Here is a 284,083-nt window from a genome sequence, read left to right as displayed (position 1 = left end):
ATTAATTAATTGATTAATTAATTAAAAATAAAAAAAAAAATTTTAAGGTATAGGAGCCTTTTATTTAAAAAAGAGTTGCAATTTTCATTAGTTCTTTTTTCGTTTTATACCTAGGTCTTTATTTTCTTAAATTCCCTTGTTAATGATATATTCTAAATTTCGTCTTTTATGTTATTGTAGCTTGTTAGCAAAACACGATTACTTTCTATATTGATCTTGTATCCATCTATCTTGCTATATTAACTGATTGATTATAATAGATTTCTTTGAACCTCATACATTCAAAAATCATGTTATTCATGAATTAGAGCAATTTTATTTTCTCCTTTCCAATATTTATTGTTATTGGTTATTTCTTTTTCTTGCCTTATTGAAAAGACTGGGTTCTCCAAGTCAGTGTTTAATTGACCTAGAGATCAGGTGCAACCAGGTTTTGTTCATGATTTTAGAGTACAGTGCTTAGTATTTCAGAATTTAGGTTTTTTTCCTACTTTTATTTCTTTATCCAGTAGCATATATTTGTTAGAATTTAGTTTAGTGTTTGCTGTAAGTTTTATAGATTTAAAAAATCAGATACGAATGTTTACTTCTAGTCACAGTTTGCTAAAATTTTTATTATGCTGTGGTTCTCAACTGGGAGCAATTCTGCCCTCTGAGGACATCTGGCAAAATCTGGAGACATTTGTGTTTGTCATGACTTAAGGTGTATGGTGCTGCTGGCCTCTCATGGGTAGAAGACAAGGATGCCTCTAAATATCATCCAATGCACAGGACAGTGCCCACAACAAAGAATTCTCTACCCCAGATGCCAGCAGCCCAAGACTGAGAAACCCTGTTGTTAGGAATTGCTGTGGAATCTTGTCAAATATTTTTCTGCATCAAAAGAGATGATCAAATGAATCTTCCTCTTTTTTTCTGTTTTGTAATGAATTATATTGATTGTTTTTGAATGTTAAACCACCCTTGAAAACCTGGAATCAATTCCACTTGATCATAATATATTATTTCTTAAAATGTTGTTACATTTAATTAACATGTATTTTGTTAAATAGTTTTGCATCTATGTTCATGACAGAGATTGGTTTTACATTTTTCTTTCTTGTAATGGCCTTGAAGGTTTGGGGGATCATAGTTATGCTAACCTCATAAAAAGTTCAAAAATCTTCCACTTCATTTATCTCCAGAAAAATGTATGTAAAATTAGTACTCTTCATTTTTGCTTTTGGAATTCACTGATGAAGCCATCTGGGTCTGGGGTTTTCTTTGTGGGAAGGCTTTAGTAATGGATTCAATTTACTTAGCAGACATAGAATGATTCAGATTTTCTATTTCTTCTTCATTGACTCTGTATAAATTTAGATTTCAAGGAGTTTATCCATTTATAGACATTGTCAAATCCTTTTATAATCTTTCTGATGTTTGTGGGGTCTGAAACGATGTCTCCCTTTTCTTTCCCTGTGTTGGAAATTTGTGTTTCTTTTTTCTTGATTACACTACAACTCTTTTTTTCCCAATGCATGGTTGGCCTGGCGAGAAAATAAAGGTGATCATCACGAATTCTGACTCCACCACCCCCCTCCCTGTTTTCTGGGCTCCAACCTGAGGAGGAGAGAGGCAGTGGGATGACAAAAACATGGCATCTGCCAGATGACAGGCCCAGCAAGAGGGCAGGGAGTGCTGGCTTACCTGGGCCCTAGTGAGGCTAAACGTGGGCATTTATGTGAGAAGAAAGAAAAATGCACGCAGGTGGTTCACACTGACAGCTGTGCAGGGCATGGGGCTCACACCCGGGCCTTGGCTGTGATGCACCAAGTCGGGGGAGAGAAGAGAACACAGGTGGAATGCACACTCTCATCACGTCTTTGAAAAAAACGATGACCCTAAGGTACATTTAGTCGCAGGCTCTCCTTTACATTCTCATAAGTGTCTCTTATATCTATTTTTAAAATGTGAACACCAGAGAATCTGCATCTAGTGCTTTTCAAATCAAGGGAACAGAAAGTCCTGCTTTTTTCCCATCCCAGAGACCCACACACGATCTACAAGACAACTATTTACATTCCTTCTTTCTTCCCAGAATTTACTGATATCTCTCAGCCCAGGAAGGAGACTGAAGACGGGGCAGCTGTGGATCTGTCTGATTCAAGAAGCTCTCTTGGGGCCCGAGCGAGGGCTCACGAGGCGGCAGGGGGCCCGGGGGCAGGAGAAACACTGGGGGTTGGACGGAGACCCACCAGTTTGGGCAGGACACCCCCTTCCCCAGCTCAGCCCTACCCGGTCCCCAGGCTCTGATGGCAGAGCCCCGACCTCCTTGGTATAAGCTGTGCTCGTCCACACAGCCTTCCTCCCTCCAGGAACAATGCTGAGAGTAGATTCTAGACACAGGGATGTGCGTGTTCACAGAAACACATGAATTGTATGTGCACAAGTGTTTATATCATGTTAAGGAACTACCCCATTGCTGTTTCATTGTTACATATCAAGTATTGGTGACTTTGATCAATACCTTTTCAGGAATGTGGACATAGTTGATGGGTTTTTCCCCTTCTATCCATGCAGTGTAGTATTTTCATAAATGTATCAATATTAAGCACATTTACATTCTTGATACACATCCTTTATTGCCAGGACGTGTCACTGTGTAAATGCGATGCTGGATTTGCTTTGCCAGTACTTTCATTCAGCAAGCTGGGCCCGTTTCTGTTACGTGGGAGAGGCTGCAATTCTGTGACTGTCCTGCTGTTGCCAGGTCTTCACATCTGTGTGATGGTGAACCAGAATGAGGTCTTGACACACAGAGACCCTGAGGCATCCTGAGAAGGGGCAGCTCTCAGGGTCTGAGTGCCTCCAGGGGCCTCTGTGGGCCAGTTTGGGTTGTAATGAGGTGGGAACAGAGCAGGAAGGTCTGGGGGAAGATGTGGGCAAAGAGCTGGAAGGAGGGCCGGTGGGTGAGAAGGGGCTCCGGGTCCTCTCCATGCTGATGACGTGTCTCAGAAGCTTGGGCACAGAGGCGATGAAGTCCCTGAGTGAACTCATGGGGAGGGGGAGAGAAAGAGCCTGGGACAGCGGGCTGGGCTTCGGTACAGGCCACCTGAGGTCCTCGGCCAGAGCCTCAGGTCTAGCACTGGCAGCAAATGGGGACGCAGCAGCTGAAGCCAGGTCATGCCAGGATGACTGTTTACAATGCTTCCTGGGATGTGCTTAGCTGTTTGCTGGACTTCAGGTTTTCGTTGACCCAACCCAACACTTAGAAAATTTTCTCAGTTTTCTAAACTTTGCCACTTCCCCACTGCATCTGGACCTTATAATTATCCTGATCCCCTGTTCTCCAGGTGACAGGTGAGAGGATGGGTTTTCTGCAGGATCACCAGCTCCAACCAAGACACCTTCCCTTGAATGGGCCACAGCCTCTGAAATATGATTCACAACACATTTTTTCCTTTCTTTCTTTTTTTAATTTTTACTGGAGTATAGATGACTTACAGTGTTGTGTTAGTTTCAGGTGTATATCAAAGTGCATCAGTTATACACATACATATAACAACACATTTTTATATTACTTCTGACTCTTAAAATACAGGATGATTGTGCAAAAAAGACAAACTCAGGAAATATAAGAAAGATGTTAACATAACCAGTAACCCCAGCACCCAATGGTAACATTTTGATCAATGTCTCCCCATCTTATCTTGCCACCCCTACAGCTACATTTCCTTTTCCATTGTGATCTCCATGTAAACATAGTTCTTTTTTACTGACTTTTTATCCATGTCATTAAAGAAGCTTAATTGAGAAGGATATTTTATATTCATACCCCATCTTAACACACCTGAGAGCACTTGTTAATTCTGCCTTTCGGCCTCTCCAGGACATCAGTTTGCTCATAATTCTTGGCTACTATATAGACAGCCTCACGACGTTTTACCATTTATTTTTTAAATCTCTGTGAATTTCACAGATGGAAAGAGGCATCTCATTTATTGCTTTAATTTCTTTTTAGTGAGGGTGATTTTCTCTCTTTACTGTACATTTTATTGTCTTTGAATTCTCTTTGTTGTTTTAAGAAGTTATTTCTGTATGGAGGACATAAACTCCTTGTGCTCAAACAAGGTGGTTTGCTTTCCACTGCTGTTTACGTGGTCCTTTAGTTTATGATGCTTTTAAAAGCCATTTTCACTTTTTCTTGACTGGCCAGCACACTTAGATGGCATGAGAATGAGGATCTGAGAAGTAAAAGCCGGGTACTGTTGGGGAGAAGTGAGGCGGGGTGTCATTTCAATTAATTCGCTTTACTAATGGGGGTGGAGAGGCGGATGGTGGCAGAAATTCAGAGGACCCGTATGTGGGCCCGGCGTGTGCCCCCAGCAAAACTCCCTGCATCTGAAGCCTGGGCAGCCCCAGGATGAGAGTTTATACCTTCCCACCAGGTGGGACCAAGTCCTAAGAACTAGGAGGTGGAAGCAGGCCTGGGAGCTCACAAAGCTCCCCTCCCCAAGCCGTACCCCAGGGCCGCCCCAGCTGATCAGGACAGTGGGTGACCAACCATCCAGTGGGAGCTTGCAGCCTTGCCCGCAGACACTGGGGAGAGGAAACGAGAGATTTCTCATTTTGTTTCAACATAAGTAGAGGGTGTACACAGGCCTGCCCAAACCTGAGATGTCCTGATAATTACGCCCAAAAAATGTAGAAAAAAGGAGAGGGAAGGAGAGAAGGGAGGGAGGGAAGGAAAGGAAGGAAAAGACAAATAAATAAATCTAAATTAAAACATAATCCGAGGGGGCTTCCCTGGTGGCGCAGTGGTTAAGAATCCGCCTGCCAATTCAGGGGACATGGGTTCAAGCCCTGGTCCGGGAAGATCCCACATGCCACGGAGCTACTAAGCCCCTGGGCTACAACTACTGAGCCTGTGCGCCTAGAGCCCGTGCTCCACAGCAAGAGAAGACACCGCAATGAGAAGCCCGCGCACCGCAATGAAGAGTAGCCCCTGCTCGCTGCCACTAGAGAAAGCCCATGCGCGGCAATGAAGACCCAACACAGAGGAAAACAAACAAACAAACAAACAAGAAAACATAATCTGGGAAACAAAAGTGCATTTCCTATAAATGGTTGAGTTACACAGCAAATCAAAATATGGCAGAATCATTTGAATAAGACTCATAGAAGAAATGATAAAGCTATAGAAAAGTTTGAAAAGGGACACTTGGAGACCCATAGACAAAAACTGACCATCAGAGATCATTATAGATAAAATCAGTGAAAGAGAAAAGCACAGAGCACGACAGAGATGACTAGAAATTGAATAGCCATCATTGAAAAATAAAAACACATTAGAGGTTCACAGCACAGGTGAAAATGCAAAGCTACTACATCACCAGAGAGGTTAGCAGATGGGGGCGGGGGGCGCAGAGAAGACCAGCCTTAGTACAAGCAGTAAAGACCTCAGTAAGAGGAACTGAAATGTATTCTTTCTTTCTTTCTTTTTTTTGGGGGGGGGGGTGCGTACACGGGCCTCTCACTGTTGTGACCTCTCCCGTTGTGGAGCACAGGCCCCGGACGCACAGGCTCAGCGGCCATGGCTCACGGACCTAGCCACTCCGCGGCATGTGGGATCTTCCCGGACCAGGGCACGAACCCGTGTCCCCTGCCTCGGCAGGCGGACTCTCAACCACTGCGCCACCAGGGAAGCCCTCTTTCTTTCTTTTTTTTTTTTAACATCTTCATTGGAGTATAATTGCTTTACAATGGTGTGTTAGTTTCTGCTTTATAACAAAGTGGATCAGTTATACATATACATATATCCCCATATCTCCTCCCTCTTGCTTCTCCCTCCCACCCTCCCTATCCCACCCCTCTAGGTGGTCACAAAGCATCGAGCTGATCTCCCTGTGCTATGCAGCTGCTTCCCACTGGCTATCTATTTTACATTTGGTAGTGTATATATGTCCATGCCACTCTCTCACTTCGTCCCAGCTTACCCTTCCCCCTCCCTGTGTCCTCAAGTCCATACTCTACATCTGCGTCTTTATTCCTGTCCTGCCACTGGGTTCTTCATGACCTTTTATTTTAGATTCCATATATATGTGTTAGCATATGGTATTTACTTTTCTCTTTCTGACTTCATTCACTCTATATAACAGACTCTAGGTCCATCCACCTCACTACAAATAACTCAATTTCATTTCTTTTTACGACTGAGTAATATTGCATTGTATATATGTGTCAATGTGTCAATATGTATCTTCTTTATCCTTTCATCTGTCAATGGACACTTAGATTGCTTCCATGTCCTGACTATTGTAAACAGAACTGCAATGAACATTGTGGTACATGACTCTTTTTGAATTATGTTTTTCTCAGGGTATATGCCCAGTACCGGGATTGCTGGGTTGTATGGCAGTTCTATTTTTAGTTTCCTAAGGAACCTCCATACTGTTCTCCATAGTGGCTGTATCAATTTACATTCCCACCAACAGTGCAAGAGGTTTCCCTTTTCTCTATACCCTTTCCAACATGAAATGTATTCTTTAAATGTAAGAAACTCTCCATGACCTGAAGGAAAATTTGCAAGTTTAGCCCCAAAGAGTATAACAAGTTCCAGGGGAAAATGGATAGAAAATGATCGAGACTAAGATGTACAATGACTACGTTGCAGAATTCCAAGGTTTCAAAAAATGTTGAAAAACAATTCCCCAGTCTCCATGCAATGGGTTCCGGAGGGTGCGGACATCTGGCCGACTTCAGACCTCCTTTGAAAACATCCTAAACCCAAAGATACATGAGCAATATCTTCAAAAACCTGGTGAAAGCAAAGTCTGACCCAAGAACAGTACATGTGGACACAACATCATTCAAGTACAAGAAAACACACAAACAGTCCAAAACAGGATAGATATCCAGATCTACAGCACCCCAGGCCCCTTGACAAAACCATAACAAGATCCATTCCATCGGGATTGACTCACATCAAAGAAGAGTGATAGGAGAGGCACTGGTGGGAACCCAGTAAGATGGGGATTAATACTGAGTAATTTACAAATGATGATCACAGCAGAGACCATCCACAGACGCCTTGAGTGGAAAGCTGTAAACTGCACAATCTTCTTCCTCCCCAGTCTAATTCTTCTTGTATCTTCCAAGAGAGCGAGGAGATTAGCCATGAAAGTTGATATCACAAAGTGTTTTTGAAAATTGTTTCTCCTTTACTTGGTCTGCATTATTCCCATCCTGTCTTCCTGTTAAGGAGGGGCTGGACCCCCTCCTGATTTTCCCTTCTTCCCCAAGAGAGGACACACATAGACGCACTTGAAAGGTATCCATGCATGCGTGTATGTCCTCGAAACACACCGTGTGTTTTTGATGTTCTTATTTCAGATTCACATGCAAGTTGTGCTACAGATTTTATTTCATTCTTTTCACTTGCTGAATATTATATTGTGAAAATTCAGCCACGCTTCTTTGTATAAACCCAGTTCATCTTCCCTCTGGTCCCTAGTTTGCCAGCCTAAGCCTGTACACACCACACTGACTGTCTTCGTTGTGGACACTGGCAGTGACCCCACTTGACTCTCTCCAGGAGCCGGGGCCCCGAGCATCCGCCTCTGAGGTCCTGGCTCTCAGTGCCTGCCTAGGACGGCCGTGTTTCCATCACCTGTAAAGGGGGCTTGGATCCACTACACGTCTCGGGGATCTGTTGTGAGCATCAATGAGGCACTTCTCAAGGACACTTAGAGCATCCCCGACACATAAGAAATGTCACCTGTATGACCTGCCAGCATTATTGTCCCGGATTTGTAAGGCTCTCGGGTGCCGCGTCCCCACTGTCTCTGGCCTCCTCGCCTGCCCCGCCCTGACCCAGCCCTGCCTCTCAGGACCCAGGCTCCACATCTGGGAGGCCGACTCTCCTTCCATTGTGATCCCTGGGACTTTATGCTTCCATATCATTTCAGAATTGCTTGTTCAGCTCCTCACAGCGCGTGCGGGGAGTTGTTAGAATTGACCGTGCAGGTCAGTGTGGGGAGAAGGTCATCCTGTCCATCACGACGTTGAACCAATGCAGGTGTTCACAGTGGCCAGTAGTTTAGTCGAGGACAAGCCTTGCTGGGGGCGATCCTGGAAGCTGACACTTGTTCTTCTGCATGGGATGCTCACCGCAAACGAATCCCTGTCCTGAATATTCTCACTTGGAAGCCTCTCTACAAGCCTGCAATTTTCCTTGCTCAGATAAATCAGTTAGCATTTTACGATCGGAAAAAAAAATGTTCCTTTGCTCTCATTGTGATTTGGTTCCAGGTGATAGAGGAGTGAAAACCCACGTGAGCCCCCCACCAAGTCCCATGGGACACCCACAGCCAACGTGACCGGGAAGTGCTTTTTGTCCCCTTCCTTGGTGCCTCTGCTTCTAGTAAATTCTCAATCTGGACCCTGCGGACCATAGATGGATATCGGGTCTGATGTGGAGTCTTTAAACTTCAATGCAGGGACTTCCCTGGCGGTGCAGTCGGAAAGAATCTTCCTTCCAATGCAGGGGACGTGGGTTCAATCCCTGGTCAGGGACCTAAGATCCCACATGCCACAGGCCAACTAAGCCCGCACGTCACAACTACTGAGGTGGCTTGCCTCAACCAGAGAGCCTGCGTCCCGCAAACTACAGAGCCCACGCACTCTGGAGCCCGCACGCCACAATTAGAGAGAAGCCCGCACGCCGCAACCAAAGATCCCACATGATGCAACTAAGACCGGATGCAGCCAAATAAATAAATACATGAAATGAATAAATAAATTAAATAAATATTTTTTAAAATAAAATAAAATATACTTCTATGGAAAAATGTGAGCTTATGTGCAGATATGAACACTTGTCTGGAGAGAAGCTATTAGAATTTCAAAGAGGGATATACGCACCGAAAGTACTTAAGAATGGGACTACAAGCGTGGTCCCTGACGTGGAACAGAAAAAGGATTTTAAAACACGTTTCACCTTCACAAAGATGAATAGTAACTAACATGCAATACGTGACTGTACAGGAGCATTTGTACAGTATAGAAATGCACGTCTACCTGGGTGTAGCTCAGAAGCTGTTTATAGATGGGTGACCATCAGGAGGGAAGAGGCCCCTGCTGTGTTGATGGCTTAGCCTGATGCCCTAGGAGTCCCCTCCTCACCTGCGCAGGCCTGAGACCCACTTTGCAGGACTCAGTGAACCGAGCAGTAATCAAAGGACGGAAGCGATTGAAGGCCTAATCTAAAGAACGCCTCCCCTCAAGTAATAATAAGTCCTCCCCTACCCTGGGGAGGGAGCTCACCCAGGGGACGTTACAGGGGTCCGCTGGACAGGTCAATCCATTGTTTCCTGCACCTGGATACAAAATTTTCTATGTAACTTCTTCAAGGAGGAAGAGCTGCCTCTGCCTGGGGGTGACCTGCCTCCCAACCTGTGGTCCAGCTCATGGGAGGTCCTGGGGCGACATCGTGTGGCCGCAGGAAGAACAGCACAGCGTCCGTCCCCGCCTGAGCACAGATGCGGTATTTACACCCATGTTACATGTGGGACAGCCTTGTTCTTAAAAAGCATTTCTTTATGGTAAACCCCGCCTCCACTGGCATCCTGAATTCTACCTCTCAACACTGCCACCCAGGAGTAGAGACGTCTGAAAGGTTAGAACCAATATCTTTGTTATCACAGCAGCTGCCTTCGTACGTGGACCACGTGGCAAAATTCTTAATCCATTATTTCAGCCAATACTCCAAATCTCCCATAGAGTCTTACACAGATGAGATACCTGATGGCCAGAAAGAGCCCCTGGACAGGCATTCCCTGTGGACAAGGAAGGTGAGGGTCCAGGCCCCTCTAAGGCAGGAGAAGCAGCTGCAGAGATGACATCAAATGGGAATGATCCAGGCCACAAACTCAATGTCAGTTCCCAAGGCCAGGCTCTGAGTGAGTGGTTGCCTTCTCTGTGCTTCTGCACCGTCGCCATGAAAAGGGGACCACGTGCTAGACCAGTCGTCTTCACTGGGAACAACATTCCACAAACGGAACTGACAGCAACGTAGAGAAAGGACAGTGAACAGAGGGAGTTAGAAAATGCGAGGCAGAGAGATCTCCTGGGGAGGTGGCCCAACAGGAACCAGGGGGGACCGTGTGCCCAGCATGTCACCTTTCCCTGGCAGGTATATAAAGGCTCCTGACCCAGAAGCCCCCACACCTGAGCATCTGCCCTCTCTTTCCACCTGCTCCCTCTGACCTACTTCACCCTCCACCCACCAGAACATGGGCTGCTGTCGCCGTTCCAGGGGCTGTGGCTCCAGCTGTGGGAGCGGTGGCTATATTTGGCTCTTGTGCTATATTTGAATTAGAATAGCAACGTGAATTCATGATGTGAATTATCTCTAAAACATGGTATTCTATTCCACTGAAAGACCTAGGAAAATGCCAACCCAGTAGATATGAGCACTCCAGCACCGAGACTGCTCTGGTGAAATGCCATTTCTTGTGTCTTAATGGGACCTGGGATTTCTGGAGACATGGGACTGGAAATGAACAAGAAGAATCTGGAGCATCTTGTCATCCCAGAAAGCAAGGAAGGTAACAAAGACAACTCGGACATGCCAAAGGTTGAGGCGTCAGACTCGAAGAGACCCCCAGGAAACAAGCTGGGAACAATGTGACGCCACTTTTTCCAAAGGACGGTTACACATCAAATACATTTAAATCTGTGAGTCCAGAATCATACACAAATAATAGTAACACAAATAACCTACAAAATGCATAAGCTCTTACAACTATAAGATGTTTCATCTAAGCTTGATAGTAAGCAGAAATCAAAAACCTATACTAGATTCACAAAAGATAAAGAGACATGAATCGAGGCACACCACTACAGGAAAACATCAAATCACAAAGAAAGACAGCAAAGGAGAGAGAGAAAAACAACAACAACAACTATAAAACAGCCAGAAAACAGTTAACAAGATGACAAGAGTAAGTCCCTACCTATCAATAATTACTTGAAATGTAAGTGGATTAAATTCTCAAACCAAAAGACATGCAGGGGCTAATGAAGGAGTAGACAAGTCACTCTAATTTAAAACATAAGCCAGGGGACAAAAGTCATTTGCTACAGATGGTTGAATTATACACCAAATTAACATATGGCAAAATCATTTGAATAGGACTCAGAGATGAAATGATAAACTACAGAAAAGGTGGAAAAGGGAGACATGGAGACGTTAGACAAAATTTGGCCGTCAGAGATCATAATAGACAGAATCAATGAAACAGAAAAGCATGGAGCAGGACAGAGATGGCTAGAAACTGAAGAGCAGACATTAAAAAATAATAATAATAAGGCTTTAGAGGTTCACAGCATAGGTGAAAAGGCAAAGCTACCACATCACCAGAGAGAGGTAAACACATGTGTGAGGTGGGGGTTGTGAGGACCCAGCCACAGTGCAAGTGGAAACGGCCCCAGGAAGGGGCACTGACATGTGTTCTTTAAATGTAAGAATCGCTATGACCTGAAGGAAAATCTGCAGGTTTAACCCCAAAGAGTATAACATGTTCCCCAGGGGAAAATGGATACAAAATGCTCATGAATAAAACATATGGTGATTACGCTTTAGACTTCCAAAGGTGTTTTGAATGTTGAACAACAGCAATTCCCAGTCCCCGTGCCATGGGTGGGGGGCTGTGGACACCTGACTGACTCCAGCCCTCCTTCAAAAACATCCTAAGCCCCACGGTACATGAGCAATACCTTCAAAAACCTGGTGAAAGCAAAGTCTGACCCAAGAACAGTACATGTGGACACAACATCATTCAAGTGCAAGAAAATAGGTAAACAGTCCCAAACAGAACAGAAGTCCAGAACTACAGCACCCAGGCCCCTTGACAAAGCAATAACAAGATCCATTCCATCGGGATTGACTCACATCAAAGAAGAGTGATAGGAGAGGCACTGGTGGGAACCCAGTAAGACAGGGATTAATATTGAGTAATTTACAAATGATGATCACAGCAGAGACCATCCACAGACGCCTTGAGTGGAAAGCTGTAAACTGCACAATCTTCTTCCTCCCCAGTCTAATTCTTCTTGTATCTTCCAAGGGAGGGAGGAGATTAGCCACGAAAGCTGGAATCACAAATTGCTTTAGCAAATGGTTTCTTCTTTACTTGGTCTGCATTATTCCCATCCTGTCTCCCTGATAAGGAGGGGCTGGTCCCCCTTCTGATTTTCCCTTCTTCCCCAAGAAAGAACCCACACTGATGCACTTCAAAGATACCCATGCCTGCGTGTATGTCCTAGAAACACACGGTGTGGCTTTTGATGTTTTTATTTTAGATTCACATGCATGTTGTGCAACAGATTTTATTTAATTCCTTTCACTTGCTGAATATCATATTGTGAAAATTCAGCCACGTTTCTTTTTATAAACCCACTTCATCTTCTCTCTGGTCTGTACATTGCCAGTATAAGCCTGTGCCCCCCTCACTGACTGTCTTGGTTGTGGACACCGGCAGTGACCCCACTTGCCTCTCCAGGAGCCAGGGCCCTGAGAGCATCCACCTGTGAGGTCCTGGCTCTCAATGCCTGCCTAGGACGGCCGTGTTTCCATCACCTGTAAAGGGGCCTTGGAGCCACTACCCGTCTCGCGGATCTGTTGTGAGCATCAATGAGGCACTTCTCAAGGACACTTAGAGCATCCCCGACACATAAGAAATGTCACCTGTATGACCTGCCAGCATTATTGTCCCGGATTTGTAAGGCTCTCGGGTGCCGCATCCCCACTGTCTCTGGCCTCCTCGCCTGCCCCGCCCTGACCCAGCCCTGCCTCTCAGGGCCCAGGCTCCACATCTGGGAGGCCGACTCTCCTTCCATTGTGATCCCTGGGACTTTATGCTTCCATATCATTTCAGAATTGCTTGTTCAGCTCCTCACAGCGCCTGCGGGGAGTTGTTAGAATTGGCCGTGTAGGTCAGTGTGCGGAGAAGAGCATCCTGTCCATCACGACGTTGAACCAATGCAGGTGTTCACAGTGGCCCGTAGTTTACTCGAGGACAAGCCTTGCTGGGGGCGATCCTGGTAGCCGACACATGCTCTTCTGCATGGGCTGCTCACCGCAAGCGAATCCCTGTTCTGAATATTCTCACTTGTCAGCCTCTCTACAAGCCTGCAATTTCCCTTGCTCAGATAAATCAGTTAGCATTTTACCATCTTCAAAAAAAATGCTCCTTTGCTCTCATTGTTCTTTGGTTCCAGGTGATAGAGGAGTGAAAACCCACGTGAGCCCCCTACCAAGTCCCATGGGACGCCCACAGCCAACGTGACCGGGAAGCGTCTTTCTGTCCCTCTCCCTTGGTGCCTGTGCCTCTACTAAATTCTCAATCTGGAGCCTGCGGACCATGGATGGACATAAGGTCTGATATGGAGTCTTTAAACTTCTATGCAGGGACTTCCCTGGCATCCAGTGGGAAAGAATCATCCTTCCAATGCAGGGGATGTGGGTTCAATCCCTGGTCGGGGAACTAAGATCCCACATGCCACAGGCCAACTAAGCCTGCACGTCATAACTACTGAGGTGGCCTGCCTCAACCAGAGAGTCATCGTGCCGCAAACTACAGAGCCAACGCGCTCTGGAACCCGCACGCCACAATTAGAGAGAAGCCCACACGCCGCAACCAAAGATCCCACGTGATGCAACTAAGACCCAATGCAGCCAAATAAATAAATACATAAAATGAATAAATAAATTAAACAAATATTTTAAAAAATAAAATAAAATATACTTCTATGCAAAAATGTGAGCTTATGTGCAGATATGAACACTTGTCTGGAGAGAAGCTATTAGAATTTCAAAGAGGGGTATATGCACCGAAAATACTTAAGAAAGGGTCTACAGGCATGGTCTCCGACGTGGAACAGGAAAAGAATTTTAAAACAAGTTTCACTTTCACAAAGATGAATAGTAACTAACATGCAATACGTGACTGTACAGGAGCATTTGTACAGTATAGAAATGCACGTCTTCCTGGGTGTAGCTCAGAAGCTGTTTATCAGTGGGTGACCATCAGGAGGCAAGAGACCCCTGCTGTGTTGATGGCTTAGCCTGATACCCTAGGAGTCCCCTCCTCACCTGCTCAGGCCTGAGACTCACTTTGCAGGACTCAGTGAACCAAGCAGTAATCAACGGACGGAAGCGATTGAAGGCCTAATCTAAAGAACGCCCCCCCTCAAGTAATAATAAGTCCTCCGCTACCCTGGGGAGGGAGCTCACCCAGGGGACGTTATAGGGGTCTGCTGGACAGGTCAATCCATTGTTTCCTGCACCTGGATACAAAATTTTCTATGTAACTTCTTCAAGGAGGAAGAGCTGCCTCTGCCTGGGGGTGACCTGCCTCCCATCCTGTGGTCCAGCTCATGGGAGGTCCTGGGGCGACATCGTGTGGCCGCAGGCAGAACAGCACAGCGTCCGTCCCTGCCTGAGCACAGATGCGGTATTTACACCCATGTTACATGTGGGACAGCCTTGTTCTTACAAAGCGTTTGTCTATGGGAAACCCCGCCTCCACTGGCATCCTTAGTTTTACCTGTCAACACTGTCACCCAGGAGATGGGCTGAGTAGAGGCGTCTGAAAGGGCCAGAACCAATATCTTTGTTATCACAGCAGCAGCCTTCCTACATGGACCACGTGGCAAAATTCTGGGGTAAGCACCTTAATCCATTATTTCAGCCAGTACTCCAAATCTCCCATAGAGTCTTACACAGACGAGAAACCTGAAGGCCAGAAATAGCTCCTGGCCAGGAACTCCCTGTGGACAAGCCAAGATGAGGGTCCAGGCCGCTCTAAAGCAGGAGAAGAGGTTGCAAAGATGACATCAAACAGGAACAATCCAGTGCACGAGCTCAATGTCAGAGCCCAAGGTCAGGCTCTGAGTGAGTTGCTGCCTTTTCTCAGAAGGCAGGAAAACATCCAGTCACTAAGGAAGACAGCAAGGGAGAAAGAGAAAAAGAACAAAACTATAAAACAGCCCAAAAACAATGAACAAGATGACAAGAGTAAGTCCCTACCTATCAATGATTACTTTAAATGTAAATGGATTAAATTCTCAAACCAAGAGACATGCAGAGGCTAATGAAGGAAAAGACAAGACAGTCTAATTTAAAACATAAGCCTGGAGACAAAAGTCATTTTCTACAGATGGCTGAATTATACACCAAATTAAAATATGGCAAAATCATTTGAATAGGACTCAGAGATGAAATGATAAAACCATAGAAAAGGTTGAAAAGGGAGACATGGAGACCTTAGACAAAACTTGACCATCAGAGATCATTATAGACAGAACCAATGAAACAGAAAAGCATGGAGCAGGACAGAGATGGCTGGAAACTGAAGAGCTGACATTAAAAAATAATAATAATAAGGATTTAGAGGTTCACAGCGTAGGTGAAAATACAAAGCTACCACATCACCAGAGAGAGGTAAACACATGTGTGAGGTGGGGGGCAGTGAGGACCCAGCCACAGTGCAAGTCGTAACGGCCGCAAGAAGGGGAACTGACATGTGTTCCTTAAATGTAAGAATCGCTATGACCTGAAGGAAAATCTCCAAGTGTAGCCCCAAAGAGTATAACATGTTCCCCAGGGAAAAATGGATACAAAATGCTCATGAATAAGACATATGGTGATTCCTCTTTAGACTTCCAAAGGTTTTCTGAATGTTGAACAACAGCAATTCCCAGTGCCTGTGCCATGGTTGGGGGGCTGTGGACACCTGACCGACTCCAGCCCTCCTTCAGAAACATCCTAAACCCAAAGGTACACGAGCAATATCTTCAAAAACCTGGTGAAAGCAAAGTCTGACCCAAGAACAGTACATGTGGACACAACATCATTCAAGTGCAAAAAAATAGGCAAACAGTCCCAAACAGAACAGAAGTCCAGAACTACAGCACCCAGGCCCCTTGACAAAGCAATAACAAGATCCATTCCATCGGGATTGACTCACATCAAAGAAGAGTGATAGGAGAGGCACTGGTGGGAACCCAGTAAGACGGGGATTAATACTGAGTAATTTACAAATGATGATCACAGCAGAGACCATCCACAGACGCCTTGAGTGGAAAGCTGTAAACTGCACAATCTTCTTCCTCCCCAGTCTAATTCTTCTTGTATCTTCCAAGGGAGCGAGGAGATTAGCCATGAAAGTTGATATCACAAAGTGCTTTGAAAGTTGTTTCTCCTTTACTTGGTCTGCATTATTCCCATCCTGTCTCCCTGATAAGGAGGGGCTGGTCTCCCTTCTGATTTTCCCTTCTTCCCCAAAAAGAACCCACACAGACGCACTTGAAAGGTATCCATGCCTGCGTGTATGTCCTGGAAACACACGGTGTGCCTTTTGATGTTTTTATTTTAGATTCACATGCATGTTGTGCAACAGATTTTATTTAATTCCTTTCACTTGCCAAATATTATGTTGTGAAAATTCAGCCACATTTCTGTGTATAAACCCAGTTCATCTTCTCTCTGGTCTGTAGGTTACCAGTATAAGCCTGTACCCACCTCAATGACTGTCTTGGTTGTGGACACCGGCAATGACCCCACTTGCCTCTCCAGGAGCCAGGGCCCTGAGAGCATCCGCCTGTGAGGTCCTGGCTCTGAGTGCCTGCCTAGGACGGCCATGTTTCCATCACCTGTAAAGGGGCCTTGGAGCCACTACACGTCTCGGGGATCTGTTGTGAGCATCAATAGGCACTTCTCAAGGACACTTAGAGCATCCCCGACACATAAGAAATGTCACCTGTATGACCTGCCAGCATTATTGTCCCAGATTTGTAAGGCTCTCGGGTGCCGCGTCCCCACTGTCTCTGGCCTCCTCGCCTGCCCCGCCCTGACCCAGCCCTGCCTCTCAGGGCCCAGGCTCCACATCTGGGAGGCCGACTCTCCTTCCATTGTGATCCCTGGGACTTTATGCTTCCATATCATTTCAGAATTGCTTGTTCAGCTCCTCACAGTGCCTGCGGGGAGCTGTTAGAATTGGCCGTGCAGGTCAGTGTGGAGAGAAGGTCATCCTGTCCATCATGACGTTGAACCAATGCAGGTGTTCACAGTGGCCCATAGTTTACTCGAGGACAAGCCTTGCTGGGGGCGATCCTGGTAGCCGACACATGCTCTTCTGCATGGGCTGCTCACCGCAAGCGAATCCCTGTTCTGAATATTCTCACTTGTCAGCCTCTCTACAAGCCTGCAATTTCCCTTGCTCAGATAAATCAGTTAGCATTTTACCATCTTCAAAAAAAATGCTCCTTTGCTCTCATTGTTCTTTGGTTCCAGGTGATAGAGGAGTGAAAACCAATGTGATCCCCCCACCAAGTCTCATGGGACGCCCACAGCCAATGTGACCGGGAAGCCCCTTTCTGTGCCTCTTCCTTTTTGCCTCTGCTTCTAGTAAATTCTCAATCTGGAGCCTGCGGACCATGGATGGACATCAGGTCTGATATGGAGTCTTTAAACTTCTATGCAGGGACTTCCCTGGCATCCAGTGGTAAAGAATCTGCCTTCCAATGCAGGGGATGTGGGTTCAATCCCTGGTCGGGGAACTAAGATCCCACATGCCATGGGGCAACTAAGCCTGCACGTCATAACTACTGAGGTGGCCTGCCTCAACCAGAGAACCATCGTGCCGCAAACTACAGAGCCCACGCGCTCTGGAGCCCGCACGCCACAATTAGAGAGAAGCCCGCACGCCGCAACCAAAGATCCCACGTGATGCAACTAAGACCCGTTGCAGCCAAATAAATCAATACATAAAATGAATAAATAAATTAAACAAATATTTTAAAAAATAAAATAAAATATACTTCTATGCAAAAATGTGAGCTTATGTGCAGATATGAACACTTGTCTGGAGAGAAGCTATTAGAATTTCAAAGAGGGGTATATGCACCGAAAATACTTAAGAATGGGTCTACAGGCGTGGTCCTCGATGTGCAACAGGAAAAGGATTTTAAAACACGTTTCACTTTCACAAAGATGAAAAGTAACTAATGTGCAATACGTGACTGTACAGGAGCATTTGTACAGTATAGAAATGCACGTCTTCCTGGGTGTAGCTCAGAAGCTGTTTATCGATGGGTGACCATCAGGAGGGAAGAGGCCCCTGCTGTGTTGATGGCTTAGCCTGATACCCTAGGAGCCCCCTCCTCACCTGCTCAGGCCTGAGACTCACTTTGCAGGACTCAGTGAACCAAGCAGTAATCAAAGGACGGAAGCGATTGAAGGCCTTATCTAAAGAACGCCTCCCCTCAAGTAATAATAAGTCCTCCGCTACCCTGGGGAGGGAGCTCACCCAGGGGACGTTATAGGGGTCTGCTGGACAGGTCAATCCGTTGTTTCATGCACCTGGATACAAAATTTTCTATGTAACTTCTTCAAGGAGGAAGAGCTGCCTCTGCCTGGGGGTGAGCTGCCTCCCATCCTGCGGTCCAGGACTTGGGAGGTCCTGGGGCGACATCGTGTGGCCGCAGGAAGAACAGCACAGCGTCCGTCCCTGCCTGAGCACAGATGCGGTATTTACACCCATGTTACATGTGGGACAGCCTTGTAATAAAAAGCGTTTGTCTATGGGAAACCCAGCCTCCTCTGGCATCCTGAATTCTACCTCTCAACACTGCCACCCAAGAGGTGGGATGAGTAGTGACGTCTGAAAGGTTAGAACCAATATCTTTGTTATCACAGCAGCAGCCTTCCTACGTGGACCACGTGGCAAAATTCTGGGGTAAGCACCTTAAACCATTATTTCAGCCAATACTCCGAATCTCCCATAAGTCTTACACAGACAAGAAACCTGAAGGCCAGAAATAGCCCCTGGCCAGGCACTCCCTGTGGACAAGGAAGATGAGGATCCAGGCCGCTCTAAAGCAGGAGAAGAGGTTGCAAAGATGACATCGAACAGGAACAATCCAGTGCACGAGCTCAATGTCAGAGCCCAAGGCCAGGCTCTGAGTGAGTTGCTGCCTTTTCTCAGAAGGCAGGAAAACATCCAATCACTAAGGAAGACAGCAAGGGAGAAAGAGAAAAAGAACAAAACTATGAAACAGCCCCAAAACAATGAACAAGATGACAAGAGTAAGTCCCTACCTATCAATGATTACTTTAAATGTAAATGGATTAAATTCTCAAACCAAGAGACATGCAGAGGCTAATGAAGGAAAAGACAAGTCAGTCTAATTTAAAACATAAGCTTGGAGACAAAAGTCATTTCCTACAGATGGTTGAATTATACACCAAATCAACATATGGCAAAATCATTTGAATAGGACTCAGAGATGAAATGATAAAACTATAGAAAAGGTTGAAAAGGGAGACATGGAGACCTTAGACAAAACTTGACCATCAGAGATCATTATAGACAGAACCAATGAAACAGAAAAGCATGGAGCAGGACAAAGATGGCTGGAAACTGAAGAGCTGACATTAAAAAATAATAATAATAAGGCTTTAGAGGTTCACAGCATAGGTGAAAATACAAAGCTACCACATCACCAGAGAGAGGTAAACACATGTGTGAGGTGGGGGGCAGTGAGGACCCAGCCACAGTGCAAGTCGTAACGGCCGCAAGAAGGGGAACTGACATGTGTTCCTTAAATGTAAGAATCGCTATGACCTGAAGGAAAATCTCCAAGTGTAGCCCCAAAGAGTATAACATGTTCCCCAGGGAAAAATGGATACAAAATGCTCATGAATAAGACATATGGTGATTCCTCTTTAGACTTCCAAAGGTTTTCTGAATGTTGAACAACAGCAATTCCCAGTGCCTGTGCCATGGTTGGGGGGCTGTGGACACCTGACCGACTCCAGCCCTCCTTCAGAAACATCCTAAACCCAAAGGTACACGAGCAATATCTTCAAAAACCTGGTGAAAGCAAAGTCTGACCCAAGAACAGTACATGTGGACACAACATCATTCAAGTGCAAAAAAATAGGCAAACAGTCCCAAACAGAACAGAAGTCCAGAACTACAGCACCCAGGCCCCTTGACAAAGCAATAACAAGATCCATTCCATCGGGATTGACTCACATCAAAGAAGAGTGATAGGAGAGGCACTGGTGGGAACCCAGTAAGATGGGGATTAATACTGAGTAATTTACAAATGATGATCACAGCAGAGACCATCCACAGACGCCTTGAGTGGAAAGCTGTAAACTGCACAATCTTCTTCCTCCCCAGTCTAATTCTTCTCGTATCTTCCAAGAGAGCGAGGAGATTAGCCATGAAAGTTGATATCACAAAGTGCTTTTGAAAATTGTTTCTCCTTTACTTGCTGCATTATTCCCATCCTGTCTCCCTGATAAGGAGGGGCTGGACCCCCTCCTGATTTTCCCTTCTTCCCCAAGAGAGGACACACACAGACGCACTTGAAAGGTATCCATGCATGCGTGTATGTCCTGGAAACACATAGTGTGACTTTTGATGTTTTTATTTCAGATTCACATGCAAGTTGTGCTAAAGATTTTATTTCATTCTTTTCACTTGCTGAATATTATATTGTGAAAATTCAGCCATGCTTCTTTGTATAAACCCAGTTCATCTTCCCTCTGGTCCCTAGTTTGCCAGGCTAAGCCTGTACCCACCTCACTGACTGTCTTTGTTGTGGACACCGGCAGTGACCCCAGTTGACTCTCTCCAGGAGCCGGGGCCCCGAGCATCCTCCTTGGGGTCCTGGCTCTCAGTGCCTGCCTAGGACGGCCGTGTTTCCTTCACCTGTAAAGGGGACTTGGAGCCACTATACATCTCGGGGATCTCTTGTGAGCATCAATGAGGCACTTCTCAAGGACACTTAGAGCATCCCCGACACATAAGAAATGTCACCTGTATGACCTGCCAGCATTATTGTCCCGGATTTGTAAGGCTCTCGGGTGCCGTGTCCCCACTGTCTCTGGCTTCCTCGCCTGCCCCGCCCTGACCCAGCCCTGCCTCTCAGGACCCAGGCTCCACATCTGGGAGGCCGACTCTCCTTCCATTGTGATCCCTGGGACTTTATGCTTCCATATCATTTCAGAATTGCTTGTTCAGCTCCTCACAGCGCCTGCGGGGAGTTGTAGAATTGGCTGTGTAGGTCAGGGTGCGGAGAAGAGCATCCTGTCCATCACGACGTTGAACCAATGCAGGTGCTCACAGTGGCCCGTAGTTTACTCGAGGACAAGCCTTGCGGGGGCGATCCTGGAAGCCGACACTTGTTCTTCTGCATGGGCTGCTCACCGCAAGCGAATCCCTGTCCTGAATATTCTCACTTGGAAGCCTCTCTACAAGCCTGCAATTTTCCTTGCTCAGATAAATCAGTTAGCATTTTACCATCTTTAAAAAAATGCTCCTTTGCTCTCACTGTTATTTGGTTCCAGGTGATAGAGGAGTGAAAACCCATGTGATCCCCCCACCAAGTCCCATGGGACGCTCACAGCCAACGTGATCAGGAAGCGCCTTTCTGTCCCTCTTCCTTTTTGCCTCTGCTTCTAGTAAATTCTCAGTCTGGAGCCTGCGGACCATGGATGGACATCAGGTCTGATATGGAGTCTTTAAACTTCTATGCAGGGACTTCCCTGGCATCCAGTGGGAAAGAATCTTCCTTCCAATGCAGGGGACGTGGGTTCAATCCCTGGTCGGGGAACTAAGATCCCACATGCCACAGGCCAACTAAGCCTGCACGTCATAACTACTGAGGTGGCCTGCCTCAACCAGAGAGTCATCGTGCCGCAAACTACAGAGCCCACGCGCTCTGGAACCCGCACGCCACAATTAGAGAGAAGCCCGCACGCCGCTACCAAAGATCCCACGTGATGCAACTACGACCCAATGCAGCCAAATAAATAAATACATAAAATGAATAAATAAATTAAACAAATATTTTAAAAAATAAAATAAAATATACTTCTATGCAAAAATGTGAGCTTATGTGCAGATATGAACACTTTTCTGGAGAGAAGTTATTAGAATTTCAAAGAGGGGTATTTGCACCGAAAATACTTAAGAAAGGGTCTATAAGCGTGGTCCCCGACGTGGAACAGGAAAAGAATTTTAAAACACGTTTCACTTTCACAAAGATGAAAAGTAACTAATGTGCAATACGTGACTGTACAGGAGCATTTGTACAGTATAGAAATGCACGTCTTCCTGGGTGTAGCTCAGAAGCTGTTTATCGATGGGTGACCATCAGGAGGGAAGAGGCCCCTGCTGTGTTGATGGCTTAGCCTGATACCCTAGGAGCCCCCTCCTCACCTGCTCAGGCCTGAGACTCACTTTGCAGGACTCAGTGAACCAAGCAGTAATCAAAGGACGGAAGCGATTGAAGGCCTTATCTAAAGAACGCCTCCCCTCAAGTAATAATAAGTCCTCCGCTACCCTGGGGAGGGAGCTCACCCAGGGGACGTTATAGGGGTCTGCTGGACAGGTCAATCCGTTGTTTCATGCACCTGGATACAAAATTTTCTATGTAACTTCTTCAAGGAGGAAGAGCTGCCTCTGCCTGGGGGTGAGCTGCCTCCCATCCTGCGGTCCAGGACTTGGGAGGTCCTGGGGCGACATCGTGTGGCCGCAGGAAGAACAGCACAGCGTCCGTCCCTGCCTGAGCACAGATGCGGTATTTACACCCATGTTACATGTGGGACAGCCTTGTAATAAAAAGCGTTTGTCTATGGGAAACCCAGCCTCCTCTGGCATCCTGAATTCTACCTCTCAACACTGCCACCCAAGAGGTGGGATGAGTAGTGACGTCTGAAAGGTTAGAACCAATATCTTTGTTATCACAGCAGCAGCCTTCCTACGTGGACCACGTGGCAAAATTCTGGGGTAAGCACCTTAAACCATTATTTCAGCCAATACTCCGAATCTCCCATAAGTCTTACACAGACAAGAAACCTGAAGGCCAGAAATAGCCCCTGGCCAGGCACTCCCTGTGGACAAGGAAGATGAGGATCCAGGCCGCTCTAAAGCAGGAGAAGAGGTTGCAAAGATGACATCGAACAGGAACAATCCAGTGCACGAGCTCAATGTCAGAGCCCAAGGCCAGGCTCTGAGTGAGTTGCTGCCTTTTCTCAGAAGGCAGGAAAACATCCAATCACTAAGGAAGACAGCAAGGGAGAAAGAGAAAAAGAACAAAACTATGAAACAGCCCCAAAACAATGAACAAGATGACAAGAGTAAGTCCCTACCTATCAATGATTACTTTAAATGTAAATGGATTAAATTCTCAAACCAAGAGACATGCAGAGGCTAATGAAGGAAAAGACAAGTCAGTCTAATTTAAAACATAAGCTTGGAGACAAAAGTCATTTCCTACAGATGGTTGAATTATACACCAAATCAACATATGGCAAAATCATTTGAATAGGACTCAGAGATGAAATGATAAAACTATAGAAAAGGTTGAAAAGGGAGACATGGAGACCTTAGACAAAACTTGACCATCAGAGATCATTATAGACAGAACCAATGAAACAGAAAAGCATGGAGCAGGACAAAGATGGCTGGAAACTGAAGAGCTGACATTAAAAAATAATAATAATAAGGCTTTAGAGGTTCACAGCATAGGTGAAAATACAAAGCTACCACATCACCAGAGAGAGGTAAACACATGTGTGAGGTGGGGGGCAGTGAGGACCCAGCCACAGTGCAAGTCGTAACGGCCGCAAGAAGGGGAACTGACATGTGTTCCTTAAATGTAAGAATCGCTATGACCTGAAGGAAAATCTCCAAGTGTAGCCCCAAAGAGTATAACATGTTCCCCAGGGAAAAATGGATACAAAATGCTCATGAATAAGACATATGGTGATTCCTCTTTAGACTTCCAAAGGTTTTCTGAATGTTGAACAACAGCAATTCCCAGTGCCTGTGCCATGGTTGGGGGGCTGTGGACACCTGACCGACTCCAGCCCTCCTTCAGAAACATCCTAAACCCAAAGGTACACGAGCAATATCTTCAAAAACCTGGTGAAAGCAAAGTCTGACCCAAGAACAGTACATGTGGACACAACATCATTCAAGTGCAAAAAAATAGGCAAACAGTCCCAAACAGAACAGAAGTCCAGAACTACAGCACCCAGGCCCCTTGACAAAGCAATAACAAGATCCATTCCATCGGGATTGACTCACATCAAAGAAGAGTGATAGGAGAGGCACTGGTGGGAACCCAGTAAGATGGGGATTAATACTGAGTAATTTACAAATGATGATCACAGCAGAGACCATCCACAGACGCCTTGAGTGGAAAGCTGTAAACTGCACAATCTTCTTCCTCCCCAGTCTAATTCTTCTCGTATCTTCCAAGAGAGCGAGGAGATTAGCCATGAAAGTTGATATCACAAAGTGCTTTTGAAAATTGTTTCTCCTTTACTTGCTGCATTATTCCCATCCTGTCTCCCTGATAAGGAGGGGCTGGACCCCCTCCTGATTTTCCCTTCTTCCCCAAGAGAGGACACACACAGACGCACTTGAAAGGTATCCATGCATGCGTGTATGTCCTGGAAACACATAGTGTGACTTTTGATGTTTTTATTTCAGATTCACATGCAAGTTGTGCTAAAGATTTTATTTCATTCTTTTCACTTGCTGAATATTATATTGTGAAAATTCAGCCATGCTTCTTTGTATAAACCCAGTTCATCTTCCCTCTGGTCCCTAGTTTGCCAGGCTAAGCCTGTACCCACCTCACTGACTGTCTTTGTTGTGGACACCGGCAGTGACCCCAGTTGACTCTCTCCAGGAGCCGGGGCCCCGAGCATCCTCCTTGGGGTCCTGGCTCTCAGTGCCTGCCTAGGACGGCCGTGTTTCCTTCACCTGTAAAGGGGACTTGGAGCCACTATACATCTCGGGGATCTCTTGTGAGCATCAATGAGGCACTTCTCAAGGACACTTAGAGCATCCCCGACACATAAGAAATGTCACCTGTATGACCTGCCAGCATTATTGTCCCGGATTTGTAAGGCTCTCGGGTGCCGTGTCCCCACTGTCTCTGGCTTCCTCGCCTGCCCCGCCCTGACCCAGCCCTGCCTCTCAGGACCCAGGCTCCACATCTGGGAGGCCGACTCTCCTTCCATTGTGATCCCTGGGACTTTATGCTTCCATATCATTTCAGAATTGCTTGTTCAGCTCCTCACAGCGCCTGCGGGGAGTTGTAGAATTGGCTGTGTAGGTCAGGGTGCGGAGAAGAGCATCCTGTCCATCACGACGTTGAACCAATGCAGGTGCTCACAGTGGCCCGTAGTTTACTCGAGGACAAGCCTTGCGGGGGCGATCCTGGAAGCCGACACTTGTTCTTCTGCATGGGCTGCTCACCGCAAGCGAATCCCTGTCCTGAATATTCTCACTTGGAAGCCTCTCTACAAGCCTGCAATTTTCCTTGCTCAGATAAATCAGTTAGCATTTTACCATCTTTAAAAAAATGCTCCTTTGCTCTCACTGTTATTTGGTTCCAGGTGATAGAGGAGTGAAAACCCATGTGATCCCCCCACCAAGTCCCATGGGACGCTCACAGCCAACGTGATCAGGAAGCGCCTTTCTGTCCCTCTTCCTTTTTGCCTCTGCTTCTAGTAAATTCTCAGTCTGGAGCCTGCGGACCATGGATGGACATCAGGTCTGATATGGAGTCTTTAAACTTCTATGCAGGGACTTCCCTGGCATCCAGTGGGAAAGAATCTTCCTTCCAATGCAGGGGACGTGGGTTCAATCCCTGGTCGGGGAACTAAGATCCCACATGCCACAGGCCAACTAAGCCTGCACGTCATAACTACTGAGGTGGCCTGCCTCAACCAGAGAGTCATCGTGCCGCAAACTACAGAGCCCACGCGCTCTGGAACCCGCACGCCACAATTAGAGAGAAGCCCGCACGCCGCTACCAAAGATCCCACGTGATGCAACTACGACCCAATGCAGCCAAATAAATAAATACATAAAATGAATAAATAAATTAAACAAATATTTTAAAAAATAAAATAAAATATACTTCTATGCAAAAATGTGAGCTTATGTGCAGATATGAACACTTTTCTGGAGAGAAGTTATTAGAATTTCAAAGAGGGGTATTTGCACCGAAAATACTTAAGAAAGGGTCTATAAGCGTGGTCCCCGACGTGGAACAGGAAAAGAATTTTAAAACACGTTTCACTTTCACAAAGATGAAAAGTAACTAATGTGCAATACGTGACTGTACAGGAGCATTTGTACAGTATAGAAATGCACGTCTTCCTGGGTGTAGCTCAGAAGCTGTTTATCGATGGGTGACCATCAGGAGGGAAGAGGCCCCTGCTGTGTTGATGGCTTAGCCTGATACCCTAGGAGCCCCCTCCTCACCTGCGCAGGCCTGAGACCCACTTTGCAGGACTCAGTGAACCGAGCAGTAATCAAAGGACGGAAACGATTGAAGGCCTAATCTAAAGAACGCCTCCCCTCAAGTAATAATAAGTCCTCCCCTACCCTGGGGAGGGAGCTCACCCAGGGGACGTTACAGGGGTCCGCTGGACAGGTCAATCCATTGTTTCCTGCACCTGGATACAAAATTTTCTATGTAACTTCTTCAAGGAGGAAGAGCTGCCTCTGCCTGGGGGTGAGCTGCCTCCCATCCTGCGGTCCAGGACTTGGGAGGTCCTGGCGCGACATCGTGTGGCCGCAGGCAGAACAGCACAGCGTCCGTCCCTGCCTGAGCACAGATGCGGTATTTACACCCATGTTACATGTGGGACAGCCTTGTAATAAAAAGCGTTTGTCTATGGGAAACCCAGCCTCCTCTGGCATCCTGAATTCTACCTCTCAACACTGCCACCCAAGAGGTGGGATGAGTAGTGACGTCTGAAAGGTTAGAACCAATATCTTTGTTATCACAGCAGCAGCCTTCGTACGTGGACCACTTGGCAAAATTCTTAATCCATTATTTCAGCCAATACTCCAAATCTCACATAGAGACTTGCACAGATGAGATACCTGATGGCCAGAAAGAGCCCCTGGACAGGCATTCCCCATGGACAAGGAAGGTGAGGGTCCAGGCCCCTCTAAGGCAGGAGAAGCAGCTGCAGAGATGACATCAAATGGGAATGATCCAGGCCACAAACTCAATGTCAGTTCCCAAGGCCAGGCTCTGAGTGAGTGGTTGCCTTCTCTGTGCTTCTGCACCGTCGCCATGAAAAGGGGACCACGTGCTAGACCAGTCGTCTTCACTGGGAACAACATTCCACAAACGGAACTGACAGCAACGTAGAGAAAGGACAGTGAACAGAGGGAGTTAGAAAATGCGAGGCAGAGAGATCTCCTGGGGAGGTGGCCCAACAGGAACCAGGGGGGACCGTGTGCCCAGCATGTCACCTGGCCCTGGCAGGTATATAAAGGCTCCTGACCCAGAAGCCCCCACACCTGAGCATCTGCCCTCTCTTTCCACCTGCTCCCTCTGACCTACTTCACCCACCACCCACCAGAACATGGGCTGCTGTCGCCGTTCCAGGGGCTGTGGCTCCAGCTGTGGGAGCGGTGGCTATATTTGGCTCTTATGCTATATTTGAATTAGAATAGCAACGTGAATTCATGATGTGAATTATCTCTAAAACATGGTATTCTATTCCACTGAAAGACCTAGGAAAATGCCAACCCAGTAGATATGAGCACTCCAGCACCGAGACTGCTCTGGTGAAATGCCATTTCTTGTGTCTTAATGGGACCTGGGATTTCTGGAGACATGGGACTGGAAATGAACAAGAAGAATCTGGAGCATCTTGTCATCCCAGAAAGCAAGGAAGGTAACAAAGACAACTCGGACATGCCAAAGGTTGAGGCGTCAGACTCGAAGAGACCCCCAGGAAACAAGCTGGGAACAATGTGACGCCACTTTTTCCACAGGACGGTTACACATCAAATACATTTAAATCTGTGAGTCCAGAATCATACACAAATAATAGTAACACAAATAACCTACAAAATGCATAAGCTCTTACAACTATAAGATGTTTCATCTAAGCTTCATAGTAAGCAGAAATCAAAAACCTATACTAGATTCACAAAAGATAAAGAGACATGAATCGAGGCACACCACTACAGGAAAACATCAAATCACAAAGAAAGACAGCAAGGGAGAGAGAGAAAAACAACAACAACAACAACTATAAAACAGCCAGAAAACAGTTAACAAGATGACAAGAGTAAGTCCCTACCTATCAATAATTACTTGAAATGTAAGTGGATTAAATTCTCAAACCAAAAGACATGCAGGGGCTAATGAAGGAGTAGACAAGTCACTCTAATTTAAAACATAAGCCAGGGGACAAAAGTCATTTGTAAAAGATGGTTGAATTATACACCAAATTAACATATGGCAAAATCATTTGAATAGGACTCAGAGATGAAATGATAAACTACAGAAAAGGTTGAAAAGGGAAACATGGAGACGTTAGACAAAACTTGACCATCAGAGATCATAATAAACAAAATCAATGAAACAGAGAAGCATGGAGCAGGACAGAGATGGCTAGAAATTGGATAGCTGACATTAAAAAAAAAAAAAAAGCCTTAGAGGCTCACAGCGTAGGTGAAAAGGCAAAGCTACCACATCACCAGAGACAGGTAAACACATGTGTGAGGTGGGGGGCAGTGAGGACCCAGCCACAGTGCAAGTGGTAACGGCCGCAGGAAGGGGAACTGACATGTATTCGTTAAAAGTAAGAATCGCTATGACCTGAAGGAAAATCTCCAAGTTTAGCCCCAAAGAGTACAACCTGTTCCCCAGGGGGAAATGCATACAATTTGCTCATGAATAAGACATATGGTGATTCCGCTTTAAAATACCAAAGATTTTTTCAATGTTGAACAACAGCAATTCCCAGTCCCCGTGCCATGGGTGGGGGGCTGTGGACACCTGACCGACTCCAGCCCTCTTTCAAAAACATCCTAAACACAAAGGTACTCGAGCAATATCTTCAAAAACCTGATGAAAACAAAGTCTGACCCAAGAACAGTGCACGTGGACACAACATCATTCAAGTGCAAGAAAATAGGCAAACAGTCCCAAACAGAACAGAAGTCCAGAACTACAGCACCCAGGCCCCTTGACAAAGCAATAACAAGATCCATTCCATCGGGATTGACTCACATCAAAGAAGAGTGATAGGAGAGGCACTGGTGGGAACCCAGTAAGACGGGGATTAATATTGAGTAATTTACAAATGATGATCACAGCAGAGACCATCCACAGACGCCTTGAGTGGAAAGCTGTAAACTGCACAATCTTCTTCTTCCCCAGTCTAATTCTTTGCATATCTGCCAAGGGAGGGAGATTAACCATGAAAGTTGATATCACAAAGTCCTTTTGAAAGTTGTTTCTCCTTTACTTGGTCTGCATTATTCCCATCCTGTCTCCCTGTTAAGGAGGGGCTGGTCCCCATTCTGATTTTCGCTTCTTCCCCATGAAAGAACCCACACTGATGCACTTCAAAGATACCCATGCCTGCGTGTATGTCCTGGAAACACACGGTGTGTCTTTTGATGTTTTTATTTTAGATTCATATGCATGTTGTGCTACAGATTTTATTTAATTCCTTTCACTTGCTGAATATTATATTGTGAACATTCTGCCACGTTTCACTGTATAAACCAAGTTCATCTTCCCCTGGTCTGTAGTTTGCCCGCCTACGCCTGTACCCACCTCACTGACTGTCTTGGTTGTGGACACCGGCAATGACCCCACTTGCCTCTCCAGGATCCAGGGCCCTGAGAGCATCCGCCTGTGAGGTCCTGGCTCTGAGTGCCTGCCTAGGACGGCCATGTTTCCATCACCTGTAAAGGGGGCTTGGAGCCACTACCTGTCTTGGGGATCTGTTGTGAGCATCAATGAGGCACTTCTCAAGGACACTTAGAGCATCCCCGACACATAAGAAATGTCACCTGTATGACCTGCCAGCATTATTGTCCCGGATTTGTAAGGCTCTCTGGTGCCGCATCCCCACTGTCTCTGGCCTCCTCGCCTGCCCCGCCCTGACCCAGCCCTGCCTCTCAGGGCCCAGGCTCCACTTCTGGGAGGCCGACTCTCCTTCCATTGTGATCTCTGGGACTTTATGCTTCCATATCATTTCAGAATTGCTTGTTCAGCTCCTCACAGCGCCTGCGGGGAGTTGTTAGAATTGGCCGTGTAGGTCAGTGTGCATAGAAGGGCATCCTGTCCATCACGACGTTGAACCAATGCATGTGGTCACAGTGGCCCGTAGTTTAGTCGAGGACAAGCCTTGCTGGGGGCGATCCTGGTAGCCGACACTTGTTCTTCTGCATGGGCTGCTCACCGCAAGCGAATCCCTGTCCTGAATATTCTCACTTGTCAGCCTCTCTACAAGCCTGCAATTTTCCTTGCTCAGATAAATCAGTTAGCATTTTACCATCTTTAAAAAATATGCTCCTTTGCTCTCATTGTTATTTGGTTCCAGGTGATAGAGGAGTGAAAACCCACGTGACCCCCCCACCAAGTACCATGGGACACCCACAGCCAACGTGAACGGGAAGTGCCTTTCAGTCCCTCTTCCTTTTTGCCTCTGCTTCTAGTAAATTCTCAATCTGGAGACTGCGGACCATGGATGGACATCAGGTCTGATATGGAGTCTTTAAACTTCTATGCAGGGACTTCCCTGGCATCCAGTGGTAAAGAATCTTCCTTCCAATGTGAGGGATGTGGGTTCAATCCCTGGTCGGGGAACTAAGATCCCACATGCCACAGGGCAACTAAGCTCGCACGTCACAACTACTGAGGTGGCGTGCCTCAACCAGAGAGCCTGCGTCCCGCAAACTACAGAACCCACACTCTCTGGAGCCCACACGCCACAGTTAGAGAGAAGCCCGCACGCCGCAACCAAAGATCCCACATGATGTAACTAAGACCCGATGCAGCCAAATAAATAAATACATAAAATGAATAAATAAATTAAATTATTATTTTTTTTTTTTTTGCTGTACGTGGGCCTCTCACTGTTGTGGCCTCTCCCATTGTGGAGCACAGGCTCCGGACGCACAGGCTCAGCAGCCATGGCTCACGAGCCCAGCCGCTCCGCGGCATGTGGGATTCTCCCGGACCGGGGCACGAACCCGTGTTCCCTGTATCGGCAGGCGGATTCTCAACCACTGCGCCACCAGGGAAGCCCTAAATAAATATTTTAAAAAATAAAATAAAATATATTTCTATGCAAAAATGTGAGCTTATGTGCAGATATGAACACTTGTCTGGAGAGAAGCTATTAGAATTTCAAAGAGGGGTATACACACCAAAAGTACTTAAGAAAGGTTCTACAGGCATGTCCCTGACGTGGAACAGGAAAAGGATTTTAAAACACGTTTCACCTTCACAAAGATGAATAGTAACTAACATGCAATACGTGACTGTACAGGAGCATTTGTACAGTATAGAAATGCACGTCTTCCTGGGTGTAGCTCAGAAGCTGTTTATCGATGGATGACCGTCAGGAGGGAAGAGGCCCCTGCTGTGTTGATGGCTTAGCCTGATGCCCTAGGAGTCCCCTCCTCACCTGCTCAGTCCTGAGACCTACTTTGCAGGACTCAGTGAACCGAGCAGTAATCAAAGGACGGAAGCGATTGAAGGCCTACTCTAAAGAACGCCCCCCCCCTAAGTAATAATAAGTCCTCCCTTACCCTGGGGAGGGAACTCGCCCAGGGGATGTTATAGGGGTCTGCTGGACAGGTCAATCCATTGTTTCCTGCACCTGGATACAAAATTTTCTATGTAACTTCTTCAAGGAAGAAGAGCTGTCTCTGCCTGGGGGTGAGCTGCCTCCCATCTTGTGGTCCAGCTCTTGGGAGTTCCTGGGGTGACATCGTGTGGCTGCAGGAAGAACAGCACAGCGCCCGTCCCCGCCTGAGCACAGATGCGGTATTTACACCCATGTTACATGTGGGACAGCCTTGTTCTTCCAAAGCGTTTGTATATGGGAAACCCCGCCTCCACTGGCATCCTTAATTTTACCTGTCAACACTGCCACCCAGGAGATGGGCTGAGTAGAGACATCTGAAAGGGCCAGAACCAATATCTTTGTTATCACAGCAGCAGCCTTCCTACGTGGACCACGTGGCAAAATTCTGGGGTAAGCACCTTAATCCATTATTTCAGCCAATACTCCGAATCTCCCATAAGTCTTACACAGACAAGAAACCTGAAGGCCAGAAATAGCCCCTGGCCAGGCACTCCCTGTGGACAAGGCAGATGAGGATCCAGGCCACTCTAAAGCAGGAGAAGAGGTTGCAAAGATGACATCGAACAGGAACAATCCAGTGCACGAGCTCAATGTCAGAGCCCAAGGCCAGGCTCTGAGTGAGTTGCTGCCTTTTCTCAGAAGGCAGGAAAACATCCAATCACTAAGGAAGACAGCAAGGGAGAAAGAGAAAAAGAACAAAACTATGAAACAGCCCCAAAACAATGAACAAGATGACAAGAGTAAGTCCCTACCTATCAATGATTACTTTAAATGTAAATGGATTAAATTCTCAAACCAAGAGACATGCAGAGGCTAATGAAGGAAAAGACAAGTCAGTCTAATTTAAAACATAAGCTTGGAGACAAAAGTCATTTCCTACAGATGGTTGAATTATACACCAAATCAACATATGGCAAAATCATTTGAATAGGACTCAGAGATGAAATGATAAAACTATAGAAAAGGTTGAAAAGGGAGACATGGAGACCTTAGACAAAACTTGACCATCAGAGATCATTATAGACAGAACCAATGAAACAGAAAAGCATGGAGCAGGACAGAGATGGCTGGAAACTGAAGAGCTGACATTAAAAAATAATAATAATAAGGCTTTAGAGGTTCACAGCATAGGTGAAAATACAAAGCTACCACATCACCAGAGAGAGGTAAACACATGTGTGAGGTGGGGGGCAGTGAGGACTCAGCCACAGTGCAAGTGGTAACGGCCGCAAGAAGGGGAACTGACATGTGTTCCTTAAATGTAAGAATCGCTATGACCTGAAGGAAAATCTCCAAGTGTAGCCCCAAAGAGTATAACATGTTCCCCAGGGAAAAATGGATACAAAATGCTCATGAATAAGACATATGGTGATTCCTCTTTAGACTTCCAAAGGTTTTCTGAATGTTGAACAACAGCAATTCCCAGTGCCTGTGCCATGGTTGGGGGGCTGTGGACACCTGACCGACTCCAGCCCTCCTTCAGAAACATCCTAAACCCAAAGGTACACGAGCAATATCTTCAAAAACCTGGTGAAAGCAAAGTCTGACCCAAGAACAGTACATGTGGACACAACATCATTCAAGTGCAAAAAAATAGGCAAACAGTCCCAAACAGAACAGAAGTCCAGAACTACAGCACCCAGGCCCCTTGACAAAGCAATAACAAGATCCATTCCATCGGGATTGACTCACATCAAAGAAGAGTGATAGGAGAGGCACTGGTGGGAACCCAGTAAGATGGGGATTAATACTGAGTAATTTACAAATGATGATCACAGCAGAGACCATCCACAGACGCCTTGAGTGGAAAGCTGTAAACTGCACAATCTTCTTCCTCCCCAGTCTAATTCTTCTCGTATCTTCCAAGAGAGCGAGGAGATTAGCCATGAAAGTTGATATCACAAAGTGCTTTTGAAAATTGTTTCTCCTTTACTTGCTGCATTATTCCCATCCTGTCTCCCTGATAAGGAGGGGCTGGACCCCCTCCTGATTTTCCCTTCTTCCCCAAGAGAGGACACACACAGACGCACTTGAAAGGTATCCATGCATGCGTGTATGTCCTGGAAACACATAGTGTGACTTTTGATGTTTTTATTTCAGATTCACATGCAAGTTGTGCTAAAGATTTTATTTCATTCTTTTCACTTGCTGAATATTATATTGTGAAAATTCAGCCATGCTTCTTTGTATAAACCCAGTTCATCTTCCCTCTGGTCCCTAGTTTGCCAGGCTAAGCCTGTACCCACCTCACTGACTGTCTTTGTTGTGGACACCGGCAGTGACCCCAGTTGACTCTCTCCAGGAGCCGGGGCCCCGAGCATCCTCCTTGGGGTCCTGGCTCTCAGTGCCTGCCTAGGACGGCCGTGTTTCCTTCACCTGTAAAGGGGACTTGGAGCCACTATACATCTCGGGGATCTCTTGTGAGCATCAATGAGGCACTTCTCAAGGACACTTAGAGCATCCCCGACACATAAGAAATGTCACCTGTATGACCTGCCAGCATTATTGTCCCGGATTTGTAAGGCTCTCGGGTGCCGTGTCCCCACTGTCTCTGGCTTCCTCGCCTGCCCCGCCCTGACCCAGCCCTGCCTCTCAGGACCCAGGCTCCACATCTGGGAGGCCGACTCTCCTTCCATTGTGATCCCTGGGACTTTATGCTTCCATATCATTTCAGAATTGCTTGTTCAGCTCCTCACAGCGCCTGCGGGGAGTTGTAGAATTGGCTGTGTAGGTCAGGGTGCGGAGAAGAGCATCCTGTCCATCACGACGTTGAACCAATGCAGGTGCTCACAGTGGCCCGTAGTTTACTCGAGGACAAGCCTTGCGGGGGCGATCCTGGAAGCCGACACTTGTTCTTCTGCATGGGCTGCTCACCGCAAGCGAATCCCTGTCCTGAATATTCTCACTTGGAAGCCTCTCTACAAGCCTGCAATTTTCCTTGCTCAGATAAATCAGTTAGCATTTTACCATCTTTAAAAAAATGCTCCTTTGCTCTCACTGTTATTTGGTTCCAGGTGATAGAGGAGTGAAAACCCATGTGATCCCCCCACCAAGTCCCATGGGACGCTCACAGCCAACGTGATCAGGAAGCGCCTTTCTGTCCCTCTTCCTTTTTGCCTCTGCTTCTAGTAAATTCTCAGTCTGGAGCCTGCGGACCATGGATGGACATCAGGTCTGATATGGAGTCTTTAAACTTCTATGCAGGGACTTCCCTGGCATCCAGTGGGAAAGAATCTTCCTTCCAATGCAGGGGACGTGGGTTCAATCCCTGGTCGGGGAACTAAGATCCCACATGCCACAGGCCAACTAAGCCTGCACGTCATAACTACTGAGGTGGCCTGCCTCAACCAGAGAGTCATCGTGCCGCAAACTACAGAGCCCACGCGCTCTGGAACCCGCACGCCACAATTAGAGAGAAGCCCGCACGCCGCTACCAAAGATCCCACGTGATGCAACTACGACCCAATGCAGCCAAATAAATAAATACATAAAATGAATAAATAAATTAAACAAATATTTTAAAAAATAAAATAAAATATACTTCTATGCAAAAATGTGAGCTTATGTGCAGATATGAACACTTTTCTGGAGAGAAGTTATTAGAATTTCAAAGAGGGGTATTTGCACCGAAAATACTTAAGAAAGGGTCTATAAGCGTGGTCCCCGACGTGGAACAGGAAAAGAATTTTAAAACACGTTTCACTTTCACAAAGATGAAAAGTAACTAATGTGCAATACGTGACTGTACAGGAGCATTTGTACAGTATAGAAATGCACGTCTTCCTGGGTGTAGCTCAGAAGCTGTTTATCGATGGGTGACCATCAGGAGGGAAGAGGCCCCTGCTGTGTTGATGGCTTAGCCTGATACCCTAGGAGCCCCCTCCTCACCTGCGCAGGCCTGAGACCCACTTTGCAGGACTCAGTGAACCGAGCAGTAATCAAAGGACGGAAACGATTGAAGGCCTAATCTAAAGAACGCCTCCCCTCAAGTAATAATAAGTCCTCCCCTACCCTGGGGAGGGAGCTCACCCAGGGGACGTTACAGGGGTCCGCTGGACAGGTCAATCCATTGTTTCCTGCACCTGGATACAAAATTTTCTATGTAACTTCTTCAAGGAGGAAGAGCTGCCTCTGCCTGGGGGTGAGCTGCCTCCCATCCTGCGGTCCAGGACTTGGGAGGTCCTGGCGCGACATCGTGTGGCCGCAGGCAGAACAGCACAGCGTCCGTCCCTGCCTGAGCACAGATGCGGTATTTACACCCATGTTACATGTGGGACAGCCTTGTAATAAAAAGCGTTTGTCTATGGGAAACCCAGCCTCCTCTGGCATCCTGAATTCTACCTCTCAACACTGCCACCCAAGAGGTGGGATGAGTAGTGACGTCTGAAAGGTTAGAACCAATATCTTTGTTATCACAGCAGCAGCCTTCGTACGTGGACCACTTGGCAAAATTCTTAATCCATTATTTCAGCCAATACTCCAAATCTCACATAGAGACTTGCACAGATGAGATACCTGATGGCCAGAAAGAGCCCCTGGACAGGCATTCCCCATGGACAAGGAAGGTGAGGGTCCAGGCCCCTCTAAGGCAGGAGAAGCAGCTGCAGAGATGACATCAAATGGGAATGATCCAGGCCACAAACTCAATGTCAGTTCCCAAGGCCAGGCTCTGAGTGAGTGGTTGCCTTCTCTGTGCTTCTGCACCGTCGCCATGAAAAGGGGACCACGTGCTAGACCAGTCGTCTTCACTGGGAACAACATTCCACAAACGGAACTGACAGCAACGTAGAGAAAGGACAGTGAACAGAGGGAGTTAGAAAATGCGAGGCAGAGAGATCTCCTGGGGAGGTGGCCCAACAGGAACCAGGGGGGACCGTGTGCCCAGCATGTCACCTGGCCCTGGCAGGTATATAAAGGCTCCTGACCCAGAAGCCCCCACACCTGAGCATCTGCCCTCTCTTTCCACCTGCTCCCTCTGACCTACTTCACCCACCACCCACCAGAACATGGGCTGCTGTCGCCGTTCCAGGGGCTGTGGCTCCAGCTGTGGGAGCGGTGGCTATATTTGGCTCTTGTGCTATATTTGAATTAGAATAGCAACGTGAATTCATGATGTGAATTATCTCTAAAACATGGTATTCTATTCCACTGAAAGACCTAGGAAAATGCCAACCCAGTAGATATGAGCACTCCAGCACCGAGACTGCTCTGGTGAAATGCCATTTCTTGTGTCTTAATGGGACCTGGGATTTCTGGAGACATGGGACTGGAAATGAACAAGAAGAATCTGGAGCATCTTGTCATCCCAGAAAGCAAGGAAGGTAACAAAGACAACTCGGACATGCCAAAGGTTGAGGCGTCAGACTCGAAGAGACCCCCAGGAAACAAGCTGGGAACAATGTGACGCCACTTTTTCCACAGGACGGTTACACATCAAATACATTTAAATCTGTGAGTCCAGAATCATACACAAATAATAGTAACACAAATAACCTACAAAATGCATAAGCTCTTACAACTCTAAGATGTTTCATCTAAGCTTCATAGTAAGCAGAAATCAAAAACCTATACTAGATTCACAAAAGATAAAGAGACATGAATCGAGGCACACCACTACAGGAAAACATCAAATCACAAAGAAAGACAGCAAGGGAGAGAGAGAAAAACAACAACAACAACAACTATAAAACAGCCAGAAAACAGTTAACAAGATGACAAGAGTAAGTCCCTACCTATCAATAATTACTTGAAATGTAAGTGGATTAAATTCTCAAACCAAAAGACATGCAGGGGCTAATGAAGGAGTAGACAAGTCACTCTAATTTAAAACATAAGCCAGGGGACAAAAGTCATTTGTAAAAGATGGTTGAATTATACACCAAATTAACATATGGCAAAATCATTTGAATAGGACTCAGAGATGAAATGATAAACTACAGAAAAGGTTGAAAAGGGAAACATGGAGACGTTAGACAAAACTTGACCATCAGAGATCATAATAAACAAAATCAATGAAACAGAGAAGCATGGAGCAGGACAGAGATGGCTAGAAATTGGATAGCTGACATTAAAAAAAAAAAAAAAGCCTTAGAGGCTCACAGCGTAGGTGAAAAGGCAAAGCTACCACATCACCAGAGACAGGTAAACACATGTGTGAGGTGGGGGGCAGTGAGGACCCAGCCACAGTGCAAGTGGTAACGGCCGCAGGAAGGGGAACTGACATGTATTCGTTAAAAGTAAGAATCGCTATGACCTGAAGGAAAATCTCCAAGTTTAGCCCCAAAGAGTACAACCTGTTCCCCAGGGGGAAATGCATACAATTTGCTCATGAATAAGACATATGGTGATTCCGCTTTAAAATACCAAAGATTTTTTCAATGTTGAACAACTGCAATTCCCAGTCCCCGTGCCATGGGTGGGGGGCTGTGGACACCTGACCGACTCCAGCCCTCTTTCAAAAACATCCTAAACACAAAGGTACTCGAGCAATATCTTCAAAAACCTGATGAAAACAAAGTCTGACCCAAGAACAGTGCACGTGGACACAACATCATTCAAGTACAAGAAAATAGGCAAACAGTCCCAAACAGAACAGAAGTCCAGAACTACAGCACCCAGGCCCCTTGACAAAGCAATAACAAGATCCATTCCATCGGGATTGACTCACATCAAAGAAGAGTGATAGGAGAGGCACTGGTGGGAACCCAGTAAGACGGGGACTAATATTGAGTAATTTACAAATGATGATCACAGCAGAGACCATCCACAGACGCCTTGAGTGGAAAGCTGTAAACTGCACAATCTTCTTCTTCCCCAGTCTAATTCTTTGCATATCTGCCAAGGGAGGGAGATTAACCATGAAAGTTGATATCACAAAGTCCTTTTGAAAGTTGTTTCTCCTTTACTTGGTCTGCATTATTCCCATCCTGTCTCCCTGTTAAGGAGGGGCTGGTCCCCATTCTGATTTTCGCTTCTTCCCCATGAAAGAACCCACACTGATGCACTTCAAAGATACCCATGCCTGCGTGTATGTCCTGGAAACACACGGTGTGTCTTTTGATGTTTTTATTTTAGATTCATATGCATGTTGTGCTACAGATTTTATTTAATTCCTTTCACTTGCTGAATATTATATTGTGAACATTCTGCCACGTTTCACTGTATAAACCAAGTTCATCTTCCCCTGGTCTGTAGTTTGCCAGCCTACGCCTGTACCCACCTCACTGACTGTCTTGGTTGTGGACACCGGCAATGACCCCACTTGCCTCTCCAGGATCCAGGGCCCTGAGAGCATCCGCCTGTGAGGTCCTGGCTCTGAGTGCCTGCCTAGGACGGCCATGTTTCCATCACCTGTAAAGGGGGCTTGGAGCCACTACCTGTCTTGGGGATCTGTTGTGAGCATCAATGAGGCACTTCTCAAGGACACTTAGAGCATCCCCGACACATAAGAAATGTCACCTGTATGACCTGCCAGCATTATTGTCCCGGATTTGTAAGGCTCTCTGGTGCCGCATCCCCACTGTCTCTGGCCTCCTCGCCTGCCCCGCCCTGACCCAGCCCTGCCTCTCAGGGCCCAGGCTCCACTTCTGGGAGGCCGACTCTCCTTCCATTGTGATCTCTGGGACTTTATGCTTCCATATCATTTCAGAATTGCTTGTTCAGCTCCTCACAGTGCCTGCGGGGAGTTGTTAGAATTGGCCGTGTAGGTCAGTGTGCATAGAAGGGCATCCTGTCCATCACGACGTTGAACCAATGCATGTGGTCACAGTGGCCCGTAGTTTAGTCGAGGACAAGCCTTGCTGGGGGCGATCCTGGAAGCCGACACTTGTTCTTCTGCATGGGCTGCTCACCGCAAGCGAATCCCTGTCCTGAATATTCTCACTTGTCAGCCTCTCTACAAGCCTGCAATTTTCCTTGCTCAGATAAATCAGTTAGCATTTTACCATCTTTAAAAAATATGCTCCTTTGCTCTCATTGTTATTTGGTTCCAGGTGATAGAGGAGTGAAAACCCACGTGACCCCCCCACCAAGTACCATGGGACACCCACAGCCAACGTGAACGGGAAGTGCCTTTCAGTCCCTCTTCCTTTTTGCCTCTGCTTCTAGTAAATTCTCAATCTGGAGCCTGCGGACCATGGATGGACATCAGGTCTGATATGGAGTCTTTAAACTTCTATGCAGGGACTTCCCTGGCATCCAGTGGTAAAGAATCTTCCTTCCAATGTGAGGGATGTGGGTTCAATCCCTGGTCGGGGAACTAAGATCCCACATGCCACAGGGCAACTAAGCTCGCACGTCACAACTACTGAGGTGGCGTGCCTCATCCAGAGAGCCTGCGTCCCGCAAACTACAGAACCCACACTCTCTGGAGCCCACACGCCACAATTAGAGAGAAGCCCGCACGCCGCAACCAAAGATCCCACATGATGTAACTAAGACCCGATGCAGCCAAATAAATAAATACATAAAATGAATAAATAAATTAAATTTTTTTTTTTTTTTTTTTTTTGCTGTACGTGGGCCTCTCACTGTTGTGGCCTCTCCCATTGCGGAGCACAGGCTCCGGACGCACAGGCTCAGCGGCCATGGCTCACGAGCCCAGCCGCTCCGCGGCATGTGGGATTCTCCCGGACCGGGGCACGAACCCGTGTCCTCTGCATCGGCAGGCGGATTCTCAACCACTGCGCCACCAGGGAAGCCCTAAATAAATATTTTAAAAAATAAAATAAAATATACTTCTATGCAAAAATGTGAGCTTATGTGCAGATATGAACACTTGTCTGGAGAGAAGCAATTAGAATTTCAAAGAGGGGTATACACACCAAAAGTACTTAAGAAAGGTTCTACAGGCATGTCCCTGACGTGGAACAGGAAAAGGATTTTAAAACACGTTTCACCTTCACAAAGATGAATAGTAACTAACATGCAATACGTGACTGTACAGGAGCATTTGTACAGTATAGAAATGCACGTCTTCCTGGGTGTAGCTCAGAAGCTGTTTATCGATGGATGACCGTCAGGAGGGAAGAGGCCCCTGCTGTGTTGATGGCTTAGCCTGATGCCCTAGGAGTCCCCTCCTCACCTGCTCAGTCCTGAGACCTACTTTGCAGGACTCAGTGAACCGAGCAGTAATCAAAGGACGGAAGCGATTGAAGGCCTACTCTAAAGAACGCCCCCCCCCAAGTAATAATAAGTCCTCCCCTACCCTGGGGAGGGAGCTCGCCCAGGGGACGTTATAGGGGTCCGCTGGACAGGTCAATCCATTGTTTCCTGCACCTGGATACAAAATTTTCTATGTAACTTCTTCAAGGAGGAAGAGCTGTCTCTGCCTGGGGGTGAGCTGCCTCCAATCTTGTGGTCCAGCTCTTGGGAGTTCCTGGGGTGACATCGTGTGGCGGCAGGAAGAACAGCACAGCGTCCGTCCCCGCCTGAGCACAGATGCGGCTATTTATGCCCATGTTACATGTGGGACAGCCTTGTTCTTACAAAGCGTTTGTATATGGGAAACCAAGCCTCCACTGGCATCCTTAGTTTTACCTGTCAACACTGCCACCCAGGAGATGGGCTGAGTAGAGACGTCTGAAAGGGCCAGAACCAATATCTTTGTTATCACAGCAGCAGCCTTCCTACGTGGACCACGTGGCAAAATTCTGGGGTAAGCACCTTAATCCATTATTTCAGCCAATACTCCGAATCTCCCATAGAGTCTTACACAGACAAGAAACCTGAAGGCCAGAAATAGCCCCTGGCCAGGCACTCCCTGTGGACAAGGAAGATGAGGATCCAGGCCGCTCTAAAGCAGGAGAAGAGGTTGCAAAGATGACATCGAACAGGAACAATCCAGTGCACGAGCTCAATGTCAGAGCCCAAGGCCAGGCTCTGAGTGAGTTGCTGCCTTTTCTCAGAAGGCAGGAAAACATCCAATCACTAAGGAAGACAGCAAGGGAGAAAGAGAAAAAGAACAAAACTATGAAACAGCCCAAAAACAATGATCAAGATGACAAGAGTAAGTCCCTACCTATCAATGATTACTTTAAATGTAAATGGATTAAATTCTCAAACCAAGAGACATGCAGAGGCTAATGAAGGAAAAGACAAGTCAGTCTAATTTAAAACATAAGCTTGGAGACAAAAGTCATTTCCTACAGATGGTTGAATTATACACCAAATCAACATATGGCAAAATCATTTGAATAGGACTCAGAGATGAAATGATAAAACTATAGAAAAGGTTGAAAAGGGAGACATGGAGACCTTAGACAAAACTTGACCATCAGAGATCATAATAGACAGAACCAATGAAACAGAAAAGCATGGAGCAGGACAGAGATGGCTAGAAACTGAATAGCTGACATTAAAAAATAATAATAATAAGGCTTTAGAGGTTCACAGCATAGGTGAAAATACAAAGCTACCACATCACCAGAGAGAGGTAAACACATGTGTGAGGTGGGGGGCAGTGAGGACTCAGCCACAGTGCAAGTGGTAACGGCCGCAAGAAGGGGAACTGACATGTGTTCTTTAAATGTAAGAATCGCTATGACCTGAAGGAAAATCTCCAAGTGTAGCCCCAAAGAGTATAACATGTTCCCCAGGGGAAAATGAACACAAAATGCTCATGAATAAGACATATGGTGATTCCGCTTTAGACTTCCAAAGGTTTTCTGAATGTTGAACAACAGCAATTCCCAGTGCCTGTGTCATGGTTGGGGGGCTGTGGACACCTGACCGACTCCAGCCCTCCTTCAGAAACATCCTAAACCCAAAGGTACACGAGCAATATCTTCAAAAACCTGGTGAAAGCAAAGTCTGACCCAAGAACAGTACATGTGGACACAACATCATTCAAGTGCAAGAAAATAGGCAAACAGTCCCAAACAGAACAGAAGTCCAGAACTACAGCACCCAGGCCCCTTGACAAAGCAATAACAAGATCCATTCCATCGGGATTGACTCACATCAAAGAAGAGTGATAGGAGAGGCACTGGTGGGAACCCAGTAAGATGGGGATTAATACTGAGTAATTTACAAATGATGATCACAGCAGAGACCATCCACAGACGCCTTGAGTGGAAAGCTGTAAACTGCACAATCTTCTTCCTCCCCAGTCTAATTCTTCTCGTATCTTCCAAGAGAGCGAGGAGATTAGCCATGAAAGTTGATATCACAAAGTGCTTTTGAAAATTGTTTCTCCTTTACTTGGTCTGCATTATTCCCATCCTGTCTCCCTGATAAGGAGGGGCTGGACCCCCTCCTGATTTTCCCTTCTTCCCCAAGAGAGGACACACACAGACGCACTTGAAAGGTATCCATGCATGCGTGTATGTCCTGGAAACACATAGTGTGACTTTTGATGTTTTTATTTCAGATTCACATGCAAGTTGTGCTAAAGATTTTATTTCATTCTTTTCACTTGCTGAATATTATATTGTGAAAATTCAGCCATGCTTCTTTGTATAAACCCAGTTCATCTTCCCTCTGGTCCCTAGTTTGCCAGGCTAAGCCTGTACCCACCTCACTGACTGTCTTTGTTGTGGACACCGGCAGTGACCCCAGTTGACTCTCTCCAGGAGCCGGGGCCCCGAGCATCCCCCTTGAGGTCCTGGCTCTCAGTGCCTGCCTAGGACGGCCGTGTTTCCATCACCTGTAAAGGGGACTTGGAGCCACTACACGTCTCGGGGATCTGTTGTGAGCATCAATGAGGCACTTCTCAAGGACACTTAGAGCATCCCCGACACATAAGAAATGTCACCTGTATGACGGCCTGCATTATTGTCCCGGATTTGTAAGGCTCTCGGGTGCCGTGTCCCCACTGTCTCTGGCTTCCTCACCTGCCCCGCCCTGACCCAGCCCTGCCTCTCAGGACCAAGGCTCCACATCTGGGAGGCCGACTCTCCTTCCTTTGTGATCCCTGGGACTTTATGCTTCCATATCATTTCAGAATTGCTTGTTCAGCTCCTCACAGCGCCTGCGGGGAGTTGTTAGAATTGACCGTGTAGGTCAGTGTGCGGAGAAGAGCATCCTGTCCATCACGACGTTGAACCAATGCAGGTGCTCACAGTGGCCCGTAGTTTAGTCGAGGACAAGCCTTGCGGGGGCGATCCTGGAAGCCGACACTTGTTCTTCTGCATGGGCTGCTCACCGCAAGCGAATCCCTGTCCTGAATATTCTCACTTGTCAGCCTCTCTACAAGCCTGCAATTTTCCTTGCTCAGATAAATCAGTTAGCATTTTACCATCTTTAAAAAAAATGCTCCTTTGCTCTCATTGTTATTTGGTTCCAGGTGATAGAGGAGTGAAAACCCACGTGATCCCCCCACCAAGTCCCATGGGACGCTCACAGCCAACGTGATCAGGAAGCGCCTTTCTGTCCCTCTTCCCTTTTGCCTCTGCTTCTAGTAAATTCTCAGTCTGCAGCCTGCGGACCATGGATGGACATCAGGTCTGATATGGAGTCTTTAAACTTCTATGCAGGGACTTCCCTGGCATCCAGTGGGAAAGAATCATCCTTCCAATGCAGGGGACGTGGGTTCAATCCCTGGTCAGGGAACTAAGATCCCACATGCCACAGGCCAACTAAGCCTGCACGTCATAACTACTGAGGTGGCCTGCCTCAACCAGAGAGTCATCGTGCCGCAAACTACAGAGCCCACGCGCTCTGGAACCCGCACGCCACAATTAGAGAGAAGCCCGCACGCCGCAACCAAAGATCCCACGTGATGCAACTAAGACCCAATGCAGCCAAATAAATAAATACATAAAATGAATAAATAAATTAAACAAATATTTTAAAAAATAAAATAAAATATACTTCTATGCAAAAATGTGAGCTTATGTGCAGATATGAACACTTGTCTGGAGAGAAGCTATTAGAATTTCAAAGAGGGGTATTTGCACCGAAAATACTTAAGAAAGGGTCTATAAGCGTGGTCCCCGACGTGGAACAGGAAAAGAATTTTAAAACACGTTTCACTTTCACAAAGATGAAAAGTAACTAATGTGCAATACGTGACTGTACAGGAGCATTTGTACAGTATAGAAATGCACGTCTTCCTGGGTGTAGCTCAGAAGCTGTTTATCGATGGGTGACCATCAGGAGGGAAGAGGCCCCTGCTGTGTTGATGGCTTAGCCTGATACCCTAGGAGCCCCCTCCTCACCTGCTCAGGCCTGAGACTCACTTTGCAGGACTCAGTGAACCAAGCAGTAATCAAAGGACGGAAGCGATTGAAGGCCTTATCTAAAGAACGCCCCCCCTCAAGTAATAATAAGTCCTCCGCTACCCTGGGGAGGGAGCTCACCCAGGGGACGTTATAGGGGTCCGCTGGACAGGTCAATCCATTGTTTCCTGCACCTGGATACAAAATTTTCTATGTAACTTCTTCAAGGAGGAAGAGCTGCCTCTGCCTGGGGGTGAGCTGCCTCCCATCCTGCGGTCCAGGACTTGGGAGGTCCTGGGGTGACATCGTGTGGCCGCAGGCAGAACAGCACAGCGTCCGTCCCTGCCTGAGCACAGATGCGGTATTTACACCCATGTTACATGTGGGACAGCCTTGTAATAAAAAGCGTTTGTCTATGGGAAACCCAGCCTCCTCTGGCATCCTGAATTCTACCTCTCAACACTGCCACCCAAGAGGTGGGATGAGTAGAGACGTCTGAAAGGTTAGAACCAATATCTTTGTTATCACAGCAGCAGCCTTCGTACGTGGACCACTTGGCAAAATTCTTAATCCATTATTTCAGCCAATACTCCAAATCTCCCATAGAGTCTTACACAGATGAGATACCTGATGGCCAGAAAGAGCCCCTGGACAGGCATTCCCCGTGGACAAGAAGGTGAGGGTCCAGGCCCCTCTAAGGCAGGAGAAGCAGCTGCCGAGATGACATCAAATGGGAATGATCCAGGCCACAAGCTCAATGTCAGTTCCCAAGGCCAGGCTCTGAGTGAGTGGTTGCCTTCTCTGTGCTTCTGCACCATCGCCATGAAAAGGGAACCACGTGCTAGACCGGTCGTCTTCACTGGGAACAACATTCCACAAACGGAACTGACAGCAACGTAGAGAAAGGACAGTGAACAGAGGGAGTTAGAAAATGCGAGGCAGAGAGATCTCCTGGGGAGGTGGCCCAACAGGAACCAGGAGGGACCGTGTGCCCAGCATGTCACCTGGCCCTGGCAGGTATATAAAGGCTCCTGACCCAGAAGCCCCCACACCTGAGCATCTGCCCTCTCTTTCCACCTGCTCCCTCTGACCTACTTCACCCTCCACCCACCAGAACATGGGCTGCTGTCGCCGTTCCAGGGGCTGTGGCTCCAGCTGTGGGAGCGGTGGCTATATTTGGCTCTTGTGCTATATTTGAATTAGAATAGCAACGTGAATTCATGATGTGAATTATCTCTAAAACATGGTATTCTATTCCACTGAAAGACCTAGGAAAATGCCAACCCAGTAGATATGAGCACTCCAGCACCGAGACTGCTCTGGTGAAATGCCATTTCTTGTGTCTTAATGGGACCTGGGATTTCTGGAGACATGGGACTGGAAATGAACAAGAAGAATCTGGAGCATCTTGTCATCCCAGAAAGCAAGGAAGGTAACAAAGACAACTCGGACATGCCAAAGGTTGAGGCGTCAGACTCGAAGAGACCCCCAGGAAACAAGCTGGGAACAATGTGACGCCACTTTTTCCAAAGGACGGTTACACATCAAATACATTTAAATCTGTGAGTCCAGAATCATACACAAATCATAGTAACACAAATAACCTGCAAAACGCATAAGCTCTTACAACTCTAAGATGTTTCATCTAAGCTTCATAGTAAGCAGAAATCAAAAACCTATACTAGATTCACAAAAGATAAAGAGACATGAATCGAGGCACACCACTACAGGAAAACATCAAATCACAAAGAAAGACAGCAAGGGAGAGAGAGAAAAACAACAACAACAACAACTATAAAACAGCCAGAAAACAGTTAACAAGATGACAAGAGTAAGTCCCTACCTATCAATAATTACTTGAAATGTAAGTGGATTAAATTCTCAAACCAAAAGACATGCAGGGGCTAATGAAGGAGTAGACAAGTCACTCTAATTTAAAACATAAGCCAGGGGACAAAAGTCATTTGTAAAAGATGGTTGAATTATACACCAAATTAACGTATGGCAAAATCATTTGAATAGGACTCAGAGATGAAATGATGAACTACAGAAAAGGTGGAAAAGGGAGACATGGAGACCTTAGACAAAATTTGGCCGTCAGAGATCATAATAGACAGAATCAATGAAACAGAAAAGCATGGAGCAGGACAAAGATGGCTAGAAACTGAATAGCTGACATTAAAAAATAATAATAATAAGGATTTAGAGGTTCACAGCATAGGTGAAAAGGCAAAGCTACCACATCACCAGAGAGAGGTAAACACATGTGTGAGGTGGGGGGCAGTGAGGACCCAGCCACAGTGCAAGTCGTAACGGTCGCAGGAAGGGGAACTGACATGTGTTCTTTAAATATAAGAATCGCTATGACCTGAAGGAAAATCTCCAAGTGTAGTCCCAAAGAGTATAACATGTTCCCCAGGGGAAAATGGATACAAAATGCTCATGAATAAGATATATGGTGATTACGCTTTAGACTTCCAAAGGTTTTCTGAATGTTGAACAACAGCAATTCCTAGTGCCTGTGTCATGGGTGGGGGGGGGAGCTGTGGACACCTGACCGACTCCAGCCCTCCTTCAGAAACATCCTAAACCCAAAGGTACACGAGCAATATCTTCAAAAACCTAGTGAAAGCAAAGTCTGACCCAGTAACAGTACATGTGGACACAACATCATTCAAGTGCAAGAAAATAGGCAAACGGTCCCAAACAGAACAGAAGTCCAGAACTACAGCACCCCAGGCCCCTTGACAAAGCAATAACAAGATCCATTCCATCGGGATTGACTCACATCAAAGAAGAGCGATAGGAGAGGCACTGGTGGGAACCCAGTAAGACAGGGATTAATACTGAATAATTTACAAATGATGATCACAGCAGAGACCATCCACAGATGCCTTGAGTGGAAAGCTGTAAACTGCACAATCTTCTTCCTCCCCAGTCTAATTCTTCTTGTATCTTCCAAGGGAGCGAGGAGATTAGCCATGAAAGCTGGTATCACAAATTGCTTTTGAAAGTTGTTTCTCCTTTACTTGGTCTGCATTATTCCCATCCTGTCTCCCTGATAAGGAGGGGCTTGTCCTCCTTCTGATTTTCCCTTCTTCTCCAACAAAGAACCCACACAGACGCACTTGAAAGATACCCATGCCTGCATGTATGTCCTAGAAACACACGGTGTGGCTTTTGATGTTTTTATTTTAGATTCACATGCATGTTGTGCTACAGATTTTATTTAATTCCTTTCATTTGCTGAATATTATATTGTGAAAATTCAGCCACATTTCTTTGTGTAAACCCAGTTCATCTTCTCTCTGGTCTGTAGTTTGCCAGTATAAGCCTGTACCCATCTCACTGACTGTCTTGGTTGTGGACACCGGCAGTGACCCCACTTGCCTCTCCAGGAGCCAGGGCCCTGAGAGCATCCGCCTGTGAGGTTCTGGCTCTGAGTGCCTGCCTAGGACGGCCGTGTTTCCATCACCTGTAAAGGGGGCTTGGATCCAGTACACATCTCGGGGATCTGTTGTGAGCATCAATGAGGCACTTCTCAAGGACACTTAGAGCATCCCCGACACATAAGAAATGTCACCTGTATGACCTGCCAGCATTATTGTCCCGGATTTATAAGGCTCTCGGGTGCCGCGTCCCCACTGTCTCTGGCCTCCTCGCCTGCCCCGCCCTGACCCAGCCCTGCCTCTCAGGGCCCAGGCTCCACATCTGGGAGGCCGACTCTCCTTCCATTGTGATCCCTGGGACTTTATGCTTCCATATCATTTCAGAATTGCTTGTTCAGCTCCTCACAGCGCCTGCGGGGAGTTGTTAGAATTGGCCGTGTAGGTCAGTGTGTGGAGAAGGGCATCCTGTCCATCACGACGTTGAACCAATGCAGGTGCTCACAGTGGCCCGTAGTTTAGTCGAGCAGAAGCCTTGCTGGGGGCGATCCTGGTAGCTGACACTTGTTCTTCTGCATGGGCTGCTCACCGCAAGCGAATCCCTGTCCTGAATATTCTCACTTGTCAGCCTCTCTACAAGCCTGCAATTTTCCTTGCTCAGATAAATCAGTTAGCATTTTACCATCTTTAAAAAATATGCTCCTTTGCTCTCATTGTTATTTGGTTCCAGGTGATAGAGGAGTGAAAACCCACATGATCCCCCCACCAAGTCCCATGGGACGCCCACAGCCAACCTGACCGGGAAGTGCCTTCCTGTCCCTCTTCCTTTTTGCCTCTGCTTCTAGTAAATTCTCAGTCTGGAGCCTGCGGACCATGGATGGACATCAGGTCTGATATGTAGTCTTTAAACTTCTATGCCACATCGTGTGTTGATGTGCATATATGTATAATTGTCTGAAGAGAAGCATATTAGAATTTCAAAGAGTGGTATATGAAGCCATAGTACTTAAGAATGGGTCTACAAGCGTGTTCCCCAAAGTGGAGCATGAAAAGGATTTTAAAACACGTTTCACCTTCACAAAGATGAATAGTAACTAACATGCAATACGTGACTGTACAGGAGCATTTGTACAGTATAGAAATGCATGTCTTCCTGGGTGTAGCTCAGAAGCTGTTTATCGATGGGTGACCGTCAGGAGGGAAGAGGCCCCTGCTGTGTTGATGGCTTAGTCTGATGCCCTAGGAGCGCCCTCCTCACCTGCTCAGGCCTGAGACCCACTTTGCAGGACTCAGTGAACCGAGCAGTAATCAAAGGACGGAAGCGATTGAAGGCCTAATCTAAAGAACACCCCCCCTCAAGTAATAATAAGTCCTCCCCTACCCTGGGGAGGGAGCTCACCCAGGGAACGTTATAGGGGTCTGCTGGACAGGTCAATCCGTTGTTTCATGCACCTGGATACAAAATTTTCTATGTAACTTCTTCAAGGAGGAAGAGCTGCCTCTGCCTGGTGGTGACCTGCCTCCCATCCTGTGGTCCAGCTCTTGGGAGGTCCTGGGGCGACATCGTGTGGCCGCAGGAAGAACAGCACAGCGTCCGTCCCTGCCTGAGCACAGATGCGGTATTTACACCCATGTTACATGTGGGACAGCCTTGCTCTTAAAAAGCGTTTGTCTATGGGAAACCCCGCCTCCACTGGCATCCTGAATTTTACCTGTCCGCCCTGCCACTCTAACCCTAGACCCAGAGTGTCTGAGTGGGTTTTTTTGAAGACTCAACTATATGATGCTTCCTATAGGGACTCATTTCCGATTCAAGGACACACATAACCTGAAAATGAAGGGAAAGAAAAAGATACTCCATGCAAATGAATAGGGGTAGATATACTTATATCAGAGAAAATAGATTTTTTTGTCAAAAACTGTATCAAGAGGGGCTTCCCTGGTGACGCAGTGGTTAAGAATCCGCCTGCCAATGCAGGGGACATGGGTTCGAGCCCTGGTCCAGGAAGATCCCACATGCTGCAGAGCAACTAATCCTGTGTTCCACAACTACTGAGTCCGTGCACCTAGAGCCCGTGCTCCACCACAAGAGAAGACACCGCGATGAGAAGCCCACGCACCACAACAAAGAGTAGCCCCTGCTCGCTGCAACTAGAGAAAGCCCGTGTACAGCAACCAAGACCCAATGCAGCCAAAAATAAATAACTGAATTAATTTTAAAGAAAAGACACAAAAAAACTGTAACAAGAGACAAAAAGGTTATTATATAATGGCAAAAGGGTGAATTTATCAAGAGGATATAACAATTGTAAATACAGATGCACCCAACATCAGAGCACCTAAATATATTAAGGAAATATTAACAAATCTGAAGTCAGAAATAGACAGAAATGCAATAATGTTAATGAAATTCTATGCCCCACTTTCAGCAATGGATAGATCATCCACACAGAAAATCAGTAACAAAACATTGGACCTGAATTACACACTATATCAGATGAACTTAATAGATATCTACAGAACTTTTCATCCACAGAAGCAGAATACACATTTTTCTGAAGTGCATGTGGAACATTCTCCAGGGTAGATCATATGTTGGGTCACAATAAAAGCCTCTACAAATTTAAGATAGAAATCATATCAAGTACCTATTCTGACCACAACAATATGAAACTCGCAATCAATAACAGGAAAATGGAAAAATTCGCAAGTCTGTGGAAATTAAATAAGACACTTCTGAACAACCAATGGGTCAAAGAAAAAATCAACAGGGAAATCAAACAATATCTTGGAACAAACAAAAATGGAAACACAACACAGCAAAACTTCTGGGATGCAGCGAAAGCAGTTCTAAGAGAGCAATTGCTATGGTTTGAATGTTCACACCCTCCCCAACCCCCAGGGTCCTTTACTGAAATCCTAGCATCCAGTGTGATGGTATCTGGCAGTGGGGTCTTTGGAATGTGCATAGGTTATGAGAGTAGGGCACTCATGAATGGGATTAGTTTTCTCATAAAGAGACCCCACAGAACACCCTCACCCCTTTCATCGTGTGAGGACACAGCAAGAAGGTGTCACCTATGAACCAGGAAGTGGGCCCTCACCACCACCACACCAAATCCTCCAGCACTGTGATCTTGGATGTCCCAGTCTCCATAACTGTGAGAAATAAATTTCTGTTGTGTATAAGCCACCCAGTCAGTAGTATTTTGTTAGAGCAGCCCAAATGGCCTGAGACAAAGCTTATAGCAATAAACTCCTAAATATATTAAGCAAAATATATTTTCCTATGTTAGGAAAAAGAAAGATCTCAAGTAAACAACCTTTACATCTCAAGGAACTAGAAAAAGAAGAACAAACAAAGCCCAAAGTTGGCAAAAGGAAAAAAATAACAAAGATCAGAGTAGAAATAAATGAAATGGAGGCTAGAAAGCAACAGAAAAGATCAACCGGACCAAGAGTTAGGCTTTGGAAAAGAAACAGAATTGACAAATATTTAGTGATATTAACCAAGAAAAAAATAGAGAAGACTCAAATAAAATCAGAAACGAAAGAGGGGCCATTACAACAGATACCACAGAAATAAACAGATCATAAGAGACTACTATAAACAATCATACACCTATGTCGACTGAAGAAACATGCACAAGGTGAGAGTTGTGAGTTAAGTTTTATTTGGTGCAAAATGAGGACTATAGCTCAGGAGACAGGCTCTCAGTAGCTCCGAGGAACTCTCCTAAGAAATAGGGGGAGAGGTCAGTATATAGGCGATTTTTGTGAAGGGGGTACATGCAATCAAGCACACATTTTGGCAGAAGTTTGCTGCTAGTTGTGAGGATCAGATGTCTCAGTTAATGATTTTAGTGCTTTTCTAGATAGGAGAAGATGCAAGAAATTGGGCTTGTAAGATCTTCTCCTGAAAAATATCTAACTCTCTGAAGGCCTGTTCTGCCAGTTTTTCCCAGAGCACAGAGGGCCTCATTCTCGATCTCCACCCTAAACTCCTTTCAGGGGGTGTTGAAGGTCAGTGACTACAGTGGCCAATGACTTCATTCTTGTAGAACCAGATGGGGAGTGACAATTTTTAGTTGGCCCCAACAAATTGGAAAACTCCAGTGTGTATTTTTTCAATACCACCAAACAAGTCTTTAGTTCTCAGTGGTCACTGACTGGGTATCCCACAAATTTAACTCAATTTCATTCTGACACTATCTATCTGGAGTTAGTGTCAGATCCCAGAGGCTAAGGGCTCAGTGCTACCAACTGCCCACTTTCAACTTCAGACACCAATATCAAGTCCAGGTTGTCACCTGTGCTTCTAACTGATTGGTTATAGAGCAGGAGTTCAGTAGACCTCTCCTTGGGGTTGATTAATTTGCTACAGCAGCTCACAGAGTTCAGAGAAACATGTTACTTACTAGATTACTGATCTCTCATAAAAGGGTATAACTCAGGAACAGCCAGATGGAAGAGATGCACAGGGCAAGGCGGGTGAAGGGGTGCATAGCTTCCATGTCCTCTCCAGGTGCCCACTCTCCTTGAATCTCCCTGTGTTCATCAACCTGGAAACTCACTAACCCTTGCTGTTGAAGAGTTTCTTAGACCTTCGTCCGCAGCTCCCCGCTCCCCCTTCCCAGAGGTCAGCGGGTGGGCCTGCAAGTTCCCTCTGATCACTAGACTTTCTGATGACTAATCCCAGCCTGAGGCTCTCCAGGGGTCCCAAACACTCCCATCACTCAGGAGATCCCAAGGGTTTCAGGGGCTCTGTGCCAGGAACCAGGGACAGAGACCAGATGAACATGGCAATGGGGGTGGTAAAAGTCAGACCCCAAATACCTGTCAACAGCAGGACCCGCGGGGGCTGGCATCACGGAAGGAAAACCCAGAGCCTACTGCGTCCTGGCTCCGTCCCTAGCTGCCCCTCCTCTCAGGAGTGGCTCCCCCACCTCTGAAATTCCTTCAAGAGCTGAGACGCAGGGCCCCGTGCTCCCTCCCCATCCACCCCTCTGCCCTGCCCAGATGGTCCAGGTTTGATCCTGCGGGTCTCCTTACCCCAGGGGCGAGGAAGGGCCATCGGCTCCTGGAAGTATTCACTGGCCAGCTGACCATTGCTAAAATGATTCCCCACCCAGACAGCTCACCTGCCCGGCGATGCACTTTATACCCCATGCCGGTCAGGTCTCTGTAGGTCCAGCTGCTGAAGCAACTGGATGAGCGTGTAGGGAACGAACTCCTGCCTCACACTCACCAAATGCAAATTGAGTTTGAGATCCATCATAGAACTAAACGTAGAAACAAAAACTAACGCTCCTATAAGGAAAGCTAGACTTCTTCAGAGGGGTCAGAAGAAGGCACTAACCCTCAAAGATAAAAGTGTTAAATTGGATCATGAAAGTAAAAAACATTTCCCTGTCAAAGGATGCTATTAAGATATCAAGACAATGACGAAGCAAACCAAATACTAGGAGAAAATTGATAGATAAATAGATGATAGATAGATAATAGATAGATAATAGGTAAATGGATAATAGATGATAGATAGATAGATGATAGATAATAGATAGCTAGATAGCTATAGATATATATACACACACAGTTTATTTAGCTGGAATTTATGAAGAATTTCAATAAATTAATCACAAAAAAAGAAAAGCAAAAAAAAAAACCACAATAAAAATGGACCCCAAAATTGAACATTTTTCCAAGAAAGTATATAAATGGCCAATAAACACATGAAATGGTGCTCAACAGCCCTAGTCACCAGAAAAACACAAATCAAGGCGAACATGAGACATCATTACACACCACGAGAATGCCGAAGATTTTTTAAACCTGTAAATATTAGGGAAGACGGGGAACCACTGGTGCTCTCAGGCATGGCCGGCAAGGATGAAAATGGTGTGAGCATCATGGAAACTGTCAGTTTCTTATAAAGTTAAACCTCCCCCCGCCTACGCCCCAGCAAGCCCACTCCTACGTGTATAAGCAACAGAAACAAGACACGTGTTCACAAAAGACTCCTATATAGATATATGTGTATGTGTGTAAACATATATAATTGAATCACTTTGCTGTACACCTGAAACTAACACAACATTGTACATGAGTTATACGTCAATAAAATAATAATAATGAAAGAATGTCTGTAGAAGTTTTATTCATTGCAGCCCAAAGCTGAAAACAATCCAGATATCTGGGAACAAGAGAATGAATGGGGTCCCACTGGAGCACATTTTCACCTGGAACACTACTTGGCGATTTTAAATGTATACACATCACTGATACACAGGGTAAGATGTTGAGTGAAAGAAGCCAGGATATATGCTTCACAGTCCCATTTATGTGCCTCCAACAACAGGAAAAACCAGTCAGAAGAAAGGGAGGCTGTGGGGCTGGGGATTGGCTGGAAGCGGGGGAAAGTGGACCCCCTGGATGACGGAAACAGTCTATCACGACCAGGGTGGCGGCTACATCAGAGCACGCTGAGCAAAACTGGTGGGCTCGCATATTCAAAATATGTGTGTTTCACTGGATGTAACTTTCACCTCAATAAAAAAATTAAAAGCGACTTTCTAGGAAACGAGGGTCCATTAGAGAGGATGGCTAACCAAAGGGTGGCCGATCCACTCAAACTATTTTCACAGCCTTCAGAGATGGTAAATGTGAATTATGTCAGCTGACTTGTGGAGTTTTTATAAAAACTGACTGAATAGGGCTTCCCTGGTGGCGCAGTGGTTGAGAGTCCGCCTGCCGATGCAGGCGACACGGGTTCGTGTCCCGGTCCGGGAAGATCCCACATGCCGCGGAGCGGCTGGACCCGTGAGCCATGGCCGCTGAGCCTGCGCGTCCAGAGCCTGTGCTCCACAACGGGAGAGGCCACAACAGTGAGAGGCCCGCGTACCGCAAAACGAACAAACAAACAAAAAAACTGAATAAACTAAAAAGCATAGGAAGAGTAATAGGAATTTGTGAAGCCGGGTCCCATGAAGAGAAAGAATACCGGGTCTAATTCCTGTTTCGGGGGTGGTTAGCCAAGAGCAGGGGGGCAGGAAATGAGAAAAGGGGAAAAAGTCAGGACACCCTGAAAGCGAAGTGCTTCAAATCTTGCTTTTGAAATTCAACAAAATATTGAGACTGGTGGTTTGGATGCAGAAACTATAAGTAGTCTTATTTTTCTGCTCAATACTTTTATTTACAGAAATGACACCAATTGATTTTTAAGTAGAGAAATATAAACATTAGAGCCGGGGACAGAGGATGTTTATCAATGAGCAGAAACTGGAAAGCCAAAGATGGTGACTCACTGCCCACGGGTGACCGGATCTCAGGGGCTCCCTGAGCAGGGAGCTCAGGCTCTGTTTACGAAGAGAAATACCTTGAGGAAGAGGCTGCCTTTAGAAACCAGAGAAGCAGAACTCAGCTTGAGCTATTGGGAGCTCATGGGACGGCAAAGAGTTTAAAAATAACACTTGTGCATTTGAAATAAGTAAACACATAAGAGGAAGTCATCATGTGTTGAGTGTAAACACTGGCAGGTATACAGAGGCTCCTGGGTCAGGAGGCTCCACACCTGAACACCTGCCCTCTCTCCCCACCTGCCCCTCTGACCTACTCCACCCTCCACCCACCAGAACATGGGCTGTTGTGGCTCCAGCTGCTGTCTCCCCGTCTGCTGCTGCAAGCCCACGTGCTGCTGTGTGCCAGCCTGTTCCTGCTCCAGCTGTGCCAAAGGGGGCTGTGGCTCCTGGGGGGGCTCCCAGTCCAGCTGCTGTGTCCCCATTTGCTGCCAGTGCAGGATCTGATATGCTGACCACAGACCTCAGGTGGTTCCAGCCAATCCAGCCTCCCTGGCCATGAGTGGTGACACATCCCATACCCCCAGTGCACACTTCTCAGTCCATCCTCTCCAGGAGTGATGCAGCCTGAATCTTCAGGACCAGAGATCCTGATGGAGAAGGGGGTCCCCCTCATACTTTCTGAGCCATCTGAGGATTCACTGCCACACGCATAACTCAGAAGAATCTTCCTCCTGCCCGCTGAGCTTTACCATATGCAGGCTCTTCAGGAGCTAAGCCACAGAAAACCCACCCATCATGCTCCAAATGGGGCACAGAGCTGTTCTAACCATCTCCTTCCTGGCCTCTTACTGCTGGGTCCTGATTCTCATATAACCTCAGGGCTGGCTCTCACCACCCAGAGCCTGGGGGCCCAGATCCACTAAATACCCCTCCCCTCTTCCCTGACACCAGCTCATTCTGATCCTTGGTCTAGCAAATTCTATTCTGGACTTTGTGAAGCCTCTAAATAAATTCTCAACAACAAGCCCTGTCTCACTATGATTCTTTTCTTACAGCCTTTCTCAGAAGAAACATTTCTAAATGTCTGGTGCACCATCAGTGGTAGCAGAAACCAGGGTGTGTTGGCAATATTTACTAAAATTTAGTACATGTACACCTTTTTATTCTGTACCTTGAGTTCTCAGTATTTATCCAGAGTAAAGGATACTGGATGTTCATAAATTTTGTGGGCAAGTTCAGTTAACACAAAATTATTTTTAAGACGATGAAAGTAGCAACCACCTAAAATTGAATGACTGAGACTTGTTTATATGTTTATATGACTTATGATATATTCTTTGGGTGGTTGTACAGAGAACCAGTACAAATGCCTGTGGGATCTTTATAACCTGGGGATGTGGTTTTGTTATTAGGTAATGAAAAAAAGTCACAAAATGTTATAAGCATGTGATCACAACCATGCATGCCCAACCCAAGAGATGGATGAGGTAAAGTTTCCTTAATCCTTTTTTTTTGGCTGCATTGGGTCTTAGTTGCAGGATCTTCGTTGTGGCTTCTCTCTAGTTGTGGTGTGCGGGTTTTCTCTCACTAGTTGAGGCACATGGGGTCAGTAGTTGTGGCACGTGGGCTTAGTTGCCCTGCGGCATGTGGGATCTTAGTTCCCCGACCAGGGATTAAACCCATGACCCCTGCATTGGAAGGCGGATTCTTTACCACTGGACCACAAAGGAAGTCCCTAATCTTTTTATTTTTCATTTTTAAAATTAATAAACTTTTTTAAAATATGCAGATATGGGACACTATGAGCATTCTTTATTCTGAAATGGGTGGTGGTTACACGGTACAAAAGTTCAATGAGCTATAACCTTTTAAGGTAGGTACACTTTCCCACCTCAAATCAAAAGCAAAACACAAAAATGAAAATAAATTATGCAGATGTTCTTAAGTCACATGAAGAAATAGATCACATCAAGCCCAATGGTGGATGTCAGAGAAAAATCACTTACCTGGTTTTGCCAGATACGACACCATGAGGTGAGCAGGCACCTCTGGCCCTAAGCAAAGAGCTCGCCTCTACATTTAGTTTTCCGAATATGCTGCTCCTCCAGGAACTGCTGGCATTGTCAACACCCAAGAAGAGTGGGAAACTTTTCATGAGGAGCCTGAAACCTTTTGTGAGACCCAATCCTGTCTTCCACAAACTCAAAGTTACAAAAATCTTTGGAGAGACGAGTGGCGCAGGCCAAGAACACTGGCAGGAAACACCTTGGCAGGAAACACAAAGACTGCACAGTCAATCGCCAAAGGGGCAGTAGGTGTCAGGGGGGGCTCTGAAGACAGGATCAGTGTGTTCCAGGGGCAAGGAACACTGAGCCCAGTTCCCTCTGGGCTCAGGGATACTGACCCAGCATCATTCACTGGTGATCACCATCAGCCAAGTAAACTTGTAGGAAGGGACCTATCTAATGGGGAAAGAAGAGTCTTTCAACAAATGGTGCTGGGACAACTGAATACCCACATGCCAAAGTATCATGGTGGGCCCTTATTTCACACCATACACAAAAATTAACTAAAAATAGACCGAAGATCCAAATTTAAGTGCTAACACTATGGAACACTTAGAAGAAAACAGAGGTGTAAATATTCATGACCTTGGATTTGGCAAAGCAGTCTTAGATATGACACCAAAAGCATAAGCAACAAAAGAAAAATGGATAAGTTGGACTTCATCAAAATTAAAAACATTTGTGCTTCAAAGGATATCACTATGAAAGTGAAAAGACAACACAGACTGGGAAAAAATGTGTGCAAATTGTATATCTGAAATGGGCTTTTATCTGAAATATACAAACGTAACTTTGCCTGATGGTGATTGCCAACGATTTCCTCTCAGGAAATTGGAAATAGAGGGAAACTTCCTCAACTTGATAAAGAACATCTACAAAAACCTACAGGTAACATAATACTTAATGGTAAGAAGCTCAAAGCTTTCCCACTAAGATCAGAAACAAGGCAAAGATGCACTACTGTCTCACCACGGCTTTCCAACATCGTACTGGAAGTGCTAGCTAATGCAATAAGACAAGAAAAGGAAATAAAAGGCATACAGACTTGGAAGGAAGAAATAAAACTGTCTTTGCTCACAGGTGGCACGATCACATGTGTAGAAAATCCAAAATAATCAATAACAACAACTCCCAAGGACAGACCCCCCCCATCTCATGTCCCCTGCCTCTTGTCTGTAGAAAAGTTTTAGCTTCCTAGGCCTTCCCTAAGTTCCAAAGAGCTAATTTAATCAGAGAGGTGAGAAAATGCAGAAACAAAGGAAAACAGTCAAGCAAGACAAAATAAGAGTTTAGCCATAAAACAAAGTCAAGAACTTTAGTTCTTCCTTAAGGGCTATAATATCCTGAGCCATATCTTTGAGCTGTTTTGCAGATACTGAAACCCCCACCAGGTGGGAAAAGTTAACTGCATGCTGACCACCAGCACAGAAGCCCCAGAACAGCTGGAACCAAAAGGTTGATGATTGAGAGTCTCGAAACATCACCCTGCTACATCACTATCAACCAATCAGAATTGTGCGTGAACTGATCACCCACCCTGTGACCCCCTCCCTCACAGAGTCTTTAAAGACCCTTCCCCCAGGAATTCCCTGGCAGTCCAGTTGTTAGGACTCCACGTTTTCACTGCTGAGGGTGTGGGTTCAAACACTGATCGGGGAGATAAGATCCTGCAAGCCATGGCCAAAAATAATTAACTAATTAATTAATTTAATTTAATTTTTTTAAACAAGACCCTTCCCTGAAAGCCATGGGGGAGTTGAGGTCTTTTGAACATGAGCTGCCCATTCTCCTTGCTTGGTGCCCTGCAGTAAATGCTGCACTTTTCTTCATCACAACCCAGTGTCAGTAGATTTGCATTGCTGTGTGTTGGGTAAGTGGACTCAAGTTTGGTTCGGTAAGCAATACAGAATTACCATGTGACTCATCAATTCTACACCTAAGTATATACCCAAAAGAATTGAAAGTAGGAACTCAAACAGGTATTTGTACACTCTCATTCTGGCAGCATATTCACAATTGCCAAAAGATGGAAATAACTCAAGTGTTCAACAGATAAATGGGTTAAAAAAAAAAGTGATCTATACACACAATGGAATATTATTCAGCCATAAGAAGCAATGCGGTTCTGATATATGTTACACCATGGATGAACCTCGAACACATTATGCTTAATGAAATCAGCCAGACACAAAAGGACAAATATTGTTATTATTCCATTGTTATGAAATGTCTAGAATGGGAAAATTCATAGAGACAGAAATCAGACCCAAAACCACCAGGCCTGGTGGGAGAGGGACTGAGAGTTATTGCTTAATGGGGACAGAGTGTCTGTTTGGAGTGAAGAAAAACATCTGGAAATGGATGGTGGTGATGATTACACAACATCATGACTGTACTTAATGCCACTGAATTGTATACTTAAAAATGGTTAAAATGGTAGATTTTATGCTATGTGTGTTTTATCACAAGTTTAAAATTACTTTAAGATGACAGATGAATAATAAAGTAAACCAGAAAGTTTATTTAGAAATTAAGATTCCCTAAGTAATCCCTAAAAGAGGGGATCCTAGAATCGGGAGTGAACAGGGGCTGTCTCCCCTCTACCCTGAGCTACATGGTGATGGAGACTCCTGGGGAGAAAAGGGGCATCAAAGGCACCTTCAGGTGAGTGAGGGTCTGGGCTTCATTTGGGGCTCAGTAGAGAGAACAGCACACACCGAAGAACTGCAAGTGTCCCATTCCTAGAAAATTCCAGAAAAGCTAAAAATTCTGGAAATTACTTTCCATTAATAACTGCAAAACAACCAAAAAAAATAATAGCTGCAAAACAAAATGGCAAAAAGCTAAATGTAGAAACACGAGAAAGAGGATGGTGGGTAGAGCCAATGAGAGGCCAGGGACAAGAATCGTGCATGTGCACAAACACACACACACACCAAACACACACACACACTCACTCAATGTGCCCTGAGAAATGGCACAGACAGGAAGTAGGAAGCCAGTATGTGGTCAGCTTGACCCTGGCAAGTATATAAAGACTCCTAGCCTAGAAGGCTCCACACCTGAGCACCTGCCCTCTCTCTTCACCTGCTCCTCTGACCTACTCCACCCTCAACTCACCAGAACCATGGGCTGCTGTGGCTGTTCCAGAGGCTGTGGCTCTAGCTGCTGTGTGCCCGTCTGCTGCTGCAAGCCTGTGTGCTGCTGTGTGCCAGCCTGTTCCTGCTCCAGCTGTGGCAAAGGAGGCCTGTGGCTCACGTGGCTGCTCCCAGTCCAGCTGCTGCAAACCCTGCTGCTCCCAGTCCAGCTGCTGTGTCCCCATTTGTTGCCAGTGCAAGATCTGGGGCTCTGACCTCAGACCCCGTTACAAGTGGTTCCAATCTGAGCTCCCATGGCCATGACCAGTGAGACACCCCATATTCTCAGAGCCCAGAGCCTTGTCCATCTTTATCAGGAAAGGCATCACCTGAGACTCTGAATCCTGACAGAGCCGAAGGGCCACCTCATGCTCTGTCCCCATCTTGGAGTCCCTCCTCCACTCTTACTCCAGAAGGCCCTTCCTCCTTGTTTCTGCACTTGTGTCTGATGCTCATCGGGGTTTGAACCAGAAACACCCACCACTTTCCTCACTGAACTCCAAGGATCAGTTAGTGCTGTTACCGCCAGAGACCTACCTATCCCCCTGTCCCCATCACCTCTCTTCTGCTCCATCTGTAATACCTGAGCTGTGCTGGGTCAGGGCCCCCAGGAGGTAGCTAATGCCCCCCCTGCCCTGGGGCCACCAGGTACCCCCAAACCATCTCTCCTCTTCCCTGGGCCTTGCCCCTGCAACACCTGCTCACTGTCCTCTGTCTGCCAAGGTCTGCTCCAGACCCTGAAGAGCCCCTAAATAAACACATTCTCCAACAAAAGCCTTGGGCTCACTGTGATTCTTTTTTACATTCTTTGTAGATGCAAAACCTAGCAAACACCCAGTGGGAGTGAAAACTGATGAAGTTTCATGATATTTACAAATGTTTAACTGACATAGCCTTTTTGAGAGACACGTTTTCTCAGAATGTGTCCTAAGGAACAATTCCTGGTTATTTCCCAGAAAAAAAAACATAATAAGGCTGTGAGTCAGATCATTATTTATAGAAGCAAGAACTCAGGAGGTACCTAAAAGTACAGCCAGTGTGACTTGGTGATGTGAGAAAGTCTTCCACCCACAAGGTGGGTGGCAGGTGGAGGGCACAGACACCTGTGCATCCTTGCCACCTGAAAGGATGATTTTATTGTCAGGAAGAACCTGCCAGGACACAGCCTTTTCTCAGCTTCTGTGCACTCGGGACCTTGAGTAATATTTCTGTTTTTCTGCTTGGCTGGGGCTCCTTCCTGCTCTGACACAGTCAGGACCAGTCTCTTAGGAGAATCTGAGCTTATCTCATTTGCCTTTTTAAACTACACGTTTTTTATGTTGATTCAAAAATATGGTTTAAAATAACATACAGGAGGCGGAATCAAGATGGCAGTGTGGGAAGACACAGAGTTAGCATCTCCCCACAGCTAGGGCACCTGCCAGCCACTGGTGGGGGATTCTGATGCCCAAGAAGATGGGAGGGACCTTAAAAGTGAACCAGTAGGACATAGGGGGACTGAGGGGGGAGGAGAAGTGGAGGCCAGACAGGATCGGCACCCCTGAGGCAGGGGAGATCAGGAGAGGCAGGTGGGAGGGACTCCCTGGGAAGAGTGGGAGAGGAGTGGAGGGCAATCGCCTGGCCCATTCGGGCTGGGGAGCCTGCTGAGCTCCCAGGCTGGTCCCCTGCCTTCCAAGGCCACCCCCCTCCCCAAGCTTCACTGGTCCTGGGGGCATAGGAGTGAGACCAAGGAGATCAGGTGAGGCAGGCAGGAGGGGCCCTCCCAGACCAGAGGAACAGGAGAGGAGAGGAGGGTGTCTGCCCCACCCACTCAAGCCCAGGAAGCCTGCTGGGCTCCCAGGTGAGGTCCCTGCCCTCTGAGACCAGGGGTGGGGGGCATGCCTAGGCCCCTTCTGTTCCTTGAGCCTAAGCCCCACCCCCCACAGCCTCCAGGGCCTTTTCCAGCTCTGTGGGTCCTGAGCATAGATCCCACCCACCACCCAAACCTCACCCTTGCTTAGGCCCTGCCTTCCACAGCCAAGGCCTTTTCACCCCACTTTTTCTTTTTTTTCTTTTCCTTCCTCCTCTTTTTTACTGCTGTGGTACTGACGTACCTTCCGATCGTTGATTCATCTGTATTTTTATTTTTATATTCTTTCTAACATATGTTAGTTTCCTACTCTAATTTTATTTTTTACTTTGTTATTGTTCTTTTTTTTTTTTTTTTTTTTTTTTTTTTGCCACCCGACATGGCTTGCGGGATCTTGGTTCATGAACCCAGGGTCAGGCCGAAGCTCCTGCAGTGGGAGCTCCGAGTCCAAACCACTGGACAAACAGAGAACCTCAGACCCCAGGGACTATTCATTGGAGTGAGTTCTCACAGAGTTCCTCATCTCAGCACAAAGACCCAGCTCTACCCAATAGCCTACAAACTCCAGTGTTGGAAGCCTCAGGCCAAACAGCCAGTAAGACAGGAACACAATCCCCCTCATAAAAAAAAAAAAAAAAAAAGAGACAGCAAAAAAATATGTCACAGATGAAGGAGCAAGGTAAAAACCTACAAGACCAAATAAATGAAGAGGAAATAGGCAATCTACCTGAAAAAGAATTCAAAGTAATGATAGTAAAGATGATCCAGAATCTCGGAAATAGAATGGAGGCATGGATTGAGAAAATACAAGAAATGTTTAACAAGGATCTAGAAGAACTAAAGAACAAACAAACAGAGATGAACAACACAATAACTGAAATGAAAAATACACTAGACAGAATCAATAACAGAATAACGGAGGCAGAAGAACGAATAAGTGAGCTGGAAGACAGAATGGTGGAAATAACTGCTGAGGAGCAGAATAAAGAAAAAAGAATGAAAAGAATTGGAGACAATCTCAGAGACCTCTGGGACAACACTAAATGCACCAACATTCGAATTATAGCGGTCTCAGAAGAAGAAGAGAAAAAGAAAGGGTCTGAGAAAATATTTGAAGAGATTATAGTTGAAAACTTCCCTAACATGGGAAAGGATATAGTCCTCCAAGTCCAGGAAGCACAGAGAGTCTCATACAGGATAAACCCTAGGAAAAACACACCAAGACACATATTAATCAAACTAACAAAAATTAAATTCAAAGAAAAAATATTAAAAGCAGCAAGAGAAAACAAAAGATAACATACAAAGGAATCCCCATAAGGTTATCAGCTGATTTTTCAGTGGAAACTCTGCAGGCCAGAAGGGAGTGGCAGGATATACTTAAAGTGATGAAAGAGAAAAACCTACAACAAAGATTACTCTAGCCAGCAAGGATCTCATTCAGATTCGATGGAGAAGTCAAAAGCTTTTCAGACAAGCAAAAGCTAAGAGAATTCAGCACCACCATACCAGCTTTACAGCAAATGCTAAAGAAACTTCTCTAAGCGGGGAAACAAAGGAGAAGAAAAAGACCCACAAAAACAAACCCCAAAAAATTAAGAAAATGGTAATAGGAACATACATATCAATAATAACCTTGAATGTAAATGGATTAAGTGCCCCAACCAAAAGACACAGACTGGCTGAATGGATATAAAAACAAGACCCATATATATGCTGTCTACAAGAGACCCACTTCAGACCTAGGGACACATACAGACTGAAAGTGAAGGGATGGAAAAAGATATTCCATGCAAATGGAAATCAAAACAAAGCTGGAGTAGCAATACTCGTATCAGATAAAATAGACTTTAAAATAAAGACTGCTACAAGAGATAAGAAGGGACACTACATAATGATCAAAGGATCAATCCAAGAAGAAGATATAACAATTATAAATGTTTATGCACCCAGCATAGGAGCACCTTAATATATAAGGCAAATGCTAACAACCATGAAAGGAGAAATCTATAGTAACACAATAATAGTAGGGGGCTTTGATACACCACATACACCAATGGACAGATCATCCAAACAGAAAATAAATGAGGAAACACAAGCTTTAAATGACACAATACACCAGATAGATCTAATTGATATTTATAGAACATTCCACCCAAAAGTGGCAGAATACACTTTCTTCTCAAGTGCACACAGAACATTCTCCAGATGTCATTTGTGGCATCTTGGGTCACAAATGAAGCCTCAGAAAATTTAAGAAAATTGAAATTGTATCAAGCATCTTTTCTGACCACAATGCTATGAGATTGGAAATCAATTACAGGAAAAAAAACTGTATAAAAACACAAATACATAGAGGCTAAACAGTGCACTACTAAATAACCAAGACATCACTGAAGAAATCAAAGAAGAAATTTAAAAATACATAGAAACAAATGACAATGAAAATACAATGTGATGCAGCAAAAGCAGTTCTAAGAGGGAAGTTTATAGCAATTCAATCTCACCTCAAGAAACAAGAAAAATCTCAAATAAACAATCTAACCCTACACTTAAAACAACTAGAGAAAGAAGAACAAAGAAAACCCAAAGTCAGTAGAAGGAAAGAAATCATAAAGATCAGAGCAGAAATAAATTAAATAGAAATGAAGAAAATAGGGCCTCCCTGGTGGCGCAGTGGTTAAAAGTCCGCCTGCCGATGCAGGGGATACGGGTTCGTGCCCCGGTCTGGGAGGATCCCATATGCCGCGGAGCGGCTGGGCCCGTGAGCCATGGCCGCTGGGCCTGCGCGTCCGGAGCCTGTGCTCCGCAACAGGAGAGGCCACAACAGTGAGAGGCCCACATACCGCAAAAAAGAAAAAAAAAAAAAAATGAAGAAAACAACAGCAAAGATCAATAAAACTAAAAGGTGGTTCTTTGAGAAGAAAAACAAAATTGATAAACCCTTAGCCAGACTCATCAAGAAAAAAAGAGAGAAGACTCAAATCAACAGAATTAGAAATGAAAACAGAGAAGTAACAACTGACACTGCAGAAATACAAAGGATTATAAGAGACTACTACAAACAACTATATGCCAATAAAATGGACAACCACGAAGATATGGATAAGTTCTTGGAAAGGTACAATTTTCCAAGACTGAACCAGGAAGAATTAGAAAATATAAACAGACCTATCACAAGTAATGAAATTGAAATCGTAATTTAAAATCTTCCAACAAACAAAAGTCCAGGACCAGATGGCTTCACAGGCAAATTCTATCAAACATTCAGAGAAGAGCTAACACTGATCCTTCTCAAACTCTTCCCAAAAATTTCAGAGGGAGGAACACTCCCAAATTCATTCTACGAAGCCACTATCACCCTGATACCAAAACCAGAAAACGATATCACAAAAAAGAAAATTATAGACCAATATCACTGATGAACATAGATGCAAAAATACTGAACAAAATACTAGTAAACAGAATCCAACAGCACATTAAAAGAATCATACACCATGATCAAGTGGGATTTATCCCAGGGATGCAAGTATTCTTCAATATACACAAATCAATCAATGTGATACACCACATTAACAAATTAAGGAATAAAAACCATATGATCATCTCAATAGATGCAGAGAAAGCTTTTGACAAAATTCAACACCCATTTATGATAAAAAAAACTCTCCAGAAAATGGGCATAGAGGGAACCTACCTCAACATAATAAAGGCCATATATGACAAACCCACAGCAAACATCATACTCAATGGTGAAAAACTGAAAGCATTTCCACTAAGATCAGGAAGAAGACAAGGATGTCCACTCTCGCCACTCTTATTCAACATAGTTTTGGAAGTCCTAGCCATAGCAATCAGAGAAGAAAAAGAAATAAAAGGAATACACATTGGAAAAGAAGAAGTAAAACTGTCACTGTTTGCCGATGACATGATACTATACATAGAGAACCCTAAAGATGACAACAGAAAACTACTAGAACTATTCAATGAATTGGGTAAAGTTGCAGGATACAAAATTACTGTGCAGAAATTTCTGGCATTCCTATACACCAACAACAAAAAACCAGAAAGGGAAATTAAGGAAACACTCCCATTTACCATTGCAACACAAAGAATAAAATACCTAGGAATAAACCTGGCTAAGGAGTTAAAGACTTGTACTCAGAAAACTATAAAACACTGATGAAAGAAATCAAAGATGACATAAACAGTTGGAGAAATATACCATGTTCTTAGATTGGAAGAATCAATATTGTGAAAATGACTATACTACCCAAAGCAATCTACAGATTCAATGCAATCCCTACCAAAATACCAATGGCATTTTTCACAGAACTAGAACAAAAAATTTCACAATTTGTATGGAAACACAAAAGACCCCGAATAGCCAAAGCAATTTTGAGAAAGAAAAATGGAGCTGGAGGAATAAGGCTCCCTGACTTCAGACTCTACAACAAAGCTACAGTAATGAAGACATTATGGTACTGGCACAAAAATAGAAATATAGATCAATAGAAAAGGATAGAAAGCACAGAGATATACCCACGCACATATGGTCACCTTATCTTTGATAAAGGAGGCAAGAATATACAATGGAGAAAAGATAGCCTCTTCAATAAGTGGTGCTGGGAAAACTGGACAGCTACATGCAAAAGAATGAAATTAGAACACTCCCTAACACCCTACACAAAAATAAACTCAAAATGGATTAAAGACCTAAATGTAAGGCCAGATACTATAAAACTCTTAGAGGAAAACATAGGCAGAACATTTCATGACATAAATCACAGCAAGATCCTTTTTGACTCACCTCCTAGAGAAATGGAAATAAAAACAAAAATAAACAAATGGGACTGAATGAAACTTAAAAGCTTTTGCACAGCAAAGGAAACTGTAAACAAGACGAAAAGACAACCCTCAGAATGGGAGAAAATATTTGCAAATGAAGCAACTGACAAAGGATTAATCTCCAAAATATACAAGCAGCTCATGCAGCTCAATACCAAAGAAACAAACAACCCAATCCAAAAATGGGCAGAAGACCTAAATAGACATTTCTCCAAAGCAGATATACAGATTGCCAACAAACACATGAAAGGATGCTCAACATCACTAATCATTAGAGAAATTCAAATCAAAACTACAATGAGGTATCACCTCACACTGGTCAGAATGGCCATCATCAAAAAGTCTACAAACAATAAATGCTGGAGAGGGTGTGAAGAAAAGGGACCCCTCTTGCACTGTTGGTGGGAATGTAAATTGATACAGCCACTATGGAGAACAGCATGGAGGTTCCTCAAAAAACTAAAAATAGAACTACCATATGGCCTAGCAATCCCACTACTGGGCATATACCCTGAGAAAACCATAATTCAAAAAGAGTCATGTACCACAATGTTCATTGCAGCTCTATTTACAATAGCCAGGAGATGGAAGCAACCTAAGTGTCCATTGACAGATGAATGGATAAAGAAGATGTGGCACATATATACAATGGAATATTACTCAGCCATAAAAAGAAATGAAATTGCATTATTTGTAGTGAGGTGGATGGTCCTAGAGTCTGTCATACAGAGTGAATTAAGTCAGAAAGAGAAAAACAAATACTGTATGCTAACACATGTATATGGAACCTAAAAACAAAAAATAGTTCTGAAGAACCTAGGGGCAGGACAAGAATAAAGACACAGATGTAGAGAATGGACTTGAGGACACTGGGAGGGGGAAGGGTAAGCTGGGATGAAGTGAGAGAGTGGCATGGACATATATACACTACCAAATGTAAAATAGATAGCTAGTGGGAAGCAGCTGCATAGCACAGGGAGATCACCTCGGTGCTTTGTGACTACCTAGAGGGGTGGGATAGGGTGGGTGGGAGGGAGATGCAAGAGGGAGGGGATATGGGGATATATGTATATGTGTAGCTGATTCACTTTGTTTTACAGCAGAAAGTAACACAACATTGTAAAGCAATTATACTCCAATAAAGATCTGTTAAAAAATAAAATAAAATAACATATAAATGATAAAATGATCCAGATCTTCTAAATAATTCCTAAAGGAAGACATTCTAGACATTGGGACCCATGGTCTCTCAGGAGAGAAGCATCTCAGGTTCTCAGAAAAGGCTGCAAACCTTCACTGACTCTACGAGCTCTTATTCAACACCTGCTGGATACCAGGCCCTGTTCTGACTCAGGAAACAGCAGCAAACAGCGTAAAGGACCTGCTCTCCAGGTCCTGACCATCCAGTCGAGAGAGGCAGACAGGAAACATGTGAGCAGCCAGCGGGTGATGCCAGGCACTGAGAAGGTGCTGTGGAAATGGGAGGGAAGGCTGGAAGGACGAGCGTGCAGTCCGGGGCCACAGCATCGCGATGCCAAACCCAGATGCCACGCGGAAGATCTCTAGGCACTTGGGGACGCAAATGAGGATGGCGGTCCTGCTCCACCTCAGTCTAGAGCAGCGTTGCTTCCCAAGGCCTGAGGCAGACGGGCTCCAGTTCATGACAAAACTCTCCCCACACACAGAATAATGAGGAAAAGTTTGTTTTTCATGAAGTTCAAAAAGGTTCAATGCAAAGAGCTAAACTTGACACTGAGATTCTACCTTTGCTCATGATCAATTCTAAAATCTCCCTACCTGACACTGATGTCACTGGTGGGTGCTTTTCCACGTCCTTGTCAGCAAAGTTAAAAGTTGTCAACAGTAAGCCGGTCCTTAGCACCATTTTGTAAAATTTTATAGACCCATGAAATTCTGAACCCTGGGAACCACTCTCTTGGGCCTAATAAGATATTAACTGTACCCCTGATGCAAAAACCTCTCAAATAATGTAGTGGGTTTCTTGATTTACTGGTGTGTCCACTTTGAAATAGGAAAATACCCTGTGGATATTCACAGAAAAGCACACAAGCTCTCAGATCAAATACTGCTGATGGGTGCATTTTAACTACCCTCTGCATATACCAGTTATTGGTTTGGCCAAGAAGTTCGTTCGGGTTTTTCCGTAACATCTTAATGGAATAGAATAGAATTATACTATTCACGTTTCTTTGTAAGCAACTTGATTTTTTTCACCAAAACATGTATCATGGATATCCGTCCTAGGAGGTAGATGTAGGTCTGGCTCTTTCATGGTTTTTATGCCTATACATGCATACCTTTCACATAGCAGGAGCATGTAACACACACGGGACTCACTTCTATATTGTCTTCATCTTGGCCTGCCTCCTACCATTCCCCCATCCCACCCAACCACCATGCTAACCCCCCCACTCAGGGACATACCCAAAATACACGTGAGATATTTTGTATTGTTTGTAACAAAACCAGGATCCTATTATGCTCATTTCTCTGCAAATGCATTTATCACTAACAAGTGTCTAGGGGAAATGTCTCCCATTCAACTGGTATGGCCTAATCTAATCTTCGTACAGGGAATTATTATTGGTTTCCAATTTGGTGGTACTTTTTTTGCCAATGATAACATAAATATAAAATATATATGTGGAGCTTCCCTGGTGGCGCTGTTGTTGAGAGTCCGCCTGCCGATGCAGGGGACATGGGTTCATGCCCCAGTCCAGGAAGATCCCACATGCCACGGAGCGGCTGGGCCCGTGAGTCATGGCCACTGAGCCTGCGTGTCCGGAGCCTGTGCTCCGCAATGGGAGAGGCCACAACAGTGAGAGGCCCGCGTTCTGCAAAAAAATTAATTAATTAATTAATTAAATATATATATATGTGTGTGTGTGTGTGTGTGTGCTTATATTTGCTTTTATTTTTAGCAATTTCAAGGCTAATTGTGTTGATATTACCTAATTGTATTAATTGATGCTTTCAGAAACAGTAAGCTGTAACAATTTGTATTCCCAGGAAAAATGTATAAGCGTACCCTTTTCCCCAGTTTCACCAGCAATAGGTACTATCATTCTCGTTAATTTTTTCCAGACTGGTAGATATAAAATATCTCATTCTTACTTTAATTTGCTTTTATCTGACTACCAGGGAATTTCATCTACTTTTCATATTTTTATTGAACATTTCTATCTTCTCTTCAGTGAATTGCCTACTTCTACCCAGTTGTTTGTATTCTACTGGTGAATTTTTAAGAGCTGTTAATGTTCTACAGATCTTAGAACCGATAAAAGACCCCAGCAAGTTTTCAGGATACAAGATCCACCTACAAACCTTGACTGTATGTCTATTCACTCACAATGAACAATCTGAAATTGAGCACGCAATTCCACAGTTCCACAAAGAGTAAATTATTTCAACATAAATTTAACAAAGGAACAAGCAGTCTGAAAATGATGAAACATCATGGAAAGAAATTAAAGAAGATCTAAATATATTGAAAGACAGCACACGTTTTGTTATGTTTATGTGCCCCCCGCTGTCGTACGTTGAAGCTCTAACCCCCAGTATGGCTGTATTTGGAAATGGGGCCTCTGAGGAAGTACTTAAGGTTAACTGAGGTTACAAGGGTGGGCCTTGATCCTATAGGATTACTGTCCTTATGAAAAGAGACAGCAGAGAGCCCTCTCTCCTCCCTCCCTCCCCTCCCCCTCCCCCTCCCCTTCCCTCTCCCTCTGTCCCTCTCTCCCCCCACCCCCAGGCATGCACATGCTAAGGAAAGGCTGTGTGGGGAACACAGTGAGAAGACAGCTATCTGCAACCCATGGGGAGAGCTCTCACCAGAAACTGAATCAGCTGGCACTTTGATCTTGGACTCTGGCCTCCAGAACTGTGAGAAAACAAATTTCTGTTGTTTAAGTCAACGAGTCTATGGTATTTTGTTATGGCAGCTCGAGCTGACAAACACAAAGACTTGATATTATTAAGATGGCAATACTTCCCAAATTGATCTATGAAACCTCTATCAGAATCCCAGCTGGCTTCTTTGAAGAAACTGACAAGCTGATTTTAAAGTTCATATGGGAACTTAAGGGATCCAGAACAGCCAAAACAATCTTTAAAAAGAAGGACAAAGTTGGAGGACTCGCATTTGCTGATTTCAAAACTTACTACAAAGCTATTTTAGTCAAGACAGTGTGGTACTGGCATAAGGACAGACACATAGACCAATGGAACAGAATCGAAAGAAAGCCCAGAAATAAATCCTCATATATTGGGTTGGCCAAAGTTTTGTTCGGTTTTTTTCCATAAGATGGCTCTAGTAGCACTTAGTTATCTTTAACTTCATTTGAGACAATTTTGTTAGATCGTATTGTGACAGCTGTCATATCAGCATTCTTTTTTTAATACTTTCATTTTATCTTTTCCCTCTCCCTTTTTATTTTATTACTTTTATTTATTTATTTATTTATTTTTGGCTGTGTTGGGTCTTCATTGCTGCACGCGGGTTTTCTCTAGTTGTGGCGAGCGGGGGCTACTCTTCGTTGTGGTGTGTGGGCTTCTCACTGTGGTGGCTTCTCTTGTTGCAGAGCATGGGCTCTAGGCATGCAGGCTTCAGTAGTTGTGGCTCACGGGCTCTAGAGTACAGGCTCCGTAGTTATGGTGCATGGGCTTAGTCGCTCCACGGCATGTGGGATCTTCCCGGACCAGGGCTCAAACCCGTGTCCCCTGCATTGGCAGGCAGATTCTTAACCACTGTGCCACCAGGGAAGTTCTTCAGCATTCATTTTTTAAAAACTTCAAATTTGGTGAATTATTGTGTAGCCATTTTAATATTGATGATGGAAGAAAAATATCAACATTTTCAGCATATTATGTTTTATTATTTCAAAAAAGGTAAAAACACAACAAATGCAAAAAAAGATTTGTGCAGTGTATGGAGAAGGTGCTGTGACTGATTGAACGTGTCAAAAGTGGTTTGTGAAGTTTTGTGCTGGAGATTTCTCACTGGACGATGTTCCACGGTCAGGTGGACCAGTTGAAGTTCATAGCAATCAAATCGAGACATTAATTTAGAAAATCAACATTATACCACGAGGGAGATAGCCAACATACTCAAAATATCCAAATTAATCACTGAAAATCATTTGCACCAGCTTGGTCATGTTCATCACTTTGGTGTTTGGGTTCCACATAAGTGAGGCAAAAAAACCCTTCTTGACCGTATTTCAGCATGCGATTCTCTACCTAAATGTAGTGAAAACATTTCGTTTATAAAACAAATTGTGATGGGCGATGAAAAGTGGATACTGTACGATAATGTGGAATGGAAGAGATCGTGGGGCAAGCGAAATGAACCACCAAAAACCTCACTAAAGGCCGATCTTCATCCAAAGAAGGTGATGTTGTATATATGGTGGGATTGGAAGGGAGTCCTCTAGTATGAGCTCCTTCCAGAAAACCAAAAGATTAATTCCAACAAGTACTGCTCCCAATTAGACAAACTTAAAGCAGCACTAAATGAAAAGTGTCCAGAATTAGTCAACAGAAAACACATAATCTTCCATCAGGATAATGCAAGACCGCATGTTTCTTTGATGACAAGGCAAAAAATGTTACAGCTTGGCTGGGAAGTTCTGATTCATCCTCTGTATTCACCACACATTGCACCTTCAGATTTTCATTTATTTCAGTCTTTACAAAATTCTCTTAATGGAAAAAAATTCCATTCCCTGGAAGACTGTAAAAGGCACCTGGAACAGTTCTTTGCTCAAAAAGATGAAAAGTTTTGGGAAGATGGAATTATGAAGTTGCCTGAAAAATGGCAGAAGGTAGTAGAACAAAATGGTGAATACGTTGCTCAATAAAGTTCTGGGTGAAAATGAAAAATGTGTCTTTTACTTTTACTTATAAACTGACGGAACTTTTTGGCCAGCCCAATATATGGCCAATGACTACTGACAAGGGTGCCAAGATCAGTGAGGAAAGGATAGTCTCTTCAACAAATGGTGCCGAGAGGGACTTCCCTGGTGGTCCAGTGGTAAAAAATCCACCCTCCAATGCTGGGGACTCAGGTTCGATCCCTGGTCGGGGAACTAAGACCCCACATGTTGTGAGGCAACTAAGCCCACACACCACAACTACTGAGCTCGCATACCTCAGTGAGATAGCCCACGTGCCGCAAACTACAGAGCCCATGTGCTCTGCAGCCTGCATGCCACACCTAGAGAGAAGCCCAAGCACTGCAACGAAAAGACCATGCGCCATAACAGAGATCCCTTGTGCCACAACTAAGACCTGGCAGCCAAAAAAATAAGGAAAATAAATAAATACAATAAATATTTTTTTAAATGGTGCTGAGAAAACTGGGCCTCCATATGCAAAGGAATGAGTTAGAGCCTTACTTTACACCATATACAATACCTAATTCAAAAGGGATCAAAGGCCTACAATTAAGAGGTCAAAACTATAAACCTCTTAGAAGACATGGGGGTAAATCTTTGTGACCTTGAATTTGGCAATGGTTTCTTAGCTATGACATCAAAACACAAGCAACAGAAGAAAAGAATAGATAAACTGTACTTCACTGAAATGTAAAAATTTTGTACATCAAAGGACACAACCAGGGCCTCCCTGGTGGCGCAAGTGGTTGGGAGTCCGCCTGCCGATGCAGGGGATACGGGTTCGTGCCCCGGTCTGGGAGGATCCCATATGCCGCGGAGCGGCTGGGCCCGTGAGCCATGGCTGCTGAGCCTGCGCGTCCGGAGCCTGTGCTCCGCAACGGGGGAGGCCACAACAGTGAGAGGCCCGCATACCGCCAAAAAAAAAAAAAAAAAAAAAAAAAAGGACACAACCAAAAATGTGAAAAGACAACCTGCAGAATGAGAAAAATATTTACAAATCACGTATATGAGAAGGGTCTAGTAACAAGAATATATAAAGAACTCTTACAACTCAAAAATAAAAAGAAAGATAACCCAATTAAAAAGTGGGCAGGACTTGCCTGGTGGTGCAGTGGTTGAGAATCTGCCTGCCAATGCAGGCGACATGGGTTTGAGCCCTGGTCCGGGAAGATCTCACATGCCGCAGAGCAACTAAGCCCCTGTACCACAACTACTGAAGCCTGTGCACCTAGAGCCCGTGCTCAGCAGCAAGAGAAGCCACTGCAGTGAGAAACCTGCGCACTACTACTAAGAGTAGCCCCCGCTCACCACAACTAAAGAAAGCCTGCATGTGGCAAAAAAACCCAACGCAGCCAGGAATAAATAATTAATTTTTTAAGTGGGCAAATGATCTTCATAGCTATTTCTCTGAAGAAGATATAGAAATGGCCAACAAGTACATGAAAAGATTTGCAACATCATTAGTCATCAGGGAAATTTAAATCAAAGCCAGAATTAGATACTACTGCACACCCATGGAATGGCCATAATAAAGAAGGTCAGTGTGGTAACGACGTGGAAAAATTGGACCCTCCATACACTGCTGTTGGGAATGTAACTGGTTCAGAACAATTGGGCCGTTCCTTGAAAAGCTAAACATCAGGTCATCATATGGCCCAGGAATTCTTCTCCTGGGTTTATAACTAAGAGAAATGAAAACATATGTCCACACAAAAGCTTGTATACAAATGTTCATAGCAGAAAAGAAAATGGATATAGACACAGAACTTATACCTTTCCCAAAAATTAACTCAAAATGGATCACAGACCTAAATATAAACCACAAAACTATAAAACTCCTAAAAGATAAGGGGAGAAAATCTGGTGACCTTGGGTTGAGTGAGGACATCTTAGACACAACATCAGAAACATGATCTATAAAAAAATAAGCCGTACTTTGTTAAAATTAAAAACATCTGCTCTGCAAAAACACTATTAAGAGAATGAAAAGACAAGCCACAGCCTGGGGGAAAAATTAAAAACCTTTCCAAAACACATCTCAGATACAGGACTGGTATCCAAAATATACAAAGAGGGGCTTCCCTGCTAGCATGGTGGTTAAGAATCTGCCTGCCACTCTCTCACTTTGTCCCAGCGTGAGAGAGTGGCATGGACATATATACACTACCAAATATAAAATAGGTAGCTAGTGGGAAGCAGCCGCATAGCACAGGGAGATCAGCTCGGTGCTTTGTGACCACCTAGAGCGGTGGGTAGGGAGGGTGGGAGGGAGGTAGATGCAAGAGGGAAGAGATATGGGGACATATGTATATGTATAACTGATTCACTTTGTTATAAAGCAGAAACTAACACACCATTGTAAAGCAATTAGACTCCAATAAAGATGTTAAAAAAAAAAAAGAATCCCCGCGCCAATGCAGGGGACAAAGGTTCGATCCCTGATCTGGGAAGATCCCACATGCCATGGAGCAACTAAGCCTGTGTGCCACAACTACTGAGCCCACATGCCAAAACTACTGAAGCCCACGCACCTAGAGCCCGTGCTCCATAACAAGAGAAGCCACCGCAATGAGAAGCCCATGCACCGCAACGAAGAGGAGCCCTTGCTCGCTGCAACTAGAGAAAGCCCTCGTGCAGCAACGAAGACCCAATGCAGCCAATAAATAAATAAATAACAAAATATACAAAGAATTCTTAAAACTCAACAATAGAAATCAAACAACTCAATTTAAAAGTGGGCAAAAGATCTGTAAGTACACATTACCAAAGAGGATGTTCAGATGATAAATAATCACATGAAAAGATGCCCCATGTCATAGAGCATTCCGGATTTGCAAATTTAAATGACAATGAGATACATCTCTATACACCCTGGTGGGAATACAAAATAGTGCAGCCCCTTTGGAAGACAGTTTGGCAGTTTCTCACAAAACTAAACATGTTCTTACCATACTATTCAGCAATCACATTCCTTAGTATTTACCCAAAGGAGTGGAAAACGTATGTCTACACAAAAACTTGCACATGGTTGTTCATAGCAGCATTATTTATAATGACCCAAAATTGGAAGCCACCAAGATACCCTTCAGTAGGTGAGTGGATAAATAAACTGTGGTCCATCCAGACAATGAACTGTTATTCAGTGCTAAAAAGAAATGATCAAATAACTAATAAGGACCTACTGTATAGCACAGGGAACTCTACTCACTACTCTGTAATGACCTGTATGGGGAAAGAATCTTAAAAAAAGAGTGGATATATGTATATGTATAACTGATTCACTTCGCTGTACACCTGAAACTAACACAACATTGTAAATCAACTATACTCCAATAAAAATGTTTTAAAAAAGAAAGAAATGAACTATCAAGCCACGAAAAGACAGAGAGGAGCCTTAAAAGCATGTCACTAAGTGAAAGAAGCCAACCTGAAAAGTTGACGTACTGTATGATACCAACCACATGACATTCTGGAAAGGACAAAGCTGTGGAGACAGTAAAAAGATCGGGGTTTTGCAGGTGGGGGGCGAGGCAGTAAGGAGGTGAGATGAATAAATGGAGCACAGGGAATATTTAGGGAAGTGAAACTATTATTCTGTATGATACCATAATGATGGATACGTGTCATTACACTTTTCTCAAAACCCACAGAGTGTACAACACAAAGAGTGAACTCTAAAGTAAAATATGGAGACTTCCCTGGTGGTCCAGTGGGTAAGACTCTGCGTTTCCAATGCAGGGGACACAGGTTCGATCCCTGGTCAGGGAACTAAGATCTCACATGCTACAGGGCAACAAAGCCTGCGCACCACAACTACTGAGCCCTCGTGCCTCAACTGAGACCCAACGCAGCCAAAAATAAATTAATTGATTTTTTTGAATACATAAGAAAATAAAAATAAATTTAAAAAATAAACTATGGACTTTGGTTAAATGATAATACATCAGTATTGGCTTACCAAGTGTAACAAATGTACCACACTAATGCAAAATGCTAAAACTATGGGAAATTGGGTGGGTAAAGGGCGTATATGGGAATCCTCTGTACTTTTCACTCCATTTCTTCTGTAAACCTAAAACTGTTCCAAAAAAATAAAGCCTATTAAATGTTTTTAAATCTGTGTGTGTGTGAGCACATCTGACTCACTTAAGCTACTCTTCATTTTGTTTTGTTTACTTCTCATTCAACTCCACCAGAAACTCCATTCTAGTAGGAGCTGGTGCCCAATCTCCTCATTCCTCCAACTCTGTCGCCCCTTAAGTGTGATGTAAGACTTCTTGCTGCCCCGTGGTGCCCACTCCACCTGCTAGGGCATCTGTGCTGGCTGCACCCTCCCAAGATGAGGGAGGCAACCTGGGCTCTGGCCCCGTGGACCATCATGCAGCACAAGGCAAGGGTCAGACGCCGTCAGGCCATCAGGTGGAATCCACTCTGCTCCCCAGTGTGTCCATTGCTCTTCCAGGAGTAGAGAGGACCCATCCCTCCTTTTTCTTACCTCCTTGGGGACAAAGAGTGAGGACACTTGACTTGACTCCCCCTCTACTCTGTGGTTCTCTGTGGTCGAAGTCCTTCTCCAGACCCACTACATCCCAATCCTTCCCCAGGCCAGGGTCTCTGACTCTTTCCCAAGTTCTCATTAAGCCCAGAGTTTCAAGGAAAGCCTGAAACTTCATCTGCAACCCCATGCGTGAGCTCCCTCCCTGCCAACCCTCACATGCATGGGAATCAAAGTTGGCAGTCGGGGAAAGGTACTACAACTCAAGCTGCCATCTTCCTAGAATCCCCTCCAAATTTTACTTCTGAAGAGAGATGCAAATTTTCTAAATATTAATCAACAAGATCAAACAGTGTATCAAAATAAAACACACACTGTGACCAACCTGGGTTTATTCCAGGCATGCAAGGACGGTTCCATATCAGGAAATCTAGTCAAACCAGATGGATGTAGAGATCACCACCTGACCATTTACTAGGAAGCCTTGAGATAAGGGTACAACCAAACACGGTGCTGCAGACTGGTCAGTGAACTTCACTGTGCAATCAAGTAAAAGGCTAACTTCATGAGGAAAAAGGTGCATCTCTACCAAGATCATCATGTAATTCGCAGGATCCCTTGTCAGGGCCAGAATCAGAGATAGAGACTGAAAGAAAAAGGAAGGAAAGGAGGGGAATTCTCATGCAAAAGGGAAGATGTCCAGCCATGGGCAGCTGGGTTGGCGGCCCGAGGAGGAAGGTGGCCAGCAGCAGCCGGTGCCCGAGGGGATTCAGGAGAAGTGACATCTGGGACTCAGGCTTAAGTCTTCCTTTTCAGTAAAGTAATCCTCTTATGCCCTCTTCAGGGCTTAGAACCATCCCTTCAACAAAGTAGCCTTGTATCAGCAACAACTTGGTGTTTAAAGCTTTTTTTTAAAATTTTTATTTATTGATTGATTTTCAACTGCATTGGGTCTTCGTTGTTGTGTGCGGGCTTTCTCTAGTTGTGGCGAGCGGAGGCTACTCTTCATTGCAGTGTGCAGGCTTCTTGTTGTGGTGGCTTCTCTTGTTGCAGAGCACAGCTCTAGGCATGTGGGCTTCAGTCGTTGTGGCACGTGGTTTCAGTAGTTGCAGTGCGCGGGCTCAGTAGTTGTGGTGCGTGGGCTTAGTTGCTCCACGGCACATGGATCTTCCCGGACCAGGGATCAAACCCATGTCCCCTACATTGGCAGGCAGATTCTCAACCAGTGCGCCACCAGAGAAGCCCCCGGCTTGGTGTTTAGAGAGGAAACTTCTTTCTCTCACGGAGCAAGGCTGAGGAGGGAGACAGACCAGCAGCTGAAAGACGTACCCTCAGGAGGGAGTGGTCTGGGTGGAGAAAGGAAAGAACAGGACCCAGAGGCGCTTGTGAGGCTCAGGAATACTCAAGGAGAGGAAGGGATTTTCTTCTAAACACCAGGATGGGAACTAGACCATTCTTATTTGGATATTAAAGGAAAGGTACCCCCAGAAAGCTGACAAAGTCTCGGGTAAAGTGAGGCAAAAATACCGACATACTTATTCATGCCTAGAAATCAACCAAAAAGTCATCTTCAGGTGACTGGATGATGGGCAATCTGTTTTCTTCTCTAGCTTTTATTGTTTCCAGTAAAGACCATGCATGACCTTTAAACGCCACCCATGTAAGATTAACACTGTCAGGGAGAAGCGAGCACAGCAAAGGTAAGAGCCCCTGGGCGGACCATGTCATCCGTAGGTCACCTGAGGTCAGCAGAGAGACCAGGTGACCAGCGGCCTGGGGCTCCTAGGGGAGCACTGGCAGCCTAGAGCTGAGGTCCTAATTATAGGGGCCAAAACAAAGGGGAAGAGGACAGACAGGAAACAAAGAAAGTGGATGATCACCTGAGCCAGGAGGAAGGCAAGAGCAAAGGGGAAAACAGGGCTTAGAAAAATAGTATAAACAGTCACAAGGAAGTGACCATGCACCCAGCACCTGGCCCTGGCAGGTATATAGAGGCTCCTCACCCAGGAGGCTCCACACCTGAGCACCTGCCCTCTCTCCCCACCTGCCCCTCTGACCTACTCCACCCTCCACCCACCAGAACCATGGGCTGCTGTGGCTCCAGCTGCTCCGTGCCCGTGTGCTGCTGTGTGCCAGCCTGTTCCTGCTCCAGCTGTGGCAAAGGGGGACTCTGGCTCGTGTGGGGACCATTTGCTGTCAGTGCAAGATCTAAAGCTCGGAACCCAGACATTGAGTGTCTCACTGTTTGGTGAAACCCGTATTCTTGTGGTTTCCCTGAATCAGCTCCTTTGCACACACCCTCCCTGATATACCCACCACCTTCTACTTCTCACTTGTGTATGTATCTCGCTCCACGGCTCAGCTCTCCCTCTGGGACCTGTCTTTACCCTCCTCACTCAGGAGATGTGTATTTTCTAGTCACTGGAGATGCATCTCCTTAGAATCAGGGGCTGCTGACCACCACGATTGGCCTTTCTGACTCATGTGTGTGTCAGTTTCTGCTCTTCCCAGGCTGGCTGAGATCTGCAAGGCCAGGTCCGTGTTCGGAGTGATGGCTGAGGACCCTGTGTCCCACTGGGCCACGTCCTCTTTCCCTGGAACCCTCCTCTCCCTACAAGAGCTTCCTTCCTTCCTCTGCCTCCAACTTCATCTGTTTATAAAAATAACAACCAACTTTCCCTTCAATAAAACTTCTCCTGTCTCTTACCCCAACTGTATACTTGGATTGACCCCTTCCTTGTAGCCTTTTTCATGTGTAGTGATGATTAGCATCTTCCTCGTAAATGTGCTTTGGATCCGTCAGCTGTGCTGGGAGATCCAGGCCAGAATGCCCAGCGTGTTCACAAACTGTCCACTGGCTTCTGTCTTTCCAGAGGCCACCAAATATCCTCACCCTCTCTGCTTCCAGGACAAGAGGCTCGGCCCCAGGCGGGTGGCAGTGGGTGCCCGCACAGGGGGTCCCGATGGGCAGACAGTCGTGAGTGCTGACAGCCATCAGAGCAGGGACTTGGTGTGTGCACCCAGTTGAGTAAGAGATGCCTGGCCTCCCGCCTCCCTCTCCTCCCAGGTCCCAGTACAGGAATGCTGGTCCTTGGAAGGACCCCAGAGCCAGCCACATTCAGGAGGGGAGGTGTAAAACACCAGGATCCCCTGCCCATCAAGCCACAGTCCACCATTTTTTTTTATTATTATTGAATGAAAGATTCTTTAAATTCTATAGAGTGCTTTACAATTTTCAAAAGTTTCACGCATAGGTCAACGTAACAGTATAGAGAGCCCAGAAATAAACCCATGCACCTATGGTCAATAAATCTATGACAACAGAGACAAGAATATACAATGGAGAAAAGACAGTCTCTTCAATAAGTGGTCTGGGAAAACTGGACAGCTACATGTAAAAGAATGAAATTAGAACATTCTTTAACATCATATACAAAAATAAACTCAAAATGGATTAAAGACCTACATGAGACTTGATACTATAGAACTCCTAGATGAAAACACAGGCAGAACATGCTGCCATAAATCGCAGCAATATTTTTTGGATCCATCCCCCAAAGTAAAAGAAATAAAAGCAAAAATAAACAAATGGGATCTAAATAAACTTAAAAGCTTTTGCATAGCAAAGGAAACCATTGACAAAATGAAAAGACAACCTACTGAATGGGAGAAAATATTTGTAAGTGATATGACTGATAAGGGGTTCCAACATATATAAACATATCCAACATATATAACATATATATCCAACATATATAAACAGCTCACACAACTCAACATCAAAAAAACAAAAAACCCAATTAAAAAATGGGCAGAAGAACTGAATAGACATTTTTCCAAAGAGGAAATGCAGGTGGCCAACAGGCATGTGAAAAGATGCTCAACATCACTAATCATTAGGGAAATACAAATAAGAACCACAATGAGATATCATCTCACACCTGTCAGAACGGCTATCATCAGAATGAACACAAATAACAGATGCTGGTGAGGATGTGGAGAAAAGGGAAACCTTGTACACTGTTGGTGGGAATGTAAATTGGTGCAGACACTATGGAAAACAGTATAGAGGTTCCTCAAAAAACTAAAAATAGAGCTACCATAAGATCCAGCAATTCTACACTTGGCATATAATCTGAAAGATACAAAAACACTAATTCAAATAAATACATGGCACCCCAATATTCATAGCAGCATTATTGACAACTGCCAAGGTATGGAAGCAACCTAAGTGTCCATCAACAGATGAATGGACAAAGAAGATGATATATTGGGCTGGCCAAAAAGTTCGTTCGGGTTTTTCCATAAGAAAACCCCAGTATACACAATGGAATACTACTCCCATCCTGGGGAGAGGGGGCAATATAGGGGTGCAGGAGTGGGAGGTACAAACTATTGGTTGGAAGATGGGCTCAAGGATGTACTGTACAACGTGGGGAATATAGTCAATATTTTGTAATAACTGTATATGGAAAGTAACCTTTAAAATTGTATTAAAAATAATATTTAATTTACTTTAATTTTTAAAAAAAGAAAAAGAAAAAAGTTTCACACAGATGATTTCATATAATCCCTTAATAACCCTTTTTTTCTCCTACCCCTATCTTGTCTCTCCCCCTTCCCTCTCCCCACTGGTAACCACTAGTTTTTTCTCTGTATCTGTGAGTCTGCTTTTTTTGTTTTAGTTACTAGTTTGTTATATTTTTTATTTTTTATTTTTTATTTTTATTTTTTTTTAATTTTTATTTTTTTTTTTGCAGTATGCGGGCCTCTCACTGTTGTGGCCTCTCCCGTTGCGGAGCACAGGCTCCGGACGCGCAGGCTCAGCGGCCATGGCTCACGGGCCCAGCCGCTCCGCGGCATATGGGATCCTCCCAGACCGGGGCACGAACCCGTATCCCCTGCATCGGCAGGCGGACTCTCAACCACTGCGCCACCAGGGAGGCCCCTGTTATATTTTTTAGATTCCACATATAAGTGATGTCATATGGTAGTTGTCTTTCTCTGACTTATTTCATTGAGCATAATGCCCTCCAAGTCCATCCATGTTGCTGCAAATGGCAAAATTTTGTTCTTTTTTATAACTAACATTCCATTGTATATATACACCATATCTTCTTTACCCATCCATCTGTTGATGGACACGGGTTGTCTCCATACCTTGGCAAGTGTAAATAATGTTGCTGTGGGGGACTTCCCTGGTGGTCCAGTGGCTAAGATTCCGAGCTCCCAATGCAGGGGGCCCAGGTTCAATCCCTGGTTGGGGAACTGGATCCCATATGCTGTAACTTAGAGTTTGCATGCCACAACTAAAGATCCCACATGCCACAACTAAAAGACCCCCATGCCCCAACTAAAGATCCCGCATGCCGCAACCAAGACCCGGCGAAGCCAAATAATTAAATAAATATTTTTAAAAAACAAACACAATTGTACACAGTAAACTTATGCAATGTCATATGTCAATTACACTCAATAAAAATAATTTAAAAATAACAATAACGCTGCTGTGAACATTGGGGTGCATGCATCTTTTTGAATTAGTGTTTTTGTTTCTTTCGGATATACATCCAGTAGTGGAATTGCTGGGTTGTGTGGTAGTTCTAGTTTTAGTTCTTAGAGGAGCCTCCACACTATTCTCTCAGTGGCAGAGCCTTTGACTGCACAGTCCACCTTTGATTCAAATACAAAATTAAAATTTTAGAATTTAAATTGAAGAGTGACCAGAAAGTTACAGCACTGCTCACAGCACCACAAAAGACCCATCTCCCCACAGGAAAGGCAAGTTCAGTGTGGCACATTTGGGGGAAAATCTGAAGAAAGTAAAATTGTTTTGTGTTGGCATGCCATTCTCAGAACAGTTTACATGTTCAAGGTTTTAGAAATTACATCATTTCTGGGGAGGAGGGGACATGAGTTACTCAAGAAAGTTCTCCAACGAAATGAACACTGAATGAAAAGAGAGAGGAAAATACAATAGCCAGAAACATTGGTGAGCAATGAGTTCCAACAAAACATGCAGTAAAATCTAAGTAACTGTTGATAATTAGGGGGAGAAATCTAATGTAATTTTGAGGAAAGGAATTCCGAGATAAAGGAGAGATGACGTGAGGGAGAAAAATAATCTACAAATAAAATATTAGAATTTTCAACTACATTGAGGAGGTGAGGGGAGGTAATAAAAGAATGCCATAGGTCTCATCTCACTAGGGAACATGGTCGTTGTTTATTTGATGATGTTTAAAGAAAATGCTGTTTCACATATTTTGGTCAAGAATTCAAATTTGGGGAAAAACAGAATTCAAATAGGGGAATTCTAGAAAGGTGCCATCAGTAGTGGACACATAGCTTTTGTATATTCCTATATCCCCACGTAAAAAAACAGACAAAGCAACTAGACAGGAAAAACAAAAATTCATAGCTGAAATTTATAACACAGTGAGGTAAACCCCAAAGTACAAAAGTCCAAGAGCCACAGGTCCTCACGGTATCAGTAGCCATGCAGGAGAAGCAAAGGGACAGCTGACAGACCCAAAGACAGGAAACCATCAAAACAACCAACAGGTATTCATTGGAAAAGCACAGCACTGAGCATGTTAAACCACAAGGGTCTTCCTCACTCCAGCAGAGAATGGGAGCAAGGGCCCTCAGCAAGTCCTGACGGGCAAGGGACACAGAGCAGAGAGGCCATAAAACAGACAGAAATGCAGCCTGCTCGTGAACAGTGGAAAGAAAGTACACAAGACACAGATGGACAACGTAAATCAGAAATAGAACATTTGAGAAATGAGGTGACGGCACTCAAGGGAAAATTAGAAACTGAAGAAAAAGCATTTTAGAAATAATGACTAAAGGACTTCCCTGGTGGAGCAGTGGTTAAGAATCTGCCTGCCAATGCAGGGGACATGGGTTCAATTCCTGGTTGGGGAACTAAGATCCCACATGCTGCGGGGCAACTAAGTCCGTGTGCCACAACTACTGAGCCCATGCACCACAACTATGGAGACCACACGTTCTGGAGCCCACATGCCACAACTAGAGAGAAGCCTGTGCACTGCAATGAAGAGCCTTCATGCTGCAACTAAGACCCAACACAGCCAAAAATAAATAATAAACATTGAAAAAAAAAGAAAGAAAGGCTAAAATGAAAGGGACACAAGAGCAAACGAGCACAACAAACTTTAAACGCCAAAAGGCAATGAAGAAAGATTAAAAAAGGATTCAAGAGAGAGGGATCGAAAAGAGGAAAAGAAGATCCAACACATAAATAGTAGGGGTCATTGGAGAAGAAAACCAAAGCTGAGTATAACAGTAACTACTACGGGGAGAAAAGAGAATAAAGGAAAAGCACTAATCAACCCAAGGAATGTAAGAGAAGTGAGAAGAATATAGATCAATTGAGGCAATATTAAATACAAGATAAGAAGGTGGATTTAAGCCCAAATGTGACAGAAATTACATTAAAAGGAAATGAACAAAATGCTCTAGTTTAAATATAAAGATTGTTAGACTTGATTTTTAAAAATCCAACTACATGCAATTTCAAAAGCAACATTTAACCATAAGGATATAGAAAGGTTAAAAATAAAAGGATTGAAAAAGAGATGACAGGCAAAGAAAGCTATATTAATACTCAGCAAAAATGAAATAAAAGCCAAAATGAATTACTAGGGAAAGAGAATCACTTCAATAAACTAAGAGTTATAACCATTTAAAATCTATGTGTACATAATGACACAGTCTTCCCCCCCCCCCACCCCGGTACGCGGGCCTCTCACTGTTGTGGCCTCTCCCATTGCGGAGCACAGGCTCCGGATGCACAGGCTCAGCGGCCATGGCTCACGGGGCCAGCCGCTCCGCAGCATGTGGGATCTTCCCGGACTGGGGCCCGAACCCGTGTCCCCTGCATCGGCAGGCAGACTCTCAATCACTGTGCCACCAGGGAAGCCCGACACAGTCTTTTTTTAAAAAAGTAAAGCAAAATTTGACAAACTACAAGGTGAAAAAAGATAAAACCATAATCATAGTGGAAGATTTTAGCATTCCTATCTCAGTAATTTATACACAATAAGACAAAAAAAATATCAGGGCAGATCTGGAGTATCTGAACCTCAAAATTAACAATATGACCCACTGACTTAGAACACACATGCTTTTTAAGCACACATAGAATATTTTCAAAATTTAACAGGGCTGGCCATAAAGCAAGTCCACAAATCGCAAAGGGCTGAAGCCCTATAGGGCCCCATCTCCACTGCAGAAATAAACCAGAAGCAAGTGACAGAAAGGCAACTATGAGTTTTCCTAATGGTTAGAAATGAAGAAACAAGCACTTTGACTGATTCAGCATCTTACTGTAGGAAGAGAATGAAAATGGGGCGAAAGTGTCACACGAAAATAGGGGAGTTACATGAGATATGCAGTGTGGTCCCATTTCGGGGCAGGGCAGAGAAATATATACATCTTCAAACAATTAACCATTCCATTTGGACAAGGTGAGAAGGGAGAAAGCAAGACGTTTGCTCTTTTCTCTGTATGGTTTTCACATTTTACACTGAGTACATAGTTAATCTCTGTAGTTGTAAAGGGCTTGTATCTCTTTTTTGTATGACCCAATTAAAATATGCATCTATAGAACATCCAGATGCACACATATTTATGCATCGTATGTGTGCCGAGAGTCGTATGGAACCTAATGATAACTTAATGAATCTCCCTGTTTCCTTATTTAACTTTTTTCTCCTTCCTCATCATCCCATCACCCTCTCCACCAACAGGCTCCCAAATTGTGCACGTCTTTTTAATCTGTCTTCCATAAGTTTATATATGTGCATACAGTCATGACAAGTACATAGTATTTTTTCAGCATGTATCTTTTTTTTTTTTTTTTTTTTTTTTTGCGGAATGCGGGCCTCTCCCGTTGCAGAGCACAGGCTCCGGATGCACAGGCTCAGTGGCCATGGCTCACGGGCCCAGCCGCTCCGCGGCATGTGGGGTCTTCCTGGACTGGGGCACGAACCTGTGTCCCCTGCATCGGCAGGCAGACTCTCAACCACTGCGCCACCAGGGAAGCCCCAGCATGTATCTTTATAAAGCTTGTTCTGTTTCTCACTTTTTTAAAGCAAATCTGGGGAATTCCCTGGGGGTCCAGTGGTTAGGACTCTGCCTTCTCACTGCTGGAGCCCAGGTTCAATCCTGGTCAGGAAACTAAGATCTCACAACTGAGTGGCGCAGCAAAAAAAAAAAGGCAAACCTGGTGTTTTTGAGATTTATTTGTATCGGCACATGAAAACACAGGGTGTGGGGACTTCCCCAGTGGTGCAGTGGTTAAGAATCCACCTGCCAATGCAGGGGCCACGGGTTCAATCCCTGGTCTGGGAAGATCCCACATGTCACAGAGCAACTAAGCCCATGAGCCACAACTACTGAGCCCACACGCCACAACTACTGAAGCCTGAGCACCTAGAGCCCTTGCTTCACAACAAGAGAAGCCACTGCAATGAGAAGCCTGCGCACCACAACAAAGACCCAACGCAGCCAGAAGGATGGAAGGAAGGAAGAAAGAAAGAAAAAAGAAAACACAGGGTGTGATTTCTGGCCACTAAAGAGTGTTCCCCATTGCATTGGTACCCACACTGCAGGCATCCATCACCCTTTGGGGGGCTCTTTGCAACCACAGAAAACACCACGATTAACACCCTTGACCTTAGCGTCTGCCTGAGTGCTTCTCGGGGTGTGTACCTGGGAGGAACCCACCTGTCAAGGGTACGTGAATACTCAGTCTCACTAAATACTTGCAGGGTGCCCTTGATCGGGACTGTGAGAGTGTTCCCTGTCTCCAACACTAAAGTGGGGTTTGGTTTCAATTTGCTTTACTCTCATTAAAAATGAGGGCAAAGATCTCTTCATGTCCTTGAGAGCCACATGTGGGTAGCCCTCCTGTTGATTTGCAGGGGTTACCACTGCAGTCTAGACATTAACCCTTTAGTGGTTATAAACACAGCAGATATCTTCGCCCAGATATCTCACCATCCTCGGATGCTGTTCTGCGGTGACCTCCACTGAGCTGACATACATCTGTGGTTTTGATGTGGTTAAATCCAGCATTTTCCCAACTATTACTTATGCTCTGGGATCGTGTTTAAGAATTCCTTTCCTGGGCCTCCCTGGTGGCGCAAGTGGTTGAGAGTCCGCCTGCCGATGCAGGGGATACGGGTTCGTGCCCCGGTCTGGGAGGATCCCATATGCCGCGGAGCGGCTGGGCCCGTGAGCCATGGCCGCTGAGCCCGTGAGCCATGGCCGCTGAGCCCGTGAGCCATGGCCGCTGAGCCTGTGCGTCCGGAGCCTGCGCGTCCGGAGCCTGTGCTCCGCAACGGGGGAGGCCACAACAGTGAGAGGCCCGCATACCGCAAAAAAAAAAAAAAAGAATTCCTTTCCTACCCCGAAGGGGATAGACATGACCTCCGACTTTATCTTCTACTCTTTTTATGTTTTCCCTTTCGCTTTTACATATGCTTTTAGATCTTCAGTCCACCTGGATGCAGGGGGTGTGACGTACGTATCTAATTTTAACTTCCTGTATGGGGGGAGCCACCGTCCATGGTCAATTTATTAAACATTGAGTTTCCCGACGCACAGTCTTTTCTGGGCTCCCATTCTGTCCCTTCATCTACTTACCTGTTCCAGTGCCAGTAGCAAACTCTGAATAACTGAGAGTTTACTGAGTGGTTTAATATCTGCAGAGGGTCCCCTGCTGCCCGTTATTCATAATTGCCTCGGTTATTCATGAACTTTACACATAAGTTTTACATCTATGGAGAAATTCCAAAATTAAATCCTTCTGGGATTTCTATTGGAATTGAAATGAACATATAGAGTAATGTGGGGAAACGAACATTTTATAATGTTAACTCTTTCTACCCAAGAACATGGTCTATTTCTCCATTTATTCAGTTCTTCTAGGTTCTTTAAAAAAAAAAAAGATTTTTCCAATTTCCCCTTAGAGGTCTCAGGCATTCTTTATAGATTAATTCTTAGATACATAAGATTTGTTGGTATTTTAAATAATGCCTTACTTTCCATTAGATTCTCTAGTTATTTATGGTGAAAAGGAATACTTCGTTTTTGTTTCTTGATCTGGAAACCTTGAAAACATGAATTTGACTTTGCTACCTGTTGGTTCTTTGAGGTTTTGATGTAAATGATCACATTCTCTTCAAGCATATAACGATTTTCTCTCCTCCCCGTCGTACCTCGACAGCAGCCAGCCCCTTCTTGCTACCAGGCTTCGGGAGAGGGTTTCCAGTTTCTGCCCTGAGTGTTATGTTTGCTGCAAGCTTTCGGTGGACCGGCTTTATCTGGTAACGGAGTCTTCTATTTTCTTAGTTTTCTAAGAGCAGTTATGACAGATATTCACCTCTGGTCTTTCCAGCCCCCACAGGGACCTGAATTGCCTTGAGGATCCGGACTCTGGGTTCCCAGCCCTGGTCCAGGCCCGGAAGGTGCCCAGAGTCCCCCATCCCTTCCCTTCCCTCATCTCTCAGAATCCACTGCTCGACCACGGTCCCCAGCAGCCTGATCTGCGTGGCTGCTCCGAGCATCAGCGCCTTCAAAATATGCTCTGGCCACCAGGCAACCAGCCTCCTGTTGGGGCGGGAGGGCCCCCAGGCCACTGCATGGCGGGCAATTAGTTAACGACCCAACAACAAGAGCCCCTCCCCTGCCCCCACCAGGGAGCATCTTTCTCTTCCGGTCTCCTCTCTGCTCAGCTCCACTGGAGTAAGAGACATTCTCCAAGATCAAAATCAAGGAGGAAGTGAAAGCAGACAGGTGACTGAGGTGGCAGCTTCTGCTGAGAGAAGCGCGGTGGGCGGGGGAACAGGCCAAGGTAGCGGTAGCTTGGCCAAACTCAGACCCACCTCAGACGGGGCTGTGCGGGAGTAGGGACTGCTCCCCTGCACGAACCCAGACCTTCACTCGCGGGTGTTAAAAACAAGGCAACAGGCCAAAAATCAAGTTGGTGATGCGACCCCCACGTCACCAGACCGAGACAAGACTTAATTACAGTTTCAGCTTCTCCCAGAAATGGAATCTTAAACCAGTCCATCAGGAATGGGCTGGTCAGCTCTGGTGAGGTCATCTGCCTGACTGTCCCCTGCCAGCCCCTAAAGGAAAGTGACCTTGACACACCCAACCACTCTTTGCTACTATAACTGCCTTGTCCCACAGCCTTCGGCCTAGAAAAGCCTTTCATTTTGTGCAGCTCCTTGGAGACCCTTTCCGTCTGCTGGAGGGGATGCTGCCTGATTTATGAATCGCTGACTAAGGCAAATAAGATCGCTAAAATGTAGTGGAATTTTGTTTTTAATACAGGGAAAAGGTAGGCCAGAAAAAACCCAAACACCAGCAAAGGCGGCTGACAAAGAAACCTATGTGACTCAGTCTGGCACTTGGGGGAACACGGGCCTGCCCTCATGTGGAGTGCACAGCAGTACCCCCTGTGGAGTCACGGGGCCCCCAGAAGTGGTCCCATGTCGGGAAGTAAGAGAAGGTCTCTCGAGGAATCCACCCCCAGCTCCAGCTTCACAGGACAATTCCCACGGGTTAAGCACAGATGAACATGCAGTCACAACCCAAAATTAGACACCATAGGAAAAAACAAACCACCTGGGACGGATGTTGTATCAGCCAAAACAACAAGCGGCAGATTTAGAACCCTGGAACCTCTAAGATAGGCGTTCTCAGTTGAAGAATAGAATGTGCTTGAAATATTTCAGCATTAAAAATTGGAAAGGTATCAGAATAGTTTCAAAAAGACCTGGCATCTTTGGGAAAAGACAAAGCCGAACTTCTGACATTTAAAGCTCAAAGTAGCCTTCCGTTAGCTACAGCTGAAGGGGAAGCTGAATCCAGAGAAAATACCCAGAATGTTGCCCAAGAGGCGAGAGACAGTCACTGAGAAAGTCACCTCAGACACACAGGGACAGGTTGGCAGGTCCTTAAAGTTTCAACCATGCGACCAACAATTCTACTCCCGGCATCTACCCAAGAGACATGAAAACACTCGTCCACACAAAAACTTTAACGCAAATGTGTAGCAGTATTACCCAAAATAGCCAAAAGATGGAAACAACCCAAATATCCATCAACGGATGGATTCGTAAATATAAGGTGGTCTGTCCACATGATGGAATAGCATTCAGTGATAAGGAGTGAAGTATTGATGAAGTACTGAAACACCGACAACATGGAGGACCCCTAAATACAACGTGCTGAGTGAAAGGAGCCAGTCACAAAAGACCTCATGGGATGCGATTTCATTTCTGTGAAATATCCAGAATAGGCAAATCTAGAGACAGAAAGTAGCCTAGGATGGGGGGCTGGGGGCGTAGGGTTGGGGAGTAACAGGGAGTGACTATAATGGGCATGGGATTCTTCTGGGGAAGATGAAAATATTCTCAGATTGATTGTGGTGATGGTTGCATGCCATCACCATCGAATTGTGTGATTTTTTTTTTTTTTTTGCCACGCAGCTGGCGGGATCTTAGTTCCCCGACCAGGGATCGAACCCGCACCTCAGCAGTGAAAGCGCAGAGTCCTAACCACTAGGCCACCAGGGAATTCCCTGAATTGTGTGTTTTAAACGGATGAACTGTATGATATGTGAATTTTATGTCAGTAAAGCTGGGGTTTTTTTTTTAAGTCATGTCGGGACAGAACAGCAGGTTTGACATTTGTCCAATTAGAGATTAGAGAGACCAAGGAGAGGCCATCTCCAAAGAGAATCTCCCAAGATGGTGAAAAACAAGAATCCTCAGATTCGTGAAGCACATAAAGCAGATTAAACAATCAAACCCTCAGCAAGCCCTTAGCAAAAGCGAACCCAGAATGGCAGGTGCCTAGAGAGGAGGGGCAACCAGATGGACCCCAGCAACAGCAGCAAAAACAGTAGGTTGGCCTCTTTAAAACACTGAGAAAAATAACTGCCAACCTGGAATTTTGTCCCCAGTGAAAACAGTATCCAAGGGTGAGGGGGCAAATCCAGCCACTTTCATGGAAAATGGAGTCTGCTAAGAGATGCTCGGTGAGGGAACTTGCCGAGGATGGGTGTCGGGAAGGAGGAAGGACTCAGGTGCAGGAAAGAATGGTGAACAGAGCGACTGGCAAACACGCGGGTGAGTTTGATCAAACGCTGACTGTAAAGATAAACAAAAATGAGCCCAGAGGCGACAGGAAAACAGATGGCGCTCTGACACTGGACGCACACCCACGCAGGACGGGAAGCGGAGCAGGGGCGAAGTTTCCTGAGTTCCTGCGCTGCTCTTGGAGGCTGGTAGAAGGCCAATCGCATTTAGACAACGTGTTGTTTAAAATACGTAGGGAGGGGCCTCCCTGGCCCCAGTGGTTAGGACTCCGCCTTCCAGTGCAGGGGGTGTGGGTTCGAGCCCTGGTCGGGGAGCTAAGATCCCACGGGCCTCGAGCCCCCAAAACCAAAACATAAAACAGAAGCAATATTGTAACAAATTCAATACAGACTTTTTAAATGGTCCACATCAAAAAAAATCTTTAAAAACCAAGTAGGTATGAAATGAATAGTGTTGTCAGTAACACAGGGAATACGGTAAACAACTTCTAAGTCAATCAAGGCAAAAAAAAAATCTTTAAAACCCCATACACACAAGGAGAAATGAAAGAAAGCATAAAAATAGGACAGCTGAGTGCAAAGAAGGTAGGAACAAATGTAAATATGTCAGAAATCACACCCGTCCACATGGATTCGGCTCATGGGTTAAAGGACACAAGCCCCCGAATACGGGAGCTTTCCAAGTAGCTTTACACTAGTCACAAGAGAAACGCTTAAAACGTAAGCACACAGAAAGGTGGAAAGAAACTGGATGGGAGAAGGTACACCAGCCAGAATCAGCACAACTCTAACTTCGTGGGTACCTACTGACAGGGCCTCCAATTCTACTGGGGGGAAAACTGGAAGAATCACAAGCAGAAATTTAAAACTCCAGAATCAAGTGGGAGGTTTTCAACACACTTTTTTTAGTCAATGATAATCAAGCAAGCAAAGTGTTAGTTAAAGATGCAGAATATTTACAGCACCATAGGTTGATGTAAAGGATTTATTGAGCCTGGAGAACACAGCGGATTCTTAAACACGTTTGGGCCTTTTAGGAAACATTCCCACGTGCCTGCCGAGGGCATCCCCACAAAGACCAGATGGCCGGGACCCTGCGCTCTGGCCACCTCACATATCCAGCAGAAATCAGTCTGTGGCATCAGCCACAAAACCCTGATCATTAGGAACATTTCGACCATTTCTAGATAATGCATGGGCCAAAGAGAAAATCAAAAGAGAAGTTAAAAAATAGTTAGAACTAACTAATAATGAAAATAGTATGTATCAAAACTCGGGTTATGTAACTAAAACTTTATTTTAAAATAATGGGGACTTCCCTGGTGGCACAGTGGTTAAGAATCTGCCTGCCAATGCAGGGGACACGGGTTTGAGCCCTGGTCTGGGAAGATCCCACATGCCGCGGAGCAACTAAGCCCGTGCGCCACAACTACAGAGTCTGTGCTCTAGAGCCCGCGAGCCACAACTGTTGAGCCCGTGAGCCACAACTACTGAGCCTGTGTACCTAGAGTCCGTGCTCCACAACAAGAGAAGCCGTTGCAATGAGAATCTCGTGCACTGCAATGAAGAGTAGCACCCACTCACCTCAACTAGAGAAAAAAAAAGAAAAAAGAAATGGCACAACTACAGACCAAACAGTTATCAAACATAGGAGGTGTCTATGAAAAAGTGCATGCCAATAAATTTCAAAAACTTGGATTAAGTGACAATTTCATCTTAAGAAGAAATAGACATGGGCCAGGGATATCCCAGTCACATAAATCACGAGTGAAACTTCGCCCTCCGCATGCTCACACGAGACCTACATTACTTCACAGTTTCTACCAAATGACCAAAGGATGAATAATGCCTAATGTAACAAACTTTTCCAGCAAGTAGAAGGTGTGGGACATGCCCATCCCCTGAGGCCAGTGTGAACCCGACACCAAAAGAGGGCAGGGGCGTGAGGAGAAATGAAAACCACTCAGCAGGCTTATTTATGAACTAGACATAAAAACTACGTTAGCAGAGCCAATCCAATAATAACAGACTGTGAAAGTTGTAATAATGCTCAGGAACACAAGGACTATTTACATTTTAAATCAATGATAAAATTCACCATATTAACCAAAGGAGAAACCTATCTAATGATTTCAATGGCTACAGAAAGATTCAGTAACATCCACCGAAGATAAAGGGAAAATCACTGGACTATAAGGAACCTCCCTTAATCTGACAAAATTTTCTCCAAAAGTTCACAACAAACATTTCATCTAATGATGAAATGTTAGAAGCATTACCCTGAATTTATGTGAGCCAGGTGACATTGCAGCCCACGGGGAAGACCTGTGATATTGGGCAGGGCAGTTACCCACTTGGAAAAAATAAGAAAATGGAATCCCTATTTCAAAAAATATCCAAAATTTAATTCCAGGTAGACTTTTAAAACTCCAATCTTTCAAACATATATATATATATATATATGGAATTACATATTATTAACCATCTTAGGGAAGGATTTTCTGAATAAGAAACAAAAATATAATCCCTAAAGAAAGAGACAAATACATTTTACTACATTCAAATTTTAAAACTTGAGGGACTTCCCTGTTGGTCCAGTGGTTAAGACTCCACGCTCCTAATGCAGGAGGATGGGGTTCAATCCCTGTTCAGGGACCTAGATCCCACGTGCATGCCACAACTAATGACCTTATGAGCTGCAACTAAGGAGCTGGGTCAATCAAATAAATTAATTAATTAAAAAAAATTTTTTTAAACTTGGTACACCAGAAATCGCCAGAAGGGGGAAAAGAGTAAAAAGAAAAGCCACAGGCTAGAAAAAGATCATTGCAATGCATGTTATTGATTGGAATTCAGAAAATGCAAAGAACTTCAGGTATCAATCAAAATAATAAGCAGCCCAATTTTAAGTGGGCGAAGGCTATGAGGAGGAAATTAACAGAAGAGATTCTGTGCAGCCTCGCAAGTAACCAGGACAACGCGAGACTAAACCACAATAACACACTGTTTCATCAGCGGGGCATGTATTTAAGTTGACAACGACAAGTCTGGGTGAGGATGTGGAGAACTAGACTCTCATACAGAGCTGGCTGGGACGGGGCTTTGGAGGACCACCTGGCAATACCTGCTTAGGGTCCAGGCAGCTGCAGGATCTCACTCCTACCTGCAGGGAAGCTTTGGGCAAGAAAATAGCGGCATTGTTTGGAATAGCAACAAAAATAACAAAATGTCCATCAACAGGTAAAAGGGATTAAGCCAATGGTTGTAACTCTAGCAATGGATAAATAGACCTGTGTGCATCACCTATATTATTATCTATACCCTTTGTAGAGCTAAAATACATCATTTTTTAATCAATGAGTCTCAGACCCTCGGGGCGTCTCCCTCAAGTTTGGACACAGATTCCACAAGGGGGCTGGGTCCCAGTGAGTGACCAGTAACAGCTAATGACACATTGATCTTATCTCAGGAGCTGATATCCAGAGGAAAACAATAAGAAAGTCCTAAACACGGCACAAACAGGAACCAGGAAGTGAGCAGGTGCCCAGATCTCACCTGGCCCTGACCAGGTGAGATAGATAGATAGATAGATAGATAGATAGATAGATAGATAGATATAAAGGCTCCTAACCCAGGAGGCTCCACACCTGAGCACCTGCCCTCTCTCTCCACCTGCTCCTCCGACCTACTTCACCCTCCACCTACCAGAACCATGGGCTGCTGTGGCTTCAGCTGCTGTGTGCCCGTCTGCTGCTGCAAGCCCGTGTGCTGCTGTGTGCCAGCCTGTTCCTGCTCCAGCAAAGGGGGCTGTGGCTCCTGGGGGGGCTCCCAGTCCAGCTGCTGTGTCCCTGTTTGCTGCCAGTGCAAGATCGGATTTTCAGTGTTTACAGGCCACAGCCAGCGCCATACCTGGTCAGGAGTCATGGGTTCCAGCGCAGCCATCATCTGCCTTTTCCCGACACCCCCTGAGCCAGACTCTCCTTCCCCACCCTGCTTCCCTGTTTCCCATCCTCCTCCCTTACCAAGTGTGAACATTTCTCTTTGACCTCCTGCCAAGAAATGCTGTGGGCATGCGTGTCTGAGAATGACTTCCAGAGCCCCCCTCCCAGCATCTGGAGACCTTCCCCGGACACCTGCAGCAACGGCCCATCCCAAGCCCTGCCCTACTGCACCTGCTCCGATGAGGACATCTGAGTGGATGGCACAGGGTTTCCTCAGCTCTGCTCGTTCTGGGTCACTAGTTGCTCAAATCTCTCTGTCCTTTAAGCATCTAATAAATCCACTAGCCCCAGGACCCCACTGCTGTGTTGGTCTATTTGTCTGCTTATAGCCCTCCGGCGGGGTGGGAGGTGGTACGCATCAGAATTACACCTGTGGCCATACTCATTCCTGGACCAGCTAAGAGTCCACCTGTCCGAGCTTCCCAGAGTGTCCTTGGCAGATGCCAATCTGCTCTCCATCTCCCAAACACCTTGTGTGTGTTTTCTACAGCCAACTAGCTGAGCAGCCTTGAGCAAGTCACTGTCCCTCCCAAAGCCTCAGTGTCCACACCTGTAAAATGGGCTGCTAACAGCACCTTCCTTGTAGGAAATGCTCTGTGAACGGTAAAGCGGCCACGTGAGGGGGGACTCGCTGTGACGGTCAGTGAGCAAGTTCTGCGCACGCTCCTGGCTCAGGGCTGAGCTGCGTACTGTCTTCACTGAAGCAGCCAAAACAAAATGAAACTGTCTCTAAGTGCTTCCCATGTGGATGTGGCACTGTGCTAAGCACTTTACATATACACCTCACGAATGCTCACAGCAGCCCCAATTTGCTGATGTGAAATGACCCATCCCCTAAACCTGATGAAAACCAAAGCTCACCCACTCCCTCCACTCAAGCCATTCCAGACCAGCTGGGCACCTGCCCAGCTCACCCAGACTCTCATGATGTGAGTAATAAACCCCATCCCTGCCCTCCTGGTGTCATCAGTCCTGATATCTGAGCCAATCTGGGGCAGGGGGTTGATCCCACCCTCTACAGGACAACCACAAAACGGTAACACCGTCACTGTGTTCCCACTTACAGAGCTGTGGAGCCAGGATCGAAAACCACACAGTCTGGTGCTGAACCCACACTCTTAGCCTCTGAAATGTGACAGTTTGCTATGGGGTATAAAAACCAGGAGAGCAGTTTCTGCTTCCAAGGGGGATGTAACATTTATGGAAGGTCAACAATCTCTGATGGTCCAGTGGTTAAGAAGCTGCCTTCCAATGCAGGGGACTCGGGTTTGATCCCCGGTTGGGAAACTAAGATCCTACATGCTGCCGGGCAATTAAGCCTCTGTGCCACAACTACTGAGCCTGTGCGCTCTGGAGCCGGCACACCACAACTAGAGAGAAGCCCAGGCACCGCAACGAAGATCCCATGTGCCACAACTATGATCTGACACAGCCAAATAAATAAATAAACAAACAATCCCATTGTGGCAACTAGAAAAGGCCAAATTAATTACAAACCCATAGGCTAAAAGACGTTAGTAAATTTTATACAGCCACTATGGAGTACAGTACGGAGGTTCCTTAAAAAACTAAAAATAGAGTTACCATATGATCCAGCAATGCCACTCCTGGGCATATATCCGGAGAAAACCACAATTCAAAAAGATACATGCACTCCGCTGTTCATAGCAGCACTATTTACAATAGCCAGGACATGGAAGCAACCTAAATGTCCATTGATAGAGGAATGGATAAAGAAGATGTGGTATATATATACAATGGAATATAACTCAGCCATAAAAAAGAATGAAATAATGCCATTTGCTGCAACATGGATGGGCCTAGTTATCATACTAAGTGAAGTAAGTCAGGCAGAGAAAGACAAATATCATATGATATCACTTACATGTGGAATCTAAAAAAAAAACGTGAGGCAAATGAACTTATTTACAAAACAGAAACAGACTCACAGACTTTGAAAGCAAACTCATGGTTACCAAAGGGTAAAGGGTGGCAGAGGAATAAATTAGGAGTTTGGGATTAACATATACACACTACTATATATAAACTAGATAATCAACAAGGGCATACTGTATAGCACAGGGAACTCTACTCAGTATTCTGTAATAACCTATATGGGAAAAGAATCTGAAAAGGAATAGATATATGTATATGTATAACAGAATCACTTTTCTGTACACCCGAAACTAACACAACACTGTAAATCAACTGTACTCTAATATAAAAGAATTAAGTTTTAAAAATTTTAAAAGATATTAGTAAATTTTATGTGTGTTTTACCACCATTTATTTATTTACTCATTTACTTATATTTTTAAAGTGTGTGCAAATAAATATATAGGGGTGTGTGTATGTATATATATATATATATATACCAGGAGAAAGAAAAACCAGCAGAGCTGTTGGCAATCACAAAAGCTGGTGAAGCAAAATGAGACATTTGCTAATTTCTAGGGCTGCAAGAGAAGCTACAAAGCTAAATCTGAGGCTTCTACTGGCAAAGTGAAAGCTCTATAGTTTCTTGGCACAATGTCCTTCTAGGGGAAAGGTGTCCACCTCACACAAGGCATATCTGCCCCTTAAGACATTTTCCAAAGTGTGAAGCTGCTTCAACAGAAAATTAAGAGCTAGGCTTAAAATATTTGAGGAGAACTGAATTCCCCACAGCCTTGAAGCACTGAGGAGACAGAGACCAGCCAGGCTCTTAACCAAAACCCCAGGAGTGCCACACCTCCTGCACCTTCGTGCAATGATTCCAAATCCAGCCCAATCTCTAACTGGATTGAAGTGTCCAGCTTCTCGTCCTACCTGCATAGAAGAGGAAAGGCCAAGTGCCCCCTGTCAGAAGACATCAGCTAGACTTTCTGTAGCCCTCTTATACAAATATCTGGAGTACGATAAAAAAAAGTACTAGATATGGCAAGTACCAGGAAAAGGTGATCAATAACAAAGAGGAAAACTAACAATAGAAGCAGATCCATAGATAATCTATACACTGCAGTTAGCAACAGGACTTTAAAAGAACTATTAATATGTTAGGAGAAATAGAGGAAAAAATAAGCCAAATGGATGAAAAGATGGACTTTTTCAACAGAGTTAGAATATACTTTTAAATGTTTAATGGACAGACATTCTAATAGTGAAAAATGCAATATCTGAAATACCTAAAATTTATGACTCATTGAACAAGTTTAACAACAGAAAACAAGTTTAGAGAACACAAAGAAATATACATAGAAAATATGTTAATTGAAACAGAGGAAGAAAAAATGTTGAAAATAAAAATAGAATGGAACATGAGAAATGCACAACATAGTTTAAAGCATATTTCTGGACTCCCAGAAAGAGAAGCGAGGAATAATGGAACAAGGGCTATGTTGAAGAGATAATAGTATAATATATTTCCAGAATTAGTGAAAACCATGAGCCTACATATTCAAGAGGCTTAGCGAACTCATAGCAGAGTAAATAAATAGAAAATCACATAGAGGCATATCATAGGAAAACTTTCAAACACCAAAGAGGAAGAGAAAATTATAAATGTAACAGGAGAAAAAGGACACATTACCTTTAAGGAATTATCATAAAAATGATAACTGACTTTTAAACAGAAATGATGGCATCCAGGGGACTTCACTGGTGGTCCAGTGGTTAGGACTCCGTGTTTCCACTGCAGGGGGCACAGGTTCTATCCCTGGTCAGGAAACTAAGATTCCGCATGCAATGTGGCATGGCCAAAAAAAAAAGGAAACTACCAATTTGGAACTTTATACCTAATGAAAATAACCTTCAAACTGTAAGTGGAATACAGTTGCTTTCAGCTGAAATGTTATCACCAAAAGACCTGCACGACAAGAAACACTAAAGTTCTTTGGACTGAAGGAAAATAACTCTGTATGGGAATATGGAGCATCAGAAATGAGTCAAGAACACTGGAAAGGGTAAATATGTTGGTAAGTACAAAACAAAGTTAACTGTTTTAAACAATACATTAATGTCCTGTAAGATTTTTAACATTTGCAGACGTAAGATATAGGCCGATAAATGGAATTAAAGACTTGTGAGGTTCTTGCCTTGTTCAGGAAGTTATGGGCTTCCCTGGTGGCACAGTGGTTGAGAGTCCGCCTGCCGATGCAGGGGACACAGCTTCGTGCCCCGGTCTGGGAAGATCCCACATGCCACGGAGCAGCTGGGCCCGTGAGCCATGGCCGCTGAGCCTGCGCGTCTGGAGCCTGTGCTTCGCAACGGGAGAGGCCACAACAGTGAGAGGCCTGTGTACTGCAAAAAAAAAAAAGGAAGTTATGAGACTTCAAGAATGTAAAATTTAATATCTAGGATAACCATTAAAGAATAATACATGAACATATAACTCAAAAGCTAATAGAAGAGATAAAGTTAATTTAAAATATTTGATGGGGCTTCCCTGGTGACTCAGTGGTTGAGAGTCCACCTGCCGATGCGGGGGCACAGGTTCGTGCCCCGGTCCGGGAGGATCCCACATGCCGCGGAGCGGCTGGGCCTGTGAGCCATGGCCACTGAGCCTGCGCGTCCAGAGCCTGTGCTCTGCAATGGGAGAGGCCACAGCAGTGAGAGGCCCACGAACTGCAAAAAAAAAAAAAAAAAAAAAAATTGATGAATCCAAAAGCATTCAAGAAAGAAGGAATAAAGGAACAGAGAAGAAATGAAAGAAATAAGAAATAAAAACAGCAATTTAGGGCTTCCCTGATGGTGCAGTGGTTAAGAATGTGCCTGCCAGTGCAGGGGACACTAGTTCGAGCCCTAGTCCGGGAAGATCCCACATGCTGTGGGGCAACTAAGCCCGTGCACCACAACTACTGAGCCTGCACTCTAGAGCCCATGAGCCACAACTACTGAGCCCACATGCCACAGCTACTGAAGCCCACACGCCTAGAAGCTGTGTTCCGCAACAAGAGAAGCCACCGCAATGAGAAGCCTGCACACCGCAGTGAAGAGTAGCCCCTGCTCGCTGCAACTAGAGGAAGCCCACACACAGCAACAAAGACCCAACACAGCCAAAAATAAATAATTTTTTTAAAAAACAGCAACTTAAGCCCAACAATATCAGCAATTACAGCAAACACAAATAATCTAAACACTCCAATAAAAGTCAAATGTCAGATTGGAAAATTAAAAGTAAACTCGGGCCTCCCTGGTGGCGCAGTGGTTGAGAGTCCGCCTGCCGATGCAGGGGATACGGGTTCGTGCCCCGGTCTGGGAGGATCCCATATGCCGCGGAGCGGCTGGGCCCGTGAGCCATGGCCGCTGGGCCTGCGCATCCGGAGCCTGCGCTCCGCAACGGGAGGGGCCACAGCAGTGAGAGGCCCGCATACCGCAAAAAAAATAAATAAATAAAATAAAATAAATAAATAAAAGTAAACTCAACTATGTGCTATTTCCAAAAGGCACACTTTAAATATTGGTACCCAGAAAGGTAGAAAGTGAAAAGATGGGAAAAGGATATACCATGTAAACACTAATTTTATAGAAAACTAATGAGCTATATTAATACCAAACAAGGTGGACCTTAAGACAAAACTATTACCAGAGATAACAAAGAACATTTCATGATGCTGAAAGAGTCAATGAGGCCAAAAAGAAAACAATCCTAAATGTCTATGAACCAAATAACAGAGCTTCAAAATATATGAAGCAAATGTTGACAAAACTAAAAGAAGAAATATACAAATCCACAAATAGGATTGAGAATTTTAATTATTATATCTCAGTAATTTTAATTTTTATATCTCAGTAAAATTAAAAATTTAATTTTTATATCTCAGATACAACAAGGAGATAAAACAAATCAGTAAGGATATAGGCGATCTGAACAATGTGATTAGCCAACTTGACCTAATTGACATCTACTGAAATGTCACAGAGTATGTTCTTTGACAGAGAGGAATCAAACACGTACTCAATAGGAGAAAGATATCTTTTTTCAATCCCCAAATTTTGAAAATTAAATCACAAACTTCAAAATAACCCATAAGCATAAGAAATCACAGTGGAAATTAGAAGATATTTTGGACAGCAGTGCTTAAGTGCTTAAGGAAAAATCTATAGCTCAAAACACATGTTTTAGAAAAGAAGAGTAGGTGAAAATCAACTATATAAACTTCCATCTCAAGAAGCTGGAAAAAGAAAAGCAGACTGAATGTGAAATAAAGTAGAAGAAAGGAAATAATAAAAGTAGGAGCATAAATCAACGAAATTGAAATCAGATATAAAATAGAGAAAATTAACATAGTCAAATGTTTGCTCTTCATAAAGATGAACAAAATTTACAGGGAATTCCCTGGCGATCCAGTGATTAGGACTCCATGCTTTCACTGCTGAGGGCCTGGGTGCAATCCCTGCTCAGGGAACTAAGATGCCACAAGCCATGGGGCACAGCCAAAACAAAACAAAAACAAACAAAAAAACCAACAACAAAAACAAAAAAAATTTACACACCACCAGCAATACTGATCAAAAAAATAGAGAAAAAGATAAATTACAAATAACAGACATAAAAAGGTGACATCACTACATATCCTACACCCAATAAAAACATAATAACTAGGTATGAGAACAAATTTACATGAATAATTTCAAAATTTAGATGAAATAGGCAAATTCCTTGAAAAATACAATTTTATCACAACTGACATGAGAAGAAACAGAAAGTGTGAATAGTCCTGTATCTGTTAAAGAAAATGAATCTGTAACTGAAAATCTTCCCATGAAGAAAGCAGAAGGCCAACGTCTTCAACAGTGAATACTTCCAGATACTTAAGGAAGATATCATGCCAACTGTGGTAGACAGAATAATGGACACCCAAAGATGTTCACATTCTACTCCTCAGAGCCAGTGCATATATTCTCTTACATGGCAAAAGAAACTTTGCAGATATGACTTAGTTCAGGACCTTGAAATGAGGAGATTGTCCTGGGTTATCAAGGTGGGCCCACTGTGGTTATCAGGATCCTTGTGAGCACAAGGGAGAGTCTTAGGAGAACTGGTCTGTATCCTGACTATGATGAGGGTACATGAACCTACACATGTGTTAAAATTCGCATCAATTTTGTTGAGGATGTTGAGAAATTGGAACCCAAATGAACTGCTGTTGGGAATATAAAATGGTCCACCGGGCCTTCCCTAGTGGTCCAGTGGTAAAGAATCTGCTTTACAATGTGGGGGATGGAGGTTCGATCCCTGGTCCAGGGAGCTAAGATCCCACATGCCACGGGGCAACTAAGCCCTTGCATCATAACACTGAGCCCACATGCCTCAACTAGAGAGCCCGCGTGCCACAAACTATAGAGCCCACACACCCTGGAGCCTGCATGCCACAACTAGAGAGAAGCCCACGTGCCACAATGAAAGATCCTGCATGCTGCAATGAAGATCCCGCAAGCCACAACTAAGACCCAACGCAGCCAAAAATAAAATTAAATAAATAAATAAAACAGAACAGTGCACCTGCTGTGAAAAACAGTTTATTGGTTCCTCAAAAGTTAAACACAGAATTGTCATATGATCCAGCAATCCCACTTCTGGGTATATCCCCCAAATAATTCAGAGCAGGATCTCAAATAAATACGTACACACCCATGTTGTTAGAAGCATTATTCACAATAGCCAAAAGGTAGAAACAACCCAAGTGTCCATCGACAGATGAATGGATACACAATGTGCTCCATCCACACAATGGAATATTAGTCAGTCATAAGAAGGAAGGAGGGACGTCCCTGGTGGTCCAGTGGTAAAGAATCCGCCTTCCAATGCAGGGGACTCGGGTTCGATCCCTGGTCCGGGAACTAAGATCCCACATGCTGCAGAACAACTAAGCCCATGTGCCACAACTAGAGAGCCCGCGTGCCGCAAAGCACAGAGCCCATGCACCCTGGAGACCACACGCCACAACTAGATAGAAGCCCACACACCGCAACAAAGATCCCGCGTGCTGTAACGAAGATCCCGTGAGCCACAACTAAGACCCAACAGAGCCAAAAAATAAAAATTAATTAATTAATTAATTTGATTAAATTTAAAAAAGAAGGAATGAAATTCTGACACATGTTACCACAGGGTAATCTTGAAAACATTACGTTAAGGGAAATAAGCCAGTCATAAAAGGACAAATCTGTGGTATAGCACAGAGGACTACATTCAATATCTTGTAATAACCTATAATGGAAAATAATCTGAAGAATTATGTATATATATATATATATAAATATATATACACACATATATATATAACCGAATCACTTTGCTGTACACCTGAAACTAACACAATATTGTAAATCAACTATAGTTTAAAAATAAATAGTTTTTTAAAGGACAAATCCGTATAATCCCACTTACATGAGGTCCCTAGAGGAGTCAAATCCATAGAGACAGAAAGTAGGACGGGGGGGCCAGGGACTGGGGAAGGGCAGGGGAGTGAGTGCTTCATGGGGACAGAGTGTCCGTTTGGGAGGGTGAGCAAGTTCCGGGGATGATGGTGGTGACGGTTGAACAACAATGCGAACGTGCTTCATGCCATCAAATTGTGCACTTAGACGTGGTCAAGATGGTAAGTTTTACGTTACGTATACTTTACCACAATAAAAAGTCAACAAAAAAGTCAATTTTATGGCACAGTGATTGTAACCATTAACTAAAATGGTGCAAAAAAGAAAAGCAAAAAATCAAATGGGGGGGCTTCCCTGGTGGCGCAGTGGTTAAGAATCCACCTGCCAATGCAGGGGGCACAGGTTCAAGCCCTGGTCCGGGAAGATCCCACATGCTGTGGAGCAACTAAGCCCCTGTGCCACAACTACTGAGCCTGCGCTCTAGAGCCCACGAGCCACAACTACTGAGCCCGCCTGCCACAACTACTGAGGCTGCGCACCTAGAGCCCGTGCTCCGCAACAAGAGAAGCCTCTGCAATGAGAAGCCCGCGCACCGCAACGAAGAGCAGCCCCCGCTTGCCACAACTAGAGCAAGCCTGCGCGCAGCAACGAAGACTTAACGCAGCCAAAAATAAATAAATAAATATTTTTAAAAAATCAAATGTGCCTATGAATCTCCCAGAGTTGTTAAAACACAGATTCTGGCTCAGCAGGCTTGGGGTGGGCCCTGAGAGCCTGCGTTTCAACAGGCTCACAGGTGATGCTTACACAGCTGGTCCGGGATGACTATGAGTTACGAGTTAGGTGGCGCTCGGAGGTATCTACTAGAATGTTCCTCGCAGCACTGCTCCATGGAGGAAAACAAGCCAAAGGTCGACAGAGGAAATCTATTCATCAACGGAGACTTGCACAACAGCTACAATGGATGGACGAGGCTCATCTGCATCAACAAAGATGAATAGACTACAACATGAAAAAAAGCAAACTGAAAGAGAAGAGTTACTATGATTCTTATAGGCAAATATTTTAAACCGTACAAGATAATACCATGTGGTGTACATGGGACTTAAACATGCAGCAAAATGATAAAGACAGAGCCAGGAAGACACTTGCCATCACGAGTGGAGGCCGTCTCTAGACAGAGGGGCAGGAGAGGTCCAGGGAGCCCGCGGAGGTCTGCACTGTTGCTTTCTAATCTGAAGCAAAATGGGAAAATGCTGACATGTTTGGGTCTTGGAGTTGAGTGTTTGTTATATCATTCTCTGTATTTATTTGTACATTCTAAAAATGTCATAAGATACTAGGAAAGAAAGTAATCTGAAATGCGTTAGTAAAAGCATAAGAAGGAGGACTTCCCCGGTGGTCCAGTGGTTAAGACTCTTCGCTTCCGCTGCAGGGTCACCGGTTGGATCCCTGGTCAGGGAACTAAGATCCTGCGGGCCCTGAGGAGTGGCGGAAAAAAAAAAAAAAGGCATATAGAAGGATGCTGCTTCACTGCACTGCTTTTAATAGCCAAGGTATGGAAAGAATCTAACGCATAAAAAAGGAGAATTGGTTCAAGTATCACCGCACACCCACAAAATACAATACCACAGACATTTACAATCAGGTTGTGGGAAACGGGAACGTGGATGAGCCTCAAAAGTATTGCCTTGAGCGAAAAAAGCCAGACACAAAAGAATACACACCTCCTGTCTCCGAGTCTATGAAGTTCAAGAACAGGCAGCATTAACTGATGGGGGTCTTCAGGAGGGCAGGGGAGAACGGGTTGGGACGGGTCGCGAGGGAACTTTCTATGACTTGTTACGCCACGGATACAGGTATACTTATTTGTTGAAATACTGGAGTTGGGAGTCAGCAGGAAAAAAGGAACCCCGCTTTTCCTTTGCCCGGGAAGAAACTTTAAGAAATGCCCGGAGGGCACGGTCCCGCGGCGAGGCGGGCGCAGGCGGCCGGCAGGGGGCGCGCACGGACCGCGCGGAAGGCCGCGCTCGCACCTGCCGGCCAGGGGCGAGGGTCCCTCGGGGGCTGCGGGCTGCGAGCGCGCAGGGCAGGCCAGGCCGGACCCGAGCCCTCGCGGCCGCGGCTCCTCCCCGGCCCCGTGCAGGGCCCTGCTCCACCCTGGGGACCCTGAGGCGGCGGCCGCGATCACCTGCCCAGCTTGGACTTTGACCCGCCTGGCGCGGCGGCGGCCCCAGCCGGAGGCCGGGCCCCGCTGGGGAGACGTAACCCCCGCGAGGCGTTCCTGCCCCTCCACAGCCGCGCCCCGCGGAGATGCTGGCCTCCCCGCGCTGACCTGGGCGGGTCTGGGGGCGTGAGCGGCAGGGACCACCGCCCAGGCAAGGCGCCTAGACCGCTGGCCCTCCGCCTGGGCGGAGTGGGGGGGGTGGGGGTGGCGAAGGGGGAAGGGATAGAGTCTAGCCCCGGGCTGCAGAGAACCCAGGGCCAGAGCTGGTGGCCTTGGAAGTCACTGTCCTCTCCAGAGTGGGTACCACTGCCCCATCGTTTTGCACGAGAAATGACCGTTAGGATTATAAAATAATCCTGGCCCGGGAATTCCCTGGGGGTCCAGTGGTTAGGACTCCGTGCTTTCACTGCCGAGGATGCAGGTTCAATCCCTGGTCGGGGGAACTAAGATCCCGCAAGTCGCGAGGTGAAGCCAAAAAAATGAAATGAAATGAAATGAAATAATCCTGGCCCAAACACACTCCCCTGGCCAAGCACAGGAGGGGGAAGCTGCAGGCCACCACCACCCTCCCAGAAGGGGCACTAGGACACCATCCCCTTCCCTCAGTTTACTGCTGCCTGCTCAGGCCTAGAGCCAGAAGCTGCCCCTGGGGCCACGTGCAGGTGCTAACCACATCTGGGCCGGGAAGAAGAGCAGCCCACCTGGATGGCCCTCCTTTCTCCTCTCCACTGTGCTCATCCTGGGCCTGGCCCCGGGAGCAAGCTGAGTCGGGCATCCTCCCACCCCAGGCAACAGCTCCTCTCTCCTCCCACTCCTGCGGGTCCCAGGGCCTTTGGGGGTCTGTCCATGCTTCCCCAAGGGCCTCAGTTACCGGCTCAGACCACCAGGCCAGCTGGGGTGCTGAGCCTGAATCCTCCTACCCCCTCCCAGGACCCAGCCTCCTCCACTTTTCAGACATGGAGTGAGCCCAAAGGTAGCAAGGCCACTGCCACACCCCACACTCCATCGCGGACCTGACCTGGCTATGCATGGGGGCTGGGCATCTCCCTGAGCTCAGGTTCCACCTCCAGCCAGGGCTTCTCCCCTAGGCAGGACCTTCCTCCTTTGGGGCCCACCTGGGGCAGGGAAAGAGGAAGGACCTGATCCCAGCCCCAGGCCCAAAGAGTCCCGGAGTTACCAGTGCTTCCTTCCGGGACAGCCCCACCGGCCCTCCACCCCCCACGGATGTTTGTTATTCCTACGTGCTGGCTCTGAGCCAGGAACACACTCTTTCCCCCCCCCCACACACACACACCCCGTATACTCAAAGCTACCTGGGCACTCCTCAGGCTTGCAAGGGAGGGGCCCCAAGCATTTACTAAGCACCTACTGTGTGCAAAGCTCTGAGGCCAGAGATCTGGAGAACTGAGCATGGGAAAGCTGAGAGGCCCTCCAGAGCCCTACCCATCCCCCTCCTGCTGCCCTCTCCCACTCCCACTCAGAGCACTGGGGTCCTGAGTGCCCACCTGTCCCAGGAGGGTGCAGGAAGCAGTCCCCTGCAATGTTTTTTGTGAACCTTCATTCAAACAGCCTCTTAGATCCCTCCCTCCATGGGAAGGGGCTGCACTCCCCGGGGTCCGAAGCCTCTCTCGGAGCCCTAGGGTGGCCCCCCGGGGACCTGCCATGGCTGGGGGTTCCAGACTGGAGGAGGAACTGCCCTCACTCTCCACCCGGCAGCCCTGGGGGAGGAGTTTTAGGAATGCTTAGGCCGTCTGGTCACATCTCCCCCCAAAAATAATTACCTTCAAAGACTCCCAGGGCTCCTTGGCTCCCTGGGCAGGGGTCTTTTCCCCTTTCCCAGAGCTAAGCCCCCAGTATCCGACACAGGAGCTCAGTACACATTTGGCCCATCGTAGATGCATGACAGCATGTCCCCTTCCGCCTCACCCCCTCCCCCTCAGCTGCTCTGGCACCCGGCGGAGAGAAAAGGCCTTTCCAGCCTGGGGTGGTCCCTGCTGCACCAGGGCGCGTACTTGGCCTCCAGTCACTGCTTGCATGTCCCATCTTGGGGTGACCTCCCAGACGCCCACCGGCTCCAGGGTGTTTCCGCTCGACACTTGCCCAAGTTGTAATTACCTATGTTTGTTCCCGCTCTGGACAACCAGCATCCAAGCGCCCAGTGGTTGTGTTCCAACCGCGGTCGGCTAGGGGCGGACCCTCAACTGCCTTTACGGAGCGGTGGGGGGCACACTGTCAGGGCGGGTCCCCTAGAGCGCTGCTTAGGGGCCACTTTTCACTGGAAGCGACAAAGTCTGGAGGTCATCGGTGGGGCTGGGGGAACAGCGCTGCACTGGGGACCGACCCCCACGCACACCACAGTTCATGAGACGTGTGACCTGAGGCAAACCTTCTCGCCTCTGAGCTTCTCATTTCCTCCCAAGTAAAATGCAGACCCAGGTTCCCACCTCCAGGGGTCGTGGAGAGGGGAAGCGCGGATGCCGCAGGTAAAGCGCCGCGCAGGGCCGGGCTCGCAGTGCGCGCTCGTGCCCGGCCCCGGGCTAGCGAAGGATCTCCCCGCAGCAGGCCCCGCACAAACAAAGGCTGCGGGGAGAGGAGGGGGCGCCAGCTCCGGCCAGGCCGGCGGGGAGAGGACCCTCGTGCTCGGAACCTGGACAACTGGACCCTCCGCGGGTGTGTGTGCGACGAGTCTGAGGGTCTCCGGGTGGGGCCGAGGGCGGGAATGAGAGGTCTTCCTGGAGGTGGGGTCCCGGCGCGGGATCGGACACCGCGCGGCCCCTTTAAGAGGTGAGGGGTGAGGGCAGAGGGCGCCGGGCGGCGGCGGTGAGCCTGGCCCCCCGCCCCCTGCCGCCGCCGCCTTTAATCTGCACCCGAAGCCCGGGCTCCGGGTGACGTCACCTGCCCCCGAGCCGTGCACGCTGATTGGCTGCAGGTGACGTCAGGGCCTTTTTTCGCTCGGCATGACCTCATCCCCGCCGGCGGCCCCGCCCTCCGCCCCGGGCCTGTCACTCGCATCTGAGCGCGGCGGCCGAGCCGGCTCCGCGGCCCCCCCCGCCGGACGCCGGAGCCCGAGCCCGAGCCGGAGCCGCACCGGCCGCGCCCGCCGAGCCGCGGGGTGGGATGCGCGCCGCGAGCGCGCGTGCCCGCCCGCAGTGCGCGCGCCCGGGCCCGTGCGAGCGCTCCCCGCGGCGGCGGCGGCGACGGCGGCGGCGGCGACGCGGCCCGCGCGCTCCCCCGGCCCCTGCCCCGGCTGCGCGGGCCCCCGCCGGGCCCATGGGCTGCGCAGCCGAGCTGGCGCTCTGAGCGCGGCGCGGGTCCCCGGGCCGGCCCGGCGGCGAGCGTGAACGAGGTGAGCGGGGGCGCCGGGCGGGGGGCGCGGGGACGCACGGGGCGCCGGCGGGGTGGGGGTTAACCGGCGCGCGGCCGGAGCGGCCGGCCCGGCCGGATGGGCGCCGCGTAGGGAGCGCTCGGGGGGCTGCGCCGGGCGGGCACCCGGGTGGAGGAGACCGCCTGGAGGTGAGCGGCGCCGGCCCGCGGGGCGCTGGCCCCCAACCCGGCTTGCGGGGACACCGCTGACCGGGCCGATAAGTCCTTCCCCCGCCTACCGCGGCGCCCAGCGGACCCCGGCCCGGCCCGGCCCACACCCGGCCACCGCTTAGCCACCTTTCTCCGCGCAATTCCTTCTTTTTTTGGTGGGGGAGGGGCATGAATTAAGGACGAGGAAGACCATTGCGATCCAGCGTGGATCTGTACGAGCCTCTGAGCAAGCCCCAAACGCCCCCGGACGGCCCCCTGCTGGGGCCAGAATTGGAGAAGATCGTCCTTTCCCGGGCCGGGCTGGAAGATGCGGAGGCCTGGGCCATAGGAACGGAGGGTCTTTGGCCGGTGGGAGCCTCAGGACAGAGCTCGTTCCGTGTCCGGCGGGGAAGGGCTAAAGATCCATCTCCCCCGTCTGGCCAAGCTACCATGGGCTCCCCCACCTCGGGGTGCTCAGCTGGCCTCTGCGGAATAAAGGCCATCCGCCAGCCTGCTGCAGACACGGCGGGTGCTGGGGGAGGGGCTGGCACTGCCAGGCTGAGTGCAACCATTCTCGTTCAGCCTATGCGCCCACCTTGGGGTGGGGGATATGTAATAGTCTGGTCTGGAGGGGAGGGGGCAACAGTGGGCCCAGCCCCCACCAGGTCATCCCTTCTGGGAGAATTTGCCTTCTAATTTCCTGCTGTAAAAATGCACTGGCTTCTGCAAAGTGGAGCGCTGGGGCCTGGGCTCCGCAGTAATGAGGGGGCGGGGGGGGGCGGTTCCATAGGATGGAGGAGAGAGGTGACAGGATCTAGTGTGGCGTCTGCAGTTTTCTTATGCAGCTTGGTGGGGGGGGGATGCTGGAGGCCAGGGGAGCGGTGTTCTTACTGCCCTGTGCCCCTGCCCCTGGGGGTCTGCGGAGGTCTGAGGGTCTGTGCACTCCCCATCGTCTCCCTGAGACCTTCTTGCTCCCAGGGCAGCCCCGGGAACGAGTGTAGCATCCAGCGTCCCGTCCTGCTCAGGGAGGACAGATGTCCCATGTGTTCACTCCTCAGATGGTTGATAAGCACCTGCCAAAGATGGCCAGATCATGTGACCAGGAGCTGGGAGTTCATCTTGAAGTCTGGCTGGAATACCTCCTGCTGTAGGGCCTAGGGCCCCAGGAGAGTTGCTGGGCAGGTTCTCGTCCCCTGCTGCCCGCAGCCCTTGGGAAGGCTCCTGGGCCCCAGAGGCTGCCTCTGGGAAGAGCAGTTTCCATGCACAAAGATGCAGAAAGATGCCTAAAGTCACCTTGTGCTCCAGGACCCTTCCCAGCATCACCTCTCTTCTCAGGCTGAGACTGACCTTGGGACCCAGAAGTTTCAACCAGGCAGAGAGCTGAAGGGACCATGGGCTGGGGGTGGAGGAAGCCAGAGGGTGTCTTCCCATCTCCTAGATGTGCAGCTCATAGGGAAAGGAGAGGAAGGGGCCAAACCCACAGCAAGAGTGACGTGGGTCAGACTCTGACCATCGGGGCTGTATAGGCTGAGGCCGCCTCTGCCTGAACCCCTCGGGACAGTGACCAGTAGATGCTGGCCCAGGTATTTAACATGGCGGGGTGTGTGGTGGGCGGGAATGGTGACCAGCAGAAGTTTTGCAGATCAGTTGGGCTAAAACAAGCCAGGCAGGAACAGAGGAAACCTAGATTCGTAGGGTCCCTAGCCTGCCTTTCCAAGGACCCACATGCCATGCCAAGCCCTCCTATCCCAGTTCAGCCCCGATCCCCGGGAACTGAGCAGGTAGGGCCTCCACCCCACTGTCTCCCAAGTCCATAGCCTCCCCAGGACAGGCTGGCTCTGCTTGGCCTTGCCAAGCCCAACCGGGACAGATGAAGGCCAGCTTGGCTCCTGTGCCACTCACCCCAGAGAACTGAGGGGGAGCAGAGAGCAGGGACGAGAACATCTGGTAACATAAAGGATCAAGCCAGCTGACCTGGTCTGTGCACGTGGGCCCCCTGCTGCCAGGAGGTCACCCCCTACCAGTCTCTCTCCTGGCCTTCTGAGTGTAGCAGTTTCTGCCTCCAAACCTTCCCCTGGGCCAGAGTGAGCTAGACACCCAGCATCTTGGGTCCGTCCACCATCAGCTCTTCCTGAGGCCTGCCTATGTGACCAGGCTCCGCAAGGGCTGGAGATACACTGTGAGTGAGAGCTGCAGTCTCTGTTCGCCCGTCTCTGGGGGTCATGGATCCCTAGACGCTGAGCGCAAAGTACTCTGGTGAAGATGCCCTTAATTGGGAGCTTCCTGGTCATGCATGTGCTCAGGGACATGGATGTGCCGCGTGGAGGGTGTGGGAGCCCGTGTGAGGAGATGCTCTAGCTGCACCTGGGGTTCGGGCACCCTGGGATCTTGGGGCATTCAGCACACAGAATGTGAGGACGCACGCGTCCAGTGACCACATGAATGTGCACACGCACTGTCATGTGAGTAATTGCACACAGAGCTGGGGTGGACTCGGGGAATGGGGTAAGTACCAGGCCCTGAGCTCAGCCAGTGTGCCGAGGGGCATGTCCAGCCTACATGCAGTACAGGGGCCAGGCAGCGCTGTGTCTATGTACCTGGCCTCGGGGAGCCCGGGTACTGCCTGTGGCCTCCTAGGCCATGTCCAGCCAGGGCAGGGAGGGGAGGGGCCTCCTTCTGCTGTTGGACTAGGAACTGCTGTTTCCTTGGCCCTGGGCCCTCTGATAGGGGTGTGTGGGGCTGTGCCTCCCTCCCACCTGACCCAGGTTCTGGGTACTCTCCCCCCAGGGAAGGGGTCTCGGCTGAGCCTGGGGTGGTTCTTAAAAGCGGGGAGGCCCAAGCCCCTACCATGTCTGTTGCCTCTGTGCCCACCTGGCCTATTCTAGCCCCACTGCTCTGCTCAAGGCTGCCCTGAGCATCTCCACCCCTCCCACCCTGCTGCCCAGCTCCGGGCCCCCCATCCATGTGTTTAACCTCAGGAGGTGAAGGGTCTACCCCGCAGGAGCTCCAGGTCCAAAGGAAGCCCTGTGGGTGCGGGTGCCCACCCAGGAGGCCAGCTCGGTGTAGGTCTCTCGAAGGAGGGGTGATCTGGCCAGACCTTGGTCTTTCAGAGAAGGCCTCCCAGGGGTGGGAGGGAGTGAGCCTGTGCATGTGGCTGCTGGAAGGTGAGGAAGGTTAGGACCGGGTGGAGCAGGATGGAGAGGGGCTGTCCTGGCTGGGGGTGGTCCAGGCCCAGCTACTGGGCACCTGCAGGGTAGAGCGGGGGTGGGAGCCAGCGATTGAGGAGGGGACCTGGCTCTGCAGAGAGAGCTGCTCGGTGCTGCTGCCGCAGGAGCAGTGGTTGCCTGGCACCTCTGCTGTTGCCATGGCGACGACGGAGGTGCCAACTTGCTAATGAGTCCCCCTCGGCTGCAAATAACAATACTACACTGGTTAATAGGGCCGAGCCGGAGGGTTCCTTGGGACCAGGTACCGGGCCTGGGATCAAGCTGCCCAACCCTCCAGCCCTGCCCCCACCCTCCTCCCTGGGTCTCCAACCTCACCTCCCTGCCCCTCCTCTAGCCTCCTTTCCCATCTGTGGAGTGGGCAACTCTCCATGTCCCTCCAGTCATTTAAGGACCAGAGGGCGGGAGGTGCGCAGGCTGGCCAGGGGGAGAGTGAAGGCCTCTCCCCCTCCCTCCCCCTCCCTTGTCCCTGCACTAAAGTTCCATTTGGCTTCTGTTGTTTTCAGTGGGAGGTAGCCCACCCCCACCTAACCCATGAGGATAGGACCCTCTGGCCCACGGTGTCCCCAGCCCACTGCATCCCTGTCAGGGTCCTGGGCCTCTGAACTGGGCTCTGGTCCCACATCAAAGGGTGGGAAGCTCTGCCCAGGCCTGCCGGAGCAGCGTGTAAAAGGGGACCTGGTGGCCATGGCCTGTCACAGCCTTGACAAGATTCAGGTTAGAACTCAGGAAAAGTGTCTCAGAACAGCTCAAACAGGAATCGAATTGGGGACCCCTTGGCACACAGGCAGGGACCCCCTTAATAGGCAGGCCCTTTGGCTGTTGAACTTGCTTGGCGTGGCCTTCAGGAGGGCAGCAGCCCCAGCTGCACCCCCAGGCCTTGCCCCGCGGTTGAGGAGCTGGAGCGCCTGAGGAGTGGGGTGTCTGTGAACGGGACCCCAAGGCCCCAGCACTGTCCAGGGCCATCCTGGCAACCCCCTTGTCAGCAGCTCCGGTGGCCCAGCCCGGGGCTGCACACAGCAGGCGGGCCTGGTCCCCACCTGCCTTGCACCTGTGTGACCCCCGGCCTCCCCCTCCCCAGCCTGGGAGCTCGGAGGAGGTGGTCCAGAGATGGTGGCAGCTGTCCCCAGTGTCATCAGCGCTGTTTGAAAGGTGACGAGTGTCCTCAGATGCCACGCCCCAACGCTCTCTGCAGCTGCAGGCTGGGGGCTTAACGAGGGGGTTCCCTCTCTGTGGTCCCTGGAGGGAGCATCTGTCTCCCGGCCTCCCCCACCCCCGAGCTGGCTGGGGATGTGGCAGAGGGAAGACCCTGAGTGAATGGCAGCCGTGGACGCCCCGTCCAGTCTCGTTAATTGGGTTGATCCCACCCCTTCCCTGAGCCTCAGTTCCCGCAGTTTTAAAGCAAACTCATCGTCCTGATGCTGCATGCCTCCGGGGGGCGCTCTGAGGCTTGGGGATGCCTAGAGAAGGGCCAGTCCTGGCAGGTGACAGGGAAGATGGGTCTGGCAGGTAGGATGGGGGTGGCAGAAGCTTGGCACCAAATTGTGGGAGGGGCCTTCCGCCCAGGCTCTGGAGCCCCCATGTGCCCACCCACCTCCTGCTCCCTCTGGGCACCACTGAGCCGAGGGTTCTACGTGTGGGTCACCCACACTGACCTTTGTCCTCGGGTGCCCCCCACCACAGCCCATCCTTGGACCTACTGGTCCCCAAAAGGGGCCCCTAGACCCCCGGCCACTGCTATGCCTGAGGTGTCCCGCTGTACCGTCACCCCTGCAGGAGAAGGACGCTGGCCCACGGCATGCCTAAACCTTGGCCTGCAGAACTCCACTCCTGAGCCCCCTCCAGCGCCCTGCCCTGGCCTCTGCCTCCATCACCTTGTGGAGACAGCCCCTCCCCAACCCACCCATCCAGATTATCAGCTTATGCAGCGATTGGGCTGCGGGGGCTGGAGACAGAGGGTGTGCCAGGGATGGGGAGTGGGGGGGCTTGGCAGTGGGGGAGGGTGGGGGCATGTTCTGGACCCTGCTTTGCCCTGGGTGCTGGGAATTGGGAAGATGTGGAGGCCGGACTGGGGAGAGGTCTGCATCCCAGGGGTGGGATGACAGGAGATGCAGGAGCAGAATGAGGTGTTCTGGAATGAGTGAGATTCTGTGGACCCAAGGGCCCAGGGGAGGGACCCTCAGGCCTCGTCCTGCCTTTCCAGCCCAGCCTGAGCCCCGAGACCCTTCCCTCTGTGAGACCCCACTGGCCTTGCCGTGTCCTGCTGAGAGTCTGGCACCGTGACCGGGAGGGTGCAGCACTGGATGGGCCACTCCCAAGCACCCTTCTATGGGTCACAGACTCCCAAGTCGAGACCAGAGGGGTCAGGGAGCTCAACCTGCACAGAGGAGCCAGAGGGAGGGAGGGCCCCACGGGCACACGTCAGGCCCAGACGCTCCGGTGCCCTTGGATCAGTTCCACCGCTAGCCCCTCTGAGGCCGGCCCTGCCGATGCCCGCCCCTGGGGCCTGCAGCGCCTCTCACAGTCCGCCTGTCCCTGCAGGTCTGGCGCCATGCCCGGGCACTCGGAACCCTAGGCCACACCCGGGCAGTGGGAGCAGCCCCTGCTCACTCCCGGGCTCGCCCCCTCCCCACTGCCAACGGCCGCGCCATGGCCGGGGACCGGCTTCCTCGGAAGGTGATGGATGCCAAGAAACTGGCCAGCCTGCTGCGGGGGGGGCCCGGGGGCCCGCTGGTCATCGACAGCCGCTCCTTCGTGGAGTACAACAGCTGGCACGTGCTCAGCTCTGTCAACATCTGCTGCTCCAAGCTGGTGAAGCGGCGACTGCAGCAGGGCAAGGTGACCATCGCAGAGCTGATCCAGCCCACCTCACGCAGCCAGGTACCGCCTCATGCCCACCCGTCCCCTCCAGGGCCCTCCGGGGGCCTGGGCTGGGGCAGCTCCCCTTCCTCTGCCTTTGAACCTAAACTGGGCTCCTAAGGGCTGGAATCTGAGCCGTTGTAGAGCAGTTCCCCGCTCCCTCTTAGGGCTACAAGAAGGCCCCTCCCCCCAGGGAGGCCCTCTGCTGACAGGTTCAACACCCGTCCCGCTTCCTTCCCTCCCAGAGCCACTGACACCGTCTGGGTCCCCACTCGGCCCGCACTCTGATGGCTGTGAGGCCTTGGAAGAGGACGGGACTGGTGGCCGAGGGTCTCAGGCAGACAGCTCATGTCCCCAGCCCCCGTTCTTTCCCCTCTGGAGTCTTGAGGACCAGGAATTCTCTCTGTGGCCCCCAAGAATGTCTCAAGTCACCTGCAGAGAACAATCCTGTCTCTATTCCCAAGGAGTGTTGAGTCCGCACTGGGGAGGGACCGGGACTGCTGGGCCATGACCTGGGAAGGCAGTGGCACATCCAGTGGGGGAGGGGTGGCCCGCCAGGCGGCCCAGAGCCTGAGGGAGGGGTCTTGGTCTCAGGCCCTGCCCCGTGCGGAGCTGGGATGTGAGAGGACCCAGATGGGAGTCCCCCCACCCCAAGGGCACAACCAGCTCCCTGTGGCTCCAGTGAGGGGAATCCAGTGATTAATAACCCCTAGCAAGGACTCCCGGCCAGAACGCTCTCCCATTGGCTGCTGGTGACATCATCTGGCCCAGGGTTGGCAGCTCAGCTGGCTTAAGGGCTGAGTGTGCTTGGGGGGCGGGGGCATCAGCTGCCATCCGAGCAAGAGCTGCTCCACATCTGGGCCCCGGTGGCATCCGAGGGGGGCGGGCAGGTGGAACCCCCGCTTCCTGCTGCTGCTGCCTGGATCATTGTGGGGAGGGGTCTTGCTGCAGCCCTCAGTTTCCCCATCACTGGCTGGGGAGGGAAGGAGAGCCCAGACCCAAAAGCCTCCCCCCGTTAAGAACCCCCGAAGTGTGCCTCCCGGGTCCCTGAGGAAGAGTTGATTTCCCTCAGCCTCCCTGGGAGCCAGCAACCCAGGCCTCCCTGTGCGCCTGCCATCTGGCCACCTGTGTACACCTCCCGGGAGCCCCACTGCCTCCTCCGTGTCTCCTCCACACGGGCCTGGCCCACAGTGTCTGTTACCTTCACTTGTGTGAGTGCGCGCACCGGGCTCGGCCGCGTCGGGGATGTGTGTCCCCCTGGCCCTCCCTGCTCTGAGGGTCTGCCCGTGTGGCTGTGGGCATTTACACCTGTCCAGGTGTGAACTGTGGCTGGGTGCCTGCCCCCACTCCCCTTGGGGCAGCCCCTCCCTTCTATCGCCTGACCAGCAGCAGCAGTGGCAGCAGGGGATGGGGCAGCTGGCAGGTGCCCGGCCACCCTGACCTCTGCCCTCTCGGCCCCCAGGTGGAGGCCACGGAGCCGCAGGACGTGGTGGTCTATGACCAAAGCACAAGGGACGCCAGCGTGCTGGCCGCAGACAGCTTCCTCTCCATCCTGCTCAGCAAGCTGGACGGCTGCTTCGACAGCGTGGCCATCCTCACAGGTGCGTCTGGAGGACTCTCTCCCCCCGCTGGCAGCCTGACAGGGCCCGGGGGGGGGTGTCTGTCTCAGGAGTCATGTTCTGGGTCTGCCTCTGCTCTCCCCTCTAAGCCCGGAGACCAGCATGTGCTGGGGCAGTGGGGGCCCAGTGGGGATGAACCTCCGTAGCTCTGGAGTTCTCAGGGGCTCCAGGGACCCCTCCTCTGGGCCGCCACACTTCAGAGCCCCCTCCAGCACAGGCCCATCCCCACCGCCAGCAGGTGAAGAGATGGACAGGAGGGAACCCCCGACACAGGCCTGGGGCAGGGGAGATGGGGGAGGAATCTAGGCCAAGACCTGGTCTGCCTTGGAAACCACCCCCACCCCGACACACACACACACACACACACACACACACACACACACTCACTCACTCACTCACTCACTCACTCACTCACTCACTCACTCACTCACTGTGAGCCAGAACTTGTCCCACACAGGGGGGGGGGCCTGAACACTCCAGCTGGCACAGGTAGCCTCGCAACAGCCTGCTTGATCATAACTGCTGTCTGGTGGGCGAGTGGAAGTCCCACAGGGCTTCCCATTCCCCAGAAGCAGCCTGGCCAGCCCCCCGTACACACACGCATGCACGCACGCAGGCTGCACTGTGGTTCTTAGCCACTCCTTCCTCCTGTAGGCAGTGGCTAACATACTTCTGCAGAATCCACCCCCTGCCCAGGTGGCCCAGGGCCTGTCCCAGGGACATGTGGCCTCCCTGCCTGGGTGCCCCTGGCCTCTGGTTGCCCAGAGCCATAGCAGGCGGGGGGGGCCCACGCTGGCATCACCCCCACCACCACACAACTGGTGGGATGCTTCTGTTCATTCGGCACGCCTGCCCTGAGCATCTACTGAGCACAGACGGGGGTGGTGGTCGGTGGGCACCAGGCTGGCCTTCATGTGCGGGGAGAGGGGCGGCTGCAGGCGGGCTCCATCAGCTGCAGGAGCCAGGCAGCTCTGGGCAGACCTCTCAGAGGAGGGGCTGCACGAGTGCGTGCTGCCCTCTGCACGTGCGTCGTGTCCGGGACGGAGGGCTCTGCGTGCCCGGCTCTGCGAGGTCAGAGGGTGTCTGCATCTGGCTGTGTGTGTGTGTGTGTGTGTGTGAACTCTGGGAACCAGAAGCCACAGAAATGCAGACCCTCTTATTTAGCCACTGCCGCTGGGCTCAGTTTGGGGACCAGGCAGGGAGGGAGTTTTACAGGGGTCCTGGGCAGAACAGGAACCCTCCCAGGTCCCATATGGGAGCCCCTGTGTAGGTATGTGTATGTGTGTGGATGCACGTGTGCCCTAGCCAGAAGTGACAACCAGAGGCCCTTCTGGGAGTCTGAGAAGAGGGTACTGGAGCATTGCCCTCCCTTACTCCTGGGCTGTCCAGGGAAAGCCCAGAGCCTCTCCTGGTCTGTCTCCCTGGGGGACTGGGGGTGGGGTCACCTGGGACCCGGCTGTGCCCCACCTGGCTCACTCAGCCTCAGCAAGCACTGCCTCACCCTGCAGGGTCAGAGTATTCGCTCCCATCTCTGAGGGCCAAGCCAGGGAGAAGCCATGACCCCCCACCACATGAGGAAGGCTCATAGTGACACCAAATCAGGACCCAGACTTGGGGACAGCCTCCTGGCCTAGCCCACGGTGCCCACCTGAACCAGTGAGAACGGCAGGGCAAGGCTGAGGGGGTTAGAGGGATGCTACCCGCCCACAAAGGGGAAGTGAGTCTCTTCTCGGGGATCACCAGCACAGGCTGTGGGGCTCCGCAGAAGCCAGAAGGGAGGACCAGGCCCCCTCCCTGGGTGGGGCACAGCCAGAGAGAAGGCAGCTCCAGGACATGGAGGTTTGCTGGAGAGGGCGGTGGGGCGGGCCGTGCCGGGGTCCAGAACCGGCTGCCGTGACCGCTGCCGCGCCCCTCCCCCCACAGCTGCTCCGCTGGTGACGTCCGGTGGGGGCGGGCATGGGAAAGGGAGCCTAGCCCTTTAAGCGGCGGGCGGTCCTGCCCAAGCCGGCTGCGCCCCGGTGCGCGTCCCTGCGGAATGCGGGCTGGTGATGTCGCCGCAGGCAGCTCAGCCCGCGCGCGCCGCCCTCGGACCCTGGTCGGAGACGGCGGAGGGAGCGGCCCCTGCGCGGAGGGTGGGTGCGGCCCCAGCCCGGGACCGCGGAGGGGCGGTGGGGGCTCCCGGGCGCGCCGCCCCGGTCCGAGCAGGAGCGCGTGGTGGGAGAGGCGGGTGGGGCCGGGAGTCCTCCCAGGACGTGCGCTTTTGTGCGGGTTCGGGGTTTCATTGTGAAGCCTGGGAGCTGCGTGTGGCTTCCCCTGACCTGCAAGGCAGAGAGAGCAGGGGCTTGGGGGGGTCCCTCCGGGAGGAAGGTGCCCTGGAGGGCCCTTGGCGAGGCCCTGAGAGTGCGGGCTGGGGTGGGGGTGGGGGACCTGCAGAGGGTCCAGGGCTGCTGGCACCCTCCCTTGTCACCCATGGGTGGCCCTGAAATCGCGGAAGGACTGGAGTCTCAGGCCCTACCAGACCTGGTGTCTATAGGGGGTTTGTAGGGGGCACCCCAAGCTGCCTGGCTCTGCCTGGAGGGGGTTCCTGGGGGTTCCAGAAATTGCAGCAAAGGCTGGCAGGTCTTTGCACCTGCCCTGAGACTCTCTTTAGGTGGGAGGTTCCTGATGGAATTCCCCCACCCCATACTTGTCTGTCTTCCGCTGCTGAGAGAGCACAGAGTAGGGGAACCATCGCAGAGAAGAGTCTTCGGAGAGACGGTGCAGACCCTGCCCGTCCCTGGCGGGCGCTGTCCTCCAGCAGGAGTATCCAAGGGGCCCCTGGCTCTGGACTGTGAGTTGGGGCCCACCCCGGCACCCAGCTAAGCCCACCTCCCCTCCTGAGAACCTGAGAGCCACGGCATTGTCCATGTGGACAGTCACCTGCTTCTCCCTGTCCAGCCAGCAGGTTTCTGAGGAAGGGACCCCTTTTCCTCCAAGGCTGATACCTCCACGCCCCTAGCCTGGAGGTCCCCCACCTCTGTGGCCCCCCAAGGTCAAGCCTTTGTTGGAGGCACAGGGAGTGTACACGTCAGGCATTCTGGTTGGGCACCGAGCTGGACCGGGGCGAAGGCTGAGGCCACCAGGCATCTCTGTCCTCCGGAATCAGCCAGGTCTCTGGCACCAGCTGTGTCTGTGGGGCCGGGCAGGAGAGCACAGGGCGCCTGCCTGGCTCCCCTGCCTCCTCTGCGGGACGGGGGAGGCCTCGGCCTGGTGGTTTCTTGGTCATCTTCCCTGGGCCTCACAACAATGCCTGGGGCGCACAGGACCAGGACACTGAGGCCTGCGGTCACTCGCAGAGTCAGACGTGTGCCCGTGGGTCCCCCTCAGCCTTTTCTGGCCAGCGGAGGGTCTCCCTCCACCAATCTGGCCCAGCGCACACGTGCGGGAAAGGCTGCAGGACACATGCCAGCCACGTGTATAGCGCGTGGCCTGCGCGCGCTCCCGGTCCCCAGCGTTCCCAGCTCTCAGCCGAGCCTCTGCTCCTCCGTAGTCCCCTGCTGGGTGGAATGGAGCCGGAACCTGAGCACAAATGCCCCTGCTGGCTGTGCCAGCTCCAGTGGGTGATGTCATGCCCAGTGTGGGGGGGTGGGCTGGCCCTCAGAAGCCCTTGCCTCCCGGTCCTGGCATCCAAGCCTGTCCCGGGGCTCCCGGCCAATTGGAGGCAGGGAGGGATTGCATCAGCCCAGGGGGAGAGGCAGGAAGGCCCAGCCTGGCCCAGGCCACGGTGTGAAGGGGCTGGTGATACCCCCACAGGAAGACCCCCGTAGCCTCTGAGCCCACCCCTCTGTGGGCCCTGCGCGTGCAGGGCCCGTCATTTTTATGGGCCCCGACTTTGATGGGCATCACAGCGGCGTCCTCAGCGAGGCCAGCCCCTGATTAGTGTGAGGAGGAATTAGCGCAGGGGCAGGTGATGTAAATGTGCTGGCCCACACCCCTGCTGCGATGAGAATGGCCTTCCAGTACCAGCACCGAGACCAGGTGCTCAGGCCAGAGGCTCGCTGGCCAGCACCAGATCGGGCTGGGCATCCGGGTGGGTGTGGCTGAGCCGTGGTGGTGGGTGGGTGGCCTGGCTCCCCTGCCCCAGCCGGCCCACCCCCTGACGCCCGTCTCCGCTTCTCCTCCTGCAGGGGGCTTTGCCACCTTCTCCTCCTGCTTCCCCGGCCTCTGTGAGGGCAAGCCTGCTGCCCTGCTGCCCATGAGCCTCTCCCAGCCCTGCCTGCCTGTGCCCAGCGTGGGCCTGACCCGCATCCTGCCTCACCTCTACCTGGGCTCCCAGAAGGATGTCCTGAACAAGGTGCGTGCACCGCCGGAGCCTGAAGCAGCTCCTAGACTGGTCTGGGGGAATGACGGGTGCACACAGGTGTGGGGGAAGCACGGGTTGGGGGCGCGGGAGGACCCAAGGGGGCCTGGCAGGACCAGAGCAGGGCTCGGGCAGGGCCTGGCCAGGCTGGGTGGAGAGGCAACTCCCTGCCCCTTTGGCAGTGCAGCCCACATGCCAAACTGCTGATGTCACTGGGCCCCTGGCCAGCCCTGAAAGAACCCCGTGTTTTAAAAATGGTGACGAGGGAAGAGGGTAAAGCCACCGCCCAGGCAGCCCAGCCGTAAAATTCCTGGGAGCCTACGGCAGGCCAGGCCACAGGTGGGGCTCTCAGGGACTGCCAGCCTCCTCACCCACCCGCTTCCCAACTCTCCCCTCCTCCCCGCATGGGGCCTGCAGGCTCCTCAGTGGGAACAGGGGAGGCTCCTGAGCCCAGGGCTCCAGAAGCCAGGCTCCCACCACGAGAGCATCCCAGCTTTCGGGCCTCCTGCCCAGCTGCACCCCCTTCCAACCTGTTCTCCTGCCCTCCCAGGACCTGATGACCCGAAACGGAATAAGCTACGTCCTCAACGCCAGCAACTCCTGCCCCAAGCCTGACTTCATCTGTGAGAGCCGCTTCCTGCGCATTCCCATCAATGACAACTACTGTGAAAAGCTGCTGCCCTGGCTGGACAAGTCCATCGAGTTCATTGGTGAGGTGGACAGCACCCTCCTGCCCAGTCCCGGGGGAGGGCTGGAAGCAGGGGGCCAGGAGGGCAGAAGTGCTGTGTCCCAGGGGTCCTGAACCTGGGGTCAGGGAAGGACTGTGCAGCCCCAGCCCTCACCTGCTCCCCCCGCCCCCAGATAAAGCCAAGCTGTCCAGCTGCCAAGTCATTGTCCACTGTCTGGCCGGCATCTCCCGCTCTGCTACCATCGCCATCGCTTACATCATGAAGACCATGGGCATGTCCTCCGATGACGCCTACAGGTAGCCCCTCCTTCCCTCCTGGGCCTGGTCCCTCCCCTCTCTACCCCCAGCCACTGGATTGGGCCCAGCAGTGAAGGGCACCCACCTTTGGCTGCCCCAGCTGCGGAGGGGGGCCTGAGCCTAGCCCTGGCACACTTGGGTCTGCACATCAGCTCTGGGCCCCAGAGTGGGCAGTGGGGGCAGGGGAGAGTCAGGAGCCCCGCCCCCACTTAGCGGCTCTCACCCCAGGTTCGTGAAGGACCGTCGCCCGTCCATTTCGCCCAACTTCAATTTCCTGGGCCAGCTGCTGGAGTACGAACGCAGCCTGAAGCTGCTGGCCGCCCTGCAGGGCGACGGGGCGTCCCACCCTGGGACCCCAGAGCCCCTCCCGGGCCCTGCCGCCCCACTGCCGCCGCTGCCACCACCTACCTCAGAGAGCGCTGCCACCGGGAGCGCAGCGGCCACCACCACCAAGGAGGGCGCACAGATGGGGGGTGGGGAGACCCCCACCCCCGCCCCCGCCCCAGCCACCAGCGCGCTGCAGCAGGGCCTGCGTGGCCTGCACCTCTCCTCTGACCGCCTCCAGGACACCAACCGCCTCAAGCGCTCCTTCTCGCTGGACATCAAGTCGGCCTACGCGCCGAGCCGGCAGCCCGAAGACCCCGGGCCCCCAGACCCCGGGGAGGCCTCCAAACTCTGCAAACTGGACAGCCCATCGGGGGGCGTGCTGAGCCTGCCCTCCCCCAGCCCCGACAGCCCGGACGCGCCACCCGAGCCGCGCCCCAGGCTCCGCCGGCGGCCCCGGCCCCTAGCCGGCTCCCCGGCGCCCGGCCTCGGCCTGAACTTCGGTGACGCCGCCCGGCAGACTCCGCGGCTCGGCCTCTCGGCCCTGTCGGCACCCGGGCTGCCCGGCCCAAGCCAGCCGGCCGGCCCTGGCGGCTGGGCGCCGCCGCTCGACTCCCCGGGCACGCCGTCCCCCGACGGGCCTTGGTGCTGCAGCCCCGAGGGCGCGCAGGGCGCGGGCGGCGCGCGGTTCGCACCCTTCGGCCGGGCCAGCGGGCCGGGCGCGGGAGGCGGCGACCTGCGGCGGCGGGAGACGGCGAGGCCCGAGGCCCGGGACGCGAGGACCGGCTGGCCCGACGAGCCGGCCCCGGAGACGCAGTTCAAGCGCCGCAGCTGCCAGATGGAGTTTGAGGAGGGCATGGTGGAGGGGCGCGCGCGCGGCGAGGAACGGGCCGCCCTGGGCAAGCAGGCCAGCTTCTCGGGCAGTGCGGAGGTCATCGAGGTGTCCTGACCGCGGCCGGGAGCGGCCCCTCCGCGGGGACCCGGCGCCCCAGCCCGTCCGCTGCCCTCCCTCGGCTGGGCCCGCTATAAATACATATTATATATAATGCAATGAAAGGTAAATGGTTTTACTGCGATTTTTATCGAGAAGTAAATATTTCAATTTTTTATTTATTTAAGCTGTTCATTCTGGCAATGATTTGGCAACAGTGCGGGCGGTCCTCGGAGCTCTATTTTTACTGTCTGGTATTTAAACTGAAACCCACGTTTCGAAGCAATATGAGGCCACCTTCAGTTGCAAAAGCTGGGGTGCCAGGCCTGGGGTTCCCCCCTCCCCCCTGCCCCAGGAAACACTGCTGACCGTTGCAAAGAGGCTGCTGAGCTTTCGTGCACTTTTTACATAAGGGGAAAAAAAGATAAAAAAACCTTTGCCACAAACTGAGCCGCAGAACCTCCCTGCCCCTCCCCGCCCCCCCCCCCCCCACGACCTCCTCTCCTCCCTCTTCCTTCTCTGCTCCTTTCTGGGCGCTTCGCCAAAGCCATAGGTGGGAGGAGGTGTCCCGGGAGCGGAGGGGGCACCGCCAGCCCCCGGCCAGCTCCAGGCGCCAGGTCTCGGTGCCCTAGAGGGCACCCCCACCTCCCATGCCCCCGGGCCTGGTGCCTGGCAGGTGTTGGGGGCCCAGGGTGTTCAGAGGACTGGGGTTTGGAAGAGGGGAGGAGCGCGGTGAAGGGGGCTCCCGAGTGTCAGATGACCTGGGTCCACAGGGCAGGGACTGCAGGCGGAACGCCCCCACCCCTGCCCGAGGGGGGGCTGCTGCCCTCTCCTCCGTTTTGGGGGTGCCCCCTAGCGCCAGCTGCCAGTGGGAGAGCCAGCCGGAGGGGGAGCTTGGCCCCTGGGGGTGGCAGCCTGGAGGAGCTGGGCTGCCAGTGCTGGCCCCGCTGATCAGAGGGGGCAGATAGATTTAGGGGTTTGCTCTGCAAGTGGAGGCCCCTCTGGAAGGAGTGGCTGCCTTGCAGAGGGAGGGGGCAGGCAGCGCCTGGCAGACCCTTATGCCTCCGGGGGCGGGGGCCTTAGCTTGGGAGGGCCGCCTCCACGTAAAGATCCCTGATGTGAACAGATGCAGGAGGTGTCCCCCATGTCTGCCTGACCTCCACAGGGACCTCGGAGGAGAGAGACCCCTGTACACCCCTCTCCTCTCCTCTGAAGCCTCCCTGGTATCTTCAAGGTGACATGCCAGTCCCTACTCCCAGGTGGCTTTTTGGCCCAGGTGGGCCAGCCCGGGGCTGAGGGCAGGAGAAAAGCCCCAGCTACCCCTCCTCGGTCAGTGGGACCCAAGGCTTTGGGTCCCCCCTCCAGATGTCCTAGAGTGTCCAGGAGTGGGGGCTGGTCACCTTGGGGAGAGGCCAGGGGCTTGGCAGAAGGGGTGGCCTGGGCAGGACTGAGTCCTCAGGCAGGCGTTGGTGGGGGGGGGCGTGCCTGCCCCCAGCTGCCCTCTGGCTGTTTCTTGTATTTGTTCTTCTTTTGACCCCCGCCTTATGTCCCGTCGTCCTTCCTTTGAACAAAAGTTCTGTTCCTGTTCCCTCTGTCCCCACCCCGTCCCCCAAGAACATAAGCTATCGTTGTATTTGCAATCTATGGACTAGAGGTTTAACTATTTATTACTATTGGTTAATTATTATTATTATTATTGATTATGTAAATTTTCCTCCTGTCTGTCTATCGCGTTGTGTTTCTGAGGTGACCCCGGGTGTGGAGGATGCACTGGTCCCCCCTCCGCGCCCTACCCCTAAGCTGTCCAGGAGACAGTGCTCAGGGCCACTGGTTGGGCCCCACCACCCTGGGGGCAGGTCCCACGGCCCGTTCTCCCCTCCCTCCGTCCTTGTCCAGGGCTGCAGACCCCCTGTGGCTTCTGTCCTGGGGCGTGTGGAGGCTGTTGCTCTTGAGACGCTGGTGGAAGTGAGCAGCTGTGATGAGAGAAGTTCCTGTCTCGGCCGCCCCCTGCCCCCCGTGCTGGTGGCACTGGGCACCGGGCAAGAGCCCCTCCCTGGTCACTTCCACCCACTGTCCCAGGCAGGGAGGGGAGGGGGCAGGGCCCCAGCCCTCTCCAAGTCTCTCTTGGCCCTCCCACCCCTCCTGCCGGCCCAGTGCCCTGGCATCAGGGGTCCCCCAGAATGGACCCGGCCCCCTCCTATTATTTGCTGGAAAGTCCAGCGGAGGAGAGGTGGCAGGTCCCCCTGCATGGCTCCTGGTCCCTCTGGACTGGGCCGCCCCACCTCAGAACCCCTTCCCCAGCGCGGCCACTCTCTGATCCCTGTCCTGTCCCCTTCTTTTGTATTTGGAAACGACGTGTTGTAATAAATCCTGAGATGGATGTTTTCTCCACGCCTCTGGCTGCCTCCTTTTTTGGGCTGGTGGGCGGTGGTGTAGAGGGGCTTCCTGGGGCCAGGAGGCTGGGGTGTGGGGCCTGGAGAGTCAGACTGCCCCCGACTCACTGCTCAGAGCCCCGAACCCAGAACCCAGTGGGCCTGCTGTGGCAAAGGGGCAGGTGTACGATGTAGAACAGCCTTTTTTGCTGTTTCAGGCTACTGACAATTTAAATAACTTAGAACTGTATAAAATGGAAACTCAGTTTTGCCCCTCAGCTGCCCCCACCCCACTCTCCAGAAATAACCACCGGGAATAGTTCCACAGCTCCCTGCACACCTCCGTGTGTATGCATGTGTGAGCAGCGTGTGGGTACACACATGTACGTACCACACAACAGCTTGTCTTCCCAACAGAAATGGGGGTCTAGCTATACAGAGTGTCTGCAACTGGCTTTTACGCTATTGTTTAAATTACTTATTGAAGGTTCAAGGCCCAAAGGCACACGAGGGTACCTGGTGGGAAGTACTGATGTGTGTCCCCAGCCACCGGGTTCCTCTCCCTGGCACCAGCGCCCCGCTGCGGGCCTCCCTCCCTCACTGCCAGGGCTGCAGAGACTGCAGTGTCAGTGCGGTGGGGTTGAGGTTCCCGGCCTACGTGTGTTCACAGCTGCAGCTCTGAGCATCCATGCAGTGATCTCATAGGACACATTTTAGACCTGACTCCTGGGCCACTCCAAAGTTTGCCCGGCTGTTACTATAACAACGGCTCTGACATGCTGAGCGCTTGCTCTGTGCCAGGCACCACTCTCAGAATTTCCTGGGACCCTCACCTCCCAAGTCTCTGGGCAGCCTCCCCCGCAGGTCTGTGCCCTCGGCCCCAGGGTCCTCTGGCTAATGCAGTGTAAGCTCCCCGCAGGGGGTCTGACCCTTCCCGGAGGTTTGGCCTGCTTATCCTGGGGACCCTCCCCCTTTGCAAGCAGGCAGGTAGCCCAAACCAGTGACACCAGCCAGACCTGTGTCTGTGCATGTGTGTGTGACCACACACACGTGTTATATGAGCACACACACGTGTGTGTAGTAAATATGTGGTGTCAAGAAGCAAGAGAAAGTGAAAGGGCCAGGCAGGGAGGGCCAGGGCTGCAGAGGAGGTAGGGTCCTTGAAGCCTGCATCCGCAGGAGTCCTCAAAGAGGCTGAAAGCTAGAAACATTGACTGCCTCTCTGGCAAGGCTATTTTTAGCTCGAGAACATCTATTTATAACTCTGGCAGCCCCCTGGAGTCAATGAAAGGAGGACTGGAAAAAGCTGACGGCCATTTGGAGCAGCACCTAACCCTGAGGGAGGTGGGGTACCCGGCAGGGGCCCTGGGGCCAGTGGAAGACTCCGAATCCCCCAGGCTCCCAGGGGTCAACTTGCCCAAGCGCTGAACAAGGCAGGTAGTGAGGCTAGATCTGAACCCTGGGGGCTGGCCTCCCCACTGCTCTCGACCACCACAGTCTGGTCCCCACCACACCAGGTCTCCTAGATGCTAGGCACCCCTGCTTCTGCCTCTGTGTCTCCCCCCTAGGCCAAGACCTTTAGGCACTTGATGGGTTTGGGATGGGGGGGTAGATGGGTGGCATGGGATTGTCTGCAGTTGGTCGCAGCCTATAGACAGCGATGCCATGGGCTAGGGATGCCCGCGGCCCCTGCCTGGGCCTGTCCTACTTGTGGATGCCCCCATAAGTAGGACACACATTTGGTGGCACACATCTCAGCAACGACCATCAGGGAACTTTGAAAAAACAAGGTTAACTACCGGGCCTGAAGGTACACAGTACGCCTGGGGTCACACAGAGACGTCACCGGTAGAGAGAGACAGAGTGTGGGCCTGGGGTTCTGCTTGTATTGGGGTCGAGTGGGGGGTGCCTAGGGTTTCATGTGTTCACTCTTTATTGGTAAATTAAGACATAAGAGTGGGAATTAAGGGAAGGGAAACACGGGGTCACACGAGGGGTCAGTTATCTAGGTCACCCAGGGCTTTCTGCATGGGGACCCTCATGGGTGGGGCGGCCTGGCTCTTTAGCTGTGTAGTTGGCATTGTGTTTATTCCAGATAGATGTCTTTTTTTTTTTTTTTTTTTTTTTTTGCAGTACGCGGGCCTCTCACTGTTGTGGCCTCTCCTGTTGTGGAGCACAGGCTCCGGATGCGCAGGCTCAGTGGCCGTGGCTCACGGGCCCAGCTGCTCCGCGGCATGTGGGAACTTCCCAGACCGGGGTACGAACCCGTGTCCCCTACGTTGGCAGGCGGACTCCCAACCACTGCGCCACCAGGGAAGCCCCAGATAGATGTCTATGAAATGACTGCCTCAACAATCAAAAGCTTAGTGTCAGGCACTGACTTTACAATCAAAAAAGCTAATTATCAGGCATTTACACTACAGGGGTGGGTGGATGGGTGAGTGGGTAGATAAATGAGTGGGTAGGTGAGTGGATGGGAGGGAGAGTGGATGGATGGATGGATGGATGGATGGATGGATGGATGGATGGATGGGTGACTGGTTGCATGGATGGGTGATTAAGGAGTGGATGGGTGAATAGGGGTATATGGATGGGTGGGTAGGGGGCAGAGGGATGGGTAACTGGGAGGAAGGCAGGGAGGGAGGGAAAGAAGGTGGGTGAGTAGTAACCTTCTATCACACACCTAGTGCACCTCCATTAGTCGGCCGTATATTAAAGCTGTGTGCTTACCTCCATCCTCCCACTGGACCATAGGCATCCTGTCCTTGCTAAAGAAGGTGCCCAGTGAACGTTCAATGAATAAACCATAAACTACCAGTCTCGGAGCTGCACACGACTGTAGAGACCCAGTCAACCCTCTTCAAGGCCCAAGGAGGGGAACCAACTTCTCCAATGTCCCCCAGAGGGTCAGGGTCAGCCTCAGTGGCCCCTCAGGCCCCTTCTAGCTCAGACCCTGCTTCTGTGGATGGATCTGTCGAGGCACTCCTGAGGCTCAGAACTGATGGGGCTCAGAGCAGGGCAAGAGCGAAGAGGGCCAGTTCTCAGGAAGGCTGTGGGTGGTGGTTTGGCGTCCGGAGGCCAAGCTGTATGTGGAGAGGCTGGGGCATGTGTGGGGAGAGGGCAGAGGTGGGATTGTGCCCTGCTGGGAAGCTGACCACCTCTGGCCAAGGGATGGGAAGGGAGGCACGGCTCTGCGTGGCTCTGGACGGCAGGTAGGCTGGGGGTGGGGTTCATCTCTTCTGCAGAAAAGTGGTCCATCCTGAGCAGGGGAGAGGCCCTCTGCCATCCAGGAGAAGCCATGGAGACTTCGAGGTCTGAAGAATGGAAATGGGGAGTTGGTGTCCCATTCTCCCAGAAAGGGAGGGGGCTGGGTGCTGGGCAGACAATTGGAGGTGGGGCTGACTCCCAGCAGGGCTTCTCGTGGGTGCCTAGCCCACCCAGTCAGTGGGGGCTCATCAGGCTGAGCCCCCGGAGAAACCTCATCCTTCTTGGCAGGGGCAGGGGTGTCGAGACTAGTAAAAGGCAGTCCCAGGACCTGCTTCTGGCCCAGGGGTTGGGGGTCTCCAGACATGGGGTCTTTTTGAGGGAGTGGTGGGGCCCTGATTATGTGATGATGACTTTAGAAAGGGAGAAGGGGTTGGGGGCAAGAGGGAAGTGGCTCCCCCTGAGGACGGGACCAAAGTTGGTCTTGGGCAGAAGGGAGGGAAAGAGGCTGCCATAGGCGGCCAGTTCCCAGAGCAAGAGCTGGGGAGGGGGGCGGGGAGGACAAATGAACTCCCCCCACAAAAAAAAGACAGAAAAGTTGCGGGTCAGGGTAACGCCAGGGCCAGGCTTGGCCAATTCTAGGTAGGTCCCTGGGGGAGCTCCCTCCAGCCTTTCAAAACCCAGCCAGCTTTCAAACGTCCCGGCCTGGGGAACTGCGGGAGGAGGGGCTGGGGAGGGGGAGGCCTCCGGGAGGCTGCGGCAGGCGGACCTCGGTTTCTCAGTCTCTGTGCAAACACCACATGCGAGACCAGAGCTGCGAAGACCTTTCCTCAGGGCAGCCCAACCGGGCAACTCTGGGAACAGAGGGAAAGCTGCCCCTTTCCCCGTCCCTTCCTTGAATTAAGCGGGGTACCCCGCCCACCCGCCGCAGCAGGTGCGCTCCCGGTGCTCCTCGCGGGCGCCCCAACCCCAAGCAGGGCGCTCTCCCCGCTTGCACACCTGGGGCCTCCGCGGGGGCCCAGCAGGACAGGTTACTGTCCGGGATCGCGGTGTTGGCACCATGGGCATCCGGGCGGGCGGAAGCCAGACTCAGCCTGACGCAATTGGCGGACATAGCTATAAATAGCCAAGGAGAGCTTGAAATAGAAGTGGGGGGAAGGGAGAGGGTGGGTGGTGAGGGGCCGGAGTCCTGGAGAGCGGCGGGAGGAGAAAGGGCCTGAGCGCCAGACACCAAGGGAGGAAACAAAGCCCCATTTTAGAGCGCGACCGTCCAGTGGGTGTTCACACCCGGAAACATTTGGGAAAGCAGGGTGCAGTCCAGCCAGCCCAATGCCCACGTTGGCGGGGGAGAGCGGGGTGGGGGTGGGGGGTCTGGGACAGGATGGTGACCAGTGCCGGCCACAGCTGACGGCCCGGCTCTCAGCCTTCGGCTCCCAGGTGACCTGAGGGCAGAGCGGCCCTCCTCCCGCTGCCTCCCAGGACCGGCAGAAATGAGATTTCCTTCCTCCGCCCCTTTCCCAGCCAAGCCCCTGGCGCTGGAGACCCCTCCAACACCCCCACCCACACACACACTCCGCAGGGACCCGGCATCAGGGGAAACTAGGCCTGGCAGGAAGGAGGCTCCGCCCCCTGCACCTTTACCTGAACCGGTCTACCAGAACCTCCCTGGCTCAGCGGCATTGCCCACCTGCCCCAGGACACGCCGCAGCTTATGGAGGTCCCACGTATCTCGGGCTCTGGACATCTAGGTCAATACTGGGCAACCACAGGCCTGCAGGACTAAGACCCCACGTGGGCCCAGAGGGGTAAGAGAGAACCCCAGGGCTCCCTCCCTGAGTATCTACCCTCCTCTCCCCGCCCCTGCAAGTGATTTCAGACCTAGTTTCAGACCTCACTCTCTCTGAGGTTCCCCCACCCAGGCGCCAGTCCCTCTGCTCCTGCCCTCTGCTGGGGGTCTGCTATGCGGAGCTGGGCGGCAGGCGTTAGGGCAGATCAGGAACAAGGCGGTGGCGCGGGAGCAGCTGATAAGGCCCTTCCCCGTGAGGCAACCCTAACAGGAAACTCCAGGAAGGGCAGGATTTGGGGTCGAAGGACGGGGTGGGGGAGGGTACGGTCGGGGGCCTCACCTCACCCAACCGGTGGCTGGCTGCCCTGCTCCTCCCCGAGGGTAAGGATGAGGCTGCACCGCCAGTGGGGGGACCGTGGGCGCGGCCCCACCGGCCAGAGCGGGGTTGTCCCGCTGGGCGGTGACGTCAGCCCAGGTGTAGGGGCGCCCAGAGCCTCTTGGCTGGGGCGGGAGCAGCCAGCCTCTGGGCCCTCCGGAAGCGCCCCCATCACACTCCGGCCCCTGGGGTCCCCCTCGTGGGAGCCCAGACCCCACCCTACCAGCGCGCACAGCCGGGCCAGCCCCGGGCTCCAGGGACCGGGAGGCTGGGTGTGGTGGGTGCTCCGCGCGCTCGCACTGAGCTCACGCCGGGAAGGCCGCGCCCACTCCCGGACGCCGCCAGCCCGGCCCGCCACGGCGTCCTTCATCCTCAAAGCGCCGCTGCCCCTGGGCTCCCGCCCCTCCGCGCGCCCCGGGCCGCGAGTGGAGGGGGGTGCGGTGAGCACCTGCTTCGCGCCAAGCCCGGGGGCATCGCGCCCCCGCCCCCGGTCCGGCCCCAGGTGGGCAAACACCTGCCGGGCGGGGACGAGGCGAGCGCCCTTCCCAGCGTCCCGGGCCGAGCCACACGAGAGTAGGCCTGCCCGCTCAGGGGGCGCACTGTGAGCTCCTCTCTGGCCTCGGGCTCCCACCTCTGCGCTCCCGGAGCCGGGAGCGCAGCCCGGCAGCGCCACCTGCTGCCCGCGCCCGGGGAGGGGCGGCCGGTTCGCGGGCCGGGACCCCCAGCCTCCACACATCCCGGGGGCCCTGCTGGCTGGGAGGAAAGCGTGGCTTGGGAGTTCGGGTCTTCAGCGGTCTCCAGCACCACGGCACCCTGCCCCACCCTCCTTCTGAGGCCTCGCCCTTGACCCATCTGCAGCCTCAACTGCCCACAGCCTCCACCTGCTCGGGGCCTCCCAGCCCCACCGCCACACCCTCAGAGACAGCTCTGCAGTCAACAGCCACAGCCGTTTCTCCAGCCAGATTTCATCCTTGGCCTTCAGACCCGGAAAGGCCCGGATGCTGGGTGCCACCTACAGTCTAGCTGGCATCTCGGCTCCCTCCCCTGCCCCTTGCCCACACCCCCTCACCTCCCTTCCCTGCCCTCACCCCACGGCCCTCCAGTAAGCAACACAGGCTGTGGCTCTTGACTGTTACTGTAGCCCCACTCCCTGCACCCCTCATCTGGATGGTGACGCCCACGTCCAGGCCTCCAGTCTCTGGTCTCCTCCATCGGCCCCCACCCGCACTCACCTCCACTGAGCGGCCTACAAAGCACCCTCCTTCTGCCAGTCCCTCTCTCTCCCTGGAAGGTGCCCCTGCCCTGGTCTGCAAGTGTGCTCCATGCTCATCCATGTCTCCCCCAGTCTTAGGCGCAGGGCCTCAGTCAAATCCCCCACATTGCTGAGCAGATATACACACTTGTCCCCCTCCGTTGGGGGTCTGCCTCTGCCCCCACTGCCCAGCAGCGCGTGGCACTCAGAGTCCCTGATCTCTGCCTTCATGTTCTCGTGACATTCTCCTGTGTGTGTGTCTGTGTCCAAATATCCCGCTTATAAGGACACCAGTCATATTGGACTGGGGCCCACCTTCATGACCTTAACTAATTTCATTTGGAAAGAACCTACTGCCAAGTAAGGTCACATTCCGGGGCACTGGGGGTCAGGACTTTGACATATCATTTTGGGCGGGACACAGTGCAGCCCATGGCGGGTGTCGGCGGGTGTCAGCAGGTAGACGCGCACACTTCAGGACGACCAGGAAGCCCCTCAGACCTTGCTCACGGCACTGCTCAGAAACCTGCTCTGGGAACAAGGTTTTATGGCCACAGAGCCGGCCTCCCCCACTGACTAACTGGGGTCTTTACAAATCAGAGCAGGCAGCAGGTTGATCAGGAAAAGCCACTAGGGGCCGTCTGGTCCAGGGCTCCTGATCCGGCTTGCCATTCAGGATCCCCTTCAAATACAGATCCCTGGGCCCCACCCAGACCTACAGAGTCAGACCCTAAGGAGGGGACAGGGCCCAAGCATCTGTATTCCCAAAGTTTCTCCGGGGAGCCTGCAGTGCCTGCAGACTAGGAGATCTAGCATTTGGAGACCCTCGATCTCGTAGCCTCTTCCCATTGGATGGAGAAGGGTGAGCCAAAGCTGGCTCGCGGCAGGGCTGGGAGGACGGCCCAGTCTCCTGGCTCTTTCACTGCTACCAGCCAGGGGCCATGGGCTAGGGGTCCTTAGCCTGTCCTGCCCCAGCCAATCCAGGGACTCGAGCTGGGGAAGGCTGGATGGAACAGGGCAGAGGCTGGGGGGAGGGGAGAGGCCAGGGGCCGCCGGCATTAAGCATTAGGATGGCCCCTGGCCAGTGGTAAGTGCCCCAGAAGTAATCCCAGGTGACAGTGATTCCTGGTGTCTCTATGGTTACCTGGCCCTGAGCACCAGTGCCCACTCCCTCAGGGCCTAAGCCAAATGCCCCACAGAGGGGGCAGGGGGAGGGGCACTGGAGCCTGAAGCTCTCCCAAGGCAGCTCAGCCCTCCTGCTACTGCCAGAAAGAAGGGCCGCTGAGCGGGCTGCTCCCACGTGTGACGTCCTCCACCATTCTCAAGTCCCAGGGAGGAGAGCCCCTCTGTGAGGCAGAATGTAGTGGGAAGACGGTGGGCTTAGGAACAGATGGTTCTGGAATCCCAGCTCTCCACTTGCTCACTGGGGGACCTTGGACAAGTTCTTGTCCCTCTAGGAGCCCTGGTCTCCTTCCTGCAATCACTGCCCAGAAGGGCATGAGGCTGAAGTGAAGAAGCGTGTGTAGCGCAGCCAGCCCGGCAGCGCGGGTCTGCAGGAGGGCATTCTCAGCAGTATTGGCTGAAGGCTTGGAAGGGCCGATGCCTTGGGAGGACCTTGCTGCTCCCAGGGGATTGGTTTTCTGAGGTGCCTTCCCCAGAGCAGACCCCCAGGCTCCTCTGAGACAAGCGATGCTGACCCTCTGCCCCATGAGGCTGGCCCCCTCTGCTGCCCTGGTGCTGCTGTCGCTCACCCTCAGCCTCACTGGGGACTGTCCCACCCACGAGAACCAGCTCAGGAGGCGAGAGGGAGCCACTGTTCTCCAGCCCCCGAGGTGTAGGAGAAAGTGTATCCTTCTGGCCAGGCAGCCCGGCACTGGGAAGGATGCTCTGGACCTCCGACTGGCCACGTCCCCCATTGGCTGTCGGACACAAGGGAAGGCAGCCAGAGGCGGGCTCACTGCCCATACTGTGGGGTGGACAGACAGGGTCAGGCCAGAGACAGTGAAAGAGAAGGAGGACCCAGCAGGGCTCGGCTTGTGCCCGGGGTCGCCGTTGAGAGTCAGCTTTCTCCGCGAGACTTGTCATGTGGTCACTGTTATCCTCCACCCCACAATGGAGGACAACTTCCTCTGGAGGATTGCCGCAGGTCCTGCCTTCAGGGGGTCCCCAGTCTACAGCAAAGCATAATTGGGAAAACCAAGTCCCTCGTTTCCCTGCCCAGGAACTCCCTGCTGGCACACAGCTCCAGGCGCCCCCTGGGCAGAATCTGGGCAATAGGCAGGTGGCTGGTGGAAAGGACAAGGTTGAGGGTTGGCGTCTGCATCAGTGTCCTGTGGCTGCTGCAACAAAGGACCACAAACTGAGTGGCCTATGACAACAGAAATCTGTTGTCTCACCGTTCTGGAGGCCGGAAACCAAAATCTTTGGTGTCAGCAGGGCTGGTTCCTTCTGAGGGCTTTGAGGGGAGCCTCTGGCCCACGCCTCTCCTTGGCCTGTGTCTCTTCACACCATCTTCCCTTTGTGATCAAATCGCCCCTTTTTATAAGGACATTGTTGGACTAGGTGCCCATGCTATTCCATTACGACCTTGTCTTAACTAATTCAATCTGCAATTTCTCCATTTCCAAATAAGGTCCCATTTTGAGGTGCTGGGGGGTTATGACTTCAACACACCTCTTTTGAGGGGTTAGGGGTGCGCAATTCAACCTGTAACAGCCAGAACTCCTTGTCCCCATCATTGGCGTCATCATTCTCCAGAGTGCTTACCACTGCCTAAAGTATTATATGTCTGGATTTTTTTCATTGACTGTGTACTCCCATTAGTCTGTAAGCTCTATGGGGGTTACTTCTTGTCCGTCTTGTCTGCCGTTGCATTCCGAGCACCTACAGAGGGCCTGGCACATGGTTGGCATGCAATACTTATTTGCCAAGTAGATGGATGAACGGGAAGAAGGGCTAAGTGGAAAACCCTGCAGTTCCACCTCCCTGCAAAGTAGCAGACCACAAGCAGAACTGAATCTCCAGAGAAGTCACAGAGGTTGGTGTCACCATCAGAGAACTGCAAGGTGCAGAGGTCCTGTCACGTTCCAGTTTCACTCCCACGTGTTGTCTGTGCAGGAGAAGGAGGCCTGTCCGTGACTGACAGTGGGTTACTGCAAGTTTAAGGCCCTGATGATTCCAGCTACACCTGTCCTTCCAGATGTGGTATCCTTCCTGGAGCCAGTCAGTACAACAGTCCCCACCCTACTCCCACACCAAGAGCACCAGGAACGGTGAGCTGTCCTTTGCCAGGGTTAGGGGTGCACCTCCACCATCTCACTGCAGGGTCACATCAGCACTTACGCCCTCCACCATGGTTTAGTCCACGCAGAGTCTGATTATGTCAGGATGCCACACCGTTCCATCATATGGACGATGTCCCGTTGATAGGCTGCACAGCCCAGGGCTTAGTGATATTCTAGACACTAAAATAACATACATGCCATAAAAAGAAACGAAATTGAGCTATTTGTAATGAGGTGGATAGACCTAGAGTCTGTCATACAGAGTGAAGTAAGTCAGAAAGAGAAAGACAAATACCGTATGCTAACACATATATATGGAATTTAAGAAAAAAAATGTCATGAAGAACCTAGGGATAAGACAGGAATAAAGACACAGACCTACTAGAGAATGGACTTGAGAATATGGGGAGGGGGAAGGGTAAGCTGTGACAAAGTGAGAGAGAGTCATGGACATATATACACTACCAAACGTAAGGTAGATAGCTAGTGGGAAGCAGCCGCATAGCACAGGGAGATCAGCTCGGTGCTTTGTGACCGCCTGGAGGGGTGGGATAGGGAAGGTGGGAGGGAGGGAGATGTAAGAGGGAAGGGATATGGGAACAGATGTATATGTATAACTGATTCACTTTGTTATAAAGCAGAAACTAACACACCATTGTGAAGCAATTATACTCCAATAAAGTTGTAAAAAAAATAATAACCTACATGGTTGCCAAAGGGATAGATCCCATGAAAATTTAGGAACTTGCCACACCTAAGTGAAATTTTGGAGGTTCAGTAATCTTGGAATGTCAAGACATCCCCTCCAAAGTGAAGGACACCTGGAGCACCTCAACACTAGGAAGAACACACACATTTTGATGGATATGTCAATCAGACAATTGTCTTTAACTTCAAGTAACAGAAACTGGAAAGAACAGCGACTTGAGATTTTTTCAATTAAAGCAGTCCAGAGGTAAGAAGTTCAGGACTGCTGTGGAGGTTCCAGAGTTTCAGCAAGAACTCAAATTATTTCCATCTTTCTGCTCTGCCATCATTAGCATGCCTCATGGTCCCAGATGGCTGCAGAAGCTCTAGCCGTCATTTTCCTATTATTGGCAAGAACTAGGAGACTAGGCCAGGTTGGGGTGGGGAGGAAAGACAAAAAGGATTTCCTGGAAGCCACCCAACAATTTCACTTCCATCTCATTGGCCACCCTGTCTACATGGGAAGCTGGGAAAAAGAAGGAGGAGGAAGAGAAGGAAGGGAGAAGAAAAGGATATGGACATCGGGCAGTTAACGTATCATCTCTGACCAGTGCTCACTCAGGGTGCTATTCTTATCTAGTTAGCAAGAGACCTGAGGGTTTGCCAGCTTTGAATGTGCTCCAAACTGAGGAGAAGATTTAGCTGAGTCTGCAGTACAAGCAGTTCTACCAGTTGGCACTTATGACTCAATGGATCCAGTTGTGCTTGGTGGAGATTGTGGAGCTCTAGCGGGTGAACGAGATAGGAGGGCCCCAGGGTCTTGGAGCAAAGCCACATCCTCTTACAAAATAAACCATGATTCTTTGAGATGTGAGTTTTGACTTGCCACTGGGCTCCACTTCAGACCGTGCATAAGACCACGGGACATCTCATGACTATGTGATCTGAATGGCCCATTATGGACTGGGTGACACAAAGCCATAAAGTGGGGTGTACCCAGCAGTAAACCACCATTGGGGGAAGGGGGATGGACCTTCAGCACAGGTGAGCAGCCTGAGCAGGGGGATCACACCCTCAATACGCTGAGTCATAGCTCCCTGCTTCCCCATCTTCAGCCTACACCTGTGACCTTATGAAGTTTCTTAGGGCACTATTATTCCCATTCCACTAATAAAGAACTTGAGTCACAGGGACATTAAACAACTTCTCCAAGTCACCCAGCCAGTAAGTGGAAGAGCAGGGACCCGAAGCCCAGGCTACCGTGGGGACGTGGGATAGGGGGGGTGGGGGGGGTCGCAGGGCAGGAAGATGGATGCAACCTGGGGGGTGGCCCGAAGCTTGGGTAACAGTTTAGGGAAGATTACAGCAGCCGGATGCAGGCAGGGTCCCCAGGGGCTCATACTCCTCGGGAAGAATGGTCTGGGTCACTGTCCTAGGTAGAGATGCAACCTGCAGAGTGGCCGGCCACAGGCAAAGTCCTAACTGTCTACCCTGGCCACTTGTCCAGCTGTGGCGGCGAAGGCCCTGGCCCATACCTGCGTGCTTTTCCTCCCTGAGATGGGACATGCGACAGGACTTCCCCTCGTCCCTCTGTCTTTCCTCATTATTTCATCTCAGGTGGCTGGTGGTCAAGTGCACAATTTTCCCCCACAAGCTTCATGATCAGCAAGGCACCAGAGAGAGAGAGGCAACCTCCGCACAGCTGGCAGCAGCTGATGAGACTCAGGTGGGGCCGTAGGGTGGGGCGGGACCAGGGCCAAGGGCAGCAGCACTGGGCAGCGGGCGGGCGGGGGTGGGGTGGGGACGCAGCGTGTCATCCGTCTCAAGCGTCCCATGTGTCCCAAGCACCGTCTCCTCCATTCTTGATCTCAGCCAGCGGCTTCCACCACCGATGTGGTCCCTGGACAGGCACCCGTCCCTCCAGGCATCTGCCCTGTAGGGCAACCAAAGCCCAGCGCCTGCCCCAGGCTCTCTCCTTCCTTGGGGAAGGAGACGCCCTACAGACCTCTGTTTGTCTCGTTGACTGTCCCCGCGTCCAGGGCCCCATGGCTGCCAGGAGGCTGGATGGAGGGGTGTCGCGGGCTGGTCTCCGCCGCCGGGACGGGCAGAGAGTGGGGCTCAGGTCACGGGAGAGGCCGCTGGGATGCGAGGGCGCGGGGCTCAGAGAGTCTCGCTCCTTTGGCCGAGCCGGGAGCGCCCAACACCATGCCGGTCCTGTCCCCGAAAACTTCCCCTGCTGCCAGCTGACGGCTCAGCCTGACATGCGAAGCTTACTGAGCCTGGAGAGAAGCCAGTGGCCGAGGGGACCCGAGGAGGGGGGAGGGGCTGCGGCGTTCTGGCGACATGGGGCGGCCAGGGCGTAGGGGGCAGTATGGGGAGCAGGGGGACAGCGAGATGGGAGGGGACATCCCGGACGTGGGGAGACATCCCGGGTGTGAGGGGACAGTGAGGTGTGAGGGGACAGTGGGGTGTGGCGGGACATCCCGGGGTGTGAGGGGACAGCGGCGTGTGTGGGGGCATCCTGGGGTGTGAGGGGACATACCGGGGTGTCAGGGGACATCCCCGCGCAGGCTCCAGGAGGTGGGTCGGTGGGGGACAGGGCTGTAGGGGCGGCAGGGGAGGCCCGGACTACGTTTCCCAGCAGGAAGCGCGCTGCGCGTCACTTCCTTCGGCGCCCGCGGCGCGCGTGTGGGAGTGAGCGAGCGAGTGTTTACTTCCGGCCGCCGCCGCCGCGAGCTGAGGGCCGAGGGAGTCGGGCGGCGGGCGCGGCGGTCCCCGCGCAGCCATGGACTGGCTCATGGGGTGAGTCGGGCGGCGGGGCGGCTGGGTGGCGAGGCTGGCGGGCCGGGCCGCGGGAGGGGCCGCGGGGCGCGCCGCGGGCGGCACCGGTCAAGGGCGTCGGGCCGGGCGGCGCGGGCCGGCGAGGGGCGTCCCCGGGTTGGGCGCGGGGCCGGGGCTCCCCGGAGCGGGGTCGGGGCCGGGCCGGGAGCGGGGCCGCGTCCGGCCTGCAGTCGGCGCCCGCGCGGAGCGTCGCGTCCCGGGAGCCGGCCCCGGGCAGGCAGCCACACCTCGCCGCTGGGTGTCGGGCGGCGGGGGAGGTCGGACGGAGGCTGCTCTCGCCGGTCGCCGCGGCGAACTTGTTTCGGAAAGAGATAACTTTGACGCCGGCAGAGAACAGCCCCTTAAGAAACGAGGGAAAAGAAGCAAAACCACCCAACTCTGCCAACGTCCGCCGGGGCGAGGTCGGCGGGGCCGGGGTGCGATCGGCGTCTCCGCGGGCGGCCGCCGCAGGGCGGGGTAGGAAGGAAGCATCAGCACCGGAGCCTGGGCTGGGCCCTCCCTCTCGTCGGCGTGTGTGTTGGGCTTGCTGGAAGTTAGATAAACGTATAGAACGTCACGTCGTTTTCAACAAGTAATTCTCCCTAAAAACATCACTTTTTTTCTTTTCTTTCTCTTTTTTTTTTTTTACTTTTTGAGGATCGAGAAGGGCTGGCACTTTTCACCCAGTAGCGTGGTCCTCCATCCGATCTGTGCCCAGCTCTGGTTTGTATAGCACCCCTCTGGAGTTTAGTTACTCCGGGAGCTTGGGGTGGGAGTGAGGAAGCGGTTGCTGTGTCCTTGGCCTCGACCGGTGGAAGGGCTTGTCTGGACACTGAAGTCCGGGAAGGGAGGTGAAAGGTCCGATGTACGTTTCGTGTCAGTGTCTGTCAGGCCCTTTCGGGGTGTAAGCAGAGTGGAGGGCGCTGTCGGTGTAGTCAGGGACATGAATGAGACCCATCCTTCCCGGCAGGTTGGGTGGAGTTTAGTGAAGGGGGAGACCAGACAGCGTGAAGGATGAAAAAAGAGGCCAAAGAGTTGCAGAGTGTGACGGGGTAGACCTGGAGCCAGAGCGCAGGGCTGAGGGCGGCATGTGGGTGATGCAGGCGGCCAGCCGCGGGGCAGGGCCGCTCACCTGGCTTCTTGCAGCGGCAGCACTGCCGTCCCAGCCCCACTGCTTGTTCGCTGTGTGACTCTTCTCCAGACCTGCTTTGAAAGAGTCATTTGTCAAGTGGAAATCATGGTCCTTGCAGCGTGGTGTTGTGGAAGGGTCCTCTAGAGCGTTTACCACAGTGCCTGGCATTGGTGGATGCTGGTTACTGTTAGTAAGGAGAGATGTTTGTAGGAGGCCTTCGTAACCCACGGGCACCAAGCGTTGAGGGCAGACAGCTGTGTTTGCTTTATTTTGAACCATAGATGCTTGCTTTCTATGTTTATCAGGGGGGGACTGCTCTGGAGGCTACCCGGCCTCCTGGGAGTCGGTTTCAGGGAAGTAGGCTATTGACTGGCTGAGTTGAATTAACAGGGCTTAGGGTCGGAGGGACCAGCCCGATCAGCTGGGTTGCCGAGGGGGCAGCTGACTGTATTTTGTCTGTGTGTGGTTGTTATGTGCTCACGTCCATAAGAAGCAGGTACTCTGTGCCTGGAGACTGACCAGCAGTCCGTTTTTTTAACTGCCTGAGGTCTGTGCTTTATGGACTTCATTGTCATCGTGGTGAACAACCAGAAATTTTCCACAGCTGTAGGCTTAGAAGGCTCTGGCTCTCGAGGCGCTTGTCAGGGCTGTCTGGGTAAGATCAGCGGAGCCCTTACCTCCCCGTCGGGGGGAGGCCGGGCCCAGTGTTGGAGGAAGACAGCTTTGAAAGGGACGGGCTTGGAGCCGCTGCCTCTGCGGTCTCTGCGGAGGGAAGGGAACATTCGCTGCCGACTGGATGTAAAGTAGGCAGTTCTGAAAGGGAACTAGAGATCTCCAAAGAGGGGTTAGGATGGAGTTTGCTTATCTTCGTGCATATGTTTTTAAACTTGGTGGATTGCATATCAGACTTGGTGAATCATGAATTCTGTAACATTTCCTTAACTATGAACCACCCCCCTTAAAAAAAAAAAGTGGAACAATCTCAGTAGTCAAGTTCTCATCTTGTCCAGAGCATGTTTCCAGGGTGGTGTCTGAGTATGCTAGGGCTGGGAGGGCCCCGGTGTCCCTCTGTCCCTCCCACAAGTTTACTGAGTATCTGCTGTGAAGTATGAGGATGCAGAGACCCCAGCTCTCCCACTCTGGTCCACCTGCCACTCCGCCTGGCCCCTCTTGTGAGGAGAGCCAGCCGGCGGCGTGTGAAGGGCCTGGCTCCTGCCAGACGCCCTGTACATGCTTAGCGCTGGGACCTCAGTCAATCCTTTAGCCAGGTTTCAGCCTGGAAGAATTGAGGAAATGTGTGATTGTTTACTGTTTCTTGATATTTTTATTAATTCACATCATTCAGTGTCAACCAGTTTGTTTGGAATAGAGTTCTCATGTTTTTAATGTCTTTTGTTCTTTTTAAAAGAAGTTTCTTTGCATTTGTTCGTCACGGGGGACAAAGTATGGGCTCAGCTGTAGTGGCAAACGGTGCGCCCTCCTCCTCCTCTTCTGATCAGTGTCATGACCAGAAGAGCAGTTTACAGATGTTCGAGTGAGACCACACCTTCCCTGTCACCGTAAGGGCCTTGCTGAGTAATGCTGGCAGCCTTATCTTCAGTCTCCCTGCCGTGTGTGAGGAAAGGGAGGCCTGCAGGAAGCCTGCTTGGGGAAACTAGAAAGAAAGCCAGCATGTTACAGCTTGCTGCTGGACTTTGCTGGAGCTCACTTGCAGGAGAGTTTTGCGACGGGCGGCTCGCATCCGTCATCTTACTGTACGTTTCCTCTGCTTGGCATTGAGCACCTAGGTGTGTGGTAGTTATTTTCCTCTGTTTTTACAAAAGTAATTTCTAACTTGAAAAGGGTTGCGCTTCTTGTGTAGGTCACCTCTGGGGTCCTTGGTTCTACCCGTTCTGGACAGCAGCTGACAGGGTGGCACCCTTGCCCAGAGCAGAAGCTGCATGAGCTGGGGCAGGAAGGGAGCCACCCCGCAGAGCGTGGTAGTTTGGGGGGACCTTTTGTCCTGCCCTCAACTGGCCGTGGCAGGCATCTGTGAGCGGACGATAGGCGTGTGGTTTACATTTTACCCGACAAAGCTGGGTCCAGGAGCTTCCCAGCCAGCATCTGGGAATATAGAAGAGGAAACACACTTCCTCCACTCCTGGGGGCCTACGGGGTGAAGTTTGCAGGGACCTGCCCGCCCGCGCCCTCTAGCCCAGCCCGCACCCTGCGAGCCCCTTGCTGGGGCCGCTTGGGCCTTGACGTCAGCACCTCCTTTCCTCCCCGGGGCCAGATTGAGGTGGGGTGAGGCGCAGGGTAGGGCTTCCTGGCTCTGGCCAGAGGAGACAGGCCTCCTGGCCTGGCGATTCACTCCGCAGGGCGGTGGAGTTGGCATTCTTGGGCAGTGCCCAGGGTGTGCTATGCGGTCGGGGGCTTTCAGGCCTGATGGATCTGCCGGCAGGAATCTCGTGCTCAGGTGAAGGGGATCCAGCCCCGTGCATGCCACCTCTGCGGGCATTTGAACCGGGTGTTGATGACTTTCCCTTGGCACTTGGCCTCTGGGGAGGGCGTCGCGGTGGCTGGCAGTCAAATCCCATATGAAGGCACACAGGCTGAGCTTGCTCGATTCTCTAGGGTTTTGGGGTTTTTTTTAACAGCCTCATTGAGGTATAATTTACCTACCATAAAGTTTACTTGCTTTAAGTGTACAATTAAGTAATTTTTAGTAAAATTACAGAGTTGTGTGACCATCACCACAGTTTAGTGTGAGAATGTTGGCCTCACCCCCGAAAGAAATCTCGTGTTCAGTGGCTCCCCGTTCCCTCCCCGACCCTAGGCAATCACTGATTTACTTTCCATCTCTACAGATTTGCCTATTCTGGGCATTTCTTATGGAAATGGAATGGAATCACAACACATGGTCTCCTGTGACCAGTTCACTTCGCTTCATGTTGTGAAGGTTCATCGGTGGTGTTGCTGGTGTCAGCTGTCCTTCTTGTTGACAAATGATATTCCATGGTGTGGAGATACGCATGTGTTGCCTCTCCACTGACACCTGGATTGTTCCTGCTTTTTGCTGATCCTGAAAGATGCTGCTGTGACCCAGCCTCTTCCAGCCGTGAGCCGGACCACTTCCTGCCGGGAGACCTCCAGTCCCGACGGCGTTCACCGTCTGTCCTGGGCCAGACCCTGAGGTCAGGATCAGTGTCCCCGACGGAGAAGACAGTCTGTGCTCTGTCAGGCTGGGCAGGAGGAGCAAATGATGCGGGCGGCAGAGGACAGGCCGGGAGGGCGGCTTGGGAGGGTGCACAGGAGTTTTCCAAGCAGAAGGGAGGAAAGGTCGCGGCCCAGGAAGGAGGAACGGCATGCGCAAAGGCACAGAGGCACGAAGAGAAAAACTGCGGCCAGTGGGCCCTGGAACCTGTGGTTGCAGGGCACATGCAGGGGCAGCTGCTTTCCAGGCAGGCAGTCACTGTGGCCTGGGTGTGTGGCAGTGCTTGCCTGGGGCCAGGGTGCGTTCAGATCCCTTTAAAGAGGGCCACGGTCACACGGAGCCCTTGCAGAACGGGCCCCACGTGCCTGGACACTCTTGGCAACACGTCATTTCTCATTTGTCCTCCTGCTTGGGGTGTCTGCAGGGAACCCTTGCACAAGTGTCCCCAGGGACCCACCGGAGCACCGCAGGGAGGCTCTGCGGGGTGGGCAGGGCCCGGGGCAGCCGCAGTGCCCTGTTCCAGCCTCTGTCCTGGCTTCTCATCCCCGGGTGTCACTGTCTGCTGGGCTCACTGAGGCCTCTTCTCAGGATGCTGGGATAGCCGGGCGGCACTGGGGCGCTGGCTGCTGGACTTGTTGTCCAGAGCTCATGGTGTCCTGGGAGGGGTTCCTTAGAGTGGGTGCTGGAGGCTGCCTCTGTGGGGATGCCTCTGTCGATATTCTCGCTGTCCCAGCCTGTCCCACATTGTCCTTGCTGTGGTCCTGGAAACTTAGACGCACCCAAGCGCACGTTCTTGATTTTGTCGGGGACGGGCCTGCATGACCTGGGAGGGAGGCCGAGCCCAGGCATAGGTGTGCTCGGCGGGGCACCCTCTTTGCCTGTGTTGGGTGCGTCGGCCCCGCAGGCTGGTCTGGGAGCTGGTCTCAGTGCCCAGCGGTGACTTCTGTGCGTGTCCCCCGCCAGCAGTGGCCGTGTCCGGAAGAGGCGGTGGCGCGGGCTGTTCCCAGCTGACTTGGCTGGAGGGCCTGCCGTTCTTTGTCTTCCTCGTGTTTGTTTTTCTTTCTGCACAGGATTTCTCCCAGCCCGGGTACCCCCGGCGGTGTGCAGGGCTGTTCTGTGAGATGGACCCTGGGGACATGGGACTAGGAACAGTTGGAACCGGAGGATAGAATGCGGATACTTAAGGAGAAGACGAGGAGGTCGTTGGTGGGTGACTGGGCCACGTGTGACCCATGGTCCTGTTTGAGCGGAGCCGTGTGGCTTTGGGCCGTGGCCACGTTCTCGTCGCCTGGTTTTCTTCTCTTTGAAGAAGTTTCCTTTGCCGGTGGGAGAGAGCTGCTGTGCACGGTCACCCGTGGTGGAACATGCGTGCGTCCTCCCTGCAGTGGTTTGCATGTGTGTCCCGGGGATGATGCCGCACGGAGGCGCGGAGCTCCCACGGAGGGATCCAGGCCATGCTGGGAAGCAGGGTGGAATCCGGTGGGCGGGTGCTCGAGAGCCATTTTAGTAGGGCTTCTGGAGCATCTTTGAAAAGGTGCCATTTGAGCTAAGACCTGGGGAGGTGAGAGATGGGAACAGGGCTCGGGGGCTGGATGGTTTGGGGTTTGTATCCCGACTACAGCTTCACGAGTCATCCTGTTTTACCTCGCCAAGCCTCAGTTTCATTGTCTGTGAAATGGGCATAGTAGTAACCTTCCCAGCGGGTGGTGGTGGGATTTTATGAGGTGTCCACCGTGGAGAAGGCCCTGTGTCCCCTCAGAGTGAGGTGGGGCTTACCTGGCAAGGCGGCGCCTGCATGAAAATTGAGTGCAAGGGCTCCGCACCCTGCGGCCCCCAGGCCACCTTGTCAGTATCACCTCTGCCCTGCCCTTGGAGTGCTGCTGTGGCAAGGACCCAGCCCTGTGTCCCGATGCACGGCTGCCCTCAGCCCTGCAGCCCAGGCTTCTGCAGTAGGTCTGGCTCTCAGGGTGACTTGGGCAGAAGGCGAGGGGTCGAGGGGTCAGGGGCTTGGCCCCCTGGAGGCCGCTTGATCCCATTCCCTGCCGATGGCGCCTTCCATCTGTAACCTGCCCGCTCCCGGTCCCCTGGTGGTGCCACACCCACCTTCCCCCACCAGATGCCAGTGCTGAGTGTCGCTCTGGCGCTGATCCCGGGGTGGCGGGAAGGGCGTGGCCTGAACTGGCTCACCCGGTCCGCTCTCCCGCCCCCTGGGTGCTGCGGGAGCGCCCTGGCCACCCCTCGTGTCTCCTCTCCTGCCGGGATGGCGGAGCTCGGTATGGAAGGTAGAAGGTGCTGTGGTGGCCTGCTGTCGGTCCATGCCTGCTGCACTGAGAGTCTGTCCTGGGCTGCCAGAGGGCCATGTGCAGAGGGCGCGGGCCTGGCCTGCCAGGCTGGCTCTCCAGCAGCTGTGTCCTCCTCAGATCCCGCACTCGGATCCCCGCGTTGGTGCGGTCCAGCTGTGGTCGTGACAGACCTCTTTGGCCTGTTCCCCGGGTTCCTCAGGACTGAGGGTTGCAGAGGGGCATAGAGGAAGCGGTTATCACCTGTCCCAGCTGCTCATTAGTGAGACGCTTCCAAAATAAATAGGCCTCTGGGCGGTGGCAGTTTTTATTCCACAGGGTGGGGCTGCCTCCCTCTTCCTGCCAGCCTGCAGGCTGATGGGAGCCACAGACCCCCGGGCAGAGCCTCTTCCTGCAGGCTTCTCAGAAGTGATGCTGGGCCCTATCTCCCACGGGGAGGGCGTTCTCGGGGCGCGCCGGGGGCTGCAGAGGAGGCCTCCACGCTGGGTTCTCTAGCTGAGTGTGGACTCCTCCTTCCCTACTTCCAGGCTGGCTCAGCAGGTGTCACGGCCCGAGCAGGTCCTCAGCGTGGCCCGGGGAACGCCCTCAGGGAGGAAGAGTGTCTGGAGGCATGGGGCTGCGCCCACTCTGGCCCTCACCGCCTCAGCCAAGGCTTCTGAGTGGAAGGAAAATGTGGAAACCTTACGACAGGGGCTTCGGAGTGGCCGGGCTGCTCCCACAGGACGGGGCTCGCCGCGCCTCCAGAGTGCTCACTGCCTGCTCAGAGATCTTCGTGCTTTTCAGTGGTTTGGGTCAGGCCTCTCCTCGGGGCAGCTCTCCCTGTCAGGCCCTTTCTCTGCACCCCTATGGGCTGCTTAACCCGGCTTGGCTTCCTTGGCTGCTCATCAAAACAGACCCGTGACTTGTTTACAAGGACTCTTCTGATTCAACAGATGGAGATGCCGGCCCAGTGGCCCCCGGGCAGGGCGGGGGACAGAGGTGCCTGGAGGTGATGTTTACTGAGTGGGGTCCCCCAGCCCAGCAGGCGGACGGGAGACAGCCGGACGCCCCCACCACTGCAGCTTTATCTCGGTGGGGCCTTCCTAACAGCTGCTGGGGGCTGGGAGCAGAGGCATGGGGAGTGGGGTGGGCAGGAGGACCCAGCTCGTGGCCTTCATAACGTCCCTTACCCCGCCACCCGTGCCCCGGAGGAGTGGGAGGGAGCCAGTTCCCTTGCCGGGGCGGGTGGAGGGCATGGTCCCACACGATCCAGAGGCCCCTGACGCAGGCTGGGGGGCCGCCAGTGAGGACAGGTGAGGTTGGCGTTCTTTGTATGTCCCCGTGTGCATTAGTGCTGGTAGGGACCGGAGGAGAGGTGGGCTTAGCGGGCACTCGGCCCCTGCACTCTGCTGGCCTCGGTGGGCGGGGAGAAGACGGCGCTCTCGGGGTGTCGTCAGCCCGCTGGAAACTGAGTCTCTGGCTGCTCAGAGAGGGGGACCTGAGGCGCTGAGTTCTCTTCTCAGACTGTTTCCTGTGGCCCCGCGTTGATGCCGCGAAGGGACCCAGAGACACTGAGCCTGGGGCACCGAGTTGCTTTCCTCGCCTACCGGGCTGTGCCTGTGAAGGGCCAGCGCTGACTCGTGCCCACTTTTGGCTCCAGGGACTGGTGCGTTGGCAGCTCGGGACCTGGTCCCTGCATCAGGTGAGGGACCCTCCCGTTGCCGTCCCCACGAGCGGGCTGCGTGCCAGTGGGTCTCCACCTGGAGCGGTCTCACCTTCCAGGGACACTGGGCAGGACCTGGAGGTGTGGTGGGGCGTTGCTGCTGGCCCCTAGTGGGTGGGGGCCAGGGATGCTGCTCGGCATCCTGCAGTGCAGGTGAGGAAGGTGCGGGTTAGTCTGCGTCTCCTCGCGGGAGGGCTGGAGCGGGAGCTGCTCGTGTGCGCGGGCCGCGCGGGCTTCCCTAGTGCATCGTCGGCCTGCTCTTGGCTCCGTGGTCTAGCTTCTTATGCCTGGGGTGAGTGCTTTCTACTTTAACGGTATTAAATCCCAAGTATTAAGATGATAGGACTTGTTCTTAAAGAGACAGCTAAGAGCAGAGAGAGGAACTGGGAGTTGCTGGAACCCGGGCAGGGGGTGCTGTCACACCGGCCCCTCCCGGCCAGCTGTGCTTCCCTCGGGCATGAGTTCTGCTGGCAGACGAGGGGACGGTGGGTGCGGCTGTGCTGGGAACCTGACCAGGGAGCACAGACGGGTCGGGGCTGTCTGTGCACCAGGAGGCCCGAGTGAGCAGTGGGACAGCGAGTTGCATGTGCGTGTGTCTGGGCCAGGAGAGCCCCGGGACCTGTGTGTGCGTCTCTGGGCTGTGGCCTGGGCAGGGCTGTAGGGACAGACCAGAGCTTGTGCGCCCTGCCCTTTTCCTTCCTGGCTGCGTGTGAGCCCACACACGTGCACACACACACACACACACACACACACAGGCATGGGGGCTGTGTGCGCCGTTTAGTTGATTCTGTTGGGAAAGAAATTCCATCCGTGCTGCCATCACGAAGTGTTCAGGAGGCCCTTGCTGGTCGGGGCTGCGTGTGGTTGCCGAGGCCGTGGAGGAGATGGCAGGCAGTGGGCGCAGTGGTGACACGGAGAGCTTGGAGCAGTGTCGTCCTCCAAGGAGCCCAGGTGAGCTTGGGATGCCCCCAGGCCCCTCTCGGGAGCTCTGCACGTCAGGAGTTCAGGGCTGAGCTGTCCCGAGCCTGGCGTTCACCAACCCTGCAGAACACTCACGCGCGCCACCCTCTTCCCCGTCCCACTGCCCTTGTTCTCTCTTAGCTGTTGAAGGTGACGAATGAACAGAAAAGGAGTCAAAAGAAGAAAATCCAGGCCTTGGCTCACCCCCTGGGCTGCCATGCCTTTCACTCCTCCCCGGAGGGCTGGCGTCCTCTCAGAGGAACTTCTTGCTGAGAGTGTGGGGCGGGTCATGCTTGGTGACTTTCCTTCCGTGTCCTGGATGAGCTGCGTGGCATCCAGGGGCCGGAGGGGCTTCAGCGGGCGTGCAGGGCTGAGCCTACCCATCTTCCTGGGAATCACCGACCCGGGGTGTGCACTGGGGACCGCTGGGGCCGCGGCTTTTTCACAGGACAGGGCTCGCTCTCTGCCACAAGAGGAGTGTTTTCTGTTGGCCGAGGGTCCTGTGCCCTGCTCGCCCGACGATACCTGTAGCAGGTGCTTCCCATTTCGGGTGTTCGTCTTCTCTCCCAGACCCACAGGTAGCCTCGCTCCCTCGGCACGGGAGCAGGCAGGCAGGCACCAGGGCACCCCGAGCCAGCCTGTGGGCAGCTGGCTGCGGGACATCAGCCCTGCAGGGTCCGGTCCCAGGAGGGGGCGCCGGCCAGGAGGGCTGAGCGCCCACTCCGTGTGCCGTCTGCAGGTCAGGTGATCTTGGGGTCACGATGGCTTTCCGAGCTCGGGCACCCGGATCAGGGGAGGGGGGGCTCCCAGCCCCTGCCCTGCAGACTGGTTTTGGCTGGGACATGTTTTCTGGGAGGTGCCTGCTATGTGGCAGGTGTTCTTGTGACCGCGGTCAGGTTTACTAGCTTCAGGGATGCAGACGTGCTCACGCCCCATAGAGCATTAAAAGCACCGAGTGCATGCGCTGGTGGTCTCGCGGGTCGTGCCCGTCATCACGCAGGCTGTCCCTGCTGCCTCCCTGCCCGGCCTGCTGCCTGCCTCCGAAGCAGAGCGTCGGATTGGATCCGGGTTGCCACCTGCAGCGGGCCCTGGGTCTCAGGGTGCTGTTTGCAGAGCGCTGCACCGCCCCACATCCGCTCTGTGCTGTCCGAGTGAGACCCAGGCGCTTCTCTGGACATGGGCACTGCAGCAGGGACTGAGAAATGCCTTGTGGTAAAAAAAACCTTGTTTTCTAGTACATTCTCGTGTTCCCGCTGGAAGACCTCCTACCTTTTTGGCTGAAGCAGTGCAGGGCTCAGCTGAGTTCTGTCAGGAGCTCCCGGCATTTATAATTCATGTGAAAATAAATGTGTCCTCTTGTCATGACCTTGCTGGCTTTCATGCACTTCCTCCCAGGCCAACCTAGTGCAGCCGGGTTTTAAGGATGCGTGATCGTCAGCCCCACGAGGCAGGAACGATCCGTACATCCTTGCTCGTGTGAAGCCGCGGCGGGGTTGGGGGGAGCTGTGCTTCCTCTTGGGGTGCTTTGTTTTTTCTTGTGTGTCACCTCCTCATGGGACTTGTGGTTGTAGGTGGGAGCATTGGTCGTTTGCCGGCCCCTGAGTCTGAACTGTCACCAGGACGGCAGTGGGGCCTGTTGTTCACAGCAGATGTCCCCTCTCTCCTGAGATGGCTCCACGCCAGGGCGCAGCGCTGCCACCCTGATGGTGGAGCCTGTGCCCCTGGGGGCGTCAGTGGAGCTCATGTCCCACTCATGCAAGATCCAGGGCCTGCCCACACACCAAGCTGGAGTCCCTCCCTGCCTCGCCCCACCGGGGCCCTGCGTGGCCATCCACACAGCACGGGGTTGGGGGAACGTGCATAACGCCGACCTGGAAGCAGGTCTGTGCCCCCTGGAAGCCCTCCGTTCTCTGCTCTGCTCAGGGACTGGGGCGATTCCAGTTTACCTCCCAGCTGGAGACCTCCCCAGGCTGCACGTGTGCCCCGTGGGACCTGCGTGGTCTTTTTCTGGATGGAGCAGCTCTGCTGTGTGCCGGGGGCGTGGGGTTGGAGTGGCAGGGGCCTGAGGGGTCTGCTGTCGGCATCCGCCCTGCCTCAGGTCCACCTCCTCCTGCGTGCGGATCCTCCCTGCTCCCATCAGCACAGGCAGGACCCGTGGGGACAGGGCTGGCCGAGGGCTGGTGTTGGTGGCAGTGCATGTGGTGGTCAGAGACACTGCCTCTGCCATCTCACAGACTGGCCTCCGGTCCCCCATCCACCACCAGCTGTGTGACCTTGGCTGCTGTGTCAGGTCTCCAAGCCTCAAGCACTCCCCATGTGTGGGGGCGTTGGCACCTCGCTGGCAGGCGGCGGTGTCCTGGTGTCTGTTCCTGTCATGCCTGCTGCGGTGACTGTGTGGTGGGAACAGGCACTGCTGTGAGGGATGTGGTGGCCGCGTCTCCACGGTGCCCTCTCCCTGCGTTTACCCGCGGTGGGGGGATGTCAGGGCTGGGCGCACAGCTGTGCTTCCACGGCATACGTGGACCTTCAGGAATCAGCGCCTGTGGCGCTACAGGGGGGCGATGCCGGTGCTGGGCTTGGGCTGGCTGTCCCCAGGGGAGGGAGGCCATGGGACTGGACGGTGGGGTGGGGGTGTAGTGAGGGAGCTGCCCCGCCCTGTGACTCTTCCCAGAGCCGGGGAACTATGGGACCACAGGTCACTGGTCTTTGAGTCGGCTCTCATAGTTCAGGTGTAGGATCAGGACACTGCACCTGCATATGTCCCCAGCTTTCTGCTGATTCGCTGTAGTTGGGGTCACAGGATCCTCCTGGTCACACAGCAGATGGGAGAGCAGTGGTAATCACGGGCCCCTGCTGACCTCCGGGAGCTGCGTGTACCTGCCAGGAGCAGTTCACAGGCAGCACGGCACTGCGCTTTGCCGTCTCTCATCCCTTTCCCGGAAGTCCGGGTCACTTGGCTTCTAACAAAAACAATAAAATGTCCCCTAAAATGACGTTTGGAGGGTCTGGGGTGGAGACTGCACTCTTTGGTCTGTGTGCCTGGGCCTAGAGCCTGACTGCTCACACACCCCACGGTCCTGGTCACAGGGCCTGATTCAGAAGCCAGTTGTGGGTGGTGTGACCACATGAGGGTCACAACTTCACTGGGCTCCCTCCAGGCAGGCCCATGGTTCCCTGGGCTGACCCAGCTCCCGGGCCACAGCCTCTTCTAGACCCGGGCACCCGTGGGTGGAGTTGGGGAGCGTGTCTTTGTCTTTGGCTCAGATCTTCCGCAATCCACCAGAGTACTGACCGTGTTGTACTCCTGCTTAAAAGACCCTCTGAGGCTTCCCTGGTGGCGCAGTGGTTGAGAGCCCACCTGCCGATGCAGGGGACGCGGGTTCGTGCCTCAGTCCAGGAGGATCCCACATGCCACGGAGTGGCTGGGCCCGTGAGCCATGGCCGCTGAGCCTGCGCATCCGGACCCTGTGCTCCGCAACAGGAGATGCCACAACAGTGAGAGGCCTGCATACCTCAAAAAAAAAAAAGACCCTCTGGGGCTTCCCTGGTGGCGCAGTGGTTGAGAGTCTGCCTGCCGGTGCAGGGGACACGGGTTCGTGCCCCGGTCCGCGTAGATCCCACGTGCGGAGTGGCTGGGCCCGTGAGCCATGGCCGCTGAGCCTGAGCGTCCGGAGCCTGTGCTCCACAACAGGAGACGCCACAACAGTGAGAGGCCCGTGTACCACAAAAAAACAAACAAAAAAGACCCTCTGGACCTCCTTGCCTAAGGGATGAAGTCCCCATTTCTCTCCATCCCTGACCCCCAACCCATGGGTGCCCATTGCACTACAGCCTGGTCAGGCCTCTGATGTATCCTCTTCAGCCAAGACCCCTGGCCTGTGCTCACGCTGTCTCCTTGGCCTGGAGAGCCTGCCGTCTGCCTGCCTGACTCCTGTGTGGCTTTCTGGCCATGGGCTCCTAGAACATTTGACCTCCAGCTTCAGGGCCCAGTCACAAATGGGGGCAAGAATGAAGCTTCCCACCTGTCTTCTTAAAGATGCTTGCCCTGTCTGTTAGAAAGAGAAATTAAGAAAATGATCGCATTTGCAATAACATCAAAAAAAATAAAATGTTTATGAATAAACTAAGCAGGTGAAAGATCTGTATGCTGAAAACTATAAGACATTGATGAAAGAAATTGAAGAAGACATAAAAGATATTCTATGTTCATGGATTGGAAGAATTAATATTGTTAAAATGTCCACACTACTCAAAGCAGTGTACAGATTCGGTGTAATCACTATCAAAATTCCAATGGCATTTTTCACAGAAATATAAAAAATAATTCTAAAATTTGTATGGAGCCACAAAAGACCCCAAAGCAATCTTGAGAGAGAAGAACAAAATTGGAGGGATCACCGTCAGTTATTTCAAACTATATCATAAAGCTACAATAATCAAAACAGTATGGTATTGGCATAAAAACAGACATAAAGATCAATGGAACAGAAGACAGAGCCCAGAAATGAACCCATGTGTATATGGTCAACTAATTTACAACAAAGGAGCCAAGAATATACAGCGGGAGAGGACAGTCTCTTTAATAAACGGTACTGGGAAAACTTGACATCCACGTTGAAAAGAATTAAACTGGACCACTTTCTTATGCCACACACAAAAATGAACTCAAAATGGATTAAAGATTTGAACGTAAGACCTGAAACCGTAAAACTTATAGAAGAAAACATAGGCCGTATGTTGACATTGGTCTTGGTGATGATTTTTTTGCATCTGACACCAAAAGTAAAGGCAACAAAAGCAAAAATAAACAAGTGGGACTACATGAAACTAAAACCATCTGCATGGCAAAGGAGACCATCAACAAATGAAAAGACAACCTAGGGAATGGGAGAAAATATTGGCAAACCACACATGTGGTAAGAAAGTTAATATCCAAAATATACAAAGAGCTGAAATGTACAAAAGACCTAAATAGACATTTCTCCAAAGAAGATACACAGATGGCCAAGAGGTATATGAAAAGATGCTCACCATCGCCAATCATCAGGACAACACAAGTCAAAACCACAAAGCGATACCACCTCACAGCTGTCAGAACGGCCATCATCAGAAAGGGAAGAGGCATCAAGAGTTGGCGTGGGTGTAGAGAGAGGGGAAGCCTCGTGCCCTGCTGGTGGGGGCGTGACTCGGCGCAGCCACTGTGGAGAACAGGGTGGAGGCTCCTCAAGAAACTGCAAGTGGAATTACTGTATGAGGCAGCAGTCTCACTTCTGGGAGCACATCTGAAGGAAATCACTACCGTGAAGAGATTTCTGTACCTCCACATGCACTGCAGCACTGTTCACAAGTGCCAAGGTATGGAAATAACCTAAGTGTCCATTGATGGATGAATGGATAAAGAAAACATGGTACGTGTGTATGTATATATAGATCCTTCAAGAGGGAAAAGGCCGGCCACCGGGGGACGCCTCGTGCACACGTCAGTGACAGAAGGCGCATCCAGACCCTGTCAGATCACAGAGAAACGGGCAAGAGGCTCCGCGAACGGACACCTCACAGGAGAGGACACGCTCTTGCCCTGATCAGAGGAAGGGGCCCGGCCACGCTGCTCACCGCCATGGGCAAGGGGCCGCCCAGGGCTCAGGGTCGCCTGTCTCTGCTGACTTCACGTAACTGGACAACCAGACCTACGTAAATAGTCTTTCCTTTTAACCCTTTTACACTTAGTGTGCACACGTTTAGGTTCCACCCTTGCCGAGCTGTGGGCCGAAGCCCCACTCACGTCGAGGCACACGTGCACCTTCAGCTCCTGAGGCGCCGGGCAGTGTGGACAGAAGGGGGAGAACGCGGTGCCAGGAGAAGCCCGGCCGCTACCTCTGGGGCCAGGGGCAGAGAAGCTGCAAACCAAGAGGGGCCCCAGACAAACGTCGGCTGCGTGACTGGCATGGCCCACGTCTCTTACTGAAGGATTTTGAAAGCGGCCTTTGTTCATGAAAATCAGTAAGATCCTTCCTTTTCATCTCGGCTGATTCTGGAGTCTTTAGGGTGAAGTTGTCTAAAACAGAAGGCCCACTCTCCCCGCTCCTGTCTGCAGGCTCTGCCCTTGCTCCGTGCCGCTGGTCGGTCATGTCAGAGCCCCTTTGCCTGGCTGTGATGTCGGGGATGCCAGCATCCGCTGGGATTTCTGGACAGGCTTTGCTCCAGTGAGTGTCCTTCTCCATCAGACCTCACGTGAACACCTGGGCTCTGGTGGCCCTCCCGATAGAAATCTGCTCTGTGTCATGGTGGGGCCCACACTAGTGCCCGTGGCGTCCTCCTCACAGATTTCCAGAATGTGCTGGGCCCCACTGGTAGCTTCTCCCTCTGTTCCGTGTCCAGTGTCTTCTTGGTGCCACAGTCTGTCTGCTCCACTCCTCCACCTGGGTGGCTGGAGGCCGCCCAGAAAGGCCCCCATCCCCGGTCTCCTGTGCTACCGCGGTGTTCTGGCCTCCCTCCAGCCTCTGTTCCTTCCGTCGGCTCCCCTTGCTGGCCATCCCTTTGGAGGCAGGGCAGTGAGGTCTTGGGTCTGTGAACCAGGGTCTCTTGTGGCCGGCCTTGGGGTGGGGGTGCCCGGTGCCGCATGCATCTCGGCCCCCTCTGCTGGCATCTCCTGGCCTCTTGCTAGCATCCCAGAGAGGCGGCGGGGCCCTTCCTGCACGCCAGCCTGCCCGTGGCCAGAGTGCCCGGCAAGACAGGTCTGCCTGGCCATCTGCCTTGGAGGAGCCCCAGCAAGGCACCATGTGAGGCGAGTAGCTGGACACCCAGCGCGAGCTTCCTGGGTCAGGTGTTAGAGGGGATCCCAAGGCTGCCTTCTTTGTGTATCCCGTGTGGCTGTAAGGACCCAGCACTGCAGAGCTTCTTGTGAGCCACTGGGGTCTGAGCGCATGAAAGCAGCCACTTTGTACAGGGGACCGTGGCATGTAGTGGGCACCATGGCAGCTCAGGACATTGCGACCTTGCCCCCTCTCGCTCGCTCATCCACCCTGGGTGACTGGGGATTCTGGGGAGAGGGAAATAAACCCTTAGCCCCATCAGAGCTGACGGACAGATGAGCAAGGCCCCGTGGGACAGCTGACCACTTCCTCTGGCGCTCCAAGCATCCTCTGGGCCCGCAGAGGGCCCATCCTCGCACATGGCCCATTCTCTGCCCACTGAGGTGATGGGAGAGAGGCGATGCCAGGCTCTCACAGTGGCCACAGGCAGGCCAGGAGCTTGGTCTAGAAGACATCTGACACAGACCTCTCTGTGTGCTGGCCAGGAAACCTCCCTTCTCAGAGCTCACAGTCTTTATGTGGTCCCCACTCGCCTCCAAGGTCAGCGCTGGGCCCTTACTTTTGTTTGCTTTGTGTCTCATTTTCTCCTCATTGGGTGAGAGGGAGAGGATAGGAAGATGTGAGCCTTCCCCTTTCTGAGGTGTAGACGCACTGGTGAAGGCTGCGTGCCGGTGTAACCCGTGGGAGTGTAGCAGAGTTTACCTGAGGTGGTTGCTTCCTGTGTGCTGGTCACAAACAACGTGGTGGGTCCATCTCTCTTTGCTACTTGTTTTGTAGGAAGCCCGTTGGGGGCCCTCCCTTGATGCTACATCTTGTCACAGGCTTTCTGTTACCGGCTGCCTGCCGGGTGGCCCAGGCCCTGCCCTGGCTGGCGCTGTCTTTTATGGTTCTCCATTTGATGGGTGAAGTGTCAGTCCACTCTCACCGTGTTTCTTCTTAGTGGGGCTGAGCCTATTTTGATGTCTTTTATTACCTTTTAAGAGCTTTCCTCTGTGAACTGCTCGGCACAGTCTCGGGATGCTGTTCAGGTCCGCGTGCTGTGCTCACTGCTGGGAAAGGGATTTTTTCTTGCCCGTGCTTCCCGCGCAGAGGGACTTCCCTCCGGTGCCAGGAGCTGGTGCCACACTCAAATGTAGTAAGACCTTGGAAGCAGCTGGGCTTGGCGCCTTCTCTTTGCACAGCAGGGAGATTTCACTTTTCTACCCGCAGACACGCTTGCCGGGGCTCTTCTTTCTCTCACCGCGTCAGTTCCATTCATTTGGAAAATGCTCCCTCCCATCGTGTGCCCGAGGCTCCCGTGCTCTCCTGGCCAGGCCCGGGGTGTCCAGGAGCCAGTCGGCCTCCGGCCCGAGCCCCACACTCTGCGAGTGGGGACACGCTGGACTGGTGGGCAGCTGTCATTTCACAGACGGAAGGAGGCACAGAGTTGGGCAGCTGCCCCATCCGGAGGCCGGGAATTGACGGCCCCCTTTCTGCTCGGAGCCCACCGAGCCTGCTCTTGAGGCCTCTGGGCTGTGTCTAGGGCCACCCCAGGAGGCGGACCGACCCACCTAGCAGCCCTGGGTTCTCTCTCCAACACAGGCTCTGGGCCGGGGATGGGGGTGGGGGGCGGGGGGGGCACGTGGAGCGCTTTGCCGAACTTGCAGGAGGAGAGAGGGAGGCTCCGCAGGTTGAAAGCGCCGCTTTTTCTCCCCGCGTGTGGCTCCTGCGTCCACCAGAGGGCGCGCCGGGCGCGCCGGAGGCCGCCAGCGGGGCCTGGGGCCCGGGGCGGGGCTTGCGGCCACCGGGCCACCGGGAGAGAGGAGAGGCGCGAGCTGGAGCGAGCGGGAGCGCGCAGGCGCTGAGTGGTCCCTCCTGCTGCCGGCCGCCCCTCACGTCCGCGCGGGCTGCTGGCTGCTCCCGGTCCGCCGGGTGGCCCATATCATACGGCGGACCGGCAGCGGCCGGTGGGCTTGGCTGGAACCGCCCGATCGCCTGGGAAGGTGGGAGCCGCGGGCGGACGCCGGGCCTCACGTGATTCCCACTCCCACCTGCGCGGGGGCGGTGGGCGCCCCGCCACATCCCCTCTGATGCTGGGCGGCCTCAGTGTTTCAGTCTCTGAGTGGAAGGTGAAACAGGTGTTTTGTTGTCTCAGGCGGTCCACTGCTGGCCTGTTCATTTTTACCCTGCTTCCCGCTCCCCTGCCCCATGCTGGGATTTTGTTTGGGGGATTCTAGACCACCTGTGCCCACTCCGTCTGGTGGCACCCGTCAGGGTGACGGACCTCAGGGGAATGTGTCCATTTTGTGCCCGTGTTTGGTTCCCTGCTTAGCTCTGAGCTCTGGGGAGGCCCAGCTCCGGGCCCACCACCACTGTCTGGCTGTAATAGGTGCCAGTGTTTGAGCACCTTTCTAAGGGGCCACCAAGAGGAGAGTCTGCATTTTGCTGCTCACTGACCTTGAGTGAAGTGTTTACTTCTCAGGGTCCTCATGAAAACAGCAACCCAACACAGAGCTTACTGTCCACTTGGCCATTCTGTCGTGATGGCCTGACGCCTGGGACAGGGGCACTGCCAGGACCAGGGACTCTGCCTGTGGCCCCAGCAGAGGGGGTGGGGACCTCTCTGAGACACACAGGCCTTCTCCAAGGAGTGTCAGAATCTCGAGAGAGGATAGGGTGTGGCTGGTGGCAGTGCGGTCCCACAAACGCGAGGTGCCGTGTGCACCGGGGCTCACCAGGGGCCCCCCTTTCTGAGCAGGCCTCCCATATGCCGCACCCTCCCTGTGCAGGCAGGAGCCTGGGTAGCAGCCTTGGCCGGGCTCCGGGTGGAGAGTCCAGTGGGCGACAGATGTGTCCTTTGTCCTTGATCTCTGGGCACATCTCCACAGAGACAGTGGTGTCCGTTTGGAAGCCTTGGGCTGGGACTTGGGTTATATCCCATGGCCTTGGACAGGGTGCAACTCACTCTCAGGGTTGGGTCAACGGGTTTTCTTTATTTTATTTTATTTTTTTAAAGAGAAAGGTGAGTATATGATTCAATTTTTATTTTATTTATTTATTTATTTATTTATGGCTGTATTGGGTCTTCATTTCTGTGCGAGGGCTTTCTCTAGTTGCGGCAAGCGGGGGCCACTCCTCATCGCGGTGCGCGGGCCTCTCACTGTCGCGGCCTCTCCTGTTGCAGAGCACAAGCTCCAGACGCGCAGGCTCAGTAGTTGTGGCTCACGGACCCAGTTACTCCGCGGCATGTGTGATCCTCCCAGACCAGGGCTCGAACCCGTGTCCCCTGCATTAGCAGGCAGACTCTCAACCACTGCGCCACCAGGGAAGCCCCCACGGGGTTTTCTGACTCCCTGGCATTGGAAGGTGGGGGATGAAGGGAGGGGTTATCCTGAGGTGCTGCCTGGGGCGGGGGGTTGGGCAGGGGCTGAGCTGTGCTGGGAGACTGTCTGGAAGAGGCCAGCCAGCCCCGCAGGCAGGGCAGGGCCTGCCTCTGTGAATCTGCCTTAGCTGGGTGGGAAGCCCTGCCCACAGACGGGCACAGGAGCTGTGGGCATCAATTGGTAGCCGAGTGTGGGGGCCGTCAGGAAGGGGAGAGCCCAGGGGGCCCTTGACGGAAGGGGAGCCGGGGGCCACCTGCCAGTATCCTGTGTCGCAGTTGGCCCTGATGCCTAAGTAGACTGGACTGGACTTGTGTGTGGAGCCTAACCCCTGCCCAGGCCCACTGGTCTGAGAGCTGAGAGTTCTGGAAAGGCAGAGGCCCACGGGAACAAAGGTGGGAGACAACAGCAGAGAGAGGAGGAAGTTGCACAGCTGGGGAGCAGGTGGAACGCAGGCTTGAGGAGGCTGGAACCTGAGAGAGCTGGGACGTTTCTCCTGAGGAACCTCTGGATGGCTTCCGGACCTGTGGGCCCTCGGAGCCTCCGAAGGAGCCAGTTGGAGGTCTGGAGGTCTGGAGGTGTGCAGGAGAAGCAGCTGGACACCCTGCTCCCTCCCACCTACCTTGAATCTGAGGGTCACTGTCTGGAGAGCATGAGTCCCAGCACTGCACCAGGGCCACCAGCATGCAGATCAAGCCTTGAGGACATCCCGCAGCCACAGTGGTGAGCTTCCCCAACCCAGTCTTGGACCCCAAGACCTGGCAACTGCAGTCCACTCTCCAGGTAGGAGAATGCCTGGAGTCTGACCCACCCAAGAGAAAAGACCTCCAGACACTGACAGTGGAGGGCCCGGCGGACATCACCCGTGCTACCTGCTATAGGGAGGCACACGGTCCCCCAGTGACGTGCCCTGAGTGCCGCCCGCGCACTCAGAAATGTCAGGGAGCTCTTCAGTGCCACCTTTAAGTATGAGTGGGTGGCCAGGGCCACCAGGTGTTTTGTGGAACGTGTGAACAGGAACGGCAGAGACCAAAACCAAAAGAAAAAGAGGGAGCAGACTCTGAACAACCAAGTAAAATGGGGCTGTCATTAGTTTCCTCAGAGACTTACAGACCATGGAGAACCCCGGCAGATAAGAACTGACTGGTACAAAGAAGGAACATCCAGAGAATTAAAAAGAACGCTTGCAGGTTAGAGGTGCGATAACAAATTAAAAACCTGATAAAGGGATAGGAGATAAAATGTGGGTGTATTTCCCAGCAAGTAGAACAAAAAGTCAGGTATGGACACCGGGAGTGCAGGAGTAAAGACATCAGAGCATCAGGGCAGGGGGCTCTGCGGCCACAGGGGAATTCCAGAAAGAGCAGGAAACAGAAAGAGGGAATTTTAAGCAACTCAAAAATTTTCCAGAATCACAGGAAGTGAGTTCACCCCATGCCCCCCACACACAGTGAATGCTCCCTGTTCCCACAGCAGGGAACACGGTTGTGACATTTCAGAGCACAAGGGATAAAGAAAGGATTTCAGAAGCTTCCAGAGAGAGGAACAAAACAAAACAAACCAGGAATCCGAACAAAATTCCAACCCGGAAACTAAAAAATAATCATTAAGAGACTGTCAGAAAAGGACTTGCAACATGGACTTCTTTTCACATCAGCCAAACCGTTAATCCTGTGTGAGGATAGAATAAAACTTGCATGTAAATTCTGAAAAAAATATTGCATCTCATCAGCCCCCTTTCAGGAAACCTCTGAGGAGACCCAGTGCCGAAGGGAGAGGAAGGGGGTCTTCGGCCGTGGGAGCGACAGCAGCCCCACAGAGGGCTGGGGAGCCGCCTGGTCAGAGCTGGTCACCTCCGGGGGTGCAGGGAGGGGCCGCAGCTGAAGAGCCCCGGCTGAGACTTTCATTCCGGGCTCCCCGTCAGGAAACCACTCAGAAAATACTGAGGGTGGTTCAGGTTATTTCCGAGGCATTGGATCCAATCGTATGTCTTGTTTGGGGCCTGTCCTTATACAGATCTCCCTCAGCCTACCATGGGAATCACATCCTGACAAACCCATCCTAAGTTGAAAATATTGAAAGTTGAAAATGCATTCAATACACGTGACCTCCTTGCCTACCTTAAATGTGCTCAGAACACACAAATTAGCTTACAGTTGGGCCAGATCATCTCACACAAAGCCTGTCGTATAATAAAGTATTGAATGTCTCGTGTGATTGATTGAACATTGTACTGAAAGTGGAAACTAGATGGTTGTGTAGGTCCAGAATGGTTGTGGGTCAGGTTCACCCTTGTGACTGCGGGCTGACTGGGGGCTGCACTGCTGCCCCGCGTCACTGCTGGGAACAGGTCAAAATGCCACATTCCACGTACAGTGTCTACTGAACGCGTTTTGCCTTTGCACTGTCATAAAGTCAAAGAAAATTACAACTCGAACCATAAGTCAGGGGTTCTTAATTTTCCCAATTAATAATTCCTGGCTTCAGTTTTTAGTCACACCACATTAAACCTAACTCCGTGTGGTCGGCGTGCCGTGCCTGGGGTGGCTGTCAGCTCGCAGACACGCGTGTCCACATTGCTCCCCCAGCATCTTTCTGTCCTTCCTCATCCGACGTGCAGTGCTTACTTTTTAAAGACATTTTTTGGAAAAGGCATGACCAGTGGAGGGAAGCTCACCCGTAATCCTATATTTCATCGTGAAGTGAGTTCTGATAACGTCGGTCACCTGGACCCTGGGCGCAGGCATCCACCTTTGTGAACACCTTTGTGTTCACCTGGCGGGCGCAGGTCACAGGCTGGACATCCTCTAGGCCTGTCTTGGTAGCGATCAGCCCCGCTCTTGTCTCCGAAGTTACGGGATTGCATTGGAAAAGCGTGTGTGTGTGTGAGAGTGATATGAGTGGTGTTGAGGTGTAATTTACGTTCCACGGCGTCCTCCGAGTTGAAGTGCACCCCTCGATGAGATGGATTCTCGTGAGCAATGGCGTTCCCTTCGAGGCGCTGCCTCCCCACGCCCTCCTGCCGCTCCTCTGCTTTCTGGACTAGTTCTGCCTCTGGTCTGTGGTCACTGGCAGCCGTGCAGCAGTTCATTCTCTTGATTGCAGAGCAGAGTCTGTTGTGTGGCGGGGCCAACTTGCAGTGGTGGGCGTTGCCGTCTGGACCCCTGTCCCGCAAGCGCCTCTTCCCTGCCGCTCCTCTGGCCTGAGCGCTGCCCTCCTGCCAGCCGGGCCTCCCCTGGAGGAATCTGAAGTCTGGGCTGCGGCATATCTCGCTCTGGCTTTCCTCTGACTTTCTGACACTCCCACGTCGGATGCCTTCCCTCTAATTTAGAGAAGAAAACAGATCTCCAGTCGGAGGCGAATATTGCCATGGGGACTGCTTGACTGCCGGCCTCCCTTTGACCTTGGTGAGCCGGGTGTCCAGAGGAAGAGTCTCTGCCTTCTCCTGCGTGACCGGCTGCGTCCCCTTGTTTCTCCCATATAAAACCCCCAGGTCCAGGCCTGATGGCCACAGTGGGAAGTGGACAACGCAGGACACCAGCCCGGCAGGGTGGCCGGAGCTCTTTGGTGATCGTTGACCCTCACGGCCTTCTGAGTGCTGTGACCCAGGTGCGGCCAGGTTTGTAAGTGTGCCGTGAAGCTGCTCAGCTGGCTCAGCGCATCTTATGCGCACGTGGGGCGTGTGGACATCTTCAGGTCTGCAGCTCTGACAGTGGCCGCGAGTTCTCCCCAGACCCCCAACGGGTGGCGTTCCTGGTGGTGGTGAGGGAACAGCCTGGGGCCCGCAGGTGGGGGGCTGTGGGCAGAAACTCATTCTCCGCCTCCACTGGGCTCCTAGCCTGACCTCTCTTGGGGTCCTTCCCTCTCTGGAAACTTCCCTACAGCCCTTCCTTGTGCAGTGGACCTCTTCCATCTCTCTCTGACGTTTTTCTCAGGAAAGGCTGTTTCTTGACTGGATTTTAGTGTTTTGGGTGGGGGGAGGTTCCCAGTGTTGGTGCTGGAGTGCCTGCGGGGACAGGCCTGTGCCGGGACAGGCGCAGGCGGCTCCCTTCTGTGTGCACTCCAAGCCTCCTTCCTGTGGACTGAGCCGGGGCTAAATCTTGCCTCCGAGCTTTTTATACCAGCGGGGAGGGCGGGGCGACTTGGCAGGACCCACATCACCCTTTATCACCCTTTTCTTAGGCGGCCTGGGCTCCGTGCCAGCTTGGCTTGTGAAGACTGGGCGGGGGGGCAACACTGTCCCAGCCCCTAGCCATGAGCTGGCCTCTCTGTGGGCGTGGAGCGCACTGGGGAGCGTTGCTCCTGGTGCCCCCAGGCCCTCGCTGGTCACCACCTGGCTCTGCATCTGCTCATCTGGCAGCCAGAGCTGCAGGGGTCAGACGTGGCTACTGCGCGGTCTGGGCGCCCCTGTGGTCGGTGGTGGCCAGGGGCCCAGCAGACCGACTAGGCTCCACCAGCCACTCCCACTGGGTGGCATTTGGCTGGACTTGAACCTGAAATGCCACCATGACGTGTGGGGCATTTCTCTGCCTTGTAACTTTGTGCTGCTCTCCTGGCCCTGAGCCCGGCAGGGGTGCAGCCTGCCTCCCCCACTGCTTTTCCAGGCACTCTTCCTGCCTGGCCTCCGCCCTGCTCCAGCATCTGGGCATTTCCACGCTCACCCTGGCAGCTGGACTCCAGGCCGGCGCTTGACCTCCACCCTGACCCCACAGGGTGCTGTGCAGGGGCGTTGGACAGGTGCGTGAGCGATGTAGGGTGAGCCCTGGAGGGCGATGGGCTGGAGCCCAGCCCCGTTCTCCCCCAGCCCCAGCAGACCTGGTCGCGCTCAGGCTTGGAAGGGGCGAGCCCAGCAGGGGTTTCTCACACCAGAGAGGAGAAAGGTGCAGCACCCCTTTCTCCTCTCTGGTATGAGGTGTGTTGGCAGTTTCCTGGGAGCGGTGGTGGATTCGGGGCTTCTAACTCCAGCCACTTCCTCTGCCAAGCAGCGCTGGGAGAGAGGCGGGGATCCGGGCCTTGCAAGTCGGACTCACCCACCTGCCTCCTGAGCAGCTGCCTGGGCTGTTTGTGACGAGCCGCCGAGGGCCCTGCGTTCTGCCGGGGCAGCTGAGCTTTAGCCAAGCATAGAAATAAGCTTCCTTCCCTTCCAAAGGTGCCTGTCCCCTCGGGGGAGGGGGTTGGTGTTAAGAGCAGAGGCTCTGGAGCAGGTGGCCTGTCTCGGCTGTGCCTCCATTTCCTCCACTGCAGGATGGGGACGTAAGGGTTCAAGTGAGTGAACACTGGGAAGTCATCGGAGCACTCGGGGAGGCCACAGGAATGGAGTTGGGGCACCAAGGCCCAGGAGTTGGGGTTCCGGGCGGTCATTTCCTGTCTGTCGTCGCTGGTGCACGTGCACGGGGCTCCCGGGCCAGCGCCGTCTCGGGAAGCAGAGCGAGGCTCTTGCCACCCGGCTCGGGATGTAGCAGGTCCACTCACGAGCCGGGGGAGGTGAGGATGGCCTCAGCCCGCTGTGGGAGGAGCTTCTCCTTCCTCCTCTGTCCCCTGGGTGGTGTGGGATGGGGACCTCTGGCCTCAGGAGGCAGTTTCTGTCCCTGCACCAGAGGGTGTCGCTGCAGGAACCCTTCCACTCCTGCCTCTCGCACCACTGCCGCGTGTGTCCTGGGTGCTCTTCCCTTGATCCCAAGCTGGTTTCTTGGAGTGGAACTCTAGTTTTCCCCTCTGAGATCCAGCGTGGTTACCCCATGGAGTGGTGACCCCGCGGAGTGGCGATGCCATGGGGTAGCATTGGCTGCGACATTGGCAAGGCGTCCCAGCACTTCTGACTGAAGTCACAGAAGCACCTTTTTCAGTCACTCCCGGGACCTTTCCATTCATGAGAATAGTGACTTTACCCCAGCAGTTTTCCCATACTCCAGGGCATGAGCTGGCCGGGCTGTTTGGGGCATCTGGATGTGGCCCCAGCGTGGGTGGGTGGCAGTGGGGGATGGGCTCAGGAGCCTGCAGGGGGAGGGGCGGACTCTGTCTGCGGGCCTGTGCGCTCCTGGTGCTGAGGAGAGAGACAGGGCAGGCCCGTGAGAAGATAGCCTCTGTGTGGCCGTTCCAGTCCCCTAAAACCTTTGCCTACTTTTTCATTTTTGAAAACATAGACGAAGCTATTTGTTACCGTGAAACGGATCAGTCCTACAAAAGGAGTTGAGAAAGCGGTGGTCAGCCTTGTAAGTGCCATCCAGTGTAGAAATAAGGCATCCCAACGCACTTGTCTTCTTTTTCTTTCCTATATTTTTAAAGTGAATCGTTCACTGCAGCATAACACATGCAGAGAAAGCACGACTCCGAGTGCACGTGTGTGTGCAGGTCTCAGGTTAGCGCACCATGCCCTGCCCACGCCACAGAACTGGAAAGGAGGCAGCACGCAGAGGCCCTGCGACCCTCCTGACCCCTCCTGACATCGGGCACCTGGTTGCCCTTGGGTGTTCTGTGAGTGGAATCCCGTGCCAGTGCCTGTGGGCGGTGGCTTCTTTCACTCTCCGCAGGCCTGCGGGACTCCCTGCTGGTGCACCAGCAGTTCCTGCTCTCTTGTTGGTGTGTGGTGTGTTTGCCTCTGGTCAGCTTTTACAGAGGTGTAATTTACATTCCACTGAATCTAACGCGTGAATTTCAACAGAGGTGCCTAGCCTATGACCACCCACAGGGACAGTACAGAACACTGGACGTCCCCTCAACACACCCTTGGGACTTGGCAACCACTGACCTGCCGCCTGCCTTCTGTTCTGGCTAAACTCCACCTAGAGGATCCCCGAGTGTCTGGCGTGTGGGGTCTGCCCCTTCTGAGCCTGCTGCTTTGAGGCTCACCCAGGTGCTTGTGTGTAGCTGCACTTTCTTCCTTTTGTGGCTGAGAATTGGTCTCTTTCACAAATAAGACAGTTGGCTCAGGCGGCACCAGCGGAGGCCATTACCGCTGTTTCCCACGTGTTCACAGATCATGAATCGCACTGCTGTGGGCACTGACGGTGTCTTCGTGTGCCCGACGCCTTCATTCTTCCTGCAGAAAGGAGAAGAGTTGCTGGGTCGCTGGGGAAGGGCGTGTGTGGCTCTGGAAGACTTTTGCCCTGTCCTCTCCATCCCCTCCAGCGGCTCCGGTTTCTCCACGTCCTGCTCAGCCCTTGTTAGCCTCCACGGTCGGACTTTGGCCGTCCTGGTGGGTGTGGGGTGTAGTTTCTCTGGGGAAATGTCTATTACAGTCTCTTGTCCATTTTTCAGTTGTTGCGTTTTGAGAGTGCTTTGTCTGTTGGGGACAGAAGTCCTGTATCAGTGCGTGATTTGCAGATCTCCTCTCCCAGTCTGTGGCTTGTCTTTTCATTTTCTTACTAGTGTCTCTTGGGGCACAAACATTGTTACGGTTGACGATGTCCAGCTCCCCATCACCTTCCGTGGACTGTGCCCTTGGCGACTTGCTCTGTTACGTGCAAGGACTGAGCGTTCGTTCCCGCTGCTTCCGAACAGAATTCCCAGTTTGGCATGTGGCCCTTTCTGCATGTCTGGGGCTGGCCTCCTGGAGGGGTCAGGGGCAGGCAGGCAGGGTGCCTGGGTGGACGTGAGCACCTGAGTCTGTGTCTGCGTCCTTTACTGGAGCTCAAGCGTGTAAAAGAGGTGCAACTGGGAGGGCGAGGAGAGACGCATTCTGACACCAGCCATGTACCTGTGAAGCAGTGGGAGGGCCCTGGCCCCCGGCAGCATGAGCTTGTTCACAGTGCCGTCAGGGGCCGGCGGGGCAAGCCTGGGGTGGGGGGCAGGGGCACTGGGGGTGGCCAGGGGAGGAAGGGTGGGAAGAAAGGGCACCATTGCCCGGCAGCTGTACTCACAACTCACACGTGTGCTCATAAACACGCACAAACACTCACAACACAGACTTACCCACATAAATGCACATACCTCACACATATGCTTATAAGTACACACATACACTCACAGCACACACAACACACACTCGCATAGACACACAACTCACATTCATACACATTCGCATACACACACATATATACATGACTCACACACGTACAAATACTCACATACATACACACACACCACTTTATTTTGTTTTTAAAAACCCTAGTTTTTCCCCAAATTTTTTTTTAATAAATTTATTTATTTATATATTTTTTGGCTGCGTTGGATCTTCGTTGCTGTGCGCGGGCTTCTCATTGCCGGGGCTTCTCTTGTTGTGGAGCACGGGCTCTAGGTTCGTGGGCTTCAGTAGTTGTGGCGCACAGGCTTAGTTACTCCCCGGCATGTGGGATTTCCTGGACCAGGGCTCGAACCTGTGTCCCCTGCATTGGCAGGCGGATTCTTAACCACTGCGCCACCAGGGACGTCCCCAGGGTACCTTTTGTCTCAGATATTTTAGTTTCCATATCTACAAGTTCCATTCAGATCTTCAAAAAAAAAAAAAAAAACAGGTTTTTTTAAAATCTCCTTATCACATGTCCAGTGTTTCTCTTGTCTCTGGAACAGATGGGATACAGTCATAGTGACTTTCTAACACCATTGTCTTCTGTGTCATTGAGCCATTTTGGGGTCTTTTTTGATCAAGTGATTTGATTCCTAGTAATGGATTGTTTTCCTCCTTTCCTGAGGTTGGTGACTTCTGTTTGGATGCAAGGCCTTGGGAGCTTTGCCTTGTTTGGTGCTGGATATTTTTGTGTGTCTGTGTTCCTTGGACTCAGTTGGAAACGACTGAGTCTTTTCAGTTCTTGTGTGTGTTCTGTGTTGGTGGGGTTATGACGATGTTTCATTTCAGGCTGGATTTTCTCACCACTGACACAGAACCTCTGGAGGTCTCCACCTGGTGCCACGCTGGCTGGTGCGGAAGGAGCTCTTCTTGGGCCCATGCGAACCTTGAGGAGGGTCCTGCAGATCCTTTTGGGTGGCTTGTCCCTCCCGCAGCAGTTCCTTGTACATGTGCCCTGTCCTGAGCTCAGCCAGGGACCCCACGGGGCCCCTCAGCACGTCTGCCGAGTTCTCTCTGCAGCTCTTTCCGCTCAGTGTCCTGTCCCCCTGGTGCGCTGCCCCCTGACCTCTGGCTGTTTGGCCTCTCAGACTCCCCGGTGAGACGCCTCAACTGACATCCCTCGGGGCCCTCCTGGGTCCCCTCCCCAGCGTGCCGATCCATCCAGGCGGGAGCAGGCCACTGCAGCGTCCCCTCGCCGGTTCCCATCTTGCAGGAATCACCGCGCTCTATTGCCTGACGTCCAGTGTCTTGAAAACTGTCATACATTTGTCCAGTGTCCTGTTGTTTGAAGCAGGAGGTAAAAACTGGTCCTCATTACTCCCTCTCGACCGGGAGTAGACGTCCCAACTGGTGGTTTTAAGGGCTTTCTGGTTTAAAAGGTGAACTTGCTGACAGTCACCGCACAGGCTACACCATGGATGAGCCTTGGGGACATTACGCTCAGTGAAATAAGCCAGAAACAAAAGGACAAATCCTGTCTGATTCCACTCACGTGAGGTCCCTAGAGGAGTCATATCCATAGAGACAGAAAGTAGACGGTGGGTGCCCAGGGCTGGGGGAGGGGAGGGGAGTGAGTATTTAATGGGGACAGAGTGTCCGTTTGGGAGGGTGAGAAGTTCTGGAGGTGGATGGGGGTGATGGTTGCACAGCAGTGAATATACTTTATGCCCCTGAGCCATGCACCTAAAAATGGTTGCGATAGTAAATTTTATGTCGTGTATTTTGCTACAATAAAAAGAGTATTTAGAAATGTTTGTTTTTTCAAGCAGCTGCCTTTGTGAAGCCCTCAGTCCCGCCGTCTTTTGGCTGTTGTCCCTTGGTTCCCTCACAGGAGCAGCGTTGAAATTAGCTGGAAACCCCTGCCGCTCCCCTTCCTCTTGCATCTTCTGAGTTACGTCGTGTCTGGTGCTCCCGTCATGCAGGGTTGGCTCTCCAGGTAGGATGTGCTTGGTGCTCACACCGCCCTCAGCAGGTGTCCTTAGAGCGTCGCGCATGTCAGGTTTGCCTGGAGAGCTTCTTCATCCACATCCCGGCTTTTCTGCAGAGTTTCTGGTCAGCCGGGCTGGTGAGCCTGAGAACTGGCATTTCCGACAGGCTCCCAGGTGATGCTGGTGATGCTGGACCAGGAGCAGGTGGAGAAGCAGCCGTGTAACTGTGTGGAGGCCTCGTGGGCGTGGGAGCACATGAGCTGCACGCCCCTCACGGAGTGTCTGCCACCTGCACGGCACTGTCGATGCTGGGGCAGGACAGGTCTTTGGGTGGGGCCTCCACCCAGAAGACACCAGGAGCACCCCTCACTGAGAAAACTTCAGACATTCTTACACATGCTTTTTCAGAACATAGAGGGGGAAATACTACCTAACTAATTCAGTGAGGCTAAGATAAGACAAGAACCTAACAAGAAAAGGACAATTGCAGAGAACTGTCCTCCATGAGCACAGGTGTAAAACTCCCTAAGGAAGTATTAGCAAAACGCATCTGGCAATGTATAAAAAGAATAACAGGTCGTAACCCAGAGAGGGTTTTTTCCCAGCAATCTAAGCTTAGGTGACCTTTGAAAATCAGTCAGTATAATTCACCACGTTAACAGAATAAAGGAGAAAAAAAAATCTCAATTAGATGTAGAAACAGTGCATGGCAAAATATTCACGTACACAATCAGCAAACCAGGAATAGAAGGGAATGTTCTCAAGTGGTAAAGGGCACCCGGAAAAAATCTAGAGCTCATATCAAATGTTCAATTGAAAGACTAGACTGAACATCTTGCCCTGCGATCAGGAACCAGGCAAGGATGCTCTCTCTCACTGCTTCTGTTCAGCTCTGTGCTGATGGTCTTAGATGTGCCATGAGGCAAAAAAAAAAAAAAAAAAGACGAAGAAGAAAAAGAAATAAAAGGTATAAATATTGGAAAGGAAGAGGTAGTTTGGGAAATAACAGGGTCATATATACTTATAAAATTATAGGAAACTGCAAAAAGTCTGCTAGAGCTAAAGAAAAAGGTAAATTTAGCAACATCTCAGGATACGGGATACAAGCTGCCTGGGCTCACAGCTCCTGTAGCTGTTCTTCTCCAACCTGTGGCCCTCAGCTCAGTGGTTGGCCAAAGACTTCATGGCCCTCTCTCCACATTTCTAGAGCCCCTCCTCTGGGAAGCGCCGTCCCTCTGCTTCCCTGCCCTGTGCATGTCAGCAGCCCCAGCTTCTGTTCTTGCATCCGCAGCGGCTGAGACTTCGGGGTTTGTGCAGGCTTTGCCCCCCTGCACCACAGTTTCCAGCGGGCACCATCCTGCATATTGTCCAGCGTCTGAAACCAGTTGCTTGTACGTTGTACCCCGTTTGAGGTTATTGATGGTGGAAGTCAAGTCTAGCATCAGTTATTCCATCGGGGAAGTGGAAAGCTTTTCATTTCTTTTTCATTAAAAAAAATCCCCCTTCCCGGGCTTCCCTGGTGGCGCAGTGGTTGAGGGTCTGCCTGCAGATGCAGGGGACACGGGTTCGTGCCCCGGTCCGGGAAGATCCCACATGCCGCGGAGCGGCTGGGCCCGTGAGCCATGGCTGCTGAGCCTGCACGTCCGGAGCCTGTGCTCCACAATGGGAGAGGCCACAACAGTGAGAGGCCTGCGTACCACAAAAAAAAAAAAAAATCTCCCTTCCCATCTTCTGCTTCCCATGGCACTGCCTTGCTGTTTCTTCTAGTCTAGACTTCTTTTCAGGAACTTTCATTTGTGGTTCTTACTTTGAGCTCTTTTTTCTCTCTTTTCAAATCTTTCTTTAAATCACTTTATTTCTGAGGTTTTCAAACTCCAATTTATCGAGGTACAGTTTTCATCTGTTTTGTGTGTGTCTTTTTGGAGTGTTTTAGTTATTACTCTTCCTTACTCTTTTCTGTTTTCATTGGACTCAACCTTGTAGCTTTTCCCACTTGCTCTTAAGTGCACCAGATTTTCCTGCACCTTCAACTAGGGTTCTGGGCCCGATGGCTTTGCTGCCTTCACAGCACGGGAGCCTCTTCTTCTGTGGTTTCACAAAGCCGCTCAGAACCTCCAGGTGTATCACCATCAGTGGGGGAGGTCGGAATGATCCCCGGGGGTTGGATCAGAGATGGAGGCGTCAGGATGAACTCATGTCTAGCTTAATGTGGTTGCAGTGTACACACGTGAGTGGACATGTAAACGTATAGATTGGCATGCACACCCGTCTCCTTGCTCTGTCAGCTGAGAGGGTCTAGGAAAGTGACATCCCAGCAGCAGTGGGATGACCAGGTCAGGTCTCAGTCTTTATTTTTATTTATTCATTTTATGTTTTATTTTTTAAAATTTATTTATTTTTGGCTGTGTTGGGTCTTCATTGCTGTGCATGGGCTTTCTGTAGTTGCGGTGAGCGGGGGCTACTCTTTGTTGTGGTGCACCGGCTTCTCATTGCAGAGGCTTCTCTTTGTTGCAGAGCATGGGCTCTAGGCGCGCAGGCTTCAGTAGTTGTGGCACACGGGCTCAGTAGTTGTGGCTTGCGGGCTCTAGAACGCTGGCTCAGTAGTTGTGGCACACAGGCTTAGTTGCTCCGCGGCATGTGGGATCTTCCCAGACCAGGGCTCGAACCCGTGGTCCCCTGCATTGGCAGGCGGACTCTTAACCACTGCACCACCAGGGAAGTCCCAGGTCTCGGTCTTTGATTTTCTCCAATAGAGGGACCCAGGGCTCCTTGAAGAAGCGGCTGGTTGTGGGACCAGGGCAGGGAATATAACAAGATGAGCCTGGAGGCACCACCTGCTCAGTTATTCCAACTGCCCAGAGGCTGTGTCCTCCCAACCCAGGGCCTCCAAGTCCCACTCGCTCACTGGATGAGCACGGTGCCTGGGTTCCTGCCCTGGTCCTCATGTGCAGCCGGGGCTCTGTCGGCATCCCCAGCTTTGCCCGGGCAGTCAGCCTGCCCCACTGCACGTCAGGTATTCCTCTCGGTGGCTTTGGAGTTGCCACCGCACAGAGCTGGCCTGAGCCTGGACGGATGGTTGGCCGGGCCCTCTGTGGGACACGGCCTCGGGGACAGAGGGCTGGGCTGAGGCCGGGGTGCTGTGTTGTCGCTGGACGGGGCCTCTGGACCAGTGTGGCCGTGCTGCCCCGTCGGCAGCAAGCTGTCCCCGTGGTCAGCCGGAGATGAGGGCTGTGCAGAGCGTCGTCCTCTTTCACACGTTTGCTTCTTTAGTCCCTGGTGGTCTCCTGTGTGTGGCCCAGCTGTAAAGAAGGCCTCGGCCACGCAGCTTCCTGTGCCCCCTTGGGAGGCCTCTGGCCGTGTCCGTTGGGGTCTACCGTCCACTGCCTTATGCCAGCTCAGCTCCTGATCGGGGCGCCCTGGCCTTGTCTTCCCAAGGCTGTGGATGCAGACACCACACGCCCTCGTCTGTGCTCTGCAGGTGCACGGCCAGCCTTTCCTTGCAGCCCGGCCGGGGCGCCCGCCCAGCCCCGCCTGCTCAGAGAGCTTTCCTGGCCACATCGGAAGGGCCCTTGTGCCACGGTGGGGCGTCACTGACGGGTCCTCTCTGTGGGCTATGCCTGTCCCCTCGGCAGTGGCCTCGCCCCACGCTGCGCCCGCACGGCGCCACTTTGAAAAGGCGATTGAGACACTCCCTCGTGTAACCAGACTTGGCCGGCCTCCGCCTGTAAAAGGAGCAGCTGTTTGTCCCTGCCCGGCCAGAGCCCGTCTTCCTCCCCCGCTGTCCTCATTGGCTGGCGTGGCTGGCTCCGAGTCAGGGCGAGTCAGGGCTGCTTGGAGGGCAGGGCGGCGGGGAGCAGCGCCGGTGCCGGGGCTCCCACTTTCCCAGCCTGCTTCCACGCTGCGCGCTGCCCATCATGCTGGGAGACCACAGCAGTGTCCCCACAGACCGGGCTCTGCTCAGCCAGCCCCCGAAGACCGGGCTCAGCTGCAAGATGGTGCTTCAAGCAGTCGGCAAAGTGCTCAGGTGAACGTGGCAGGGACGGCGGAGCTGTGCGACTGTCCCTAGTCCCTGCCCCAGGGTTCAGTCTGGGGAGGAGTGGCCGTAGTTATCGTCTGGGTCAGGTTGCCATGGTGTGCAGACCCCTCCGGTGGGACTGGGGGGTGATGGGCCCGGGGCAGACATGGCCCCACCTGTGGATGCCTGGGAACCAGCTGGACGCGGTCAGAACTTTGTTTGGAGTGAGGTTCTCCCTAGAGTCCTGTGCTTCCTGCTGTTTGGGGGGGGGGTCTGAAAGGGAAGTGTTTGGCCCAGAGGGTCTGGGTAAGAACAGGGGGCGCCCATGACCAGTGTCCGTCTTTCTGATGAACCACGTCTCAGACCGCAGCAGACCTGCCTCGTGCCCTCCCGAGCCTGCTGGACAGAGCTTTCGCCGCCCCCGGTGTCTGGCCTCTGGCCCCCAGGCAGGATGACCAGAGTCTGTCCACCAGTGGCCTTATCTAGAGAACTGCCCTGGGCCTTGTCTGCTGTAGGGGCGTTACCAGAAAAGCAGGTTCTGACCTCTTTTCTCACCTCTTTTTCTGACCTGCTGCAGCAGGGCCTCCGCTGTCCCACACGAGGGGTTTGGAGAAACTCCAGGGCCTCTTCTGTCTCAGGGTGGAAGGGTCTGTTTCAGGCATTCGGGAGAGTGGGGGGGCCGGGGAGCAGGCCTTCCTGGCCTTCGCAACGGTCAGGTCTGTTCTATGCTGCGGGCCTGGGGGGCCCGGCTCAGCCCAGCGGGGAGGGGAGAGGGCCCAGGATAGGCTCCTGGCAGGGTCAGGAGCACTGTCCTTCCTCACCCAGGATGTGTCACAGTTTAAACTGAAATCAGGTTTCCTTCAATGTAATAATCTTGTATTTGCCTGTAATTTGCGTGGGTCGTAACTTTTAAGTGAAAGTATCTTTTGCTTTTCTAATCCTGTCTTTAATTGCAACCAAGCTAAGCAGCCTCTTGGTCAGGGTCAGGGGTGAGGGCCAAGTGTGGCTGGTGGTGGGAACAGCAGTGAGCTCTATGACCTGTGTCTCCGGCTTCCTATGGTTTTCACCCTCCTCTCCCACGGGGGCCGCCCTCTGCCACCCAGGGAGGACTCACGGGGTGTCTGCCCTGCAATGTAAAGGTGTGGGGCAAGCTGGCAGTGCCCCTCCAGGTCGCCCCTCCAGGTCGTTGGTTCAGATCAGGAACGGTGACGTCCCCACAGCGAGTGGGGGCCGGTGCGTGCCTGTGTGCACATGGCATGGTGGGAGGGGCCCGGATGCCGAAACAGGCTCCACGGAGGACAGGAAGGCAGGGCCAGCCCTCTGAACTGTCTGCGAGAAGGAGGCCAAGGCCATCCCCCTGGGGGATCCGAGAAGACTTCCCAGTGAAGGTGGCGGTCCAGCCAGGTGTTAGAAGAAGAGCAGCTTATTACCTCATGGGTAGAGGAGGATGCCGGCTCTGAGCAGAGTGACCGCCTCGTGGCTGCAGTTCTGGATGGAGCACTGCCCCGAGCACCTGATGTGCGTGGACGGTGGGTCTGGGGTGTCTGCAGCCCCCGCTCTTGTCTGCCCCGGTGGCTTCCCTCTCAATGGGTCCCTTATTTTGTAGGGGACACAATGGCTTGTGAAAGTGTGCTTTGTTTGGGTGCTGACTGCCAGGCTGTTAAACCGAGAAGTGACCTGCGTGTCTCTCTCCACAGCGTCTGCCTCATGCAGCCCGTGGGGATTTGACAGGGGTTCCGTGGGGGTCTTCCCAGCCCTCGGCCTCTGAGTTGCTGCTCTGGGAAGGGGCTGGTCACCAGGGCCAGTTAGGCCTGGCGAGAACATGGTCCAGGCGGCAGTGGGGGATGTCTCTAAGTGTCAGTGCAGTCTTCCCAGTCCCACTGCATAGAACTCGGGGTCTTGGGAGGGTGGGCATCCCTGTCTGTGGGCTCCTCCTTTCTAAGACCACCTAGGACACCGCCCAGTGTTCCATGGGGCCTTCCCGTGGGACCTTCCCGGCACCCGTGTTTTCCTCTGAGTCCACGTTCACGCATCTGCAGGAGCCTCACAACCCCGCTCCCCACCCCAGACCTTCGACCCGCTCTGTCCCGCAAGGCTGACTCCAGGCCGCCCCACCTCCAGGCCCCCTTGACTTCCTGCAGGTGCCCCGAATCTGCCCCGCACGCCCTCCTGGTGAGAACCTTGGCCGCTCTGTTATCTGTGCCAGCATCTGGGGAGCACTACGGGCCAGGCGCGGGCTGGGGGCGCTGGGGGGGGGACAGCAGTGTGGGCGGGGCTCCGAGGAGAGGGGGAGCCGCCCCCACCTGCCCGTCTCGTCCCCCAGTCCAGCGCCACCTCACTGGCTGCAGCCAAGCCGGCTCTGCACCTGGAGACCACCAGCCCCTTGCCCAGCACTAATGATGCCTGGAGGATTCATCTGTTTGTAAAACCCAGAAGCTGCTTGCTACTCCCTGGAGGGCAGGACTGTGCCAACCAAGGCATCCTTGTGGTGGCCCCCAGGGATGGCCGTGCCTTGGGGCTGGGGGCTGGGCCAGCCGAGTTGCCTTTGGATGGAGACAGTGAACCGAGCTCGTGGCGTGGGCCTTCGGCGTTCGGTGGGTTCCCTTGGCCGCCGCCCACCCCAGCACTCGGGGCTGCGTGCAGGCGGGGCCCGCGGCGCATCCACGTTCCTTGGGCTGGACCCCTCCCACACGCTCCAGCCGGCAGGCTGCATGGCCGTCTGTGTCTGTGCCCAAGTCACACCGAGCTGCGGGGGCCATCCCAGGGGACTGGGCCGAGTGACCTTGGGCGGGGTCGTGTAGACAGGAATGTGCCAGGCCAGGCACGTTGGCGGAGGGACCTAGCTGGGTCCACGCCTCAGGTGTGGGGACCCTGCCTCCCCGCAGTAAAGGCCTCAGGAGCAGGGGAGGCTGAGGGGTGAGGCTGCGTGGGCGTCCACTGGGGAGACCGTCAGAAGGTGTTTCCTGCGGAGCCGCGGCCCCTCCCAGGTGTTTGGTGTCGGCCGGGTGGGCCTCGGCCACAGTAAGACGGGGGGTTCTCCGTGTGTGCCCGCAGCCGCGTTCTTTCTCCCAGGAGGCGCAGCGGACCCTGGGTGGGCTGAGGCCTAGCGTGCACTCTCCTGCCCGCGGCCCAGGGGTTCCACAGTTGTCTCTTCACACCGGGGCCATGCCCAGCCTTCCCTTTCGTGGATTTGTGGGAGCCCCAGCTGGAAAGGGGGTGCCTGGGCCTAGGCTGGACACGGCCCGTTTAGGAGCCTGGTGCCTCTGGGCGGAGAGTCCCATCTTCTCTGCCGACGCGGCCTCGGGGACTGAGGATGGGTGCCGCCGCTATGTCACACAGTAGCCTGTCGCACTTCCAAGGTCATCATGTGTCGTCTGAAACTCTGTGCTCTAAGGGGCCGAGCGTCTTGGCTAGGAGCCTTCACCTCTCTAGAAAGGACAGGACTTGGGGTGGTGGCACTCAGGTGTGGCAGGCTCTTCCACGTCCCCAGACTCGCCCCAGGCCGGCTTGTCACTCAGTCCTGCCACCACCTGGTCAATGGCCGTCGTCTCCTGGTGGAGGGTGTGAAGGGAGACGCGAGGACGGTGCAGAGAGGTCCGGGCCGGCTGACCTGGCAGGAGAGCCGTTCCCAGCCGTGCTGGGTCTGGGGGCCCCATGCCAGCGCTGGGTGATGAGGCAGGGCCTGGGGGCCCCGGGGTGCTCCTACCTGTTGGTTGTAGGAGGGCAGGTGCGGACGGAGGAGTGAGGGGGGGCGAGGAGGTGGAGGCCTCTGACCACACAGATCATGGCCCAGAGCCCCCTACGCCTGTCGCACGGAGCAGAAACCCAGGTCCTCCTGGGGCTGCCTCCCCCGCCCCTCTGAGAACCAAACACGGAGGGTGCCCTCAGCCGGAGGGGCTCTCGGCCTTCCTGGAAGTGACGTGTGGGCGTGAGGACACCACACCCGCAGCACCACGGCACCCCCGAGCAGGCCTGTGCCCGAGACCCCGTGGCGCCCCTCTGTGACGGCCACTTCCTGCTGCCGCTCTGCCCACGGTTGCTCATGTAAAGGCCACCTGGCCGCTGTTGGTGCCATGTATGCCCTGAGCGCGGGCCGAGGAGGCGGGTCTGGCAGTGGCTTCACAGCCCAGGCCCCCGCTCATCCCACCCTCACGTGTGGTGGCGGCAGCCTCCACACCCAGACACCGAGGCTCCGAGTGGATGGCTGGCCCGGGCCAGGTGTGCACTGTGGCGGGGGACGGGCAGGTACACGCTTGGAGCACAGACGAGGGGGTCGGTTAAGCCTGGCCGGGCTCATAGCTGGGAGTCTGCCCAGCGGATGGACACTCAGGGGTGACCAGAGCAGAAGTTGGCTTGCGGTTGGAGGTGCATCCTGTGTGCTTGGGGCTGTGGACATGGGGACCTTCCAAGCGAGTGCAGGCTTTCTGACTGGTGGCGCATGGCTCAGCAGCACAGACCCAGGGTCAGGAAAGCACCCCACCCACCCATCTCCGGGGAGCCCAGGGTGCCCTCAGCCCTTCTGGGGCCCTGTCCCCGTCTGTGTACACTGGGGGCGGCTGCAGGGCCCCCAAAGGCCCGTGCCCACACTTGTCCCCAGTGAACAGCCCCACCTGCCCCCCATGGGGACCCCCGGAGCGCCCCCTGCTTGTGGTTGTGTTTGTGCAGTGTTCACACCGTCACTCCAGCTCCAGCCCACCCGGGCCCATCCCCAGGACACTGTGGCCCCTGCCCAGCACTGGCCACTGCCGGCACTGCACCCAGAGGCCAAGCACACATTGCCTTTTAAGGCAAAGATCTGCTGTGAGAAGCTGAAGGGAAAACATTTCCCTGGCATTCAGGGAGCATTTTTCCTTCCTGTTTCTCTTAAATAAGCCACTAGCAACTTTTCAAAACAGAAGGGAAAAAACGGCAAGGTCAGGAGCTGCAGACCTTTCATCCCATGTGACACCCCCCGCGCCACCAAATGTGGGCCTCAGCGGGGCTGGCGGGGGGCGGGAGGGACACAGAGCCCTTGGGACGGAGGACGGCAGTGTCTAGTTCGCGCCCCGTGCAGGGCCGCGGCGTGTTTTCACCCAGGCCCCGGAGGCAGCGACGGGAGCGCCTCTCCTAATGCGGGCGCTGGAGGTCACGGGGGTATGAGCTGGTAGGACCCAGCCGCAAGCCCCAGCCCCCGGGCCCAGGTCCTCGGCCCGCCCACCGTCCCCTGCAAGGCAGCTTCCCTCCGGCCTGTGGTTGCCCCTTGGGGTGGGAGGCCGCACTGGGCTTTGTGCCTGCCCTCAGTCTCCCTCGACCATCCTCTGTCCCAGGTGATCCCTCCTTGAGAGTCTACAGCCGAAAGTGGCCTCTTCTGGTCAGTGAGACTCAGGACGGTTTGACTGATTTGCAGTTTGTTTTCTGGAAGTCGTGATGTCTGCCACTAAAGATTTCAGTCATTCAAGTAAAAGAAGCAAGAGACTAATCCGTGCTCTTAGGGGTTTTTTCCTTCAGTTTTTCAACCCACGCCGGCCCAAGAACCCAGTCTTAACCTTGAAACGTCGTGGGCCTACAGGTGCAGCAGAGAGCAGCCTTGCTCCACACTGGCCTACGTGGGGCAGTGGCGCCCGGAAGGCAGCCCCTCGGCACGCCGCTCACTTCGCCCAGCTCAGGCTCCGGCCTGTGGCAGAGATGGTGACTCGGGCTGGCGTCCCGGCCGCAGCCTCTGGGCCACTCTGTTGGGCAGTTTTCCTCCTTAGGGGATGTGCCATCTCCTTGGCCTGCCTGGGCTGCACACACTGTGGCCCCGGCTCCGGCCTTGGGGGCAGCTGGTGGGAGGCTGGTTCTGGGGCCGCCGCCTTCTCCGCCAAGGTGGGGCCGAGGCTCCCTCAGCCCCAAAGAGCTTTGGTTCACGGGTTAGGTACTGACGCTCGCTGTAGAAGAACAAAGACGTTGCAAAAATACGTATTCGTGCATGTAAAAATAGCCATAACAGGCCCATTCTGTGTTCTATAACAGCATATTTTTAATGGAAAAGAACTATTTTCCTGACCAAGAAAAATTTTAGTGAAAAGTGGCCATTTCGTCAAATCTCTGTAACATCTGCTCACGCCTACTCCTGTCTCTGCCTGGAACCTGCACCGTGCACTACTTGGGAGAGAGCGCGAGCCAGCGGGCAGGTGTCAGGCGGGTGAGCCATGAACTTGTGGTGACAGGAGGCCTCAGTGGGGTGGCCTGGGGCGTCGGCACACCGTGGGTGCTCGGCAAGGGCGGGCTGCTGGATCACCTGCGCAGCAGGACGCGTGGTGGGACCACGCAGAGGCTCAGGGCCTGGCCGAGTGGTGCGCATCCCTGTGTCCCTGCAGCGGGACCCCAGGCCCAGGTGGGGGCCAAGAGGGCTGCAGGGCTGCGGTGTCACATGTGGCGGGTGAGCCGGCTGGTGTGGCCACCACCCCACCCTTCGGTGGGCCCAGAGCTCCCTGCCTGCCCTGGGTTCCAGGTTTGGGCCCCTGACGGCGGCAAGGGAGGGCACGGCCGCAGGGCAGCTTCCTCCCATGCCTGGGCCCACAGGAGCAGAAGCCCCCGAGGCATCCCCCGGCATTGCTCGTCTCCCGAGCCGGCCCGCGGCCTCCACACCTGCATCTGCCGTGACCCCGCGCTCCCTTGTCTCTGCAGGAAGTCCAAAGCCAAGCCCAACGGGAAGAAGCCCGCTGCCGAGGAGAAGAAGGTGTACCTGGAGCCGGAGTACACCAAGTCCAGGATCACCGACTTCGGGTTCAAGGAGCTGGTGGTGCTGCCCCGGGAGATCGACCTCAATGAGTGGCTGGCCAGCAACAGTGCGTGGGGGCGGGCTGGCAGGGCCAGGAGGGCAGGCCCCCCCCCCGTTTCCCGCAGGACCCCCCGGAGCTGGTGCTCAGCGACCCCCGCAACCCACCCGCGTCAGCTGGAAGCCGAGGCCCGGGGTGGCCAGCCCTGCCGGGATTCAGGGTCTCCTCAGATGCGGGGACTCAGTGCAGGTCCTGGTCGCACCAGGGGACAGGACACCAGGGCCAGGGAGGCACCGTGGGACAGGAGCATGGCTGCAAGGCCGGCAGTGCTGTGGTGGCGGGAAGGCCATAGCCTGTGGGAAGGGTGGCGGACTCACCCCCACCTGCCAGACAGGCTCAGGGTCTGTGGCGTGCCCCACGCAGGGCAAGGCGCCAGCTCTCCTCCCGAGAGCGGGAGGCTTTGTGGCCGTGAGCTGCTGCTGCCGCCTGCTTGAGCAGTGTCCCTGATGAGCTGGTGACCGTAGAGCAGGGTGTGATCAAGGGGCTGGGGTGGGAGGTTTGCTGCCCCAGCCCTCGTGGAGGGGACTCTGTGTCAGTCCTCGGGCACCCTGCCCAACTCAGCACCATCTAGTCCGTGCCGCCCACTCCCGAGGATGCTGCTGCGCTGGGGCCTCGGTCTCTGGTCTGAGATAAGCACCAGCCCCCACAGGAGGGGCCCGAGGAGAGAGGCTCTGGTCCCCCTGGGCCTGCAGGATGCTGGAGACGCAGGGTGGCTCCACGGTGTGGTTTTCACGCCCGGCCTTTCTCTTCCCTTCCAGCCACGACATTCTTCCACCACGTCAACCTCCAGTACAGCACCATCTCAGAGTTCTGCACAGGGGAGGCGTGCCAGACGATGGCCGTGTGCAACACGTGAGTCGCTGCCCGATGTGGCCCTGCCCCAGGGGCTCGGGCAGGCTGTGGCCGTGGCCCTGGCCGCTGCACTCCGTCTTCTCAGACCCCACGCTCGCAGCCTCCACTCGAGGTCTCCCAGTGGCTCAGGGCCTTCCTCAGCAGGGTCCTTGCCAGGCTGCACCTCCTGTCCTCACGGGCCCAGGGCCTGGCAGGGCGACAGGAAGCAGAGCCCTGCGGAGGTTGGGACCCCGGCGGTGTGGGTCCCTCCGGGGCACAGGTGCTGGGAGCCAGCCAGGGGCTGACAGGACGCGTTCCTGGGGGCAAGGACATTTCCCCAGGACATGCCCGCTGGGCTTCCTGAGACAGCAGGGTGTGTGTTTCTCTGCTGTGGCTCCCGGCCCCACCAGGTGATGGCTCTAACTCAGAGCTCCTGCTCTGCATGGAGGCCCTACTGCACCCCACCCACTGCTGGTCTGTGGAGCTGGTCCGTGGGGCTGGGATGCCTTGGCACCTTCCCATGAGGTGACGTCCTGCAGGCCTAGTGCAGGCTGTTCTCTTCTGGAAGCACGTGCCATTCGTTTCCTCAGTAAGCAGGCATCCCTGAGGGGCTCCAGGGTACCCCACTGCCTCTGTGGCAGCTCTTGGACGCCACGTGGATAGGAGAGCCACCGCATGGCCCTGGGCTTGCCACCGCCCCAAGTAGCAGAAGCCACAGAAGAGGCCACAGGCAAGAGGCCGGGTCTGCAGGGGCTCAGCCGGGCAGGGTGTGGCCTGGGGGCACAGAAGCTCCTTTCTGACGTCTCCTCTGCAGGCCAGGGGCTGATAGGAGCACGTGTGAGCAGGGGGCCTCCACTAGTGGACATGGCAGTGCTGCCGTCCCGAGGTCACCCTGCCTGTAGGCTGCGGGCAGACCCAGCTCAGGCCCAGACATGTGGGCCCTCCTCTTGCGGAGAGCCCAGCCAAAGCCTCAGCACAGGCAGAGGGTAGGGTTCCCCTGCCCTTCAGAGGGCACAAGTGCAGAAGACAGCTGCTCTTCACCCCTTACTCACCCAGCGAGACCCGTTGATGGTATGCTCAGGTGTCACGTGTGTCCCCAGATAGCCACCGCCAGGCATGGCCCAGGGAGGATGGGGCAGTGTTGGGTGGGTAGTGCTGGGAGCAGGCTTGAGGTGAGCTTGGGGCAGGAGAACATCAGCATGGGACAGAGTGGCCTGTGTAGAGCAGACATGGCCACAGCAGCTGGAAGTGGGCAAGGGCAGTGCTGCAGAGCCATGTGTGTGGCATGCTTGGAGGACGTTTGCCAGCTGTGTGCCTGACCAGGCAGCATCACAGGTGGCCTATGAGCTGGCGAGTGGGGAAGCCGGGGCCCCTCCATGGCGCCACATGCCCTTCCAGTATCGATGTGTTTGAGAAGAGGCTCCTTGAAAGAGCATAGGATTTGGTGTCAGGCAGACGTGTGTCTAGATGCTGGCTCTGCCATGTAAAACTTGGAGATCTGGGGATCTTGAGAATTCTGCTGTTCATTCGTCTCATCTGTAACCTACTTTGTAGGGTTTTTGTAGATTTATATGAATTGATATGTATATAAATGCCTTCCTAGGAATCATTTGAGATCAAGGAATGGAAACACATGAATTAGTTTAATAGGAAAAGGGAGGTCTGTCAGGGTCCACAGAGCCACTTGCTCTCCCGGGACCATCCAGTCCACCCGGCGCCTGGAGTGGGGCTGAGGCCCAGGCCAGAGGCCCTCCTCCACCCTGCTGGTGCCTGAAGGACAGAAACCAAAGGGTAACGTTGGAGTCCCAAAAGAAGAGGAGAAAGGGCCATGTCGAAAACATATTTGAGGAAATATGGCTGAAAACTTACCAAATTTGGTCAAGACACAAACCTGCAGATTCAGGAAGCTTAATGAACTCCAAGCAGCATAAACCCAATGAATCCACTGCAAACACATAATCAAACTGCTGAAGAGAACACACCTTAAGAGCATCAGAGCCAGCAGCCCTGCACCTGTGGGGACATGGTGCCGGTGGCTGTGGCTCTCCTTCCCCCCCGGGGGCCAGGAGGAGGCTCCATAACATCGTTCAGGTGCTGAAAGGAAAGAGCGGTCCCCCTGGGAGTTCCACGTAATGCTCCTCAAGAATGAAGGTAAAATAGAGACATTTCTCAGAGGAAGGGAGACTAAGAGGGATAACTCGCAGCCAGCAGAGCTGCGCAGGGAGCTCTTCACACAGGAAGGAAGTGGTGCTAGAAGGGAACGCGGGACAGCAGGATTCGGGGAGAGCAAGAGACGGGAGATGTGATAGGCCGCTCCACTCTCCTTCAGCTCTTTAAAGCGTGTCTGGCGGGTGAGCAAAGCCCGTCACCCTGTCTGATGGGTCTTCAGCGTGTGTGGATGGAACACTGAGACGGTGGTAGTGTGCCGGGGCAGGCAGAGAGCCCTGTGTGCTGCTTGGCTCTGTGATTCCACTTGCGGAGGTGATCCTTGGCTCCAGGTACAGCATGGAAAGGTCATGTGCGTTTTATAATCCTTTGAGCAGTCTCTTTAAAAAGTTACATAGGGCCTCCCTGGTGGCGCAGTGGTTGAGAGTCCGCCTGCCGATGCAGGGGATACGGGTTCGTGCCCCGGTCTGGGAGGATCCCATGTGCCGCAGGGCGGCTGGGCCCGTGAGCCATGGCCGCTGGGCCTGCGCATCCGGAGCCTGCGCATCCGGAGCCTGTGCTCCGCAACGGGGGAGGCCACAACAGTGAGAGGCCCGCATACCGCAAAAAGAAAAAAAAAAAAAAAGTTACATAAGTGACATAGTCAACATCATAATAGATAAATTAAAAGGAAATACGAAAAATAACGCAAAAGAAGGCAGGAAATATAAGGAGTGAAAAACAAAGGGAACAAATAGTAAATGATGGTAAACTTAAATTCAGACAGATCAGTAATTACAGTGAATGTCAATGGTGTGGACGTGCCAGTGACAAGACAGATCATAAGAATGGATTTCAGTGTATACAAGAAATTCACTTTTTTTTTTTTTTTTTTTTTGCCGTGCCACATGGCATGTGGGATCTTAGTTCCCCGACCAGGGGTTCAAACCTGCGCCCTCTGCAGTGGAAGCGTGGAGTCTTAACCACTGGACCGCCAGGGAAGTCGCAAGAAATTCACTTTAAATGCAATGACATTGGTAGGTTAAAAGTGAAAGAATGGGAAAATACATACCAACAAAGATATACCAAATCAGAAGAAAACTAAAGTGGCTATGTTAATACCAAAGTAAACTTCAGAGCAAAAAATAACTAGGGATAAAGAAGAAGATTGCATTATTTACAAAAGAGTCAATTCATCAAGAAGTACTGACCTTGAATGTGTATGTACCAAACAACAGAGCTTTTACACAAAGCAAATGGACAGAACCAAAGGGATAAACAGACAAAATCACGTTATGGTTGGAGATTTCAACATTCCTCTCTTGGTAATAGACGGAACTAGTAGGCAGAAAGTCAGCAAGAATCTGGAACTAAATAACACCGTCAGCCAACTGGACTGAATTGATATTTACACAACACTCCACCCTCGGCAGTAAAATGCACAGCCCTTTCAAGTGCACTGGGATTATTCATCAAAATAGTGTAGATCATATCCTGGCTCACAATACAGACCTTAGCGAACTTTAAAGAATCAGAGTGATACAGAGCAAATTTTCTGACCATAATTACATTAGAAATCAGTAACAGGAAAATCTCCAAACATTTAGAAATTAACATACTTTTAAATAATCCATGGGTCAGAGAGGAAGTCTCAAGGGAAATTAGAAAATGTTTTAAACTGAACACAAATGAGAATGCAACATATCTGAACTTGTAGAGTGCAGCTAAAGCAAGGCTTAGAGGAAAGTTTATAGGATTAAGCCACTTGTTTGAGAAGAAGAAAGATCTCAATTCAATCTAAGCTTCCATATTAAGAACCTAGAAAAAAGAAGAGCAAAAAAAAAAAAAAACCCTAAATTGAGCAGAAGGAAAGAAATGGTAAAATAACAGAAATCACTGACATTGATTTCTGAAAACAGTAGGGAAAAATTAATGAAACCGGAAGCTGACTCCTTGAAAGGATTGGTAAAATTGAGAAACCTTTAGTAAAACTAACAAAGGTAAAGAGAGAAAAGGTACAAATTATCAATATAAGGAATGAAAGGGGAAATAATGATAAACCCAGGAGATAATAAAAGGATAATAAAGAAACATCACAAAAATCTCTGCATACATTAAATTTGACAGTTTAGATTAAATGGACCAATTCCTTGGAAAGCACAAAATATCACAATTTACCCAAGATAGGTAATGCAGTAAGGCAAGAAAAAGAAATAACAGTCTTTCAACTTGGAGAAGAAGAAAATAAAACTGTATTCGCATTCAACATGATTGTCTATGTAGGAAAAAAAAACCCCAAGGATTCTAGCAAAAAGTCGAATGAATAAATTTAGCAAGGTCAGCACACAAAAATCATAGTTTGTATACTGGCAGTGTACAATTGGAACACGAAATTGATAAAATTATATCATTTACAGTAGCTCCAAACACAATGAAATACTTAAGTAGAGACTTAAGGAAACATGCACAGGATATTTATGCTGGAAACTACAAAATGCTGATGAATGGAATCAAAGAGTGGCATAAACGGAGAGACATACTGTGTTCATGGATGGGAAGACTCAACACACCAGAAGTGTAAATTCATTTATTGCAATTTCGGTTAAGATCCTAGCAGAGTTTTTATTGATATAAACAAGCTGATTCTAAAATTTATATGGAATAGCAACGTCACTGGAATAGCTACAATGATTTTGAAAAAAGAACAGTCAAGTTGGAAGAGTCCCACAGCCTATTTTTAAGATTTACTATAAAACTGTGGTAATCAGGACAGCGTGGTGATGGTGAAGGAAGAGACACAGAGATCAGTGCAACAGAATAGAGTCCAGAAATGGACCCCCACAAACATGGTCCCTTGGTGTTTGACAAAGATGCAAAAGGAATTCAATGGAGAAAGGACAGACTTTTCAACCAGAGCTGTTGGAAAAACCAGTCATCTGCATGTCCTCTTCTGCCAGAATTAACTTGAAGTGAATTCTAAATCTAAATATAACACATGAAACTTTTAGAAGAAAACACAGGAGGAAACCTTCACGATAGCGTTAGGCGGAGAGTTCTCAGTCGTGACACGAGCCACAGTCCACAGGCGAGAAAGAATCCGTAAACGGGGCTCCATCAACATTTAGAACTTTTGCTCTGAGAAAGACGCTGTTAGGAGAAAGGGAAGACAGACTACAGAATAATCCCATATCCGAGAAAGGACTAGTGCGCGGAATGGATAAAGAGCCCTCACAGCTCATCAGTAAGAAAGTCTGGTCACAAGTGCACAAAGGACTTGGACAGACCATGGAAGAGGACCCAAGCGGGGCAGATGAGCACCTGCGAGGCTCTGCCTCATGAGCAGGTGGAGAAATACGAATTCAGACCACGCTGCAGGAGCGCCTGATAAAACGCGCCGGGTGCCAGCGAGGGTGGAGGGGGTCCCGGCAGGATAGCCGCTCTGAGAACGTGTTGATGGTTTCTCAGGAAACAAGACATTCACCTACCATGGGCCCAGCTGTCCCGCTCCTGGGCGTCCACCCTAGAGAAACGAGAACTAGTCCTCATACAAACACCTGCCTGGGAGGGTTTTTTAACAGTCTGACCCATAATTGCCCCAAACAGGAGGCCACACAGGTGTCCTTTGGCAGGTGAATGTCTGGACAGACCGGCGCGTCCACAAGGTGTCAATCTCAGTGGCATGGATCGCAGAGCCCGGCCCAGGACATACATCACGTGGCGTTCCTGAGGACATGTCACTAGTGTGCTGGGGACTGACCAGCAGGCCGGGGGCCAGGGTGGGAGCTGTGCCCCGTTGTGCGTCTTCTGTTTGGGTTAAAATGCGTAAGACTGCATGCCAAAACCAGTGAGCTTTACTGTGTGACAGTTCAAAAATAAAATGAAAACGAGAAAGAGGAACGTTGAAAGCAGAGTGTTCCAGCTGTCACGCAGGCAGGGCGACCACAGTGCCCCTAAGGGGCTGGTCTCTCCGGGCCTGACATCATGAAAACGTTTCCCATTTTCTAGCTCTGGTGTTTTTTTCTGACTGTGGTACCCGTGGCCAGGTGCATCCAGCACCAAGCAGGGGTGGGGAATCGCTGGGGCAGGTGTCTGACCTCTGGCTGGGGCCCCTTTCGAGCTGGTCCGAGGACCCCAGGGGCTGTTGTGAGGAGAGGGACGATTCATTTGTCTTTTCACTGAGCATGTCCTCAGATGGTGCCGATGTCTGGGCAGGGGAAGGACGGTCAGCAGGGCCACCTTGTGGTGGGGAGGGCTCTGGATCCCTGCTGGGGGCCGGCAGGGAGCTCGGCAAGCTTCTTGGGGCTTTGTCTGGCCAGCTCGGGGGCCTTGTCGGGCAGCCTGGTCTCCCTGCGGGGTCAGCAGTGCCTAGGGGCAGCCTGGGAGCAGGCATGGCAGGGAGGGCTCTGCTGAGGTGGCACTGCAAGTGTAGTCTGCCTGCTAGTGGGTGGGGTGGAGCTGGGTGGGAGGAGCAGGGGTGGCAGTGGGCGGGGCCTGATACCCAGTGGCAGTCAGGGCTGTGTCCCCTTGTCCACTGAAGGTTGGCCTTTTTCCTGGTGGCCTGTCCATTTGTGTGTGGGCTGTTTTCCCTCTCTTGCAGCCTGACCCCCACCCAGCCCTGCCAGGGGCACAAATAAGCTAACCGGTCCTGGGGGCGGGGAAGAGCCTTGGTTCCTGCTAGAGGCAGTGGGGGTCGGGCGCAGCGGGCAGCAGGGCTGCCTTGAGGTCATGTGGGCAGGCCGTGCCTTTTTATTTTGGCTGGAGTCAGGCTGGCCACGAGAGATGGGGACCCTGCTGTCCTGACGACAGGCCTGGCAAGGTGGTGGAGGTGGGTGAGCCCACGTGGCTGTCACCCAGGGGTGCTTACTGAGCTCAGGAAATCAGGGCAGGGTGCTCAGAGCCAGCCTGGGGTGCTGGCCTGGGATAAGGTGGGATGGTGAGGTGTTAGGGGAACCTGGTCTAAGCCAGTTCTGAAGCCAAGTAAAGTCAGCTAAATGGGGGCGGGGATGCCTGGCGGAGGTCTCCATGAAGCCCATCTGGCTGGGGCAGGGGTGTGGCAGGGTTGGTGGCTAGGCCATGGAAGGGGGTGCTCTCATCACTCGCTCGCTCACTGACAGATGCAGCCTGTGTCCCCCCAGCCCCCCTATGGGCTCCGGTGCAGCTCTTGGCGAGCCAGCCTGCAGGTACAGGGCCTGCTGCTGAGAAGACTGGAGCCCTTGGTGGGAGGGATGCTGGTGGCTGCACGGGGAGCCCACCAGGGGTTTGTGTTTGTTCCGCTGGAGGATAGGTCATGTTTACATGAGCTAGGATACGCGCTTGGTTTCACGGCTAGGCTTATGCAATGAGAAGAAAGCCCAGGTGTCCGCACCCCGAACACCCTGGCCCACTCCAGCCTGAGCACTGTCTGCCCCACACCCACCCTCCTGTACGGGGCAGGTTGGGGGCTTTGGGGGGCATCCAGGGGCCAGATTCCCGTGTACAGAGGCCTCCTCACCCCACCCGGCCCAGGGCAAAGGTTTGGCCTCTACTGGTGGCAGCAGGGATGCTACTGAGGGTCAAGGCCCGGCTGACAAGTCACAGCAGGGCCTCTGGGAAGGGATAGGCACAGAGCGTGGATACCTCTAAAACAATGTGTAAAACAACACACGTTCCTTTGAGAGAATGAAGCCTGAGGCCACGTGTAGAGCAGAAGGTGCGCGCTGGTTTCCTGATGCCGCGCACAGCCAGCTCTCCTGGCCACGGGCGTCACCGCCCCCCTCTGTCCCCACAGACAGTACTACTGGTATGATGAGCGGGGCAAGAAGGTAAAGTGCACGGCCCCCCAGTACGTCGACTTCGTCATGAGCTCCGTGCAGAAGCTGGTGACCGACGAGGACGTGTTCCCCACAAAATATGGTGCGTGGCCCCTCCCACCCCAGGCTCTGGACCTGCGGCCTCCACTACCACCCCTCCCCCCATGGCTGGGCCCCCGAGGTCCCCCTGCCGGGGAGGGGCGGGGCTTGCAGCTGTCGAGCAGCACCCACAGCTGTGTACAGCCCTGAGCGGGCCCGGCGGGGCCCCAGACCCATCCTGAGTTGCCGTGGGCGGCACCTGGCCGACAGGAGGTGCCCGTCTCCCGGGTCCCCCCTCCTCTGCGGCCCAGGCCACAGAGAGTGCCCTGGGCGCCTGTCCTGGCTTTAGGCCACGCGCGGCGGGGTCGCGGGCCCCGCATCACAGAGGCACCCAGTACAGCTCGGCGAGCTGCCCCCCTCGCGGCCCCGCCCAGGGGACCGGGTCACTCGGGTGTTGCGGTGGGCGGCTCGGTGAGGGCTGCGGGGTCGGGGGGCGGTGCGGTGGGGCCTGGGCGGGCTGACAGCAGCCCCCTCCCCGCAGGCCGCGAGTTCCCCAGCTCCTTCGAGTCCCTGGTGAAGAAGATCTGCAAGTACCTGTTCCACGTGCTGGCGCACATCTACTCGTCGCACTTCAAGGAGACCCTGGCGCTTGAGCTGCACGGACACTTGAACACGCTCTACGTGCACTTCATCCTCTTCGCCCGCGAGTTCAACCTGCTCGACCCCAAAGAGACGGCGGTCATGGACGACCTGACGGAGGTGCTGTGCGGCGGCGGCGGGGGCCGCGGGGGCGGGGACGGGGCGGGCGGGGCGGCGGGCGCACAGAACCACGTGAAGGAGAGGTGAGCCCGGCCGCCGCGTGCGGAGAGGCGGCGCGCGGAGTGTGGGCGCGGGCGCTCTGCGCCGCCGGCACCGAGAACTTTGGGACTCCGCTCGTCTGCTCAGCGGACACTTAGGGACCGCCCCCATCCAAGTCCCCTTCTGTGGGTCCGTCTCTCCCGGCCTTCCGCGCCCGCCCCGCCGCCCGGCTCGGCCTCCTGGGAGACACGCGACAGGCGGGGCTCCTTCCCCCGCGGCGGGGACCGCAGGCTTCGCTTCCACCACGTTTCAGTCTTGGTTCGGGCTGGGGGTGGCTTTCTCCTCCTCTCTCCCGCTTGGTCTGGACCTCGGCTATGGGTGGCTCAGGGCGGGTGGGGAGGGGGAGGCTGCAGAGCCCCGAGCCGCGGCCCTGTCTCCCTGAGCTACCCACGCCGCCCAGGAGGGGCCCCTGGGCTGGCCGGCTCGGATCCCGGTGCCCTGGTGGGCGGCCTGTGCAGAGACGCGGCCAGGGGCAGGGGGAGAGCCTGGCTTCCCTGTGCGGGTGTAATAAAAAGACTTCTCTCAGGTCAGCGCCTGCGTGTGTCCTCAGCGTCTTGGTGCCCTGCGTGGAGGGCGGTCTGGCCACACACCCCTCTCCTCTACCCTCCCCCGCCCCTCTGCGCCCCTGGGGCAGCGCCCTCCCCTGCAGTTCGGGCGGTGGAGCCCTCTCACTGACCAAGGCGGTGCTGGCCAAGGGCAGGTGCCACCCTTCCTGCGGGGGCCGTGCTTTGTGTCTCGAGTCTCCAGGGGCCCTTGACCACTCACTCTCTGTGCTATGCCCTCTCCACGCAGGCGGCAGGGACCCTAGAGTGTGGGCTGGAGTCCGCCGGGGGTGCTTCCCAGCCAGCCCGCCCGTCCCAGGGGCTCTGCTGCAGGGACCACCTCTGGACAGGACAGCACTGCCTGAGGGGTGGGCATAGGGAGAGCTCGGGGGAGGGGTGTGTGCCTGCAGCGCAGGCTGGGCAGGGTGGCCGTGGCGCGAACAACCCTGGAGCTTGTCCAGCCCCCTGTGGGCAGAGGTGAGGGGCTTCCGTAGGGCCCTGTCCCCCGACCCTGACGTTGCGCCTGGTGACGCAGGGACAGCCTTCTCTGGTTCTTAATTCCTGTTGTGCTAAGCACCCACCCCGCCCCCCTCCAGCCCTTACACGGCAATGGTGGGACCCTGGGCTCTGGTCTCCGCCCCCCAGCTCACCGGGGCTCCTGCGCCTTCCTTGCCGGGTCCTGGGTTTCCTGCCCTCCTGACGCTGATCTGCTCCTCAAGCGCAGCTGTGGCAAACAGACCCTTTCTCTGCTTTCCTGGCACGTCACCAGCCCCTGGGGCCTAGCGGGGCCACCTGCTACCTCTGTCTCCCGGAGTGGTGGCTCCTGGCTGAGCACCGTGCTGTGTCCCCACACCCTGCTGCCAGGAGCCCTGCGCCTCTGGGGAGGCCACAGCCCCTCCCGGGCCATCCACCCGTCCGCTGTGCCTTCCTCCCCTCTGCCTTCAGGCCTCGCTGTGGGCCCTTGGTCCACAGGCCACGTGGGCCCGTCCTCCAGGTGTGTCCCCCTCCTTAAGTAGAGGCCTCAAGACACCCTTGGAACTTGACCATGGGCCGGGCCTGGGGCCCAGGGAGGACCCTCTGGGGGAAGCAAAAGGAAGGGCAGAGTGGAGCCGGGCTGCTGGGTCCTCCAGCTATACGTACAGCAGGACTTGTAAGCAGTCAACTGGGATATTTAGCTGAGGAGATCTCCAACCAAAGTGTTGAAGGTACAGCCTGCTTTCTTCTTGCTGTGTGAAGTAAAAGATGAGATGAAAGATAAATTGAGGGAAGAACTGTTAACAAAAGGGAGGGAAACACTTGATGATTTGAGAAATTCTCAGCCAAGCCAGATTGCAAAAGACGCTAAAGTTAGGAGATTCGCTGTCGGGAAAATGTGCCCTAAAAAGAGAAAAAGTCAAGGGTAGCTGGACAGCCTTTTGTTAATACTTCAGAAAGATGAACAGGTCAGAGTATTCAGCCCCACAGAGGGTTCTTTGAAAAGACCTCAGTCCTCTCAGCAAAAGCCAGAAACAGAGGAAAGCTTTTCTTGGAAGGGTCTGGAGGAGCCTCTTGTCTCATGGAGTGAACCCCCATGACATACACAAGGGACCCACGTGGTTCTTGAGAATTTAATTCCATCAGAAACCCTGCCAGCTTGGGGTGAAAGGCACAGAAGATCTGGTGAAAGGCTGTTGGACTCAAAATTCTCTGGGCAGGAAACAGACTGATGAAACCTCAGCTGAGGACACTTGCTACCTTTCTTAAAAAGAAAGGATGGGGCTTCCCTCGTGGCGCAGTGGTTGAGAGTCCGCCTGCTGATACAGGGGACACGGGTTCGTGCCCCGGTCCGGGAGGATCCCACATGCCGCAGAGCAGCTGGGCCCGTGAGCCATGGCTGCTGAGCCTGTGCGTCCGGAGCCTGTGCTCCACAACGGGAGAGGCCACAACAGTGAGAGGCCCGCGTACCGCAAAAAAAAAAAAAAAAAAGAAAAGAAAGGATGAAGGTGGAGCTGTGAGTCCTCAGGGCAGAGCCTTGGAGCCACAGAGGACGATTCCCAGGCCTTGATGGGCACCTAATGGGGCTTTTGCACAGCTGGATTCTGAAATTGTCCACCACCTTCCATTTTCTCCTTTTGGATGGAACTATCTGTACCTGGCATCTTATGCCTGTTCTACCATTGTATTTTGGAAGTAGATAACTTTCCTAGGTTCACAGGTTCAATATGGAAAGGAATTTTCTGCTAGGATGGGTCGTACTCAGTCTCACTTTTACCTGATTCAGATGATTTAGATGAGATCTGGGGTTTGACTTGAAACCGTAATGGGTTGAGACTTTTGGAGACCTCAGGAATGGGGTGTGTTTTACACGTGAGGTAGATGTGGGACTTGCTAGAGGGCAGGCTGCGGTAGGCAGAATAATGCCCACCTCCCCCACCCAAAAGAAAAAGAGTCCACACCCTAATGCCTGGAAACTGTCAACATGTTACCTTCCATAGCAAAGGGGAAGTAAAGCTGCAGGTGGAATTAAGGTTGCTAATCAGCCGAACTTGAGATGGAGAGATTATCTGGGCCCAGTATAATCACCAGATTCCTCAAAAGTGGAAGGGGGGCGGCAGAAGAGGGAGGAGCAGAGAGATGGCAGTGTGAGAAGGGCTCCGTCTGACGTGGCTTTGAAGACCGGGGAAGGGGCTGCGAGCCAGGGGCGCAGGCGGCCTCGAGAAGCTGGAAAAGACAAGGAAATGGATTTCCCCCAGCGCCTCCAGAAGGAACGCAGCCCTGCCGGCACCTTGATTATAGCCAGTGAGACCCATTTCAGTGAGACCCAGTTCTTGACCTCCAGATCTTAAGATGGCACATTTGTGTGGTTTTAAGCCACTTGGTTTTTGGTAACTTGTTACAGCAGCAATAGGAAACTCATACATCTGTGAGATGGGCCATGGAACTCTCATAGGGTCATTTTGAGGGCCCACAGAGATGATCCACTTCACCCAGGGCCTGACTCCAAGGATGAGTGTGACAGACAGCAGTGCTTGGGCTTGTGACTAACAGCACAGACCCCGCAACCCCACCTGAGGCCCCAGGGCCGGCACTTGGCTCCCCTCCCTTGTGTGTGTCCGTCTCTGCTGCCCTCCTCCTCCGCAGACTTCCCTGCCTGGAAGCTCACACAGGTTTTCTCTCCTCCTGGTCCTGGCCACTGTCTGCTCCCTGCTGACCTCCACCCCTTGCTGAGTCACACGGAGGACCTGGGCTGGTGGTGGGGAGTGGCGTGGGCCCAGGAAAGGGAAAGTGTGACGGGGACTGGAGTGGACCTGGTGGCCTGGGGTGAGGGCAGGAGGAGGGGGCACTGACCCACGGGGAGAGGGCAGGGCGGGACGAGGGCCAGCCCACCTCCCGCAGCGCGCTCCCTGGCTGCTGCAGCACCCTCCCTGAAGCGGCCTCGGAACACCAGGAACCGCTCCATCTCACAGCCTAGGAGCCTGGGGGGTCCTCTGCCCTACCCGTCAACGGAGAGCATGGACAGAGTCTAGGGCAGGCTCCTGGCAGAGCAGAATGAGGGCCGGGCTGCTGCTTACACATCCCCTCGCTCGTGTGTGCCCCCGCCCACTCTGGCTCTGCCACCCGGTAGCACTCAGAGCCCCTGTGGGGACACGGGTCAGACGGTCTCCCTCCACCCCCATCCATGATTGCTGTGGCGAGCACACCACGTTGTTTGTTCACCAGGAACCCAGCTCCCAGGCCAGTCGGGCTGGCTACCTGAGAGTGGGGCCTGAGAAGTCATCCTCTCACCAGGTGCTGGACCCACCACCACATCCTTTTTGGTTTTCACAAGTACCCATTTAAACTTCTACTTCATAGCAATGGTGTGAGGACCATTTGGCTTAATGCTCAGTGTAAAGTGCCCAGAAGGTGTCTGGCACATGGTAAGTCCTCCTGTGTTGGTTTTTATTTTATATTAGTAAATACTGACACTAACAGTTTTTGAGCTTGCTTTGGTTTCAGAAGTGGGATTGCAGGAAAGTGGCCCCTTCCCACTAAAGGAGTGCGGTGGTGGGCATACGGAAAGCTGGCCGTCTGCTGGGTGCACTGTGGTATTTTCTTTTGGGGACTCCATCATGTGCCCACTAAGGTTGACACATCAGACTGCAAACGTTGAGAGGGCCAAGTGGGACAAGAGGAGGAGGCCTGTGTGTGTCAGCTGCCCTTTCAGTAAAGCACATGCAGAACCACAGGTCAGGGAAACTCTGGTGGCTGGCCAGGAGCCACATAACCACGTTCCCTGCAGAGACGTAGCAACCAAATCCCCTCCTTCAACTTGGTTTTTAAGCTAAAGTTAATGGGACACCATGCAGTCCAGAGATAGCAACAGAACCTGGTCCCAGAGTACCTTCTGAGGCCTCCCTCAAAGGTGGGGTGCTGTGTCCGGGGCTGGGCAAAAGAGGGCACCAGCTCCACGTTAGCAGCCCTCCTTTGTGTCCTGGGCCTTGTGCCCTTCCAGCAGAGCCCCCGAGCTCACAACTAAGCCAGTGAAGCATGGCACGCTCCTGGCGCTCTCCAGCAAGGGGGTGGGGGAGGCAAGAGCGTGAACCCTTTAGGGCTGATTCTGTCCGCCCTCAGGGGCGGATGGCAAGGTTGGGAACAGTTTGTCACATGGGGCTGGGAGGCTGCTACCGGCATCTAGTGGGTAGAGGCCAGGGATGATGCTGACATTCTCCCACGGGCAGGACGGTCCCCACCACAGAGAACCACGCAGCCCCGAGGTTGGGAGCGCTGCAGTGGTGTAGACAGCTGGCTGCAGAGTGGCCAGGCCACACCTGATCCCCTCCACACGTCGGGGAGAAGGTGCATGAGTGAGAGGCTCGGGGAGGCCTCCGAGGGCATTGTGGTCTCTGCTGGGACCCCTCGTCGGGCTGCTCCTTGTCCCTCCTCAAGGCTGTACGGTGACTCCCAGGTGCTGCCCTCGAGACGTGGGCCTGGGTGGTCCGTGGCGCTCGGGAGGCTGGACCTGTCCTTGACGCTGCAGCAGCAGAGGGGGTGGCTCCCTGGTGCGTGGTCATGGTGCCTCCGTCCCTGGCTGGCGGGCGTGGTGGGCACGGCTGGGACCACACTGCCCTGCGAGCCGCCATCCCCAGGGGCTGCCCGCCAGCCTTGGCCCATCACTTGCAGGGCTGGGCCACGCTCCCCATCTGCCTCTTCCCGTGGAAGGAGTGGAAAGAAGGTTCGTCCTCCAGGAAGAAGCGCAGGTGCTGGTCTCGGGGTGAGGCCTCAGCGACCGGGCAGGGGGCCGTACTCGCCAGGCACCCCATCCCCAGCAGAGCTCTGCGTCAGCCTCTGGTGGTGCTTCCCTGTGCTCTGTGCTTCCCACCTGGCCCAGCCCATGTGATGCCCGCACAGACCCGCGGCACAGGGCCTGTCCTCTGGCTGGGGCGCAAGTAGCACCACGCACACCTGGCAGGGTCGGTCCCAGGTGGTCCCACATCCCCGCCCACCCGCCCGCCCGCCCGCCCGCATGGAGACCGGCGTGGGTGTCTTTGCTGAAGGAATTTATTGTTCGGAACTAACGTTGCTCACAGTTACTTGACAGGGGATACACGGGGCGGGGCTTGTCCGTTGCCGTGACGTCTGTGTGCGTCCCGAGTACAAAAGAGGAAGGCTAACGAGAGGTATTGCTTTCTGGTCCTCCGTCTCCGGAGAAGCCCTCCCGCTTGTACCACGGCTTTTGCCGTTAGAGGTGTTTCATTTTTTGTTGTGTATTGAAATCCCAGCCTGTGGTAGGGGGTCAAGGGAACAGAAGCATTAAAATCTATCCACGAAGGGAGAGGCAGCAGGGGGGGCGGGAGAGACGCCAGACGCGAAGTGGACTTGTCACAGCGAGGGCGTGCAGCCACACGTGCCTCGCGGCCCCTCCGGGAGCAGAGAACACGCTGCCGAGGACGCTGCTCCCGTTCTCTCTGTCCTTTGTTGCTTTTTGTTTTGTTTTAACTTTTTGTCATTTTAGTAAAAAAAACCCTGCAGTGGCCCTGCCATCTTGCATGTTGTGTATAGGCAGCCGGCTCGGGCCTTCCTCCCGCCCCACACTCGGACACAAAACCAAGATGGCCCCCAGCCCGGGCCTGGCGGACGGGCCCTGGCCATGCCCGGCCCCCACAGGACTGGAGTCGCTTCTCCACGGTAACGGCACAGAACCGGGGACGGAGTGAACCGCGCCGTTCTCTAAATATATTTATATGCGTGTGTATAGAAAGAACCGAACTCAAAGCCTAGCCCTGCCCCGTGGTCCCCCCGGCCAACACCCTTCTCCAAAAACAACCAAGAAAAAAAGTTTATAAAAATATCTTGCAGGAATTCTTTAAAGTTTACAGTAGCTTGCCGGCGCTGCATCGGCCGGCTGCCCCCGCGGCCCCAGCACCCTGACCGCTCTGTCCACGGGGCACCTTGGCCCAGACCCCACCCTGCCCAAGACACACACACAGACAGACAGACAGACGGCAGGACGGCGCTGCTGCTGCCCCTTCCCTGAACGGAGAAGTAAAGAAACTCAGTAAGTTAAAACAGCAAGTGAATGATACTGATCTCGGCCTGCCCTGGGGCGGGCGGGTGGGCAGGTGGGCAGGTGCTGCGGGGCCCCCAGGGTTGCTTTCCACCTGCAGCCCCGGGGAGCTGGGGGGTGGGATGCGGCGAGGCAGGTGGGCGGCGCTGAGGTGCATGGACGTGGACGAGGAGGGAGCAGCAAGGAGGGGACGTGCCGAGGAGAGGCCGTGGCGGCCGGGCCAGACGGCTGCTTCGCCCCCTTGGGCCTGCCCCAGAGGCCGGCCGGACCCGCCGGGGGCACTGGTCGCCGCGCGTCCAGTCGGGTGGGCCCGAGGCGGCTTCCCCTCGGGGCCGGGTCCTCCTCCCCGTGGCCATGCGGAGCTGAAACTGGGCAGAGCTGGCGGGCGGGCAGGACCTCACTGCCCAGTGGGCGGCAGCAGCAGGAGAGGAGAGAGGGCAGGTCCACGGCAGCTGCCTTCGGTCAGCCGGTGTCCGGTGCAGAGCACGGAGGACGGCCTCGTGGAGATGACATGTTAACTTTTCGGGATAATTCCTGGTATCAGAGCGGAAACAGTGGCGTTGTCAGAGACAGGCAGAGAGAGAGACAGCGAGAGAAAGAGAGAGCGGGCGCGGACGGCCCAGCCGCGGCTGTGGCCCCCGGTGCCCCCTTTCCTTTCCTCCCCGGCTTCGCAACAGTCTAGACGGACAGACGGGCGCGGCCCCGGGTCCACACCGGGCGGGCGGCGGGCGGGCGAGCGGGCGGTGAGGCGGCCTGGGGGCCACTGTCGGGGCCGTGCAGGGGGAGGGGGCTATGTGTCTAAGGCTGCTCTCGGCGGGCGGCGGGCGGCCCCGTCCTGGCCGTGTCCTTGCCCGCTGGGTACTCGGCGTCCCCTCCAGGGCCGGGGCCAGCGGCCGCGGAGTCCCCGAGTGGGCCGTGGGCACTCCGCTTGGCGGGCGTGCTGGGGGCCTGGGCCGCCTGCCCGTTCTTCTCGTCTGAAAAAAGTTGTTTAATTACGTCAAAGAAGTTACTCAATGGGCTGCCTGGGTGCACAGAACAGAAGACAAAAGAAAAAAAGAAAAGAGAGAAAAGGAGGGAGGGAGGGAAGAGAGAGAACAACAGACGAATGAACGACAGGCCTGTGAGGGGGTCCGAGCGGGTGAGCGGGGCCGCGGCAGCAAGCAGGGCAGGGGGCCGGTGGGGGCTCGAGGCCTCTGGGCTGCGGGGCGGAACCTGGGGCCGGTGGGCACCCTCCTCCCTCGCCAGGCCTCCCGAAGGACCGGCCCTCCCTCCACCTCAGCCTCGGCCTCCCAGTCAGCCCTGCAGCCTGGCCAGCGGGCCGACCCAGCTCTGGAGACAGACGCGTAAAGGCCGGGGCCGAGCAGGACCCTGGGGCTGGCGGCCGGGGAGGCTGGAGCCAGCGGGCCTGCCACACTCCTCCCAGGAGGCCTGGAGCCCGGCCCCCAGCCAGCCCGGGTGGCACAGCGTGGACACAGAGGTCAGCAGCGGACAGACGGATGGATGGGTGGGTGGACAGGCATGGAGCTTGGGTGTAGGGGGGCTGGGCAGGCAGCCACAGTGGGGGCCCTGGTCCCAGAGGGCATGTTCAGAGGGCAAGGAGGAGGGAACAGAAGCAGGGCCCCGCCCCACCCGGGGGCCCTGTGCTCACAGTCCAGGTGCGCGACTGGGGTCACCTCAGTTCTACCTCCTAAACCTGGCCCCCACCTGAGCAAGAATGGGCAGGGCCCTCTCCCCGCCAGCTGCGGCAGGGCGGCCGGCACACCTGCGGCCAGGCAGCTCAGGGCCTGGGCAGGAGCCACTCCCCGCCCCCCTCCAGTGGGCAGAGAGGGCCTGACGCCACCCTGACCCCCGGCCAGGGCCCAGACATGGGACCCTTGCTGGCCTTGGGGCTTGGGCACCCCTTCATGCTCTGAGCCTTGGGGTCCCTCCGTGGCCTGCCCTGATCCTAGGGCCAGGCCTGTGCCCACCCTGGAGGGTGACCGACGCTGCTCGTGGCAGGGGCTGGGGGGCTGGGCACAGCTGGGCGCCTTGGGGGCCAGCAAGGCCACATGTGCATGTCCGGGCCCCTCGTGTACACAGGGATCCCAGGACAGCCCCGGGGGTGGCGGGGCAGCACCCGGCCAGGAGCAGGCTGCAGGGGGTGCAGGGGTGAGCGGTGGGGGTGACAGGCTGGGGGGGCCCAGGTGAGCGTGAGGGGTTCTTACCACATTTGGAAAGCCTCCCCGTCATCATTTCCATACAGTTAGTGGTGTCTGGAGCACAGAACGGAGAGAGGGGGGGGAGACGTGTGAAAAAGGCTTCCAGCTCAGACCTCAAGCTGGATGCTGCCTGCAGCCTTGGGCCAGGCCCTGGGGGAGGGGCGGAGCCTGGAGTGGGGTTGAGGGGCTGTGGCCAAGGGGTGGGGCTCAGGTGGGTAGAGACTGGAGTGGGGGGCTCAGAGAGGAGGGGCTCAGCAGAGGGCCAGCCTGGAGTGGGGCCCCTCTCCTGGGCACTGGAGGGCCCTGCCTGGCCCTCCCTCCCTTCTGCCCTCTGGGCCCAGCACACACGCTTTGGAGCTGAGAGGTCCAGGTCTCTGGCTGTGGTCTACACTGGCCACCTCCGTGTCCTCACCCTGCCGCTCTGTGACTCACGTGGCCGCAAGGCTCCCATTCGCCCCTCGACTCACGGTGGCACCCCCTTCCCTGACCCCCTCCCACTCTCTGCTGGGCTTGGCAGTGTTAGGGCTGGGGGTAGGGAAGGCAGCAGAGCCTGGGGTGGAGGGCGGCTGCCTCACGGCCCTCACTGGGGCCTCCCCTCCCTGGGCTGGGTAGGGGCCCTATTGGAGTGGCCACCAGCTCTCTCGGCCTGGTGCCCGAGGGGCCCCAGCTTCTGCTCCCTCCTCCAGTGGCTGTAGGACTGAGCTTGCTAGACAAGAGTGTCCAGTATGGGGCGGAGGGTGTTGGGAAAGGCTGACCCCTCGGGGAGGCCTGCGGACGGGGCCAAGGGATGGGCTAGGGTCCCGGAGTGGGCTCCCTAGGCCCAGGGCTCCCTGAAGGAAGGCAGGGGAGACGGGCTTGGCCCAGGGCAGGCACCCAACAGTCTCCAGGGACGTGGGTTTAGGCCCAGGGCTAAAACGAGGATGGGGCCCTGCAGAAGGGCCGTGTCCACCCTGCTTCCTGCTGGGCCTGGGACCTAGAGCAGGGCACGTTCGCCGACAGACAGAATGGTACTCCTTAGGGTGGGACTCTGCCTGGCCAGGAGCAAAGAGGGACCGTGGCGCTGGGCGGTGGGTGCAGGCACGGCTGTCCCCTGGGCGGCACACCAGGCCCCTTGCTTGGCTCCCTGGACAAGCTCTGTCCTTCCCCAGCCTCGGTTTCCCCCTCTGAGCACTGCCCTGCTCTGACATGGAGGCCTTAAAGGCACCGGCCCCCAGGCCAGCCTGGCTCCCAGGGCCAGGGTGTTGGGGCCCCTCCAGCCCCAACCCACCAGTAGGGCAGTGAGGCACACGCTGGGGGAGAAAAGGGGGGCAGGTGAAACACAGACGATGGAATGAGGATGGCAGGGGCGGGGTGGACGGTGGGGCCGGTCTGGCCTCTAGGACCCTACACAGAAGCACAGACAGCTGGCCACAGGGGGCTCTGAGAGGTGGAGCTGGGCTGGACCCTGTGCTCCCCAGACCCCACACCCCAACACGGGCCTCGTGGCGAGCTGGCAGCTCCCGCTCAGCGCACGCGCGCCGCTCGCCCTCCCTGACAGCTCATGCACGTGCCCCCGGGGCTCACCCACACCCACAGGGCTGCAGCCGCTCCCCGCCAGGTGCCAAGTGGCACAGACCCTCAGGCCCCCGGGCCCCTGGCGCCTGCAGGCCTGGGCAGACCTGCTGCTGTGTGGCCCCCTCTAGGCCCAGCTGGGGAGCCCCTGCTTTGTTTTGACTGGACCTCAGGGCCCCTGTGTCCTGCCCACCACGGGGAGGGTGGGTGGCAGATAGCCCCTCAGGTGCCAGCCAGTGTGGGTACCAGGCCCACAGCCCTGGAGAGTGCTACATGGGGGACCCTTGAGGGCGGCAGGGCTCCCGGCAGCACCTTGGTCACTGCTCTCCCAGAGCCTGCTCTCACTGGCCTGGCTGCCCCTGTGTCCAGCCGTTCGGCTGGGTGCTGGGCCTGCGGGGCCTGTCCAGGGCCGGGAGGTGGCCACTGGACACGTGGGTGGGCACAGGGTGCCTCCTCGGGGCCAGTCTGGCTCTCGCAGAGGACCTGCCCGCAGCCCCTCCCTGCCCCAGCGGCGGGGCTGGACACCTTACCTGCCAGCGTCAGAGGCTACTCTCGTAGCTGGTGGCCACCTTCTGGCCCTTAAGCCCAGCACCCCAGCTTAGTCCCGGAGCTGGCGGGGGGGGGTCTACAGTGGACAAGAGGCGCCTTTCAGTGTGGCGTGCTGGGCCTACCCCCCTGGTGTGCAGAGACGGCCGGCCGCTGCGCCGGGAGGGCCCTGCTCCCGGGGGTGCCCGCGGAGGGGCTGCACCCCATCGCCAGCCCTCAGGGCGGCCCGAGCTGAGCCCCTCCCTCACCTGACAAGTGCTGGGCAGAAGGCTGCTCGTGTGTGCTCAGCAGCTGGGTCTGAATGGTCTCCACGACCCTCTTGAAGCGGCGGCTCGGGCCTGGGGGTGATGGGGGGTGGGTGAGGCAGGGGCAGGGCTGGCCCGGAGCCCCGCCCCCGGGAGCCCCCGCCCCCGGGAGCCCCCGCCCTCGGCCTCTGCCAGCAGCTCACCTGACAGGAGCGTGAACGTGACGGAGTAGACGCCGTTCTCCTTCTGCGCTGCCCCGCCCTCGGTGTAGGTGATGTCCACCTGGAACTTGACCGGCTTCTGGAACACCGCCGGGCCCCCCGTCGCCTTGTGCTCGGCCCGGAAGCTCGTCTGGGAGATGACGCTGTGGCTGAGGCTGGGGATCTGCGGGCAGTGGGTGGCGTGAGCGTGGCCTCGTCTGGAGTCGCCAGAGGAAACCCCAGAGGGAAGGGAGCCAGCCGCCGCCAGAGGCCCCAGCGGCACTGGCTCCCCAAGAGCCTCAGCCGGACAGAGCTCCACACGGGTCGCGGATGGATCGCGACACAGCAGCAGAAAGCAGGGCTCTCAGCGGCAGGCGGGGAGGCCGGCGGGCAGCTGGAGGCCCGGGGCTAGAGCCCGTGCCCCGTATTGAGACAGAGCCCCCGGGGTCAAGGCCCCCGGCACCGCTGACGACAGCGCCCGCTGCTCTGCTGGCTCCGGGGTCTGTGGCCCCGGGCGCAGGCGAGGGGCCTCTGCGTGATTGGGCTGCACAGTGGCCAGGGAAATGTCCGGCAAAACGAACCCAGGAGGCGGTCTTGCCTCAGAGGGGTCGCCCCCAGGACAGGGCTCTGTTGCTTGGGAGAGCACACTGCTGGCTCGCCGGTTACAAGGGGCTGAGTCCACGTCACGGGGGAAATCTTGGTGTCCCAGGAGAGGCCTGGGGGGCTCCAGGGAAGGCCCAGACCCGGGGCCTGGAGGAGAAGAGGCTGCAGTGGCGGGGCTCAGGGGGACTCAGTGGGGCCAGGGTGCCCACACCCGGCACGAGGCCGAAGTCCCCGCCTGGTGCTGAGCTCTCCCGTTCCTGGAGACTTCTGGGAGGAGTGCCACGCTGTGCCCCAAGCCCTAATGGAAACCTGGCTGCGCCCAGGAAGGCAGGGTGGCCAAGTGTGTGTGGGGGGGCTGAGGCTGCCACCCCGGCAGTGCCCGCCCATACCAAGGCGGGAGCCCGGGCTTGGGCTGTGGGGATGCCGAGGGACCCCAAACCTGTGATCCCGGGGGGCCCAGCACAAGGCAGGCCCCATGCAGGGCAGGGCGGGTGAGGCCTCCTGACACGAGTGACTCTGGAAGACACTCTTCAGGGTTTTCTGCCCCACACGCCCAAAGATCCCAGCAAAGATAGATGGAACCCACCCAAGGCCCAAGCACAGCCCACCTCAAAAGCCACCAGTGGGAGGCCAGGGACTGCAGGAGGCCGGCAGCATGTGGGAGTGGGCAGGGGCACACAGGACACGGAGCCAGCCCCCCGGGGCCATTCTTGAGGCTGCAGGCGCACCCACCAGACCCAGCAGAGGCCCCTCCCCTCTGTGTCAAGGCCTCAAGTTCCCTCCTCAGAGCCGCCTCGCAGCCGCCCGTGCTTCACCCCTGTCTCAGCGAGGCGCCCCCCGAGGCCCGCCCCCGCCCCGGGCCTGTGCACAGCCCGCGTCTCCCGGCCACAGTGTGCCTGCTGCCCTCGCACGGCGCGAGGCTCACCGACAGGAAGGCGTGGACGATGTCGGCTTTGATGGAGCTCAGCGGCTTATCCTTGATGACCGCGAAGACCTGTTCCTCCTTCTCCAGGCTGATGAAGTTCCCAAACCAGGACCTTTTGGCGAGCCTGGGGGCGGGGCGGAGGGCTGGGCAGGTCAGGGCATGCCAGCCGAGCCCCGAGCCTCCCCTCTGGGCTGCGGGCCAGCTTGCTGTCCCAGCCAGACCCTGCCCTGGCCCTGACCCGCCATCCTGACCCTGACCACCCTCCGCCCTGCCCCGACCCTCACCCGACAGCCCTCATGCGAATCGCAGAGCCCTCGGCCTCACACCTCACCCCAAACACCCCTGCCTGCTCGGGCCTGGGCTGCGCCCACCGGAACCCCACCAGGAAAGAAAGGAGGGTGGGGGTAGGGTGCCCTGCCCTTGAGCCCACCCTGACCCCCAGCCTTGCTCCTCTCTGTTGAAGCCACCATGTTTCGGGGTAACTCGCTAAGCCGCGATCCTGCAGCTTCCTGGAGAGAAGTGCCCCGCCTGGGGCTATGTGGGGGGCAGGAGGCAGGCCGGGGACCCCTGCACAGGTATGTACAGGAGAGACAGGGGTGACATGGTGCAGAGGACCGGGGCTGGGGGCCCCGGGTGCTACCTGCCCCTCCCCCGGCGGACCACCCTCTGTCCTTGGGGACTGGTAGCCACCTGGCCACCTGCAGCCCCGCTGCCCCAGCCCAGGTCACTCTGTGGAACACAGTGGTCGCTTCGACCCCTGGGGGCCCAGCTGCTGTACGGGGCAGGGCAGGGGCCACGCCAGGGGCCCCAAGGCTGGCAGTGCCCTCCCGCACGAGACCCCTCATCTCACGGGCGTCACGTGTGCGCCTCCCTGCCCTCCACGCCGTCATCCTCCGGTCTGGTCACTCTGCCCTGCTTCTGGGGCCCCCTTCTCTGCGGCGGGGCCCTGCCCTAGGGCGCACACCAGTATGGGGGAGACCCCTTGCCAGCCCCACCATCCTGCCTCCGGGGTTCAGCCTGTGCGGGCCCCTCACTCGTGTGGACGAGGCCCGGGACTTGCTCCTGACCAGGAGAACGGGAGGCAGGGGAGAAGGTGACGGGGGCCACGTGCGAGCTCAGTCTCTAAAAGGCTGGAGTTCCATCTGGCGAGCGGGTCTCCACCTCTTTTTGACGAAGCCGACGGACACAGCGGGGACGGCCGGATGTGACAGTGAGGCCCACGTGGCCAAGACCCTGAGTCCTGCCCGCGACCCCACGAGCTCAGCAGAGGATCCTGCCCCAGCTGGGCCTTGAGATGACCACCGCTGGCTGACACCCTGAAGCAGGGCCCAGCTGGGCCGTGCACGGGGCCTGACCCCGAGCCACGTGCCATTGGGAGCGACGGCTGACTATCACGCTCACCCAGGCAGCTGTAGTGCGGACACGGCCAGGGCCCCACTGGCAGACGCGCCCAACTCAGGCTACACTGGGGCCAGGGCCGGCCCGCTCGGGCCCGGTGTCTTGCTCCGGCGGCGCTGGCAGCGTGAGCCGTGGGGGTCTGAGGCTCGGCTGCTGTTTCCTGCTGTGCGCCTCCCCTTTTGCTGCCTGCTTCCAGAGCCGGCTCTCCAGCCCGTGGTGATGTGGCGGCAGCAGGCAGCTTGCCGCCAGAAGCTGTCCGCTCCTGTGGCTGGAGCCGCACAGACCTGACGGAGGCAGAGCCGCGGGGACACCTCCGTCCCGGCGCCACCCCGTCCTTGGCCACCTTCACCTCCTTCCCCACATCCTGCCGTCTCTGTGGCCGCGGGCATGCTCAGAGCTCTGGGGTGCAGGCCGCCCGCGCTGCTCACCCCAGCACCACACTGGGGCCTGAGCCCAGGACGTGGGCCGGGAGGCGGTTCTGAAGCCCACGGTGGGGGCTGCTGCCCCTCCTCCCTCGATGAAGACACAGAGCAACAGGAAAGCTCCGTGTTGTACTTTGGTGTCTGGTTGGCAAGCAGCCTGGACGAGCCGGGAAGGCCTGTGACAGGTAATTAAGTCTGGGCGTCAACTGGGCCCGTTTGGTAAAAGGTTGGGTGTGCTTCTTGAGAGCAACTTTGAGACACGGTGACGAGCAGACTCTGGACGTGGCAGGCCTTGTCCTCTCGGCGGAAGGTCCTGAGAGCAAAGGCTGAGGCTCCTGGAGGGGAAGGCATTCTCAGCACTGAGATGGAGAAGCCGCCCAGATTCCCGCCTGCGAAGCCTTCAGTCCCCAGACTCGCCAGCCCCACGATCGCACGGGCCGGTTCTGGAACACGCGGACGCACACGCTCCATGGACACGAGGCTGCTGGCCGCTGGTGGAGGGGACGTCCTCGGGAGGAGTGGGTGCTGGGGGTGCAGCGGCCCTCCAGGGCCACCCGTCTGCTCCTTCCCGTCAGCCACATGCACCGGGCAGCGACGCTGGCCAGGGCCCTCGGGAGGGGGACGAGGCCTCCAGGACTCGAGAATGGGCAGGGGAGGCTGCAGGCCACCTGCACGGCGGTGTCAGCTGCTCTGGGTGGCTTTTTTTTTTTGAGTTTTCTGATAAACCTAACAATTCTGTTACAAATATGGTTGCGAGAGCTTCTGACGACAGCAGGAAACCGTGACCGAAGGGAGACCAACGGTGGCTCACGGAGATGCCGAAACCCCACACTTCAGGCTGGCTGTCCTCCAGCTCGGCCCCCGCCCGCTCCCGCTGTGTCCACAGGCCCCACGCGGGGTCACGACGACAGGGTAACGGCAGCTTCTCCTGCCGGGCCGAAGGCTGCCGGTGAGGCCACGACAGGGCCCTGCCCTGTGCCCACTCCGCACTTCACGTTCACACGAGGTGGTGGGGAGCGAAGGCTGGCACCTCTCTGGGGTCTTCACCCCAGACACATGGACTCGCGTCCAGACATCTGGCTGGGCTGCAGCACTGCCCCCGTCGCCTCAAGGCCCTGCTTCCTGCCCTTGCAGGACGGTGAGCCAGGGGCTCGACCTGTCCTGACCTTGGCCAAGGCCACCCGGCCCTGGACACGTGTTCCCGCCGGCCATCCCTCCTCCTCACCTCCTCCCTGAGACCCTCCATCCCTAGGAGCCGCCAGGTGTCCGGCCACACTCTAGGCTGGGCTCACCCTGGGAAGCCCCAGTCAGCACTGCCCAGCGCCCCTCCCTGGTGGAGGCCCCCCCTGCAGGCACCGCATCCCCGGTCACCAAGGGCTGGGGACCCACACACTTCCCCATGTGGAGGCCAGGGCTCTCAGCAGGTGTGGACGGTCACCCTGAGGCGTGGCTGTGCTCTCCCCTGCCACCCGCAGTCCCAGGCACCCCCAGGCTGTGGCTTCTGAGCACATCTGGGAAGAGCAGCTCCCTCACCGCCCAGGTCCTGCCCCCCTGGCCTGGCATTCAAGGTGGAGACACAGAGACCCCAGCACTGAGGGGCCCCAAAGCCCTCAGTGGATCCCCCGGCCTGATACATGGGAGGGTCCATCACAGACCCCCACGCACTAAGAAGGCGGCGACAGGTAACTTGACCTCGGGCAGGGCCACTTACTCTGGGGACGACTCCGGGGTCAGGTTGGACATCTCCTCGGGCGTCGGAACTGCACACAGGAAGGACAGGGAGAGCGTGGTGACCACTCCACCCTTCCCCCACCAGGGCGCCTGCGCCGCGGGTGGGGTCTTGGGAGCCACGGCACTGTCTCCAGCGCCCATGGGCACGGGTCAGCTCCCGGCTCCTGCCCGCCGCGACCGCAGGAGCCTCCGGCCACAGGGAGCTGTCCTGCCTTCTGGTGCTGAAACCGGGCCTCACCGTCTCTGGCCTCCAACCAGCCCTGCTGTCCCGGGATAGACGGCACCGCCTGTCGACCACACTGGGTGGCTGGTGGGGCCTGGTGGCCTGGAGGTACCAGTTGACCCTCGGCACCCAGCACACAGGGGCAGGCTGCCTACCACTGCCCCGGCCCCGTGGGCTTCCTCACCACACCCACCCATGCCCGCCCACTGGCCCGCTCTCCTCTATGGGGCTCAGGCAGCCTGGCCTGCGCAGGCCACTGGGCCAAAGGGAAACAATGGAGCCCAGAGGGGTCCCCAGGCCGCACCCACTGGGCAGGCATCCCTGCACTGTGGGGTCCTTGACACACAGGCCTGGGGACACGTGGACACTGGGGGTACCTCCCGCCAGCACTTTCGGGAGGATAAACCACCAAGGAGGAGGGGAAGACCCTCTGAAGCTGGCTCCTGCCTGCCCCGCTCACCAGGACGGTCAGTGCTCCCCTGGACCCCCGCCACCAGCCCCCCTGAGCCCCGCCCACTCCACGTGTCCCGCCACACTCACCTTGCAGTTTCCGGCGGTGGAAGCGGGGTGACCCCAGGAAGCTGTTCTTGATGGAGTTGAGCCGTGTCCTCCAGGGCACCCCTCCCACGCTGGGGCTGGACGGTGGCGTGGGGTTGGGCGTGCCGGCTGGGCTCTCCTTGGGCGTGTGCACAGGCGTCCCCTTGGGGGTAGGGAGGGGACTGCCCCTCGGAGAGGGGTGAGGGGTCACCTGTATGGTGGGGACAGATTTGGTGTTTGCTTCAGTCCCGGTGGGTGGGAGCCGGGCAGGGGCCGGCAGGGTGGGTGAGCCCGGGGTCAGGGCCAGCTGGGGGCTGAGGCCTCCCGCAACAAGGGGCCGGGCCTGGGTGCCAGCCGGGAGTGGGTTGGACTTGGTGCCCTGCAGCGGCTTGTCGGTCAGCTTGGCCTTGCTCGGCAAGGTCTGGGTCTTGGGGTTGGGCCGCGGGGCGGCCTGTGGAGGGAGGACGTGTCCGGGCCGCGAGGCACTCCGGCCAGCTTCGGGCTCCACGGAGGTGGCCGGGGGGCAGGCCACAAAGGGGAGCTCGGGGGGCGGGGGAGGCAAGACAAACTTCCTAGCAGGCTACAGGGCAGCGCCGAGGGCGGGAGGGAGAGCGTGTGGGCCCCCGAGAGCCACGCGACCCCAGTGCGTGCCCCGCCCACCCCGCATGCACACACAGCACCCGGGGACCCCAAGGCAGGACCGGTGGGGGGCAGGCAGGCATGGGGATGGGAGCATTCGCCACAAAAGAAAAGAACACACGAGAAAACAAACAAAACAAAACAAAAACGTGCAGTTAGCGAAGGCAGCCGAAGCCCAGAGCAGCAGCTGCCACCACGCGGGTGGCCCCAGCAGCAGGCGGGGTTGGGGGGCCCCACCGAGCCACCCCCAACCCGGGTGCACGCTGGCGACAGAGCTGGGGCGGGGTCACTTACCCGGGGGCTGCTGAGTGGGCTGGTGGAGAGGCCTGAGGAAGCGCCGCTGATGGACCTAGACCTGGGGACACAGGTGCAGAGAGCGGCTCAGACCAGGAAGGGGCCTCCAGCTCTCGGCTTCTCTCTCCCCTCAGGTGGACCCTCCAGGAGGCCTGGGGCCCTGGTTGAGAGCCCCGAGGCTGCCCCAGTCTGCGGCACACCTGGCCGTGCCTGGGGCTGTCCTGCTGTCCCCACCCCGCCTCTCACCAGGCCCAGGAGAGCCCACCGCCCCTTGGGGGTCCCATCAGAGCCCCAGTGGTGCAGCTGGAGACCGTGAGACTCCTCTTCCCCCACGCAGAAGGTGCCCTATGTCCAAGGCCCGAGGCCCCAGGTCCAGGATGGCACAGAGAAGCCCTCGGCAAGGATCTCTCGGGGCCCAGGATGAGAGGACAGGGCTTCCCGTGAGCCGACGCCAGCCCCGGTGCCCTGAGGCAACCCAGCTGAAGCCCGAGGCTGAGCTGTCACAGGCCCCGAGTCCTGCACTCGGCCCGGCGCCTCACACCCGGCCGTGGGCGCCACCAGCTGGCACCAGCCCAGCCCCTCCACACTCGCGGCCCTCCCCTTGCTCACACCACGAGCACCTGGGACGGGCGTCAGCAGGGACGCGGACTCAGCCCACCCCGGCCCCATCTGGCCTGCAGACCTGGCCTGGGCCTGGCCGGAGAGAGGCCACCAGCGCAGCGTGCCCAGCGGAGACACGCGTGCAGCCGCCGCCCCCTCAGGGCAGGAACTGGACACCTCTCGGGGCGGGGCAGGGCCAGGCCTGCAGGGCCTCGCCCCACCACCCCGCGTGGCCTCGAGGGAAAGGAAACGCCCGCTCACCCCTGGGCACCAGCACCTGCCATCCTTAGAGCAAGGAAACCGGAGGGGTCGAGGCAGCCACAGGAAGAGGAGGACAGAAGAGTGAAGGGTGTCCACACCGCCCACCCGCCAGCACGGCCACACCGCCCACCCCGCAGCTGGCCCCTGGGCCTCGGGCCGGAGCTAAGCCCACGCTGGCCGGTCCCCCGGCACCTGTGGACTGGGGCCCCGTGGCGATGACCCTCCGACTCCCGCCCCACGAGCTGACACAGCCCGGAGCCGGGGGCAGCGCTGACCCAGCCTGCCCGAGTCCAGGGCTGCACTCGGAGCCAGGCCCGGGCCTGAAGCTTCCAGATGCTGAGAACGGGGCTGGGGGGCTGGTCGGTGCCAGCTGGTGCCCACCCCAGCAGCCACAAGCCAGCCATGAGCTTGCTGCTCGGCACGAGGAAAGCGGAGAAGCAGCAGCGGGAGAGAGAGGGGAGCCGCGTGCACGCCCTCCTGTCTAACCAGGCGGTCCCTGGAAACTGAGCTGCGGAAGGACGGCGCCAGCACGAGAGCAGCCAGGGCGCGGAGCAGGGCAGGTGCAGGGGAGTCAGAGGGGGCCCGGGGGCGAGCGAGGCCCCGCCACTGTCACCGCCAGGCAGGAGGCCCTGCAGGGGTGGGGCTGGGGGCTCCGGAAGGCCAGACCCTGTGCAGAGACCCCTGGGACCGCACACCTCCTGCCCCTTCCTAGGGAGCCTGCAGCCGCCTGGGGCTGCCACGTCTACTCCGGCCCTTACGGGACATGGGCCAGCGTGGGATGGGGGAGGGGAGCTTAACGAGGGCCACGGAGGCCCACTGACCACAGGGCGAGGGCCGGCCGGAAGGGACCTCACGGCCTGCAGCCCAGGGGCCCAGGGCAGGGAGAGTCTCTGGGTCTCCCAGCCCCTCTCGGGGCCGGCCGTGGGCCTCGTCCCAGCAGCCCCGCTCCTCCTCCTGGGCCTCAGCCTAGCCTGACCTGGGCCCTTCCCCGGCTCGCTGGAAGGTTCCCTTGCCAAAGGGGAGAGGGCCAGATGCACCTCAGGCCCAGCCCTGCCACCAGGCCCGCCGCTGTCTTTGGGGCTGGGGGGCGGGGGATGGGTGGGCAGGGTGTATACCTGTCTTCTTTGCTGTATTGGGGGTGGGCTTCAGCGATATCCAGGCTTTTACTGAACATTGCTTTACTACAGCGGGAACAAAGCGAGAAAACAGAGTTACTGACGCAGCCCCAGCAGGCGGTCCAGGAGGCCAGACCTCCACACAGCTCCGAGCTGGGCACCACCCACCTGGCCCCAGGCCAGGGCGCACAGACGTGAGGGGGGGGTCAGGCAGGAGAGCACCAGGGCCGTAGCACAACCGGCCCCAGTGACTTGTTCGGCAGAGTGGCCTGGCCAGGGCTTGGAGGATGCCTAGCACTGCCGCCAGTCCCCGGACCCCTCCAGCCCCAGCGGGTGTGGCCTGTTGTGGTAACGAGTGGCCAAGCCAGAGAGGAGATAGAGCCTGAGAAGCAGCAGCGGGTGGGGAAGTGCCAGGGAAAGGACGGCTCACACCTGACCCCACCCCACCACCCCCGGGCACCCCCAGCCCCCAAGGTGTCCAGGCCTGGAAGGCAAAGCAGAAGCCACGACGGGGGGCCTCCCACGCCCAGCCCCTGCCCCTGCGCCTGCGCCTGCCCCAGGCAGCTGCGGTGTGCGGGTGTGTGGGTGGCTGGTGCGGGGAGGGCTGGCGAGCCTTCAAGCTGCCCTGCAGGTGTTGGACCGGAAGCCAGGACAAGGCTCAGGAAAGGTGGGCTGGGGAGAGGTGACCTCTCACCTGGGCCGCTGGAGGGGGCCGTTTCCCTGGGGCCCCACCGGGAGAGGTGCACTCCCAGCGAGCGGGACACAAGGCACAATCAGGGCAGGACCGCGGCCAGCAGGGACCTTCCTGCTGCTCGTCCCCCCACCCAGTGCACGAGCCCGCAGCGGGTGGGCCACGCGGCCTGGAAGGAAGCCCCAGAGGCCAGGAGCCCAGGTCAGAGGCTGAGCCAGCCTGCTTCCCCGGGGAGGGCCTGGCACCACCATGGGGCTGTGGCCTGTGAGCTGGGCAGCCAGTTGAATCCTGATGGTGGCCCAGTAGCCCTGCGGGTCCTCGGAGGCCTGGCCGAAGGGGCTGTCCCCAGATGGCTGAAGCCCCTGCCTGGGCAGGAAAGCTTGGTCTCGCCCAGCCAGCCCCGAATCAGCAGAGGCTCTGCAGGACCTGGACACCCTTCCCTCCTCCAGGGGGCGCTCTGTTTGGATGCCAGGACCTGCTCCTCACCTACCGCCCTGCCCCCAAATTCCACATCCCTGACCCCTGCACTGCCACAGGTGACCCAAACGTGGGCTCAGCATCAATCAGGGATAAGCCTACTGGGCTGCAGCTCTGAACACAGCTTGATCTCTGAGAAGCCCAGCTCAGCCCACTTAAGTCCAGCTCAGCTAAACTCAGCTTAGATCTGCTCAGTCTAATCCACTCCAGCCCAGCCCAGCCCAGTCCTGTCCAGGATGGCCTGACCCAGCCCAGTTTAACCCAGGCCAACAAAGCAAAGCCCTGCCCAGCTCAGTCCCGCCCAGCCCAGTGTACTCCAGTCCAGCTCAGCTCAGCCAGTCCAGCCCAGCTCAGTCCAGCCCAGCCCAGCCCAGATCAACCTACTTCAGCTCAGTCCAGCCCAGTCCAGATCTGCCCTGCCCAGGGCAGCCTAGCCCAGCTCAGCTCAATGCAGCCAGTGCAGCCCATGCAGTCAAGCCCTGCCCAGTGGCCTTAGCCCAGCCCCAGGACCAGGGGCGCAGAGAAGAGCCAGGCCAGGCCCAGCACAGCCCGTGAGGGGCCCCGTCGCTGACTGGGCCGGAGCACCAGGAGGCAGAAGGCTGAATCCTCCCAGAAGGCACGCACCTCTGGCCGTGCTGGGCCATCTCGATGGCCCGCCGCGCAGGCACCGGGGAGCCGCCGTCCGTCACGCTCAGCACCTCCATGGACTTGCGCTCAGGCCGCCGCTTGCCGTGCCGGTTCAGCATTGGGGAGTCCACGCGCTTCCGGGGAGGGTCTGCGTGCAGATGGGGGTCAGGGCCAGGCAGCCTGGAGGGGGCAGCATGGGCCAGGCCACCCTGAGACCTTGTACCTATCTCGTTCCTGGGCGGCAGGTCCTCGTCCTCGTGGCTCGGATACCTTTCTTTCCGGTCCAGGAGGAGGAAATAAATCATCTTCTCCTGGTTTTCCCTGCAGCGGGCGAGAGGCGCCAGGAAGGGTGGATGCGGGTTCCCGGAGGGCGGTGTTCCCACCCACAGACTCCACCACGGCCCCGCCCCGGCGCGGCTCCCAGACGCACTCCTCGGACAGCAGGTCCTGCAGCAGCTTGTTGCGGTCCCGGAAGCAGCCCAGCGAGTGCATGCTGTCCAGTACGTCGGGGTCGATGTCCTCCAGGCTGGGCAGCGAGCGGATCTGCACCTTGCGGGGGATGGGCTGCTCCGGCTCAGGCTCGTTCTTGCCTCCTCTGTGGGTGACAGGGCACCACCACCACCAGTCACTCACCTCTGGCCCAGCCCGAGGCTCCCCCGCCCCTCCCCTTCCTGGGGCCCCGAATCCTGCTGCTCTCCCTGTGCCCAGCCCCTGCACACCTCCTGCGTCCTGCATGTGCCCAGCGCAGGCCGGCCCAGGGGCCCCCGAGAGCTGTGTCCCGAGGCTGGAGGCAAGCCTGCGCTGGGCCCCCTGCCCCCCCCCCGCCCCCCGCCTTCCCTAGCAGGCCCTCCAGGCCACAGCAGCAGGCAAAGCAGGCGATGAGGGGAGGAAAAGCTACTTACATATACCAAATGTGTTTCTGAATGTGCTCTAGCTACAAGGAAAGAGAAACAGGGAGTTAGTACGAGGAAGGTGCACAGACCACGTTAGGAGGCCAGAAGGAGCGGGGAAGCGGGGGCCTGAGTGTGGAGAGAGCAGGAGAATGGGGGAGGGGAGGAGGGGAGGAGGAGGACCCAGAGGAGGAGGGGGGAGCCTGGGGGAGGGGGAGGGGTTGGGGGAGCATGGAGAGTGGGGAGAGCGCGGGGCTCCAGGCTAGCACCTCTGACCCTGCCTATCTCAAGTGGAAGAGAAAACGCCACCCTAGAGACAGCAGAGCGCTGGGGAGAGTGGGGGCTGCAGGCACGGCCGAGGGAGCGGGTGGGGGGTGGGAAGCAGGAGCCCCCGAGGCTCAGGGCGGGAGGCCTGAGAGAGGACAGCAGGGGGAAGCAGCCAGGGCTCAGCCCACCTGTGCCGGAGGGGCTGGGTGCAGGTGTGAGCAGGAGGCTCGGGGCTAGCCCCACCCTCCACCCTGACCTGGGGGGCTTGCTTGGGGAGGGCGGCCTCTTGGGCAGTCCTGCTGCCCCTTCCCCGGGGGACCTGACATCCTGGCACGAGCCGAGCCCAGAAGAGGCCAGAGACGCTGGCGGGGGCTTCCCTCAGACCCTGGCTACTGGAGTCGGTCATGAGGAACTATTCGCGCGTACAGGGCAGGCCCCGGACAGCCGGAGAGGCTGCGCGCTCCTGGACCGCGCTCGCGCGCGGACGGCCCCGGGCGCGCGCACCCACCACCTGCGCACGGTCACGCCGGGCACGCGCCCATGCCTGTGCCCTCGCGCGCCCGCGGCCTCCGCCCCGCGCCTGTGCGCCCAGGGACGAGCTCTGGGGGAGGAGGGACGCACCGTGAGGCGCCGCGTGGCGTCCACCTCGATCATGCCGCGCAGCAGGCTCTGGCAGTCGGGCGGGATGAAGTGCGGCATGTGGAACACTCCCCGCTTCACCTTCTCCAGCAGCTGCCGCAGGTTGTCGTCGTCGAAGGGCAGCGCCCCCTGCCGGCGGGACCGGGTCACCGCGGGGGCGGACCGACGGCGGGGGCGGGATGGGGGCGGGATGGGGGGCGGGGGCGGGGGCGGGGGAAGCCTCACCACAAGCAGGGCGAACAGAATCACGCCGCAGCTCCACACGTCTGCCTTGCGGCCATCGTACTTCTCTCCCTGCGGACAGCACTGGGGTTGGTGCGGGCGCAGGGCCGGGGTCTTCGCGGGGACCGAGGGGCCCAAGGGGAGCGTCTGGGAGGAGCTGGCCCCGTGGGCGCCGCCAAGGACAGGCGGCCAGGCCCCGGCCTGGGGGTCCACGATCTCCGGGGCAGGGAGGCCCCCTAGGCGGGACAGGGACCAGGGTGGGGGCGCGTGGTGGGTTGGCTACTTACCCGGATCACCTCCGGGCAGGCATAGTGGGGGGACCTGAAGGCAAAGGCAGCAGTCAGGGCAGGAGACTCAGGACCCACTGTGCACGCAGCCGTCCCGCCCCCTGAGCTTCTGGACTGTCCCCAGGGCCGCAGCAGGTGGAGACGGAGGGAGGGGCCCTCCCCGCTCCCCCCCCCCACCGCAAACTCTGCCTGGGACGGATGCCCCACTGTGGGACGCTCAGGCCCACCAGGAGGCCTCAGGGCTTTGGTGCCATTCCCTCACAACCTAATCACCCCCCCTGCATGCTCCTGGGGGAGGCCCAGGCCTGGGACCCAGGGGCCCACTCTGCTCCAGGCTGTCTGCCCACCTGCCCTACCCAAGGAGATGGTCACCAGAGGCTGGACCGTGAGGCACGTCCAGGGTTCCAGCCTCAGCACCCCCATGAGAGTGCATGGAGCCAGGAAGCTGGCATGCCACTCTCACTCCCAAGCAGGGCAGGGAGCTCCCAGGGCAAGACCGGCCTTTCCGAGCCTGGCCACAGAGCCGAGGGATGTAATGGGCCAGGCGGGTCGCCTGCAGCCCCTCACTGCACTGGGGAGACGGTGCCAGGAGCAGAGCCGGGGCCCTGCCTCCAGCCCAGGCTGTGGGGTGCTGGGGGGCCCTGGGGCTGCGGGGCCACCTGGCTGGGCAGCCGCAGGGCCAGGCTGTGGGCGGGGCAGCAGCCCCTGGCCACTGTTCCTGGCCTATGGAGAACCGGCAGCCGGTCCAGGGCACAGCTCACCCGCAGCTAGTCTCCAGCAGGCTGTCGCCAACCTGCAGCGACGCCATGCCGAAGTCTGCGATCCTGATGTTATTCTTCTCGTCCAGCAGAAGGTTTTCTGGTTTCAGATCCCTGTGGCTGGGAAGGAAGGCGGGACTGAGGCTGACAGGGGTGGGAGCTGCCGCCCCTCCCGAAACCCCGCCCTCACAACATGAGGCCAACGGCAGCGCTGCCTGGTGATGTCACCAGCAGCCAATCGGAAGTCTCCTACGGGGCGGACGGCTTCAGGGTGGCAGGATGGAAGGACAGGGACTCTGCCAGCAACGGGCAAACTCGGCTTTGCTCCCTGGGGTCCCGTTCCCCTTCGCTGCTTCCCCCACCACACCTACTCTGGGCCGAGGCCAACCTGGGGCCCCCAGACCGAGGGTGCTGTGACCCCAGGACCCCTGAAAAAACCAAGGAGACTTGGGTGGGCACCTGGCAGAAAGCTTTCTGATGCCCCTGGGCTGGGAGGCCAGTAGAGGATATACTGCCTGATCCAGAGGGAACGGGGGGAGTGCAAGAGTGGGGGGAGGCACACCTGCAGGGACGGGGGCTACCTGGTGGGGGACAGGGCACCTGGAGGGGCGGGGGACGCACCATATGGAGTGACTGTGGCAGAAGTCTAGCGCAGAGATGATCTGCCGGAAGAACTTTCTAGCCTCTTTGGGGGTCAGCCTCCCCTTCTTGACAAGGTAGTCGAAGAGCTCCCCACCAGACACGTGTTCTAGCACCAGGTATCTGCGGGGGACGGGCGGGCGTCGGGTGGGCGCACCCAGCCAGGGCACCGCTGGCCAGAGGCGGTGGACCACCACCCCATCCCGGCGCCATCCTCCACCACGTCCCGGCACTGGGCACCCTCAGCAGGTGGGGTCCCTGCCCGCCTCCAGGGAAGCAGGTCTAGAGGAGCAGGGCCACATTGGGCCCCAAGGCGAGAGGGGCACTGCAGTTGCTACCTTCTTGCAAGCCTGAGGCTTGGCCCTTCCAGGCCCTCCCTGGCCACCCCGGGCTGGGCTCCCGGGGCGGGGGGGACACATCAGCCACTCAGGCCTCAGGGAGCCCTGGCCAGCAGGGCAGACCTCAAAAAGACATGGGTGGGGGACAGGGCACAGCTGGTCTCGGAAGATATGGGGGCGGGGGTGGGACGAGGGACTGGGTGGGTGTGGCCAGAAGGCAGGTGGTGAATGCCCCCAGCTTGGCTCAACACTGCTGGGGTGATGCCGAAGGGTAGGGGTGAGCTGCTGGAGGAGTGGGCTTCCCATGGTGCCCCGGGTTCCATGGGGACCCCACGCCCCTCTGCGGTGAGCAGTGGGCTGTGTCCAAGCTGAGCCTCCCCGGGGTGGAACCTGAGGGGCTGGTTTCTAGGGTGGGGCGCAGGGGTGGTCCAAGACACATGGACACGGATGCCTGCAGGCCTCAGGGGAGCTGGGCCTGGAGGGCTGAGCACAGGCCCTGAGGAGCCCCTGGTGGGAGCCAGGGAGGGGTGGTTCTGGTGGGCTGTGGTGGCTTGGGGAGGGGAGGTGGGTGACAGGAGACGTGCGGGACCAGGGCTGGCAAGGATGAGGGTGTGGGCCTCGGGGGGCTGTATCAGGAGCTGGTCTTGCAGGAATGGAGGGGCTGGAGCGGGCGGGGGGGCAGCCTGTCTGCAGAGAGGAGGGGTTGCGGGGAGGAAACGGCTGGAGACACAGGGTGGGGACACTGGGTGGGGTTCGAGCAGAGGCGGGGCCAGTCCCAGGGGACCTGCCCTGCTCCTGAGTGGGAGGCCACAGCACAGGCCCAGCGGTGCCCCAACCTCGGTGGCAGAGGTCCCCTGCCTGCTCCCCTGCCTCCAGGCTCCCTGGGCCGCCTTCGGGCCCCCGGGAGGGCGCTGGGCCCAGCAGCACCAAGGCCGGCCTCTGTCCACCATGCTCCCGGCATCCCGTTCCTGTCACCCCGCCTCTGCTCGGCTGCACCCCCGCCTGGCCTGCTGTCTGGGCCCCTCCCTGCTTCCTGCCCCTCCTGGGGGCCTCTCCCCCTGCCTGGCACCCCCACAAGTAGCTGAACAGAAGGAGGCAGTGTGACCAGTCTCCTGTGTGCAGAGGTGGGCAAAGCCTACCCAGCACCCGCCCGTACCCCAAACTCACGGATGTCATCAAAACACTGCCAGGTGGGTCCCCACGTGGGCCTGTGGCCCTCACAGCAGTTCCGATGGCGGCTTCAGCTCACCAGTGTCGGGGGCCCTGGACCACCACCTGCCTCCCACCCCCAATCCCGTGGTAACCGGTGCCCTGCTCTTCTCAGGGCCCCCATGGCGGGTGGCTCTTGTCCTCCCACCTGCAGTTAAGCACTCAGAGTTGGGCATTCGTGCAGCGCTGGGTCCGCGGCTGGCACAGGAAGAGAGGGAGGGAACCCGGGCCCCCTGCTCCCCCAGGGCCACTTCCTGCCCCCACCTCCCCTACCCGAGACAGCGCTGCAGGGGCTAAGGCCAGCCTGCATCAGGGGCCCAGTCGGGGCTGGGCTCGAGGCCTTGAGGGCCCCTGGGGCAGTGGGCCTGCGGGGACCGTGCCAGGCCAGCCCCCTGCCCACACCCCCGCACTCAGCTGCCCATCCCGAGGAACGCTCTGGCAGAACCCCTCCCTGAGGGACGCGGCCCCGCAGCCAGGCCTTTCCTACGGCCACACACGGGGCAGCGGCAGAGCTGACTCCCCTGAGGGGACCCTGTGAGCGGCCGCCCACACCCCCAGGGGAGCTCGCTGAGGCCACACAGCGGGGGACGTGGGGGGCTGCCCACGCGGGGAGACGTCCGCCAGCCTCAGTGGCCTCGGTGGTGACAGGAGGTCAGCCACGCTCAGCATCCCGACAGCAGCCTGGGTGAGGGGCCTGGGTGGCGACAGTGCGGTCGGCCGGCCTGGGGTCCCCACCCACATGAGGGAGCACACGGGGGCTCCAAGGGGCTTGGCAAGGGGTCCGTGGCAGCCCCCGGCAGAGCGGCGGGTTCCTGAGGCTCACTGGGGCCTGGAGAAAGGGCCTGAGCTGCTCTTGCCCCTCGATCCCCGCCCAAGTCCACTCCCCACGAAGGCTCCATCCTCAAGCCAGTGGCTCGGCAAGTCCCCGCTGACCAGCCCTGGACCTGGGCAAGGAGCAGTGACCGCCATGGCCTGTCCTTCAGACCCCCTCCTGGGACAGCCCCCCTCTGCCCCCCAGCTCTCCAGACCCAGCAATACCTACAAATATTTTTTGTTTTCATAGACGTCATGCAGCTTGAGGACATGGGGGTGCTCGATCAGCTTCAGGATGGCGATCTCCCGCTCCACCTGCGGGGAAAGGGGCACCGTCACGGCAGGCTGGGCTCATCCCCCACCCGTGCACCGCCCACCCACCCGTCCAGGCTGTGGGGTCACAGAGCCCCCGGGATGCTGGGCTCCTGGGGGCAGCACTGGGCCCTGGGGCAGGTCCAGCCTCGCACTGGCATCTCTACCCCGTGGGCCGCCTCCCTGCCCCTGCCCCAGCTGCGCTCGGTCCCTGCCAGGCCTCCGGAGGGGGGGCCCGGTTACACCCCCAGGTCCACTTCCACTGAGATAGCTCCCGTCTCCCCACTCAGATATCTTGTGGCATCTTGACCTTAGCGCCCCAAACTGACGCGTAAGACCCTGCCCCCAAGCCGGGCTCTGGCCAAGGCAGGATGGGAATCTGCCAAGCCGCCACCAGCACTGCCCACACCCCATCCAAACGACCGCCATCTCCCCTTAAAACCAGCCCGTGGCGCATCCCCCAGGGTTCCCCAGCTGGGCCCACCCGGTCCCCCCATGCCCCACCCCGGCCAGAGGGGTCCTCACTGTGTCACTGGCCGGCCCCCACCACGGCCCTCCTGCTTTGCTGCCCCCGTGTGCCTGGAGAGCCAGGCCCGCTCCCCCTCTGCCCCTCAGCCCTGCCCGCTGAGTTGACAGCCGTTTGGACAGATGAGCACAGACAGATGGGGAACACAGCCTGGGCAGCCCCTCCCCGCTGAGTGTCTGGTCCCACCCAGGAGTCCTCCAGTCACGTGGGGTCTGCTTCAGTCCCTAAGGGGACCAGACTCCACCAGGGCTGGGGGGTGGTGCTGAGGTGGGGGGAGCGGGGAGGAGGAGGGGCTGCGAGGCCTCCTGGGACCCGGCACTTCCTCTTCTCCCTCAGAGACAGGGGTCTCCTCCTGATTCTAACAGGGGAAACTGAGGCCAGCCAGCCCTCTCAACAGATGGGACAGCAGGAACCCCCCTTCCCAGGCTGGCTCGCCTGCAGCCTGGCTCCACCCCGCCCACTGGGCGCTCCCCACCTGCCCCCGCCCGCCCCCATGCTCACCTTCATCAGTACAGACTCGCTGAGCTTCTCGCGGTTGACGATCTTGACAGCCACCTTCTGGCACGTGACACAGTGAATCCCCAGCTTCACGAGGCCTGGGGGCGAGGGGAGCCCTCAGACCCCGTCCGGCCACCGCCCAGGCCTGACCAGCAGGGCCCCTCCCGCACCCAACCCCGGCCCCTCACTCAGCACCAGGATCCTGTGCCCCTGCCACCACCACCCCCGCCCCGCCTGTCTTGGGCCAACCCCAGGCCAATGTCTCTCCCAGCACCTGCGGCCCCGCGGCCCGCCTCCCTGCATCTCCCACGGGACAGGACACTCCGCCGATTCACCTCTGCTGTCATCACCACGCTGCAGGCAGCCGCAGTCCTGGTCACTGCCCCCTGGCCTCCTGCCCTCCGCTGGACCCTCTGTGGCCTCAGACCGAGACACCCTGCACTCTCCCCTCCCAAGCCTGGGCCCGACCTGGACGTTCCCGAGGTGGCCTGTGTCCCCCGATGGGCACGGAGGTGACCACCATAGTTTGGGCCGCCTCTGGCATTCAGGCGCCTCTGGATGCAGCGTAGGCCGACCTGCTCCCCACGGCACTGCAGCCTGTCCACGACCTGTGCTGGGTTTTGAGGGATGTGGAGCGCTGGACGCCCCTCGGTTTCATTCACACTTTGCCGACTCTGTTGCTGCTGCTTTAGTTATGACCTTGACAGTCTCACGGTTCCGACTACTCGGGTTTGCACTTGCCCCTTTTTACGCTGCTGAGGGGTGGCTCTTACCAATTTGCAAAGCCCTTTGCTTTGTATGGGAAATGAATTCTTTGTCACATGCACTGAAAACATGTTCCCCTAAGGGGCGCCTTGGGGGTCACGAGCAGTCACACCCTCCCAGCTGTGTCGCGTCCTGCTCCTTCCTGCTCCCCGTGGGCAGTGAGCCCGCTGGCGGCCGGGAGATGACCTGTGCCCCCCAGCGGCGGGAGCAGCGGCAGGCAGGGCTGGACGAGGGGCGGGGGACCAGGCCCGGTGGAACCCCCGAGCCCTGAGCCTGGGGGCCCGAAGCTCCTCGGCTCAGGGAAGGACAGAGGTCCCGCAGCGGGGCCCGCGGAGCCCCGGCTCCCACCCGGGAAGGGCTGCGGGCTCCTGGAGGCTCTCCCCAGCTGCCTTTGATCCGGAGCCCGAGCCCTGCGATGGCAGGTCAGGAGCCGAGCACAGAGAACGGGCCCCGGGCAGCAGGAAGAGTGTCACCGGCATCTGTAATTCAGAGCCGTGGCCCAGGACGGCCTCCAGGACGGGAACCGGGCCTGGCACTGACCCCTCCACCCCGGCTCCAGGCAGGTCCGGGCCCAGACGCAGAAACGGAGCGGGAGCCAGCCTGAGTGAGAAGCAGGCTTCTGCCTGGCGGGGCCCCCAGACAAGATGCACAGGCCTCGAGGAGCTGCAGCAACGGCGGCCAGGCTGCTCCCCGGGGGCACAAGTCCCTCCAAGTCCCTAATGCCCAGGACAGATGGCCCAGAAACGCCCCACAGATGAGCCTCACACCTGTGCACACACACCCCTACACGTGTGTCCTCAGGAGGCAGGGGTCACGGGCACATGGGGAAAAAAGGGAAGTGACCTTCAACTCAAAAGGGAGCTGGACAGGGACGCAGGCGACCCTCCGGAAGTGGAAAACTAAGTGGCCGCTGCCACCACCCCCATCACTGACCACCACAGCAGCCAGTCTGCTGACAGAGCGTTGAGGCCGTGTGACCTCGGGGACCTCACTTCACAGATGAGAAACTCCATCACCAGCTGGTGCACAGAAAGGCCAGGAGGACAAAGGACTCAGTGGACAAGGTGCCCTGGACGAGCCCCATGCCATCAGGGCGTGAGCCTGCCCCACCCTCACAGCTGCTAGCGGGCCTGCGGGCTGGGCCCCTGGCCAGGACACGTGGCTGGGGTGCAGGGGGCTGCCCTGGGCCGCGTCCTAGAACTCTGGTGGCTATCTCCCTGCCTTCACCTTCCTCCACTTGCTGCCTCTTTCCCCGAAAGTCCTCTGCCCACAGACTCCTACACACCCCTCAAAGCCCAGCATGGAGGTGCCCCTCCTGGGTGAAGCTTCCAGGCCGCCCTGGCTGTGCTGGTCTCCTGCAGCCCCGGGGTCCTCTGGGGTGGGAGGTTTGGGTTCCAAGCAGTCCTGCCACTTCCCTGGAGGCAGGGAGCAGAGTGCACCCTCAGGAGGGCCTGCTAGGGAAGCCCAAGACCACCCTAATTACCCCGCCCTCCAACAGCTCAGGCTCATTTTCCAATCGTGATTTCACCTCTAATTATTGCCTTTGCAGCAAATACGGCGCACGTCAAGAGAAGGAAAGTACAGAGCGACACAGATAATTGCGGGAGGAACAGAGGCAATCCCGCCCGGCGGGGGCCTGAGGGTGCTGTGCCGTCTGGGCCCTGCTGCAGGAAGGGGCTCCTCAAGGGCATCCTGAGGACCCCAGGCCCACCACGAGCTCCCCACCACACCCCAGGCTCAAGCACAAGGACGCGTGTGCACGAACACGGGCCCCCACCTCCCAGGGCTCCTGAGCATGGCTGGGAGAGTCAAGGGGATCCAGGAGCCGCTAGCTGAGAGCAGACCCCGCCCCAGGGCGCCCAAGTGTACGGGACCTCCCCGCACCTGGGCCAAGGGCGCAGGGCAGCAGGACGGCCTTCTCGGGCACCCCGGCCCCTCCACTCCCTATGGCTCGAGGGCCAAGAGGCGGCCCCAGTGCTGGGGGCAGGGAGCTCTCCAGGCCTGGCTCAGCGCCCTCTGCAGCCCCCGCTGGCCCCCGGCTAGCCGTCAAACCCAGGGCACCAGTCTGGTCGGAGGAAGGAGGCCAGGGCCCCGGGCGGCCCGGGAGCGGTGGGGAGTGGGAAGGTGCAGCCCTCGGGGCTCTCAGACCTGCAGGGGTCCAGCATGGGAGGTGGCTGCACAGGCCTGTGGGGTCAGAGGTCAGGCAGGGGTGGTCCTGAGCAGACGCCTCACCCTACGGCTCTCTGGTCATCCTTGGCCTCCCTATTCTTCTTGGTCAGGTACCTTCAGGGAAAAACCCTGCTGGAGGGCCCTGCACCCAGGGGGCTGCCAGCTCGTAGGAGTGAACAGAGCACGAGGGACCACCGCCCAGTGGGGAGCTGCCAGAGGGGGGCCCAGACTCCACTGCCCAGAGACTGCCATTAGGGCTGGACAGGGGTCCAGGCCAGGTGACAGTGCTGCGTCTGGGGCGGGGAAGGGGACCCTCTGCACCTCAGGCTCAGCCCTGTAGCCCAACAGGGCAGTCAACACTGGGGGTGTCAGCGGGGCCGCCTGAGGACTTCCCTCCCTACAGACACAGTGGGGTCACTCCCTCTAACTGCATGCCAGCCTCTAGCGCTGTTTCCACCCCCAAGTAATGAGCCTCTGTGGGTGCCTGGGAGGGGAAGGCCCTGGTCTGGTGCAGGCGGCATCAGGCTCCCCTCTCGACCTCTCAGGGTGGCCCGGCCAAGGCCTGCTGCCCCAGCCCTGCAGCCGCAGCCCTGCAGCCCCCAGCCCTGTAGCCCCAGCCCCGCAGCCCCCAGCCCTGCGGCCCCAGCCCTGCAGCCCCCAGCCCCGCAGGCCCCAGACCTGCGGCCCCAGCCCCGCTGCCCCCAGCCCTGCAGCCCCCAGCCCCGCTGCCCCCAGCCCCGCAGGCCCCAGCCCTGCGGCCCCAGCCCTGCAGCCCCAACCCCGCAGCCCCCAGCCCCGCAGCCCCAGCCCTGCTGCCTGCAGCCCCGCTGCCCCCAACCCCGCAGCCCCCAGCCCTGCGGCCCCAGCCCCGCGGCCCCAGCCCCGCAGCCCCCAGCCCCGCAGTCCCTGTGGGCAGACAGTGCGGCTCCCAGGGGCCTGCCCCTCCGCCCTTCGTCCTGAGCTCAGAGCCGCCCCAGGCCCTCGGCTGTCTGTCTCCTCTCCAGGTGCCAGGCCACTGCACAGCCTCCTTCAGGGCATGCTTGGAGCACCTCCCAGAGGGCCCTTCCCCCCGCCCCGGGGTCCCTCACTCCTCTGCCTGTGGCCGTCAGGTCCTGAGACCCCAGCTGGCCCCACCCCACCCCTTGGGGGCCCAGTGAGCGTCCTGCACTCAGGGCTTTCCTGGCCACCCCCAAGCGGCGGCTGCAGGGGGGTCAGGACCAGAGGGAGGTCCCACTCCTGTCAGTGACATTCCTCCGTCAGTTTCCATCTCTGATTACCATCCCCCCACCCACCCAGCCCACGCGCTGCCCACCTCATCTGAACCCCCGGATGGCAATGGGGGCACCGTGGCTCAGTCTGTCAGCCCCCCACCACACGGCACTGTGACCACCCTCCCGGAGGGGTGGCGTCTCGTGGGCGGGAGCCTCCCTCCCAGGATTGGGGTGCCTTTCCTACACTTATGGCCCCTGAAGATGGCCTGTGGGTTCCCGTCACCCAGGGCCTTCCCAGCACCCTCTTTAACAGGCCGGGAGGGAGATTCTCGGGGCCTGGGGGCCACGCTCAGCCAGTGTCTGTGGCAGGAGAGCTTCGTGACCTTCTCCCCCGCAGCTGACCTGTGTCCCACCCACCGCATGACAACCCAGGAGTGTGGCTTCGCACCTCCTCTCCTGTCTTGAGCTCCACGCTGCCAGCCAGCGCTCGCCGGCCGTGTCCTCTGCACACGGGAGCCAGGGCACTAGAGGGGTGTGCGCAAGCTAGCGCACACACGTACGTGGGTCCCGTGCGTGGTTGCCCCCACCCGCGCCTCCACACCGCCGACTGGCCGTGTGACCTCGGTGACACAAATCCCACGGGCTCTGCACAGCGGCCGGGTCTGCCCCAGGCCCTGCTGGCAGAGTCCTGCGAAGTGACACATGCAGGGTGCATGCGGCTCCCACACAGACGGGAAAGCAAAGAGAGAAGAGACTGTTTTTGCCGTTTCTCGTTTAAATCACCAAATCTAGATCATTCTGCCACCGTGAGCACCCATCCCTGGGGCACAGAGCCAGCTGAAGGAAGAGAGAAGGCCCCTCCACCCCCTGGGCCGGGCTGTCCCCTGCGTGGGCCCCTCCCTCGGTGGCGTCAGCTCTGCAGGGCCCTGGAGTTTTTGCCTAAAAGGCCCTTCTCCCCGCTGCCCCGCCGTCTCCATACTGCCAGACACACCGAGCCGTAGCTTCACAGGTTCAGGGGTCCCTCCTGCCCACCCCAGCCCACGGGGGAGTCCCCTGCCTCAGGGGCCAACCCCGAGACCCCTGCTGTGGCTTCTGCCTCGCGCCCCCCAGAAGAGGGCGACGGTTCAGATAAAGGGTGGGGGTCGGCCTGTCTCCCCGGAAGCGGGCCCCAGGCTCTGGCGGAGGGGGAGGGGCGCCAGTCCGGAGTCAGCACGTTTCTCGGTTACTTCCGCGTGAGCCAGTGGGAGGCGGCCTGGAAACCAGAACCCGCTCTGCCGCAGCGCAGCGCCAGCTGCTGTCCGTGGTGCTGACAGAGCCGGGCCGCAGCCTCCGATGAGCCCAGGCCTTCAGGGGACCAGAAACAGACGCTGAGGGGAAGGGACGGGACACACCCGCTCCTGCGAAGCCCCCGTCCGTGTGCCCACACTGGCCTCCTCGCGCTGGGGACGCGGGCACGGGTGATCAGACGGGGTGGAGGGCAGGATGCGCCAGAGCCCAGCTCGGGTCACCTGGCACCTCCAGTCCCCCGTCAGGCTTCTGCTGAGCCCGGAGGAGGACAGGGCAGCCTGCCTGGACCCCCCAGAGCCCCCTCTGAGCACCCTGGGAGACGCCAGCATCCAGCCGCTAACGCTCACAGGACCACCGATCACCACTAATGCCCAGGGCAGTGACCGGCCCTCCTCGCGCATCACTCCCCACTGTGCCTCTGGGCCACGTGGCCAGCTAACGTGGTGCCAGGGCCACAAGCACAGCTAACGGCGACCCACTTTCCGCCCACTGTGGGGGCATCAGGGGATGCCGTTTTCCTGGGGTGGACAGGATGGAGCAGCCCTGTCACCCCTCCCGCCCAGGCTCTCGTTGGACGATGGGGAGGCGGCTCCACACTGGTTCTTGGGAAGAGTCAGCAAAGCTGGTCACCCTGCTGCCCGGCCTGCTGCCTGCCCTGCTGCCCGCAGCTGGCACCAGGGGAGACTTAGAGAGTGGTCGGGGCGAGACAGGCTCGGCTGCCCTGAGACGGGGCAAGAGCAGGAATGGGGCTGAGTCCCCAGCCTGGGAGGGGACGCGTCTTCTGGCATCAGTGCAGTGGCGCCTGGCCTCCCGGTGCAGGTCCTTCCTGTCACCTAGGTGCTGGCTGCTCCGCCCGCCTCGGTGGACTGCAGCCCCACGAGGACCCCTGGTGACTCGTACCTCCTGGAAACCGGCCCCCGGGCAGTGTGGTCGCCCCCACGCTGCACCAGGGCTGGTCTTTGTGGCCAATGGAACGTGGCAGAACGGATGGCTTCCTGTCTCCAAGGTCAGATGCTAACAAGAGCACAGCTTCCTTTGGGGTCCCTGGGGTCTTGCTCGGGTGGAGACGGCTGCCTTGTCTCTAGGCAGTGCCCCTCGGAGACGGCCACATGGCCTCCAGGAGACAGCAGGGGCGGGGGGAGCCTCCAGTCCAGCCCACACCTGGAACCTCGTGAGACCCCTGAGCCCCACGCACCCAGCTCAGTTGCCCTGGATGCCAGCCCCTCAGGGGTGGTGAGAGAATGTTTGCTGTCTCAAGACACTAGGTTTGGGGGGCAGCTTGTTATACAGCAACAGAGATCAAAGAAATACACTCAGCCCTACAACCGCCAGGCCTCAGAGGAACGCCCAGGACGGTGCCCAGTGTGAGCTAAGCACACGTGGGGGACAGCCTCACAGACAAGACACATGGCCTCAGCGACAGTCGAGCCTAGTGGTCCCGGCCGCCGCTCTCAGATAAGATCCCGAACCGCCCCAGGCCTGAGTGTCCTCACCTGAGGAAGCAGGAAAAATAATCCCCCAACAGGCCCCCGGCTGGCCCAGCCCAGCCCCATCAGATAGCAGGAGGTGCCTGTGAAACCCTGGGACCGGAAGAGGGGCGGCCTCTCCCCCTAGGCAGCCTACCCAGAGGGCATCCCAGGGCCAGAGCCTCAACCCTGGTCTGTCCCGACCCCCAGCCAGCTGGCCGGCTCCCGCCATCGCTGGGGGAGAGCAGAGGCCTGCCCGGCTCCCAGGACTAAGTCCTCCCAGGCCCGGCCGGGTTGGGAGCCCTAGGGACGGCGAGTCGCACGGATGCTGGTGGTGGGTTGAGGATGATGCACGGCCCTCCCCACTCCTGGTGGGGGGGCGGTGGAGGGGGCTGTATCCTAGTCTTTTAAACCTTGGGGAAACTCCTGCCACCAGGTGGCCGCTGAGAAAAGGGGACTCCTCGGCCCGTCCTCTGTCTCCTACACTGACCCCGTCTCTTCCCCGGCACAGCCCACTCCGCTGTCTGCCTGTATGGGTGGGGGATCCTGACGGGGGGCAGGAGGCCACCCCACTAGGGTGACGGTTAACCCCACCTGGCTCTCCTCCCATCACCCCCCAACTCGGGGTACCCAGCTGTGGGGGAGGAGCCCTGGTGGCACCCGGGTCCAGGCTTCCAGGAAGAGCATCCACTCCCTCATCCTGCAGGACCAGGGACGGCTAGGCGACAGCCAGGTGACAGCCAAGGGCTCCCGGCAGCAGCCGAGCAGCTCTTGAGCCCACGGGCAGGGAGCGACAGTGCAAAACTCGAATCCACTTGGGGCCCCAAACCCAGTGTGCAGGGGTTGAATGGTGGCCCCAAGAAGATGTGTCAACGTCCTAATGCCCAGAACCCATGAGTGTGAGCATGTTTGGGAAAAGGGCCTTTACAGAGGTACTTCAGTTATAGATCTCAAGAGGAGACCACCCTGCATGGAGGATAGGTGGGCCCTAAATCCAATGACAAAAGTTCTTATAAGAGAAAGACAGAGGGAGATTAGACACAGGTGCACGTGAAGATGGAGGAAGAACCCGCGGGGATGCTTCTAGAAGAGCCAGCAAACCACCGGAAGCCGGGGGAGGGGCCTGGAACCATCCTCCCTCAGAGCCTCAGGAGAACCACCGCAGACTTCCGGCTCCTGGAGTTGAGGATAAGATTCTGTTGTTCTAGTGACCAGGGTTGTGGCAGTCGTGTGGGGCCCCAGGGAACTGTGCAGGGTCCCTTCAGCTCACACGGTATTTACCTGAGTCTCCTCTCACCCCAAACCTCCTGGTACGTTTCAGAAGGGTTTCCGCTCACTCCAGAGGCCTCTATGTAAGCACGCACCTTCACGTCACTCAGTGTAAAGGGAGCCCCTCCCCAGGCCCACACACACGCGGCAAACACCTCTGTGCCCCGCCACAATGGGTAGCTGCCAACAGTGCTCGAGCACCCAGGGGCCCTGGAGAGGTTAAGGTCAGGACTGGGGGTGGGCTGTCAGGTTCTGCTGTCTCTGTGAGTGCTGAGCAGCTCTCACGGCAAGCCTGGCCGGCACCGGCGACATCTGGGGCACGGGCCCTGGGGGCTGCAGACCTGGTCAGCCTGGCGCCACGGCTGCGACCCTCGGGCGGGCAGGCTCTGGGCAGTGGTCAGGCCTGGGTGTGGCCCCCGCTCCAGCCACTGTCGGGTCAGGACGAAGGCTCCCGACTTTGTCCCACTTGAACCCTGATCCTTGCAGTGGCTCCTCCCTTTCTCCAAAGGGGGCACAAGGCTGGGTGAGGCCTGCAGGACCCCAAGGTCCATTCACTGCCACTGCCCAGGGAGTCAGGGTGAAACTGCCCCATGGCCAGCCCTGGAGGTGGGGCTTCCCCAGCTGGTGTACACACAAGTTCCATCCCCATCACCCCCTCATTACAGACTTGGGGAGTCGAAGGTGTGCTGGGCAAAGAGGTGGGGGAAAAACATATGCTGGAAAGAATGCCTGCAGCTGCCCGGGGCTGCAGGAGGGGCAGGCGGTGGGCGGTGGCACGTGAAGCCCCTTTCAGCACCACGGACAGGAGCCGGCGCACCCTCCAGGCCGGCTGAGCAGCGGGATGGCCCCGTCCCCGCCCAGGGACAGCAGGCGACTTACTCCAGACCACACTGGAGCTGGGGGACACCAGAGCCAGGGTGCCCTTGGAAGACAGCTGGCGATCCTGGGGCACCTCCGCCGGCCACAGCCCTGGCTCTCCCCTGCACCGAGCAGGAGGCCTGCCTGCACCACAGCCTGGGGACATGGCACTGCTGTGGCCTGTAAACTCAGGACACCAGGGGCACGCACACCCTTCTGCACAGCCCCACGTGCATCAGCCCCAACCTCAGGAGATGCCGCCCGCACCCCCAGGTTCCAGCGCCTGGACACGCAGCCCCACCCAGGCCCCCCACAGGGTCTTCCACGGCTCGGGCCCACAGAAGGGTCCTCGGAGTCCAGGATAACACCCCCCTCCAACCGTGGGGTGGGGAGGTGCTACAGGAGCTCCCACCCCTCGGAGGGAGTGCACCAAGGCAGGGCCTGGAGTTGGGCCGGGCAGAGGATGGAGCTTGGTGGCCCAGGGCCCAGGTGGAGCCCTGGGAGAGTGGGGGGCAGGGCCCAGGCGGCTCCACCCGGGGAGGGACCCTCACCCCCTCCAAGTCTCTGAAGCCGGTGCTCAGGAAGGTCCAAAACGCCCCACCACCACCAGACCACAGCAGGGACTGGGGGAACTGCCTTCGCCACCTCCAAGGCCCGAGGGGGAGACCTTGCTGGGAGAGGGTTCACGTTGCTCTGGGCCAGCGAGGGTGGGAGGTGGGGGGATCGCGCTGAGGCCAAGCCCCCCCACACCTGCAGCCCCCCCCCGCCCCCCCAGCGGCCCGGGCACCCAGCTGCCAGCGCCCTCTCAATCCTGCCTGACTTCTGTTCCCACCGGACCACCAGGGGCCCCATGGCTGGGCTGGGGAAGTTCGGGGCCTGCAGGCTCGGCCTTCAGTGGGCCAGATGAATAAACGAAGAATGGCCACAGAGAGGCCAGCAGCGTGGCGGGTCTCTACCTGCGTCCCCTGCCGCGGCCCCACTAATCGCTCCTACTGGACGGGAGACCCGGCCTTGGAGGACGTCTGGGGGCGCTCCCCGCAGCGGCCCCCTCTTCCTCCCTCACGTCTGCTCCTCCAGGAGCAGCGCAGGGAGGGAGCAGCACTGGACCCGGGAGCGCCACGACCTGCCCCGGCCCCCGGGTCCCCGCCCAGAGGGTGCCCACGCCCAGGGGGCCCACTTCAAACATGCGCCGCCTGCGCGCCTCGGGCCTCCGAGGACTCAGACCTGCGCGGTAGGGGGCGGCCTCGTTGAAGTTACCGCCAGACATCAAAGCGCGCACGTTCCCTCATTACTGGTCCCGCCTGGTTCTTCCCGCGCCTCCCTCCTTTCCCCGCCTGCCCGCGCACACTCAGCCCCAGCTCTCGGTGGGCTGATAAGGCGCCCCGGTTCTCTCGGCCTCTCCTCCTGGGGTCGGAGCTCCCCAACCTCCTCCTCTCCCTCCCCCCTTCTCCTCCCCCCTTCCGGTTGGCGGGGATGCCGGGATCGCGCGCCCCAGCTTTGCGCTGCATCCGCCCCCGGTGCGCCCACGCTTCCGGGCTCCCGGTGACACCCCGACACCTCTCACCGCGCTCCCGGGGGGACGGGGGGGTGGCACACTCTCAATATAGATTCCGCTGTTTCCTTCGCCCACCAGCGCCAGGCAGGCGGGAGGGGGAGGAGGTGGCGGCGTCTCTTGGGAGACAACTGTTCACGCTCCGAAAAGGAACCTCTCAAATTAAATTAATTAAGCCCTGACATATTTCACACGCACTGAAGCCACTCAGCCGCCTCCGCTGGGCTCCCTGCCTGCCCCGCCCACAGCACCCAAACACAAGGGCACTGCTGCCCCCTCCGTGGGACAGGCCAGAAGCCCCAGGGCAGCCCTTGACCCACGGGCGGAAAGGGACATGGGGGCCGCTCCCCACCCATCCCCAAGAGCCCTTCCCACCTCCACGGCCATTCTGCGCCCCTGACGAAGCTCGGGGGGCTATTCTGGTACCTGAAGGCCCTTCCCCCGCTGAGCCAGCCATATTTGGCCAGCAGTGGGCACAACGGCTGTGGTCAGGGCCGAGGCTTTGAAGCCTGGTTCCCCATCTCCGCCCGGAGTGGGGACTTGGGTGGCCCCTCCAGCCACAGGGGTGTGCTAACACCCTCTCCTGATGCCAGTAGAGATTAAATGAGAAAACACCCCATCGCTCTCTCACACACACACCTCAGTCCTAAGCATCCTACACTTCCTCCCTCCCCCTCCCAGAGGCATCTGGGATTGCACCCACGAAAACATACAGCTGAGGGTTCTAACCCTCAGCACAGCCAGGGGGTCTCCAGGGTGGGGCCAGGCACCCTTGCCCCACAGCCCAACGCAGCCCTCAGGGCCTTGGAATGCTTTCAGGCCCAGAACCGCTGAAAAAAGATGATCAGCCATGCCTGCCCACACCCCCTCCCTGCAAAAAAAGAAACAAAACAAGCTCCCTGCAGCTCTGTGCCCAGTGGGAAACTGCTGACAGGAACCACCAATTGAAGCCCTGGGATGAAGAACTTCATTTGCCAGGACCCAGCTGGAGGGTTGGGGGTGGGTGCCGCAGTGATCCTGGGGACACAGACCCTCCTCCCCCAAGAGACACTCAGGCCAGGCTCCCAAGGTCAAAGCTGAGAAGGGGCGAGATGCTGGGCACCTGCTGGATGTGAAGGGGATGCCAAACATCCAGGCCTCTAGGCTCAGTAAGGGGGCTCTGGAAGCAGCTAGGAATAGGAACATGCCCTGTGGCCGGGAGGTGCCCAGAGGCACTTCCTAAGCTGGCCACACTGAGGCGTGTGCTCAGAAGCATCTCCACTGGAGACGGATGGGGAGTCAGAAGACAGAGCTGGAGGGAGGAGGGCTGAGCCCAGAGGACTCTGCTGGCCCAGGTGATGGAGGAGAGGGCAGAGTTGGGTGGAGTTCTGGGGAGGAGGGGCCGGGACAGATGCTTGCTGGGAGACCCTAGGAGGAGTCTGGGCTGGGGGACAGGACCTGGAGAGGTTGCCAGGGCCCTGCTGGCCAGACAGACCCAGGTCCCTTGCAGTTGCCTCCTACTGACCCCACCCTCTGGTGGTGGAAAGGAGAGCTCTCAAAACATTCCAGAAACCTCTTGAAGAAGGAAGACAGGGGGCAGGTGATGGGGGACAGGGCAGGGGCCGGGCCTGCCGGCCTCCAGGGTGCCCTAGAGAGACTCCAGGTGCCAGCGTCAGCCAGGAGCAGAGGGCAGGCCTGGGATGGGGCTGCAAAAACAGATGGGCACGTATCAAGGGCATAGATGTGGGGAGAGCCCAGGTCAGCATCCCCTCCCTCCAGGCAAAGACTGAGGCACAACCAGGGACAAAGTCCAGGACCACAGGGGCCAGGAGGCTGCCCTGCTCGTCCTTGTTCTCACACGCTGAATGCTCAGCCCCTGCCATCTGCATGCCCCCACCAGACACCCCACACTCTGAACTCCAGGCAGGAGACCCCCTGAGGAGAGACCCAGGCAAGAAAATATTCCTGCTTCTCACACAGAAGGTAAACAGCCGACCACATCACTAGAGGAAGTCTGAGAAAGAAACAGCACTGACTTGGTAGAAAGAGACATTTTAAAATTATTTTACTGTTTATTGCATTGACTTGCCAGGATTTAATCAGTTGCTACACCTATAAAACAAGAAATTTACAGAAAGGATGAGAAAATAAGAAAGAGCCCTAAGATATAATAGTAACGGCTAGAGAAAGAAACTGCTGAAATAAGGACTAAAAACATGAGAAAATGCCCAATGAGGTGGAGCAAAAAGCAAAAAGAAAAGGTGAAACAATAAGAGATGATCAATCCAGGATACCCAATGTTTGTCCAAAGGGAGTAGCTAAGAGTGAACAGAAATAATGCCCTGGAGCAGATGGACGTGCCAGAGCAAAAGGCCCTTGGTCGGCCCAGGCCCTGGCTGCAAGCTGACCCACACCCAGGCACGGCCTCTCGAAGGTGAGATCCCGGGAGCCTGCTTCATTCTTTCACTCATTCACTTGACAAGTATTCACTGGGCTTCTCCAGGGACAGGCATTCAAAACAACAGCAACAAAAAGAGGTTCCACACCATGGAGCTCACACCCTTGAGACACTTGGCTAGAGATGAACAGAAACTCGCTGAAGTATCCACTTAGTCCTGACCCAGAGAAAGTTCTACCACCCTACATGCCTGACAGAGGGAAAGGCAAGCCCTTTCTGGAGAAGCCTTACCCACTGTGCTGATCTTTTCAATAAATAATGCCTGGCACACAATAAAGATGATGACATACACAAAGAAGTAGGAAAAGTGACCTACCTTCAAGAGAAAAAATAGCCAACAGAAGCAGGCTGCAGCTGACCCAAACAGTAGAATTTTCTGAAAAGGATTTCGCAATAATATTTATATATCTATATCTATCTATATATATTTTTTAATTAGACGAAAAGATGCACAAAAAGAATTCATGGAATGGACTTAACAGCAGACTAGACACAACAGAAGAAAGGACTAGTGAAATCTAAGACAGGTCAATATAAACCATCCAAGCTGAAGTATGGAGCAAAAGAACAAACAGACAAACCAAACAGCACGAGAGACCTGGGGGACAGCACCCAACAGTCTAACATATTTGTAATTGGAGTCCCAGAAAAAGAGAAGGGGGGGTCGGGGGACAGGGTGGAGGACATATTTTAAGAGATAACAGCCACGCATTTCCCCAAATTATTAGATATTTCAGCCCACAGGTCCTTGAGGCCCACTGAACCAAAAGTATGACAGAAACACAGAAAACCACACTAAGGCATATCACTGCTAAACTGATAAAACTGAGAGGAAGAGAAAATCTTAAAAGCAGCCAGACAAAAAATGCACATCACATCACGGGGAGCATCAGTAGTGCCTGACTTCTCACCAGAAACAGTGCGACCAGGAGGCAATGGCTTAACACATCCTTGGTGCTGAAAGAAAACCTAAAGTTCTATAACCAGTAAAAATATCCTTCAAAACTAAGGCAAAATAAAGACATTCGTAGTTAGGCAAAAGCTGAGAGGATGTGTTGTGAGCACTATAAAAGCACTAAAGGAAACTCTTCAGGTTGAGGGAGCCCCAATCCACAGGCAGGAAAGGGTGCACCAAGAAGGGGACACATGAGGAAACTGGAACACCCTCCCTGGAAAGGGCATCTCTTAAAGAGTCGACTCTGCAGATGCCGCAGCGAAGTACTGTGGGGTTAGCACCAGGCAGAAGCCAGACACAACAGGGGCCCAGAAATGAGGGACTGCGTCAGGAAGCCGCTCCCCTCTGCAATGTGGGGCAGTGCCAACTCCACGAGGACTGTGACAGGCAGGCATGCTGCAACCCCTAAATCAGAAAGTCTCAGCCTTTGTGGCCTCATGATCCCCAGATACTCATAAAAGTTACTGAGGACACCAAAGAACCTTTATGTATGTGGTTATATCTACTGATATTTATTGGATTAGAAATTAAAACTGAGAAATTTTACAAATATTTATTAACTCGTTAAATATAATAAACCCAGGACTTCCCTGGTGGTGCAGTGGTTACGACTCCACGCTCCCAACGCAGGGGGCCTGGGTTCGATCCCTGCATAGGGAACTAGATCTCACATGCATGCTGCAACTGAAAGTTCGCATGCCACAACTAAGGAGCCCACCTGTCGCAACTAAGACCCGGTGCAAATACATAAATAAATAAACAAATAAATATTTTTAAAATGTATATATAATAAACCCAGTATACACAAACATAAATAATTTTTATTAAAAATAACCATTTTTTTCAAAGCTAAAAAGAGCTAGTGAGAAGAGTGGCACTGTTTTACATCTTTGCAGACCTCTTTTAACATCTGCCTTCAAAGAAGACACATGGGGAACCTCCGGAAATTTCCCTGTGTTGAGGCAAATACTATCGTATAATGATATCCTATAATGTATGAAAACAGTTTGGGCCTCATGGACCACCCCCCACAAGGATCTCCCCAAGGGGTCCCTGGTCTAAGACTTTGAGAACTACTCTAGAGTAACCGCTAAAGAAATAATAAAAGAGGTGTAGCGAAAACACTAAAAGAGGAAAGAAAGTGGGATGACTAAAAAAATACCTGGTTGACACAAAAAAAGCCAGGAAAGGAAGGAAAATGTACAAAGAACAGATGGGACAAATAGAAAACAAATAGAAAGATAGTAGACTTAAACCAAGGCATGTCAGTAATTATACCAAATGTAATTGATCTAAACACTCCAACTAAAAGAGACTCAGACAGGGGAAAAAGGAAACTCAAACCCAAGTACATGTGGTTTACAAGTGACACTTCAACTGAAAGGACACACACGGGTTGAAAGTAAGAGGATGATAAATATGGGCCATGCAAACCCTAAGCATGCAGGAATGGACAAGGCCACCTGGGGTGACCATCAGCAGAGAAAGGCCAAGCTGACCGGGGGCACTCCAATTTTCAGGCTGGCAAGATGAGGACGGTCCAAGAGAAGTGGAATGGTGAGGAGGGGAAAAAAAAGGGCAAACGTGGGGTTTCATAAGTTAAGTGAAGGAGGATGTCCAACTGCGTCTGATGCTGCTGACGGGCCAGGGACTGCCAAGTGACCACTGATTTGGCACTGTAAGGGTCATGCATGCAGCAGGGTGGCCAGGTCAAGAGGTAGAGGGAAAAGATGTGGGTTCAACAGGAATAACACTTTCGAGGAGCTCTGGTGTAAATGGGGGCAAAGAAAAAGGCAGGTAAGTCAGACTGGCATCTAATCTCCCATCAGCACTTGAGGTCGGGAGCTAATGGGAGGAGCATGAGTCCGCAGAGAAGGTGCCTCCGTGTCACTTTTCCTGGAAGTCACCTGACAAAAGGAGGTGGTAGACCAGAAGGAAGTTAAGATCCCATCCAGAGAAGAGTCCTGGGAACTCCAGGAAAATCAAAGGGCTCTTCAAGAAAGTCATGGTGACGCAAGTGGAATGTGTCAAGAACACAAACATTCATGGGGTCTCAGAAAAGAGATTCCGCTGATGGACTCCAAACCCGATTTCCCCAACTCCTTAAAGACCAGGCTGGTGTACAGGCACAGCTTCCTTCAAGCGGGTCACATGACCAAGACAGGGGATCCCGGCACACTACCTAGCCCAGCACTGACCAACAATTCCCGAGTGACATCTAGGAAAACCCTCTTTACGGTTTTTTACTTTTGAGAGTCAACCAACAGGCAATCCCACAAGGCACGGGTGGGCTGAAGGACAGAGATACTGCTCTTCAGAAAAAAAAAAAAAAAAAGGTAAAAGTAGCTGCTAGAAATGAGGATGGGAGGGAAAGAGAGGCGAGGACAGCAGTATGCTCATCTCGCAGGGAAAAGAGAAGAGATACGGCTGCAGCTAATGGACAAGATAGGCGTTTACTGCGGTATTTGCAAGTACAGGGAAACCCAAGGATGCCCCGGGAAGAGCCACAGGTATCCACCTCGGGGGGTTGGGGGGAGATGCAGGGGTCACTGGGGATTGCCTAACTTGACCCGTCAAGCCCCTGAGGTGTGAGTTCACCCCCAAAGCAGTGCAACTGGAAACGGTTCAAAGAGGTAGCCTTCGGGGCAGCGCTCAGCAAGCCATCTGCGCCCGGGCCCCTGAGCGGCCAGTGGACCAGGGTGCAGTCTCGTTCCCACCACAACATCCAGACACTTTCGCAGCAACTGGACCAAATAATCTCATGTCTGGTGAACCTAGTAAATGGTAAAGTACACGGCCTTGTGCTGCACAAGGTTTACGGTTTTTTCCTCACTGTGTTTTATTGCATTTCACTCCCACGGACACGTCCACGCACCACTGGGCCCCACCCCAGCCAGAACACAGCCCTTGATGGTGTGGCCTGTCTCCCTCCCCTGCAGCCTGGCTTCCCAGCCGCACCCCCTCCCCAGCCCCTCAGAGGCCACACTGCCCTGTCTACTGGGAGGTGCCCCATGCCCTGGACAAAGCCCAGGGCTACCACGGGAACCAGTGGTAAACTGTCCATCGTGTTGCTCTGGGTCCCAGCTGGCAACGGACTTCAAACTCTCGACTTGTCCAAATCTGTAAAAACTAAGACACAGAACAGAACCACTGAGAGCTCAAGGCTGGGCGCTCAGGGCTCCCACAGCCGCCTTCCCAAGTGACAGTGACCGAGGGGAGCCGTGGCCACCATGGAGCCCTGTACAACTGGCAGGCAGCAGCCCAGGGAGCCCCCACCAGGACTAGGACCACCTGTGAGCATCACACAGATGTAGGCAAGTCACACCCTCCCTCTGAGCCAATAAATTCTGCAAAGGAAGAGAGGACAGTGGTAGGGTGGGCAGTGGGGGCCACCCAACGGGTGGGGGGAGGCAATGGGGGGGCCCTGTCTATGGAGACATTAACAGCAAAAATAAACTGACTAAAATTGGGTCTATCAGAAAGCAGTCTGGCCGTTCTTCAAAAAATTAAACCTAAGGGTTACCATTCCTAGGTGTGTCCCCAAAAGAACCAAAAGCAGGGACTCAAACACACCCACAGCAACCAAAGATGGAAACAACCCAAGTGCCCATCGACAGATGAATGGATAAAAAAATGTGGTCCGGTGGTTAGGACTCGGCGCTTCCACTGCCGGGGCCCGAGTTCAGTCCCTGGTGAGGGAACTAAGATCCCACAAGCTGCGTGGTTCAGCCAAAAAAAAAAAAAAAAAAAAAAAAAATGTGGTCCATCCACACAAAGGAATATTATTCAGCCTTAAAGAAGAACACAGGTTGACACAGCTACAACCTGGATGAACCTTGGGATTTTCTGCTACGTGAAAGCAGGCAGACACAAAAGGCCACATATGCATGATTCCATTTCTATGAAATATCTACAATAATACATAAACCCACAGAAACAGAAAGCAGCTTAGTGGTTGCCAGGGCTGGGGAAGGGGCATCAGGTGCCACTCCTTACGGGCACCGGGTTCCTTTGCGGGATGAGACTGTTCTGGAAGCAGGGGCGGTGACTGCACCACACTGAACACGCCGAACGCTGCAGAACTGTGCATTTTAAAATGGTCCATTTTATGTTACGTGAATTTCATCTCAACTTTTTTACAAAGAAAGACACGGGTCTACTTTCTGCCACCACGCACCAATGCCAAACGTCAGCGATAAAATAAACACCCGTTTCCCCCAAACGCAGTCCATCACCCTCCCAGTTCCAGACAATCGCTGCTCACAGGTGGGTCTCTGTCCCGTGTGCGGAGGCGGCGACAGATGCTGCATCTACACGGAGGATGAGTCCTTGAATCCCGACACATGCCACCTTCTGCAGGAGGCAAGTTCTGGCTGCCACTCGGAGGCCCCCACCCGCCCCAGAGCCTCCCCTGCGCTCACGGCTCAAAGCAATGACACGGGGTGAACCTCGGGGTGTGATGTCTTTGGAAGGTGCAAACCTTGGTTCATACACGAAATACTTTAGTATCTTTGAGTCTGAAAGTAAAGTCTTCTTTTTAAATGAATTAAATTAATTAATGAGAATCGTTTTAGATCCAAAGAACGAATCAAGAAAACAGTTATCACTGACTGTCACTGATTATTACCAAACACACTTTTGTCGTAAGAACCGTTCAGCTACGGCCTGCTCTGGATGTCAGGATGCGAGGGGGCACCGACCCCCAGGGAGGGGCCATTCTCCAAGGGGGTCCAGCAGGGGTGGGGCAGGCTGCCACGTGTCCCCACAGGTCACCAGGAGGTGCCACGGTCACGGGCAGCCCCACTCACATCCCAGGCCCTGCAGATGAGCCTCTGGCCCCCGAGGGCGGCCCTTGTCCTCTGCCCTGCAGTGCTGGCCATTGGCTAGGGCTGCCCTTGGCCTTGGTGTCCCTAAGCCCACCCCAGGTGGTCACCTCCTTCTCTCTGCCTGCAGCCAAGGCTGGGACCAGCGGCCAGGGCACCTGCCCAGGAGTCACAGCTGCCCTGCCCCTCGAGCACCCCAAAGACACTGTGAGGTGGAGGGAAGGGTAAGGCAGGTTCCGCTGACCCTGGGGCTCAGGTCAGGGCCCCTCCTCCTGGCTCCCACCTGCTTCGCCCAGGAAGGCACCACCTGGACTCGTGGGGGACAGGGGAACAGTGCAGGGATCCCCCAAGACAGGGCTCAGCTTCCGCACCACAGGCCCTAGACGCCCTGTGCCCACTCCCTTCCTGACGGGGGGCTCTGTTGGGGAGCTGGGCACTGGGCTGGTGGCAGACAGCAGCACACCTGCAGGTGAGGGACGGGGCTGAGGGTGCCGCTGGCGGGGCAGGACGGCCACAGGGCCCCGTGTCTCACGCCTCCTGCAGCTGCACCGCAGTCCCCTGGCATCTGCCTGGCACCCGCCCAGCCAGGCTGCCCTGCGTCACGTCATTCAGCGGCCTCACCCCAAACTTGGGCTGGCTCTGGCCTGCCCCTCCCCCACCTTCCAGGAACAGTTCTCTTAAACTGAAAACAGTCCAATTAAGTCCCCCCAGAAAAGGCATGCATTTTACCAAACCAGCCACAAAATTCTCTGGCTTCCCTGCTGGCAGGCAGCTGCCCTTGGTCTCCAGTCACTTCCCCAAGGGCAGGGGCGTTGCAGATGCTGCCCTGACTCTGGAAACAGCCCCGGGGGAAGGGCTGGTGAGCTGCGCCCACACCGGGGCCTGGGCTGACCCAGGGGTCCTTTCCCCCCCTCCCCCCAGTGGCCTGCAGGAGGCAGTGCCAGGGGCCAAGCTTAACCCGCACAGAGGAGCAGCACACCCACTCTCACCCCAGGCCTTGCTGCCCTGGGACTCCAACACAGTCTCCCCGGGGGTGGGGGGCTGGGGGCACAGGGCAGAGAGAAGAGGGGCCCCCACCAGCTGGCTCTCTGAACCACTCCCCACCCTGGGAACAGGTCACTGTGTCTGCCCTGGAAGCTGCCTGGGCTACACTGCCCCTCCCCACTGCCCTACCCACCCTCCACCCCTCCCCCTTCTGGTTAGTGCCAGGCAGGAGTCGGGAGGTGCCTGAGAGCCCACCTTCATGGAAAGACACACACACACACACACACACACGTGTGGCTTTGACATCCCCACCCATCACCACACACCTCATTCCCCCAGAAAGGTCAGGAGTCAGCCTGCAGCCTGGGCCCCCCGGACCCTCTGCAGTGAGAGGACCTCGACCCAGGCCCCAGGCCTCCTGCTGTCCAGGCCCTGAAGGAGACCCAGGCTTCCCAAGGTTCGGGGGGGGGTCAGTCTCCCCCGAGGGCCTACCCAGGCCCTTGACAAGTCCTGAGAGGGGGGTCCCTGGAGGGTCTCCGGGGATCAGCGCTGGGGCCTGGGGCTGCAGAGGTGGGGTCCCCCGGACTGTTGAGAGTGGGTGGTGGGGTCAAGGCAGAGAGCCAGGGCAAGCTCCGTGGAGGCACTGAGCTGAGACTGCAGGGGGACATGGCCGGATGCTGGTGATGGGTCGGGGCCCCAGGGGTGCTCGCAGGGCGCTGGGGCACACCTGGCGTGCCGACCTGCTCGGCCGGAGACCCTGGCCTAGGCCTGAGCCCTGGGAGCCATGAGAGGTCTCAGAGAAAGGGGCCCCAGAGCCCTCCAGCCAATCTTCGCGAGGAGGCTGGGTGCGGCGGCTGGTCCTGGGCGTGGCCACAAGCCTGCAAAAGCAGCAGGAGCCCTGTGGGCGGGATAGGAGGAGGGGCCCTTTCCCCACCCCCCATCCCACCCGAGCTGTGCTGTGTTGGGGCTGTGCTGTGTTGGGTCTCGGGGCCGATGCAGGGCCTCCGATGCCAGACTGGGTTGGGGAGCCCGCCCTGCAGTGGCCCAGGCAGTGGTCTCCAAACCTCAGCAGGTGACCGGCAGCTTCCTCACCCATGGGGTGGGCGGCACCAGGCCAAAGACTCAGCTCAGTGTGCACTCTGCCCTGGGAACCCACAGCTGGGGCTCAGCTGGGCCTGATGGACGTGCACAGGGCCCTTCCCCCCGTGGTGAGGCCAGGACCTCCTCTCACGCTCACACACGGCCTCACACTCACGCTCCTGGGGAACAACCAGGGCCGAGTTCGGACTGGGCCTGCAGGTCGGGAGGCTGTGCAGGAAGCGCCTGCCTGGCCTTGGGGAGAAGCCAGCAGGCGCAGTGGGAGGGAGGGAGCCAGGTGCAGGGGTGGCGGTAAGGGGCCTGCTCAGGTGATCACCCCGGAAAGCCTGAGCCCCTTCCCTACCCGCTCTCCACAGGCAGAGGGAGGCTGGCCAAGTGGAGGGGTCGCAGCACAGGGCTGGCTGGGACTCGGTCCTTCTGGGACGGTGCCCCGTGGCGGTCGCCCCTGCAGCGGGTGGCAGTACAGGGTTGAGGCTCCAGTGCTCCAGCCCGGCCTTCTCCCCATCCCCAGGGCCAGGGGCAGAGCCGGGCCCACTGCCCAGCTGCAGCCCCCCCCCAACCTTGCCCGCTGACCCAGGCTTGTGGGGTGTCCAGGTGGGGGCACTGGTCTCTTTCTGATTTGCAGCCCTGGTCCAGGAACCAGGGGAGAGAGAGAGGGAGGTGCGAGCAAGGAGGGCCAGGCGGCCACTGTGAGCCGGGGTGGGGCTGGCACTCCAGAGGAAGGAGGCGCAGACCCGGGTTTCGGTCTAAAACCTGCCCTGTGAACGGGGGCTGCGCTGGGGGCCCAGGGGAGGAGCTTGCTCAGCCCCGTCGCCAGAGCCCCGCCCTGTCCCTGAAGGATCCCAGCTGGTCTCCAAATCCCGAGCCTCCTCACGCAAAGCCCTCCCCCTCCTCTCTCCTGCCAAACCACCATCTGTTGCCATGACAACGGGAGCAGAAAGGCAGGGGCACTGAGCGCTCTCCCCCACCCCCTTCCTTCCTTCTCCCTTCAGCTGGGCCCTGGACTCAGAGCAAGCCACTGGCTGCAGCCCTCACCAGCCTAAGAGACCCCTACCCCCAGCTAGTGGGCATGGCCTCAGCCGCGCTAACACCTGCCTCCTGCACAAAAAGGCCAGGCGAAGGGCCCCCACTCCAGCTTCCAGCGCCCCCACCACCACCACCCCTGCCCCCTGTCCTGCCATGGTGCCAACCCTGCCCAGGGCAGGACCTGTCTCACACTAGGGAATGGCTGGTGCCCTGTCTAGTCCCTGACCCATCTCCCATGCTGTGCTCCCACCAGCGGGGCCCTGGCCTGCTGCAGGCCCAATCCAAGGAGCATCCCCAGGAGGCCAGCCTTCCCCCTAACCCACCACGAGGCAGGCTCGGACTCCGGGAGTCCTGGCTGCCCAGCGGGCGGTGCCCAGCAGATGACCAAGCCAGGGAGATACAGCAGGCAGCCCCGCCTACACATGCTGCCCAGATAAACTCCAGGTAGACCAAGGAGACCACCGAGAAGGAAAGCACCGCGCACGCTCTGCAGCCGGGGCACAGCCATCACGGTGACAAGGCGGCACACGGCTGCAGCCACGTCACACCACACCTCTGCCAGGCGGACACCATGACTGCCCTTTTCACAAGGGCCCCGGGCTCAGAGAGGTTCAGTGACTTTCCCAGAAGCGCCCAGCCTGAGACCAGGCGGAGTTCAGGGTTTTCCTTTTCCTTGTGTTTGTTGAGCCCTGGTTTGCTTCCTAAAACCTGCTTCCCCAGCAGTCTTCCCTTCTCAGCAGCTCCTTGGAGGTGTCAGTGACGCGCACACTTAAAGAGTGTTTCTCCCTGGGTCCTGCAGAAGGGCGTCCCGGCGCCCCCATCACCCCACCCTCCACAGCAGCCTGGTCAGTGTCCACAGCCCACCTTCCCCGGGATTTCGTGTCAACGGAACCACTGGTAGAACCACAGCCAGAAGTGACTCAGAGCGTCCCACCCGCAGACAGAGGGAAAGGCCCAGTGAACCCGGCCCTCGGATGTGAAGAGCTCCTTTAGAAACCCGCCAGTGTGGCTGCTTCAGAGGAGCCAAGGATGAGACCGGTGATTCCCAAGAGAAACACAAACGCCCAACACACCAAAACAGGGGCTGCAGCCAGGCTGGCCGGGCCTGAGCCGGACGCACCCTTGAACAGGCCCGGGGCGGGCTGAGACGCCCCCAGGCTCAGGCACAGGCCCCGGCAACGGGGGAGCCAGGCCGGGCTCGAGGCGGAGTCATGGGGGCCACAGGAGCAAGAGGGCCCCGGCCCTCCCCAGACTGTCCCGCTCTTTCTGCCCAGCGGCCCCCGGGGGTCTGGGAGGCAGGGGCGGGAGGGAGCGGGGACAGCCCGAGGCTGCAGTGTGAGACCCCCCTGCCCCGTGATACCACGTACACCCCGGCTCCTTCCAAGGGCAGCTGCCCTGGCACCCGCCCACCGTGGTGTGGCCAGGACGGGGCTCCTTCCCACCACAGTGGGGACTCGCTCGGGGCTGTGGAAGGAACACGGTCAAGGCGGGCGGAGTGTGGGCCGCACACAGGGCTGCAGGGACAGACCCGGGGAGGCCCCGGCCACGCACCGAGGGCCACCCCAGGTCCCCACATCCCCGGGCTGCTGGGAGAGGGCAGGGGGGCCGTGGCTTCCTTCCTGGGCTGAGGGCCCAGCCAGCAGGGCACCCTCTCCCCAGAGTCAGTGCCCCAACCTCAGCAGCCCGGTGCTTGCCATGGGGACCACAACAGGCCTCCCCTCCCCCGCTTCCTCCGACCCCAGGGCCAACTCCCCACCCCCGCCAGGAACCCCCACAGTCCCACCCGCAGAAGCCGGGGCACAAGGGTGGACTCTTCTCCCTCAGCCAAGGTACCCTGGCCGACACCCAGAGCGTGGAAATCATCACCCCTACCTCCAGGCCAGGTCTCCCCCAGATGCACCAGGGCCCCCCAGGACATCCCTCAGCCACGCCACAGAAAGCCCACCCACGCAGCCAGTGTCCCCAAGGGGCGTCCACCTACTGTGTGCTCAACAGCACGTCCTGAGAGCCCCAGATACTCGGAGGCCTGACCTGTGCGCCCCGGGCCCCCTCTGCGGGGAGAGGTGGAGGGAGAGGCCGGCACCTGGGCCCCTCGGCCCTCTGACTGCACCCTCAGGGCGGGATGTCCAGGGGGACCCAGCGGCCTTGTCTGGGGGGCACGAGTGGAAACCATCAGTTCTGGGGTGCGCTGGGGGAAGCCTTCCTGCTCTGCCTGCCCACACTTCCGCCCGCTCTCGCTTTGAGAGCCTCTGGGAGGAGCAGGGCTTCCCAGAGGCCGGCGAGCGGGCCCCGCATCTCCACTTCCCATGGTGGCAGGTGACCACGTGAGCTTTTTATTAACTGCTTTATCAGTTCAACGCTGTAAAATTAGCCCAATGAAACATTTTGATTGAATTCAGTAACTGTTCAGTAATTCAATCTGGTAAATTGTTGTTGTTGTTCTAAGCTGGTGCCCTAGTTTCAGAAGCCTTAGGACTGGGGGCTGATGCTGGGGTCGCCTGCCAAGGACCTGCAGGAAGGAGGGTGACTGCCCCAAGGGACCTAGGAAGGGGAGGGGTCGGAGGCTTGTGGGGAGCAGGTGGCAGGGGACGCAGCTGCTGTGAAGACGAGGTGCCGGGTCCCGCACTCGAGGAGCCAGCTGTACGAGGAGGCTGGACTCCAGGGGGCCGAGGTCACACGTGCAGCGTGGACGCCATGTTGTGACGTGAGCATGTACTACCAGCAGCTGTCCAGCCCTCCAGGGACGTGGGGGGGGGGAGTGGAGGGACAGAGCCATGGTGACCGGCAGGAGTGCTTCAAGGTCAGTGACCCAGCGCCTGGTGGGGGGGAAGAGAAGGGGCCGCCAGGACAGGAAGGCTGCCTACAGGCCAGGCCCCAGGGGGCTTCAGCAGCAGACACGGACCGCCCCCCCCAACCCAGCACCAGGCCTTCCCTCCTTCCTGCTCCACCCCCTCCAGGCCCCAGGGATGGTGATGCGGTTGCCTTGGTGACAAGGCCGGGATGCCTGCCCCGGGAGGCCCAGGCACACACACCAACAGCCTCTCTGGTAGCAGATGCAACGCCACACAACCCCACTCACACCTGCCAGGCGTGGGGGGCCCTCCAGGATGGAGCCAGGCCCAGAGCCGCTCACAGCTAAGCCAGGTGTGGAAATACCTCCCAGAAGCCCCTGGGCCTCCCCTCAGCCCCCACCCCGAGGGGCAGGAGCTGCAGGTGACCAGACCCCAGAGGTTGGCCGCCCTCCACCCCTGTCCGCTTCCCAGCTCCCACCGGCCCCCTGGCCACGCCTCCAGGCCCCGACACAGGACACAGCGAAGCCCTGTGCAGGGAAGGTGCCCCTCATCTGCGGGCCGGCCTGTGGTCAAGCGGAGGAAGGCAGAGCCCGCCCGCCTGTGGCCACCAGGCACCCCCGGCAGCCCCCTCGCCTGGCACACCTGGGAGGGCTGCCAGGGTTGGCCTGGGAGCCACATGGGCTCCCGCGGTCCAGCGGGCAGGGGAAAAAGGAACAGGAGGGCGGGGCGGGGGGCTGGCGGCGGGGCAGACAAGCCCTCTCTGGTCTATGGCTGAGATCCCTTGTCCCCACGTGGGACTGGATGGGGGCCAGAGGACCACTCTGCAGTGTCAAATCTGGATTTATCATTAAAAAAAAACACCCCAGTCCACGTTTTAAAAACTATCTGCTGAGTTAGTTGGTTTCCCCAGCCACGAGGTAGGTCTGGTGTCCCACCCTCCCCCGGGCCAAGAAGCCTGTGTCCCCACCCTGCTCACGGGTCGGGGAGCTGCAGTCCCCACCCTAGACTTGTCTCAGGAGCCAGCCGTCCGATGCCCCTGGGTCAGGGCGCCCAGGCAGGACGGGAAGGCGCTGGCACCACAGCACCTGCCCCGACCATGGAGCTTCGAGACCGCCTGTGGCGGGTGCCTGACCTGGGGGAGCCAGGGGCTGAGGCAGCTGCTGGCTGCCCAGGGGCCCGGCCAGTGCTGGGCACGAGATGGACACCGAGGCGCTGGGCCAGGCAGGCCGTGTGCAGGCTGCTCCCACCTGACCCAGACAAGTTCCCTGCCCAGGTCCCTCGGACGGACGGACAGACAGATGCACACCCTGCCTGCGGTACCAGCAGGAAGTGGGAAACAGGCCTGTGGCCCGAGCTCCACCCCCGCCCAGCGGGGATCAGGTGACAGGAGAGCCTGCCCATCCCCGGAAGGGCACCGGCAGATGTAACCTCCAGCGTGGGGTAATAATAGAAGCTGCTTGGCGGTCAGCGGGCAGCTTCTCCGAAGGACAGAGAGGAGGAGAGAGGCAGAGACCCACCTGCCCACAGCGGCCACCTCATCCTCCCAAACATCAGCTCAGTCCCTGAGCGCCTCTGACTGTTTCCAGGAGGCCCGCCTGCCTGGAGCTGTCCATGGTCACGGAGCCCGGGCAGGACGCCCACCTCTGCCACCTCCTCCTCCCCGGGGCTGGCTCTTGCGGAGCAGCCAGAAGGGCCGGGCAGTGGGACCTGCCACTCAAAGGCGCAAATGGGCACGAGGTGTCAGGACAGGAGCCCCGCCCAGAGGGGATGCAGAGCAGCCCTGCCCTGGTACAACATCCACAGGCCCCTGCTCAGTGTCCCCTGGGCCTCTGCCCTGACCCCCCGACCCAGGCAGCAGAGACTGTCCTGCACGCCTCCCCCCGGCACATCCCCCCAGGGACGGGCAGGCAAGGCGCTCGATTACGTATACATCTTTGCACCTGCAAACTTGAGGTTGGCCTCGGCGCTGGCCACGGAGCGCAGGCCTGGTTTATGAAGTCCCCGACCCAACACCTCCAGGAGACCGCCTGTCCTGAAGTGCACTCACCAGAGAACCCCACATGGTCCTGCCAGCACGGGGTCCCCAGGATCTCACTCTGCTGACCCCGCTGACTGACCTGTCCCCACCTGCCCTGGCCCCTCGAGCAACGGGAAGCGGAGGAGCACGTGCGCCCCCCCGCCCCAACCACTCCATCAACACCCACTGTGAGCCTCCCGGAGCTGACGGCCCCCCGCACGCCCACGCTGTTTCTGGGGGCCGCTCCCCCAGGGTACAGGCCACTTGGTGTCCAAGAGAAGAGGCACCCCCAAGAGGATGGGTGCTGGCCTGCAGCCCCCCAGGCTCGGCAGGACTCACCCAAGTGGTGAGCTCCCGAGGCCCAGCGACGGACCGCAGAGCCCCCAAGACGGTGCCTGGGGCACGTGCCCACGGCCACCACGCCTGAGATCCTGTGCAGGGCCAGAGAGGCTCCCCAGGGGCCATCTTTCCTCCCCAAGGCCCACTGCAAGAGGCGTGGGGGGGGGCAGCCCGGGCCCCAGACCCAGCCTGGACTGGCATGGACAGGCCCAGGAGCTGGCCTCCCCCGAACCCTGGCTGCCCAGTGGGTCGCTCTGCCCAGGACAGGACTGTCCCCAGCACAGAGCCTGGCCAGCTTCCCAGAGGTGCCCCCAGGTGTCCACCGGCCAGAGGCCAGCACCTCCCCCAGCAGCACCAAGAGGGCTGCCCACCAGGCTTTGGTCAGCGCAGGACCCCATGCACACCACCCGGCACGGGGGGACTCGCACCCAGAGGCCACCCACCCAGGGGGACTCGGGATGCCATAGCCCCCAGGCAGAAGGGGCAGAGTAAGCCTGTGGGGTCAGAGGCCCCGGCTGGCCGCCCAGCCCCTGACAGGCCCTGAGCACCTCTGGAGGCCCACAGCACTGACCAGCCCAGGCTGGCCCCCCAGAGCCAACTCTCCTGCCCCACCAGCCTGGATCCTGACGGGGGCATCGCCAGCATCACCCCGACAGAGAGCCAGTCCCCATACCCCCTTCTGCAGACACCAGGGCAGCGCACAGATGCCCACAGGAGGGTGTGCGTTGCACATAGGGTGGCGGGAAGCAGGGCCCCCGAGGTCAGAGGCCCTACGGCTAGCTGACTCCAAAGACAGGCTGTGGGACAGGGGTCTGAGCACCCCTCAGGCAGAGGGACCCAGGAGGGGGAGGTACGGACGTGGGTGGCACTGAGGGCCGAGGACACCGTGTGCCCTGCCAGGGCCGGCAGCGAAGCTAGAAGTGAATCTGGGAACCCGGCCCATAGACCCTGGGCCACTGGGCGTCACCCAGAGGGGCCCCTGTAGCCCCCACCAAGCCCCCGACACGGCTGCCCTGATTCCCAGGCCGACGCAGCCCACGACCGCCCACAGATGCCCTCAGTCGCCCCGCGGCATCTGCTGGAGGGTGTCCTATCTGTGCCACTTTATGATTAGTTATAAATCCCTTGGGATTTGGGGTTTAGAGTCAGCAAACCTCCAATCAGAGACGAGCTCTTGCCCCTAGAGCTAAGCCAGCATCTACCCTTTCCCATCTGCCCGGTCCAGCCCCACCCCCTCACATACAGGAAACAGTCCCTCCACCTCCAAGGCCTCGGTCCTTCCCAAACGTCTCCTGTCTCCAGTCTCCCCGCCGAGCTAGCCCAGGATGCTGGTTAGGATGCCGGGGTTTAGTGGGGGTTGGAGCTGAGGGCTTGCCTTCCTGAGTCCAGGCTCAATTCCCCCCAGTGCCCAGGCCTGGGGAGGGGGCTGCAGGCATGGACTTGGAGGTCAGAGGACCCTCCTTGTGTGCATGGGGAGCCCCACAGATCAGCGCAAGGCAGAACCAGCGGGAGGGTAACACCCGCGCCTTCACACCCACCACATCTCTGTCCCCCTGGGTAGGGGCTCAGGTGGGCAGACCCCTGACACAGAGGGTCGGTGCACAGCCCGGGCCCCAGCTGGTCTCCCCTCTCGGCCGCCCCAAGGCCATCATTGATGTCCCAGCGTGCTGCAGAAACTCCTGCATTTCATCCACCCTTGGGCCACAAGACCCTTGAAATAAGGGGACCCAGGAGATGCAACTGGCTGGTGTGCACCAGAGCCTCTCACGGTGTGCCTGCCCCTCCCTGGGGAGCCCAGGCGACGCAGGGCACCCACAGCCTACAAAGCACGGGGCCAGGTGGCCGAGGCCTCCCTGGCTGCTGTGTGCCCCCAACAGCACCCACACCCGGGCGATGGGGGTCTCCAAGGGCTTCTGGATGGGAGGGTTCACTGCAGCAGCTCCTGCCACCTTGGAGACACCAAGTGAACGTCAGGGATGCCAGGGACTGCCCTGGAGAGTCACCTTGAATCAACCCCAGAGCCAGAGAAGGTGCCGGCAGCCTTGGAGGGCGAGCAGTACTCATGTTCACGCTCTGTGGGGCCCTGGCCTTCCCCCCGCCCCGGCAGGTGAGCAGCAGCCCCAAGAGAACTGGCCACCAGCTCCTCCTGACCGAGGAGGGGCGTGGGGGCCAGGGTCTCCCCTGGGAGCACACCAGGCAGCCTCCCCCTGCCCACCTCCTCAGCACAGAGCCCAAGTGCCACACTAGGGAGACAGGTGCAGGAGCTCACCAAAGACCCACAGACCCTCCCACAGGTCTGCTCAGCTGCAAAGGAGGGCTGAGGACAAACTGCTAACCGCAGCCTCCCTCCTGGGCCGCGGAAGCTGCAGACTTCAGCACTGCCGCGCTGGACAGCTCCCACAGGCAGGCCCAGGGAGAGGGCCTGGCCCCAGGCTGCAGGGCCAACTCAGGCCCCTCGGCGCCCCCTCAGGAACAGGGTGCAGCCAGCGAGCTGCCCGGGCCTCACCCCCACAAGCCACCCCACAAGCAGAGTGCAGCAGAGATGGGGCACCACCTGAGGGCTTTGCCGCTGCTCTCCTTGGAGACTTAGGGAGGGGAGAGCGGGGGTCCTAGGCTGCCTGCACACTGCTCGTGGGTAGCTGGCCCCTGGACGCAGGGTCTCCTGGCAGCCCACGCCGTGTACGAACACGTTGGCCTTGAAGAGCAATTCTCCCAGGTCACCAGGGCCCACGGCTTCGCACAGAAGCAGGCGCGTTTGGGGAAAGCACGGAGCCCCCAGCGTGAGCCCCGCTGCAGGAGAAGCGTGTGCCCCAGCCTCAAGCAGCCCTGACACCAAGCGGGAAGCCCCAAACCCCAGAGAGCACAAGGGGTTCGAGCTCAGCGTCTCCCGTGTGAGGTCACGTGTCGGAGCCACAGGCCAGGCGTGGTGGCAGAGGGCCTGGGGGAAGAGCTGGAGGCGTGGGCCGGGCGTGGGCAGGCTGACTGTCCACCCTAGGCTGTGAGTGCTCAAACTGGCCCTCCGTGACAGGGCCACTGCAGCCAAGAGGGTGAGGCTGCACACGGAGACGGGCCCAGCAAGACGTAAGGAGACCAGGCGCCTGGCAGAAGCTGCTCCAAGCTCCCCAGGAGGGCCTCCTTCAGGCCCCCACCGAGCCTGTTCCCTCACCTACACGCCCCGCCCAGGGCTGCAGCGGCTAGGGGCCGAGGGACCAGAGAGTGACCGGCCAGCAGTCCTCACCTGCCTTAGGTCCACCCCCACAGGACAGAACCCAAACGGGGCACTCCTCACGTGCCATGTCCCCCATTGGGCCTGCACCTCTGTGCGCGTGACAGCAGAGAAGCTTCTGGGCTGGGTGGACCCACTGCTCCCAGGCAAGGCCAGGCCTGTATTTCGCTGCTCACTGCACGCCAGCACCAATGACCATCACGTCAGGGTCGGGGCGGGAGTGCGGGTGGGACAGGCCACAACCACGCACGGTTTCCTGTCCAAGTGGGGCCCCGCCAGCATCAGCACCCCCGGAAAGTCAGAAACGCGCAGATCCTGAGGTTGAGGACCCCGGGAGCAGCTCCGGTGTCGAGGCCCCAAGGTCTCCAGACACCGCACGCAGGGGGCCACGGGGACTCAGGTTCCAGGAAACAGCCCTTACCCGCTAAAAATGCAGCGTTTGACTGTATTTCTGCCAGTTTGGGAAATCAGGGTTAACTTCCCAGGGTACTAAATGGTATGGTGCTTCTTTTAAAGAGTCTCTATCTTTTAGACCCAGCCCGAAAATGTTTACATTTCTGGGAAGTCTGGGGGTGGGGTGAAGCAAACTGATCCCGTGTCTGTGTCGCTGAGGCTGGGGTGGGCTCGCGGGGTCCAGGGTGCTCTTTTCTCTACCTCCGCATCTGGAAATGCCCGTTTGCAGAGGGAAACGAGAAGCCGGTTCCCACGGCGGCCCAGGAACATGGGGCCTCCACTCCGGGTGGGCCCCCAGAACAGAGGCATCTGCCGGCCAGAATGCAGCAGGTTGGGCGCGAGAGGTCAGCGGGGCAGGGCCACAGGCAGGGCAGGCCGCGTCGCAGGGCACCGTGTGGCAGAGGGAAGGGATGAGGCAAGCCCCTCCCCAGCCCAGACTGTGCCCCCACTGCCGGGTCCCTCAGCCCCGCCCAGCTGGCGGCCCAGCTCTGCCACAATCTGCATCCACTCTCCCCACTCGCTGCCCCATAAACAAGCGATGCACGAAAAGACCACATCCGCGGGGATAAGCAAACACGATGCCCATCTGTCCACCCTCGTCCTGTTTCCCCCTCGACCCCCTGGGCCCGGGCTGGACGTGAAGGCTGAGTCCACTCTCAGGCCCACGGCCCAAGGGTGACACGGGCTGCCAGCCCCCTACCTGGCCCCAAGCAAACACGTTCCCTCGCAGTGTCGCTCACCCTCACACCTGAGCCCCAACGGGGACACGGGGGCCTGCAGATGCCGACTTTCCCACCCAGTCTGGGCTGGGGGCCCTGCCCCGGGGGCTCTGCACGCAGGCTGACCCCAGAGACCCTGGATGACCCCAAATGCTCCGTGCCTTCTGGCTGACTCCTGGGGGCAGCCAGAGTGAGCCCGGGACGGAGCAGCCCATCCAGCTCCTTCCTGGCTCCACGGGGCCAGCCAAAGGACTTTCTCTGAATGGTCTCGGAGGACCCTGAGTCCCTCACACACGCTCCAGGCATACCCCTCTCCACGGGCATCGGGGATCCCCACGTCCCTGCAGCTGCCCACCGAGCACCAGCCCCTCACCCTTCAGAGAAGAAACTGGCCCCAAGGGGCTGCCTGGGTTCCAGTGCAGGCCCCTGCCCGACGACTGAGTAGGGAGTCGAGTCTGGGAGGGGCGGCGGGGGAGGCTGCAGCTCCCGCCCCGGGCAGGGGCTCCTCCCAGCCTCTGCAGACCCGGGCTCCCCACCGCCCTGCCGGCCCGTGCCCCGGACTCCAGCTTGGGCCCAGCGTCAACACCTGTGGAAGCTGGACCCGACTCAGAACTAGGCGCAGGAAGCACCTGGCCTCGGGGCCTGTGATCCAGGCCGAAGTCGGCCACGGGGAGGGACCCGTCAGGTTCCCAGGCGGCCACCCCCCAACACGTAGGCCCCCCATTTATCCTGCTCCTCCACCCAGGCCAGCGGCTGCCAGCAACTCTAGAGTCGCCCGGGGCACCACGGCCAAGGCACCCCCACAGATGCCACATTCCTGGCCGGGCAGCCTCCTGCCGCCCCCGAAAACCACCCACGGCCCTGAGACGGAGCAGCAGCCTGCCATGTCCCCAGCCCCAGCTACGTCACTCAGGCCACGCAGGCGGCCACTCAGGCTGCCCTCCCACCTCCGCCCTGGGACCCAGTCTGAGCCCAGAGTGGGCAGCGATGGCGCACGGGCCCCGCGGGCCTCCCCCACCCCCCAGCCCAGAACCACAGGCCCCAGAATCGTCCATCCACCCTCGGCCAGGCCTGTGGGCACGGTGTGCGGGAGGCCCAAGTGGGGGCGGCCAGCCCTGGGGCCCCGTGTAGACGAGGGTGTGACAGCACCTGGGGAAGCACCTCTGTGCTCACAGGTCAGCACCCCCAGCCAGGGTGTGTGTTCCCGGGACGCCGTGTCAGCGCTCAACAGGCATCGACCTCAGTGACCCCTGAAATCCACCCCGAGGCGCTGTCACCCCAGGGCACAGGGAAGAAGCCAAGGCCCAGCAGCAGCCTCCCTGGGCCCTGAGGGATGAAAGCAGAACGAACAGGAAGAAAACCAGCAGAAGAGAAGGGCCGTTTTCTCATCCTGGAGTTGGGGGGCGGTGCTCCCAGCTGCCCAGCTCCAGAACACTGGGCCCTCAGAGGCTGCAGAACAAGGCCTGGGCCGCCTCTCAGGGCCCAGCCCGCACAATCCCTGCTTTGTCCCTGCGGCCTCTGCCCCAACCCAGCCTCCATCCCATCCGGAGTCTGAGGCAGCTTGCTCAGGGCAGCCCCGCTTGGCAGCCGGCACCCCTGTCTGGGGTGAAACCTCGGGCAGGCGGGCGGGCAGCTCGGCCATCCCTGGCCAGGACCCAGGGCTCTGGGCAGGCTCATGGAGGCCCACCCGGGGCCCACCACCCAGTGCTGTGTGGCCTGGACACGTCAACCGGCCCACAGGGGACAGCGGGGCTGGCCGGGCCTGGCACCGGGGAGAGCTCCGTTGGAGCAGCTGTCCGAAGGCCCCAGCTTGCCCCGTGTCCGAGAGGACTTCCTGCAGAATCCAGGGCAACGCAAGGTACCACCCACAGGGAAGGGGGTCCTTCCCCTCCCCCGAGACCCTAGATGGGCCCTGACAGATGCTGGCCTCCTGCTGGGCACCGAGCACAGCAGACGTGCCCCCGACATTGTTCCCGTCCATCAGGGCCTCACAGAAACACTCCTGCCGTCGGGGGGCCTGAGGCTCAAAGCCCCTCAGCTACCGAGCACCAGAGCCTAGGGGGCTGTCCCTGGCTGCACCTCCGGGACCAGGGGCACAGAACCACCCCATTAGGGTCCAAGGTGGCCTCGGGGGCCTGGGGGCCCTGGCTGTACCGCTGGGGAAGGCCACGTGGGCAGCACACAGGGCCACAGGCAGGCGGTGAGGCCTCTCAACCACCTCAAGCACCCTGCCACGTGTGTGCCGCCACCGTGCTCCCTCTGTGCGTGGCAGCAGGCCCTGGGGAGCGCCAGCGTGCCCCACTCCAAGGAGCCCAGACTGTGCGGGGGGACACAGGCAGGCAGGGCCCCGGGCCCGGGCAGCTCCAGGCGCAGCCCGTGGGCGTGGGCAGACGGGGGACACAGCCTCCTCTGTGGGCACCGCCGCCCGGCCAGGCCCCCACAGACACCGGTTCTGTGTCCACTGGCCTCAAAGGCACAGGTGCTCTCCAAACCAGAGCACTAGGTGACCAGGAAGTCGCCCTCACGCTCCTCATGAGCACCAGCCACGCACCCTCCCACTGCACCGCTGACTCGGGAGCACGGCCGACGTGGGCCATCCTCAGCGCGGGCCTCTGACCTGGCAGGACCTGTCTGCTCCGGGCACACGCAAGGTGCCAGGCACCAAGCAGGGCTCATGCACAGGCAGAGAGGATGCAGTCAGTGCTGCTGCCCAGCCCACCTGCCTCTCAGATGCCGGCCTCCTCTCCCTTCCCTGACGTTTTCAGGCCCAGTGGTTGCCCCACAGATAAGCCCTAGCGATGAACACCAGGGGAGGAAGTAGCCAGAAAAAGGCGCGTGTGGGCAGGGGAAGCACACGCTCGCTCGGGCCCCCGTCCAGGCGCAGGCGCAGGCCCAGGGCGGTGCCGGTCAGCCGGTGCCGTGGGCAGCAGGGGACCCTGCATCCTGCGGCAGAGCCCTCGGCGGCCCCACACAGCTCTCGAGGCTGGTTGGGATGGGCCAGGAGGCAGGGGGAGCAAGCCCCAGAGGCCCCAGTCCACACGCGCCCCCAGTACGCACAGCCAAGCCTGCCTGTCACCATCAAGGCTCAGGTACCCCTGACCACCCTCCAGCAGACCAGGGTTGGGGGCACCTGGAGCCCCCTGAGTCTGAGACCTCTCTGCTCCTCTGCCCTGAGCACAGCGCAGACGGCTGTATATCCAGCAGGGTCCCCCCGGATCTGCTGGAGACAGGTTCTGCTGGAACCTCGGGGCCGTGGCTGGCACTGGCCTGGCTTCTTCCAGAAAGAGCCAGGCCTGGCCTTGCCCCCAAAACCCGCTCTGAACAGACGGCTCTGGGGACAACAGCTGGCACGTGGTGGACAGAGGCTGGCCACAGGTGACGTACTCTTTCCGCATCATGCTGGGGGCCCTGCAGGCGGGGGCCTGCAGGCCTTGATGCCCCCTGTGGAAAACCCCCAGCGCAGAGGAACCCACGGCCAGAGCTGCACTGGGCAGCAGCCGGCTCTGCAAAGAGCATCCCTCACCTCTGTACCCTCGCCCGGGCTGTGCCCTCTGCCCCACATGCCCTCCCTGGTACAAACACCCCTCCCACCATCCCTGCAGAGCCACAGCCAGTGGTGAGGCAGGCGGGACACGTGAAAACCCAGAGGTGCTCAGAGCCACAGGGGACCACGGTGGGTAGGGGACACTCTGGGACCAGGGTCCTAGGGCTCTGTCCACCCCAGGACCCTCCCAGCCCTACCTTCAGGAAAATGCCCATCCTTTGACACAAGACCCCCATCACCCCAGGAAGCCCCGTGCAGAGCTGCCCTCCATCAACAAGGACAGCATACCCAGGGCCAGCTCTCAGCTTGGGGAAGCGGTTTTCCTGGGGGAGGGTCTGTGCCTCGGGAGGGTGGCTGAGCAGCCTCTGTCCCACCCAAAGTCACTGATGGGTTGCTGAGCCTTCCTAACCACTCCAGTGGGGCAGGGAGACAGGTGGGGGATCCCCACTGCCCCCCAAGGTCTGCCCACAACTATTTGAGAATATGGTCCTAACGTTTAACCAGGCTCGTGCAGTGAGCATCCGTGGGCTTTCCTACCATCCCCAGGAGCAACTGCCCTGGACCAAGTTCAGGTTCTGAGCCCGTTCCCTCACTTATAAAACAGGTTAGATGGACTGAGGCCAGCCTGAGGCACAGAGGGGGAGGCTCTGGACTCAGCAAAGGGCAATGTGGCCTGCGGCCGTTCTGACCATCAGGCACGACAGGTGGTCCACATGCGACCAGTGGAGGCCCACCCCACTCATCCTGCTCTGTCCACCTTCACTGTGCACCCCAAGTCCAGTGCCTCCACCCACATGGGGAGGCCCACTCCTTCTCTGGGCCTCAGCCCTCCATGGCACCCCAGGCCGGTTCCTGGGCCAGCCCCTGCCCACCCCATCCCCAGAGCCGACGCACTGCGGCCTCTCGTTGGCTCAAAGCTGCCTCCGGATTTCCCTGGTGGTGCAGTGGTTAAGAATCCGCCTGCCAATGCAGGGGACACGGGTTCGAGCCCTGGTCTGGGAAGATCCCACATGCCGCGGAGCAACTAAGCCCGCGCGCCACAACTACTGAGCCTGCACGCCACAACTACTGAAGCCCAAGTACCTAGAGCCCACGCTCCACCACAAGAGAAGCCGCCGCAATGAGAAGCCCACACACCGCAACAAAGAGTAGCCCCCGCTCGCCACAACTAGGGAAAGCCCGCGTGCAGCAACGAGGACCCAATGCGGCCAAAAATAAATAAATATTTTTAAAAATTAAAAAAAAAAAAAAAGCTGCCTCCTTCTGCTCAACCTTCTAAAACTGATGTGGTCCCCCACGGCCCAGGTGCCTCCCCGCCCACCTCAGCCGCCGGCTCTGCCTCCCCCGTCCTGCTCTGAGCTGGGCTCCCTCCAGCTCTGGGCCATGGGTCACCCCAGGGTCTGCCAGACTCTCCCTCCAGCTCACCTGTCTCCCTCTCACACCTGTCTCTCCTCCCAGCTCACCCGTCTCTCCTGCTCACACCTGTCTCTCCTCCCAGCTCACCTGTCTCCCTCCAGCTCACCTGTCTCCCTCTCACGCCTGTCTCTACTCCCAGCTCACCTGTCTCCCTCCAGCTCACCTGTCTCTCCCTCCAGCTCACCTGTGTCTCCCTCGCTCACCTGCCCCATCCCACCCAAGGAGTCCTCTCCAGCCTGCCTGCCACCAGCACTCACATTAATTCTCCTGAGGGTCCCTCGAGAGCCTGGAGGGGCTCTCCCCCTGCCCACCCACCAACCTGCGAGCTCAGCCAGATGAGCAGCAGGGAGGCCCCTCACCGCCCCCTTCTCTCTTTAGCTGGACCAACCCCTTGCCTGAAAGCCCTGTCTCAGTGCTGCCCCCCGCCCCCATCTCCTGCCCACTGGAGAAGGGTTTCCAAGGGTGGGCCCCACATCTTACCGTGGACCTTGGCTCCAGGAAAGGCTCCCAGAGCCCACCGTCCTCCCCATCGAGCCCCGGGGTCCTCCCGGCCTATGGGCGCCGAGCCCCACTTGGGCTTGCTGCGCCCTGGCTTGGGCAGGGCCGGGCACTGCTCCGTTTCCTGATGGGGCTGGAGGGGTGAAGACAGCACAGCCCACACCACTCACCTCCTGGGCCTACTCGGTCCCCACTGGACCCTCAGGGGGTGTCCTCCCCACCCCCCCAGCTGAAGAAGCCTCTCCTGGATGAGGGAGGGGCCAGGTGGAGCCTCGGCAGTGAACACCACAGGGCACAGTGACACCCGCCCCAGCAGGCCCAGAAGGTCCCGTCCCTTGACCAGAAACCACATCGCAGCCAAGGCGGAGGCACCCTCCCCAGGCTGCTTGCAGAGGTGATGCCAGGCCGTCAAGGACAGCTGGGCAGAGGAGATGACTTCTCAACCACGGCCTCGCCAGCCCTGACGGGGAGGCCCAACCCAGCAGAAGTGACGGACCCGCTCCCTGAGCCCAATGCCAAACAAGCAAAACAGAACCACCAGGGGTTAAAAAGATGCAACAGAAGTGTGAGCCGGACCCTGCCAGCCCCAGCCAGGTGGAAGGGGCGGCTCTGCCCACACCTGCACTCTGCACCTGGCGGCGTCCCCCATCCCACATCTGACTCCCCAAAGGCGGCATTTTGGGGGAGAGCAGCGGGCCCGCCTCCCAACAGGCCCCCGCTCGGGACACGCAGCCGGAGTGCCCGGATCAGCTGGGTTGAGAGGCCCAGCTGCCCCACGCGGCCGGCCGACGTCTACTCTCCTCAGTTCCCCCTTTACAGGACTTGGGCAGAGGGCTGGCAAAGAGCAGGGAGAACAGAAGTGCCCGTGAGACGAGCGGGGCTGGGCTGGAGTCAAGGGACAAACCGCGGGCCCCACCACACCCTGGGCCTGGGGGCTGCACGGCTCCGGGGGAGCAGCTCCCAGCAGCAGTAACGGCTGGGGAGGGAGGCGGCACACATCCACCGAGGCGTCCTGGCAAGAAGCCTGGCCCCCAGAGGAGGTCAGGTGTTTATCTCGGGAGCGAAAGGACAGGCCTGGGAAATCACAGCTTTCTTAGCATTTGGTGCCAAAGAGCAGCCAGCAAGCCAAGCAGCCAGGCCCAGCACACACACACCGTGAGGCCCCTACGTCCACCAAACTCCAGATGACCCTGCCACAGAAAGGACGGAGAGACGGGCGCCAACAGGACAGCCTCCTCCCCAACCTTCCTGGGAAGCAGGTGCTCCAACCATCAGGATCTCGAGTGGCAGCTCCAAGCACTCAGGGAGGCCAGAAGAACAGAGGACGGACAGACCCCCAGAGAGGGGGCCTCAACTAGAGACCTGATCCCACTCACCAGGGAAGGGCCTGAGGAGAGAGGCTGCTGGATGCAGGGGCCACTCAGAGCTGCTTCTAAACATCACACGGCCTGTTGTTCACACACTGTACATCCTTTTGTGTTCGTTATTGTTAATTACAGTGGAACCCTCCTGTAATTAACTGTAGAACAGAATAACTCAATGAAGAGTACGGAGACCAGCCCCTACCCTTGGAGACCTGCGTATAATTCACGGCTGTCATCGCTTGCACGCCGATGTCTCCCTATAATAACATTTTATTGGTAAGATAATTAGATTATTTCACTGCCTCCTGCATTCTGCTGCCCCAAGCCCCTCCCCCACTGAGAATTTCACCAACTACAGTTGTTCCTCCCAGGAAACATGCACATTTTGAACTCAGCTGATCACGGGCTGTCTGCCACCTCCTCTTCGAACCCGGCCCGCCACCCCGACTTCCAACAGCACTGCACTACTGCCCCGGGCCCCACGGTGCGAGGGCTGCCCGCCCAGCAGGGGGCGGGGGGGGCTCCCACTGCCTCTAGCCCAGACGCCTTCACAGGCTCTGCCTTAGTTACATCACAGCCCCTGCCCCCCAACCCAGCCCGGGGCTTGGCCCACTTTCCTTCCACCTCCAGGCTCCGCCTCTGGGCTACCCTGGGGGGCTCGGGGAAGGCCTGCAGCATGCCTGGCTAGAGCGCTCCCTCCTGGGCCCCAGCCCTGCACCAGTGGGGTGGGCCCAGCCCTGCCGCACCCTCCTCCTCCCTTGCTCCGCTTGCCTGCCTGCTCTAGGTCTAAGGAACTTCCCAGAGAGGCAGGGAGAAGGAGGCAGTGCCAATCGGACCTCTGGGCCGCCAAGAGAGGCCCATCCAGGGAGAAGAAAGAAAATGGCTGAGCCCAGTGTCCCACAAAGCGACTCTGCGAACGCCCGGCCAGCCAGATGAGGGCACTGGCCTTGGGGCTGCGATCTAACCCGATCGCCAGAAGACGGCTGTCCAGGACCAGCCGGGAAGCCCCCTCCTCCCATAGGCTGGGGTCTGCTCCACCGCCGGTGTGGGATCCGTGGCCCAGGATCCGCGGTCGGGCCCAGTACCGGTCTCCCTCTCCCGCCCCTGGAGGAGTGCAGTGTCGCAGACATCCTGACAGGTTGGGAGAAGAGAGGCGCTGTCCAGCCCTCTGAGTGGCCCGGGCACTCTCCCACTCCCACCGGGGAGGGAGGTCCCGGCCTGGCTAAAGTGGCCCGGTCCCTGCAGGACGCGCATGGCGGCCTCGCTGCTCGCCGGCCGCGGGAGTTGGGGGTCGTGGCCGGGGTCGCGCGGCCCGGGGCGCAGCTGCTCGGGCAGCACGCCTATTAGCGCGGCCGCGGCAGACGGCAGATGGGCGCCCGCTCGGCCCCCTCCTCCCGCGGCACAATGGGCCCGGTCGCTCGGGCGCACAATGCGGCGGGGGCCGCGCACCTGCAGCCTGCAGCCGGGCCGAGGGGCGCTGGCCGGGCCAGTGCGCCGCCGTCCGCGCCGAGTGTCCTTGGGCCGCGCCCGGCCGACCGCAGCCGCGCGGCCTGCGGGGCTCCGCGGCGGGACCGGGCGCCCGGCCTCCCATTGTTCGCGGCCGCGGGCCGGAGACGTGGGCCGGGCCTGCAGCACCCCGCTCCGGGCGGCCTCCTTCCCGGGCCCCCGCTCGGCGCGCCGGCGCCGGCCTCCCCGGCGGCGGGCCTGTGCGCCCCCGGCCCTCCCGGTCCCCCGGCGCCCCCGGCCCCCATCGGTGTCCTCGGCCCTCTGGGCCCTCCGTGTGCACGGTCTCCCCGGCCCGGCCCCCGCCGGCCCGCACGCACCTGTCTGCCCCTTGCCCAGCGTCTTCTCCAGCCGGTAGGGCCCCACATACTGCGCGTGCTGCGCCCCGCCGCCGTCCTTCCCCGTCGATGTCATCGCTCCCGGGCCCGGCGCCGGCGAGGTGGGCGCCCCGGGCGGGCGGCGGCAGGGAGGGGCCGCGTCCGTGCGCGTCCGTCAGTCCGCTGGGCCGGGTCGGCGGCGCCCGGCGGGCCGCGCTCGCTCAGCGCCCCCCGCGCCTCCCCCGCGCCGCCGCCCCCCGCGCCTGCGCCCGCTCTGCTGCGGCCGGCCCGCGCTGCCTCCGCCTCTCCGAGACGACCGGGCGGGCGGGGACACAAGGCTTCCGCCGCCGTCGCCGCCGCCGCCGCCGCCGCCGCCGAGGCCCGCGCCCCGCGCCCTGCGCCCCGCGCCCCCCGCGCACGCCCGTCAGTCCGTCCGCGGTCGCGCAGCCGAGCTGAGCCGAGCCGCCGAGCTGAGCCGAGCTGCCGAGCCGAGCCGAGCCGAGCCGAGCTGAGCCGCCGAGCCCAGCCGAGCTGCCGAGCCGAACCCGTACGAGCGCAGCCGGATGCAGCGGCGGCAGCGAGTGGCTCTCGCGCCGGCCAATCAGCGGCTTCGGCCAATGAGCGGCGCCTTCTGCCGGCCCCGCCCCCCGCCTCGCTCCACCCCGCCGCGGAGAGCGCTCCTGGGAGCTGGTCTCCGGGAGGCGAGGCCAGGGCGGGGTCCGGGCGGGGTCCGGGCGAGGCCCGGGCCGGGTCGCGGCCTGGGCGTCTCGAGCCCCTCGCCCATCGCCCACCGCCCCTGGTCCCCCGACCCCGCCCGGATGCCGAGCTGCGGCGGCCCTCCCGTAAAGCGCCTCCCGGGACGGTGCAGGCGGCGGGCTGTGGGGATGGGCAGTCAGCTGCCTCGGCTCCCGGCGCCGTCCCTCTTGGCCGCGACCACCGGGGTGGAAAGGAGTTACTAGACCCTCCCTACCCCCATCCCGGGGGCGGCGGCGCTGCGTGGCTCTTGGCCCAGCCGTGACCTTGTGCGTCCCAAGGCCGTGCCCGAGTCGCTGCCCTCCTCCGCTCCGTTTTCCCGGGTACACAACTGTGACCAGCACAGTGGGGTCAGGAACTCAACCCAGGCCACACAGCAGGCCTTTGTGCCGGCCCACCTTCTTCCTCGATTGGGCCGAAGGTGCACCTGCACCGACGGCTCTAGGGCTCGGGAGAGGCGTCTGCAGTGGAGCCAGACCTGGAGGGCCCCTGTTCCTTGCGGAAAACACGTGCTGCCTAAGCCAGTGCTGCAGAGGTGGTGAGAGAAGAGAGGTGAGGGCCGGGAGCAGGGAGCCCCGAACCCTGCACGTGAGGGTCCCACACCCTTTGAGCCGCTGGGTGCCCTGCCGTGGCTCGGATCTGCCGCCAAGTCCTGGGTGGCCGAGTTTCACCTGAAGGTTTTCTGCGGGCTCCCAGGGCTCCACAGCTAGCCCTCACTCCCGTCAGGCTAATCCCCTGCTCCTGCCCGCCCTGGGCGGAGGACTGAGAGAACTCTGGAAACTCGCAGGTCTTCCCAGCACCCCTCCTGGAAGGGCCTGTTTGCATTTCTATCTCCCCTATCTGGACTCAGAATACCTGTCTGCTCCACTCAGCCGTTGCAGGTCCCCCCTTGCTTCCCACTCGTTTCTTAAAAGGTTGCAGATTAAGAGTCTTTAGGTGCCTCCAAAGGTGTGCAGTGCAGGTCAGGGGAACACTGCCGCAGACAGCGCCAGGCTTCAGTGGGGTGGTGCAGTTTAAACTGGATAGATATAAGGAGAGTTTGGGACCTTGGACTAGAGAAATTTTCCAGGGGCTAAAGGCAGACTGGGAGTCGTCAGGTCAAAAGTGGGAAAGAGATGGGCTAGGGCCGTGGGCAGGCAGAGGAGGGGTGGCATCCCGGTACCTGGAGGAGGGTCACCTGCCAGGGAAGGACATGCCCCTGGCCTCCTCATCTTCCTCTGCTGGAGCTGTGCCTTCCACAATCACCTGGGCCTCCCCAGCCTGCAGGACTTACCAGACGCATCGTTCTTGTACCCTCAGCAGCACTGGCCCAGCTGACCGTTCTTTTTTTTTTTTTAATATAAATTTATTCATTTATTTATTTATTTTTGGCTGCATTGGGTCTTTGTTGCTGTGCACGGGCTTTCTTTAGTTGTGGCGAGTGGGGGCTATTCTTTGTTTTGGTGTTCAGGCTTCTCATTGCAGTGGCTTCTCTTTGTTGTGGAGTATGGGCTCTAAGCATGCGGGCTTCAGTAGTTGTGGCTCGCAGGCTCAGTAGTTGTGGCTCACGGGCTCTAGAACGCAGGCTCAGTAGTTGTGGCACATGGGCTTAGTTGCTCCACGGCATGTGGGATCTTCCTGGACCAGGGCTCGAACCTGTGTCCCCTGCATTGGCAGGTAAATACTTAACCACTGTACCACCAGAGAAGTCCCAGCTGACCATTCTTATCTGGATACTCTTGGGCTAAAATTCCTGGCTTTCAAGATTCCCACGTCCCCACCCCCACCTCACCCTGTGCTCCTGGGGTCTTCTTCCCTCTCTGGCCACTTCTCGATTCTCTGTGTCCGTGCAGCCCATACCCATCATCATTTCTCAGGGCTCCGTGGGGGACCCCTGTACTGGCCTCTCCATGTTCTCCAGGTGACCACATCCTCTCCCATCTCATTCCTGAATCAGCACTGCCAGCCCCCCTCACTCCAGGGCTGTGGGGCAGCCTCCCTCCTGCGTTCCTCCTGGTATTCGTTGCACAAACTCTCAAACTTAGTGCATGCACAACAGAATAGCTCATCTCCCCATCTTTGTGGGGGTCAAGAGCACGACCCCTCGTGGTCAGGCTTCCATCTGCCTGCTCCAGTGCTGGCCTTGGTGCAGAGAATGTCAAGATGGGAGGCCTCGCTGGAGGATTACAGCAGACCCTTAAAGGAGAAATAACACGGTCACTACAGAAGTGCTTTCAGAACACGGAGGAGGAGGGCACACCCGCTAACTCTTCACGGGAGTCCATCTTAACCCTGGTACCAAATCCAGATAAGGAAATGACATGAAAAGGAAATTAAAGTCCAATATACTTCATGAGTCCAGAAAAAATCCTTAACAATATTAGCAAGTTGATTCCAGCAATATATTAAAACAATAATACATATGACCAAGAAGGGCTCATTCCAAGAATGTAAAGTTCCTTTAACATTTCAAAATTGATGCAATTCACAATGTGATTGGTCTGAAACAGAAAAATCACACAATCATTTCAATAGATGCCAAAAAAAAAGCATGACAAAATTCACCCATTTATGGTTTAAACACACACACATACAACACACACACATAAACAGGTCAGTAAACTAGGACTAAAAGGGAGCTCCTTCAGTTGATAAAGGGGATCTTCAAAAACCCACAGTGACATCGTACTTGATGGTGAAAGACTGAGTGGGAATGAGGCAAAAGCATCCACTATCACCACTTTACTAGAGAACCTAGCCTATGTAATAAGGCAAGGAAAACAAGTTATACCTTATATTTTTATATGATTGGAAAGGAAAAATTGAAACAATCTTGATCCACAGATGACATTTTTGTCTGCAGAAAATCCTAAACTACAAAATACTCATAGAACTAACAAGTGAGTTTGACAAAGTCACAGGATACAAAGTCAAAATATAAAAATCCTATCTCTGTGTCCTAACAAGGGACAATTAGAATTTGAAATTACAAACACAATACAATTTATAAATAGAATTAAAGAACATGAATTACTTAGAGGTAAATTTAACAAAATATGTGTGAGATACATACCCAGAAAACTATAAAATACCAATGAGAGACTAAAAAAGACCTAAGTAAATGGAGAGTCATACTGTGTTTGTTACCAAACCAAACTTGGGTCCACTCACCCCAATGTGCAGCAAAGCCAATCTGCTAACACTGGGTTGTGGTGAAGGAAAGTGCAGTTTATTGCAGGGCCAACGAAGGAGAATGGGCAGCTTCTGTTCAAAAGACCCAAACTCCCCCATGGCTTTCAGGAGGGGGTCTTTAAAGACACTGTGAAGGAGAGGGTCAGAGGGTGGGTGATTAGCTTTTGCATAATTCTCTGATTGGTTGATGGTGATGTTTCAGGAATCTCAATCATCGACTTTCCTCTTCCAGCTGATCTGGGGTCTCCGTGCTGGTGGTCAGCATGCAGTTAACTTCTTCCACCTGGTGGAGGTTTCAGTATCTGAAAAACAACTCAAGGATATGGCTCAGGATATTATCTATAGCCCTCGAGAAGGAAACTTGACTTAGTTTTATGGCTAAACTATTATTATTTTGTCTTGCTTGACTACTTTCCTATGTTTCTGCATTTTCTCACTTCTCTGATTAAATTTCCTCTTCAGAACTCGGGGAAGGCCTAGAAGACTGAAGCCTCTCTGCAAACAAGAGGTGTGGGACTTGGAGGGGGTCTGTCCCTGAAGCCCCTGCAGGGTCCTGCTCGGTTTCATGTTCATGGATTCCAAGACTGAATATTGTTAAGATGTTGATTCTCCCCAAATTGATCTATAGGTTCAATGTGATTTCAAGCAAAGCTACCCAGTTTTTAAAAAGACACTGACAAGCTGATTCTAAAATTTATAAAGAAATGCAAAGAGCAAAGGAAATTCCAAACAATGATAAGGAAGAAGGAAGTTGGGAGACTTACACCACCTGATTTCAAGACTTAAAAAGCTACAGCAGTCAAGACAGAACAGTGTTGGCTTAAAGATAGACACATAAATCAAAGAATGAGGCTAGAGTTCAGAAATCAATCCTTGCATTTATGACAATAGGTTTTCAACAAAGGTGCAGAGGTCATTTAATGGAGAAAGGACAGTCATTTCAGCAAAAGGTACTGAAATAATTAGACATCATATGTTAATAAAGAACCTCAAAGCTTACACTATCTATAAATATCAACTAGATTAATATTTATTAATATTAACAAACAATAATACAGGCATAAATGTAAGAACTATAAATATGAACCTACTAGAAGAAAACACAGGAGAAAATCTTTGTGTCCTTGGGTTATGCAAAGATTTTTCTAGATGAGATGCGAAAAGCACAAACCATAAAATTTTTAAAATAATAATTGGGTCTCATCAAAATTAAAAAATTTTTGCTTTGGAGACTTCCCTGGTGGTCCAGTGGTTAAGAATCCATCTTGCAATGCAGGGGATGCCAGTTCGATCCCTGGTCAGGGATCTAAGATCCCACATGCCGTGGGGCAACTAAGCTCATGTGCCACAACTAGAGAGAAGTCCGTGCTCCACAAGGAAGAGCCCACACACTGCAACTAAGACCTGATGCAACCAATAAATAAATAAATATTTTTTTAAATCTGTGCTTCAAAAGACACTGTAAAGAAAATGAAAAGCCACAAATTGGGAGAAAATATTTGCAAAACACATCCTCGGTAACAGATTTGTATTTTGAGTACAGAAAGAACTCTTGCAACTCAATAAGAAGAAAACTTGATTTAAAACTCGGGCAAAACACTTCAACCAAGAAGAGAAATGGATGGCAAATAAGCACCTGGAAAAAAATGATCAAAGTGATTAGTCATGTGATCCAGGAAAAGTAAAACCACAACTACAGACCTATTAAAACAAATAAAACTCCCAATGCTGACAACACCTACTGGAGAGAATTTGGAGCGCCTGGAGCTCTCGCATGTTGCTGATGGGAATGTAAATATACAGCCACTTTGGAAATCAGTTTGGCAATAATCTACAAAGTTCAACATTCACTTACCACACAATCCAACAATCCCACTCATAGGTATTTTCCCCCCAAAATGAAAACTTAGTCTACATGAACCAGCATACCAATGTTCATAGCAGCTTTATTTGTAATAGCCAAAAATTGGAAGCAACACAAATGTCCTCCAGTGGGTGACTGGATGGACAAGCTGTGGTCCATCCACACATTGGACAACTGCTCCACAGTAAATAGGATGCCTTTCAGGACTCAGGTGAACCTCAAAAACATCACGCAGAGAATCTGGTCTCAAGAAATAGTGTCCTGTGTGATTTTATGTATGACGTTTTAGAAGAGGCAAGACTGCAGTTACAGAAAGCAGACTGGGGTTACCAGGTGCGGGTTGGGGGAAGGAGATTGCTGGCAAATGGTGGAGGGAGCCTTGAGGGGTGCTGGAAACGCTCTAGGGCCCAATTGTGCTTACGCCACAGTGGCTTTTGTCAACCTCATTGAATTACAGGTCGATTTTTTTTTAATAAATTTATTTATTTATTTATTATTTTTATTTTTGGCTACGTTGGGTCTTCGTTACTGTGCGCGTGCTTTCTCTAGTTGCTGCGAGCGGGGGCTACTCTTCGTTGCGGTGGGTGGGCTTCTCATTGCGGTGGCTCCTCTTGTTGCAGAGCACAGGCTCTAGGCGCGCGGGCTTCAGTAGTTGTAGCATGTGGGCTCAGTAGTTGTGGCACATGGGCTCTAGAGCGCAGGCTCAGTAGTTGAGGCGCTCGGGCTTTGTTCCTCCGTGCCATGTGGGATCTTCCTGGACCAGGGCTCGAACCCGTGTCCCCTGCATTGGCCGTCGGATTATTAACCACTGTGCCACCTGGGAAGCCCTACAGGTCGATTTTACCGCACGTGAATTTTACTTTAGTAAAACTGACTGGCACAAATGGGATCCACCCTGCGGGGCCAAGATCCAGGTGCGGAGAGAAAGCCCATGACCTCTGCCCGTTTTCAGCACCCCCCGGCTGTGGGCATGTGAGTGGGAGAGGGCTTCCTGGAGTAGGCGGGCTTGGGCTGCCTGAGTACCTGAGTGCACAGCAGTGAGGGCAAGGATACTCGACTGTCACTGGGTCGTCCCAACTCCACTGCAGCCTAAAGTTTCCTTGAGGCAGGGCCGATGCTACTGGTTCCCAGCTGCCACAGCCCCAAGCAAGGGCCCTCAGGAGGACGAGCTGGAAAGAGAAGGCTCGCTCGGCCCCCGTGAGACACACAGGGCAGCAACCAGCTGTGGCCACAGGTTGGGGTTGGGGCACAGGGCACAGTAGCTCCGCCAGGAGGCACTCCAGGTGCCACGCGGTGCGTCTGGCCGGGCTGTGACTGCTGCAGGGGTGCTCTCTCCCCCTCCCACCGTCCTGCCCACTGGCGTCCCCAGACCCAGGGACACCCGCCCTGGCTCCAGGACTCCAGCACTTGTTAACTGAGGCTAAGGGCAGACAGCGTCATCATTCATTCATTCATTCATTCATTCCACATTGCCTGAGGTTCATGGCCACAGTGTGGCAGCCCCTTCCCCAGCTGGTGACCCTCTGCCCTGGAGAGAGAATCACACAAATAAATGATTACAAAACCTGGGTGGGGGACTTCCCCGGTGGTCCAGTGCTAAGATTCTGTGCTCCTAATGCACGGGGCCTGGGTTCAATCCCTGGTCAGGGAACTAGATCCCACATGCTGCAACTAAAAGATCCCACATGCCACAATGAAGATCCCATGTGCCACAACTAAGACACGGCACAGCCAAATAAATAAATGTGAAAAAAGAAAAAAAAAAAAAAAAGACGTGGGTGGACCACACCCAGGGAGCCAGGGAGACATTCACAGCCCTGAGTCACCCCCATGGAGGTAAGTGATGCTGGGTGTGAGTGAGGCCCCCCAAGGAAGGTGTGCAGCTCTGAAGACAGGCCACAGGGACACAGAGAGATGGCACGGTAGGCGGGCCTAAGAGGAGATGGAGGACAAGCGATGGACCCAGGATGGGAGGGGCGGGAGGAGGGGCAGGAGGAGTCTGCAGCTGAGCTTTGGAGGGAGGGGTGTGGAGGGAGGCGTGGGACCAATGTGTTCTAAAGGCTCTGTTGGGAAAATGATGCCAACGTGACTCGATTACCAAGGAATGTGTGCTCACTGAGAGCATTTCAGAGCACAAGTGTTGTGCTTCTTTCATTAAATTTATTCCGAAGTATTTTATTCTTTATGATGTTATTATAAATGTAAGTGTTTTCTTAATTTCATTTTCAGATTGCTCTTGCTAACATATAGAAATACACATTTTTTTTGCACTGCATCCTGCAAATTTGCTAAACTTATTAGTTCTGGTAGTTTTTAGTAGATTCCTTACGTTTCCTATATTCAAGCTCATGCCATCTGCATATAGAGACAGCTTTACTTCTTCCTTTCCAATCTGGATGCCTTTATTTCTTTTTCTTGCCTTATTACCCTGTCCAGAACCTCCAGGACAGGGTTGAATAGAAGTGGTGATGGGCAGACATCCTTGTCTTGTTCCTGATGTCAGGAGGAAAGCACCTAGTCTTCTGTTGTTAATATGGTGTGAGCTGTGGGTTTTTTCTAAATACCTTTTATCAAGTGGTAGGAGTTCACTTCAATTCCTAATTTGTTAAATGTTTTTAATCATGCAAGGGTATCAGATTTGGTCAAATGCTTTTGCCAAGTCTATTGAGATGATATGGCTTTTCAAAAGCCAATTGATGAGGTGTATTACATTAATTGATTTTCGAACACTAAACCAACTTTGCATTCTTGGGATCAATACTACTTGGTCTTGGTACATAACGTTGATGGATTCAGTCTGCTAACGTTTTGCTGAGGATTTTTGTATCTATATTCATAAGGTAATTGGTTGGTAGTTTTCTTTTCTTGTGATGTCTTGGTCTGGTTTTGCTATCAGGGTGGTTCTGGCCTCATAGAATGAGTTGGGATGTGTTCTCCCCTCTTCTTGGAAGGGTTTGTGAAGGATTGGTATTAATTCTTCACTAGTGTTTTGTCGGATTCACCAGAGAAGCCATCTGGGTGAGGGTTTGTCCTTGTGGGAATCTAAATTATTAATTCATCTCTTTACTTGTTACAAGTCTATTCAGATTTTCTATTTCTCCTGGAGTCAGTTTTGGTTGTTGTGCCTTTCCAGGAACTTGTCCATCTCACCTAAGTTATGTAGTTAGTTGGAGCACATGTATATTCATAGTCGAGTCCTTTGCTGTCTTTGGTTTTCCCCTTGGCCTCTCAGGGGCTAAGACTGGGAGTCAGATCCCACCCCTCCTCTGCTCACACCTTCCCTGGGTCCCTGTCACCCAGCTTAGAAGGCGAGGTGGGCTTCCCTCACCCCCTCTCTCGGGGCTCCTCTCCCACCAGAGGCCTGCTTCACACTGCTCCTCCCACCATGGCCCCTCGCTGGCGCTGGGTGCCAGGCACACTCGTCCTCACAGCCTGGAAGGGCTTGCAACTTTTTCATCAAGTGTCAGGGTATTTGCTTGCCAGGGAGGCCATAAGAGGTGCCACAGCTGGGGCGGCTTAAACAACAGGATTTATTGTCCCCAGTCCTGGAGGCTAGAATCTGAGATCCAGGTGTGGGCAGGGCTGGTCCTCCTGAGGCCTCTCTCCTCAGCGTGTAGACGGCCGTCTCCTCCCTGTGTCCTCACAGGGTCGTCCCTCTGTGTGTGTCTGTGTCCTGATCTCCTCTTCCTATAAGGACCCCAGTCCTATGGGATTGCGGCCCACCCTCGTGACCTCACTTTACCTTCATCACCTCTTTAAAGGCCCAACTCCAGACACAGCCATGCTCTGAGGTGCTGGGGTTAAACAGGTGAATTTGGGGACACAATTCAGCCCATAACATGAGGCCCACTGTGGCATGCCTCTGGAAACTGGCAACTTTTCCTTCCAAAGACTCCACATCCTTCTCACCTGCTCACCATTTCTTTTTCCATGTCAGGTACCATCTTCTGAGGTCCATTCTACGTTACCTTTGGCCCGTCTCTCCCTCTGGAACTTAGCCCCGTGAGGCAGGGTCCTTGTTTTGTTTCTGGATGGATCTCAGGAGCCAGAGCCCAGCCTGGCACATGGCGGGCGCTCGGCCAATGAGCCACTTTCCTCCTCACAGCTTCTTTTGTAGCATTAGCTTCAGGGGCTGCAGTAGGTGCAGGCACTGTAACTGTGAGTGTTAGCTGGGGTCTCCAGGGGACAGAACCAACAGGAGATCTGTGCATCCTCTCTCTTTCTCTTTGTATCTCTATCTCCATCCCATCTCTCTCCCCTGTCAGCGGGCTGGAGATTCAGGGGACCAGGCAGTGCAGTTCCAGTCCAAAGGCAAAAGAAGACCGATGTTCCAGCTCAAGCAGCTGGGCAGGAGGAGTTCCCTCTTACTTGGGGAGGCTCAGCCTTCAGGCCTTCAACTGATTGGATGAGGCCCACCCACATTGGGGAGGATCATCTGCTTTACCGAGTCCACTGATTCAGATGTTCTTCTCATCCAGAAACACCCAGACTCTTGTTCAACCAAATATCTGGGCCCCCTATAGCCCAGCCAGGTTGACATATAAAAGTCACCCTCACACTGTATAAGATGTATAATGCCTCCATTTACAAACAAAGATGCTGGTCTGGCCCATCTGCACTTGCATGTTTCATGTGCCTCTCTGATGACTTTCCTACAGTGAATTTCCCAGCGCAGGGTGGTTAGGGCAGTGGATACTGCATTTTACACGCCTTCTATCCACCCCCAGCACGGCCCTGTCTCTAGAACAGTTGTGTTGATTTACTGCCCTCTCTCCTCCTCTTCATCCCTCATCATCCATATGTTAATGAACCACCTTCGTCCACCCTCACAGAACTGGGTCATGTTTTGACACCCCGCGGTTCGGATGCAGGGCAACCACCCTCTTCATTCGCGGGGACGGTTCCGGTCACTGGTGAGGCTGGACGTATTCTTTCTTGCATTTAGTCACCATTTGCATTTTTCTTTTGTGAATGACTTCTACATGTCTTTTGCCTACTTTTCTTTCGAGGCGTTCAGGTTTCTCTCACTGATTTGCAAGAGACCTTTTAGTATTTTTTTAAATAAATTTATTTATTTATTTTTGGCTGCGTTGGGTCTTCATTGCTGCGCACGGGCTTTCTCTAGTTGCGACGAGGTGTGGCTACTCTTCATTGCAGTGCGCGGGCTTCTCACTGCGGTGGCTTCTCTTGTTGCAGAGCACAGGCTCTAGACACGCGGGCTTCAGTAGTTTTGGCACATGAGCTCAGTAATTGTGGCTCGCGGGCTCTAGAGCACAGGCTCAGTAGTTGTGGCAATTGGGCTTAGTTGCTCCGCAGCATGTGGGATCTTCCCAGACCAGGGATCGAACCCGTGTCCCCTGCATTGGCAGGCGGATTCTTATTTAACCACTGCACCACCAGGGAAGTCCCCCTTTTAGTATTGAAGACATGAACATTCCCTCTAGCGTGCTTGCTGCAAATGTTTTTTTCCATGCTTGTGCTTTGACTCTCAATCTTGGTTACAGTGTTTTGCAGGCTAAGTGCATTTTCAATGTCTGTGTCGTCAGGTATTGTAATCTTCCCCTTTACAGTTCTGGCAAAGTGGAGACCTCTGGGCTGTCACTCCAGATTAGGGTCCTTCTGCTGTCAATGGCCTTAACCTCGGAGTTGGATCTGTTGGTGCCCTGCGACATCAGCCGTGGCTCATTGGACCAGGATGCCCAGCTGCCCACATGGGGCCAACTGGGGTCTCCCTCCTGACCATTTGGGTCTGGGATCCAGAGGTGCTTACCAGACACTGCTGCCCATTCCACCTGAGGACACAGAAACCTGGGAACTGTGAGGGTAGGACGACCCCCAGGGGCCCTGAGATGCTGGAAAAGTCAGATCACAGAGAGAGGGGGAGGAAGAGAGGGCTGCAGAGGTGAGTGAGAGGGCTGGGATGGGAGAGGCACAAGCGGACGGGATGGAGAGCTCCCCAGACCTTGAAGGCTCCCCAGGCCTGGGCCATGGCTTAGGAGACTGGCCTGTGTCCCTGGGGCATCTCCTGCTTCTTAGCTGGGTGGGTCACTTGCCCTAGCAAAGCCTTGACCAAGCCCTGCAGGGACTGGACGCCAATGCTCCGGGTGTGTCTGGCAGCCTTATGATCTGCTGTCCTCCTGGAAATGAAGACCTTTGTGAGCAGGCAAGCCCTCCCACCTGTGCCCTCCCCAGCTTGCCCTGGGGAGAACCCAAGGGAGAACTTCACTCTTCCTGGCTGGGCTGGCTGCAAGTCACTACTTCCTGGCGTCACCACTCTTTCCCATGAGCTCGGGGTAGGGAGTAGGGAGAGATGACAAAGGCGAGGGGCTTGGAGCAGGTGACCCGGTGGCCCCAGGGCCAATCCCAGGTGCCTCCCTGGCTACACCACACAGATACACCGAGGTTCCCAGTGTTTGGCCCTTGGAGCGTTTGGCCCTGGGGGTCTCAGTGGCAACTCCTGCGTTCAGCCCCCGCCCCCATACTTCTGTCTGCTGGGGGAGGGGCCGAGCCCCTGCAGCCTCAGGACAGCGGCTCCTCCAGGCCCCCGTCCAGCCTTCTGCTGCACACAAGCGCCTTCCCACTCTTTGGGCACCTGAAGACAGCTGAAGAGGGAGCCAAGGAGCAAGGAGGGCTCAGGACTCTGTGGGTGCCTCTGATCATTGGGGGCTGACCCAGGAAAAATGGGGGGGCCTGTTCCTGAGTGACCCCAAGGCCCCAAGGGGTACAGGTTCCAGCGACAAGGATCTGGCCTGAGGACACAGAAAGACTTTCTAGTAATTCAGAGGTGGGTGGGCCGCCCTGGGTCGCCGGAGGCTCTGAGCCCCACCCCCAGCTTGGTGGGGGGTCCACCCACGGGTGGGAGGGGGTGGAGGAGCCTCCAGAGTGTAGGGACCTCTTTTGCTGCAGGGTCAAGATCCAGGCACCCCTGGCTTTGCTCCCCATCTGGGGTGGGGGGTTGGGGGTGAAGGGCGGGGGGGGGGGTTCCACTCTCCCCACGAGTGTATTTCCATCATTATTTGAATAAGAAATGGAGAGTTAAAAAGCAAGCGGTTGGAGCTGGTTGCAGGACAATGTGAAGGTACTTGACACCGCTGAACTGCACGCTTAAAAATGCTTAAGAAGTTACATTTTATATATATATATATATTTTTTGTTTGTTTGTTTGTTTGTTTTGTTTTGTTTTGTTACGCGGGCCTCTCACTGTTGTGGCCTCTCCCGTTGCGGAGCACAGGCTCCGGACGCACAGGCTCCGCTGCCATGGTTCACGGGCCCAGCTGCTCCGTGGCATGTGGGATCTTCCCGGACCGGGGCACGAACCCTTGTCCCCTGGCATCGGCAGGCGGACTCTCAACCACTGCGCCACCAGGGAAGCCCCATTTTATTTATATTTTTAAACACAATTAAAAACGCAAAAGAACAGGCCGGAAAAAAGATGGGAGTCATATTCTTCAAAGTAGGGCTTTGTTTCTTTCCCCTCCCTCCGCGGGACTTCTTGGGGGTGGGGGCGGGGTGGGCAGTGTGCGGCAAGTCAGACGCGCAGGTGCGGCAGGACAGCGTAGGGAGACTGGCCTCTTGGACCCAATACGGGCGCTGGGTGCGGGGGGGAGGGAGAGGGGACGGAGGGCGTTTCCAAGCCGGCTCTCCCTGCACTGGCCGCCTATTTTTGGAGCATTAATCCCATTCCTCGAGAGACTGCCCAGCCACACGCCCCCTCCTCCCTCGCTCGCCGGGTGAACCGACGCGGAGCGCGCAGGAGACGCTGCGCGGAGACGGTGCGCGGAGACGGTGCGCCCGCGCCACCACCGAGGAAGGAGGAAGCAGGCCACGCTGGAAATTACACTTATTAGGCAAGCGCAATAAATGCAGGTGCTGCGGTTGCCAGGGTGCGTGCGCATTTCCTTCTCCCTCGTTCGTTCTCGAGCTGGCCGCGAAGAGTAGAAAGAAACCGTGCCCGAGCGCCAGGGCAGAAAACGCTCCGCGCGCGGAGTCCCCACCTGATTGATAACCGGACAGACTGATAAAACGTAATGACGCTTATAATCCGGCGAATTGTGGCTTAATAGTCGATGCATTTTCAGTAAGACTGTCTTTGTATTTACTTGTTTAATGACATGGGGCTCCAGAGACCCTGGAGAGGTCCCAGCCCCGGAAGTGCTACGGGAGACAGGGAGCTGCCCCAACCCAGCTTCCCCTCCTGTCTGCTCCTGGCTCGTAATGGGGCCATTTATTTATGTTTTCAATTTGGTTATTATTATTATTATTCGCTCTTACAGAATTAGGAGTACATCAAACATCCTCTCGCCCCCAGAACCGGGTCACATGTCTCCAAAGTGCAGGCAAAAGTTTCCCTCAGATGTAAGCAGAAGAAAAATATCTAATAATTATGTTGAATGTTAATAATTACAGTTAATATAACTCAGTGGATTGAGTCCCTCTTTCTTGGAGTTTGCCCGTCTCATCATGAGGTAAGCCTGTGCATCAATTCTCTGTACGTGAATAGCTGGCAGATTTGCATTTTTGCAATATTAGTGTTTCCCATGAAATTGGTGTTTAATGTGGGATTTTTCTCTTGTTTTTTCAGGACCCTTTCAACACCGTGATCAGTCACTTGGTCTTCACCTGACCCGTTTCCTGAGTTCCACATGAGGGGTGAGGCTGCTTGTGTTTGGCACCTTGGTCATCTGCTGACTCCACCCCATCACACGCCCATCGGAAAAACTCCCGTCCTGTCCCACGGAGCCACATGCCAGAAATTCAGGAAGCAACTCACTGCAGTAAGAGCCCCATGCGGGGAGCTCGGACCACAGGTTAGGATTTGGAATTCATTTTGGTCACCTGAAGGTAGAGCCTTTCAGGGTTGGGTGTGGCTGTTGGAGACCCTTGTAAAGTCCCGGAGACCACTTTCTTGGGTACAGGAATTGTTTCCCTTCTCTGTGTTGGTCAAGGGTCTACCGGCTGCCAGGGTGTCTGCTGACCCCGAGAATGTGGGGAGTGGAGAGTCCATGGCCAGAAGGAGAACTGAGTGGGCAGCTTAGGTGTCCAGGCAGCAGCTGTGGTGGGTGTGCCTGGCAAGGCGAGGGTGGGGCTGGGGAATATGCACACAACTGTCCCTTGCCAGTTCTCAGCGCATCCTAGCAGGGATGCCACCCTTTCCTTCCTGTTTATACCACCTCTCTCCCCGCATGAGCCCAGTAGCCACTACCCGCCCCCCATCCTTTTGTTTCTTCCCCCCCTATCCATCCCCAGCAGGATAATTCAACGTGTGCTTCTGTGTCCACCCTATACACCCCCGGTAGTCTCCTCAAGGCTGGAGTCTCATCTGCCTTTTCCATGGAGGCCTCAGTAATGCTTTCTGGATGCACACAGTTTTGTTCATTTGCTTTTTATTTTTTCAAAATTTTAAATTTGTGGTAAAATACACATAACATAAAATTTGCCATTTTAACCATTTTTAGGTGTACAATTCAGTGGCACTCAGTGCATTCACAAATGTTATGCAGCCGTCTCTGCTATCCTCTATGGTTCTTAATTGGTGAATTTTAGATATTATTCACTAACTTCTGTTATGTTAGATGAGGATTAGCTCTGTTATTACCCCTCACCTGTCCTTCCTCATGTACTCAATATAGAGAGAACTTTTAAATTTGAATCAATGGTCAATGTTTACAACATCATGTCTAAATACCATCCCCTCTAGTAGGTAGTGTAATTTCATTTCCTTCTTTGTACAGCCTATTGTTTTTCCTGGAGTTTGTTATTGCCGCATATTCCACTTGCATCCATTGCTGTCCTTTTGTCTTTAATTCTTTCCAATTGCTCTGCCCTACTGTAGAGCTGTCTACTGCTGCTGCACCAAATTGCCACAAATTTAGTGGAGAACACCTTGAGAGACATGACTAATGAAAGTTCTAGAAACGTCCTGTCTAGTTGGAGCAGGTCCTGCCAGAGTGGATAGAGGTCCTCCCATGAGCACAGGGCCAGGCCAGGGGCCAAGCGTAAGGAAAGAAGGGTGTGCAGCGGCTCCTGTCCAGACCTGGAGACAGTGCCCACCTGGGAGGAGGAGTTGGCAGCAGCAGGTGGCATCTGGCAGATACACGACATTAGGGCAAAGGCCCAGAACCAGGAGCTGCTCCCCGGGAGATCCCCCTCCTCAGCCACGCCCTCCACTGAGGGCAGGACCGTCCGCCGTCGCTCACCGTTCTGCTCCAGCGCCCAGCAGGCCCTCAGACAAGCAGCTGCCCCAAGACTGACTAAGTTCTGGATGGAATGCTCGCCTGCACAGGACCAGATGTTTCTGGAGAAGGCCAGACTCGGGCGATCCTGGAGAGGGGGATGTGCATTCCTGCAGAGAGGGAGGGGTCCCAGGAGGTGGAGGGCAGATGAGCCAGGGCTGGACGGCAAGGACAGCCAGCACAGGGGGTGTGGCCAAGGGGATGGCTGGGGTCAGTGACGGAGGGGTGCTTGCCCTGGGGAAGGACGCAAATCTGATGGGCCGGGCCCCCCAGGATGACATGTGGGTAGGCAGGGGCTGGGTGTTAAGATGGGGGTGGTCAGCTGAGACAACCCAGGTGAAGCCAGAGATGGCAGGAGGAGGGGCCACCAGAAGGTTCTAGAAGCCAGTGGGGCACCAGCCCATGTTTGGGCCAGAGCCTGGGCTGTATGGACATGGGGGTTCCAGGCAGGACATTCTCTACCTGAAGGGCTGTCCAGCCCAGCGCCCGGTCGGTTCCCATGGCCACAGCCAGGCCCTGGCCGCCCCACAGGCCTGTGGGGTTGGAGCCTACTGCCCGGGTCTCGGAGGAGGGAGGAAGGACAAAGACAACAAAGGCGGCAGCCGGCACTGAGCCCGTCAGAGTCAGGCCACATGGAGCAGGTGGGCCTCGGGGCCAGGCCCGGGCCTTTGTGCTCTGGGCCCAGAGACCGCCACAAGCCATCCATCAAATGGAAGGTCCCATTGAAATTCTAATAGGAAAGGGGCGGGAGGCAGGGACTTCCCTGGGGCTGCCCTCCTGGCTCAGAGCGCCCACAACAGGGTCTCAGGGCCCCGGGAGGGGCACACAGAAGTGAGGTCACTCCCCCAGGAAACTCAGAGCACGTGCTTTTGGTGGCTTTCCCAGGGATCCCAAGGAAGACTGCAAACTGCCCCCAACACCGGCGGGAGTCTGAGCGGAGGACTCTGCTGTGGACAGGCGGACGTCCCACTGCGAGGCTGGATTTTCGGAGGGGCTCCCGGTGCAGCCGGCGTTTTGTTTGCATGAGTCATAGATGCCCCTTCCCTGGGAGGCAGGATGTGGCTCTCCCCGCAGCGCCCCACGCTCTGCACAGGTATCCACTCAGGACACCCCGCCTGGCTTCAAGTGCTCAGTACTTCTTAGTTTTCATTCAATTCAGAATGTGGGTTGGGAGAGAGGTGCCAGCGATTGAAGCCTCACACCCCCACGTGCGTCCAGTGAGCAGGAAGGGGCCCCGAGGCCAGCGGGCTGGGGAAGGGTGGCATGAACCAAGGGGGGGGCCGGTTGCAGAGAGGCAAGGCGAGGCAAGGACTTGGACTTCTGTTCCAGAGGGACATCCAACTAATCTCCAGCCAGAGACGCACAATTCAGACCATGTCACCCTCTTGCTGGACCTCCTCCCACCAGGAGGGGGACTGCTGGCCCTGTGCCCCTTCTTTGGGCCCTGCCGCCCCAGATGCACAGAGAAATGACCCTGCCCAGCTCCTGTGAGGCGGGGTGACCACACCCCACCCACCACTGCTGATCCACCGCCAGAAAACGAAGTGTGAGGGCCCTCGAACCTGCTGCCGATGGTGCGACCTGGGATGGAGGTGGACGAGGACTCGCAGGCGTGGGGGCAGCTGGTGCCCACGGACCCCAAGGAATAGTGGTCAGTGCCGGACAGAGAGGGGCAAACCCACGGAGTGTCCACGGGGAGAGCTCACGGGGGAGGAAGCCACACCCGCATCCTGACAGCAGTGAGCAGTGAGGGTGCCACGGGGGTGAGCGCGGGCGGGGGTCGCTGGAGGAAGGCAGGCTGGTGAAGGCTCTCTGAGAAGCAGCAGACCCCTAGGCCCCACCCCCCTGCACCCTGGGACCCCTGCAGGTGCCTTCGGGTTTATTCCCCTGGAGGGTAGCGGGGAGACTCCGGGCGCAGCTTGGGGTAGGTGGGGGGCGGGGAATCCCTGGCCCAGGAAACACCGGGACCCCGGGTGACAGAAGCCCAGCACTCTCAGTGGGCAGCCGGCGACGGTGCCACCGCTAAGACCAGGCGTGGAGTTGGCAGTTTGTGGGGCTCCCGGGGGTGCTGACAGGAGGGTCCCCTGGAGAAGCTCAGGGAGAGGAGATGGGGGGTGTGGGGAGGGGCCAGGGCTGCTGGCGCTGAACGGGCCCTGAGGACGGGGCTCAGCCGACCACGTGGGGGTGCTCAGGAGCACCCCCGCCCGGTGAGAGGGCTTTAGACCTGGGTCACAGCAGGCGGCGGGGTCCTCCGCTGCTGTCCCCTCCTTGCTCCACTTCCTGGGGGAAGCAGCTGCCACGTGCTGAGCTGCCCTGAGGGGGACAGGGGGGAGGGGCCCTCACGGCAATGGCTGGATGTCCCGTAGTAACTGCCAGCAAAGGAAGTCCTCCAGGAAGTGAACCCGCCAGCACCCACGGAGGAGCTCGAGGCAGGGCCTCCCCAGGGCAGCCTTCAGGGGAGACCACGGCCCTGGGGGACCCAGACGAGCCCCTCCCGGATCCTGACCCTCAGAAGCAGGGAGGTGGTGAAATGCATGTTGGTTCCAGCCGTGACGTCTGTGGGTAACTTGCTACACAGCAGCCGATGCAATAGGTCACGGAATAAAGAATGTAGCAGCGGGGCTGGACCCGCTGTGAGTGTCGGAGGTTCTAGGGAAGGAGGGCCTGGGGGTGGCTGCCCTCGCCTCCCCCGCAGCTGGGTCCGGACTCGCGCAGCCCCGGCTGCTGCCCCCCTTGCTGTTGCCTCCACCAGTCCACAGCCAAGCACCCGACAACACCTGGGGTCCCTGTGGGGCAGCGGGGACCCGTCGGAAAGAGGGCTCAGGGCAGGAAAAGTGGAGACACCTGGAAAGTGCCAGCCCTGTGTCTGCCTCACTGCCTGTGACCACCGTGACCTTAAGAGCGTTGTGACTTGTGTCCCCACAAGAAGTGAAAGCAGTCTCGGAGAGACACGTGCTCACCCGTGTTCACGACATCATCATTCAGAGCGCCTGAAGGTGGATGCAGCCCACGCCCGTCAACAGGAGAACAGACAGGCAAACTGTGGTCCATGCACACAGTGGGGCATTACTCAGCCTTGAAAGGGAAGGAAATCCTGACACAGGCTACCACAGGATGGACCCTGGAGGATGTTATGCTAAGTGAAAAAAATCCAGACACAGAAGGACAAAGCCTGTCTAATTTCACCCATGTGAGGTCCCTGAAGGAGTCAGATCCATAGAGACAGACAGGAGATGGTGGGGTCCGGGGCTGGGGGAGGGGAGGGGAATGTTTAATGGGGGCAGAGTGTCCATTTGGGAAGACGGAACGTTCTGGGGATGATGGTAGGGAAGGTAACACAAGCATGTGAATGTGCTTCATGCCCGAACATGTACACCTAGAAATGGCTGAGATGGTAAATTTTATGTTGTGTGTTTGTTACCACAACCTAAAATAAATGAATAGTATTTTTAAAAAAGAACACAGTGGCTGCTGAGTTTTGTTCCTCTCCCAAGTCCCGCCAGCTCCTCTCTGGCCGACTGTGTCCTGAAGACACTCATGGCCCTGATTCAGCTGAGTTGACACAAACCACTGCCTGGGGCCTCACACCCACCCTGGACTGAACCATGGCGGGGGACTGTTTTCAGTTTGAGGCGTCTCTGGAGAGCTGGCTGTTTGGAGAGGCCACAGCCTTGGAGTCAAGAATCCAGGCTCCAGGCCCCGATGCCCGAGCACCAAGCCAGCCTTGCACATTTCTACCTGCAAGGCTTTGGAGAGGTTCTGGTGGGGGACCTGCTGTCCTCTTCTCTCATAAAAACCAGGGTCACGGCAAGCCAGCCTCATGAGGTGCTTGAGAGAGCTGAGTGAGTCAATACGTGTAAAATCTTTTAAAAGTACCTGTTACTATCAGACGGTATAGAAGTGTTAGCTCTTGTTGTATCGTTGAAGCATAATTGTGTGTTGAGGTTGGGAGTATATTTATGATGTCATCACAGAATCTCTGATGGCCTGTTCCAGACAACATGGCCGGACACAATAAGCTTGGGAAATAGGAGGGAAATAATGCATTTACACCTTGGACGGGGTATGAGTTTGCTCAGGCTGCTGTAACAAACATCACAGACCAGGGGGCTTAAACAGCGGACATTATTGTCCCCAGTCCTGGAGGCTGGAATCCCAGATCCAGGTGTGGACAGGGCTGGGTCCTCCCGAGGCCTCTCTCCTCAGCGTGTAGGCGGCCGTCTCCTCCCTGTGTCCTCACAGGGTCGTCCCTCTGTGTGTGTCTGTGTCCTGACCTCCTCTTCTTATAAGGACATCAGTCATTGGACTAGGGTCACAGTCTTATGACTTCATTTACCTTAATCACCTCTTTAAAGACCCCACCTCCAAACACAGTCACATTCTGAGGTCCTGGGGTTTAGGTCTGCTACGCAGGAATTTTAAGGGGACATGACTCAGCCCATCACTGATGGAGAATGGCACTGGAATTAAGTATGGTTCTAACCGCTTCAGAACCTTCTAGAGGTAAAGGCTACACTGCCTCCCAGAGGCCCCAGGAGGTTGGGGACCAGAGGTCGGGGTCTCTGTGGACGGCCCTGGGAGGGGGCTCATTCATCCACCACAGGCTTTTTGTTTAGGAGACAAGAGGTGGCGGATGTGTCCCTCCGCCCTGATGGCTCTTCCCGTAGATTGGGGAGGGGGCCCTGCTTATCGGAGAGCTAAGGAGAGGGGCAGGGCAGGGGTCCCCACTCCTCCCTGGGAACCAACCTGCTCAAGCCTCTTCCCTGCTGTTCCAGCCTCCGGGGTTTCCAGCATCAGGCTCTACCCTTAGGGAAGGACAGGGACAACTGTGCCTGGGGGGCAAGTCTGAGGGTCGTTGTTAAAAAGACCCCTTAGCTCATATTTTCCAATAGCAGCTTTACCGGTAATAAACAGAATGTTGGTCCCCAGAACCTCACTCTTTTATTTCTCAACTGGTGCAGAGCTCCACGGGGAGACGTGTTACTTAGTGGACCTCCTCAAACCCTATCAGAACGAGTCCAGAATTCCTGGAATCTGAAGAACCAGATGAGAATTCTGTGGCCATCCCATTTTTCTCCTGGCCCTGGAAGAAAACAAAACTCATCTACAAGGAAGATTATCAGGCTCGTTTCTGAATTTTCCACAGGAACATTCCATGCCAGGAGCAATGTCTACAGGGACCTCAGAGAAAGAGAGTGTAATCCAGTAATTCTATAACCAGCTAAATTCTTGTGCAAGGAAAGGCCACAGACTTTTGAAATGGGAAATTTTTGAATTTTTCAAATTTTGTAATTGGAAGCTTTGTTGTGATGTAATTTATACACAACAAATTATAAATTTATACACAAATGATAAATTTATAATTTATTGGAGGATAAAATGCTCCCATGTAAACTGTCCAGTTCAATGAGTTGTAAAAACAAATGTACACCCCTTTGTGACTACCTTCCCGGTCCAGACCCAGAGCACTTCCATCAGGCTGGAAAGTTTCTTTGTGCTCCTTTGCCGTAAATCCCTGCTGCCCCATCCCCAGTGCTGCTGACCATTGATCTGCCTTCTATCAATAGATCAGTTTTGCCTGTTCTAGGACGTTGTGATAGTGAAATCAAATGGCCTGTTCTTTGTGTGTCCATTTTCACTCATTATCGTGTCTGTGACATTTGACCCTTTTGTAGCATCGCAGACAACATTTTCAAACATCTCAAGAACAGGAGCCTCCCGGAGACGCTGTGGTGCTTCCTCCACTTGCTGAGAGCCCCCTGGCCAGGGAGGACCCTATTATGTGCATCACTTTATATCCAGCCCCTCAGATAGGGCCCCAGCATCCGTTGTATAAATGAATGATGAAATAAAACGAGATGCTGATGTAAAATGAGTGAGGTTGACCCTGAATCAACTTAAATGTAGAATGACTAAACAAAGCAAAGGAGAACACAGACATATCAACCTTGATGATTTAGAAATAATAATATGACCAACAGGAATTGGGGAGTCGAAGGGTGAAGTGGGGAAGAGCTTGGGAGTGCTTCTAGGATGACAGAGTGAGGAGCTTGGTAAGTCTTCTCCCCAAAGCTGCGACGATAGAACAGGGCAAAATGGTCAAAGACGACCATTTAAAAACCCTAGGAATTGTCCAAATGCAGGCAACAAATTGAGACATGTTATTTTTGTTTGTTTTGATAAATTTATTTATTTATTTTTTGGCTGCGTTGGGTCTTCGTTGCTGCGCGTGGGCTTTCCCTAGTTGCGGTGAGTGGGGCTACTCTTCGTTGTGGTGTGCGGGCTTCTCATTGCCGTGGCTTCTCTTGTTGCAGAGCATGGGCTCTAGGTGCGTGAGCTTCAGTAGTTGTGGCACGCAGGCTCAGTAGTTGTGGCTCGCGGGCTCTAGAGCACAGGCTCAGTAGTTGTGGCGCACAGGCTTAGTTGCTCCGCGGTATGTGGGATCTTCCCGGACCAGGGCTCGAACCTGTTTCACCTGCATTGGCAGGCGGATTCTTAACCACTGTGCCACCAGGGAAGTCCCTTGAGACATGTTTATCCAGGGAAATCTGCTGAATCTTGGTAGGAACCGTGAGAGTTTGTGGCATCTTAGCCAGGGGCTGCTCCTCTCCTTCCCCGCCCACAAGGCCCATTGCAGGGAAGTCCGGCCCAGCCTGGAGAGCAGGAGGACCGTGGCAGAGGGGGCCGGCTTTCTCTGGAGCTGAGTCTGGAAAATTCCATGCTCAGGGCGTTGCCAAAAACAACAACAAACTCTGTGGCAACTGACAGATAAGGCCAACACCCCAGCTAGCCTGAGGTCCCCGTAGTGGTCGGGGCAAGCGGTGGACCACCCAGACAGACAGACATTTCACGTGGACATCTGGGGGATGAGAAAGCCAGGGAGGGCCTTGAAAGATGCCATGTGTCCCTGGTGGCCTGGCAGATGGCACCCATGCTCAGTAGAGAGCAGAGAAGCCCTAGCAACCACTCACGACCAGACGAACGTGAATCCCTTTTCCGACGGGCCACTCGGTTCTCCCAACGCCATCACTGAAGATTCTGTCTTTACCCCGTGACTTGTGACCCACCCTTGTCATCCACGAACTTTCCACCCAGCCCGGCCCTTTCCGTGGTCCGAGTCCACTCCGGCACCAGCACCACGCGGCTCTAAACAGGTCACAGAGACTTTCAGGTGTCATCACGTCTGCTGCGTCCTCACAGTTTCTCTTTTTCAGGGTGCTCCTAGCTTTTCCTATACGTTTGCTTTTCCATAAGAACTATATCACCAACTCGTTTCACTCCATAAACGTGTCTTGATATCTTGATTGGGGTTACGTTGAATTTATAAATTAACTTAGGAAGAAGTGACACTTTACAATGTTGAGTCACTCTGTCCAAGGGGATGAGGATGTCTTTCCACTTCTTCAAACCGACTTGTGCCCCTTTCCAGAGTGTTTTAAAATTTTCCCCATGGGTTTCAGTGCAGTGTTTTTCAAAACAGTGGTCCACTGTGTCTCCCTTTGAAGCAGCTGATGCCAATTCTGCAAGTTCTGACAATGATATTAAAACAAACAAACAAAAACTTACTATGGGGGCTTCCCTGGTGGCGCAGTGGTTGAGAGTCCACCTGCCGATGTAGGGGACACGGGTTCGTGCCCCGGTCCAGGAAGATCCCACATGCCGCGGAGCGGCTGGACCCGTGAGCCATGGCCCCTGAGCCTGCACATCCGGAGCCTGTGCTCCACAACAGGAGAGGCCACAACAGTGAGAGGCCCGCGTACCGCAAAACAAAAAACAGAAAAAACTTACTATGGGACTTCCCTGGTGGTGCAGTGGTTAAGAATGCAAGGGACACGGGTTCAATCCCAGGTCCGGGAAGATCCCACATGCCGCGGAGCAACTAAGCCCGTGCGCCACAACTACCGAGCCCGTGTGCTGCAACTACTGAAGTCCATGCGCCTAAAGCCCGTGCTCCACAACAAGAGAAGCCATCACAAGGAGAAGCCTACGCACCACAGTGAAGAGCAGCCCCCTCTCGCTGCAACTAGAGAAAACCCGCGCGCAGCAGTGAAGACCCAACACAGCCAAAAATAAAAATAAATAGATAAATAAATAAAAATTTAAAAGTTAAAAAACAAAACAAAACACTTACTAGAGTGTTAGGCGGGGTTTCAGACAAGAGTCAGGACTCATATCCTTTC

The 284,083-nt window shown here is 54.9% G+C and overlaps 3 protein-coding genes across 6 annotated transcripts; 2 read left to right on the top strand and 1 right to left on the bottom strand.

The window, feature by feature from the left end:
* The first annotated feature begins 109,860 nt into the window (after positions 1–109,860).
* Positions 109,861–124,579, top strand: DUSP8 (dual specificity phosphatase 8). Of its 3 annotated transcripts, XM_060104489.1 has the most exons (7): positions 109,861–109,949; positions 115,882–116,220; positions 117,662–117,800; positions 121,985–122,151; positions 122,708–122,867; positions 123,019–123,142; positions 123,371–124,579. In XM_060104489.1, the coding sequence occupies exons 2-7, from the start codon at positions 115,990–115,992 to the stop codon at positions 124,413–124,415; spliced, it is 1,866 nt and encodes a 621-aa protein (XP_059960472.1). In that variant the 5' UTR covers positions 109,861–109,949; positions 115,882–115,989; the 3' UTR covers positions 124,416–124,579. The 3 variants fall into 3 exon arrangements, with proteins under 3 accessions (XP_059960472.1, XP_059960475.1, XP_059960474.1); XM_060104492.1 differs by lacking the exons at positions 109,861–109,949; positions 115,882–116,220; positions 117,662–117,800 and adding an exon at positions 119,196–119,950; XM_060104491.1 differs by lacking the exons at positions 109,861–109,949; positions 115,882–116,220; positions 117,662–117,800 and adding an exon at positions 120,275–120,648.
* Positions 124,580–140,067: 15,488 nt separating this feature from the next.
* On the top strand, positions 140,068–190,571 carry MOB2 (MOB kinase activator 2). The gene is made up of 5 exons (XM_060104333.1): positions 140,068–140,160; positions 180,233–180,393; positions 181,143–181,236; positions 189,128–189,252; positions 189,730–190,571. Exons 1-5 carry the CDS (start codon positions 140,144–140,146, stop codon positions 190,032–190,034), a joined length of 702 nt encoding a protein of 233 aa, XP_059960316.1. The 5' UTR covers positions 140,068–140,143; the 3' UTR covers positions 190,035–190,571.
* Positions 190,572–196,911: 6,340 nt separating this feature from the next.
* BRSK2 (BR serine/threonine kinase 2) lies at positions 196,912–259,980 on the bottom strand. Of its 2 annotated transcripts, none has more exons than XM_060103110.1 (20): positions 259,887–259,980; positions 219,799–219,893; positions 218,689–218,774; positions 216,082–216,222; positions 215,464–215,580; positions 214,703–214,736; positions 214,419–214,487; positions 214,176–214,322; positions 213,300–213,331; positions 212,828–212,992; positions 212,621–212,718; positions 212,395–212,545; positions 208,627–208,687; positions 207,697–207,904; positions 206,914–206,962; positions 203,383–203,506; positions 201,858–202,038; positions 201,658–201,747; positions 199,319–199,366; positions 196,912–198,088 (listed from the first exon to the last, which is right to left on the bottom strand). In XM_060103110.1, exons 1-20 carry the CDS (start codon positions 259,978–259,980, stop codon positions 197,913–197,915), a joined length of 2,166 nt encoding a protein of 721 aa, XP_059959093.1. In that variant the 3' UTR covers positions 196,912–197,912. The 2 variants fall into 2 exon arrangements, with proteins under 2 accessions (XP_059959093.1, XP_059959095.1); XM_060103112.1 differs by having other exon boundaries at positions 196,912–197,648.
* Positions 259,981–284,083: the final 24,103 nt, after the last annotated feature.

The sequence above is a fragment of the Mesoplodon densirostris genome, chromosome 7, assembly GCF_025265405.1.
Source record: "Mesoplodon densirostris isolate mMesDen1 chromosome 7, mMesDen1 primary haplotype, whole genome shotgun sequence".
Taxonomy (NCBI): Eukaryota; Metazoa; Chordata; class Mammalia; order Artiodactyla; family Ziphiidae; genus Mesoplodon; species Mesoplodon densirostris.
Note: the sequence above shows the minus strand (reverse complement) of the source record. Positions and strands in the feature narration are given on the sequence as shown.

What these genes read in the sequence shown, in the direction of transcription:
- DUSP8 (XM_060104489.1), top strand. Translation starts at nt 115,990, where the DNA reads ATGGCCGGGGACCGGCTTCCTCGGAAGGTGATGGATGCCAAGAAACTG. An exon ending in AGCCCACCTCACGCAGCCAG is followed by an intron (nt 116,221 to 117,661) that starts GTACCGCCTCAT and finishes CTCGGCCCCCAG; the next exon opens with GTGGAGGCCACGGAGCCGCA. An exon ending in CAGCGTGGCCATCCTCACAG is followed by an intron (nt 117,801 to 121,984) that starts GTGCGTCTGGAG and finishes CTCCTCCTGCAG; the next exon opens with GGGGCTTTGCCACCTTCTCC.
- MOB2 (XM_060104333.1), top strand. An exon ending in ACGATGGCCGTGTGCAACAC is followed by an intron (nt 181,237 to 189,127) that starts GTGAGTCGCTGC and finishes CTGTCCCCACAG; the next exon opens with ACAGTACTACTGGTATGATG. An exon ending in CGTGTTCCCCACAAAATATG is followed by an intron (nt 189,253 to 189,729) that starts GTGCGTGGCCCC and finishes CCCTCCCCGCAG; the next exon opens with GCCGCGAGTTCCCCAGCTCC.
- BRSK2 (XM_060103110.1), bottom strand. Translation starts at nt 259,980, where the DNA reads ATGACATCGACGGGGAAGGACGGCGGCGGGGCGCAGCACGCGCAGTAT. An exon ending in ACGCCACGCGGCGCCTCACG is followed by an intron (nt 213,332 to 214,175) that starts GTGCGTCCCTCC and finishes CTTTCCTTGTAG; the next exon opens with CTAGAGCACATTCAGAAACA. An exon ending in CAGGACCTGCTGTCCGAGGA is followed by an intron (nt 212,719 to 212,827) that starts GTGCGTCTGGGA and finishes CGCCCGCTGCAG; the next exon opens with GGAAAACCAGGAGAAGATGA.